The sequence below is a fragment of the Eptesicus fuscus genome, chromosome 24 (assembly GCF_027574615.1).
Source record: "Eptesicus fuscus isolate TK198812 chromosome 24, DD_ASM_mEF_20220401, whole genome shotgun sequence".
In the NCBI taxonomy this organism is placed as follows: Eukaryota; Metazoa; Chordata; class Mammalia; order Chiroptera; family Vespertilionidae; genus Eptesicus; species Eptesicus fuscus.
Window position 1 is genome coordinate 9,415,962 of NC_072496.1, and position 288,358 is coordinate 9,704,319.

Sequence of the window (288,358 nt, forward strand, 5' to 3'; positions counted from 1 at the left end):
GCAAGTGTATCAGCTCCTTAAGGCTGCTATAACAAGCACCCCCAACTGGGTGACTTCAGCAACAGAAATGCCCTGTCTCATAGCTCTGGAGGCTGGAGGTCTGAGATCTGAGGTCAGGTGTCAGCAGGGTTGATTCCTGCCTAGGGTTGTGAGGGGAGTCTGTTCCTTGCCTCCTCCCCCGCAACCCCCACCCTCAGCTTCCAGTGGTTTCCTGGTGGCTGTGGTGTGCCGTGGTTTGCAGAAGAAGTGCCTTGAGCTCTCTGTCTTCCCACAGAATTCTCCCTCTGTGCACGTTCTCCTCGGTGTTCACATTTGTCCTTTTTATAAGGATCCCAGTCAGATTGGATTAGAGCCCAACCTAATGACCTCATTGTAACTTGACTTGGATCTGCGATGACCTATTTCCAAATAAGGTCACGTCCACAGGTAGGGCTTCAATGTCTTTTGGGAGGGGGGCACAATTCAACCCATAAGACAGGTCCTATCTTACTGCTGTTCTGAAATAGGTGCATCACTATATGCGTGCCTCTCCTGCCTAGGTCCTGGGTCGGCAAACTGTGGCTCTCGAGCCACATGTGGCTCTTTGGCCCCTTGAGTGTGGCTCTTCCATAAAATACCACGGCCTGGGCGAGTCTATTTTGAAGAAGTGGCGTTAGAAGAAGTTTAAGTTTAAAAAATTTGGCTCTCGAAAGAAATTTCAATCGTTGTACTGTTGATATTTGGCTCTGTTGACTAATGAGTTTGCCGACCACTGGCCTAGGTCAAGGCCAAGGCAGGTGCACAGAGTCACCCTGGGTGTGACAGCAGTATTTATTGATCTAAATCATTCAATAATGTCCCATGACACTTACTAGGTTGGCTAACAACAAGTTACAAAATATTCATAGAAATGAGAAATGTATAGAATTCTTACCAAAAAGGTAGGCTATATATTGCCATAAATAATTTTACTGATTTGTCACAAAACGAGGCAAAGAAAAACGCGTGCATGAATTTAGTGCCCTGAAAAATCTACCTTTTGGCCAGCCCAAACTATGAGCATGTATGAATTAATCATTATTTCTAAATAACCTAGCTTTAGCTTTGCAAAACATAAGGTTTCCTCAAGCTGATGTCACAAATAACAATACATAATTGTATTTCCAAAGCTATAAAACATGTCATATGCAAATTAGTACATTGCTATTGATAAAAAATTGTCATTATAGATAAAAATAAAATTTCTCTAAATAAAATGGATAATTTTGAATTTCTTTGGAATAACTGACTGCAAATTTGAAGGTTATTAGTGAAAAAAAAAAGTGCCCTTTCAATAAAAAAAACCTCACTGCCAACAAATGGCTGACCTACATTTGCAAAATTACTAAATGACAGTGATTAAACCGAAGGCAATTTAAATATTTTATTGCAACAGGAAATTGCCCTGCTTTCCATGTTTACTTAGTGGCACTAGGGGCTCATTTAAGCTTTTGGCTCTTCACTCCTTAAAATGAGCCGTGTTTTGTTGTCTTAGAATAAGGAACAAGAAGACTATGCACAGCAAAACTAAAACAACACTTTCTTCACTCAAAACAAAGCCTGATTCGGCCAGGGCAGTGGTCGGCAAACTCATTAGTCAACAGAGCCAAATATCAACAGTACAACGATTGAAATTTCTTTGGAGAGCCACATTGTTTAAACTTAAACTTCTTCTAACACCACTTCTTCAAAATAGACTCGCCCAGGCTGTGGTATTTTGTGGAAGAGCCACACTCAAGGGGCCAAAGAGCCGCAGGTGGCTCGCGAGCCGCAGTTTGCCGACCACTGGGCCAGGGTATAGATTCCTAACTGTGAAAGCCGACCGCCCACAGACCCACATTGTCACAAGGCTGACGTGAGTATTTCTGTCTGAGTATTGTATTGGGGCCTGTGGAGTCTCCTGGTTTGTACAACTAAAGTCTGGGTCACTCGGCAACTTCCTTCAAAGGCATGGCCTGGACCCTGGAGCAGGTTTTGATCTCCCCAAATCCTTCTCCCTCGTCCCTGTCCCCCCGCGTTTACACACAGTGAACGTCCAATAAGGCCTGACTGGTACCGCTTTCCCTCTTGACACCCCCAGTCTCCCCACATTAGCTCAGATGGGAGCGGAGTCGGTTCCTTTTCAGTCTGCGGAGCCCCCTGGCAAGGGTGACACGGCCCAGGGGCCCTCAGGTCTTTCAAAGACACAGCAAGCAAACAGGCCGAGCGGTGCCTGTGACAAGGTGGGGTGTCATCGCTGCGGAAAAGCACTCACAGTGTAAGGCGTCCGCCACCGGATGTCTGAGCCCGCGCAGGCCGTGCAAAAAGCACCCGTGGCAAGAACAGTTGCCACTCGGAATCAGGGTTCCCGTGTTTGCAATCCTAGGGGAAGGGCCGATAACAGCTTTTCATTCTTCCCAGCAAACGCTGAGTTGGAACCACGCAGATCGAATCATCTTATTGTCTAGTGGTAGAGACAGGCGAGCTCAGGAAAAGGGAGAAGTCACGTTGGAGGCCAGCTCCCTTTCCAAAAACTGTACCCAGCATGAATTGTCTTTTTTATGCCAAACACAGCCCTTCGTTAGCGGAGGTAAGCAGGCATCCCGTAACTGGTATGATAAAGCAAACAGGCTCTGAAAGAAATCTCTGGACGCTACTGATCTCCAGAAGTATCTCCTCTCTTTTTCTAATGAGTGTGTCTCCGAAACAAATAGCTTTCATGATAAAAATTATGAAAAAGGGTAGCGATGTCTCAAGTTTCCATTGAAGAGCTGTTGTGGTGGCTTAATTATTCCAGGAGCTGTATCAAATCCCGTTTTAAGTGAAACAAACAATAGATGGATTCTGATTCTGCATCAAATAAAATATGGAAATATTTTAGTGGATAACTTACTCTCTTTTCTAAAACCACTTGTCATATAATTGAAAGATTTTCATCTCTATGCCATCTATTGAACTAAAAAAAGTAGGATCACCAGCATATTCGCAAATGATCAAAAATGAGATATTTTAAATAAATAAAAAATAAAAATACAGTTCATGCGGTTCATAAATTTAGAATAAATTTCACAGGGCTGATATCAGCTTTACAAATATTTACTTTTTAATAATCTCATAGAAAAATATTAACAAAAAAGAAATTGGGAAAATATAAATTAGTTCACGCTTTTATTCAATAATCATTCAAAAAATATTTTCTAAAACAAAAAAAAATTTCTCTCTTGAAAAAGTATAGGATCACACCCAGAGAGTTCCTGACTATTGAAAAGAGAAGCATGATAAATTTTATCTTTATTATATAGCTAGTTGAATTTTTTATCATTTTGTCATAAATTATTATTTTATAATAATCATATGATATTATAGGACTGAATTACCAACCTCATAAAACCATTTTCTTTCCCACTGGGTGTAACATAATTTTGATTTTTAAAATTTGAAAAATATTTGACAATTAAATTGTTAACATGTTTTTGTGCTTCCTTTTACAGAGCAGCAGGCATCTCTACAGAGAAGATGGCTCTAGGCATAACTCACGACTATTCTGACGACTTAAAATAGTCAATGCGTTAGCTTTAAGAAATAAAAAGCTTAGATTCTCTAAGATTGCAAACACTAAAAGGATGTGTGCTGTTTTTCCCTTGAATGAACATATTTTACAGTTTAGAATCCTTGTAGAAATGATTGCCCAGATACAAATGCTGGAAACCATCTGTGGGGAGGGAGGGGGAGCAGCGGAGGGAGGGGTGGAGGACTGCGGGAGCTCTGTTTTCCTTTCTCTTTATTACTTGTGAAATGCTGTCCACCTTTAGTAACCATCACTCTGGGTCTCAAATAGTTTGGCCCAACAGCCTTTGAAACCCTATCACCTCGATTTTTTTAAAAGTGTGCGCTTCCTGGGCCTGGCTGGGCCGTGGCCATTACTTCCTCTGCCTTCCCAGGTAAGAAAATTACTTTGAGCAGGTCATCGTGGAGACGGGATTATTCCATAATTGGAAGGAGCATGTTCCATTTCTCAGGAACCAGACGGTATTACCGGGGCGCGCGGGTGCGTGTCCCCTTCTCTCCCACCGTTCAGACGCGCGCCCTGTGTTCCTTTTGGGGAGAGACACACGACTTCTCGGCGCCCATTTCGCCTCCAATTTAATGAAGTTGTTAAAGTAGCAAGACTGACAGGTTAATTATCCTTTATAAAAGGGGGACAAATTGAACTGTGTCTTTCCATCATCTTTTGATAGATCAAGAAGCTCAGGGGTGCACAGATGTGGCTCTGGCGAATAGAGCTGCGAAGTCAGCCTGCAACCCCGCCCTGACCCCGCTCTGCCCACCGGGGCCTCCCTAGATTGCACTTGGTTTTTTTTGTTTCACATTCAACAGATCCCACTTTATTATAAATTCAGAAGGATTTTTTTTCCCCCCTCTCTCCCTCCCTCCATATGTTGGCTGACAGCTCCCGTGAAATAACTGATGGCTAAATTTAAACTCAGATGAAAATTAACCCAAGTGTTAAATGCAAACAGGAGCTGCTTGGAAGGGAAAAAAGAGTTATCATGGGCGATGCCAAACAGTGGAAAATGCGTGTAGATTAATCGAGCCTCGCCGGTGACAGGCCGTCAGGCGGGGTGACGGCTCTCGCTGGCGTTCTGGTCCCACGCAAGTTGGCCAGAGGGCAGCCCGGACAAGTCCTGCTTTTCAAAAAGACCGCGGGAAGCTTGACAGGAACGCTAACTAGATCATCGAAAGTTCATGGTCAAAGAAGAGAATTTTTTTTTTCTTCTTTTTCTGCAGAGCTTTGCACTAAAGAGAGTTTGCAGACAGGAGAGCCACGCATGAGATACCAAATTGCAAGTGCAGCAAGAAAAAAAAAAATCAGAAGAGGAAAGAACTAGTGCCGTGCGATAAAAACAACAACAAAAAATGAGCAAATGTGCCGCTGATTCAAAGCGCATATGGAGAAGGTGGTTTGGGTAAAAAGCATAAGCCTTTGACTTGAAACATTTCCTTCATGGAGAATAATGCTTCTCTTCCTCTAGGCATTTTCACAGAAACTACATTTGTATTTTTTTTTTCAGATTAAAATATGTAATTTTAGTGAAGCTCATTGAAAGAAAATAGAAATCTCATCAAATATACTAGTAATTCTGTTTCCTATTATGGTGTACATGTGACATTCATAAGACTCTAAGGAGAAAGTTCAATGGGCCATTCATTGTTCTCCAGGAATAAGGCAATATTTTGCTTCTCTAACAAGATAACATTAATAATGTACTATTATAGCTGAATGTTAGCAGGATACATATAAGTAGATCACTGAATCGTGAAGCAGAAAAACTGCTTGAGGCCAGGCTCAATGTCCTAACAGACCCATGACGGTGAACAAATGAGTGAGCCTCAGTTTGCTCATTTGTAAAATGGGTGTAATAGTAACGAGATCAAATGAGACTCGGAAGTCGAAAGCTAACCTTTCACCAAATGAACCAAAGGAAACTTGCATCAACCAAAGGCAGACTGTGGACACCAAGGAATGGCCCTGCGTGTGGGACAGTGGGAAGGACCTGAGATTGAGAGTCAGAAACCAGAGTCCAGTCTAGGCCCGTTGCTGAGGGCTGCGTGTCCTCGGTCAATAGCAACCAGGATGTCTCTCTCTCCAAGATGATCATGAGCGATGAGCATGATCACGCATAGAAAATGCCCTGTTTGTAAACTGCAAATTTCTGTACAGCGATCTATTCTTATTCTGTTGCCCCTCCTTCCTTCACCTGGCTAAACCTGCCCATCAAATGAAGGTGGATTTAAATCCCACCTTTCTTACTGCCCAGTGCTCTGACCTGGGGTTAGGCCTTCGACATAGGAGTTTGGGAGGGGGTGAAATTAATCCATGACCGTCTCAGGCAAGACAAGCCCCTGCTTCCAGCTCCGGCCATGGGCACAGCGGCCAGTGGCAGACCAGGTGCAGAGGCTGCCTGAGTGGCCAGGCCAGAGTGGGGTCAGCTTGCACCACACGGTGGCCCAGGCACTCAGATGTGACTACTTCTCAAACTAACTGCGACATCCTCGCTGGCGGGAGAGAAAGTGTAGCAATAACTAAACTTCCAAAACCACCCGGGGAGGCCACAGGGAGAAGGGAAGAAATACACTGAGTGGCCAGATTATTATGATCTCTGAACGCACATCTGAACGCACAATAATCTGGCCACTCAGTACACACACACACACACACACACACACACACACACACACATATGTATATATTAGAGGCCCAGTGCATGAATTCGTGCATGGGTGGGGTCCGGCCAGCCTGGCCAGGGGGAGGGGACATGGGCGGTTGGCCGGCCTGCCTGCTGGTCGAACTCCTGGTCAAGGGGACAATTTGCATATTAGCCTTTTATTATATAGGATATACACTGAGTGGCCCGATTATTATGCGTTCAGAGATCATCATAATCTGGCCTCTCAGTGTAAATGGCGCAGCCGCAGAGTCATTCACTGAATGCATCCTCGCAGGCATCTCGGCTAGAAACGTGAATTAAATGGGGATGAGGGCCGCCAACGTGTCGTTAGCTCGCCGGTACAATGCGCTGTGACATTCACTTTCAAAGCGTGGGGAGGCGGTTAACAAGTTCCGTTACAGCCTTTACAGAGCCTTCCCGCTGCTGCAGAGCCTGGAAACGGGGCGCCCAGGTGACTGGGAGACCGAGGCGCCTGCAGGCTGGTCCCGGGGACCCGACCTTCCCGAGCCCCGCTGTCCCCACTTGGAAGAAGTGAATGGTGGTGATGCAATAACATGTCAACATGCATCACAGCCTACTGGGCAAAAATGAGTAAAAAAGGGAAAAGTCTTTAAACGTGCAAAGGCATATAAACTATAGGATAATTGGATTTGAAAGCTCTGGCTTCTCTCTGTGACTCATGACTTCCACCCAAAACATCTGTGGTGCCTCAGTTTCTCCTCCCCCCGGGATGTCATCAGGATGAAATGCCTTGGATTTTTTAGGGGGGATAATTTTGGAGAAACCACGGTAAGCATATCTCGCCATCAGCAAGCATTTAGACTTTGTGTGAGCTCCAGTAGGATTTTTTAAAAAAAAAAAAAGGATGATTTTTATGTTGTTCCCACAAGAGACAGACCGATGGGGACGCCCAGGCAGCCAGGCCAGCATCTCAAAGACCGGAGTCGCTCAGAGCATAGTCAGGAGACGGGAGGAACTACGGTCACTCTGGGATGTCACACGGGTACAGCCCTGTTCGCTTCTCGTGGACCAGGGACCGGGGAGGAGTTTCTCATGCGGCTGGTTATAGGATGACATGAGGTCCTGCTGACACAATTAGGTTCAAACTCACCATCAGAACGGGAAGAGGAGACGGTTTGCTGGGCCTGCTGGTGGGGGGCGGGAGGGAGGAGGCAAGAAGAGAACCCAGGAGAAATGGGGAGACTGAGGAAACTCTGATTCCTCTCTGAAATCAATAAAAAAATTTTTTTCTTAAAAAAAAGGGCTGAAGGGGCGGACGATGGACTTCTCAGCGGACAGCAGTGTGGACAGACGGCAGGAGGACTTACTGCCCCTCCTTGGAACTCTCTGAGCCTCCCATAGGTCCATGAACTCTACAGGAAGGCAGGGTGCCCAAGGAAAGAAACTTTCCACCCGTCTAGCGGGTGTGAACGGAACACAGAATGAAGTTCAGTTATAGGAACACACTGAGGTGTCTTGCACACCTGGGTTTGCAGATGGAGATTCATTCGGGGGAGAAGAAATGGGCTCTCCATCCTCTTACCTTTCTCTTTATTTTGTTTTTTAAAAATATATTTGTATTGATTTCAGAGAGCAAGGGAGAGGGAGAGAGAGAAACATCAATGATGAGAGAAAATCATTGAGTGGCTGCCTCCTGCACGCCCCCTACTGGGGATCGAGCCCACAACCCCGGCTTGTGCCCTTGACCAGAATCAAACCTGGGACCCTTGTCCACAGAGGGACGCTCTATCCACTGAGCCAAACCAGCTAGGGCATTACCTTTCTCTTTAAATCTGTTTCCACATCTCCTTTTTGGCACAAAGCAGATACTGAGTATATAGAAAGCAGATGAAATGCAGGCCCAGCCACACAGGCCAGCGGTCGCTCCTGGCCACGGGGTCACGCTGTACCCACAGCGCCCCGCCCCGAGCCCCTGAGTGAGTGGCGGTGTTTAAGGATCGCGGGCGCTCCAGCCCTGTCCGCGGGGCTCCATCCGTCGGCCCAGGTAACTGACATGCCACCTTCCCCGGCCTCTCCAGCATCTTGGGCTTCTCCATCGTTCCCCTCTCCCGGCCATCTGTTCCCGCTGCTCCGACAGCCTTGCTGCTCGCCCCCGCCAGGGCCTGAGTGGGAGGGTGTGGAGGCCTCTGACGAGGGGGCCCCGGCCCCTCCACCCACCCTCAGCCCGAGGGGAGCACCAGCTGTCTGGCTTCGTTTGCATGTCTCTCTCCCAAATAATGAAATTAGCCATGAGTTTCCCGAGGTGATGCAAGACGCCCATGTAGGCGCTCGATGTGTCAGGGCGTGATGGAGAGGGAAGGGGAAGGGCAGGGAAGCGTTCGGGTAACACGTTTGCGGCAGCAAAAGGGAGAGGAAAACAAGAACCAATCTTCCTGGAGACGGACCTTCTAGCTCAGAGGACAATGGACTTTTATTATTTTTTTCTTTTTTAGCTCAGAGGAACGTTAGATGAGGCCTTGACAAGGTAATGTTCCCGCCCTGGGGCAAAGGCACACACATTTAGGAACCAACAGGACAAGGTGTTAGCCAAGGCTGAAGAGCGTTCTCCGTACTGACCGTTTCTGGGGCTGGACGTGGAATTGTCTGAACGTGACCACAGCGGGTCATCCTGGCCTCATTTCACGTGGAACAGAACATTTTAAAGCTCCATATGTGTTTTGTTTTGTTTTGTTTTGTTTTTTGATGGGGAGGGGGGAGGTGTCTTCAGAATGTCCTGTAGGTCCCGCCAGCCTCGGCCATCTTCACAGACTGCCAAGTTCACCCGAGAACGCCAGGTCCATTGCCCCCGGCCACTTGCAGCTGCTGCCATTAAATGGTTCGACTACAGGCAAGTTATTCGTTAACCTTGGCCTCTGTCTCCTCACCCATATAATGGGCTGAAAAGGATACCTACCTCAGAATAGTTTTGTAGGAACCATATTAGATACCCTATCTAATAAAGTGGGAATATGCTAATTGACCTGCACGCTGTCACAAAGATGGCAGCGCCCACAGCCAATAAGGAGGGAATATGCTAATTGACTGCCACACCCTCAAAGATGGCAGTGCCCACAGCCACAAGATGGGGATGCCCAGTCCCCTCAGCCCCCCAGCCGCCCAGGGCCAACCGAGGCTCAAGTAACCAGGGCCAGCTGAGGCAGCAGCAGAGGTGTGATGGGGCGTCACCTTCCCCTGATCACCAGGTCACCTCCTGCCCCTGAGGGATCCCGGACTGTGAGAGGGGGCAGGCCGGGCTGAGGGACCCCCAACTCCAGTAACATGAATTTTCATGCACCGGGCCTCTAGTAATAATATATAAAGCATGTTAGTGGGCATTAAATACAAGGTTAGGTGGGATTACACGCTTGGACAGTAGGGAAGTCAGGGCTTTTGTCCATGCCTGCACTATTACAGGTAAGCGCCTGGGCAGTTTCACCTGCAGAACTAACTCAGCATCTTGGGCCTGTCTGATTTCCTGTTGGGAACAGAGGCCATTTCTTGGGACTACAGGAGGGGATGTACGTACTGGCAAGGTCCCAACAGGTGGTCTGCCCAAATGAAGATATTTACAAAGAGGTTAATCGCAAAGCATGATGGGTCATGGGAACCTCCTGATATCTGTTAAGAATCAACGACAAAGTCGGTTAGCACAGGGTCTGGCTGGGGAAGATGGTCTCCGGGGAGCAGCCATCACGAGAAGGGCAGTCTGGGCTGGGGGAGCCTCATGATTTAGCAATTGAATCTGCTGTCTGTCTGGACACAGCATGGCTCAATGGTGAGCGTGGACCCATGAACCAGGTCAGGGCACATGCCCGGGTTTCAGGCTTGATCCCAGTGGGGGACGTGCAGGAGGCAGCTGATCGGTCGATGTTTCTCTCTCATCGATGTTTCTATCTCTCTACTAGGGGCCCGATGCATGAAGATTCGTGCAAGAATGGGCCTTCCTTCCTCCGGCTGCCAGCAGCGCCTTTGCTCTGGCCGGAGCCACCTTCCCGCCTTCCCACGCTGCCCAGAGGCCCGGAGCAGCTGGGGTGATGTGGAATGCCATGGCGATGATGCAAGCATCCCACCCCGCCCCCAGCCGCTCAGCGCCTGTGTATGCAAATTAACCCGCCATCTTTGTTGGATTAATTTGCATACTCACTCGTGATTGGCTGGTGGGCGTTGCAAAGGTATGGTCAATTAGCCTGTTACTCTTTTATTAGGTAGATTCCCTCTCCCTTCCTCTCTCTCTAAAATCAATCGGTAAAATATTTTTTAAAAAGTGAAAAGCTGAGCTATACAATCACAGCTTCTGAACACCTGAATGAACTAACTCTGCCGATATCAGTTGGATTAAAATAAGAATAAATGATCTCGCAAAAGTAGGCTACACAGAACAACGTTCCCCCTTGGAGAGGTCATTCATTTGCCCAAACGCTAAACTAGGCAGAGCACAGATTCGGTGCTTCTGGCCCCGTCTCACGTTCCCACGCACACTTCTGTCCAAGGCTGCGAATGTTCCCACTGCTATACCCGCACGGGGGACATTTTTGCTTTAAAGGTGATGTTTTCCTTTCAGTCCTTTTGACATTGAGATCAAGAATAGTATCAGTGATAATGGTCTATTTTATTGAGATGAACTTTAATTTCTTCCGAGTGTCGCTCATGGAACTCGAGGGTCACCTGGACTCCCCCATCCTTCGTCCAGCGCAAGTGCGGAAGGTAACCGTCAAACATGCGGTTGCCAGGGTGCACTGGGCGGGGGGTGGGGGGGGGGGGCACAGATGTGTCCGCCTGGAGTGAGGTCCTTCTCTGGGCTTCCCTTCCCTCTGTCCCCTCCCTGTCGTCCCTGGAAAAGACCATTTCTTCCTGACAGCTCTTCATGTCAGTCAGAAGTCCAGGTCAGACACTTACCAATTGACCCGGTGTTAAGGGGAGACAGTCATTTCAGCACCTGTCAATAGCCTCTTTTGATCCGTTTAGACCGGAGCCTGCATCCCGGTGGTGATTTATACCGATGCGTGCGTGGACTTTTAAAGGCAGGGACACCTTCGGAGCTCCCGGAGTCCGCTGGCATGGGAATGGCTGCCTCTGCAAAGACCCCCGAGAGAAAACGGTACCTGGGGAATATTTTTTTCTACTATATTTTTATTGATTTCAGAGAGGAAGGGAGAAGGAGATAGAAACATGCATGATGAGAGAATCATTGGTCGGCTGCCTCCTGCATGCCCCACACTGGGGATCGAGCCCGCAACCCCGGGCATGTGCCCTTGACCGGGAATCGAACCGTGACCTCCTGGTTCACAGGTTGACACTCAATCACTGAGCCACGCCGGCCGGGCTTACCTGGGGACTATTCATACCTGAGACCTTAAAGGATCCTGACTACAGTGTGGGACCCCGAAGCTGGGGTATAGAAGGGCTAGAGCAGGGAAGACCAGGGTTCATTCATCAGATCTCGCGTAGCCTGTGGTCTCACATCCTTGCACCGGGAAGGCCAAGTTCGCTCATCTAACTCCGGAGTTACTTGGCTGTGGAGGCATGTTGCCAGGGGTCAGAGGTCACAGTTAACCTAGATTGGCCCTTCGGAAAAGTGCCCCAAACCATCAGCTGTGGGGCCAGCGTGCAATGTCCCTCTGGACTGGTGTGGCCTGCTCTCTCTCCCCTCCGCCTTGGGGACACATCAGGAGAGACGCCCCCCCCTGAGCCCGGGTGTCCCCTCCCTGGCCAGCCCCCAGGATCCTAAGCGGCATCCTGTGCGTTTCTCTTTGGCAGGTGTTTGTCACCACGATGCCAGTCGCTCCCCACCTGTGCCACAGGGAGAGAACCGTGAGCATGGGCGGGAGTCGGGGGGGGGGGGGGACCGGGGACATTTCCCTGACGTGCCCCCGCTGCGACACCGGCCGCTGGAGAAGGCTGTCACTGGGCTGTCAGCCTCTGACCTCCCCCAGACGCGTTTTGAAATGAAGTGAAAAGAATTGCCAGGCGGTCCCGCCGCCTCCTTCCCGGCCTGCGGTCCGTCCTTGATGTCAGTCCAAGGAGCTGATTGGCACCCACGGCGCCTTCACAAAACCCCGCACGGAACGCCCGTAATGACTGGCGTCAGGATGACTCGCTGGATGCAGTAATGACTTCTTGACATAATGCATTGTTTACCTAGGCGCCGCGCTCCTCCTCGCATCTTAATGAGCCTCATTAATAACAAGTGAGGAGTCCGCGGCTCCTTCTTCACAGCTGGACCATATGCACTAATTACGCCGCGCACGCAAACCTAAGACAATTCGCTGGGTCCGGAGCAAGCGTGGAAGGAGAGGGGCGAGCCTGGGTTGGAGGTATTTTTCGCTCCATCCCCTTAAGGATGTCAAGTGTGATATCAAAGCAATTTGCAGATCATGAAGGCGGCTGTCGTGTCTGAAAAGTGGGTTTCGTTTGTGTTGGTGGGCGGGAGTTTTCACTGGGACAAGTTGCAGGATTTGGTGGGAGGAACTGGCTGGTGGACTCGCCTGGCCACCCCTAGGAGCACATCCTATGGCAACCAACCGGGACAGTCCTCCCGTGGAGGAATGAACATCAGTGGTGGAGGAGGGGCGATCGATTAGTGGACATAGCTCAGTTCTGAAGAATCAAGAACCTCGGAAGGCCATGGCAGAGCATCCGAGAGGGTTTTACGAGCTGGAGAAGGCAGGCGTTGAGTGGCTTTCCTTAATGTGAAGTTCCTACTTAGCTTCTGCATCATCCTCATGAGTCTTAGAAACTGAAAATCAGTATTTGGAATCAAGGCAAGACAACAATGCTAACGATGGCAAAATGCCAGGTCACTAGACAGATTTTCCAAGGAGGACCGGAAGGCTCTGCGCCCCCCTCCACCTGAGCTTGCCAACGTGCAGGGCACCCCGGTGGCAACCTTCCTTGGGAAAGTTCGAGAAACCCCTTGTTCTATCAGCAGCCAGACACGGGGCTGGGGACACTGGAGTGTGACTATTGATTCTCTGGGCACAGGTGCTGGGAGGCCACAGGGACACTGTGAGCTGAGGTGCAGCTGCTGCAGGAAAGATCATTGATGGCCTGAACCCAGAGTCAGTTACTAATTTTAAAAAAAAATAAATCGTGCAGTTTCGCTTTTCGGTCGTGGCAAGATCCTGGAGGGAAATGTCATAAAGAAACGAACGTGTTGCTCAGACTCCCTACAAAGTCCTTGAGAAGTCACACTCACCACTCCGGCCCGAAAACCTCTGACTCCGTGCAGTGGGAGAGAGAGAGTTGGACCTCGGGGCTGTGTGGGGGGGCCTGGTTTGCTCAGAGTGACTTCTGGCCTCCGCCCGGTCCCCATCCGCCCATGTTTTAACAAGACGTAGTTCAAGCAGCCACGGAGCATCCCAGCTAACTGGTTGATTCAGCAAGAAACCCGGGAAAAGGTGATGCCGAGGTGGGGGGCATCGGGCGAGCAGGGCGAGCAGCTGTTCTCCGGAAAGGGCCGCGGATGGGGGAGCACCCTGCCAGGCACCATATGCGTGACGGACAGGCCGGCGAGCGCGGGGTGCCTGAGCGGAGGTGACAGGCCGGCTCTCGTTCGCAGGGAAAGAAACTTCCCTTGGAGTCCATGCGAGTGAAACTATGTCCACAAGTGGGGCGCATTGTCAGGCTCCTGGCCACTTGGCGGGATTGTCCTGGCTGCGACCTCCCCTCCCCTCTCTCCTCCCCTCCCCCCGAGGAAGAGAAAAGCCACACCCTTTACCCCCAACAGGACACCTGCCCCATCACCCCCGAGGCTGTCACAGAGCCCAGAGAGGAATTCCAGGATGGAGAGCCCAGCCCGCAGGCACACATATAGAGCACCATGCCAGCAGGTGCACACGTGTTCTCTCCCCGACCCCCGTGGGATCCCGCAGGCGGAGATGCAGTGCGTGGACAGAGGGGTCAGCACCCAAACGCTTGTCTCACTGACCCACGGCCAGCACTGGCTTCGGTCTGCCTTCTGGAGATCAGTGGCCTGGGATCCATCGTCACAAAGGGGACAGGTGTCACTCCCAGGGCTGTGCTGGTCCCCAAATGTATCCCCCACGCCCCTTTTACTGCCTGTGCAGGGAACGCCCTCCCACCACCAACCCCAGTGCCTAATCTTTGCTTTGAAAGCCCACTGCTCGAGATCCCCACTTGCCGAGCTGTTCGAATGTCAACTGCAAACTGGACATCTGGGAGCAGGCGGGCGGGGGTTGGATTTGAACACGGAACTCACCTAGGGACCTCCAGCACCTTGCTGGACGCGGCTGCCAAGCAGAAACCACTTTTGTCTCATTTATTCTCACCACGATCAGGAAATATGTACCAAGTACCTGTGTGGCCGCCGAGGAAGGAGGTGGCGGGAAGGCTCGGAAGCACGGGCTCCGACCTTCGGAGCTCAGTATGATGAGACAGGCTCGCGTGGGAAGTCGGTCACCAGCCACCTCCCCTGGGACACGGCCATTGCCGTCATAGCCGAAGATGCGGCATCAGAAACACCCACCCAGTCTTCATTCCCACCGCGCAGCATTGCCGGGATCAGCTCAGCCGGCCGCTCACGCAGACTTGCAAATTGCCATTCGCTCACAGATCCCAGGCCACGAAGTGACTCCACCCAAGTAGAAAACGCTCATTTTATTCGTGTTTCCCAGTGTGCTTTGCGGGATACAGAGCTGTGAGAAATGGCTGGTGGGCTGAGCATCACTCACTGAGCTCACAGGCGGCCAGGCAGAGACCTGGCATCCACTATCGCTACTCCCGGCTCCCTCCCCCAGCCCCCAGCACCAGCTTGACATCTAGTGTCCTTTGCTGTGGAGTCACCTGAGACAGCCCCAGGGGAAGTGTTAATATGACCCAGTCCTTCCGGGTGAGACCATGTGTCCCTGGATCCGGGTGAGGCCTCGAGCACCTAGGCCCGGGTGAGGCCACGTGCCCCTGGGTCTGGAAAAGACCAAGCGCCCCTGGGTCCAGGTGAGACCATGTGTCCCTGGATCCGGGTGAGGCCTCGTGCACCTAGGCCCGGGTGAGCCCAAGTGGCCCTGGGTCTGGGAGAGGCCAAGCGTCCCTGGGTCCGGGTGAGACCATGCGTCCCTGGATCCGGATGAGGCCTCGTGCACCTAGGCCCGGGTGAGCCCAAGTGGCCCTGGGTCTGGGAGAGGCCAAGAGTCCCTGGGTCCGGGTGAGACCATGCGTCCCTGGATCCGGGTGAGGCCTCGTGCACCTAGGCCCGGGTGAGCCCAAGTGGCCCTGGGTCTAGGAGAGGCCAAGCGTCCCTGTGTCCGGGTGAGACCATGCGTCCCTGGATCCGGGTGAGGCCTCGTGCACCTAGGCCCGGGTGAGCCCAAGTGGCCCTGGGTCTGGGAGAGGCCAAGCGTCCCTGTGTCCGGGTGAGACCATGTGTCCCTGGATCCGGGTGAGGCCTCGTGCACCTAGGCCCGGGTGAGCCCAAGTGGCCCTGGGTCTGGGAGAGGCCAAGCGTCCCTGGGTCCGGGTGAGACCATGTGTCCCTGGATCCAGATGAGGCCTCGTGCACCTAGGCCCGGGTGAGCCCAAGTGGCCCTGGGTCTGGGAGAGGCCAAGCGTCCCTGGGTCCGGGTGCGACCATGTGTCCCTGGATCCGGATGAGGCCTCGTGCACCTAGGTCCGGGTGAGCCCAAGTGGCCCTGGGTCTGGGAGAGGCCAAGCGTCCCTGGGTCCGGGTGCGACCATGTGTCCCTGGATCCAGATGAGGCCTCGTGCACCTAGGTCCGGGTGAGCCCAAGTGGCCCTGGGTCTGGGAGAGGCCAAGCGTCCCTGTGTCCGGGTGAGACCATGTGTCCCTGGATCCGGGTGAGGCCTCGTGCACCTAGGCCCGGGTGAGCCCAAGTGGCCCTGGGTCTGGGAGAGGCCAAGCGTCCCTGGGTCCGGGTGCGACCATGTGTCCCTGGATCCAGATGAGGCCTCGTGCACCTAGGTCCGGGTGAGCCCAAGTGGCCCTGGGTCTGGGAGAGGCCAAGCGTCCCTGGGTCCAGGTGCGACCATGTGTCCCTGGATCCAGATGAGGCCTCGTGCACCTAGGCCCGGGTGAGCCCAAGTGGCCCTGGGTCTGGGAGAGGCCAAGCGTCCCTGGGTCCGGGTGCGACCATGTGTCCCTGGATCCCGATGAGGCCCGTGCACCTAGGCCCGGGTGAGCCCAAGTGGCCCTGGGTCTGGGAGAGGCCAAGCGTCCCTGGGTCCGGGTGAGACCATGTGTCCCTGGATCCGGGTGAGGCCTCGTGCACCTAGGCCCGGGTGAGCCCAAGTGGCCCTGGGTCTGGGAGAGGCCAAGCGTCCCTGGGTCCGGATGCGACCATGTGTCCCTGGATCCAGATGAGGCCTCGTGCACCTAGGTCCGGGTGAGCCCAAGTGGCCCTGGGTCTGGGAGAGGCCAAGCGTCCCTGGGTCCGGGTGCGACCATGTGTCCCTGGATCCAGATGAGGCCTCGTGCACCTAGGCCCGGGTGAGCCCAAGTGGCCCTGGGTCTGGGAGAGGCCAAGTGTCCCTGGGTCCGGGTGAAGCCAGAGCCTGGGTCCGGGTGAGGCCGTGTGCCCCTGGATCCATCCGGGTGAGGCTGGGTCCCAGGCCCGGGTGAGACCACGCGCCCCTTGGGTATGGGTGAGGCCACGTGCCCCTTAGTCCGGGTGACGCCGTGCCCCTGGGTTCGGCCGAGACCAAACCGGAGGGAGTCGGACCTCCGTTACCGCCATTTGTCCACCATCCAGAGCTGGGGGGTCAGTGCTGACATGTACACATAAGGAACTACTGGACATTGAAATTGAGTCTCAAAAGAACTGTTGGTCCAGGGGGAAGCTCGCTACAGACTGATTCATTTGCCTGTCAGCATAACTATTATTGCTCGTCTCACATTCAGTGCTTATTAGTATATATCTAGTGACATATGATCTCGCTCATCTAGGGGAAATGATGAACAACATAGACTGAGGAACAAGAACAGAACCAGAAGCAAGGAGGCATCGATCGGACTATCGGGCCTCAGAGGGAGGATAGGGGAGGGTAGGGGGAGGGTGGGGGGAGGGGGAGAGTTCAACCAAAGGACCTGTATGCATGCATATAAGCCTATCCAACGGTTAAGTTCAACAGGGGATTGGGGCATGCGTGGGGAGAGGGGTGGGATGGGAATGGGGGGATGAGGACAAATATGTGATACCTTAATCAATAAAGAAATTTAAAAAAAAAAAAATATGACCCAGTCCTTACATTGAATCTAAATTCTTCTTGCAGCAAGAGAAACCCATCTCCTTTTTTTTTTTTTTTTTTTGGGGGGGGGGGTGTCTTTCTTATTTTAAACAGCTGCTAAACACTATTGATCTGGCTGCAATTAGCATGGACTAATCTTCAAGTCTCCTGAGAGGTACTCATTTTCCAGAGATTTGGATGGGAATTCTTTGCAGGGTGGAAGGGCCGGAGGGGGTGTGTGGGCTGAGGATGGGAAAGAGCTGCCACTCGTGTTTATAAGCTGAATGCAATGATAGAGAGAACGGTGGCCTCATTGTAAGAAACATACAAAGAGGCGTCCCTGCCTTGCACGCTGGTGTTTCTTAAACCATTTGCTGAGTCAGAATGGTTCTTATTTCTGTGTTGCTTCATTAAACATTTACATCCGTGTCCTAGCGTCTTAGAGCTAGGCGTTATCTTAGTCTACAGATGAAGGCAACTTGGCAAAGACAGAGATCAAATGATGAGCCGTAAAAGACCAATTCAGGGTTGCCCACACTCGGAACATCTCAAAGAAAGTTTGGGGTCTTGCCAGACCCTGAGAGGTAGCCCATAAGCCCTTGGAATGTCCTTTCAGGTTAAGACTGTCCTTGTGCACCTGGGGGCTTTGGGCCACAAAAGAGTCTTTGCTAATAATGGGATCCGGGTGGGGACTTTGGGCCCTGCTGGATCGGGTTGGCCTCTAGGGGCGCTAGAGACCAAGGTCACTTGCATTGGGGCTCGGTCATGTCTGTGTAACTGACTCCCAAGAAAAACTCTGGACACCAAGCTTTCCTGGCTGGCTGGCGCACACGTGTGTTGTCGAACATTGTAGCAGAGTGGCTACAGGGAGGCACCTCCCGGGAAGAACTTTCCCAGCAACGCAGAGAGTAGACTTACAGTCGGTTCCGCTGGTGCAGCGCAACAGTGACTGGTCACCCAGGGAGCCAGAGCCAGGCCCTCCATCAGTCCTAGCACACAGGAGCCCTTCCTTGGATGCTGTGTGCCAGCCCGAGCTAGCAGCTACTCCTTCTGTCTGCTACTCCTACATGCCTTATAGGTCTCTCTATGTCTTACTGGCCAATCCTTTGGCACTCAAATCTTAGGTTAGAGCCCCTAATTTTTAAAAATGTTTTCAAAAATTGGTTTGAGAGAGAGAGAGGAAGGAAGAGGGTGATAGATAGAAACATTGATGAGAGAGAAACACTGATTGGCTGCCTCCTGCACACCCCCTACTGGGGATGGAGCCTGCAAGCTGGGCATGTGCCCTGATTGAGACAATGCTAAATCCACTGAGCCTCACTGACTGGGCTATCGTCCCTAATTCTTTATATTAAACTCTCTCTGTTCAAATTACTGTGTGGTTTTGTCTCCTGATTGGACCCTGAAATATATATCCTGGTTTCTATGAGTCATGGCAAAGTAATTTATGTCAGAGGAATTAGGGTTTGCATAATTGCTTTTATTTTATTTTTCCTGTGAAATAAAGCAGACCTGTCATCATTCCCCCCCCCCCTCCAAGCCTGCTATTAAAAATGTTACTCTCAGTGATAGGTCTGCTTTATTGATATATTACTATAAAGCTGTATTCAGAGAGCTCCTTCAAATCCGGAGCGTTCACTAAATGTAAAGCCAAAGCCAGAATGACTTCACTGTCCAAGTCTCTTTGGAGAGCATTATATCAGGGACACATAACGCTTTGGGAAAGTGACCTCATTCCCTTTTCTCCGCTCGGCCAACCACTCTCATCTAGACAGACTCTAGGAGAACTTTCAGTGCCCTGGTCTGCCTTCTGCCTCCATAGCAAGGTCATCCTGGGCTTCTTTTGAGCCAAGGATAGGGTGAAACACAGGTGTCTCAATTTAACCACTTGCCCAGCCGGTGTGGCTCAGTGGTTGAGCATCAGCCCATGCACCAAGAGGTTACTGGTCGGGGCACATGCCTGGTTTCGGGCTCGGTCCCCAGCTGGGGGTGTGCAGGAGGCAGCCAATCAATGTCTCTCTCATGGATGTTTTTGTCTGTCTGCCCCTCTCCCTTTCTCTCTCTCTAAAAATCAATAAAAACATACTTAAAGAGAAAATACAACACATTCTTGGTTCATTTTTTGTTCCTCAAAGGGCATAAGATATAAAGATGTTGCTTGTTTTCAGAAGAAACCCTGGGCTCCGGTGCTTCCACACTGTTGCCTTTAATTAGATTCTCTCGTCAGTCATCCCTGCGCATTGTTCCATGTCCAGAAGTCCATATTAATAAAACGTCTGTTTACTTATGAGAACTTGGTGAAAAGTTTAATTTCAGGATGTTCATCCATCTGGCCTTGCCAACTGCAGAACTACAGAAGGATACGTTGATGGCAAAGGGAACACCATCTGTTTCTGAGAAGTTAGTTGATCTCTGCATGACAAGCAGAAAGTCAACTGCGAGACTCAAGAAGGTGAACAGAAGAGGGAAGAGTTTGCCCTAGCCAGTTTGACTCAGTGCATAGAGTGTTGGCCTATGGACTGAAGGGTCCCGGGTTCAATTCTGGTCAAGGGCACATGCCCAGGTTGTGGGCTCGATCCCTAATAAGGGGTGTGCAGGAGGCAGCTGATCAATGATGGTCTCTCATCATTGATGTTTCTCTCTCTCTCTCCCTCTCCTTTCCTCTCCAAAATCAATGAAAATATATTTTAAAAAAAAAGAGTGAAGAGTTTGTTGGGCCTTTTATTTCATACGTGAGCATGATTTCCACAAGACGGATCATAACCAATGGACAAGAGGTTCATCTGGTCACTTGAAAGAAACCATGCCTCACATGTTTGCCTTTTCATTCTTCCTCTTTGGTGGCAATCAACTGGTAAAAGAAACTATACTCTTTCCGCCTACACATGTATTTAGGCAAATGAAATAACCTCTTTCTCTACTCAAGTGTTGTCAATCCGACAATATACAATGCGACTTGGACCAAATGTCTAGACGAATTAGCTCCGTTGATGGTGGTATATCAATGACCCAAAAGTCCTGAACTTGACAGCTATCCAGTCAAGTTAGTGTTACATAGGAATAGACTTCATTCCATAACCGGAAGTCCGTCCTATCCCTTAGCTAAGTAGCTGAAAGATGCCACCAGGAGAGAGACAAGATGCAACCCGCCACATTTATTCCACAGAAGTACTTCTAAGTTCACGTCTGACTGATGGAGACCTGGTGGGAGTGACCATGAAGGACTGCACATTACAACACTCAGTGAGAATATTTGTTAGCAACTGAAACCTGGGGCAATTGGAAGAAATAGTGACAAGGACACTCCCTCTGTTTAACTGAACTGTTCTAACCATTTCACATCCCCTCCTAGGCAGCATTCGGAGCTGACGGCCACTGCCTCTTTGAACTCTCTCTTCCTTAGGCTGCTGTGACAGTTAAAAAATATTTCTGTTCTTCCTCCACCTCCTGTTCCTTTGCATTCTCTTTTCCTGTGCGGAATTCCTAGGCTCTCTGTTCACTTTTAACACTTCAGTGAACTAATCTTGTCATTGACTCAGATAGAATCTACATCTGATTCATGCCTAAATTTATTGTTTTGGTCCTGACTTTTTTACCAGAACTGCAGCTTCTTAAGACATGTTTACTTAACTATTATACAGTCCCTTCAAAGTAAATATATCTCAGTCATCGTCCCTCCAATACCAGGCCCTTTTCCAAGGTTTACATGGTACCCAACTTCTCTAGGTCAACAGGACTCTTCATCGGGGGGGTCTTACCCATTTTGCCACCAAGGCCTTCTTTTATCCACCCAACCATCTTCCTAGTATTCATCTTAAAATATATATTTTTTCACCAAAAGATTCATTTAAATAACAGTTTTTCTATTCTTATTAAACAAAGGCATCTGGGTTGTGATTCTAAGCAAACTGTTATTACACTGAATTCCAGCCACAAGCAGAGATATTTGGTATTTAGTCTGTGCAGCCAGTGTATGTAGAATATATAGGTCAAGTGGAGAGAAATTAAGGGCTCTGTTATTGTTTGAAAGCAGCTTAACTACTAAAAAATAATCAGACCCAACAAGTTTACTACTTATTGACCTCAGATGGGCACTGTATTTGCATGCCTAACTTCTTTACAAAAACTTGCATGCAAAGAGCCACAAAATTGTATTGATGGTTATTCATTCATAAGTGTCAGCGGTTTCCTCGTGTTGACAGATGGAGAAGTATGTACTCTGGGAGGCCTCTCTGAAGTTGGGCAGGGCATGCTCATGGTCTCATGTAACCAAGATAGAGCATTTCTGCGGATCTCTCGGCAGAAGATGCCGAGGGTGTAAAAGGAAACTGAGCTTCTAACCATATTTTCTTCTAAAATCTTCTGTAAGTCTTTTAACAAGGAAATAGCATTCCTAAATGAAACCTGCCATGAACTAGAGGGATGTATTAGTATTGCTGTCTTACAAGGCCATTCTAGATTCCAGGTGTCTGACATAAGTCCTGAAATATATGAACTTGAATAAAACACTACTTAATCATTTCGGAAACTAAGCCAGATCACCGTTCTGACATAATATTTACGGATAGCATTCAATCATTCACTTTTATTGCCTATTCTCTTAACAATCTAGCGCTGAGAATCTTGCCAAATAAGAGTATTTTGGTTCCAAAGATCTGCTCAGAAACAGTTCTTTTGAATGAAATATGCATTATCAAGGTCAGAGTTGGCATCCTATAGAATTCCTTGATTTAATTTGAAGTAGACGAAACACTGACATCAACCTTGGACCAATACCCCAACCGAAGCATGTTCAAATTGTTAAAGAGCTTAAATCTATTCCTCATCTTCACCTGCACTGAGCTTGCTCATATGGAAACCAAAATCCCAAGGGTGGTACATGGGTTTCACATGGACTAGTAGCTGCGAGGAGAGCCATGGGGAGAGGGGTTCTGAGCTCAGGTCAGTAGAAGTGGGGACTGTGACAAGCAAGGTCTGCCATGGGGGGAGAGTGGTAGAAACAAGAGGTGATGGAGGTCTGGAACCCAAGGCCATTTACCACAGAGAAAAGAAACCTCAGGTGAGCCATGACATCTTAGGCAAAGGCTTGCAGAACAGTCATATGAAAAAGGGTATCAACTTATACGAAAGCAGCAAATTAGTAGCAGGAAGTGAAATCTAAAGCCCATAGAATGAAGAACTTGTAACTAATTAGAAAAGTCCAAAATGGAACATACTCTCTTGAGAGAGAGACTCACCCCCAAGACTTAGACGTGCCCAAGCAGGGGGTATGGATATCTTAGGACAGATCACAGCAGGTGTGGGAAGTCAGAAAAAATGATTTCTTAGGGATCTTATGACATGCCATCCAACCTCAAGCAAGAAAAACCATTACCTTCTAGAGTAGGGTTATTTGTACTGAGATAAAAATGAAGAAAAACATCCAGATGCTTGAGATAAATATGTTTAGCATTTCCACTGAAATTTCATCCCAGAGGCCATGTCCACACCCTGGGATTGCCCATTGAAAGAGACTCTTAATTTGAAATTAAAAAAACACATTAAAATGGTGATGGACGGAGACTTGAGGTGGTGAACACACAATACAGTGTACGGAGGATGGGTTGTAGAACTGTGCACCTGAAACCTGTGTGATTTTGTTAACCTATGTCACCCCAGTCCATCCAACAAAGATAAAAATTAAAAACATTGAAAATGGACATCCTATATAATAAAAGCCTAATATGCTAAGTGTCCGGTTGAAAGGTCGGCCGTTCAACCAATCAAAGCGTAATATGCTAATGATATGCTAAGGCAATTCAACTGCTCGCTATGATGTGCTCTGACCACCAGGGAGCAGACGCTCTGACTGGTAGGTTAGCTTGCTGCTGGGGTCCAGCCGATTGGGATGGAGCGAGACAGGCTGGACACACCCTGGAGCCCTCCTTCAGTCCCTCCCCAGCTGGCCAACCTCCCACAACCCTCCTCGGCCCTGGTCGTGCACCAGTGGGATCCCTCGGCCTGGTCTGCACCCTCTCATAATCTGGGACCCCTCTGGGGATGTTGGAGAGCCGGTTTCAGCCCGATCCCGCAGGCCAGGCCGAGGGACCCCAGTGGTGCATGAATTCATGCACCGGGCCTCTAGTCATTTTATAAGACCTTAGCATTCACACACAGGGTTTCTCCTGTGTGAATGTGGGTAATTCTTGAACTAACAGGCCTGGCCAAAATGAAACTTATCAAAAGCCGGCCTGCCATCTATTTGAAACCAATTGGTTGCCCCGGAAGGTTAGGCATGTGATCAGTTACTGTCCCATCAGCCATCAGCATCTTGGCCGCAGAGTGAAGGAGATGGGGAGAAAAATCACACGCGACAGAGATGAAAGCCGTGTGGTCGGAAGAAAAAAGCCTCCTTGATTAAGCTGTGGACTTACTCGAGTCTTTAATTCTCCCTCCGGCCCGTCTTCACGCTGGCACATGGGCCGGCCGTGGATGGATGGGGACGCTCATCAGGAGAAGCACGCACATCTATCTTGTGGGCTGATTTTTTTTATTCGCCAGCTCCAGAGGAGTGGGGAGATTTATTTGGAAGGATGGTAATGAAGGCGGGAGGCACTGGCCAGGCGGCAGTTTCCTTTACCAACGTGTTATTCTCGCTTTCTTTCCCTTCTCGATGCTGAGTTGCTCTCTTTATTTCCACTTATTTTTCTTAATATATTTTTATTGATTTCAGAGAGGAAGGGAGAAGGGGGAGAGAGAGAGAGAGAGAAACATCAATGATGAGAGAGAATCATTGATCAGCTAGCTGCCTCCTATATGCCCCACACTGGAGATTGATCCCACAACCCGGGCATGTACCCTGACTGGGAATCGAACCATGATCTTCTGGTTCAGAGGTGGACACTCAACCACTGAGACACACCGGCTGGGCTCCATTTATTTTCCTTTATTTTCTTTTTCTTTTTATTTTATTTTTTTTATTTTTTGATTTTTTTAAATTTTTTTTACAGAGAGGAAGAGAGAGGGATAGAGAGTTAGAAACATCGATGAGAGAGATACATCGATCAGCTGCCTCTTGCACACCCCCTACTGGGGATGTGCCCGCAACCAAGGTACATGCCCTTGACTGGAATCGAACCCGGGACCTTTGAGTCCGCAGGCCGACGCTCTATCCACTGAGCCAAACCGGTTTCGGCCATTTATTTTCCTTTAAAAGGAGGGATGTGTTTGGTCTCATCAGCCAGTGGCTGGAGAGAGGATGATAGTAAGGATATGAGAACACAGCATTTCCAGGTGTAATTTTTGTTGCAGTATTTCAAATGTTTTCATTATACTCTACATTTTTTATTATACACAGGTGCATTTACCTAGACCCAATCACATACTCCTTGAAATACTTGTTTCTTCACCCCAAAATGAGATTTCATGTTTCCTTTCTTGAAGTTTTTTTGTGTGGTTGATTGTTGCTCTGCCTGGCAAGATTGAAATCGTTCCCTTCAATGAAAAAAAAAAACTAACTTTCCACCTTCATAACAATGGTGCAAGGAAATGGGCTACCTCTGCTGGGCCTTATAAAATACAGTGAAAGAGACCATCACCACTCGATCTGAGCCACAGGATGGAATTATTCACTAAAAGGCTGGAGTGGGTATATTCCTGGTTTCCTGCCAAAGGCGTGGCCTCTGGACTGTGACCCACCACCACCAGGGGAGTCATTCAGACGCAACAATTAATCCCGAGCTGACCACTCGCTGGACCTGAGTCCAACACCCCGGTTGGTGTGGCTCAGTGGATAGAGCGTTGGCCTGCAGACTGAAGGGTTTTGGGTTTGATTCCGGTCAAGGGTTGTGGGCTGGATCCCCAGTAGGGGGTGTGCAGGAGGCAGCTGATCAATGATTCTCGACTAAGATGATGGGGTTATAATATGGCCTCGTCGGGGGACCATTCTTATGGCACTTTTGGTCACCAGGGGCTGTGGCTGTGACAGATATTCTCAGAAGCAAAAAAATCCAACTATTCACACACTATATGAAACTAGTCATCTGTAAAATAATATAGTTTATTGAATCATAAGCAGCATGGTTTATGTTGTGGTTTCTGTAGGATCCTCATGTGTATGTTCCTTTTAGAACTGGGGAGTTTTTGAATGACCTAGAGGGTTCCCATTTCTTCTTTGAACAAATGAGAAGGAGGGAGGGAAGAGGGGGAGGAGAGAGAGAGAGAGAGAGAGAGAGAGAGAGAGAGAGAGAGAGACTTCAAAGGCTGACACACTGTGTCCAGGTGCCTCAGCCAGGCAGTGGCGTCTTCGACTCCACAATCACTTCACACCTGAACCTCATGTTTACATTTTGTCTTCTTTTATTGTCTAAAAACAAAACAGTAAAGTGAGAGGAGATATTTTCTAAAAACAAAACACCGAGGTGAGGTGAGAAAAGGGAAAGAAGTCAGTAACACAGTTCTCAGATTCTCTACTCAAACCCTCCTCACTCAGAGTCCGCTCGGCGGGAGGTCTGGGGCCGCACCCTGAGCTGCCCCATTGCTAGCCTTGCTGCATCCACCCTGACCTCTGACCTCTGACCTCTGTCTGCACCTGCAGATCCTGATAAACAAAGGTGAGCGAGCGCAGACGCACAAGGCGCTGGGCCAACCTGCCCCAGCCATGGAGAAACAGGGCGAATGCCCTCCTGCACGCCTGGGGGCGGTTACAACGCCTTTATCCAGAGAACGCCTTTACCAAGAGGAAGATACTAAAGATGTCTTGATTTTTGTTTTGTCTTATTTTTGGAAATTCACTCTGATGAAATTGAAAAGGGTTACACATTCACACAGTGCCAGACTGGATGCCAAGGTTTAACAGGTTTTCTTGTTGAATGAGAGATTGAACCCCCGACGAGCACATACACTGAGTGGCCAGATCATTATGCATTCAGAGATCATAATGCATAATAATCTGGCCACTCAGTGTATATCCTATAGAATAAAAGGCTAATATACAAATTGTTCCCTCGACTAGGAGTTCGACCAGCAGGCTGGCCAGCCAACTGCCCATGTCCCCTCCCCCTGGCTAGGCTGGCCAGACCCCACCCATGCATGAATTCATGCAACGGGCCTCTAATACACACACACACACACACACACACTACACACACTGAGTGGCCAGATTATTATGTGTCCAGAGATCATAATAATCTGGCCACTCAGTGTATATCGCTTATTTCTCTCCTTACACAGCTGCTAAGACCGTATTTCCTCTTAAAAAAAAAAAGACAAATGTCACCCCTGTCCCAACGCAGGTGCTAACCAGACTCATTTTTCACTTTCCTTTTCCCCAGCCATTCCAGTCATTCAGATGCCAAATCCCTATGAGGAAGGAAGACAGGACACGGGTTTCCATGCACAACAGGTAATTTCATCAAAACTCATCTCATCGGGCCTCCAAATGGAAACAAGTCTTTCAGCAGAAAGAGGACCTGGACTGAAGCACATTGCGGAAAAGAACTTGAGACAGTTGAGATGCACACAACTCGAGAAGACTCAATGCACACAATACAATGCCCACTGGCCAATTGTCTCCTCCCCACCCGCCTGCTGACTTTCTACACTCAGCCCCGAAAGATGAATGGAGCTGAGGAAGGCAAAGCAGTCGGATGGACGGAAGGAGGCAGTCCTTTCTGATTCAGACCCGGCGGAGGGCTGGGAAACTACCCACCATTACCAAACTGAGCAGTTTATAAAGAAAAATTTAAAACAATTTAAAAGGAGTAAAATTATCCTAGTCAGAGAGTACATTTTAAAATATACGGTGCCCCCGAAACCGGTTTGGCTCAGTGGATAGAGCGTCGGTCTGTGGACTGAAGGGTCCCAGGTTCGATTCCGGTCAAGGGCATGTACATTGGTTGCAGGCACATCCCCGGTAGCGGGGTGTGCAGGAGGCAGCTGGTCGATGTTTCTCTCTCATCGATGTTTCTAGCTCTCTATTCCTCTCCCTTCCTCTCTGTAAAAAATCAATAAAATATATTTAAAAAAATAAAAATAAAAAAAAAAATAAAATATACGGTGCCCCCCCCAAAATGTATACATACTATGACTGAAGATTCTATTACATTTTGAAAATGAAAAGTATTTTAATAAGCACTGCCTTTTTCATTATTCCAAGTGTGCATACATTTTTGGGGGGAACGCCCTCTATGTGTGTGTTTAAAATCCAATTCATTCTGAGCAGTTTCGGTGGCTGAAATCTTAGTGGATTAACTGAAGTGGGTTGGTGTAGGCTCTGTTTATCCTAAACGCAGACACACTGAAGGGAAGAGAGATTAATCTGATAAAGGCGTCACCGTTTCTAATCGGACTGATGGGCAAGCGCAGGATGGGTGGGAGAGGCAACGTCGGGTGAGTTATCGTCCAGTGATGGACTACCTTGAAGCCAAAGCAATCAAGTAGATAGCTCTAAAAATTCCCCCGGCATCTTCAGTCAACACTTTGGGGCAAGTGTCTCCATCTTGGCCTTCTCTGCACAGAGCAGAAGCACTTTGTCAGATTTGGTGAAATGCAATCTTAAGGGGAGAGTCTAGCTGGGGCAGCTCCCCTCCACTTACCAAAATTAAACACGAGACATTCATTTCCATTCCGAGAGGAGGAGGTGACATTTTGATAATATTTCCAATTCGCAGAATAGTTGAAAATCCAAGAGCAGACTTACCAAGCATTTTTTTAAAAATTGTCACATATTTGTATTTACTCGTTGTAATTAAAAGTAACGCGGAACATTTGTTCATTGTCCTTCTTTCTTATAAATAATGTAGCAAGTAGTTATTTTGTCTTCAGAAAAAAAAAAGATAATTTTCTCTACATTATCATGATTGAATAAAGTCAAGCTGTTTTTGTAATTGGTAGGGAAGAGCAAGGAATTCCTAACTGGAGTATTTTGTCTTAACACGTGGCTTTTGTCTGATTAGATACATTTTCAAAAAATTAGGGTACAAAGACACATCTCCCCAAAAAGGTATCTACAATCTTAGATACCAATCTTACCCAGAGATAAGTACCATTAACATTTTTGCAATGTACAAATGTATACAAATATATGCAACACAGCAGTACTTGCAAATGTATTTTTCATAAAAGCGTAAGAACTTTTTTTTTAAGGAATAGCTAACTAAAATGAAGGGCAATTTTCTACTTATTTTAATGGCTTAGAAAGTGCAAATATTAAGGCTTTTTTTTTCTTCCAAATTATCAGGTAAGGATCTATGTCTCATCATTTAACTTAGCATATATTATCCAGTGTTCAATTTGTTTTCAAACTTTCACCACTACAAACAGAATATACCCTTGAATTAAAAGCTAAGTCACACACAGATAGGATAGATTTTACTTAGACTGCTTTATACTGTGAGTTAGAAATACCAGACAATTGTTTGAACGGGTAGTGATACTTTATAAACCTTTGGAACCGCAATTCCACCGGGCATTATAGATGAATATGTCTTATTTCCCTTCGCATTTTTCCTTTGAAGTCATTAAAAGGTAGGTAGTGGTACTTGTGTTGAACACACTGACTTCCACATTGAAGCATCCCGAGTTCTAAGTGGGGACAGGCGACACTGACGCTGAATGTAAGGAAATAAGTTGCTCGATCTACTCTGCCTTCCCCAGCGGACCAGAGCTCTCCCGTGGCCCTGGGGGTGGGAGGGCACCTGGGGAATTCCAACTCGCATGATTTCTCATTCCTGCCTCTTCCCTCTTCTCCTTCAACTGTGGTGATCTGTGCTGTCCTCATCCAATACCTCCTTTAATTTGGCTGAAAATGCCAGATTACTTCCTATAAGTCTCGCTTTGATTGTACTCACGCCTCTATTTTTAAACACCTTAGCCAGTGAATGCAGGACCCAGTGAGAGCTATTTCTGTGATCTTGAATTTTATGTAGGTCTTTGTTCTTCTCTGTACTGTAAACAGGGATAATCAGAGACCCCAGATACTATTTACTTGGAATTCCATAAAGACACCTAGTGGCTCAAGTAGCACACATATTGAATGAAGTCTATTAAACTACCTGTATCAATACAGTATTGAGAAACTGTTTTAGTTTTGTTACACCATCAATGTGTTATCACTGGATAGTGTAAAACTATTATTTATTGTATTAATTAACATAAAGTAAAATGTACTTCTGATTTTTGTAAGTTCTATTTCTTAACGTGTTTTTAGTCCATTTTGGAGATTTGAAAAACGAAACCAATGATTTTTTTAATGTTAAAACCCCATTACACTAGAATTAAAACGTGTCTGGTTTTGTTATGCATTAATATTATGGTAGCATGGCTTTTTAAATGCTTGATGGTTAAGTTACTTAAAATACTTGGCCAAAAATGCATACCTTTATAAAATCTGTCCAGCTTTTGAATATGACTTTCCGTACTGGGAGAAGAGATGGAACGATGGTAATACAGTTTGGAAATCCTAGAATAAAAAAGAGCAAAGATTACCACAGAGCTCTTACTGACTTTGTATTATTATTATTATTATTATTATTATTATTATTATCATTGGTTTTAAATATATATAACAATGACTAATTTTCAAAAAAGGAAATGAAATGATTAGTTTTATTTAAATGATCTTAGTTTAACCTTTTTATATTTATTAATTATATTTAGTGTTTATTTTAATATGTAAAATAACTCATTTTAAAAATGTACATTTTATGGATACAGACAACAGTATGATAACTGCCAGAGGAAAGGGGTGGGGGAGGTAAGAGAAGGTAAAGGGGGAATAAATGGTGATGGAAGGAGACTGGATGTGGGTGGTGAACACAATACAATATACAGATGATGCATTACAGAATTATATACCTGAAACCTGCATCATTTTATTAACCAATGTCACCCCAATGAATTCAATAAAAACATGATTAAATAAATGTACATTTCAACTTTTATTTTTTACATTTACTTTGGATAGAAATATATTCAAACTGTGTATGCTTTAAAAGCATCGAATGCATCTAGTAGAAAAGAAGGAAGACCTAAAGTCAATGATCTAAGCTTCCACTTTAGAAAACTAGGAAACAGTGAGCAGGAAAAGAAAGCCATAACCCAATCAGAGCAAAAATCACGAAATTGAAACAGAGACGAGCGAAAATCAACAAAACCAAAAGCTGGTTCTTTGAAAAGATCCGTAAAATCGATAAACACCTAGCCAGGCTAAGTGAGAAAAAAGAGAGAAGTCACAAATTAGTCACAGTTACTAAGAGAGATGGGTGGTTGCTACCAGTGCCCTGCACTTGAACTAAAAGGCTAAGTAAAGAAGGAACAGTGGACCGCACATCTGATAACTAAGGTGAACTGGACCAGCCACTTAAAAGACAGCCCCCCAAAACTCACACAAGGAGAAACACATAATCTGAATAGGCCTATATCTTTTTAAATATATTTTACTGATTTTTTACAGAGAGGAAGAGAGAGGGATAGAGAATTAGAAACATCGATCAGCTGCCTCTTGCACACCCCCCACTGGGGATGTGCCCGCAACCAAGGTACATGCCCTTGACCGGAATCGAACCCGGGACCCTTGAGTCCGCAGGCCGACGCTCTATCCACCGAGCCAAACCGGTTTCGGCGAATAGGCCCATATCTTTTTAAAAAATCAAATCAGTAATTAATAACCTTCCCAAACAGGCTTTGATTCTTTCTAGTGAATTCTACTGAACAAGGAAGAAATGATACTGTTCCAGAAAACAGAAGCTTCCTAAGGGAAGTACTTCCTAACTCCCTCTGTTTCGTCATCTAGAAGATGGAAATGTCCACCCCGGCCAGTGCTGCTTAGTGGTTAGAGCATCGGCCTGCTCACTGAAGGGTCGCTGGTTCGATTCCTGGTCAAGGTCACGTACCTGGGTTGCAGAGTCAATCCCTGGCCCAGGTCAGGATGTGTGCGGGAGGCAACCAATTAGCTTGAAAAAAATTCACGTTAGAACGAATGCACTGCCTGGGTAAGTGGCAGCTGGGGGATTTTTCTTTTTAAGACAATGACTAACTTTTGTCAAGGTTGGGGGATCACGTGAGAAAGTGATCCCCCTCCCAGAGAAGCACTGAGAGACTACATCTTCCCTCCACTTTTCCTGACATTGTCTACATCTGAGATTTGGGGGGTGGGATTTTTGATAACTTCTTGATGAGCTGGAGGGGAGGCCCTGGCATACCATGTCTTGTTCACTTTCTAATTACCTCCCGAAGAAGCAAACACCTTGAAACAATACACCGGGTCATTTAAAAGGCATAGGTGGCCCGGCCAGTGTGGCTCAGTTGATTGCGCATTGTTTCATGCACCAGGAGGTCACTGGTTCAATTCCTGCTCAGGGCACATGCCTGGGTTTCGAGTTTGATCCCCAGTAGGGGGAGTGCAGAAGGCAGCCAATCGTTGTTTCTCTCTCATCAATGTTTCTCTCTCTCTCCCTCTTCCTTCATCTCTCTCTAAAGTCAGGAAGAACTTTTTTTTTTTTTTTAAAGGAATAGCTAACTAAAACGAAGGGCAATTTTCTACTTATTTTAATGGCTTTGAAAGTGCAAATCTTACCCTGGGAATCGAGTAGTCATTAAACCTTAAAATAAACAGTCATATTGCCTTGCCTTCATAGAAGTCAGTGTGTCTCCTTCTGTAGCCTATCATTTTCATCAAACATTGTTTTCTACTTGTTGGTTTATTCTTTCACTGTGAAAACATGTATGATGATGTTTGGTATAAAAATCAAGAAATTAGTCTCGCGGCAGGGAATCTGCTAACAACACCGTTTTAATCTTATCCTTCAAGCAGAGGCAGAAAACATATTAATTGCAGCTTAATTTATGCAACAAATATTTCATTTTAATTATGCTTAATTTTTGTCAAGCTATAAAAATGTCAATAGTTCTGACACAGTGTTTGCCTACAAGTTTTTTTTTAAGTGAAAGAATTAAAATCAAACGCTGTTTCTGAAAGAAATTATGAAAGATTTCTAATTACCGCTGACGTTTTTGGAAAAAAAAAAAAATTGCTACTCCAGTGGCCCCAAAATAACATCTGGGAATGTGTGAACTTGAAGCTTTATTACCCGATATTTGTAATTCCTAGTAATATACATGCCTCATTAACAGGATGAAATTCTCACGGGGAGGATTTTCTTTTTTTATTCATAGGATAGATCAGTGACTGTCATTGACTGGTGCCTTGTCGCCACAGAAAGGTTTTTGTTAATTCCTCTCAGGGAAACGGAGACAAGAATAAGTGAGACTGACTACGGCTGATACACTGCATTGAACAAAAGAACATTTGCCATGAACAGAAAGGGAAAGAAAAACTGTCCAACCACCTAGGCTGATCGGCATGAATTACATTCGGCAAAACATTAGCAAGCTCTTGCCCTGGCCAGTGTGGCTCAGCTGGTTGGGCATCATCCCATTCACCTGAGAGGTGCTGATTTGATTCCTTGGGTCAGGGTGGGTGTGGGAGGCAACCGATCAGTCAACATTTCACTCTCACATGGATGTTTCTCTCCATCTCCCTCTCCCTTCCTCTCTTTCTAAAAATCAATTTAAAAAATCTTTTAAAAAAAGTTGTTAAGCTCTTACGAGGTGCAAATCCTCCCCAAACATTGTCACACATAAACAGGCTACCTCCTCCCGGAAAGCCTTCGTCTTCGGATGCAAATGCCAGCTCCCCGCACTGAGCATCGGTGCACAATCACGCTCCTCCCAGCCCTGGTCCAGCGTCTGTTCTGCATCAGTGACTCCCTCCCAGTGTGAGCCCCCTCACTGGATGGTCAGCCTCCTGGGGGCAGGATCCTGGCCTGCTGTGTTACATCCACCCCCTCCCACATTCACATCAACTTGAGAGTGAATAAAATGTCCTGGGTGTTCTGTGTCTAGAAACATCACTCTTATTTCAAAACCGTCTTCTGTGAAAGATGTATAGATCCATATTTTAAAACCATTCGTTGGGAAAGCTTTTAGTTTTAGGCTGGCCGAACAATTAATTTCCTGCCTTATCCTCAGAAATGTCCCCCCCTACCACACCTGCCCCGCCCCGAACTTGGAGGATAATAAACATCTACAAAAAGGCATCTGCAGGAATACCAGGAAACAGCAGTGACCCCAAATCATGATCAATGTCCCGCCAGATGAGACTTAAAAAGGAAGGGAGAACATGCCCTGGCCGGTGTGGCTCAGTGGACAGAGCGTTGGCCTGCAGACCAAAGGGTCCCAGGTTCGATTCCGGTCAAGGGCACATACCTCGGTTGCAGTCTCCTCCCCGGCCAGGGCCCTGGTCAGGGCGTGTGCAAGAGGCAACCAATCGATGTGTTTGTTTCACATCAATGTTTCTCTCTGTCTTTCCCTCTCTCTTCCACTCTCCCTAAAAAAAAAAATGAAAAAGAAAAAAGAAAAAGAAAAGGAAGGGAGAACAGACCAATGGAATTCCATCCTATTCTTCCTCCCTAAGCCCAAGGACGCTCAGCACTGGGATTGAACTGGAAGGTCAGAGTTGAAAGTGACCTCTGGGACGGAGGATCTTCCCTGAAAGTTGGGGGTGGGAGGGGGGAGGGAAGGGTGCGTAGGAGTACGCCACCCAGCATCACAAATCTCTGAACATACTTACTTTAACTAGGCACATGTTTTACTTGGTAAAAATAGAGTAAAAAAGAAATAATTAGTGCACCAAAATGTGTACTATTACCCTTAGATTTAAATTTTCTTTCTACTAGGACACTTTAATTAACTGCATCGCTCTCAGTAATTGATGCCCTATTTTTTATAGTTTTTATAAAATGCCTAAATATATAATTGCTCATTTTTTAAAACATTTTGCTTTCATTTTTTTTACATTTGACATCTTTAACAACGCTTCCCATAAGCAAGTCTACAGAATAAAACATATAAAAATGCAAATGAGATAGTCAACAGAAACTAATGTATTTTATAATGCCAACTCCTTTTATAAGCTTTGAGAAAATTATATACACATTCACTAGTCTATGTACAATATTTAACGTCTATATCTGAACCCAAATTACTAAAGACGATGATCTATTTTTCTGAACTCATGTCCTTTTCCCAAACTAAATCAAATGAAGAAAATGATGGGAATTTCCTCTCAAGCTATTTCATACATGGATGCCCCTGAACTTTACTGAGTCTAAACTCCAAAACATGTGCAGGTAAATCACTTTGGTATTCAAAACACTAAGGGATGTTTATTTGCTGTTGCCATTAAGAGCACAATTTATTGCAGAACATTCAAATCTGAGTCCTAATTTATTTAAACTCTATAAATGAAAGGCTGTTAAATTCGAGGATACTGACATTTGATAGATAAGAATTTCATCTCAATTTTTAATACACTCTTTCATTATTATTTTTGAACAATATAAAATTTTTGCAAGATTAAGAAGACAGAAAAATAGAACAATTTAAATGATTATGACCTTCTGAAATCCTATGTTTGGCATGGTCACACAGTAGAGGAGAAAATAACTCTTGAATAAAGTTCAATTCAACTATGTGTGTATTTTTAATTATACCTCCTTTGTTACACATAAGAATTTATAAGAAACAAAGTAAAAAATAAGTATGTCTCATCATGGTCAATAGATAATAATGGTTACTAATTAGTTGATATCTCTTTTTAAATTGTACTTTAAAACTAAACCATTAATATATGATGTCCATAGTAAATGAACTATATTCAATTAATATTTAAAAACACTTGAGAAACTTTGGCTGGTTAAGTAGGTTAACCACTCCTGTAATATTATTTCATCTCCTATTTTATTGAAGAAACACTTTTTATAAGAAATACTAGAGGCCCAGTGCACGGATTTGTGCACTGGTGGGGTCCCTCGGCCTGGCCTGCACCCTCTAGCAATCTGGGACCCCTCAGGGGATGTTGGACTGCCAGTTTCGGCCCGATACCCATAGGCCAGGCCGGGAGACCTCACTGGTGCATGAATCCGTGCACTGGGCCTCTAGTATGCATATAAGATCTTTGGTTAATCTCTTCCCGCCTTCCCCCCTCCCTGCTTCCCTCTGAGATTCATCAGTCTGTTCCACCTTTCCATGCCTGTGTGTTGAGCATCTGCCCCCTGGTGGTCAGTGCGTGTCATAGCTACCAGTTGAACAGTCGAGTGGTCAAATGGTCGAATGGTCGAACCGTTGCTTAGGCTTTTATATATATAGATAACATAAATTCAATATAAGAAACAATATAAAGTATAAAAGTAGCAAGTTCTAAGTAGTTCAGATTTGGCAGTGATGCAACAGGCTAAAATAATTTACTAGTGTATTCACATGCCTTATAGCCATTAGCAATTTGAAGGTTAATATAAATGATGAATAGAAAACATCTCTGAATTAAACTTGATAAATTAAAAGTGTTTTAAACAAATCAAAATCTTACAGAGGTAATTCAGAGTTTCTTTTTAACAAATAATAACCAGAGTGGTCTTGATTTTATTCAATACTACTGAATAAAATTTTGGCAATCTATCTTCACTTTACTTAAGAAAAGAAAAAGAAGTATTGAAAAGCCACTTTAAAACTTTACTTTATCATGAATATAATATTAATATGCTAGACTGAAATAATTATAACTGTAGATTCTTTAATGCAAACATTATTTAGCAATGTACTTTAGGACATTAATGTGTTATACTTTATGTATCTCTTATGTTGACATATGTTTAGCTAACATAGATGATGACATAGGTGTTGGTCATCAATGATATTTCTAGAAACCCATTAGTTTCCAGGAGCTTGGAAGTTAATGGCCAAGGTATTTCAACTAGTGTCGTCTGCTCTCCAACTCTCCAGTTAGGGCCTATCCAAATTTTCAAAACTGTTAATATGATTTAGGGGATATTAACCTCACACAATGTTCCATTAAGCTCTTATCCATCACGGGGGCTAGTTAATTAGCCTTGGACGAATTTTCTCTTCCAAGAATCTTACATTTAGAGCCCTGGTGAAAACTCCTTTTTGTCTCTGCCATCAATGGCCCATGGGACTGGCTTAGGGTGTGGGAGGCAAATTGCGAACAACAGCTACCACCATCTACGTCCTCATGGGCGAAGCAGAAGTCACCACAAGAGGGCCCAGGGCTCAGTTACCCCAGTGCATCTTCTGAGGTTTTCAAATGGCACAATATTCTTAGTCTAAGTAAATTGCTCTGAAATTCCTCCTTACTTCCTAAAATTCATTTAAAAATTTTCAGTTAAAGATGACATTCAGTATCATATCAGTTTCAGGGGCACAGCAGAGTGGTTAGACATTTATGTAACTTACAAGGTGATCCCCGATAAGTCTAGAACCACCTCACACCCCCTCGCCCCCCACTCCACACCATACACAGTTACTACAACCTCCTTACTTACTTTTCACTTAATCAGAAACATTAGAGTTGGATCTATTTTGGAGTCATTAATTCTTTGAGAGGAATTTCTACCTCCCCAGGAGCCTTCGGGATAATGGGTGGAAAATGCCAAATGGTTGAGCTACAGAAGCCAAGCTGGAGGCAAGGCTTCCTATAGGTTCTGTCGGGGCTCGCTGCATGCGGGGCCTCTGGGCCACGCAAACAAGAGTTGAGGAGGCACCACCGGGTTAGGACTACACGTGTTCAGCTCTTCCGCCCAGGATTCGTGTTGGAGAGCCAGGCAATGAGGGTGAGTGAATTGTGCTGCCCTCTAACTGAAGCCTGGAAGAAGACTTGACCAAGGAGAGAGAAGATGCAGATCCACAGTTCTCTACGTTGGTAAACAGCTAAATTATTAACATTATGTATTACTAGAGGCCCGGTGCATGGAATTCGTACATGGGTAGGGTCCCTAGGCCTGGCCGGCGATCAGGGCCTATGGGGCCTTCCTTCCTTGCCGCCCCCTGGTGGTCAGCGCATGTCACAGCGAGCGGTTGAACTCCCAAGGGGACAATTTGCATATTAGCCTTTTATCATATAGGATTACTTTTGCTGTTGCAAACATCTTTTGTGCTAACTTAGTCTCCAAAGGATCTGATAATGAATCTGGTCCTGTAATATACAAAGATGTAATTGATCGCCCTAAGTCAAGTCCAAACACAGCCTGAAGGATCCAATGGTGAGGAAGTAAAACACGTGCAGTACAGACGATCTATTGCTGTTGCACCTGAACTCAGTTTACTTGTGTCCAAGGGTGAGCTGCCGCTGCAAAACTCCATCTCTATGAATCCATAGCTTACAAAATCCTACAAAGGTTATTCCATCAAATCTTCATAATAGTATCTCTGTTTTGGAGACGAGGAAATTGAAGGCTTTAGATAGCTTTCTTATTAAACTACATACGGAAATTTGGTTAGAATTCTTATTACATGTCATTAATATTATATTTGGGCAGAAACTGTTAGAGTGTTTAAATGGTATTTTTAAAAACTTGTTAACCGACTATGGATTACCAAATGTAGGGATAAAGAGGTAAATCACGAAAAAGGTTTTCAGTAGATGATAACACACATGGTAAACACTTCAACAATTTTAAAGACTACATACTGAAAACTTAGGGTTCCTAGGAGGGCAAACCTCCAAGTACCCAATAATTCCTTGCCCTATTAGAACATACTGATATATCTATGCTTAGATGCTTAAGCATATACAACATTATGCATATATTCTTTTTTTTAAGAGCTAAATTATGTTTTAATACATTTTTATTTGATTTCGGAGAGGAATGGAGAGGGAGAGAGAGATAGAAACACCAATGATGAGAGAGAATCATTGATGGGCCGCCTTCTGCACACCCCCTACTAGGGATTGAGCCTGTAACCTGGGCAAATTCCCTGACTGGGAATTGAACTGTGACCTCCTGGTTCATAGATCGATATTCAACTACTGAGCCATGCCAGCTGGGCCAGAGCTAAATTATTTTTAACGACTTCCAACTCCAATATTCTATAGTGACACGATTCCCAGCAAGTCTACAAAACATCTGGAAAGAATTTATAAAATCTTAGAAACTGGCATACAGGAGGAAAAAGTAGGTTTAAAGAGCTAGTTGAGATAATAAAGCATAATTATTAAGAATCTAGACTTCAGCAATGATTAGCTTTATTTTCTAGTCTGTAAAATGAGAGGAAATGATAGTATCAACATCCCAGGTGAGTTCTGAGGATGATACAGAACTTTGGTCTCAGTGCTTCCAGATGTTTGGCTTAATCCAAGATGTAGACAAAACGATGCTGAACGATAAACAGGCAGCTCTGCTCCCCTAACAGTAAACTACCGCCTACGTATTTATTTCTTAGAAACTCTAGCTGGAATTTCAGTCACTAACCACCAGCTGTGATGGCACGTGGTACACCTACATTTGAGAGACATGCTGTTTGACATGACTATGCTTTACTGCTACCTGGAGCAGGACTGAAACAGTGAATCCACTTTCATTTTGGGGGTCCTTTTATTCGCTTTCTACCACTTGGTCCGCTGATATTCCTAATAAAAAGTGTTTTCTTATAAACTAGCCCGTGCAAGCCCTGTCCTGAGACTGTAATATTTTAAAACACACACACACAACACACAACAACAACAACAACAACAGTCTAAGCTTTAGGGAAAAAACCAATTACAGAAACAACATTAAAAACGCCAAGCACCAGGCAGAAGCAATTCTGGATCAGTTTAAAAAAGTGATTGATGAGACTCTAATCCAAGCTGAAGGACCAGTTTCACGAAGAGCTGTGACCATTCCGCACACTTCATTAGCTGCCATAATTAGCCTGGTGTTGCAATTTGTCAGAACTGGTGGGGACAATTTTCCTCGGAATGCAAACATCAAAAACACAGGGCCTCTCAGACTTCCGAAGGGGCTGGTGAGAGGCTTTTTCTGGCCTCTGTTAACAAAAAGATTAATTATTGCTGATGGGAGGCTGGGCGGTGATTGTCACTCTGTCCATGTGCATTACTTTTAGCATTAGAGGGAGGACGTGGGTGACACCACGCCACTCCATCAAGTGGCCTCACGTTGGAGCACAGAGTCGCTTTTAATATCCGGGGCATTTCTGATGGGTTTTTCTTTCTCTTTGCAGGGTCCAAGACTCACACCTAACCTATATAATAAAAGGCTAATATGCAAATAGACCAAATGGCAGAACAGCCGGAACAACTGGTCGCTATGACATGTGCTGGCCACCAGGGGGCGTGGGCAGAACATGGCGGGCATCGGCTGAGGAGGAATGGTGGAGCAGGTGAGCGGGGGCGCCAGACCAAGGTGGGTGCCAATTGCTGTCATCAGGGCGAGCCTCTGCTGCTTAAGGAAAATTCTTTGCTCCTGTGTGCCGCGGTCCTGCCCGGTGCTAGCCCCTGCTGCCGGCCCTCATCGCCCCTGAGGACTTCTCCACCTCCCCCTGCTCCTGAGGGGCGATCAGGGCAGCAGCCACTGCTTGCACCCTCTGACAGTGTCGGCCCTGCTTGCACCCGCTGCTGGCGCTGGCCCCAATTGCTCTGTGTGGGAGCGGTGGCAGTAAGAGTGGGCTGCTGGCAGACAGAAGACCGGGGCCAGGCAGGGGTGCAGAGGATGGGCTAAGACCCGCCCCTGTGCCTACTGCAGCCTCACTGCCCACAGTTCCTTTCAAGGTGCACGAATTCGTGCACTGGGTCCCTAGTTCATTGATATCAGGATTTTCAAACAGCCTCCAAAACACTGAGAAGTTGGGTCGATGCACTTTGCCTCAAGTTTTAGCTTCCTTCCTTCCTTAACTGTGCAGATCAGCAAAAGAGTGGTTCCGTATATTTCTATGATCGAGACATCTTTCAAATACATTTATGAATCTTCCAAGACCACATGTGTTTAATAATCTATGAAGCTACATTCATGTCACCTGTATTTATGAATAGAGCAATGTCATCTCAAGTGTGGATGAAGGGGATATAGTTTGATTTTCCACAATATAAATTCATGAAATCTAATGAAGAGGGATGGAAGGAAAGGGACTCTTACTTAGTTTTCTTAAAACAAAACTGATTTAGTCCTTTTGCTATAGGTTGAGTTTATCCAAAATCAATAGTGTATAGTTATATGCAGTGTCATTGAAATTTTTTTTCCAAACTCTCTTAATTTTTAATCCCCTTGGCTGTATCATTATTTAATTATTTGCATTAAGATCATTATTGCTAAGCCCAAACTATGTTTTTTAAAAAAAATCTCGTTCCTTGAATTGACCTGCAAACTGGAAGGAATAATTTAGTGATATGTGGAGGGAGGAGCCATAGCTGAAGAAACTAGTATTGTTTTCAAATCCACTTCATAGCAGAGAAAAAGTGTTAAAGTGAAAAAACATAACCACATCAGAGGACAATGCTTCCCTGAGTTTCCAGGGGTGGGGATTTTCCACAGATTCCATCACAATCAAGTCATTTTCACCTCAAACAACTGGACAAATGTGTCACTTAGAGATGGGTTGGCCAATGGAAATACAATGTGGAAGTATCTTATATAATTTACATTTTCGAGTAGTCATGTTAGAAATAGAAACGAGAAACAGGTGAAATTAGTTGGATGGGAATAAAATATTTTAACCCAATAAATCCAATTTACTGTCAAGGTGTGGGCATGTTTAGAGGTTCTTTTGTTGAGCATAACTTCAATTAGAAGGAAACATCTCATAATCTCATGACTAGACAGAGTATCTACAGTTTTTGGAAACATGTCTGGTTTGACTGTTGGATGAAAAGAGTTTCGCATTCCATCTTGGTTGTTTCTTTCTAAATTAGCATGAATGGCTCTCAAAGATGCTGCCCCAAAATCCTGAATGGAGGCGTGCATACTCCTTCACGGTAGTCAGCCTCAGAGCCGGAGCCTTGTCAGAGAATGGTTGGGACGAAATGAGAGCAGAACATGAAATGAAAGGTCCTGAAGGTCAGGAGTCAACTTTAAGTAGAAGTTTCAAAATACTTGGGAGAAATGTGAAACCATGGCTGGGACAACACAAGGAGTTCACTCACAGATTGGATTACCTGGAGAATTTTATTGTTATGATTCAATGCACTCTAGCCATATTACGCACGGTGCCAAGAAGTCACACATCCTTCTGAACAAACTCTTACTCTGGAAAATGAGATTAGAGGGAGATCATTAAACCGACTCTCTAATTCTGGAGGAAGTGCTTCTGCAGGCTGAAGTGGAAAATGACAATCTGTTTATGTCTGCACAGGCGGAAATCTCTCTACACCAGGGACATTCCCAATCTCTGCTCAAGTTCACTTCCGCTTCAGTGTCCCTAACATGACACACGGGTTTGGAACTCTCCGCTGTCACAGACTGTATCAATGATGCAGACTCCAAAATTCAGAATCTCAATGGTTTAAGGACAAAAAATAAAATAAAATGACAGGAGTTCAATCTAGAGATTTGTAGAAAATTTTTATGCACCCTTACTCCAACCTTTGCTATCTGACAAAGCAAATCATTGGGGTTCTAATTCCATTGGACACTACATACCTTAGTAAATTGTTATTTTTGAGATCTTCGCCATTAGAACAAAAGGTTGAAATCAAATTCATATCAAAGGTAGGGGTACTGCCATATATAAAGGCCTATCCCAACATTTCAACTTCTTACTCAAGTGCAACTATGGTAGTGTTTTCATTGAAATTTATTCTTATATAATTTCTATACATGCAAAATTTGGATTCACTCCCACATCTTTATAAAGCAGACACTTGAGAGTAATAACTGTAAACAAAAACTTTAGAAAAATTGTTACATTTTTCTTCACTTTTAAACTAAGAAATTAGTTTCCAATAAAATTGATGGCATGCAAATGCTATTTTGCATTTGTATATTTGCACTTTTTTTCTTCTTGGGAGAAGGTAAATAGTTTCAATTAGATTTTCCCAAGGGTCAGATATCAGAAAAGATATCAGATTATTAATTTGAAGTCTTAACATCATTTCCGAAGAAAAAGAGCAGTCTCTTCATTTAAACTAAAAAACCCACATTGCCACTCTTGCATTTTAAGTCAAACTTCCCACATAACATAAATGCAAGATCTGAGGTTGGCAAAGGGAAGTCAAACCACGTGGCTAAGTTGGAGAAGAGCAGATACCTGACTTACATTGGTGAGCTGGTGAGTCTGTGCGCTAACCAGGTCTTGGGCGCAGACGTCCAAGCCCACAACCATGGAACATGCCCTTGTAACGGATCCTTTGTCCTACGTCACTCTTTCCCACTACGCTTCCACAGAGAAAATAACCACAGGGTAGAGTAACACTTTGACATGCAAATTTCAATATTTATTTCTCCTTCCTACCCCATCCGATGATGCCCTTCCTCCACGTGGGTGTGTTCACAGCTGAGCAGAAAGGACTAATGAGCTCAACGGGCAAAGACAGACAGATCTTGAGTGTATGCAGGAGACAGACGTACGTCAGTTATTGAGATCTGAAGGCAACTAACTTTTTGACTATAATGTTTATAAATAAAAACAAGTTACACTGTCAAAGGTAGGGGTACTGCCATATGAAAGGCCTATCCCAACATTTATATATAATATTGTTATTATATATAATCCTATGAGGTCATTACATATAATAACAATAAAAATTATTATTTATTTACCAAAATTAAAAAGTACATATAGGAAAGAGGGAAAACTTGAAAAGAAATATCTTTCTTTGCTTTGAGTAATACACTTTACTGAGGCAGTATTTTATGCTCTATTGTACCTGTAGCAGAAAGAAGCTTTCTTAAAAGTATGTCATCAAAAATCAATCTTTAAATTTACCAATGATTATTTTAATACTACCAAGCGGTAACTTTGTATTAATACATGGGCTAGCCCAGCTGGCATGGCTCAGGGGCTGAGCATGACCTATGAACCAGGAGGTCAGGATTCGATTCCTAGTCAGGGTACATGCCTGGGTTGCGGGCTTGATCCCCAGTGTGGGCATGTAGGAGGCAGCCAATTAATGATTGTCTCTCATCACTGATGTTTCTATCTCTCTCTCCCTCTCCCTTCCTCTCTGAAATCAACAAAAATATATTTTAAAAAATACATGGGCTACATTCTTGGATAATTTTCTTCATGGAATACCAAATACTGAACATTTAATATTTGAACATCTCCCAATCGACAAAATCATCCAACTTCATATCCTTTTTTTTTTATCAGCATCTATGTCTATTACAGATCAGTAAGATGAGAGTTTGAAAGTCAAAGCATGAAAAAATTTTATCAGTAATGTTTTGGAGTGAAAAGAAATAAGTACATATGTTAGCTAAAAATATACCTAATATATCCCCTCATCTTTTTTTTTTTCTGGAATACTTTTAGAATTTTTACTGTACATTGAAATTTAGGTCATACTAGCTGTATATATGGAAACTTACTTTCAAAACTGAGTATACATTTTATATCTCACATCCTGTACTACCTTAATTTATGCTGTTAGGACCAGAAAGTATATTCATACTTGCAGATTAGATTGCTTCCAACCTTTGGACATTATTTATGCATATTAAATGTCAACATGAAAATGACAGATGATTTCTGCATTCAATTAGAAGAACAATATGCGCTTGTCTCAAAAATCATAGAAGAGATAAAGTCAGCAAAGTTTCGGCTCCAAACAAAAATAGTTTCAAAGTCCACTTAGTTCTTTTAGAAAATGCTGTTCTGAAGAAAATGCTTTCGCCTTTTTTCAGGGTTTGTGGGCTTTAGCAATATAAATGAACTTGGACTGATTAAGTCGACAAATAAAAAGGAAGCAATTTTCTTAAACAGTACACACAACATAAAAGCGAAGGAAAAAGTATATTGCAAATGCTATTTGTTCTTCATCATTGCTATCATAAAGGTCAGCCTGACACAGGGTACTAGGTTGGTGAGCTACAAAGAAATCTGGACAGATAGGCCTCCAGCCCAGTCTTCCAATGATGAATCATTTGATTCATAAAGGAACATACTCAGAAAGACTACAGAGTGAAAGTATTAAAACACTGAATGAACGCACATAAAATACATTTTATGTACCCTAAGAAAAATTAATTTTGGACTTGAATCCAATTTTTAAATTTTTTAAGAACTGATTTTAGAGAGAAGGGAGAGGGAGAGAGAGAAAAACATGAATGATGAGAGAGAATCATTGATTGGCTGCCTCCTGCACGCCCTCTATTGGGGATCGGGCCTGCAACCTGGGCATATGCCCTGACCGGAATCGAACCATTGACCTCCTGGTTCATGGGCTGACACAACCACTGCGCAACACTGGCCAGATTGCAAATGCGATTTTTATATCAGCATTTAACTTTTTTAAATACGAAACTTGCCACTGCATCTAACTTCACTTGGGAGAGGGGCTCTGAAGGAAGCAGAGGGAGGAAACTGGTCTCCTAGCATTTGGCATAAGTGAGTCAGTCACTGTGGATGGGAGGGATTTGGAAGATACTGGATGTCGGGAGGAGAGATGAGTTCTGTGTTGAGCATAATCGGTGTGAGCTGTCGCAGGGATAAGCAAAGAAATCAATTGAAAGAGTAATACAGCCACATTTTTTTCCCTCTCTAATGCTGCTTACAGGCAAGTTGCACGATTAAATGAAGAAGGTAGGCAAAGCAAGGCATTTGTAATACAACAGACAAATGACAATGCCTCGCTAGTGAGACAGCATAATAAGGACCATCTAATTTTCTCCTTAAAATCCATTTATTCTCCAAAGCCCTCGATCATCATCAAGGGAGCACATTTTTCAACCAAGGAATTACAGAGGAGGAGAATTAGATTTTATTAAATATTCCAATTGTGGTGAGCAAACTCTTCACAAATAGCTCTTGGAATAGATTTAATAAGAAAGTAAGGTCAATATTTGTATCCTTACAGCCAACATTGTGAAATATTTCGACTACTTTTGTGCCTTGATAGTATTTCATCAATATCCTTAAAGTCGGTTGCTGCCTTGGACTATCAAGTGATCACCTTTTAGTTAGTTAATTATCTGATATTTCATATTTGTTATACTTTTAACATGCTAGCAGATCTAAATGTTCCCCTATAGTATATAATCTTATAACAGCCACATAAAAAGTAACTTGTAAATTAATGCAGAGTTAATAACATGATTATCAACCTGCCACTTATATAACAGAAGTTACAAGTTGTAGCAATATGGCTTCTGGCATCTTTTTTAGGATAACTATAAATGTCTAGTTAAGTAACTCTGTGAAGAATGTCTTTACGAGAAGATACGTTGCCTTTAGGCATAATTGGGGAAATATTCAGTTAAGTATGTTAAATTAAATTAAATCCACAATATTAATTTTCGTGATGGAACAATTTCTTCAAGTGAATTCTCAAGCAGGAAGCCCAGAAATGAAAAATTTAGCTGTTGTTGTTTTGGATTAGCAATAATGCAGAGAAGACTCGCATATGTTGAATTTTTAGGGACAAACTTCACGAGGAACTCTTCATAATTGGGGTTCAAAACTTTTAGAAGGAAAACTTCATAGGCAAGGTAAAAAACCTCTTGTTGCCAAATGAAGATCCTGTCCCTCGCCACAGTGGCCAGGTGCACATCTGGGGCAGGCATCCTACCCGGGCTGATGCAAATCTTACCAATCTCAGGAGGAAACATTGGCCATCCTCTCCTTAGAGCTGTATGTCCTAAGTAGGAGGCGTGCAGGAGGCAACCAATCAATGATTCCCTCTCATTATTGATGTTTCTATCTCTCTCTCTCCCTCTCTCTGAAATCAATAAAACATATTTAAAAAACAATAATCTGATAGATAGATCTCTCAATCCCAGACTTTATTGCAGCTACAAAATAAATATTTTTAAATGGCTTACCATGCCTTATAAAAATGCATTCCATTACGTTGGCTCATTACTCAAATGTAATATTTTAGATTCAAATGCAAATTGAGCCCTTAGGTTAATACTTAAAGACTAATATGGTCTGATCTAATCTACTGAAAATCTTGGACCCATCATTGCACATATTTTCATTCATAAGTTAAAATTCAAATCAAAACTCTTTCAAAGCCACTTTTAAAACCGTAATTGAAAATTACTACACAATGTAAGAAATCTATCAGAAGCAAGACAGCGATTACAAAGCAAAGGTCGTATAAACATATTCGTCTCAACAGTTCACATTTAACCATTCTATAGGTCACATATTTTTTCTATCAACAATATGCCAATATTTGGCTCTGTGCAATGTTCTAAAGTGCATAGTAAACTAGACAGAGTATATATAAATATTACATGCAAATACAAACGGACCTATTGATTTATAATAAAAATTATATAAACTTATACTTTTCCTGAAACCTACTGACTTCAAGAAGTCTGACGCCAGGGTAATGAAAGGGAGGAAATGAAAGAATTTCAGTCCCCAATGTATTAGTGAGAGAGAAAAAGGAAAGGAAAAAAGAAAAGCCCTCCAACGGAATATTGGATTATTGCAGGCCATCCTCATAAGCAAAATATTTTCCCTCAATTACACCTAATTATTTAACTGTTTACATTCACTAATGAAATGAAACAACACAAAACAAACAACTGCAAGGGGCTGTTTTTCAGCGAGTGCATAATCATCTATCAACACGTACGGGAAGATTCTTAAAATTCCGTGGAGCTGGCCTGTTCAAACAGAGAGGCATATTTTATCGCAATCAGGGCATAGAAGTAAGATCGCCCCTCACCGAGGCATGTGGCTCCGTGTACAGTGCAGCCGTAATGATGCCCACACGCCGCACGGGCGCATCAATTACCATCATCATAATCACGGTCGTTAGGCTGCATGCTCATTACTACCGGGGTCCCGGTGACAGCGGATTCAATCACCGGGTGCAACGGGCAAGCAGCCCCGGTCCCACCCAAGTTTCTGCAGACGGCGATGTGCCACATTAAACCTCTGATACGTTCCACATCCCCCTCCATTCCCGGAGCCCTGGGCGGTAAAGGTCAGCTTTATGTTCTGTGCAATATGCTTAGGCCCTCTAAATTAATTCTCTGGAGGACTGGCTGTTTTTATGCTTTGGAGCTTATCGATTCTTGTTTAGGACCAAAATGCGCGTGAACATAACAAAACAAAGCCAAAAAAGGGCTGCTCTACTGGTGTCATTCACCAATAATAAAGCAGGCCAACATCAGTCTCTTCCCGAGTTTTGTGAACAAAGGAAAAGATAAACAGTCCCATTAAAGTCAGTTGTCTAAAGTGAATATAAAAGCTAATTCCAATTAAGATAGAGGGGCCTAGAAAATCATTTCTGCATTGGTTAACACAAATATAGGTAAATGCTTTGACAATCAAAAGAATGTTATTAGTATACGGAGCTTTTAATTGTCCAACACTTTTAGATCTACCCAAATAGATTAAGTTAATAGTGACTGGTATAGTCCCCTTATTAAGTTTCATTTCTATTTTAAATATTGAAATGAGCACAATGAAGAATTTACAAATACAAAGTAGATACCAGCACTTAAAAAGTTTGGCCATTTAACACGCAATTTAACTCCAGGCATTTTTACAAGTACATCAAAGAAATATGAGTACTGTAAGTTATATCATCTGTACTTTATTTTTTTATAATTGATGTCTATACTTTCAAGAAAAATGATATCTATGTTATTTTTCATTATTGATTTTCATACTTTCAGTAGAAAATAGCATTATTTGCTCTCAACTCCCTGACTTTGTGATGTCTTTGTATAGTGTTATTCATATTATTACATTAAAAATAAAGCAAAAATATTAAAAACATTTGACATATTCATCTATCTTGTGTGATGTGATTCGAGAAAGATTAACATTTGCTTTCTTCTCAACTGACACCCTTCAAAACAATTGTGTGACAGATTATTTGAAAATTTTAATCTCTCTGCTTAAAGAAGGTAGAAGAGAAAGAAAGTTCTCTGTGTAGACAATCTCCAACCATGATGGAAAGGCTGAAGAACAGGAACCAAAAATACTTAATTGAGCTGTTTCTTGGCTGAAAGCAATCTATTGCGCTCAACTAAATCATACCTGCATTTACAAGTTTTTGATAGTCCGTCTTCCCCTAGACAGTGGTCGGCAAACTGCGGCTCTGTTGACTAATGAGTTTGCCGACCACTGGGATAGGGGCTTAATCACAAGGAACAACAACAGCCTGTAATTATTGGAATTGAGAATCTAGAAGCCTAAAACCACTCCAGCCTTTTCCTTCTTTAGCTTTCTGAATGTCACAACTCCAACCTCCCTAAAACTGTCTTGAATCAACTAAAAATGAATAAATTGTGGCCTCCAATTTATAAGCTCAAAAAACAAAGTTTTATAAAAAAAAATTAAAGAAATATAAGCCTGATTTTAGCAGTTTATGGGGTACAATAAGTCTCACCCAAATCACTTAATATCAAATTGAAATAAAAATATTTTTAATAATTCTAAGGTTTACATATCAATAATAGAATGACTACTTCGGTATTGTGCAGGTTATACCGCTACAGAGAGGGATAATTTATTTATTTAATACAGTTATTTGAAGAGATCAGAAGGAAGGTGGGAAGAAGTAGGAAAGGAAGGGAGAAAATAAAGGGAGGGGAGGAGAGAAAAGAGAAATTTAAGTTTGCATTTAATGTTTTTCTACATGGTTTTGTGTAGGGTTAAGTAGACTAATGATTTATAAAAATTTAAAGAATTCCTATATATTTCTTGCTTAATTTTCAGGGCCTACAAGAACAATTACTCATCATTAATTCTTTAACTATATATACATTCTAAAAGTACATAAGGGTACACAATGACTCCTAAAAAACAACAATACCCAAATAAACTATTTTTCTTTTTAATGAGTATCCAACAATCTCTACATTTCCATGAACTGCTTACTTAAGTTAGATCCGGGCAAATTCTTGGAATATGTCAGGATGCATGAGGTGAATCTGTTGTAGAAAGCCAACAAGTACCATATTCTTTTAGGAAGAGACATTTGCATAAGGATCTTTGTTTTTCTGAAGTAGCTTAATGTCCAACGGTGAGTCATTTGTATTTTAGAAGGTATTAATTGTAATTTATATTTGTTGTCTATTTTAGCCTGTTAAAGGGGACACTATTTTTTTTTTAAGGTTGCATCAACTTACCTTGCCACCGATCCACTTATTAGGATTTTCATCTCTGAAACGATGATATCCATAAGCATTGGGACTATACTTGCTTGATAAATGCATTGATGGAACATACTTTCCATTCTTATGGTAGGAAGAGAATGGCAAAAACCTGAAAGAGCAGTAAGGTGATATTCTTCATTGGATTTCTAGAGACGTTTGATTAAAAAAATAAAAATTTAGCCTGGCTGATGTGGCTCAGTGGTTGAGCACCAACCCATGAACCAAAAGGTCACAGGTTCTATTCTCAGTCAGGGGACATGCCTGGGTTATGGGCTCGATCCCCAATAGGGGGCATGCCGTGGTTCATACAAACACGTCATTACGTGCATGCCTGGGCAGTTGGAGAACAACTGGTAGAGATCTCAGAAGGCAAAATTTAAAAACAGCCAATTAGCTTCAGGGAAAATGGGACCATTGCAAATATATAGTCTTTATGCACTGAGAATTAACATACTTCATCTTTTTTTCCCCAATAAGAAAAATTATCAGTTTTTTTTCTGATAACTCTTTCATTTCCCCCCATTTTTATAGGCACTTATAATTCTAGATTCTCCTCCAACCCATTTATTTCACTGCCAGATAATTCAAACTGACAAATTATGAACCCCAATTGCCTGTTGGGTCAAGCCTACATTCTTCAGCCTGGCTGTCAGGCCGCCCAGCATGCACTGGGTCGGTTTGCCCTCCTACCGCTCCTTCTCTGTCCTAGTTTTATGATGTGTTGGTCTGCATACACTAAAAGCTTATGTAATAGTCTCAGGAAGTATTCCAACTTGTCTATAATGTCGATGTTATGCACCTTAAACGTATTTAGTCTTAGAGGTCTGTAATGACGAAATTCCACTATTCTGTGGTCATTTATTTAAGACAAAAAACAAACATTCTATTTTCAAGGAAGCAAGGGACAACAAAAGAGCAATCATCACCACACAGCTAATAAAGGGATCTTTTGTAGACAAATTCTAGAACTTCTTAATGATACACAAGCTGATTATCTGTATCCCCAGTGTTCTGAAGCACCGGAACTTCATTAGACAAAAATTAAGCTGGAAAAATGAAGGCAGCCCTTTGCAAATTTCCGCTGGAAATTGGCTGGGAAAGGCAGAAGTCTGGATCAAAAGAGGGTAATCATGCTAACGGTGCCCCGAGCACCGCGTGGGTGATACGATTTGCACACTAACTACCTCTCCCATTACCGCTTGTTTGGAGTGTTCTGTGTTAATGGGGTTAGCTAATCTAGTATTTTAACTTAAAAAGGCTCTGCTGATTAATAAATGTTGCACACTGTGCCAGTAATTAAAATAAATGGGAGCGTTACAAATAAAAGTTGAAATGTTAAGGAAACACTCCCTGAAAACATATGATAATGCCTATTTACCATAATACAATAACCATTTGGAAAACATGTAGATTGCAGAGGGCTAAAGTGTTTGAAGAATCACGTAAGTCAAAAAAAGTTTTGAGGCGTGTTGAACTTCCTTATCACTATTCTTTGTTAATAAACAGAACCAGGTCTTGTTTCTATACACTACATTAAAAAAAAATTTTTTTTCCTGTTAATCCTCAATCGAGGATAATTTTCCATTGATTTTTAGAGAGAATGGAAGGGAGAGGGAGAAAGAGAGAGAAACTCTGATGTGAGAGAAACGCATTGATTGGTTGCCTCAGACTAGGGTTGGGGATCGAACCTGAAATTCAGGTATGTGCCCTTGACCAGAAGGAATCAAACTTGAGACCAGAAGGGCTATATTTTAAATTGTGTTCTTTAATTGAAATTCTAAATATTTTGCTTAATAACTTTGATTCCGTAGCAACCAGTTAATCACACAAATGCATAGCCACATGCAGAAGCTGCAACTGTGAATTGAAGAGATATTTAAAAGGCAGAAAGGAGAATCTGAGGACCAATATGACCCTGGAGAAGGAGAACAGAGAAACTCACATGTCCCTACCCTGGGTAGAGTGTTGGGCCTGCAATTCACACTTAAAACAAGAAGCCGGCCCTGGCCGGTTTGGCTTAATGGATAGAGTGCCGGCCTGCAAAATGAAAGGTCCTGGGTTCCATTCTGGCTAAGGGCACATGCCTGGGTTGCATGCTCAATCCCCAGTAGGGGGCGTGCAGGAGGCAGCCAATCAACGATTCTCTCTCATCATTGATGTCTCTCTCTCTCCTTCTCTGAAATCAATGAAAATATACAGAAGCAGAAGCAGAAGCAGAAGCAGAAGAAGAAGAAGAGGAGGAAGAGGAGGAGGGAGAAGGAGGAGGAGAAGGAGGAGGAGGAGGAGGAGGAGGAGGAGGAGGAGGAGGAGGAAGAGAAGGAGGAAGAGGAAGAAGAAGAGGAAAAAGAGGAGGCAGAGGAGGAGAAAGAAGAGGAAGAAGAGGAGGAAGAAGAGGAGGAAGAAGAGGAAGAAGAAGAGGAGGAAGAGAAAGAGAAAGAAGAGGAAGAAGAGGAGGAGGAAGAAGAGGAGGAAGAAGGCAGTAAGAACTTAGAGCTCTAGAGAGGGGAAACCATTGGTATAGAGTTGGTAGTTGGTGTCTTTTCAACAGAAGCGATCAGAGAGATTATGGAAGGAAAGAAGGAAAGAGAAAGAACAAGAGTGGAATACTGAATCTTGCCATCAGCTTAGTTCCATCCCACTACCTGTCACCAAAATTATTGCAATATTCTCCTATTGGGTTTCCTTTCTTCCAGCGCATTTCTTCTTAAGTACATCTGTCCCACAACAAATTCATATTCTTTTTACAGCATCCTCTTACTCAAAGCCTTAAGTAATTCTCCATTATCTACCGATAAACCTTCAGGTCCTCGGCCTGAAGCCTGGCCCAAATTTTCTTTCCGCTGCCTCTCATGTAAAAATTAGTTTCTGCCAAACTGGTCTTCTGGTTGTTCTGTGAACTTTTCCTGCCATCATGTGTTTTTAGTTTTCAAACGATCCACCTGCTATTATCTTTTTCTTTTCTCTACCAAAATCCAGATCGTCCAAAACCAGAGAAAACTCTACATAAAAAAAAAAAAAAAAAAAAAAAAGTCATGGCACTGATGGTCTTTGACACACACTTGACCATTTACAGAGCTCTCCTATGAAAATGCTTGCTCAGAATTGCATTAGGTTTCCTGGTTCGGTTCAAGCTAAAAGCACAGATATCCATGAGAATAGAGCCGCTGTTTTCCTTGGTGCTATGTCCCTAGAGCCTAGGGCTATTTCTGACATGCACACAGTTGCTGGATCAATAAATGCCAGAGTTGCCCCGCCACTGTGGCTCAGTGGTTGAGCGTCAACCCATGAACCAGGAGGTCACGGTTCCATTCACATGTTTGTATTGTGGGCTCGATCCCCAGAAGGGGGCATGCAAGAGTCAGCTGATCAAAGACTCTCTCTCATCACTGATGTTTCTATCTCTTTCTCCCTCTCCTTTCCTCTCTCAGAAATAAATAAAAACTTATTTAATAAATGCCAGAGCTTCTCATACAAAATTACTTGCCAGTTATTTACAAATTGCTGACATAATATCCTGGCTTCATAAACACTGACCTAGGGATGAAGAAAACCATTTCTTCAAGAGACAAGAGAAAGTGGGATCAGCTTCTTTAGGATCAAGAACGAACAAATAAAGCTTTGAAGTGACTTCTCCACGAAATCCTCTGCAATCCACACTCTGTCAAACAGTACCATCCCCTCTTCCTCTGCTTATCTTGAAGAACATGTTGAAGACTGTGACCTCATTGGCAATATGGTCACTGCAGAAATAATAAGTTGAGATGAGAGGAGGGTGGGCCCCTGATCCAATTCGACTATTGACTACACATATGCAATCGATATCCTCATCAATACTGTCCTATTGATCTAAAACATTTGCACGTCGTGGAAAATGGTTGCTTTCGGAGAGGTCATGGGGACCTGACCTTTTCCCACAGATAAAAGATTCTCTGCAATCTCAGAAATGGAAAATGGCAGATAACGTAAGGCCCCACACACGGGACAGCTGCTTTTTTTAAGCTAAGGACTCACATGTTCTCATGAACATTTCTTGCCGAGTCGCATCTTCTGAACTCACTTCTGGCCTCTTTTAACGTATTGATGGGTTCCGCCACCCGCAATGTTGGCTCCAAAGGCTTGTAGCGTTGCTTCAATACTTCACTGATGTCACGGAAGGGGCCCTGGCAAGACAGGATGTTTCATTACGAAGGATTCCTTTACCGCGTTATTGATGATCAAGGCTACTGAATGCCTACAAAGCACAGCAAGTTTACTAAACTAATTTTTTTAAAATATATTTTTATTGATTTCAGAGAGGAAGGGAGAGAAAGATAGAAATATCAATGATGACAGAGAATCATTGATTGGCTGCCTCCCGTATGCCCCACACTGGGGGCCGAGCCCACAACCCGGGCATGTGCCCTGACCGGGAATCAAACCGAGATCTCCTGGTTCATCGGTCGACGCTCAACCACTGAGCCACACCGGCCGGGCCTAAATTACAACTCGTTCTTCTCTGAATTAGAAAATACATGACACAATATTGCATCTTCAAGAAATGCCCACACTAGTACAAGTGATGATACTAAAAATGTGTTACATTAATTTTCTGCACATCAAAAGAGTTTTTATGCTAAAACTGGTAAGTCTATAGTTATAGTTGCTCTACTTTCAGATTTTTAAAAACATGTTTCTTTGAACATAATTTGCAAAGAATCCTCTCCCTTTTTGAGTAAAAATAGTAGAAACAATTCTGAGCTTAGCTTTCAAAGAACACGGCTATCAATAGAAAAAGGATACAAGTGTTTTTTCACTAAAATAAGGCTTTTAGGTGAATGTCAAATCTTCTATTTTATTCTTTCTTGTGTTCTTTATTTAAAATTCTTTGATACAATAGCAGCCATGCAATCGCACACATGCACAGCCAAGTCCAGAAGCCACAACTGGGAAAAGTGATTCACCACATGTCCTGCCTTTAAATTAGTAGTTACTTATATACCAGTTATGGGAATCCACTGGTTGTCTGACGAATTAGCATCACATGATGCACAATACAAGTCAGAGGTGGCTTGAGATTTTGCTGTGCCATTAAGTACATATAGTGTTCTCTTTCTGCCACCATTGTGCAGGAGAGAGGTGATGGAAAAGGGACCAAGATTTCTAGTCCTATTCCTTATCCTCCCTTAACTAGGTTATCCCTAACAGGCCACAGCTGGAGTTTCTGCCAGCGCTGAGGGAAGACAGTGGGCTAATAAAAAGAAATGATTCACGCCTCATTTCTGTTCACTTATGTTTTACATTAATAGAAACCAATAATAGGAACCAGTTACCATAAAAGTCATGGACCGTAAATAACACAAATGGCAAATAAGTATCATCTAGTACTTTTCACAGCTGGACAGGAGGATTGCTATATTGGAAAGGAGTTAATGAATTTTTATTGGAACTTTATTTTTTAAAGATACAGTAACATGATTCCAAGTTCACTATTAATATATATACATATATATACACATCCCCATTTGATATATATGTTGACATATATCTTTTATTATGAACTTTAATTTATTATATATAATTACTAATATATTTATGTATCTTTATATATTTCATTTACTATATATTTATGTATATATACTTTTTAATATATTTTTTATTAATTTCAGAGAGGAAGGGTGAGGGAGAGAGAGAGAGAGAGAGAGAGAGAAACATCAATGATGAGACAGAATCATTGATCGGCTGCCTCCTGCACGCCCCCTACTGGGGATGGAGCCCACAACCCAGGCATGTGCCCTGACTGGGAATTGAACCATGACCTCCTGATTCATAGGTCGATGCTCAACCACTGAGCCACACCAGCCGGGCTGGAGTAATTTTTTATACAGAGAGAGGGAAACAGAGGCACGCCTGTGCATAGAACCCATAGGCAGGAGCTCTGGGAGCTTGGCGTGTGAACCAAAATCAATCCAGTTCTGGGTTGATGCTACCTGGTGGCGGTTGTATTCCCAGTTTAAGTGTTGGCGGGGATGACAGAACGACTGCTCTCTGGGACTTTCAGGACTGTCACCCAACACACCTCACTCCACGCTTTATCTCTATCCCAGTCCAGAGTGAAGGTGGTCTGTTTATTTCTACTGGAGTCTTGCACTGTTTCGGGCCCTCTCTCATTCCCCAACTTATATACTAGTACTCTTGAAAGTATATCTAAATTATGTTTACAGTTGTATGTAAAGATATGGGTCATCAGATGACAGGTTACATTAAATATATTTGTATATATATATTTTTTATTGATTTTTTACAGAGAGGAAGAGAGAGGGATAGAGAGTTAGAAACATCAATGAGAGAGAAACATCGATCAGCTGCCTCTTGCACACCCCCTACTGGGGATGTGCCCGCAACCAAGGTACATGCCCTTGACCGGAATCGAACCTGGGACCCTTGAGTCCGCAGGTCAACGCTCTATCCACTGAGCCAAACAGGTTTCGGCTACATTAAATATATTTGATAACACATACAATCTTTCTAGCATAACAGGTTATAATGAGTACTGTTTATAACAATATTTTCAGTCTGGCTGGCGTGCTCAGTGGTTGGGCATCTACCTATAAACCAGGAGGTCACAGTTCGATTCCCAGTCAGGGCACATGCCCGGGTTGCTGGCTCAGTTCCCAGTAGGGGCGTGCAAGAGACAGCCGATCAATGATTCTTATCATTGATGTTTCTCTCTCCTTCTCCCTTCCTCTCTGTAATCAATAAAGAAAAAAATACTTTTTACAAAGCAAAAAACCAGTATTTTCACACAAAAGTCTAGATCTTAACCCAAAATCCTATGTGTTAACTTCTCATTCAAAACATTACATAGTTCAATACCAAAGAAATATTTGATTGCTTCCTTGGTGTATGTTTTAAACATAGTTTAGATTTCTTACTTAACATTAGATCCTATTTAAAAAAATTCCTTTTTATGATCACAAAGACAAAACAGTCACTTTTTAACAAGCCAGCAAAGCACACGATGGTGGGAGGAATTCTCACGTGGGGCCCAAGAGTACCTGGCACTGCTTCCTGTCGATGGGCGGCAGGATGTGGGAGCGAGGGAAGGAGCGGGTGCTGGTGCAGGCCAGCCAGCTGTCCAGGCTGTGGATCCGCTTCCGCTTGGCTTTGGGTCTTGGAGGCGTTAGAGGCTTTGCCTTCTGTAGCCGCAGTTCCCATGGGTCGGGATCCTTTCTGAAGGGCGAGTTGTATACACCCGGGATCTGAAGCAGACAGAAGTTTGACTTGGGTCTTTAATTTTCAAGCAAGTAAAAGGAAGATCAGGTTGCACGGTCACATTTTTCCTATATGTAAGGACTATGTGAAATGCCTTCTGGAGGCGAATTTCAGATTTTACCAGGGAAGATCAGAAAAGCCCCATGCTCCGTCTCCATGCCAGACCAGCCGTTTCAGAATCGTGCGTGGTTGAAGACAAAATATGCTAAAAACAACTGAGCTATGGTTCCTGCCTGCCACACAAGGTACATTTTATATCATTGTATTTATGGGGAAAAAAAATAACAGAAGAACCTTAAGTCATTCTTTTTGTATTCTAACCATTAACTAACTATGAGTGTATATGGAACCAAATCTACTAGTTACACATTCACTCAGACAAACCAAATACACAAGGCTTGAGCCAGTTTCAGGTACAGAGTATGTACTCAAGCCTAACTGGTTTGGCTCAGTGGGTGGAGCGTCGGCCTGCGGACCAAAGGGTCCCAGGTTCAATTCCAGTCAAGGGCATGTACCTTGGTTTCGGGCTCCTCCCCAGCCTGGGCCCTGGTCAGGACTCGTGCAGGAGGCAACCAATCGATGTGTTTCTCTCACATCAGTGTTTCTCTCTGTCTTTCCCTCTCTCTTCCACTCTCCTTAAAAATTAGTGGAAAAAATATCCTTGGGCGAGGATTAACAACAACAAAAATAATAATAACAAAATATGTACTCAATAAACATTTGATTGTTTGAATGATGATTCATTACATAATGGCAGTTATTTTAAGTTTTTTAAAATAATAATCCAAGTGCTCTCTATATATATATATATATATATATATATATATCCACTGTGATTATTATTTTATATATATGAGTGGATACATTATATATATATAATCAAAGTGGGTAAAATAATAATCAAAGTGGATGTACATATGCATATGTATATAATATATTCAAAATAACATCCTGTATTTTGAATTCATGTGGTTCAGAGCTCTACTTCCGTAATGTCACAGTACCCTTGCTATTCATCAATGACCTTGTCACACTGCGTCAAAATAGTCAGGGCTTACTTAGCACAGCACCTGCTATGCAACAGAGGGTCAGCAGATGTATGGATGACAAATGTTCAATTCCAGTTTAGCAGATGTCCATTTTTCTGAAAATTCAATGGTGTTTGAGTACAGAACCGTACTTTGATACCTTTTCATATACACACATGCATATTCATAAGGACAAGTCATACTTTAGAGGACAGTATGATTGGCTTGTTGGCTCTGTGCACACTCTAGACTAATGTAAAAACATGGATCCATTGAACCTCTCTCTCTTTTCCCCGAAAATGTGCTTTTCTATCATATCCATAAATATTTCTGGTTGCTGTATCTCCCTCATGGAATCAGCAGTTCCAAAGTATTAGGATTAGTTAGGCTAGTTGCCTTTGAATACCTATCCTTGAAAATGTTCTACTTCCAGCCCAACACTCAATTCAGTGTTAACCTGCGTCCAATACCACTGGCTCCGGCTGGATTCCGTGTCCGGTCCCACGGTTATCTTTCTGTGTGTCTGTTTCCCCAGGCCAGCAGCTGGAGTGCTGGGACTCTGTGTTGGGTATTTTTGCATCCCCAGAGCCTAGCAGAGTGCTTGTCACATAGTAGACACTAAAAATGAGGCTACTCCAGCTGGCGTGGCTCAGTGATTGAGCATCGACCTATGAACCAGGAGGTCACGGTTTGATTCCGATTCCCCGTCAGAGCACATGCCAGGACTGCGGGCTCCACCCTCAGTAGGGGGTGTGCAGGAGGCAGCTGATCCATGATTCTCTCTCATCATTGATGTTTCTATCTCTCTCTCCCTCTTCCTTCCTCTCTGAAATTGATAAAAATATATTTTAAGATGAGGCTAGATGCTTTTCTGGAATAACAATGCATCATTCAGACATGCCCACGAGGCCTCTGTTTCACTACTGTTTTCCAAAGCCCCATTCTTCGTAAAATATTTGAGGTTTATTTCAAAATCCTATCAACTTCTTTCTAAGAAGTTATAGATCAGGCGTCCTCAAACTACGGCCTGTAGGCCACATGCGGGTGTTTTTGCCGTTTTGTTTTTTTACTTCAAAATAAGATATGTGCAGTGTGCATAGGAATTTGTTCATAGTTTTTTTAAAAACTATAGTCCGGCCCTCCAACGGTCTGAGGGACAGTGAACTGGCCCCCCGTTTTAAAAGTTTGAGGACCCCTGTTATAGATTATACCCTTCTCCTCTTTCTTGAGATGTCAGTTTCAATTAGTCGTCGAGCACATTGCGATTTAGAAATTAGAACTAACCCCAATCACCTCCCACGCAGCTTTTCCTATGTTATAATCCGGGACTGAATCTTATCAGATAAAACCAGCCTAATGTAAATGTATTTAAATATTTTAAAAATGTGTTGAACTAGCTCTTCTTTGCAACCCCCCATATAATTTATTTATATAAGAAAGAACAGTGTTGAAAATGTTACAGGCCATTGTATACACCATTTATAATGTCAGTTAACATTCGCTTCCTATAACACTGATTATAGAACAAGGTGGATACGTAAACAGATAGTGAAATGATCTTAATAAAAGAAATTATGTATACATATATATTACAAATAGCTTTCAGTGGACAGTACCTTTTAAGTGGATGGTAATTTTTAACATCTTTTCAGGGTGATTTTCTACGATGAGAATGTATCAATTGTAATGAGAAAAAACAGTAAGTATTACATTAAGAAGACTATTCTGACATACAATATAATTAAACCTACATAAGTCTAGGACAGAGATATAAGAAAATGCCATTCTGTTCAGTGATAATCTAATTAAAGGAAGTCTGGTAGCATATCATTTCCAGATTAAAATAGTAAAATACATGCAGTTTAACTAGATTATAATTTATGCTTTACAATGTCTGTCTACCTGGGTAACTGCCGCTGGCTATTCACGTCACCCCCATTAGAAATCTCTGATCCCCCCAAATTTGCATGCACATGTACACAGGGGCTCGATGGGAAATGCAAATGGGACCGCAGGCCTGATAGCTTCCTGAAATGGTACTCTGCAACCTCCATGGAGCCCTCCTCCTGTGGGTTCTCCTTGCAATTTAAATCAAATATAGATAGAAAATACAGTTTAATTGAATTGAAAATGTCTCATTTAAAATCTTCCGGCTGTCGATATTTTAGAAATTAAGTTAATGCATTTGCAAAAGCCATCAATGGACACAGTCCGGCCCTCCTACAAATCCCTCCAGCAAATACCCTACTTGGTTAGGCTGAGAAAGGATCCATTCTAGAAATTAAGTTGATATTTTAGAAATTAAGTTAATGCTTTATTTTAGAAACTCAGTTAATGCTAAAAATGTCAATGAACACAGTCTGGCCCTCCCACAATCCCCACAGCAAATACCCTACTTGGTTAGGTTGAGAAAGGACCCATTTAGAAATAGAAATTAAGTTAATGCTTTATTTTAGAAACTCAGTTAATGCTAAAAATGTCAATGAACACAGTCTGGCCCTCCCACAATCCCCACAGCAAATACCCTACTTGGTTAGGTTGAGAAAGGACCCATTTAATTATTCTTCTTGCAGTAAATAAAAAGACGTGAACTTACTCTTGTCCCAGTTGCTCTAGTTAGTTCATCATGTGGAAGCCACCTGTGACTAAACGGCTTGCTGTGGGTTTCTAAAAATATTCCTAGGAGCCACCAAAGACCAAGTTCATCCTCAGGGACTAGGACCTATTTCTCAGCCTCCACATTTTTCACCGCGTGGAAGGGCGGCTGCCAAGCTCGCTTGTGGGACTTCATTCTCGGCAATCATTTTCTGGAGTGACCAGCACTATGGGGAAATCTTTGCTAACTGTGTGGTGTTTTTTTTTAAAAAGCAGCCTACAACTGAGTTATTTGCAGTACTGTCATGCTAACATTCAACTCAATAAGACCCAGGGGTTCTCAGGAGAGGACTCAGCTAACAGCCTCCTACTGACCTCCCTGAATCAGGCCTGGCTGCCGGCTTGGGGGGGGCCCAGCGGTGAGGACGGCAAATGAGCTGTGAAAGCGCTGTTTTTTTTTTTAAAGGCTGTGATTCTGACTCGTCAAAAGGGAGAGGGGGGGAAAAAAGGCAATGAGTTATATAATAGATATATATTTTTCTTGAATTCCTCCCTTCAGACCCTCCATCATGGGGACTTAAGCATGAACCACAATATTAATTATGCCGGGCCCAGCAGCGAGCATACGTGCCATTTGTTACCCAGTCACCCTTAGCGTTACATTCATATTTTGGACCATTCCGTATTTCTAACAATCTATCAGTTGGCTCTTTTCTTTCCGGATTTTATGCTTCTACTTGAGTATTACATGGGAACGTACTTAAAAAACCAAACACAAAACGCAATTGATTTGAAAACGAATGGACATCCTTTTTATATGTGGAGCATCTACTGTTTTTTTTTTTATTTTTTATTTTTTTTATTTCACAGAGAATGTCTTTCCGATCATTTTCCTTCCAAAGGCTGACCTTTATTTTGTAATTGCCTGGGGGAAGCTAGGTCTAATTTCCCGCCTTCTTTTTGTTATTGAGGCTTCCTCTTAACACAAGTTTCTGTAAAATAAAAAAGAACTTGAAATAGGGCTGTGGGAACCTCAAACTCCCAAAGCACATTTATGAGGGCTTCCGTTTCATGTGTCGCCGTCGGAGAAATCCCAATGCCTCCTGATTTCAAAGTCACTGCTTATTCCGGGAGCATCCGACTTTTACTTCTGCAGACGGCAGGAGCACAGCACAGAGGAGTCACCGATGGTCACAAAAATGGAACCCAATTAGAAAGTATTTGCTCGCGCCACAATTCAGAATTTGTGAATACTGCGAGAGAGAGGCAGTTTAACAGGAGGGCTATCTAAACTACATTTGGGTTCTAAGTTTTCATTAAAAAAAAAAAATGCATGGAGCCTGGCCGGTGTGGCTCAGTGGTGGAGCTTTGACTTATGAACCTGGAAGTCACGGTTCGATTCCGGGTCAGGGCACATGCCCGGGGTTGTGGGTTCAATCCCCAGTGAGGGGTGAAGGATGCAGAAGGCAGCCAATCCATGATCCTCTCTCATCATTGATGTTTCTATCTCTCCCCCTCTCCTTTCCTTTCTCTGAAATCAATTTTTAAAAAAATGTGTTGAGGAAATAAGACACTGAGCGAGCACAGAAGAGGAGTACAGATCTCTGCTAACGGGGAGAGGAACAGTGGGCCAGCGAGTGTGAATGAAATATGTGCGGGGCAGGGCCTGCTGAGTGGACGCTGACCAGTGCACTTCATCATAATTACCAGGGCACAGGAGTGCCAGGGGATTTATAAAAACCCCACTCAGCAAATAATTGCCCTGCAGTTAGGAGACAGTCGGAGTGTTAATACACTGCCACAGCCCGGCGTTTAGTAAGATATTCTCCATTCAATTACTCTTGCTGAGCACTAAGAGGGAACATGGTCATTTCTCAGCCGGAGCCCGTCTTGCTTCCACCTGCATTTCAGACAACAGTCCCGCTAACCCTCAGACACAGCTCCCCAGGAGGGATGGGGGTTTCGGGGAAACGTTAGGGAGTCACAGGAGTGTACATGGTATGCACCTTACCTGTGTAAAACAAGAATTAAAATTAAAGAACTAGGACTGGCTACAAATGCTTATTCCCTTTCTTTTGCTTCAATTAAATAATATAATTTTTGCCCTAGCCGGTTTGGCTCAGTGGATAGAGCATCGGCCTGGGGACTGAAGGGTCCTGGGTTTGATTCAGGACCAGGGCACGTACCTTGGTGTGGGAGGCAACCAATCGATGAGTCTCTCTCACATCCATGTTTCTCTCTCTCTGTCTGTCCCCCGCCCTTCCACTCTCTCTTAAAAATCAATGGGAAAACAACTGATTTCTTTTTTAAAAATATATTTTATTGATTTTTTACAGAGAGGAAGGGAGAGGGATAGTTAGAAACATCGATGAGAGAGAATCATCCATCAGCTGCCTCCTGCACACCCCCCACTGGGGATGTGCCCGCAACCAAGGTACATGCCCTTGACCGGAATCGAACCTGGGACCCTTCAGTCCGCAGGCCGACGCTCTATGCACTGAGCCAAACCAGTTTCGGCAACAATTGATTTCTTAATCAATAATAACACAGGTTGTTTTTTTTTTTTTAAAATATATATATATAATTTTTAAGTGGTTAGGGTCAAATTCTAGAGGGGTCACGTTATATGCAGATGCCAGATGTACCTGGCCTCTTTAGGTTAATACGTGATTTTTAGAAATCATGTTGATATCTTTACCATTATTATCAGATATTAACATATTCTTACAAAATGCCAATTAAAATTTAAATAAGATACCATTTTCTATGTAACTAACTCAAGGCAATAATATTGAGCGTCTACTAACTTAGAAAGGCTTTGCCGGGTCTAAGGCGTGTACAGGGATGAATACAGAGCCATCAGCCCGTCATGCCCTTCTCTAGGGTTGGGGGGGGGAGGGAGAGGGTAAGGAGAATGATTCTGTGACCAACAGTAACATAACCCGCTGGCTGTAAGTGTCCTCTCATCATGGTTGTAACCTTGCCCCAGCCTGTTTTGCTCAGTGGATAGAGTGTCGGCCTGTGGACTGAAAGGTCCCAGGTTCAATTCTGGTCAAGGGCACATGCCCGGGTTGTGGGCTCCATCCCCAGTACGGGGGCATGCAGGAGGCAGCTGATCCATGATTCTCTCTCATCCTTGATGTTTCTATTTCTCTCTCCCTTTCCCTTCCTCTCTGAAATCATTAAAAATATATTTAAAATATATAAAAAGAAAGGAAGAAAGAAAATGCAGTGTCCACGAAAGGCAACAAAAGCGAGGCGTGCCTGTGTAGAAATAAGTGGGGGCAGAGGACCCCTGAAGGGCACTCCAAAAGCAAACAGGAGGGAGGAGCCGCAGGCCCCGGAGAAGACGGCTTCACGGGGGAGGTCAGCGGTGTCGGGGGCCGGAGAGCGGTGGGGCAGCGTGGGGACCTCCAAGGCAGCGCAGGATGGTAATTAGGAGGTGACAGGTGACCTCCGCAGCAGCAGGGTCTGTCCTCGTGGCAGACGTGACATGGCAACTCCCTGAGCGTGAGGGGGAAGGGGCGTGGGGCTGGTTTCAGGCTTCCAGGACCCGGCAGTTCCTGAGGACTCTCAAACCTGGGGACGGAAAGAATGGCTCTCTCTCTCTTTTTAATTTTCACGCAGGATTTCCCTTCAGCCATATCTGCATGGGGAAGGGGTTTCTCAGAAACACTGCCCAGGAGACTCTCTGGGGAACCTTCCCCGCGGATCAGTCCCGTGGCCTCTGTATCTGCAGATGCCGGTCACTGCATCCGTGATTCCCTCCAAGAACTGGACAGAAGTCCCTTGTTTTCTTTCTTCTTTTTAAAAATATTTTTTTATTGATTTCAGAGAGGAAGGGATAGGGAGAGAGATATAGAAGCATCAAGGATGAGAGAGAATCATGATCGGCTGCCTCCTTCACGCCCCCTAAAGGGATGGCGCTCAAAACATAGGCATGTGTCCTGACCTGGAATCCAACCATGACCTCTGGGTTCATGGGTGGACACTCAACCACTGAGCCACGCTGGCCAGGAAGGTTGTTGATGTTTACAATCCTTTCCATCCTGCCTGTGTAACCCGTCTCCCATCCGTGCTCAGAAGCTTCCCTATACCGCCAAGATTTGCGATTGTTTTCTTGCTTACATAAGCTTCTCCAGGCCTGTCCCCCGGCCCCAGCGCGGCTGCACTGACCCCAGGCTCTGTCTGCTACCTGACAACCTCCCAGATCTGCCTTGGCTTAGTGCGTGTCCATGTGACGCACAGCCTCACTAGTGCACAGATAGTCCCAACCACGGAAGACACATCCCCGCACTGACACATCCCCGCACTGACAACAGACGGTCCGAGCAGGTCCGCCGCCTGGTGCTCGGCAGCGTCAGAAGGCAGAGAAGGGATCTGTCTGGTGTGTGAGGTGGAGGAAGACCTTCCCAGAAAACATCGAGGAGATGAGCAAAGAAACAGAAAGCTTTAAGTAACTGATGTGATAGACTGTACATTAAGTGGCCAGATTATTATGATCTCTGAACGCATAATAATCTGGCCACTCAGTGTATATCCTATATAATAAAAGGCTAATATGCAAATTGTCCCCTTGACCAGGAGTTCGACCAGGAGGCAGGCCAGCCAACCGCCTATGTCCCCTCCCCCTGGCCAGGCTGGCCGGACCCCACCCATGCACGAATTCATGCACTGGGCCTCTAATATATACTGAGTGGCCAGATTATTATGCATTCAGAGATCATAATAATCTGGCCACTCAGTGTAAGTAGCCCCACGTGGAATCAGAGTGAACAAGATTCACACAAGTTACTGAAGGAGAATGAGAAGAAAGGACCAGAGGAGAAGACAACGCCCAGCAGAGCGTCACCAAGGCCACGGGGGGTCTGACCACAGGAGTGATGAACCAGGTGCCAATCCTCCCCGAGGCCCCGTGGATTCTAACCAGGAGATTCCTGGGCGACCTGGGGAGAGGGTACTTCCAGTAGGGCAGTCAGAGGGAGCTCCAATTCTATCCCCAGTGACCTAAGAACTCCGTGTTGTGACTACTCTCTACACCATTTCCACTCACTCCAAAATAAAGACTTATTGCATACGAATGAAGCCCTTGTGCTCTCAGGAAAAGAGAAGAAAAACAGTGAAGTATGTTTATGACCGACCTCCCCTGAAAAAGCCTTCCACTCGATGCCTTTTCCTCCCCTGGGAACCCGGCTCTTTCTCTTGCCTGGTCCCTTCCACAGGTGTTGGATTGGAAAACGATTTCAGCGTAGGGTTAAAAAGGTGATTTCCAGGACAATTCATGGCGGAAAGAGATGTGCTTAGCATCACAGAAACAGGCCACTGGATGGAAATTTTCTTTAGTGGAAGAAAATGTAGCAACAGAAGGGGGCATTTGTCACAGTCTAGTCCCAGGGTTACACGGGCTCTGCAAGAAGCTGATTTCCCATGTGCCTTTGAAGAAGGATTTTTTTTTTTAAGGGAACAGGAAGAAACCATTAGGTGGTGTCAAAGCGCAGGACTGCCTGCCTCGTGGGCTGGCCAGTCTCAGGTCCGGGAATAAAGACCACGTGACTTTCCAATGGCTGGGCTCTCACCATCTTTGTGCTGTAAACCTGTGGCTTCTTATTGATTGGAAATTATTGATTAGTACCTATTAGGTACAGATTACACCTGCCACTTGGGGACAACTGAGCTGAGTGACTAGGATTTTTGCACTTTGCTCTCATCCCTGTGATGGGGGGGGGGGAGCCTAAGCCGTCAGTCGGACATCCCCCGAGGGCTTCCAAACTGCAAGGGGGCGCAGGCCAGGCTGAGGGAACCCCTGCCCCCGAGTGCATGAATTTCGTGCATTGGGCCTTTAGTATTTTGATAAAAAAGCTGATTTGGTCTAAAATGAATCATAGTTTGATTTCGGGCTTTTGGGGGGGAACTATTGGGTTGTTTCACAAGTTTTTAATTATTTTTTTCATGTTTCAAAATCTGAGGAAATAGTGCTTCCCTTGTACTTTTAAATCCAGAATTCATTTTAGGTCTATTAAATCATCACTACGATCATTGAAATAAGGAATAGGCACAGCTACTTACATTTCTCAGCAATAGGAGCTAGTTGGGTAGAGCAAGTACTTATCTGTTTGCTTCTTGGTCAGACTGCTCATGCCCAATTAACTTGGTAACCAATTAGTCACACTCTCCCTTACATTCTTTGGTTCTCATCCTCATCCCCCACTTACTTCCCCAACACTTCTGATGCCCTTGTCAGCAATCTTTTCAATCTTGCCCGTGTAACCTGTCTCTCATCCATGCCCAACAACTTCCCGATGCCCCCCCCCCCCGAAACTTTTCGATAAACACACTCTCTATTATTTTATTATTATAATTGAAGCTCCCTTCTCTTCTGGAACGCCACTTCCCTTGTAGCCTTACTGAGCAAGGGGTTAGCATGCCCTGGACCACAACGCCCAGGGATGGATTTGCGTTATCTCAGTGCCCCAATGTCACTTCCAAGCCAGTACCCTTCTGCCTTCTTGCCATCTGAACATCTCAGCTGTCGTCCCTCTTCACGGCGATCACACACAGACTTGCTGTTCATTTCTCCATATTCCTGTCAACCTCTGGCACTTGACCTAGTCTTCCTTTCAACTGTATGTTCTGGGATAATTTTAGGTGATTTCATGTACCATTGGGCAACCCATCCCAATAGTGTAGTCACAGTCCTCTGACCCCATCTGCACTGACCTTCACCTTTACACCATGTTGGCCACACCCCCTATACCCCCATCATCTAGAACTGCTCTGTTAATAATTCAATAACCTTAAACACTGACATCTTACCCTCTTACCACAATCTTCTAGTCCACGCATTTTCTCATTCTTAATTCTTGCTAACCATAAGGTTCCTTCCCAAAGATCTCAAGCTGATTGAACCCTCAAGATTTTCCTAATCTATTGTCTCCTTTTTGCCATCACTTTTCCTTTATTATCTGAGTCACTTGGTTGATTATCTTAATTACGCAAGTCCCTAACGTCCACCATCCTGCCACACCCACCTGGCCACACCCCAAACCGGAATCCATTCTACTATGCATATAGCTTTGTGGTTAGTGAATTAAATCTGAATCCCCCACTCCACCTCTTATTACCGCTATGACATTTACCTGCATAGCTTAACCTCACTGCACCATGGTTTTCTCCTCTCAAATAATGAAACGACCTCAACAGGCTGGTAAAGACTTAATATTTTGAATGGTGCCTAACATGAACTTAGTATTCAATAAATGCCACCGTGTTAAAAGGTAGTATCCTGGAGTCCCTGTGAAGGTGGGCTCTGGAACTAGACCATCGATACTAACATTGACCGTGGGCTCCTTACTTCATCTCTTTGTGCCTCTCCCATCCGTTGGGGATAAGAACAGTCCACTCGTAGGGTGGTAGGTGAGGATGAAGGGAGGCAATTCATGTAAAGCAGTTGGATGATACTGGGCTCCCAGGGGGCATCCAATAAGCTGTTAGCTATTGTTACTACTCTTCTTCTGCGCCTCCGAGCCCAGGCTGCTCATTACTGCTGGCATCAGTCACGCAGCCAGGCAGACTGGGGACACTGCATGCTGTGGTCTCCCGACCAGCCCGGCCCCTGTGCCACTGAACACCCTCCTTCGCTGATTCCTGTCAGGATTATTTTAGAAGATCAACCAGAGTGATGAGGTTCTCAAACATTAGTTACTTCAACCTTCCAACCTTCCCTACCAATGTATATCCATACATACTACACTTACTTTATTCCTGACTTAATGGGTAAGGTCTCCTTCTGCCTGGTTAAATTTACAATGTTAGGCCTTCACACGCTCTCCCACCTCTTCTGGGTCCATGCTTATTTAGTTACTAGAGGCCCAGTGCACGAATTCATGCACACTGAAAGGAAATTAATTAGAAGAAGTATCTTAGAGGCCGGTGAGGGACCGCGGAAGGGCTCCAGGGTGTGTCCGGCCCATCTCGCCCAGTCCTGATCGGCCAGACCTCAGCAGCAAGCTAACCTACTGGTTGGAGCGTCTGTCCCCTGGTGGTCAGTGCGCATCATAGTGACTGGTGGAGCGGTTGACCAAACGGTCGACCAGTCCATCGAACACTTGGCATATTAGGCTTCTATATATATAGATTTCTGCCCCAGGGAAATAAACATCCTTTGCTCCCACATGGTGGTGAGACTCGCAAGGGCAGACTTAGTCTTCCTGCTTTGCCTACACCTGAGAGGTAGATTTAATTGGGGAATTAAGTGGAAGCAAGTTCATTATTGCTTCAGATGTACATTTCCAACCCAGACTTCATTACTAATAAAACTAATACTTTTGATCTCCATGTATCTATCTTTTCTTTTCTTTTCCTTTCTTCCTTCCTTCCTTTTCTTTTCTTTTCTTTCTCTCTCTCTCTCTCTCTCTCTCTCTCTCTCTCTCTCTCTCTCTCTCTTTCTTTCTTTCTTTCAAATCAACTTCCTCTGAACTCAGAGAGAGGAATGGTCCAACTTACAAACTGGGAAGGAACCAAATGAATGTTCTGAAGTCAAAGACGTTTTTGGTGATAACGATCAAGAGGTCTAAAGATTGTACTCTAGAGACATTATGTTTTAACATCACTCTGAGTCCCCAGACATGGCTGTGGGATGCCATTGCTTGAGGACAATTTCTCATGAGAAGGCTCTCCAAAGATACTTTCCAAATATAACACACACACACACACACACACACACACACACACACACACACACACAGGCAGGTGCACACCGAAAGGCTGTCTTTCTTCTGTGACATCATCACCTCAAATTAAACATGAGCAATCACACATTGTGTACTTACTAAGGCATGAAATCACTCCACTTACAATACTGGGAAGATTGAGTTGAAAGCAATACATGCTTTGGAAGACATACTATATTTCTTAACTTATACCTATTTCCACCTTACAAGAATCCTATATAATAAAAGGCTAATATGCAAATAGACCTAACAGTGGAATGACCCATTGCTATAAATGCACACTGACCACCAGGGGGCACTCAATGCAGGAGCTGCCCCCTGGTGGTCAGTGTACTCCCACAGGGGGAGCGCCACTCAGCCAGAAGCCGGGCTCATGGCTGGTGAGCACAGCAGCAGTGGCAGGAGCCTCTCCTGCCTCCGCAGCAGCACTAAGGATGTCCGACTGCCATCAGTCAGACATCCCCCAAGGGCTCCCAGACTGCAAGAGGGTGCAGGCCGGGCTGAGGGACCCCCCCCCCCCCCCCCCGCTGAGTGCACAAATTTAATGCACCGGGCCTCTAGTTGTCTTATAAACATGCTGTCCATATCAGTAGACTACCAATTAATTTTGGGTATATCAAGTATACCTTTTATATTTAAGATTTTTCCTTCCATATACAGATGTGATAGGAATTTATAAAAAGCAGCTGAAACCATTTGTTTCTCTCAAAAAAAATTAAGTAATTCAAAATAAAGTTTAATCAATATATTAACCCTTTAAAGAATCAGAAATACTGAAAATTGCTCTCTCAGTGTCCATATGAAAATTTCTACTACTCATGAGGAAGCACTGAAAACCCATTATATTAAGGGGTAACATGAAAATTATGTCCACAAAATATGTGTACAAATTTTAATTAAATGTATAAATTTCCACTTTAGTTTTAACTTAAATATACATAAGCTATTAAATGCCATAACTAAAATAAAATATGCTTGCTTAGAATATATGAAATTAATCTATTTTGTATTAATTTATCCTTTTTTATCAGCAGATTGAAATAAAGACAGGGTGTTATTTTCACAAATCAGGACACTGCAGATGTGTGTAATCCTGTGTGGTGGCCTAAAGACTAACTACGTGTGACTTGACCTCGAGTCTCACTTTTGTATCTGCCGCTTTGCTGATCTCTCCAGGAGGCTCTTTAAAAATTCGGGCAACATTTTAGAGGCAGCATCTTCTCAGGAGCCCAACAATGGGCCTTTGCCTGGGTCCACCAGTAGGTGGCGCAGACAACATAATTTATTACCAAGAACAAGGACAAGGGGATGAAAGTCAGTTTATTTGGAATAAAACAAATCTGCAAATGAGATTTTCTTCAAAGGGAATATGTCCTGTATGTGTTAGATTTAGTTTGACTGGTTACTGAATCAAAATAAATAACTTTATTAAATAATCAATCTTTGCAGGAAGATAAATTAAATTTCCAAATGGAGGCAATGTCTGCATTTTACTTATTCAAATCAACTAAAAGTAGCTTTCTTTTCATAGAACTTTTACAGGGACGAAGACTTTTTGATGTGTTCATTTAATAAGGGCGCTAAACCCAATCCTGTTTTCCAGGTGATGGGGTGCATAGCAAATAGCATTTTGTAGGAAATATAATTGACTAATCCTGTTATGTCTGTAGCAACAAATTAACCTTATTACTACTAGTAAATCGTGATTGATTATTTATGCAAATAAGTTACCACATTCAGCTTTCTGATTGAAATAAACATATACAAAAGGTGCTTTAATATGACTTGAACTTTTTAATTAACAAAAGCCGGAGGGGGTCTATCAATTCACTCACTGTAATAATAGTTATTGTGTAAGTTCTATTTGTGCTAACATGTTTGCTTGCATAAAGATGAGATAATTAATATCAGTAAAAATTAGTAGATTTTAGAACCTTTAAGATATACATTGGATTTGTACTGAAAATGAGCTTAAAACTGACTGTAAAACTGTGCTATCAGTATGAGTATGTCAGTATATCATCATAATTGTCCAAAATGATCGATATATTAAATAACACATGATTTCATTTATTTTCTGTGTCTGAATTTACAAATACAATTTTAGCTTACAAAAATACCCATCTTTTCGGAAGCGTTATTTGTCTGAATTAATGTTTTGTTTCTACTCATCTAAGTTAAACTATATTAGAACTATGAAAGTTTAACATAAAATTAGTTTTCTACCAACTAGATTAAAATCTTTCCTAAATTGCTTCCAATCCAATAGTGTTTCTCTCCTTGCTAAAATGTTATTATAATTATCCTCTTAAGCGGGTTAATAAAACATTTCTCATTCTGATATGCCTCATAAAAATTACTTACACTTAAATATTTATTCAGTAACCTTTCAAATACCTACATGAGTTGACAGTAAAAACTGACAGGAGCCTGGCCAGCATGGCTCAGAAGTTGAGCGTCAAACTACTAGTATGAACCAGGAGGTCAAAGTTGGATTCCCTGTCAGGGCACATGCCCAGGTTTCGGGCTCAATCCCCAGTAGGGGGCGTGCAGGAGGTAGCCTATCAATGGTTCCCTCTCATCATTGATGTTTCTATCTCTCTCTCCCTCTTCTTTCCCCTCTGAAATCAATAAAAGTGTGTGTGTGTGTGTGTGTGTGTGTGTGTGTGTGTGTGTATGAAATGTATAAGTATTCCAAACTCCACACTTATTTTTCTATGTGAAGATGGAACTGCTGAAGGACTTCTGTTAAAAGCTGTCCCTGAAAACTTGCACCAGGATTTGGACAAGGTGCAAGAAACCTGAATGCTTTTCCAGCATAATAACGTGTCAGTTCTTGGTTTTTTGGTCAATTCACAGCACGACAGTGAGCTGCTCCCAACGGGTTTGGAAAGCGGGGCTTGCCCTGGGTGTGGGGGATCATGATGTGAGACCACACTGCTACCCGTGCCTTCCTGCCTGCATCCCAGCAGCCTCTGTCACAGGCGAGCAGGGTGCCTGCGTGCACCTACCCAGCGGCACGGAATTGAACTCGAAGTGGTGTCTTTGTGATATCTTTCACCCAGTCATGTCCCATCCAGGCTGCTAGTTTGTCTCTGTCAGCCAGGGCCCCGGCGGCGCACGAGCTGTCAGGGACAGGTAGACCAACCTGCTTTGTGCTGAGGAGGTAATGCATCTTTCGGGCTTCGTAATCTCTCTTCTTCTCCTCCCTCTCGAGGTCGGCCTTCTTCTCTTCTCTCTCTTTCATCTCTGCAAACTCGTCCAGGGCCTCCCTGCAGCAGAGCAGCGTGCGGTTACCCAGGATGCTGACAGTCTGCTTAGAGTGTCATTTTCTCACTAATGACAATCAAGTCGGTTTTTGTGCCCCGTCTCACCTGCACACTCTGGCTGGGTCCCTGCAATCTTTAAAAGGCATTTAGAGGGATTGTTCAAAAAATAAAAAAATACAAATAAATAAAAATAAAGTGATTGTTCAGTGGTTAAATTTTAAATATTAAATATCTATATCTTACAATTAATCTAATAGTTGAGTAACTATATCAAATGCAAAGTAAGTGAATTACTATATTAATTTCTTTGGTTGAAGATGAACTATTGTGGACATACTTAAATATCCCAAGGAAAGATTAGATCTACTGAGTTCCTTTAAATTTAAATTTTCTATTTAGAAATCTCTAATCATTTATCTTGTATACTAACTGGGCTAATTTTATACATATGCTTAATTCATTACAACTTTATTACTGTTAACAGTTTCCATTTACAGTTCAAATAATATATAATATCATTATATATATTATCCTATATTTCTTCGATAATGTACTTGAAAAGTTGACATTTTGTCCAATTGTATAATCAGAATAAAAGCTAAATTATGTGAACAAGTTCGTGACTAAGTATCATAAATTCCATTCAATTAATAAAACTTTCTAAATCATTTATGTGTATGTTTCTAAGATGTTTAAACAAAAAATAAGGTTTTAAAATATGCTATGTAAAAAAAAAAACAATACTCCTAAATAGAATATGTTATCAAACATGGAGAAATAAATAACTTCTGTGAAGAGCTATCCTTTATTTTAAAAGAGTAAGTTTATTCCTATAAAGGTCATGTTTTGCAACTGGACTTAATTCTTTTTAAAAAACAGACATGTAACTTCCTGTCTAGTTGTATCAGTAAAATATTAAGTGAACCCTGGGTCGTTACCTCAAACACGTCAGGCGGAAAGTAGAGGGGGACATTCCCAAAGAAGAAAACACTCTCATTCCTCCCTCCATGCCTGGAAATGTTCCTGCGGCAAGTTCCTGCTGAGGGCCCCGCACACAATGCTTCATACAAGGTTACTTATGAAACGCCCTGACGTTTAAAAATCACCAGGCTACGCTCCTGCAGCACAGCAATTTTTTTCAACATAAGATTAAATTGCAAAATAAATGAATTACTTGGAGTGGCATGGCCCTCATTTTGCCACACTTCTCTTGAAAATTGCTTATTAATATGAAAGAAGGAGTCGTCGTGCGCCGTATTTGGGGGGCTCCTGCGCCCACAGAGCCGGGCCGGCTGCACACTTAGCTTTGCTGGCCAGCGGGTCCGGTGACCTGCCTGGCCTGCACCTCAGGGCTGTTATTAATCGCTGAGTAACCTGGTGAAGCCAAACAAATCTGTTTCCATTGAAAGGATCTCTCTCTGTGTCTGGGAGTTTGTTCTGTAGCAAACAAACCTCATTAACTGTGTCCATTTTTGACAAAGAACCAGGAGTGAGAGGGACGGGTGACCTTTCTTTGTCCTTAAGGTACACATTTCAAGGCAGTTGCTTATGAATAAATGAGAGTTTTTTACCAGGAAAAAAAAAATAACAAGCATATGTGACATAGAAAACTGAATAGATTATTCATTTTCATCTTTACTCTTGCTATTATGGGAAAAAGAAATATTTCTTCTATCATTCCTCTTATAAGTCTTTAAGGTAATTTAAAATAACCAATGAGCTGCCACTACCAGGATAATTACTCAGATATGCCTCCGAATATAAATATGGTAATTTTCTGAGCAATCACACACACACACACACACACACACACACACACACACACACAAAAGACATACCTACAAAGAAGTTGGTGTGTTACAAATGATTTAATGACTATGGAGAGATCTGACCTAAGAAAGAAAAAAAGGCCCAATACAATGAACACATGCATGAACAGGTAAGACACAGAGAAGTACACAGGACCTGACACAAAATCAAAACTGTAAATTATGAGAAGTAGCGCAAACAGTCCATCTTCAGGCTATGGAAGCTTGGGGAGCTCGGCCAGGAAGGCTGAAACTGAGAAACAGGAAAAAGAATGCCAGTGACCAGGATATAAAGAAAACGCACAAACAACCCACACAATCCACCCAGAAGGAACTGGCTTGCCCTAAAGACAAATCCAAGAGACTTGAGAAAGCACTGGAAAAACGAATCCGGGGTAATTTCAAAACACAAAGTAATTAATTTTAAAAATCCATGCAATTGTTGAAAAGACTCAATCTTGCATTCCTCATTGATTCACTGCTCTACCTGAGAGTGTGCAGAACCAGTGAACTGCACAATTCTATTTCTGTCTGGTCATCTCGGCTAAATGAGTACCGAGTCATCATGGGATCTACGTGCTGAGTCACCCTGGGATCTACGTGAAGGGGTGGCCGGGCTGGGGAGTTCGTCATTTCACATTCATGCCTCCCTGCACCACAAACCACCCAATCCTCCCGCTGCCAGGAGTGCTGGCATCTAGCTGGATCACGGGAGAAAATGAGCTGCCGTACCCACTCCCCCCGGCCTGCATCCCATGACTGGTGAGAAGGCAACACATAGGCCCAGGGCCTTTGTCCCAATTTAGGGCCACCCAGAAGACCCCCCGAACCCCAGAGCTTCCTGAGCCTGGCTGGGACTTTGATGCAATTCAGAGGGGGAAAGGCAGGTTAGAGCAGAGAGAGGCTTTCTGGCCAAGGGTGGGTGGACTCTCTCAAGGCGATGCCAGCGAACTGGGACTCCGCGGACTAGGTATTTTGAGAATGAAAAAAATGAAAGAGGTGATAATGGTCCATGTTATAAAATTACCATACCATGACTTCACTCTGATGGTCCAATTGCTCCATTACTTCATTTGCCTACTTTGCATGATTTTAAAAAGTAATAAGACTCCATTCAAATGATCATTCATGAAAACCCATCTTTTTCTCCTTCTTGCTCTTTTGAATAAACTTCCTTGAAGAGAATTCTTTGTGCAGTATTATTTCTGAACATATGCACATATTTCACTGTAAAATTATTTTCTTTTTACTATTCTGGATAGTTTCTCTAAATGGAAGTAAAAATCCTATATAATAATCCTATATAATAAAAGCCTAATATGCTAAGGCCTCTCAACTGCTCGCTATGACGTGCACTGACCACCAGGGAGCAGACGCTCCAACTGGTAGGTTAGCTTGCTGCTGAGGTCGGGCCATCTCAGGACTGAGTGAGATGGGCCAGACACACCCTGGAGCCCTCCCGCATCCCTCCCTGTCCCCGATCGTGCACTGGTGGGGTCCCTTGACCTGGCCTGCACCCTCTTGCAATCTGGGCTGAGAACCTCCCCCCCATCCCCGCCCCCTGAGTGCACAGATTTCATGTACCGGGCCTCTAGTTTTATATAACATACCTGATGTTGAATAATTGAGAATGACATTGAGCTAAGTACAACAAGAGGCACAATAACAAGATGTATTCACATTATGCATTTTTTCAGGAGCTCTAAGCCCTTCCCCAGACATTAACCCATCCTCACCACACTCTCCTGAGGTTGGTAAGGGGAAGGTATTATTAACCAGACTCCTGTTCTTTGTTCATTTTTTAAAAAATATTTTTATTGACTTCAGAAAGAAAGGGAAAGAGAGAAACATCAATGATGAGAGAGAATCATCTATCAGCTGCCTCCTGCACACCCCCACTGGGAATCAAGCCCACAACCCGGGCATGTGCCCCGACCGGGAATCGAACTGTGACCTCCTGGTTCATGGGTGGGTGCTCAACCACTGAGCCACACTGGCCGGGCTTCACAACAGACTATGGTGCTCTACTTGTGTCCTTGAAATCGGGAACGGGGACACGGTCGCATGAAAAAGTGGCCTCGCTGCTGGAGTTCATAAATTCTGTTCGGCTTTGGATGAGTTCAAAGAGCTGCCATGTAAGAAAAGCCTTACAGAGGGAATTTATCTGATTATGGCAGTAATAATTACCCAGCTGTTTATGGCAGATAGAGAAATAATTCATGCAGGCAAGAGGCCGTGGTGGCAATGACACTCCGCATTTAGTAAATATGCAAACTGTTCACTTCTAATTAACCAAGCTCGAGGATGCCCTTATTAAACGTATAAACTAAAAGTGCCTCCCTGACAAGTGATGAATTGTTACATTGCACAAACTCTTGCCGCAGAATTACGGCAGTGAACTTGGGGCTTAACTTCATTAAGAGATCTTGTGGGATAGTTAAATGAGGATGGACAGCATAACAAGGCTCACCTGACAGCCAATGATATGTTAGCGCTTAATGGAACCGCGCCTCTTCCTCTGTCCCGCCGAACTGCTCAGATTCACGATAGATAAACTGGGAAGTTCATTTGAGTTCCAACAATAAAAGTAAACGGAACATCAGGACAGCCCACTCAGGGAGGCCACCCGACGACACATTACCTCCCCAGGGAGTCTACTACACAGCCGCTTTTTAGGATTCGCACGTCTTTCATGTATCGACACGGAAAATCTACCACTCTTTAACTTAAAATTCCTTGTTGAGTGACAATAAATGGTCTTATTGAGTAGCACTGTAAAATCTTTCAAAAAGTAAATGAATGGCCCTGGCGGGTGCGGCTCAGTGGTTGAGTGTCAACCTGTGAACCAGGAGGTCATGGTTCGATTCCCGGTCAGGGCACATACCTAGGTTGTGGGCTCTATTCCCAATAGGGGGCGTGCAGGAGGCAGCCGATCAATGTTTATCTCTCATCATTGATGTTTCTCTCTCTCTCTCTCTCTCTCTCCCTCCCTCTCCCTTCCTCTCTCTGAAATCAATAAAAATATACTAAAAAAAACCTGACAGTACAGCGGTCCATTTCCTTATGCTCCATAGTATTTTATTTTCTGCTTTGAGAGGCAAGCCTTGTTATTGCACATATTTCTCAAAACACCCCTGAGACTTATCATACTTAAGGCTTCATAGGTAACAGAATCATTGTATAGATAAATTCATTTTAAATGAAACAATCTTATTGAAACTAAGCTATTTTGCATAGAACCAAGGCATAATCTAATCTAATGTACTGTCAGGAGTACAGGATATTTAAATATAGTACAATAAGTTTTAAGTTAAATAGAATCACATTTCTATCTTATCAACACATGTCTGCCTAAGTTATCCCTGAGTTTTAGAAATTATTTCTAATTATGGTTGAGTAACTGGTCTACAATTTTCACTAGTGGACTAGTGATTATGCTACTCACCTAACTGCATCATTGGTCTCCGAAATAGCCCTCAGATATGCCTTGAAATAATAATAATTGAAGCAGTATTTCCGAATCTTATAGCCTCGCCATTGCTTCTGAATCTATTGAAGTGAGTAGAAAAATAAAATATGTCAGTGAACATTTTTAGTGAAAGCATTAACAGTTCATCAGAATAAAGGTAATGATGGATGATAATGCTGATAAATTATATTGTAAGTTTTTCCATTAACATAACAATATGTATAGGTGCCAATGTAGGCTGTAGTCATAGATTGCTTACAAAACATTATAATGACAAAAATGGAATATAATTTATTTTAAAATATTTATAATTGTTTCATAAATACTAAGTATGAGATTAGCTATGAAAGATTAAATATTTGCTTAACCAATTCCTACCAATTCTACTTCCCAACTGAACAAGTTTTTTGTTTTACATAACCAACTGACTTGAAGATTGTATTTGGTCTTACTGAAATGAATTTTTTAAAAATATGTTTTTATTGATTTCAGAGAAAGGCTGGGAGAGGGAGAAGAGAGAGAAACATCAATGATGAGAGCGAATCATTGATCAGCTGCCTCCTGCATGCTCCCTACTGGGGATCAAGCCCACAACCTGGGCATGTGACCTGACGAGGAATCGAACTTTGACCTCCTGATTCATGGGTTGATGCTCAACCACTGAGCCACACTGGCCAGACTGAAATAAATTTTTAAGTGGGCTTTTTAAATTCAGTGGTATCAGTTCTCTAAACAAAATGTCTTGCATCTTCATCAAACCATTTGAATACTTCTTTAACAATAACAAAAGCTAACATTTATTGAGTTTTTATTTCATGTCCTTCAAAGTAATCAGCAACTTTCAGAAGTGATTGGTATGAAACAATTATTGTCATTGATCAGCTCTGAATAGATAATTTTACACAGTCATTGCGAGCTCAGCAGATTACAGCTTGTTAACGGGCAACTTCCAAATGACCTCTTAAGCTAGTCAAATCAATGATGCATATTCCTCATTAAGTAACATCAAAACGTAAGTGGGCTTATAAATAACGTTTATTTTAAGCACTAAAACAAATGGCAAAAGCCTGATATATCAAAAGTCATCTACTCATAGAAAAGATCTACCTCCATTGAGTTTACTTTAATTCCTCAAAATTCTTAGTCACCTTAATGTTATCAAAAGACAGAAAAATCATGTCTTCTCACCTAAAATTAAAACGAAGACATGGCCCAGTGGTTGAGTGTCGACCTATGAACCAGGAGGTCACTGTTTGATTCCCGGTCAGGGCACATGCCCAGGTTGTGGGCTTGATCCCCAGTAGGGGGCGTGCAGGAGACAGCCTATCAATGATTCTCTCTCATCACTGATGTTTCTCTCTCTCTCCCTCATGCTTCCTCTCTGAAATCAATAAGAAAATGTATTTTTTTTAAAAGTAGACATGGACAACGAATTCACTAATAACGTAGCTAATGCTGACACTCCAAATGTATATGAGAGCATACAGAAATAGAACACTTACTCATAATTACACTTTTTTTATGAATTAGAATGCACAACACTCCTGACAACTACACAAAGTAATTTTGCCTTCATCTTAATACCACACATAGTACTGTTAGGAAGCGGACTTCCTAAGCCCAGTGTTTTGGGGGCTTCAGGGGACACCCCATGTTTAACCAGCAGCAGAAACGGAGGATCAACTCTCTACCCGGCCACACAAAGATGCACCATTGCCCCTCTAGATGGGACAGGGAGCGAAATGAGCTGAGCAGCTGCATCACCTCCTCTCATTCGTATAAGATACTAAAAGCTGTGCAAACAGAGAGAGCTGGGGGGGGGGGGGTTGGGGGCCAAACCGAAGAGAGATCCGCAATGAAGCAGCCAAGATGCCGGAGGAGAAGCAGAATTGGAATCTGGAGCAAAGTCAAATCAAAGACCGAAAAGGCAATTGAGTGTCACTCAGAGAAACAGGCCAGGAGCCAAGGTAAAAAGTTACCGAGCAACTGACTCGTGTTACCTGACTGGCCTGGCCTGGCGACAGATCACTAAGGGGTTTCGTGTAGGTGCCCTGTGGGTTCCGAAGGCAGTGTATACCAGATCTCAGCGGACCTGTCCATGTTGGGGGACTTTGGCAGGACCCCAAAGCTCATGAGATCTTCCATCCACACGAGAACTGCACTAGCCAAATATTACCTCCCCACGTCCAGTCTGTCCACACCACACAGCCCAGGCAGGAGATCAAAACAGCCTGAAGATCTGAAGGGCTAACATGACTCCAACGAGGACTGGAGGGGCGGAGACAGAAAGGATTTAAAACAAAGGAGATGTTTTACTCCCTGCATAGAAGAGCAAGCCCGAGTTGGTTGATGTATTAAGGGACATCGACGTAACCACCAACTATAAGCCTAGAACTGCAGATACAAAGAAGAAGATCAGATATGGGGCACCAAGGGACTTACGGGGGGCAGGGGGGAGGGGGGACAGATACAGCATGGGAATGAGGAGTAAGGCTAATAAGATGTCACAGGTTCTAGAACAGAAGCGTGTCCATGGTAAAACAGGGACATCAAAAGAGAGTGATCAATTTCACATGGGTCGGGGGATCGTAAAGTCTTTAGAGAAAAGGTGACCCTTTGAAAATGAAATGCAGCCAACCAGAACATGAATATCTACTGCAACATAAAAAAATCACAACATGGCCCTAGCCCCGTGGTCGGCAAACTGCGGCTCGCGAGCCACATGCGGCTCTTGGCCCCTTGAGTGTGGCTCTTCCACAAAATACCACGGCCTGGGCGAGTCTGTTTTGAAGAAGTGGCGTTAGAAGTTTAAAAAATTTGGCTCTCGAAACAAATTTCAATCGTTGTACTGTTGATATTTGGCTCTGTTGACTAATGAGTTTGCTGACCACTGCGGCCTAGCCAGTTTTGCACAGTGGCTAGAGTGTTGGCCTGCGGACTGAAGAGTCCCAGGTTCAATTCCGGGCCAGGGCACATGCCCAGGTTGTGGGATCGATCCCCAGTAGGGGGCATGCAGGAGGCAGCCGATCAATGATTCTCTCTCATCACTGATGTTTCTCTCTCCCTTTCCCTTCCCCTCTGAAAGCAATAAAAACATATATATTTTTTTTAAAAAATCACAACATGTAATTTATTCATTGTAAAGAATGACATCTACTTAGAAATGAATAGGCTAAAAATAATTTTTTTAAAAATTCCTCTCTTTTTCAGAAATGGTCCCCGAGTCTCCTTGAAAATGGAATGTGATTTATTTGTCAGGCTAGGAGTCCATGGGCAATACAGAGTTTGCAATTGGCTCCGTATGTGAAGCATATTAAAAAAACAAGTTTTTTCTTTCCTATGGCAGGTGAAGGTCCTACTCATGACCTGGGGGCGGGTCTATGACTCTATTACTAAGCAAGGTAAACAGGCCACTGCCACTGGGTGGCTGCCTCTGGATCAGACAAAGAAGCAAGAAGATCTACTGCTTCCTCTTGGTTTTCCCCCTGAAACCACAGAACAGAGGTGGACAGAGAGATGCTGGAGACTCCCTGGGCGAGGCTCCCAGCAAAGGCACCCCTGGAGAGGGCGACACCTTCCCGAAGGAATATAAATAATCAAAATAACGTTAATCTGCCCGCCAGAGTTCAACACAGGACTTCCAGCAGGCATCTTACTGTCTTTTTTCATCCCCAATAAAATCCTTTATTACCAGAAGTAAGAATGAATAGATTAATGAAAGAAAATATGACAATGTAGGTTTTAAGGACATTAATAAAACCCGCTTAAGTAACTTGTCCATTTATAATAGCTTCACAATCAAGCTATGGCCATAATGTCTGAGGCCAAAAAGAAAACAAACAAAAAAACTTTTGCCTTGCCCATTCCCCAAATCTGTGCAAAAGAATCACTAACTTCAGCTTTCTATGAGGAAAATAACACGTAACAATGAACACAGAAGTGACAGAAATAAAACTTCTAAGCTGGAAACTGACTTTATTACTGTTAAATCATTTGAATAATTTCTAATTGATTTGTATTGGGCAGGAATCTTAAATTCCAGAACCACGTTCATCTATTTATCACAATATTCTCTATGACATATGGAAACTAATACATTGCTTCATTAATATTTATGGTCTTTCTCCAGTTATGGCTCAGAGATATTTAACATTCTAAAACATAAGCATTGATAATTACATGTTTTACATTTTACTCTAATTTTTAGTACTGCCAGGATTATTTAGTATAGCTAACTTTTTAACTATGTACTCTTTTTCTCTCTTTGCCATTAGCATATCAATCAAATTTGCATTATTCTGGTTTGCTCATTTTATTAAAAATGAATTCAAGGCACAATTGACTTTTCATTTGTTTAACAAGTGAAGAAATATTTACCCTGACAGCCATTCCATTGTAGATATTCATCTTCATATCATGATATGCTAACTGTGAATCAAGAAGGAAAAAAAAGATGGCATATATTTCAGTTACACAAAGACAGTGCAGCCTTTTCTTACATATAAAAGATAAGAATCTTTATACATAATACATAATAAGAGCTCTAGGCTTAGAAAAATGAAATCAAACTTTTTGTATTGAAGAGATAGGCTTCCTAATACATAATGCAGGCTTAACCAGAAAAATCTATGGTAGTCAAACTAGGCGCTAATGGAGATATATGATCATAAAATGCTCTCCGCTGAGTTTGATAATCAATGGGGCTCTACTGAGAATAGAATAACAAAGCAGAAATATTCACAAGTGCTGGTGACATGTAGCATTGTATGATTTATTCACTGGGGCTCTCTTAGCCAAAACTCACAGAAACATAAAAGGAATTCATATTTCAAGACGTCTGGTTTAATGAAAAATTCAAAGAAAGGCTGTCTTCAGTCGAAAGCGTTCAAGGATGGGGATGCAGCGATGGAGGAAAATTGTGCCTTCCAACCATCTGTACAAAATGCTATGTACTTAGCTGCCTCCCGAGGAATGCTCGGGAATTCTGTTCCGTTTAACATTCATTTTAACACCATAAAACCATAAATACAATGATATCTCGTTACAGCAAATCCCCTGATACAGGGAAGACTTCCTAAAGTCTTGGTTTCTTTCTGGTAGAGACACTCCTGTCTATTAATAGGCATGTCTCTGTTATAGCAAATCCCCATTTGCCACCATGGCTTATTTCAATGAAAATACTGCTTTAAATGAAGCTTCCATATCCATCCCATCTTTTAATTAAAAATATAAAATTAACCGAGTTCATGAGAGGGCAATAAACAGCAAAGGAATAAAATACACATGTTTTTCCAACACGAAATACAACTTGATCTATTTTCATTCAATCAAAATTCGTGCGACTAATAGTTCTCTGGAGACCAGGTTACAGGTGCTGTGTCAGGCAAAATCAGAGACAAGTGCCTTCACTTTTTACATAGGTTTTTTTTTTTTTCCCTCCCGCAACACATAGGGATTTGTAGGAAAGACTTTCGCTGTAATTAGTATTGTTTGCCTTGCCCGGTCTGATCCAAAGCAAATTGTCTGTGCTGAGCAGGGCTGGCTTATTCATCAACAGTCGGGGCAATTAGGAAACAGTTGGCTGCAATATGTTATTCACAAATGAACACAACGGTGGGACTTCATTCTAAATTCACCGTCTTGGTTTTCGCAATCAAGGCATAATTCTTGGTGTTGGAGGTGAATTCCAAACAGTTCCTTTAAAATCCTACTTCTTCAAGGCATATCGAGGCAGGTGTAAACATTAAGTATTTTCATACAAGAGACACCTACTGGAAATCATATCTTTGAAAACAATTGGGGTTCAGAATAAGATGTTCCTTATTTTTGTCACATTGCTGTTCGGTTAGCATCCCTGAGTGTGTGGGGGCTTTGAAGCCACAGACCTGGGTTCAGTTCCTGACGCTGCGTTTAGCTGCCTGTAGCTTTGAACGTGTTACTGGAGGTCGCCCGGCCTGTATCCCATCCCCACACAACGGGACACTCCTTACTTTCTAGAGTTGTTGTGAAGACTGACATGACATAAAGGGGCTTGGGACACAGTGACGGTCATTACGGGAGGGATCACCACTCGTGTTGTGAGAAGCATGTCCTTCAGCTCTCAGTAAGATCCAAACTGTCTAAGAGGTTCAATTTTATGCTGAGCGAAGAGGAAAGAGAGAGGCAACTTTTAAGCCTCAGGATTCTGAATTGTATAGTTAAAAGGTGGAAGAGCACTTTGATTCCAATGTATTGGTCTCGTGTGAACCAGTAATGGATGTCACATTTATTCTCAATTCCCTAAAGCACGCACACACACGCACACACACACACACACACACACTACACACCACACCAAAAAACCACATGGGAGACCTTTTTGAGTAATATATCTATACAAACTTGACCAGATCAACTGGCTTTCCTTGCTAGCAAGGGTGATACAGAGACAATATTTGTGCTGGAATGATGGCTGTGGAATGTTTAAAAACCATGCACATATGGATACCAGAGCGGACGGACCCGGGACTTCATTATTTTCCACATCAGTGTCACCCTCATTTCATAATTTTGAGTGGAATCATTAAAATGATTTATTACCAAATAATCATGAGTATTCGCGGCATATGCTTTGCCTTGTTTGCTGGCAACCGATACCAACCTGGTGATTATCAACAGCTGATTTTTAAAATAACCTGTATTTTTCCATGCACAAAAGAATTAAAAGTCAATTACATTCTTTCTCCCAGTTGCTATTAATAGAATCTTTAAAAGCAGGTGAACCAAACTAAATTCATGTCATAATTAGGTGAAAATATGTTAATAAAGTTTTAAGTTAATATTAGTAAGTCAGAGTTTTAAGTTATTCAGACTTAGGCGTTTATTTAAAAGGCAAGACCCTGAAGGGAAAAATATATTATGTTTCAGTTCTATGCCCTGACATCAAAGGATGCTAAATGTTAACTTTTAACTTATAGCTTATTTGGAAGTTCTCTAAAGAAATTTATTGTAAAAATTGGGCATTTTCTCATCTATAGAAGAAACATTTACTTACCTAATGAAGAGAAAGAAAAATGTCTGTAGAAGCAACCATGTCAATCTCATCAGTTTTAAAAATAGTGATCAAGCCAGGCCGGCATGGCTCAGTGGTTGAGCATCCACTTATGAACCAGGAGGTCACAGTTCAATTCCTGGTCAGGGCACATGCCTGGGTTGTGGGCTCGATCCCCAGTAGAGGGCATGCAGGAGGCAGCAATTCATGATTCTCTCTTGTCACTGATGTTTCTATCTCTCTCTCTCCCTCTCCCTTCCTCTCTGAAATAAAAACATGTTTTTTTTTAAAAAAGAACATTTTAAAAATCAAAAGCAATAGTCATCCAGGAAACAAGAAAGAGGCAAAGCACAGAAGAAGATTAGAACTGCGCTGTTAAACTGTGGGTTAATGAGGGTGTGGGAGTGGAGGATGGAGACACTTCAGGGCTAGGTAAGCTAGCTGGTGGCACCCTGAGGATGCTGTAGGAGCTGGAGAGAAATATCCAGGCGTGGTCGAGTTTGGAGGGAGGCTGTCTGGAAACACAGCGCCTGAGAAGACCCAGGACGTCTGTCGTTGCACGGCCCACTTGCTGTTTGAGCTTGGCCACACTTGAGACTGTTGACCACTCCGCGTTCTAACAGTTTTCGCCTCTGCTTCCTGTGACTTCGGGTCTCTGCTTTTCTCTTTATTATCTACCTCGAATCCTTTCCTCTGCCCGAACCCCACCACAAGCATCCCATAAGCCTCCATGCTTGGCCCTCTGCTCTGCTGTTCGGATACTTGGATACTTTCCCGTCAGGTGGAAGGTCCTGTCATCTTGGAAGGGTGGCTCCCAAACCTGTATGTCCAGCTCTGACTCCGAAGCTAAGCTCCTTTTCGATCCTTCACTTTCACAAGCATTTGCTGAGTGCTGCGGATGGTGTGCCAGACGCTCTGTGGGATACAGCCAGAGCTCCTTGCAAGACACCACCACATGGAGGTGTCCTAACATCAGCACAAATGCAAAGAGCTCACATCTATCTTCTTTCTCCTTCCTTCCTTCCTTCCTTCCTTCCTTCCTTCCTTCCTTCCTTCCTTCCTTCCTTCCTTCCTTCCTTCCTTCCTTTCTTTTCTTTCCTAACATCAGCACAAATGCAAAGAGCTCACATCTATCTTCTTTCTTTCTTTCTTTTTCTTTCTTTTTCTTTCTTTCTTTCTTTCTTTCTTTCTTTCTTTCTTTCTCTTTCTTTCTTTCTTTCTTTCTTTCTTTCTTTCTTTCTTTCTTTCTTCTTTCTTTCTTTTTTCTTTCTTTTCTTTTTTTTTCTTCCTTCCTTCCTTCCTTTTCTCCTTCCTTCCTTCCTCCCTTCCTTCCTTCCTCCTTCCTTCCCTCCCTCCCTCCCTCCCTCCCTCCCTCCCTCCCTTCCTTTCTTCCTTCCTTCCTCCTGTCCTCCCTCCCTCCCTCCCTCCTTCCCTCCCTCCCTCCCTTCCTTCCTCCCTCCCTTTCTCCTTCCTTCCTTCCTTCCTTCCTTCCTTCCTTCCTTCCTTCCTTCCTTCCTTCCTTCCTTCCTTCCAGAAATATATTTTTATTGATTTCAGAGAGGAAGAGAGAGAGAGAGAGAGAGAGAGAGAGAGAGAGAGAGAGAGAGAGAAACATCAATAATGGGAGAGAATCACTGATTGACTCCTGCATGTTCCACACTGGGGATCGAGCCCACAACTAGGGCATGTGCCCTGACCAGGTATCAAACTGTGACCTCCTGGTTCATAGGTCGATGCTCAATCACTGAGCCACACCACCCAGGCTTAATTGATGTTTACTGACTGTGTTATGGGCCAGAGAGTAGTCTACATGTTGGTGATCTAAAAATGAACAAGATACAGTGTTTACTCACCATCTAAAAAGTAGAGAAAAATCATCAACAAATAAGTACGTATAGATAAGTATATACTGTGAAAGGTGCTTTAACAAAAATAAAGCCTCTGGTGTCATTTGGGTGCAAAGAAATGAGTCATCACTTCACCAGAAAATCAGGAATGGCCTCTCAGAAGAGGTCTCGCACTAAAAATGAAATCCAATTTTGTTCGTATGTAAATATTTACCACAAATAACTTTAAACTTACCTATAAATCTGACCGAAGTGAATGAGTTATGGCATATTGTATAATTTTAATGCTACCATATATAAATTGGGTAATATTTACCTTTATCTTGTGTTGATAATATTTCCTTCCTAAGTAACTTCTCCACCATTTCTGAATAACTGTTGCAACTCTGTGTAAATACCTGAGTAAAAAATATGCTTATTAGTATGCTTTCACTGGAACAAAATATCTCTTACAACCTGCTTAGAATATACCTCCATGCACTTCAAAAAATCAAGTTCAAAGCCAAGTGAATGTGTACTTTCAAAAAGTGGAGAGTTGCCATTCTGGGATAGAATTCATAATTTCTAGAAGAGGGAAAAGAAGGGTATAGATAATGATTCAGTATTTCTTTGGGGCTGAAGATGAAATAAATTCTTTAAAATTTCAATTATTCTTCAATAATTACTCTCTAAAATATTCTTTTATTCTAAGACAATAAAACCAGTCATGGTGACACGTTCAGAGATAAGCCAGGCACTGTTGCTGTGAATCACTGCAGAATTTAGAAATACTTCTTGAGGTTAGAAAACGGTTCCCCTCCCTATTCTTTCCTTATATTACTCAGTCTGTCCAGGTGAATGTCGTGTTTGTCTGCTGAATTCAACAGACTCTCTTTGCTGCCATGTTTCTAGTTTACTGTGACCAAAGATGAAAACTTCATACTTTAAAGTATATTTTTACTGATTTCAGAGAGGAAGTGAGAGTGAGAGAGAGAAGCATCAATATGAGCAAGATCTACTGACTTCTTCACGCACCCTACTGGGGATCCAGCCTGCAACCCAGGCATGTGCCCTGACCTGGAATGGAACCGTGACCTCCTGGTTCATGGGGCGATGCTCAACCACTGAGCCACACGGGCCAGGTAAAACGTCACACTTTAATTTGCATGTCTGGTTCCTACTAGCTAATCATTCAAGGACATACACAGTATGATCTCCAGCCTGCATTCTGAATTATTACTGATGAGGCATATTCGTCCTTCACCTTTTCCAGGAAAATATTTTTTTCAGGATGGAAGGGAAACTGAAGGAAAGTTTGAGCACTGAATAAAAAGTGGACCAGTTAAAGGTCAACTTCAATCCCTTTGCAATAGGAATGGTATCGTTCTGGTATCATTGACCAACTTGTTGGAAAAAATTGGAATAGCTTTTTTTTTTGTTTCGTTTTTCTTCTTTCTTACCAGTCAATGAATTAATTGCTATTAATACCAGTCATTTGTCATATCCAGTGGAATTTGAAGAAAAGAATTTTGTCAAATATGTTTACAATATAGAGAATAGTTGCAAGTCGAGAAATGGTCAATATAATTTAGTTTTCTGATATGTAAGAAAAATGACCAAAAGATTTATATTTTTAAAAAGAAGATTATATACCTCATCAGCTACATTTCAGTAATATAAAATATTACTTGAAATGAGCATTACATGCATAAGTTACATTTTGTAAGGAGTATGTTTTTATGGTATATCTAAATTTTCCACGACAAAATCATTATACCTGATATACGTCCGAACTTGACATCCTCGAAACCAGCTCTGGATTTTAACTGCTGCCTCATTCTCTTTTTCTCTAAATACATCCACAACACTTAAAAAAAAGAGAAACTTTTCATTAGTGACTAATATGACTCTAAAGCAAGCCAATCAGTTAAACTTAATCTTTAATTTCTTCCAAAATGGTCATGATCATTCAAACGTCATTTTAAATAAAAAGGGGGCGGAGGCATCTGTAGTATTTTCAACAATAAAGATAAATTTAAAAAATACTAAATAGGAAAAAAGCATTTCAGAAAGCATGAGCTATGTTTAAAAAAATAAACCTTTTTCTGAGGGGCCATGTGTTTTCAACAGGTTTACTTTTTAAAAAAAATTTTATGCTCACTTACTTTGCAACTAACTAATTTGCAAGTGATGTTATAAGAAAATAAAGAAACGATGTGGTTGTTTTTATTTAAAAAAAAACACACATATCACGCAGGATTAAAATGTTTGCATATTTCAGTCAATGCATCAGTTACATGAATCGCCTCTAAGTAAAATAAATCTATCACAGAATGCCAATTCTAGATAGAATTCTCAGAAAGTCCATTTCAGAAAGGAGGCAGGGGAGAGGGCCATGGGGTTATAAAGAGATAAAGAGATACAAAATGCAGTCATCAGATCTATTAACTTACAGCCCAAAGAGGTTCAATGAAGACACACTTCCATCTTCGTTTTAGCAATCATTAGCATCCTCCCTCCCCCGCTATTTGATGAAGTGATTTGCTGAGGGCAACCACTGTGGGCCACAGAGGGACTTCCCTCCCAGAATGAGGCTGGGCACATAATTAGCATTTTATGTTTGCTGAATGAATAAAGAATGGCCAGTCATCTATTTCTTGCTTTTAAAAGCAATTCCCACAGAATTATGTTTTTGGGAGAGAGGTTATTTTTTTGTTGTCATTATAGGTTAGTGGTCGGCAAACTCATTAGTCAACAGAGCCAAATATTAACAGTGCAACGATTGAAATTTCTTTGGAGAGCCAATTTTTTTAAGCTTAAACTTCTTCTAATGCCACTTCTTCAAAATAGACTCGCCCAGGCCGTGGCATTTTGTGGAAGAGCCACACTCAAGGGGCCAAAGAGCCGCATGTGGCTCGCGAGCCGCAGTTTGCCAACCACAGTTATAGGTTATGTTAAATATATAGATTTCATTACGTTTATTCATCATAATTAGAAGAAAAACAGAATGGAAAGTAAAAACACTTGAAACAATAAAAATTCTTAGACAATACTATAACGTCGGCTGAGAGAAAGAAAAACAGGATGAGCTGTTAAGCTGTCAGTGACAAAGAGTTGGAGAAACAAGTAGGTGGATGCTAGTTCTAGGTAAGAAGGAGAGTTACCCAGAAAGTCTGACTGAAAAGGACCCACAAAAGCAAAGGGAGGAACCAAAATTTGCATCAAAGGCAGTGATCCAGATGTGCAAAAGCGTGCAGCCTGCCTGTGTGGCTCAGTGGTCGAGCGATAACCTATTAACCAGGTTCGATTCCCGGTCAGAGAACATGCCTGGGTTGTTAACATGCCAGTGGAGGGCCTGCAAAAGCCAGCCATGTTTCTATCTCATCGATGTTTCTATCTCTCTCCCCCCCGCCCCCGCTTTCTCCCCATCTCCCTCCCTCCCTCTCTCTCTCAAATCAATAAAACCATATTTTAAAAAGACAACAACAAAGAAGCATGAGGAAGAGAAGGAAAGAATAACTTCACTCAGTAAGGCTGATGAGAAGTGAAAGTCATGATAATAGGATTAAATGGTTTCTTATGGTTATTTAACCCACGGTTGCCATCAACATTTAATATCACGGTAGATCTATTTTCCTTTTTCTTAATGTTCTCTATTAAAATGACTGAGCATAGCTGTCTCTTCTTTTCCACCAATAATAAACACTGACTACCTTTGCAAAAGAGGGAGAAAAAGTATTAATAGGTGTATAGATACAGCTAATATGTCCTTTGAACTAATGTGTAGTTTCAACTTACCCTTATAATTGTTGTTAGACATGCAAAAGATAAGCAATCAAATTATCTACTTTGAGTTTATGTCTTCTAATATCTCCTGGTAATAATGTTAACATATAATACACAGTCAAGAGCAAAATTAAATTGTTTTATTTTGGAGTTATAAATAATAATGTATATAAATCCAAGCACATGTATTGTACTATACTTATTAGAATATATATCTTAAAAAGAAACATTTAAAAAATATCTAGTAGTTCACTTACTGCTAAGTTTTAACTTATGTGCTAAAATTTGACTTCTATACACATTTATCTGTTGCTCCTTTTTAAAAAACTGCTTAAAATGAAATTTACAGGTATTTGGATTACCACTGGGCTGCTGAATACTCATACAATATGTCATGAACTTCTAGACATTTTATGGTTAAAATGAAAAATGTGGGTAACACTTTATTTTAATGGTATATTAATTAGTTCCAAATTATGATGAAAATCCTATAGCAGTGAATAAAATATGACATCTACATGAATTTGAAATAAATTTATTATAATCAGTATTATCACAATGAATACTAAATGAATTATTAATGATGAAAGATCAAAAGTATTAATGGGAATGTAATAAAACATCGAGAAAAAGCTGGAAGTTTCTAGTCACTTCATCATCAACTAGAAATAAGCACTATAACCCTGGATAACACTATATCCCTGAGCATCATCAGTGGCCACAAATTAACTGACAATAAATAGAAAATGAAAAAATGTGTGGTTAAATATCTGTTAAGTAATATGCAAAGATATGCATTTTGCACATTAACATACTGTGCTTTCTCTGTATTCTACGTATTGGCTACTAAATAAATACTAGATTAAAAACCCAGTAGCTTTTCCTTCCTTCTCATTATCATATAACTTGTAACTATTTTAGATACCAGGAATAAAATTCCAATATTAGCTGCCCTCTATTATAAGATATATTGATGTGCAAAATTATTAGTTTTTGAATATCATTTCACTCTTAGGTCTCAAGGATGTCAACCTCCTTAAAGGAAGACACTATGCCTAATCTATACTTTGTGCTCAGATGATCGTCCACGTGCCTAGTAAGCCTTCTCCTATTAATTAATATACTGATACCAATTTTCCCGAATAGTTTAGATACTGTCCATTTAGGGAGACAAACGCGTCACAGAACAGAGTTCAATGATGTTTTTGAAATAACGGAGGCACAAATTCCCAGGTATGGGGGACACGCTAGCTCACCCAGATAGGGGAGCCCAGGTTACCCCAATCAGGTTATTAAACCTCTTTTCATCAAACTGCGGAGTGATGATGTAAAAAAAAAAAACCCAATACTTCATTTTACAATTTCATTTACGCCGGGCTTTTACTTAAATCATGTCAAGATGATATCCACGCCCCCCTCCACTCCCTAAGTATAATCCGCTGTATGGTGACTACTTTTCAAATTGTGATGATGTTCGCAGCCAACAAATGAAGGGCAGGTGTAAGCTTCTTGAATGATAAAACTTGTTGTTAGGAAACCTCTGCTGAAAACCAGCTGCCTAAGGGCCACGCCGGCTCTGAGCGGTGCCCTGGAGGATGGCTTACCTGTTTCTAAAGTAGTACTGATGTCCTAACAGCGCGGACCGCGCCTGCAGCCGGGCTAGCGTGGCCATCGCCTCTGGCGTCTGCTTTCCTGCTCATGTTGCTCTCGGTCTCCTAGGCAACCGGGCCAAACCAAAAGGCAGATCCCGGGGGGGGTCCAATTTTGGATTACTCCACTTTTTTCCACCCCGATTGTTTCTAAAATATTAGAAAAAAACACAATATATTTTGAGTAGGAACAGCATTTACTTTCGTTGCCTCTGTGAGTAAAATCAGGAGATCAGAGGTGAGGCAGACAGTGTGGTGCGGGGAGAGGACGGGTGGTTGCTCCCGACTTCCGGTTTCCGCCTCCCTGGGGTTCCCGGAAGCTCCGCTCAAAATGCTGAACTGCTCCGTGCCAGTCGCTGGGGTGGCGCTGATTGGAGTCAGTTCTCGGGCCTGAGCCTCGAGGCTAGGCTCCTGGGTGTCGTTAATGTTCGGGGCCGCCGGGCGCCCACCGATCGGAGCTCCAGCCGCCGGGAACCGCTGGTGAGGCTGGCGGCCCTGGGGATGCGACACCGGACGGGGTTCTGGCCCGAGGCCGCCGGACCTGGCGTGGAAGGGGGAGGGAGGGGTGGCGGGCGGCCCGGAGGCAGGCCTGGCTCCCACGCGTGCCGGGGTGCACGCGATCTGAGGGAGGGGTGCGGGAGATCTGTGAAGGAATGCGGTGAACGCTGGCTGGTTGCTTGTCTGACACGCCGCGGTATTTCAGGGGCAAAGCTTTCTGTACTCCTGGGGCAGTTCACTTCCCAGGGATGGGTGACAGGATTAGGGACCGGAAGCGTGGATCTGAATCCAGGCCTAATGCCCGCATTTACCTTTTAAAATGGACTAGGTCATATCAGATCAAATTCCAGAGATTAGTAGAGGAACCAAGTTTAGTAGATCTCACCCTCCAGGCCCCCCCCCCCCCTATTTTTTTGGAGTGGGAGTAACTGTTTCTGTCCCTTGAACATTCCATTCTAGTTCAAATGAGATAGGTAAGGGAGTTCCCTAAGGACATGTAAATGCCAGGATTAAGTCTGGGGCTTGACTACCTCTACAGTGTCTTGTCAACCCATGTCACTGTAGAAGGATATATTGCCTTGACTCTTCAGAGTGCTTCCACCGTACCCTTAGGACAGCCCTGTGGTAGAAGATTATCACTGGCACAGAAAACTGGAGTGACTTGTCCAACAGCGCCATGCACTTTTCAGTCCTGGAGCTGGGGACTGGGTGATGGATTTCCAGTTGAAAACTCCAATGCCTATCTATTCCTATTTCCTCCCACGTTCTTTTCCTCCAAGCATACCCAAGGCAAGCAGTGAAACAAGCAAGCAGAGTTCCCACTGACAATGAAGCCTCAAACAGCAAGTGTTGAACAACAGGTGGAATGTGGCCACAAAAAAAAAAAAAAAGTATTTCCATTCCTAGATTAGGCAACCAACGAGAACACAGGGAATCCCAGTTATTTCTCATCTGAGAAGTTAAAAGAATATCTTGTTTGGAAAGTGATCAGATCATCCTGTGGTTCATTTTGTAACGAATATAGATTGTTTATGCACCTTTTAAATTCTCACATTTTCCATTCAGAAAAGCAGGGAGCACATTTTTTTTTTTTTTTTTTTCTTTTTTTTTTTACAATGGTGATGTGATTTAGCTTAGAGTAAAACATATATTTCTTAAGTGTTTAGAATTTTTTGTTTTGGCAATGGATATGCTGTGTAACCACCACACCGAACAAGATATAAGACTTCCATCACCTGGAATAACTTCTCCAGGGTATCTTTCTTAGTGTTTCACTATTCAAGCTCTTTTTAAGGGAAGGGAGACAAAATGTGCTGTGTAGACTGGTCTGCTCTTGCTGTGTTGATACTGACTTTGGGACAGGTGACTATTTAATTTAAAAATGTGACTCTTCCATTTCCTTCCTCTCCCACCTTCTACCGAAATCCTGGTTAGGCACCTCTTTATAATACAGTTCTCTTTTAAAGAGCCTACCCTGTTTTCATTTGGCAGCATACGACTCACCCTTATGACACCGGAGTATAAAATAGTGCCTAGCACTTAATCAGTGTTTTTGAATGAAATTCTTAAAATCATGCTTGATTTGGCAGAATGAATGTGTTCCAGACAGCTGGAACCTTTATTTTCTAGTTTATCTGCACAGCCATCCTGTCATTCATCATTTCTTACTGGACTTTTTTTTATTCATTGATGGGACATTTACTATACTATGCTTGTAAGTTTCATGCCAGTGGTGAAATCCCAGTGCCCCTTGCGGATGCTACTACTAAGTTGTTACTCGGTGGCAGGTGTTACATACATATCATCTTATGTAAAATCTTTTGAGATTTTATTTTTATTATTGCATTTTATAGATGGTGAGCGAGGCAAATATAATTTAAGTAACGTTCCCAAGTGTCATTTGCAGTATGATTCCAGTATATTTACAAAAATTCTTAAACAATCCACGTATACTGCCTATGTAAATGTGCAATATCTTAAGGAATATGTGAACTGGAAAGAAAATGCCTGGATTTGTTAACCAACCTGGAATTCCTATGTATTTAACTCTCACCTTGACTACTGCTTTTAGGCACCAATTGGGTAATTTATCTCTTTGTTAACAATTTGCAAAGTAGAACTGATAATATTTTATAGTAAAGAAGCTTAAGGAAGGAAAGTTTTATACAATTAATAAAGATCCTGTGACTTTTTATGTGTCGGGAAAGGAATATATACGTTTTGTTCAAGTAAATCTTGTAAGAGATTCATATTATGTTTTTATAAAAAAATGTTATAATAGCTGAGTGTCTACCACTTCCTGCCTCAGCACTCACATACAATTTTGAAATTAGGATCCAAAATATATCTAAATTGGTTCATCTACTGTTAACTTTTTAAGTTTTTATTCATTTGGTGGACAAATAACATTTAGTACTTAGATACACTTTTCTTTATTTTTAAATTATTAATAATTTATACTTAAAGTCTATTTCTGGGGTTTTGGAGGAAGTATATTTAAAGATTGAACTAGACAAATTTTAAAAATTAACTCCTTGATAATTAGCATATTGAACAATACTATCTATTTAACTATGTGGCTTTGCTTTTAAAAAAAAACATTGAACTGTTGATTTGGGACCTTTGTTTCTATAGTTTCATTCCTATTTGGTATTTTTATTCTATCTATATTTTTAGGTCTGGAAAACTGCATAGTGGAATATGTTCATTTTTAAATAACAACTCTTTTTTATTGTCTTTAATTTCAGGTTGTCAGGTTTGTTTGAGTTAAATTTCTGTTTCAACAATTAGAAATCAAAGCAATGGCCGGTATGATTTTGGGCATATGACTCACTGCTCTTGCTATAGCTCCTTAGCATCCATATTTATGGAAACCTTTAAGCCACCTTCAACAGTATGCCCTTACCTGGCACACTTATTAACTAACCACTTAGAGTATCTTGTTAATGTGGCAGAAGTTTGGAAACCTGAATTGCTAAATTTTTAGTCAGTCCTATTTTTCCTTGGCTGCTAGTTCATTTATTTAGTCATTCATTAGTTTGCTCACCCAACAGTTTTGTTTTGTTTTTCCCATCTATGATTTGTCAAGCATCTGTGATTTGTCAAGCATTGTGCATGCGTTGCCTCATACGTGGTAGGTCCAGTTGGATCACAAGGTGTTTGTTTTTAGGTTCTCATTAAAATGAAAAGACAAAGTTGAAAGTTACTATCGGGAATTTGCAAGTGTCTGAAGTTATAGACTACAGAGAGTCTATAAAGCTGGAGTCAGCAAACCATGGCCTGCCATCACCTGGTTTGTAAATAAATTTAGTTAGAGCACACCCACACCCATTCGCTCATGTATCGCCTGAGGTATTGTTCCCCTTATGATGGTGAAGGTTGATAGTTTTGACAGAGACCCACTAACCTGCAGAGTCTAAGAGGTTTACCATCAGGCCCTTTACAGAAAAGTGTGCCTACCCCTGCCATAGACTGTAGAATTGTATAATCTACAATTAGAATACTTTGATCTCTAAGTACTTCTAGAACACTGTATCTGGAACACTGTAAGACACTTCCATCTGATATCCTCTCCAGGGTACCTTTCTTAAAATGTTTCACTCTGCAATACCTTGTTAAGAAAGGGAGACAGAATGTGCTGTGTAGACTGGTCTGCTCTTGCTGTGTCCATACTGACTTGTGGGACAGGTGACTGATTTAAAAATGTGACTCTTCCAACTCCTTTTTCCCTCTATCTTCCACCTTCTACCGAAATCATGGCTGGGCACTCCTTGATCTTGCTATAGCTTCTTAGCATCCATATTTATGGAAACCTTTAAACCACCTTCAATAGTATGCCCTTACCTGACACATCTACTTAACTACTAGTAAATCCTTTGAGTATCTTGTTAATGTGATTGTTCATGATCTTCATATTTGAATTACCTGTAATGTTTAAGAAATAAAATCGGAGTCCTGGGCCCTCCGTCACCATCAGCTGATCTAGAATCTTCCAGAGTTAGTTCCAGAGGATCAGTGTAATTTATAAACATTCCCAAAGAATACGGGTGTCTGTCCTTGCCAGCTAGCGGATCATTTCCTCACTGAGGATACAATTCAAAGGCTTCTGTTCATTTTTATTAAAATAATAATCTAAGAAGGCCAAGAGACTTTCAGATGAACTCTAAGAAAAATGATGGGCCATTTTCGAACAGCGAGGCTCCCGTTGAATTTGAACATAGTTTCTGTGTCACTGGGTTCCCAGATGAGTGTGGTGTGAATATATGCCTTACGTCTGATTAAACTCTTTGCACATATATTACAAACCTTAAAGGGCCCGTCACTCTCCATCTCCCTGTCCTGTCCTGGCGGGGACTGCAGGGTGTGTGGTGAGCTGAGGCCTGTGTGGGGTGGGGACTAGAGAGTTCTCTGTGTCCCATCCCGGAAAGCTGGCCTTCAAGGCCAGGCATAGACTAAAGCTCAGCTTCCGAAACAGAAGTAACTTCTCCATAATCACCCAGGAAAGATATAAAATTCCTGAGACCTTTCATTGCTGATAGGCGCACTCCCTCTTGACCTAATTCCTGGGTTTAATCAAAGAACTTATACAAGAATATTTACAACTCTCATACCTTGGAGAGGAACATTAAATTGCTTTTAAATGTTACTTTGTCATAACTATTAATTTTGATCAGATGTAGACCAAATCGTCAGCAGTCACATGCTAGGCTAACATGACTAATGCTGACTGTTTTTTTGTTTTGTTTGTTTTGTTTTATATATTTTATTGATTTTTCACAGAAAGGAAGGGAGAGAGATAGTTAGAAACATCGATGAGAGAGAAACATCCATCAGCTGCCTCCTGCACGCCCCCTACCCGGGATGTGCCCTTGACCGGAATCGAACCTGGGACCCCTCAGTCCGCAGGCCGATGCTCTATCCACCGAGCCAAACCGGTTTCGGCCTGACTGTGTTGTTGACCCATTTTTCTTTCTTTAAAACCCAGGCATTTCAGCCGGACCATGGAAGAACTGGTGCACGACCTTGTGTCGGCCTTGGAGGAGAGCTCGGAGCAGGCCCGCGGCGGCTTTGCGGAGACGGGGGACCACGCCCGGAGTCTGTCCTGCCCCCTGAAACGCCAGGCCAGGAAGAGGAGGGGGAGGAAGCGGAGGTCCTACAACACGCATCACCCGTGGGAGGCCGGCCACGGCCTGAGTGAAGGCTCGGACTCCAGCCTGGAAGAGCCGGGCAAGGACTACAGGGAGAACCCCACCAGCCACAAGAAGGATCACAGCGACTCGGACGACCAGATGCTGGTGGCCAAGCGCAGGCCGGCGTCCACCCTGAACAGCGGCGTGCGGGGGAAGCGGCCGCTGTGGCACGAGGCGGACTTGGCCTTGGACGGCCTGGGGAGCCGGAGCCTGCGGCGCCGGAGGAAGGTGAAGCGCATGGCCGTGGACCTGCCGCAGGACACGTGCAAGCGCCCCATGACCCAGCCCCCCGACGGCTGCAGGGACCAGGACATGGACCACGACCGGGCGTACCAGTACCCGGAGTTTACCAAAAGCAAGGTCAAGAAGCGGAAGCTGAGACTCCCCAGACAGGGCCCCAAAACCCAAGACGAAGGCGTGGTTTTAGACAGCGAGGAGCTGAGCCAGACCAACAAGGACAAGATGGAATACGAAGAGCAGAAGGTCTCCGACGAGCTCATGAGCGAAAGGTGGCTTTCCTGTTTCCTACTTAGAAGGGCGCGTGGGTACCGTGTTGTGGTTGGATGTGTTTTGTATTTTAATTATTATTTTTTTTAGAATAATGATAATTTATAATAATGGTAGTGACATTACTGTTGAACCATGGTCATATTTCCTTATAATTTATGATGTTCAGCCCAAAGCAGAATTGCTTATTTGATTTTACACAGCCTTTTGATTGTGTCATAATGACTTATTTTCAGCTACAAAGAGAAAAGGGAATAGATTTTCAAAGGAAAAGGATGTGCATTTGGATAATAGCACATTGGTAATTCCTAGGATTGGGTTTATAATTATTTGTTTAATTACAGAGTTTTAGTATTGGTTCTCTTTAGTTTCACAATTTTTTCAGTTTATTCTTTTTTTAAATTTTTTTTGTTGCTTTTTTTTTTTTTTTTTTTTTTAGAGAGAGAGGAAGGGAGAGGAAGAGAGCGAAACATAGATAGGCTGCCTCCTGCCTGTACACCCCCTACCGGGAATCCAGCCCCAACCAGGGCATGTGCCCTGACTGGGAATCAAACCAGCGACCTGAGCCGCACTGGCCAGGGCTTTCAGTTTATTCTGATTACCGAGAATCAAGAGTTAATAGCACTTCAACCCGTGTGGCTTGGAATTTTAAGTCTAGCTTGCTAGGAATTCTGATCACTTATGAATTGTAAAGCCCACCTCACCATCTGGAACCCCTGGAATTGTCATTAGACAAAGGAGAAAACCAGTGATCCACTGATGGTTAATCTAAACCAGTGGTCAGCAAACTCATTAGTCCACAGAGCCAAATATCAACAGTACAACGATTGAAATTTCTTTGGAGAGCCAAATTTTTTAAACTTAAACTTCTTCTAATGCCACTTCTTCAAAATAGACTCGCCCAGGCCGTGGCATTTTGTGGAAGAGCCACACTCAAGGGGCCAAAGAGCCGCATGTGGCTCGCGAGCCGCAGTTTGCTGACCACGGGTCTAAACCAAGCATGTCAAACTCAAAGGCTAACACAAGCCAAATAAACGAGGCATGTGGCCCATGGGCCATGAGTTTGACATGCTTGGTGTAAACCATCCATGCTGGAAAGACGGTAAAGCACAACGCTAAGTCCTATTTTAACAGCATCCAAAGGTAAGTGGTCATTTTTCTGTTACACAGAACTAATGCTACTTGCAGGAAATGAGAAAGTATTGACATTATTTATCCTTTCAGTTGTGTCCTCAAAACCAAATGCGGAATTGTGATGCCGAAAAAACATTCCTTACAAATGGTCTGGGCAAAAGTATTTGATTTTATAATTTGTAGGACTGGCATTTTTATCATGTGGATTGCGAGCTATGGAATCTATACACACATATATATGTATATATGTAGAATATATATATTTTTTCTGTAAATATGATTATGATTGCAGATATGAGTAGGACCTGGTAAAATTTTATAGAATGGGCCTTTTTTACAGATGGCTTACCATGTATGCAATTTTTCTAAAGAAGTAAAAATTACTTTAAAAAATGTTTCAGGAAGGCTTTGAGAAATTTACAGTTTCTGCTTTTCTTCCAAGAAAGTTGTCACTTTTATACCAGAGCGAGAATTATTTGTATGCTTTGTATGTCAGCACTGGGCCACTGTGACGGGGGGGGGGGGGGGGGGGGGGGGGGGGGGGGGCGACACACACTTAGCTTGACTTGAGAGTAATTATCTTGCTCACTGGCTGGGAGGAAGGGTGTGTGGCAGAGGAGATAAGTACTTGGTTCTGGATTATTCATAGATTGCTCGCTTTCTGGATTGATTGTGCAAGCCCCTCCTTTTATTGATGTCCGCCTTCTATTGACACATCTACCCTGGGAGAGAAATGAGATGAAACTCTCTTTCTCTTCATTGTAAAAAGCATTTGAGTACCTAAGGTGTAATAAGGCCACCCAGCCATCCACAGTCAAGGTATACATTTTCATAGAGGATGTTTCCACTCTTGAATAAATTAAAACAAAATTTTTTTCTTTTAATTTAAACTTTCTTCTATAACTGTTTTCTTGTTACTTAAAAGCTAGGTTTTTTTGAAACTACTTCCAAAGCTTTTCAAGCTATATATGTCCTTGGAACGAATTTATAAATAAGAATTGAGCCTGGCCAGTGTGACTCAGTGGTTGAGCGTCGACCTATAAACCAGGAGGTCACAGTTTGATTCCAGGTCAGGGCACATGCCCGGGTTGTGGGCTCGATCCCCACTAGGGGCGTGCAGGAGGCAGCTGATCAATGATTCTCATCATTGATGTTTCTATCTCTCTCTCCCTTCTTTTCTGAAATCAGTAAGAATATATTTTAGAGAGAGAGAGAAAGAGTATATATGATATTAAATAAGAAAACATGCATTTGATGCTCTTAGAAAGTCTTATTTTCTTTCATTAAAACTTTTGCAGTACAGGGAGCTTCACAGATTCTCTGAATTTGAAGAAAGTTAGAGGGAAAGGTACTAATTCAGAGTTCCTTGGGAAAATGTGTCACGTATATTTTTTTAATGTTTATATTTATTTTTTTAAATCAAAAACTGAAATATTTTATAATCAGAAAATATGTTTGGATTTAAATATCATCTCTAGTTTTATTCCTAAAGTATCAATTTAAATATTTTAAAACTGATTGGGATGTTTGTTTTTTTAAATAAGTTAGGTTACCGAGTTCTACTTGTTACTGGATCAGCTGGGGGGGCGGGGAGGAGTAATTTTCTGATTGGTAAATTAAGAATTATAGTTAGAGGGGAGTACAAGAGAATTTTTAAAGAACATCATTCAATTTACTCTAGAAGCCGAACCTGTCTTATCATGTGACTTGTTTTGTATGTTTTTTAAACTATATTATCACATAAGCATTGCTGCTATTGGGCCAAACAGTGACAGTTTATTCAGGTCATTTGAATGTCTACTGTCTGTTTTAATTTGCATGTTTGTTTTGACTCTGATATTCTCGAACTTCAGTGGAAGTCATGAGAACCTGTTATTTTTGCCTACTCCCTCCTTTGCGGTGGTAATATTCCTTTTTGCTCAGTGTTAGCTCACAGGGACCTTAACTTTGATGTAAGGGATTGTTTCCCTTGTCAACTTTTTCCTTCCTTGCCAAGTAAGAGAGTTGTTGTGAACTCTTCAGTGATGCCTTCTCCAGGATCTTGGCAGATGTGCTTGTGAAAAGTCATTTCATCCCCGGCCCTTGCATATCTGGTGCAGGGGAGAGGCTCGGGCCGAATCGCACGGCCTGAGCAGGCAGTGGTGAGCATTTGATGAAAGCAGATAATAAAACACATCCATTATGTCAGCACCTCGTTGCAGTCACATCTGGCTTACTGACAGGGTCCCATTAGATTCCCAGGGTTTCATGTGCCAAAAATAATATGCTCAGTTGTGAATGGAACCAGGATAGTTGCAGTTTGATATTTTAAAAAATCATCTCGTTTCCTTTCAGATCTTGTCAGGCTCCATCCAGTTCCACCCCTGAGCTGCCAGGTCTCTTTAAAATGTTACCACGGGAGATCAATTGTTCTTTTGATCTTTTTCTCTCTCTTCCCTCCTGCAGCGACTCCAGCAGCCTCAGCAGCACCGATGCTGGCTTGTTTACCAACGATGAGGGAAGGCAAGGTACTGAAATGTCATTTTTCCTCTCTGGGAAACCGCCTTCATTGTCAAGTTTCGCTTATTACTAGTTATTTCGTAAGTTGACGACTGCAATCCTTTTACCTTACACACGCTACTCAGTGGAGTGGGGTTGGTTCTCTGGCGTGGGAGGAGAGTGTCCTGTCTTCATGACCTGAAGTAATTGATTATCCCCAAAAATCGAGGATGTGGAGCTATTAATAGTATTACGGGAGGATTATCTTCCTCGAGAAAGCCCTTCAGTTTTTCCATTGTGGCTCTGGTAGCAAGTTCACAAGACACTGGTCCCCACTCTCCTCCTGATTCAAATGTATTTTGGCCTGTTTAAGCATTTCTCAAGTTGGATGTGCAAGTCGTTTGTCATTTTTATTCAGCTGTGACATTTAGGCGTCCTATCTAGTTTGTGATTAGACAATTTTCATAAGCTCAGTATTGTAAACTGTTAAACAGTAATGTTTCACCACTTAGATCTTTTTTATTTTTGAAATTTCCTGGGGCTATTCCTACGTTAGCAGGGCATTATTGTGAAACTACCTGTTCTAGAAGGAAAAAAACAGCAGGTGTACATGCAAATACTTAATCATGAATGTTAACTTCATTTCCTGCGAGTCTTTAGAGGAAATTAGTAAGTTCCAAGGAAAACAATGAAATTTATTGCTTTAAATTATTATTACATAATCATATTTTGCTTACTTATGAACCATTAGTCCTGGATAAATAGATATATAACTGTTTTAAAGACCATAGCCTTTTTAAACTTAATATTCTGCTGAAATATGGTAGAACTCTGGGGCTAAGATATACCTAAATTATTATTAAAATACATGTCTCCCCAAAGTTATAAATGTTGACTATGGTAATGAAATTAAATTAAAAAAAAACTTTTTAAAGTAACATTTTGATAAGCCTACAAATCTTTGAAAAACATTGACTATGCTAGCATTTATTGTCTTTTTATACATCTCTTTATTGTTCTTAAAAACACACACACACAAAATACTGTTGATTCACATCTTTGGCACATTTCAAATTGAATTTTACATTGATCCATCATTATCCTCATGGATGTTCTCGAATATACTGTGAATAGTGTTGTATTTTGTAAATACATTGCTGTAGTCCATTGTAGTTTTATTGTAAACTCTGTGGCATTGTCACTTTTCATTTAAAATCAACTTTTTCACAACCATTTCATAATGAACTTAATCAGATTAATTCCACTTCGTCACATCTGTTCATGATTGTTTCCCCTTTTACACTCCATAGAAATCATGAAATGAAGCTAATATACACCATTATCTGCTGCAGAGAACAAACTCTACAGTCTTATATCTTTTCCTTCCCAGCAGGCGATTAAGGCTTACTTTTCCTTAATGTGGGACGGGCAGCCACTGCCTTGGATTTCCCTACAGTTTTGCCAGATGATTAACTTTTTACATTGGTTCTAACACATAAGATTTTATTTATATGTAATTGTTGATGGCAATTCTTATTATAGTGTTAAAGACATTTTTTAGGTAAAGCTATGGGATAGAATGAAGAGTTGTGAGGTTTTTTTATAGACTGTTTATATGATTGCCAGATAAAATACAGGATCCCCAGTTAAATTTGAATTTTAGATAAATAACAAATTATTTTTTAAAATAAGTATGTCACATGCAATATTTTGACTAAAAATTCTGTACAAGTACTATATATAGGGTGGGCAAAAGTAGGTTTACAGTTTATGTGGAAAATAATACACTAATTAATAAATAATAATACAAGAACAAACTTTTTGTGTACTCACAACTGTAACCCTACTCTTGCCACACCCTGTATTTATATCAAAAAGTAATCGTTGTCCGGCCGGCATGGCTCAGTGGTTGAGTGTTGACCTATAAACCAGGAGGTTAGGGTTCAGGGTTGAATTCCCAGTCAGGGAACATGTCCAGGTTGCAGGCTCGATCCCCAGTAGGGGGCATACAGGAGGCAGCCGATCAATGATTCTCTCTCATCATTGATGTTTCTCTCTCTCTCCCCCTCTCAGTAACTCTCTGAAATCAACAAAAAAAACAAAACCATTAAAGTAATCATTTATCTGAAATTCAAATTTAATTGCTGTCTTGTGCTTTTTAAGCATTAACCTGACCACTGTGCTTGTTGGGATGATACAACTGAGTTTTGGGGGCATTTCCCATGTTTGCACAGGTGACGATGAGCAGAGTGACTGGTTTTACGAAAAGGACTCGGGCGGAGCGTGTGGCATCACGGGGGTCATTCCCTGGTGGGAGAAGGAAGATCCCGCCGAGCTGGACAGACACTTGCCAGACCCCGTCTTTGAAAGTATCCTAACGGGTTCCTTCCCCCTCATGTCGCATCCCGGGAGAAGAGGTCAGTAGCACATCGGATACGGTGGGCTTTGTCAGTCCAGGGCTAGTCGTTGAGGGAGGACAGGCTGAAATGGGCATGAAAGAACCTAAAGCTACATGTTCATGCTTTCAGACTGTTAGGAAGGCCCATCGTGAACACACTGGGGTGACAGAAAGGGGATCGAGGGGAAAGAAATGCCCGGAGATGTAAAAAGTGGGTAGTTGTGTGCGGACCACACTGGAACCCGACCTGCCATTTGTTCAGATCTTTTAAGTATGAGTTTCGCCTTTCGCCCCCACTACCATTCGAGATGTTTTCCCTGCTCCAACTTTTTTACTTCTGGAATTGACAGGATCTTGTCCTATGCTCCCGTGATCACAGGATCTCCTAAATTGGGTATTTGATTTTCCAGGTTTCCAAGCTAGACTCAGTCGCCTCCGTGGAATGCCTTCCAAGAATATTAAAAAGTCTGGAGGGACCCCACCTTCAATGGTAGGCATGCCTTTCTGTCTGAGTTTTTGTCATGTTTGGAAACGTATCCATTTCTGTGGAATAAAAAGCCACATCCTCATCCCCTATTCGTATTCCAATGTTATACTTAAAAACAATCCATTTTTTTGTAGGCTCCAAACTGGACCAGTGAGATTCCCCTATAAACCAAATCTGCTAATGCTAATAAATTAGTTACGTTTTGAGCATCTGGGGAATGGCACCCGAGGGACCCTGGCTCCTGTCCTCTCCCCTGGAGGAGTACCAGTGAGTGGGAGCCCCCTTGATGGAAAGCTGGGGCTGTTTGCCGGAGGCCTGGGATCTTCCTTTAGTCAGAAGCGAACCTGGCTGGGCGGCTTTCTAGGGACCTAGGTGGGCCCGGGGTGGGTAGAAACTACTGTACATTTTATATATTTTTCTCTTTTATGACTTTTAAAATATTGAAACCATTCATGTGTATCACCTGCTTTGCCAAACTGCTGACAAAAGCTAGAGAATTAAAAATGTCTGGATGTCACATAAGTATTCCTCAATGTTTATGTCATGGACTAATGGCTAAGAGCTCATTTCTACATTATCTGACTGTTGTAAATAAAAATGGCCACACGTTCACGTTTAAAGTTCGTTTTTAGAGAAATCGCCTATAACCAGCATTGTTTCAAGTATTTGCCTTTTACTCAGGGTATTTTAACAAGGGCTAGGATGCGTAGTAGGTGAGGTTGCTTGTTTTTTGCCAGAGTTTGTATTTTGTTTAAGTTTGCTTCCTACGTGGGTAATGTGCTCTGTATGGAAAACTCATTGTATTTTATACTATGGTATTCATTGTACTGCCTGCGTCACCCTAGTTTTAAACCAGCTGCTGTGATAACTAGTGTGTGCTAGCAGAATTATTTACTATTACCTTTTAAATTATGCGCTTTGCCCGATAGCTGAAAGCAATCCCAACGATCCTTTCAGCTTAGAGCGCATTGAAATCATGTGAAAGCTGATATTTCAGCAAACGCTGTACGACTCTGAATCATGTTGTCATGTTCAAAAGTGAGAGCTGCGTGCATGTCCTTAGAATGACAGACCACATGTGTCACTGTGTCAGAAGTACTTGCATGAGCTCGCTCTCACCGCGCAGAGGGGAAATGGAACAGCTCTGCTGATGGCGGAATTTAGACACTATATGAAATGTTCGGGTCATTTCGTTTTTCTGAACGGTTATTAGTAAAATGATGACTATTTTTGTTATGTTCCAATAATTGATGGAAAACTGATTTCATACATGTATTTTTATATTACTGTGTGGATTGTTAATTCAGCATTTAATGGCTAACTTCAATATGATGATGGAAAAGAAACTTAAAGTTGGCATCTCCTTTTACCCAGAGTTGTTACAATCTGAAACGTGTGGCATCTTTTAGATTATTTGTCTAAACTGGGGAGATCGCAAACGACCAAGATAGATTGTGTCTCTCTATCTTCGCATATTTAACGTGATGTCTTATAGGTACAATGTTGTGGTGTTATGTAATTGTAAGTAAGCTTTTCTTGTGCTATGTCCTGTGCCGTGAGAATTTACGACCACCGCCTCCCCCCCCCCCCCCGAATTATTACATAAATGCTTTTATTTAGTATAATGACCGTCTTTTGGATCTGAACACGTCACTTTAAAACCTTGGCCTGTGAACTCTGCCTTACCAGTCATGAATCGGGATGAATGCTCTCCAGTTCTTGGTTCAGTTTTACCTATTTTTATTTTTGCTTCACTGGGATTTGTAGCCCATTTTCTAGGCTTATTGCAGTCTCACTGTGGTATTTTATAGAAGCTATTACAAGTGATAGGCTAGCTTCATGGTATTGATGATACATGGCTTAGCCATGGTAAGAGCCGCCTCTCCTCTCTAAATTGTAAAAAGGTGATTGAGTTTCACCTGATGGAGATGTGCTGTGTGTGTGTGTTTATCATGAAACTAGTGCATTCGGCCATAAACTGTTTCCCGGGTCTCCCTTTTTTGTATTCAGAATTTCCTGAAGACAATGGGCTTTTTCAGGTTTTCTTTCTCTCAACCCTGAATTGTCCTTGTTTGGATTGTTACGTACTGTAATCTCTCTATTTTTTTTTTTCAATAAAATATCTGACTTGGGCAAGAAAGGTAAGCGTTCTGATTTGTGCTGCTATTTTTAAATTCCTATGCCGCGTTTTTATTGTCATTGCTCGTACTGTCCATGTTATTTTAAACAATCTAGTTTTCAAAATCATAATCTCACAAGACTCTTGTTTAAACAGTGCCCCCTTAGACTCTCACATTGGAAAGCCAGACTGCTTTCAAGAGAGGTTCCTTTTCTGTGCAAAGAGAAACACACGTGGCTGTGACCTGTTAGACAGCGTGGAGGCTCAGGATTTCTGTCTCTACTGATGATCTTGGAAGGAAATGACCGAAGGAGAGTTTTTTTACTGAAATATTAATGCAAACATTGAGGGGCTCTTTTTCGATTGGGATTTTTATTCTTCACCAAAGTTGTGTTCTACAAAGTTTCTGCAAACACTGAATGAGCCAATGCTATACTTGCTCCCAAGGGAGAAACAGGCTTAGGTTCCTGTGAGCCTCTGATCCAGACATTTTCATCAGTCCATCAACACCTAATCCTGTTTTAGGTCCGCTTGTGTTTTAAAGCATCTTGTGTCATCTACTAGTATATGGTTCATTCATTAACGTGGAACTCACGGCCGACACCCTGTAACTCAGGCCTCAACAAAGTGCACCAACACACGTTATCTTCTCCATAAGGCACGTCACAGCCCCACATTCTGGGGACACTAGACCGCACGACAGCTCTGTGCTCTGGGACATGTAGCACAGTAAGTCACCAACATCAGAAGTACAAAAGTGCCCTGGCCAGTAGCTCAGTGGTTAGCGTATTGGACTGTGCACATAGGGGTCTGGGGTTTGATTCCTGGTTAAGGGCACGTACCTGGGTTCGCTCCCCGCCCCAGTCAGGGCTCCTGTGGGAGGCAACCAGTGGATGTGTCGCTCTAACATCCATATTTCTCTCACTCCCTTTGTCTCTTCTATTCTCTCTGAAAAGCAATGGAAACAAATATTCTTGGGTGAGGATAAAAAAGAAAATCACAAAAGTGTGAAAAACGTGGCACCAAATAAACCACAAAAAGGCCACTTGTTTATAACATCAGAGCTAAAGCAAGAAGACAGGTGCCAAATATTTATATACTGTTTTGGTTTTCCCCTTTACATTTAATCATAATGTATGTTCTGCAATTAACATTATAATATTGTACCAGTCATTCTGTTTTTGTGGCTACTTAAATATTGTACAGGGTAACCAGTCTTTCTATTACATTTTTTAAAAAATTACTTTTCTTCTTATTTTAATATGGTTTTTTAAAAAAAGAGATTTTAGAGAAAGAGGAAGGAAAAGGAAGAGAGAAAGAGAAACATGGATGTGGGAGAGAAACACCAATTGGCCGCGTCCAGTAAGCACCCCGATCGGGGATCAAACCTGCAACCTGGGCATGTGCCCTGACTGGGAATCGAACCAGTGACCTTTCAGTGCAAGAGACTGAGCCACACCGGTCAGGACTTTATTACATTTTTTAAAATGCATGAGATACCATGTTTTCTTCCTCTTATTTTTTTTTTTTCACTTTAGTATTTGCAGGCAAATTCTTAGGTTATTAGTCAAGAAATGGCTTGTTTTAAGTTTTTTTTTTGGAAATAATCTATGGACTTTTTAATGAATCTCTTTCAAAACATTGAATTTGCAAACATTTGAGTTTTTTTTAGAAAATACTTCTAATAAAGATTACGCTTATCATTTAAAAACAGTTTATATCCTAAGAAACCTCTGATGTATGTTCTAAAATGCTGTTTTTATTAAGACTGCTGATGGTCATCATTTGAGTCCACCGGTGGATACTGAAGACCCCTTTTCCTTTTTGTGTCTTAAAGGGGTGGTGACATTGCTAGAGGCCCCATTCTTTTTCTTTTTTCCCCCCATCAAAATAGAGGAAATGGGAATGCTGCAAACATTTCACTTTTTTCGGAGACTCATCTCAGGTTTTCTGCCTTTTATGTTGCCGATGGAATTCTTCTGATGGTCTATAAACTCAGTCTTCTAATTTGCCTTCAGTTCTGTCAGATAGCTAATATCAGAAAAGTTCAAAATCAATGATGGGTAGAATACTTCCAAATAATATTGAACAAGTGCTTTCTATATGGAAGTCACCTGCAAATCCTCCAGCTGAAGGTCATTTGAGCAACAGAATTCACAATGAAGCCGTAAATGAAAGGGGTTCCCTGCGCTACAGGTAGCGAATGCCAACCAGATGTTTGTTGTCTGTTTGTCCATGACAAACCAGAGACACATGCCAACAGGTATTTATACATATTGTAAGCCAATAAACGTGTAAAGTTTTTGTTAAGTCTCAATTGTCTAAAATATTGACCCCTGTTTAGTGGAGGAGTAAGGTAGAAATTTGATGATTTCTTTATATACCAAAGAAGTGATGACTTGTGCTATATAACAGTATTATATATGGCATCTTTTTCTTAGAACTTCCCATTTAAGTCTGACAATTGGTGATAGGCAATTCACCATTATAGTGTTCCAGGTCAATACAGTTCTGAACTTGTAGGTGTGTTTCTCTTTAAGTTGCAGTATTATTGTAGGAATAGTTAATAGCGTGTACTTAGTCTTTTTGAGGGCTTCCAGATGTGTAGAGATTTTTGGTAATCTAGAAATAATCTTTAAAAACAATACAGTATTACTAAGATTTCATCTCATTCCATGTCATTTACATATATCTCTGATAGACTCTTCTAATGTTTTAGAAGAAATTACTTTAACGGAGTATTTTACATCATCTTGTGGGTGGATGAAGGTCACTCAGAAACTTGATGTCCTGCTTAACTGTGTTTTCAGCCATAGCTTTCTCGGGTCAGTTGTACTATACACAGCTAATGATGATTTCGGGGTGGGAAGAGCGGGGAGCACAAACTGAGTATGATGTGTCTTTGTCCTCCGGTACCTTCCAGTTTGGTTAGTAAAAATTAATTGGGAAAGGGAGCGAGAAAAGAGACTGATATTTGTGAAGGGAAGCCCTGATCCTAGCAGGATGTCCACTCTTTACTTCTCATTTTAGTTGTCTGTGTTCTCTGTCCTCCGGCACTCTGAGTCCTGTTTCCTTCCTGATCTGTCATATGAGCCCCTTCTTTCCAGTTCCATCTATCGCTGCCCTGGAGTAGTTACTTACAAGCTTACCACGCCTCCTGCAGCGGTCCCGTATTCAGCGTAATCCTTATCCTGTATCTTTGCTCACAGTGGTGCACAACCTCTTCCTACTGTGCAATTTATCTCTTTCCAAGAGCAGTTCAAGTTCTGTACCTTTTCTTCAAAACCTTCCCTGACTCTTCACACATCTTCTGAAATTACATCACACCTACCCTCCCTGCCTCTTTTGAACTCATGCATGGGTAACCTTCCTATTTGATACTGTTATTTCTCTGCTCATGTTTATCCAGTAACCCCAAGAACATGTCATACCCGGTGGTTCCTAGCACATGGTATGTGCGGAACATTCATTAATATTACAACGTTTTCCTAATCCTGCTTCCTCATAGAGCTTCTTAAAAACACTGGTGTATGCCCAGCCTTTTGGAATTGACTGTTTTTAGGAAATACAAAGTAATCGAACTCATTCCTTGATTGAATGAAATCTCAGAGTCATCCTGTTTCCTCAAAAAATTATTGTATGTGTTATATATAGGGTGTCTCCAAAATGTGTATACACACTTTAACTGCTGATAGGTCAATTTTGAAAATGCAATGTATTTTTTAAAATATATTTTTATTGATTTGAGAGAGGAAGGGAGAGAGAGCGAGAGATAGATATATCAATGATGAGATTCCTGGGCATGTGCCCTGACCAGGAATCCAACCGAGACCTCCTGGTTCATAGTCAACACTCAACCACTGAGCCACGCCGGCTGGGAGAAAATGCAATATATTTTCATAAACACTGTTTTTATAATTATTCACAGTGTGTGTATACATTTTTTGGGGCCCCCTATATGTCACTAGTACACTATGAACATCTTATTGCGTAGTTGTGGCTGATGCTTATTATTGAAATGCCTTGACTTCCCATTGGAGTGCTTCCTACAGAGGCTGGCTGTCTAGCTGACAGGATGAGCGCTCACTCTTCCTGAGTCTCCCCAGATCGCTCTCAGCTCACAGCACAGCACTGTGAAGGGCAAAGCAGGCACTTGATTGAAAAGGGGCCTGTACACGCGTGCGTGCGCGCGCACGCACACATCTTTTTAGATTGCATGTCTTATTTCTGGTAGGTAATCATTTCATTTAGATGGTATGAGGACCTACACTAATTTTCAAACAGTTGTAATCATAAACTTGGTTAAAAGGGAGAATGAAGATATGAATGTGTGTGAAGACATTAGATGTTCTAACCATTAATGTATGGCATCCATGTGTCTTGAGTGAATTACAGACTTTACTCATTTCTGGGCCATTTGTTTTATCTATAGATTAAATATAGGTAATTATTCATTTGACAGGTTACTTTATTACTTTGATATATCTCAGACTACTGAATGCAGTTATAGTGTGATTATTGTAATAATTGGGATTCATTAATAACTAAAATGAACATTTCATGTACATTAAAATTAAAAAGAATTGGAATTTGATTTTGTTTGAAGTCCGTTTTCTGGTATTTATTTTGATTTACTAACAATATACTTTTTAATTACAGTTTTCCTAAGCTCACATGTAAATAGCAAAATGTTTTACAATTAATCAGAATTATAGTTAGAAATATTAACTTCAGTAGGTTAATCAGTTCATTATGTTTTGTGCCTCCCTTTATGAAAAAATTACGAGTTAAATTTGTTTGTTGGGAGCAAGTGTGCATACATGAGGTACTAAACTTAAACTTTAGTTTTATATTCATGGAGCACTTAGCCAAGTACCGAGTATATTCAGATGTTCAATACTTGTTTTCCTGCATAACTCTAATTTTTTGCCCTGCAATAGTATGTGATTTCGGTGGATATTAAATGGTTAAACTGCTTAGAAATTTATTTGCACACTTAACTAAGATCTGTTACCGGAAGGAATAAAATTAAAAGAGTCTAATCAACTATCATGTTTTAATCCGTTTTTTTGTTTGTTTTTTTTTGTCTGTTTCTCAACAAGGACTCTTATGTTTCCGATTCAAAGTAATTTTTACCTGCCCTTTTAGGTTAATGCCATTCTTTAGAAAAGCCCATCTATTCTGGCTATGTAAGGCATTTTATTTAATTTTATAGTTTTTATGATATCATATATTAGAGGTTGCCAAAAATATAGAAAAATTTTAGAGAACATTTTTGGATTTGATGGATTACCACTCTTGAAAGGGAAACAAAACACTAAATATTTCTAATCCGGCATTATTTACCGCATGGGTGGTTAAACGCTACTTTAAGCCTCATAAAATTAAAAGCAAGAAGTCTGCCAACTGGAGCAGGAATTGGATTTAGGAAGAGTGGTACAGAGCCAAAATATTGCTACAGAATTAAATGTCAAAAATCTTCTTTAATAGTAGATATATAGTTCACAGTGCCTGGTTATGATTACTACATTTAATCTAAATCCCTGAAAGTTGCTCTCTCCTTTTCCATAAAATACAATAGGACACAAATCAGTTTTACTGGAGATGGATAACAATTGGAAAATAATGCATCTTCCCGCCCAATAAATTGTCAGTTATACCTTTTAACTAAAATCAATTCATCTTTCCGAAATTTATTGCAATTCCTAATAATAAATCTCCTCAAATGTTTATTCATTTGGTTTTTGATACATTTGCGCCACTTTCGCTATGGTCGAATGTTTTCTCTCTTGATTCATTGTAAATTAGAAAATCTATTTTGAGTCAGTCTTCTAGTTAAGAAGTTGAAATCTATAACCGAGCACCCTTTTCACTCTCCTCTGTACATTTTAATACCCTTGAACTTAAGTGCAATCCAGTCAATTCTTTTCAGAAGGAGCTTAAAAGACTTTTCGGCGTCCCTTCTTGAGAAAGGGCCGGATTCATAAAACAAGCACTTAGGAGGCTCTTAGGTGATTATTGCCAGAGATACATGGGTAGCGCCATCATTTCACGTGCTTGTTACAAGGAAGGGTAAGTACTCATTTGAATTAGGATCCGCTATCGATCCTGTGGGGAGCCTGCTTTTATTTTCTGTTGATAGTGACATTCAAAGGAAACACAAATATTCCGTTCCATTCTGTCTCCCACACAGGTCTTTCCCTTATTAATCTCCAGCTACACTGTTAATTTTTAAATCCCTCTCTGTACATTTTCAGGTCGTTCTTTTCAAATGTATCCTAAGTGTGAAACCAGATTGGCTTTTCACCACATACCATGATATGGAATGCAGTCATTATTTTTTAGTTAAATACATCACACATGAGCATTTCTCCATCTTGGTTCTTAGTTATGATCATTAGAATTAAAGTACATTTTTCAAGTATTGTATGATGAGCACTGACTCTTGTCATTTTCCTTTTATACCTTTCTTTACTTATTCCACAGTGAAGTCAGATGGGTATTTCTTTTTTTTTTCCCCCATCTCCACCTCTACTGTGCTTTTAAGGAGTGAATGTGAAAATCAGTTTACTTTCCGACAAATTTAATAAAAGTGCGATTGCAGTCAACACGTTCTAAGACTTGGTTTTAAGTCTATACTTTTTATATTATAGCAACTGAAATTCTAAGATTGATTTTCAGAACGGATACTGTTAGAAATGAAGGTGGCATTAATTTGAATCAAATCTGTAACTCATGGACAAATTTGTGTTGCTGCTAATATATAATGCCATATGATTAATTTAGCAGTTAAAAAGGGCAATTTATATAGCTAGAATAGCCAATATGGAATTCATTAATTGGGGTAACTGCTCAGTGAAGAAAACAGATGTTTTCTAAGGCAAAGATCAGACATGAATTACGGGTCTTACTTGTTCATCTAAAAATAGTGTTTCTTTTTATGAAACTGAACTTATTAATTTTTTTGATCTATGGATTCTTGAATATAAAGTATATTACTCATTTGTACTTAGCAAATTAATTTCTATATTAACACATTATAGGCTTTAATAAATTTAGCTAGCTGTAAAAACGTTAAAAACAATCTCTGACTTATGTGTACTTTCTAATTTGGTTTTCCTATCACATTGACTATGAAAGTAAATCAAATCATGCTCTTAAATAAATAAGAAATGATCAACCACATGCTTACGCCTTTCTTTTAAAATACTGATAAAGCGTTTTAAGAGGTATTCCTCTAGTGGTTTTGTAAACATTGGTTAATGATACAGTCAATTTATTGCTTAAGTGTTTATGGTTTTTCTCTATTCCTGTCAGTTAGGAGGATTTTAAAAAAAATATATTTTTATTGATTTCAGAGAGGAAGGGAGAGGGAGAGAGATAGAAACATCAATGATGAGAATCATTGATCAGCTGCCTCCTGCACACCCCACAATGGGGACTGAGCCCACAATCTGGGCATGTGCCCCAACCAGGAATCCAGCTGTGACCTCCTGGTTCATAGGTCAACCCTCAACCACTGAGCCACTCTGGCCAGGCTGTTAGGAGGAATTTTAACAATAACTGTAATGTCACCTTGGTCTGGCAGTGTTCACTTTTGGGAAGGACAACAGGCTTGTCATACCCACCTTTCAAAGGAGGAAATGAAGATTCTGACAAGATGAGTAACAAGATGACATACCTAGAGGCTGAGGCAGGGTCACTCTGCCGATTCCCGGTCCAGTGTGTCTGTCTGTCCCCCCTGCCTCTCTAATCTTTCTAGTTGAATGTTAACTCATTCTAGAGACTGAATCTTTGTTTTTAACTAGTTTTAACTAGTTTTAGGGGTTGCCAGGTCAAGTTTACTATTTTTCAATCCAAATGGGTATTTTTAAGGAGATCAATTAGTAATCTACATACCCCCCACCACCACAGTCCTCTAAGCCACTGACATAACATGACTATTCTTGTTCAGTCTTCCTCTCTCTACTTTCTTTCGCACTGTCATCAGTTCTTCTAATGTGATTCTCGTCACCCTCTTGACCTCTAACTTTGTCTACTGGTGCCCTCGCTTGGTTCACCAGAGAAGGTTCAACCTGTTCTTCCTGCTCCAGGTCTTGCCACTTCCTTCCTCCTGGCCTGGCTCTCGCTGGTCGGTGCATCCTGAGGGTGCCTGGCACTCCCAGCCTCTGCCCCGTTGCCCCCACGATTTTCACCTTTTGAAACACCACCCTTCATGTCAGTCTGTGGAAACCTTGTCCATTCATCAAAATGCATCTCAGTTAAACCCTTATGTGAAAACTTCCAGGCCCGAAGGCCTCGCTCCCATCATTCCACTCCTCCCAGAACCCTGCTTTAGCCTCTCCCAGTGTTGTGCAAGCAAAAGGCTCGGGACCGGAAGTCAGAGCAGCTGGCCACAAAGCCATGACTTCCCAGCTGTGTGACCTTGGAGGAGTCACTCACTGAGCTTCTGTTTCCTCATCCCTAAAGCAGGGACAGTAAAGGATAAGGTGGACCAAGGTATGTACTAGGACTTGTGAACTGTAACGGAACTGTTAGTGCTCATTTGCTTCAGGAACTCAAAGCTCAAATGCCTTCAGGGCCAAGCCGATAATGTGTATGCGTGTGTGTGTGTGTGTGTGTGTGTGTGTGTGTGTGTGTGTGTGTATGTGAGAGAGAGAGAGAGAGAGAGAGAGAGAGAGAGAGAGAGAGGTAGCTTGGTGTTGGGGATGTAGCTGTAAATTAGAGAAGGCATTCCCTAGCTGCAGGCATTCAAATTCAAAACATCAGAAGATACTATGATGGCCAAATTAAACACTTGGTTACTTCTGGTTTTACTAGAGGCCTGGTGCACGAAATTCATACACTGTGTGTGTGTGTGGGTGGGGGGGGGGTCCCTCAGCCCAGCCTGCGCCCTCTTGCAGTCCGGGACCCCTTGCTTACCACCTGCCTGCTCGCTGCTCCTTAGCGCTGCCGTGGAGGTGGGAGAGGCTCCCGCCATCACCGCTGCACTCGCCAGCCATGAGCCCGGCTTCTGGCTGAGCAGCTTTCCCCCTGTGGGAGTGCACTGACCACCTGGGGCAGCTCCTGCATTGAGTGTCTGCCCCCTGGTGGTCGGTGAGCATCATAGCGACTGGTTTTCTGGTCGATCCGCAGTAACGGTCCCTTAGGCTTTTATTATATAGATACCTTGAAAATGTGTAAACTTATTGTAGCAAAAATGATTGAGATATTGTACACTTTTTTTGCACTTAAAGACTTTTGTGGATTTTTATACTTTGCATACATCTTCATTTGATACCACGTATGGCTGGTGGCTACCATGTGGGATAGCGTCGTTGAGGCTTCCCACTGCATGGAAAGGCGCTGAGATTAGGGGGTACCTGCATTTCTTTTTCTCATTGCATTTGGGAAGATCACACTAGCTTGCTAGTTGTATATAAAAATAGGACTTTTTATAAACAGCAGGTAGGTGGTGCCCTGGTTGCAGGCTTTGATGGATTCTCAGTGAAATTCAGCTTACTAGGATGTGGTGCTGAGAAATATCTTTCAGTAAATTTTGTAAAGACTGCCTTATAAGTACCATGAAAAAAATAAAAAAGTTAATGCTGAAAATGTAGTATTTGGCATTCCCCTTTAAATGCTGGCTAGCCCCAATATTATGTCTCAACATTCAAACCCTTGATGATTTTTATGTGCTAGCTGCATAGATTTTACAGCTGCAGTCTGAACATTTTTAAATTAAAATATATCTTTCATTCTGATTGTATTGATTTACACGTCCCTGTGTCAATATTAAGTCAAGTGAATTTTTCAATAAGTTGAAAAGATCTGGCAGGGTGAGTTAAATTTATTAGATTTGCTCGAGCTATTTTCTTGTCTGTGTTTGGGCAGCTCTCTGCTTTTCTATTGCTGATTAGAATTTTACTCTGAAAATAGCACTACAATTTCAATAACACATTTTCATATCTCTTAGTGATTTCTTTCTCTTGAATGAATTGCCATTGGAAACCTTGTCACTACTTATTACATTCTTGGCATCCTTTGCTACTGTTTTTCAAAACAATGTATTTTTTAGTTTTCTTGTATATTATAAAATATATTATTGTTTGAATTTTATTTGAATCACAAAACTAAGTCATGTTCCTTTATAAACCTTTTTTTGGTAAATTTTAAGTAGGAGAATATCTATCTATACCTTTGAAAAAATCAGTCTGTGAAGCTAAGTTAACTCCGTTTATTGGAAATAAAAAATTTTGTGAGGGTTTAAAAGCTTTAGGCATAATTCACCATAATTTCCAAGTGTGCATATAAAAAAAAAAAAGCACTTACTTTTTGCTATTCTAAGTGAAAACTTTGCACATTTTGACTAACGCAGAGTATCAGTTATCATGTACATAGGATGGATGAGAGGATCACTCATTCTACATTCGCACACTCAGAATACAGAAATTAGTAGCCCCAGGTGATGCCAATCCAAGTTCATTGACTTTCTCAATAGATTGCAATTTCATGTAGATATTTTAGACCGGCATATATATACTCATGTCTATTATTTATTATCTAAAGTTGACTTTAAAAGACAAAAGCTCTGATGAATGTACTTAATATCAAAATATGTGAATTGTGTGATAAGAGGAAGGTGACAGTGTTTTTCAGTCAGTGAAACACAGTCATTGTGTAAATGGATGAAACTTGGATCCAAGAAGAAAATGGCAAAAAATGGTACCAGAAACTTTAACCAGGATTTAGTGAACTAATCAAGCTATGGAGGAAATATTTCTATTTTTTGTGTCTTGATGGTATTGTGTCATGATGGTAATTCTTCCACTGTTAAATTAAATCTGCCTGATGCTTTGTAATTGTTTTGGGGGGGGGGGGCAGAGTGGGGCTGTAGTGTAAAGTAAAACCAGCTTTTATGTAGTACTTGGGCATTGATAACTGGTACTTTTATGGGGTCCTTGACTTTGGCCACTTAGTACCTCCAAATCACCATGAAACAAAACAGAGTTTTATCTGTAGACAAAATATCTGGCTCACTTCAATAGAAATATAGCACTAATATTTTATAATAACAAAAACTAATAATTGAATACTATGCTCACTTTCTTCCACAAGCATTCTCGTTTACTCCTCACAATAACCATACGGCGTGGGTATTATATCTCAGTTCCATAGATTGGGAAATTAAGACATAGGTTAAGTAATTTCTTCAAGGTCATGGAACTACATCAAATGGCAGAGCCCAGCCTTGAAAGTAGGTCTCTCTAAAAGTCAGAGGTCATGCTCTCAGCTACATCATCATACTGCCTCCTTGAGCAAGAGAAGTGTTTTAGTGTCGTGATCAGTCGAGTTTTATTATTTTACTTTTTAAGAGAAGATATAGTTTTCAAAACGCAGTTGGGAAATTTTCTGCCTTAAAATATTAACAATTAAAAAAACATTTTATTTAATCTTCCAGGGGAACATTATTTATAGAAAGGTGCAAATTTCTATTAAATCTCTGCTAAGCTGTTGAATATATACTTGTGTAAAGTAGTACGTTATATGAAAATATGTGTGCATTATCCAATTAGCAAATATATTATTTGTATCTTCTCAGGCATGATATTAATAGTAATTAATCTTCTTTGCACATTTCTATTTTAGAATTTTTAAAAACCGTGTGCAGCATAAAACAAAACAGCGCTAAAACAACCAAGCTCTGATCACCACTCTTGCGATATATTCAGTCATCTGCTTAATCCTTATCCCCTTCGCATTGTCAATACCCATCTAATTCCACTTTAACAACAGTAATTGGCTGATGGAGTAGAAGATATAGATTTGTTTTCTTGATGACTCCTTGACTTTTTTTCCTCTGGTAATACTAATAGAATTCCAAATCCGTCCTGGTGTGATCATGTCATGAGTAGGTCAACAATCATGTCAAGGTCCTATTGGAAAGCTCATAGCCAACATCTTAATTTAGACTTAGCTCTCTTTGTCACCTGTCTGTGCAATTGTAAGCAATTTTTTCGAGTCTCATCTCTCCATTATAACAGAATTCATTTAGTTCACAGGGATAGAGTTCTGCATCTGAATTATGTGCCTGGCCTCAACGGAGTAAATGGAATATATAAAAATCCGGGAACCCCATTTGCATGGAGATATATATAAAACTCTTACCCATTTTTGTTTTGCAATCAGTATTTTATATCATCTGTGTCCATGAAACATGAGTGGTTTTGTGGTACTAAGTTCTAGGAAAGAATACTTTCACTTTAAATAGATTATTGAGTTATTACCAGCTGGTTTGTCATCACTGTTCTAATTTTATTTCATTACTGTGACAGGAACAATATGTATTCGTAATAAGAAAATGCTCTTTAAAATTATTACGCTACTTTGATTTTAACTGGATGGGAGATAAAGAATACAGGCAAAAGCATTTCAGATGTTGAAGTATGTTATATGAATGTGTATATATGTGTGTATGTGTTTGTCTATGTGTTATCTATATATTTTTATATATTTCTATTTTCTCTACTTGATTAATAAACATATTCCTACCAGCTGTATTATTTTCTATCTATAAAAGAACGCACCGTCCTCCCTGTGTTTTGGGTAGTAATAGATTATAATAACCAGAAGCTCATTAGGTTTGGATGTTAAAAAATTGGAATACTGAATAAAAACATAAACCAAAATAGTAACAATGGGTTAAAAGATAGGAGCTGTTAGCCTTTAAGATGGATAGAAATGGATTTCTGTAGAGACAGAGAGAAACCAAAGGCAATCTGATTACTCTGAAATTCTTTACAATTTTACATTTTATAATTAATTCAAATGATCTTTTATTGAAATATAGAGCAGATCTTAACAGGGATGTTTGTTTGTTTGTTTATTTGTTGGCTCTCCTCCAATCACAGAGATTGTACACTTCCAGGAGCAAGCTTTATTATCATACTAATAGGTTTCTGGAACTTCCATTTATTTGTTTGGAGGCCGAAGCAATCAAATTGGAGGCACATAAAGAATCAGTAACAGTTTTCTCATGTCATGATGTATTGATCTTTTACATCAGATATATTTTAAATCTGAGCCACCTGGAATTTTTACCAATAAATCCAAATTTTACTTTGCTTAAATAAGCTCACCTAACTTTGTCTTTTCCTTGTAGCCATTTGTTTATTTTTTAAAAACAAAACTGGTATAAACGCATACAATGGCTTTCCTATTTAAGGTGAAATTAAATGTGCTAATATTTGAGAGGATTTTAATGACATTCTCATTGTCGTACAATGTTCTTATGATAACTAATAGTTACAGCCTTTTCCAGAACCGGGGTGGGGGACCCAGCATTTTGTAATGGAAAGAACAGTAGATCCTGGGTCAGATCTTAGGGCAAATGCTGGCTTGGCAGAAATCTCACGCTGGGACTTTGGGCAGAACATTTAGGCCTTTTATGTGTTTGGTTCCTCATTTGTAAGAATCAAGAAGCCTTAAAGCTGTTTCTTTTTTAAAACATATAAATGCTAGGGTTGCAAGTGCCAATGTCACCACAGGCCCAAATCACTCCTCAGGCCTAGAGAAAACGTATATTCACCAGATTCCCAAACCAGTATGTACATTCATCAGGAACTAAAGGGCACTAAAAGTGACCTCTTACATTTCAAGTATGAGTGTGTGAGACTGAATTTCTTATTTTTCCTTACCGTTGAATTTATCTTGAAGTGTGCTTTTCTGTATAGTTTACTAGATAAGCATGCTCTTTGGAGCCAAAAAGACCCGGATTCAGATCCTGATTGGACCTGCCATTTTCTGACCGAAGGATTTTGGACAATTTACCTAGCCTTTCCGCACCTCCATTTCTCCTTTTGCAAATGGCAATAGTGTTTACCCGCAAGGGCTTGTGGGAGAAGAGAGGTTGAATGAATATGATGTATGGTTCATATGGGCGCTCAGAAATGTCTGCTTTTTCCCCTTCCCTCTTTTCAGGTCTACGATGACTCCATTTACCATCGTGCCTCACTTTGATAAATTACAAGCCAGCCCTCTGTAGGCAGATAAACCATCCAGAAACTAGATACAGTCCCTGAATGTCACTCCACATCATGGGCATCAGAAGGGCACTTCCCAGACTTAGACAGTCTTGGAGCTCAGGGCGTTGGCAGTCAGCTCAGCACCAGGCTCTGCCCAGGGCTGGGATGCGGGTTTGGGATGCAGGTTTCTTGGTTTCAGTCTGAATTTCCAAGGCAGCTGCTGGGGCGAGGTCTGGGGTGGGGTTCGGGGAAATGGGGACCCCCGAGAAGATAAGACCATCGTAACTGGTCTTAAATATGTTCAAAAGGCACACTACTTTTCAAAAGACTTTTTCTTGGTCACTGTATTTCTCTTATTTGCCCATTTTCTGAGTATTTGGGAAACCCTGTAAGAAATATTTTAGTGTTACATGTTTTAGTAGATGTCCTGTATTCGTGTCAAGACTGTATTTCTTCTCTTTTAAAAACCACCTCTTCCGGTATCATTTTTACAAATCATCCTTATGTTCTTTGCAAAATAATTAGGTAAACATATTTAGCTAAGTCATTAATTGAGCTCCCCTTATAACTTGCTCTGTGAGCATCAGAATCGGGCCGTTAACGTAATTCGAACGTATTTCTGTAATCTAATTAACAGCCAGGGTAGGCTGATTCTGAAAAGGACATCTAGCAGTTTTGACACTGAGAATTAATTATCAGAGAGAAGACAGATTTGTGCTCGGGCTAGAATTAACTAGCAGTTCAAAACATAAGCAGTCACCTTGGGCTCTTGTAACGCAAGATGACACTCCTTCTCTTAATATCTAGCTTGTAAAGTTTATTTAGACAGCTCGTCTGCTTGTCAGCTCTGTTTGTTTTTTTCTGTTTCATTTAACTTAGAAAATAGTTCTTTTCTTCGACCACTCCAAACTTCCTGTTTGTTGAATTTTTAAAAAGTCACATTTGATGTGAGTCTGTGTTTGAATGGTTCAGATACTTATCAGAGGTCATTCATTCCAGGAAGAAGGAGATGACATTCAACTTCACATTTCCTCCCAATTTCAAAGAATATCTCTTTAATTAAAGAGCTGAAAACTGCATTAGTTGTTTGCGAGGAACAGCCCAACGTAAAACGCTGGCACCGTGATTTTGCGGATTTTCCCCTCCCCCAAGCGACCACAATGATTTTAATGCTTCTGATGCAACTTTTCTCATTTGACAACAACAAAGACCCTCTTCAAATACCTTTCATTGGTTAATGCAAGAAACACTGCGATAGTGGGTTAATTTTGAGTGCACAAAGGGCCACTGGAGGGTAGAGAGGGCATCTGTGGGATAAGCTTTCAATGTGATGAGGACGATAAGGGATCTGCCACTTGTGCAGAAGACAGCATTTGACTTTAAAAAGTGTCATTTGACTTCTCTAAAAAGCATATTTCAGATGAGTGGGTGATGAGCCTGCGTGTCACGCTGCCTTTCTTCTTGCACTTCTAGCGTTTTGGGTCTTGGATGCCTGATTTTGTTCGCATATTTCTCAAGTGGGGACAAAATTGCACTTCAGGCTTATTTTGATCAAGATGCTTGGTTCACGTTCTATTGACTAAAACATCTTCCTTCTCTTCGCTGTCACCCGTCCCCCAGAAAAGTAGCTTTTCTCTCCTGTGTGGCCATGATTGTACCCCGTTTTGGGGGAAGTCCTAGCCAGGTCTTAACAACTGGCCTTATCTCAGGCCAATTATATCAGAACCTCTGGGAGTGGAACCCAGACCAAAGATATTTGGGTGATTTTTCATGTGTATCCGGGTGAGAGAATTATAGCAAAACGGACCGGGCAGACCTGTGATTGAATTCCGCTGCTTAATATCTTTGCTTTGAGACCCTGGGTGAGTTATTTTAGTGAGTGAGTGATTAAGATGCTGTTGTGCAGGTTAAGGGATGATAGAACACCTGGCATAAGGGTTGTCCAGCACATACAAGGTGCCCATGAAGTCTGGAACATCAATAACTTAATTTTTCAAACTGAAGTTGTTCTTAATAACATTACATGTGGCCTGTGTATCCAGACCTTTGGGAATTCTGAAAATCCTATATAATAAAAGGCTAATATGCAAATTGTCCCCTTGGGAGTTCGACCAACTGGGAGTTCGACTGCTCGCTATGACATGTGCTGACCATCAGGGGGTGGCATGGAACAAAGGAAGGCCCCAGCCGGCAGCCGGGGAAGAAAGGCCCCGATAGGCCCTGATTGCTGGCCAGACCTAGGGACTCTACCCATGCACAAATTTCATGCACTGGGCCTCTAGTTGTTATATAAGTTTTTAAGTGGTTCTTTTTTATATATATATTTTTTCTAATGACCAGAAATCTGGCATCACAGTGTAATTGGCTCTAGTTCTACCCTGTGAATTACACAGAATACCTAATTTAAGTTCTAATTCTGCTTGCTATCTGTGTTATCCCTCCTGGTCTCACTTTTTTTTCACCTGTAAAATAGTTATAAAGCTATTAGGGAAAGGAAAGGAAAGGAATTAAGAATTGCTACATGGTAGTCCCACAAATACTTGGACAGTTTTGGATCTTTTTTATACTAGATCACCTCATTTCTTTCCAGTTATTTTTCACATTTTCTAAACACCTTTCTGGTTTGTGTATTAATGTCCTTCACCCAGAAGTAACTTCTTTTTAGTCAAAGGCTGAATGTAAAATTATTCATGTTTTCTTTAGAATTTCGATTCTGCTACCTAAAGTGGTCTTTGTGTCATTAACTTTAAGAAGCATACTTTCTATTTTTTTATTCTAGTACTTTGATATAACATTGATTAAACTGAAGGAGCCAAGAATGCCTGCCATTGGAAATTTCTTTGTAAACTGATTTCAGTTTGTTAATGTTCTTTGCCTAAGGTGGCTTTGCCGTCTATAATTCCACCTACCTGAACTCTAGGCCAGCCTTATTCACTCTCATCATTGCAAATAATTCTATTATATTACAGACTTCATTAGATACCCTTTTAAGGCTCTAATAGAACATGTTTTTACCATCTTCCTTTCAGGGTAGTAACCTTGCCAATAAAAGTAAATGCCATTTCTCCGGCAAAACATTCTTAGGGGCTCTATGCTAACGCCTAGTAACTGTTGGGTTTCCTCTAGTGCCCGATAAACTGTTCAGCAAGTGACACAGGATTTTACCCCCACTTGTCGTCACGGTGTTGCCTATAGGTTTGTCAATCTCCTGGCATTTTATAGGTACAAAGAAATGCAGTTCCAGGATTATATTTAAAATATCTTTGAGTATTTGTATAACTCAAAGAGATTTAAACTAACTTTAAAACAGGGACTGTTCTCTTCTCCGTCTTGGCTGCAGTAGCTGGGGAAGGGCTCGGAGCAGAAGTGGCGTTTGAGCTGGCGAAGGGGACAGGAAGGGACACCCATCCCTTCCAAGTACCCACGCTGAGTGGTATTTTTTATCTGCGTTATTGCTCAAAATACCTTCTTAAGGTCAGTATTGTTACCCATACATTTATGGTAAGAGTGAGTCCTAGAGAGACTAAATAACGTATTAAAATAACATAACTAAATCCCAGACCTAAAATTCTTATCTAAATAATGTTGTCAGCTATTAAAATTCTGGTCCCAGAGATTATGTTCATTCTCTTAGATAGTCCTGGTTTTGTTTTGTTTTGTTTTTCTTTCCAGCTTTCTATCTATTGTCTCCATACTTTAATCGCATTACTTAGGCATTTAAATGTATTTAAAGCCAGACATCTTACACCAATTTGCTAGTAGTATCTAAATAAATCTGTTTCACCAGTTCCTCCTAAACATTACGCTCGGGCATTTTTAGAGTTGAACATGAAATTTAATGATGTGCCTATTCATCACGTACAGGGGCCTGTCCACCACTTCCTGTTTCCTGTGCTGTGCCCTTGACCCTGTAATCAGGCTGCTCTTTCTTTCTAAATCCCCTTCAAGCATCCCCCCAGTTTTAGGGGGACAGAGTGGCTTTTAAATCCATGCTGATAAGAAAAAGTTTTAACGTAAAATGTGGAAAGGCAAATCAACGAGATGACAGACTCACCTGTTTAGGCTAAGTGTGCTGTAGCCAGCTCATTAAAAAAAAAAAATGTTTCTCTCCTAAAATGTCATTTGGAAATATATTAATAACTTAATATGTGATTGCACCCAGGTTAGGACTTGGCTAATATTTGTTTTCTTTCTTGATTTTTCTTTATGAAAGGACACAAGTCCTCTGAAATCGATGGTAGGCATAGGGAACTTCATGTCCTTGACTGTTCAACACAGTCACACCTACTGTATGATTTAGCCCCAAACCCGAGAAAAGTCGTACCGTAGCTGAAATGGACAAACGGGACATCCCATCACACTCTGAATGTGGGAGGTAGGCGGTGACTCTGTGATGTAATATGTGTGGAGTCAAGCTGAGTGTTTGCCATGCTAGAGCAAGCGAATGGAGACATTCACTTGGGGTAAGACAAATGGCATTAAACGAGAAAACACACCATGAATTGCAAATGGAGCTGAGTTAATTTGTTGCTACAGTCGTGTTGCCCTACTGTTAAATGAAGGCTGTGTAATTATCTTGCTGGCAGAGATAATGTCAAAACCTCATTTCTCCTTACATGCCTCGTTTTTACATGGGGGCTAATTGAGCTGCAAGGTGACAACTGATTATATATGGCTATCGCCGCGTCCTCTTGCTCAATTTGCCAATAACGTTACCCTTTTTTTAAGTGATGATGCTTGTCAGATGTTAAGGAATTAAAAAAACTTTCTGAACTGTCTGAGTCATTTGCTACATTCCTTTCTATCTGTACATTATTTGGGAGGAAATTATCTTTTTCATATATACTTTAAAACTTTCTCTTCATTCTTCTGACAGCTTATCCACTGTAGTTAAAGGAGACGGCAATACCAGTTCACTTCGTATTTTGTAGAACATTTTAGTTATGTTCAGGTGAAAGGTATTTGTTTTCTATTTTTTTATTTCTGGGAATTTCGGCTTGTTTAGGTATCAAATAGATTGTCAGAAGTTCAAATAATAGGAGAAAAGTACTTTGTTCATCAAAGTCAATTAATTAAAATCGAGCTTTCTTTCTTTTAGATATTTAGGACTGTACCATTAGCACTATTAGCCTGCACATCTCTTCTATCTCACTACCATGGTAGGTCTTTTTTTAAGGTGAAAAGACAGTGCTTCATTTAAATATGTTTTTAATGATTTCAGAGAGGAAGGGAGAAAGAGAGAGAGAAATATTAATGAGAGAGAATCATGGATCGGCCTCCTTTTACACTGGGGATTGAGCCTGCAACCCTGGGCATGTGCCCTGACTGGGAATTGAACCGTGACCTCCTGGTTCATAGGTTGAGGCTCAACCACTGAGCCACACTGGCTGGGCTGCTTTATTTTTCCAGTGATCAAAGGAAGCAGATGTGACATGGGTTAAGTTTAAAAGTCTCACCCAGAAGTTTGGGGTCTGGTATTAGTTTGGGAGTCTTAGGTATAGATTACCTCAGCAATTCTTAACCTTTGGGCAGGGCCTGAGAATTTTTTATTTTTATTTTTTTTACCTTGGCAAGTCTTCCTGGAAATAAAGATATTTGTTTAGCTTAGATCCAGTGTCATCTATTGTGGCTCAGCCCACAAGGAGGCAGCATCTTGTACAGTGAAATTTTCTACTTATTAAAAATCTGAAGGATTAACCGGGTTTTCTGGTTGTTGATGTCCCCTGAATACACACTTGACACAACTCGTTCTCTCAGGGAAAACACTAATTAATAGTGGCTGGATAATTGTAGTTCACATACTTGGGGCAAGCACTGCCCAGTTGGGGAGTCTCGCAGCTGAGTGTTCAAACCCCAAATCTATGGAGATTTCTAAAAATGCCTGGGATGGAAACAAAAAGATGTCTCTCTCTGAGAGGAGCTCTTCTGTCAGTTCTACCAAAGCACCGAGGTGGTTACTTTGGTTGGATTTATACTTCACCCGCTTCCCAAACAGATGTGCAGTTACACAAGTTTGACTTCTCAAGGTTGGAAGATCGTACTGGATTAAATAAAGGGAATGAGTCTTGTGAATGGGTTTATATATTTCTGAATCAAACACAGTAACTATAGCATTGACAACAATAATAATAATAATAATGCTCAGATGGTGGCAGCTCTAATAGTTCCATGATTTCTCTCCTGTAATTGTCACCTTTCAGTGTTCTCAGAGAGCGGGCTGTACTGTAGATAACGGTGCAATCTGTCGCCAGGCATGTGGCTTTATTAACAGGAGCTCACAGATGCTCAAGTGAAGACAGGGCCTGGCTGTTTTGTACCAGAGGCTGCTGTGACTTTTGGGGCGCAGGGAAGACTGGGCTGCCCCGGCTGGTGACCTCATAATTTCCAGAAGCAGGTGGAGGTGACAATTATAGCTTCGGCCACTCTCTTGAACTTTCTGTAGTCAAGTGATGAATTGCAAATGGCTGGACCCTGTGCACAACAATAAACTCAAATAAATCTTCAATGTGTAATAATGACAAGACGGAGAGAGTGGCAGCTATAACAAGGCTTCTGTTGTCACCCACGTTGCTGCAGCCTTGAGATCCATCATTATCGGCCCGGGCTTGCTCCGGAGCTGGACAAGAAGGTCCGAAGAAGGATGAGTTGTTTGCGCTGAAGCGTCCAGTTGGTCCCATCTGGACGAGAGTAAATGGGATTTTTTTTGCCTGTTCACTAGGCCAGAGCTGTCCATCATTTCAGGCAGGTATCTGATCACTTCCTGCTGGGGGACAATATGGGTTTGCGCTGCTTGGTTCTCTCCCGGTAGTGCAGTGTAGCATTTGTGAAAGCTTTTGAGTACTTTCCAGTGACATCCAAATGCAGTCCTGTCTTACAAAACCCAGCCAGTGATATTTTTCAGTGCGGACGAATGGCTTCTCAAATGAGAACATAATTTTAATACAACCTGTGTCAAGTTGAAATCTGTGCCTTGAATCATGACATTATGTTGAATAATAATGTATATTTTCTTCAGCTTAATAGAACTCACTATTAATTTTGAAACAGTCATGTACACAATACAAAAAATTGTAGGACCTTTAAAATTATTTTTAAAGTATTACCTAAATTCCCTAAATACTTCACTATTGTTGATATATATATATATTCACACACATATATATACACACATATATATTCTTGATAATAATAATGTGCCTGTGACCTTTCTGTCAAAATTAACTGAATACTGTTTGATTTAAAATAAAGCCATATTCACTTGAATGGCAGTGATCAGATAAAATACAATATTATTCTTGGATTGATTGTTCTCCCCTTAGAGGCATATCAAGTTTTTAAAAATAGAGTTGGAACATTCATTCATGAAGACCATATATTTATGTATTTTGTATGTTGTCTCTATTGTGATTATGATGTTTTTAAAATGAATATTTAGTAGCGGATAGGTGACTGACTTACTTTTCTGTTAGCCACAGACATCTTTAATAAAGATAATAAACATTCTCTTAGTGTGCTTTTTATTACTTTTTCTTTCTATTTATTTTCTGTCGTTTAAAGGAGAAGATCTTATAGCGATTGCCTTACATTTTAGATCTGGTGTTGGTCTTTAAGAAAAGCGCACTCATTAGTAATAGACAGTGGGATCCTTTGGTCATAGTTGGTTTTGATTTATGAGACTCTTATGGCTATTATCACCTAAATGTATATTCTTAGCTAAACGATAATTTCATCACTCAGGTTCACTTTAATTCCTGCGATGATGAGAAGGAAAGACCCCTGAGGTTTCCCTTTCTCCAAGTGCAGGCTCGCTCTCGGTTCAGGCGGACAACACGCCATCGTTCCCCGTGTCTTCCCTTCCTGATACACTGGCCTCCGGGCGTGGGACGCACGGACATTCCTGTGCCTTTTAGTGTCTTGATGGAATAACCGCTTCCAGCTTCAAAGCCAAAGCACATTGTGTTTCATCTCTGCAGCCTCGCATCCCCGTAGTGGCCACACGTCAAGAACACGGTTCTCTCACGTTGGGATTTAGGCCATTTGTTTTCGAACCGTGGGCAGCTTCCACCTATTTTTGGAAACCCCTTGGTGGCCTGACCATTGGCGGTGACATAATTGATGGTGGCGCCGGAACATGGGATGCTCCATCACTGTCCGGCAAAACCCTCGCTGTCCACGGACTCCTCCCTCGGCCCCCGGTGGCTCCTACCACTCCCTGCCTGCCTGTGGGACAGGTAAACCATACGAAATTCGTGTAAGGCCACGTACACCTTCAGCGAGATGCGTTCCTAAATTCAATGATATAAGTACACTTTGAATAGTGTCCGTATGTCTGTGGATTTGTCATATGCAGCTGCTTAAGAGTCTAACGAATAGCAGTCTGTTGAGGTGTCTCCTGCATATGTGAAGGCTGAGGGTTCAGTGGGGTTTCCGTAGATAAAAGTAAGGTATATGAGGTTTTACTCATATACATTAGGTTGAGCTATTAGTACGTCAGTATTTTCTGTAGGTATTTCACATCTAGACGTACGACTTGTAGTTACTAAGTCAGAATGAGATATTATTTACGCATTTATCCGAATCTCTCAATAAAGCTCTTGGCATTTAATGCTGAGAAATAATACTAGTGGCATCTAAGACTATGATGTCTGAAAATTTATTTAAGTGAAGATGGATGGTAGAAATGATTGTGGTTATTTTGTAGCCTTCAAGCAAGTTATTTTACATTCAAGTTATTTTACTTACTCGCCTCTGACCCTGTACAAGTTGAGTAACTAACTCCTCCTAACTGAAACCTAGCCTTCCCCTGGTAAAGGGGGTTCATAATAGTACTGTCCTTACAGTATTTTACTGGGTTAATGAGTATAAACTGTTACATGATCTCTGGCACACCGTTTCTAAGAAGTATTAGACATTATTGTTCAAATACAACAGTTGTGTTGCTGTTTCTCACTTTCCAGTTCAGACTGCTAATCTGGTTGGCGGAGGGAATTTTGGGGCACTGTTCTCAAGGTTCCAATGGAAAGGAATAGCAGTCTTGAATCTTTGAATGCACTCACCTAGACCAGCGGGCCTCAAAGTCCTCTGGGCATCAGAACCATCTGAGGGATTCTTACACTAGAGGTTGCTGGGCTCCCCACTCCCCAAATTTCTCATTCAGAGGGGTTGGGGTAGGGTCTGAGAATGTGCAGTTCTAGCAAGTTCCCGAGTGATGCGAATGCTTCCAGGGACATGGACCAGCGAGACTGCCCTTGACTGACATGGGAGGTGAACTAGTCTGTGGGACTCCCTCCCCTCCCAACCTGCTGTTTGGTGACGTTGGTGCCAAGTAGAATGCCCAGGCGCCTGCAGAGAGCGGAGACTGTTTACTGCCCAGAATCCTTTCTCTGTTTCTGACCTGACCAGATTCATACTCCGGACTGGTCCAGGCTTCCCATGTTTTATTCATGATTAATGAAAATGTCATGTTTTGTTTTCTTAAGAAGTTGGAGGTTCTAGAATGATTTTGATTAAAATAAAATGTCATTTTAAATTACGAACTTTTTAGAGATTTGTAACATAATGTATGTGTGTAAAACATTACCTGTCCATGTAAGCAAAAAATTTCCCATAATGTCAATGTTTGTATGCTATGTGATTATACTTTACTAATCATGTAATTGCATATCTTAATTGTCACACATCTTACTTGCTTCCCCACACGTATTTAAATAATTATATTAATATAACATTAAAATGCAGTACAGCCCTAGCCGGTTTGGCTTAGTGGATAGAGTATCGGCCTGCAAACTGAAAGGTCCCAGGTTCGATTCCGGTCCAGGGCACATGCCTGGGTTGTGGGCTCAATCCCCAGTAGGGGGCATGCAGGAGGCAGCCAATCAATGATTCTTTCTCATCATTGATGTTTCTATCTCCCTCTCCCTCTCCCTTCTTCTCTGAAATAAATAAAAATATATTTTTTAAAATGCAGTCCATTATCACAGACATCTGATTGCTCATACTGAAAATATTTGCTCATTAAGATTATATAAAGCAGACAGTCACTTTTGACTGGCTAATAGAAGCGAAAAATAGTTTAAAGTCACATTTAAAAAATTATTTCCAGTTCTACGTCAGCTACTTTATTTTTGGAAATAAATTTAACTCTGTGAGTTTATGTTTCTGAAGCAAGTTATTAAACACTTTTATTTAGCAATAGATTTTTGCTCAGTTTTTTTACACCAAGAAGGTAAGAAGAAAATATGACTTTCAGTTGTGGATGATTATCCATCACTGAAAAACTTACAGTTAATGGCGATAACATCATCAGTGTGTGTTTAACACCGTCTTCGATGGCGTTATTTTTTCAGTTGGTGATACTTGGTGTTTCTTCATGGGAATCACAACTTTGAGGGCATTGACTGTCTACTTTATCACGACTGTGTCCTTGCGGTCAAATCACTGGCCAGCACTGAACTGGTGTCCAGAACTATTTGGTGAATAAAGAAATAATAGCAGTTGTTGTTGCCTTTTATTGAGCAGCTAGTATAGGGTAGGTCTTTGGCTAGGTATTTGTTTATGTTATTAATCCTCATCACAGCCCATAGAAATACATATTCTTAATCACTGAGGAACCTGAGGCTTGGAGAGATGAGCCTCGTCCCAGCTCACAAATGAGGGGCCCTTGTCTTTGCCACAGAACCTAGGTTCTTGCCAATACACCAGGCTGCCTCTAAGTCTCATATTCTGGGGGGTAGGATAGGAGCATTCAAGGGAAGAAGAATGGAGCACTTACGAGATTGGCATTTACGAAGATAGGAAACGGAATTACGCTACTCAGTTTTGAATTGATTGGTCTTTTGTGCAAAATATGGCTCTGCTAGTGTATATTTGACACAGAAATAAACTATACGTCAACTCCAAGAAAGAGATCGGAAAGTGAAAGTGGGAAGTAGACAGTTATTCCTTGAAGAGCTCTTCCATTAGAGAAGCAATCAGAAGGGAATGAGGTGTGATTCTGTTTGCACATCATTTAAAGCAATTGGCATCCAAGTAAAGCGTGAGTTTTGCACGCCACTAACCTGTGAACCTAAGTGCAGTGACAGCTTTCAGTTATTAAACATTTCCTGTTTTCTAGCTCCCATGAATTTGCATAGGACCAGCTAGCTTTTAGATTCACTGGCCGATTCAGAAATCCTCATGATTTGTATGTATCCCTTTCCTTAACGATTTATCTAAACTTTCTCTTTTTTTAATTCTCCTGCCTCGCTCTATCTGCGTAGATGTATCTTCCACAGGAGTGTGAGTGACCAGTAAGTGCTTACTGCATAAAGAATGAATGAACAGATTAATGAATGAATGACTAGAGGCCATGCGCACATCACGATTTCTCTCTGAGCAGCGCTGGGGGCGCTGTAATCCAGATGCAACGGAAGCAGTCATTTGTTTCACTAGGAGAAGGAAGACAGGAAAGGAAGACCTCAAATCAAAATAAACTTCTCGTGGGATGTGGATCTTTCTTTACTCAGTAGCCAGAATATCGTAAATGCTCCAGGAGCTTTTTCATCCCGAAGCAGCATTTACCATCTCCATTTCCCAATGTTCGCCATGACTGACAGTCCTTAAGTACCTAGTCTAATATTGGAGGCAAGAGATATGGGGCGGGAGGCGGGGGGTGGGGGAGTGGGGGGGGGGGCGGGGAGGTAGGTGAGGGCTGGGAAGTCCATACTCTGGAGGGAGATAGAAATATGTATTAAATTGGAACAATATCTTGGAAGTGTGTATCTGAGTTACCAGCTATCATTTGGTCATTAATTGAGATGAATTCGAACAAACCTCACACAGTGCCTGGTCCATAATGGGGGCTCAGGAAATGGTGCTGTAGTGGGACTCAGAGCTGGGTGGCCTCAGCCAAACTTAAGGATTTGAAAAGAAGGTGTGTAGATACTATTAGAGCTCATACAGAGGGAGAAAAGGAACCAGCAATTGTATACTTGCTTAGGACAAATGATGAGGAGAGGGTTCGAAGACGAGTGAAGGAAGGGGGGCAGCCTGAAGCCATGCCTGCTCCCCACCTGCACCCAGCAGCCAGCGCAGGGCTGGCCTGGCCGCGGGCTCTGCGTACTTCCTGTGCATCTGTCTGTTCCCTTCTGCTGTTCTTCCCCTCCCCTCCTCTCTCCTGCCCTCCTCTCTCCTTTCCTTAAATTGCAGTTTAAAGCGCTCTGGAACCCTTCTGTGATTGGACCCTAATCAATTGTGCTTTCCCTATCAGTCATGCAGTTGAAGTATACTAGTTCGTTTTTAAATAGTTTGAACTCCAGAAACTTTTTAATTAAAAAAAAAATACACTCCAAAGGAATGTAATTTTCATTTTGATACTGAACAATTTTAGTTTGTATCTGATATGCTAATATTTATCCTAAACTATTGTTATGTCCAATGTATTAACCAAAACTAGGTGATTATAATAAAAGGAGTGACTATTTAAAAAAATGCAGTTGGCATAGATGTGTCTGCATTTAGTGTTTATATAAATATGTTTCTAGATAAATTGTAGAAACAATCCAAGAAATCAAGCCTTTCGGGTTATCTATTGCCATTGTTTCCTATGCATTGAAGCCCTCACCATGGCCATTACTATAAAACGTTCCCTAAGTACATAAAGGCTCTGATCGTTAAGATTTTTATTGCCAGCCACACATACAGAGCTGCAAATTGCCTTGTTTCAGATTTATTATGTATTACTCCAGAAATTCTATAAAGATCAAAAGAACTGATTACAATGTTGACCTTTGCATTAACTCATCTGAATTTAAATTCAAGTGTTTGATTTGGGAAAATAAGTCCATTTATCATAGGTCTGCTACTGAGGGGATTGTGCCGCCCTGATTGGGAGTGCTGAGACCAAATTTATTTATTGAGCGTGGGCCTGAAAATTGTTTGTAGGACAAGAGGAACAAAAGTCTGACCTGCCATTGGAGAGCGCCCAGGGACCAATGTGGACATTGCCCTTTTCAGACTTCAAGTAGTCAGTCTGTTTCAATCTCGTTAATCTCCGGGTAGTAAATTGAACAAATATAGACTCTTTTTCAAAAATATAAACGCTTCTTTGACTTAAAATTAACAGTCCTCCTTTTATTGAGAAAATAACCATTTTCAACCTAAACTTGACATTTTGGAGGAATATTGAAATGCTTCTCATTCTAAAATTAAATTAAGTTTTTATGTTATGAATTTGATGAGTTTGAACTTATACTTGTCAATGTGTGGGGGTTTTTCTGGATTACCAAGGAAAAACTGTTTATAGTAATATCTTCCTCTCCAGAATTACAAATTTAATTAATGTCCACTTATTTACTGCTTCCATTTTCACCACACAAAAATTGAAATGTAAGCCCTTGTACTATACCCACATCCACCTCCCAAATTGCATATCTTGCCCACGCTGATAAACCTTCTCATCTGCCTGTAGGTAGGCAGAGAGTTCTAGAAAGTGACTTGATAAAGCAGGGTCCGTGGCAGTCAGCACAAGGCATCAGCCAGGATGTATCCCTAAACAGCCATGCTTTTTAAAATTAGGGTCCAACACTGTGACATGAAGAGATGATGGACATACCTTGGCCCACAGTACCCTGCGGAGCCTGTTGGTGAAAAAGCACACATCCTGGGCTAGGACTTATGCCCATCTTAACATGTAAGGTTCAGCGCTTCTCCTTACTGTGATTAACCCTCCAACTCAAGTCCTGGTCTGAGTGGAGAGGCCAGGGAATCACCCATTTGCTGAGTCTCAATGGACAGATTGAACAATTACCTATACCGTTGACAATGGCAACGGGTTTGTCCGGAGACATTCATGTGCTACAAATGGGAAAATGTAACATGTAACCAATTATTTATCTCATAAAATCCAGTAAAATAAAACTAAAAAAAATAAGTAACTCTTCAGGCTATTAGTGAATGATTCTATAAACACAACACTTTATTATTCAAGCTAATAAAGTGAATTCTGCCTCCAAAATAAACTGCAGACCACATAACAACATTATTTTAGTAACCCAGATAATGACTATAGGATGAAATTCCTATATTATGGTCAATTGAAATTCTTAGAATAATCCAAATTATTGAGTAGGAAAGTTGTATTTACCAAATTAATGTAAATATCTCCTTTTCCCTCTAATTTGGTTTGAGTGGGCATTGAAGTTCTAAATGATTTGGTTGTTCTTGGATGAATTTGATTCTCTCATACCTGTACCACAGTCCTTAGTGATATGTAAGTTTGAAGTGGTTTCATTTATTGTAATGATGATTCTTTCACTTCTTATATTTTAATATTTTGAGTAGCATCAAGATATTATAGTAGTGCCCAGCCTGGTTGAGTATCGACCTGTGATCCAGGAGGACACAGTTCGATTCCCGGTTTGGGCACATGCCCTGGTTGTAGACTTGGTCTACAGTGTGGGGCGTGCAGGAGGCAGCTGGTCAATGATTCTCTCTCATCATTGATGTTTCCATCTCTCTCTCTCTCCTTTCCTCTCTGAAATTAATTTTTAAAATAATATGTATTTTTTAAAAGAGATATTATAGTAGTGATAAGGTGGGGTGGGTGGCAGTGCACCGAGTTTTGTATAGAGAATACCCATGTTCACTCGATAGCCTCTGCTTTTGAGGAAACTATGTTCTTAGAGACTAACATGTACATGTAACTATCATAGAACCATGTACATGTAACTACCATAGAACAGTCTGTTACGTGATAGAAGAGAAATACAGGAATTCAAAGTGGAGAGAGAAATTATACCTCTGTTGTGTGTGGTCATAGAAGCCTTCAAGGTTTTTCATTGTAATTTTGTGTAAAATCAAAGAAAGCAGGTGTGTGTGTGTGTGTGTGTGTGTGTGTGTGTGTGTGTACATGGGAAGAGGTGTGTTCATTCTCTGTATGACTTCAATACCAGGCATTCGCATGGTCTGCTAATTCAAGTTTCTTTTAGGCTCTCAGAATTGGCAAATCAGCTGTAAAACATTCAATTTAGAGACCATTATTACAGATAAGATACTTAACTCTATTTTATTTAAACTCATGACCTTTACACTAATTGAAAAGCATCAGGAAAGCAGCAGCCTGTGTAGTCACTAATAATGTCTTTGGAAATTACTGACTTCGGTTTTGTGATTTAGGCTGGCTACCATGTAGTTTAACTTAATCTGTAAAGTAACTCTTCTTTATAATTCAGGGTGTTGTGAATATTAAATATGCATCTGCATTTCTAATGTACTTGGGAGAAGCAACTGCTCTGATTTTTATCAGCCCTAACCAAGACTGTTTTGAGGAATCCACTGGAGGGGTAATAACGGCCCCAGAAATCAACCTCTCCGATTGCTCCATTCCTCAGTTCGCACACCCTCCCTGTTTCCAGATTCCACCAACCCTACAAAAGCCCTTATTCCTGCCATATCTCCTGTAATAGTTATTGTCATGTCATTATTGAGATTAATCTTGCATTAGACTTTAAGACAATACATACACAACATGACAGTTGATACTGACCCATGCACCTTACAGGTTATCTCATTTAATTCTCATAGCACCTATACAATAGGTCTTACTTCTACCCCCATTTTATAGACGAGGCAGTTGAGTCTGCCATAGGACTAACTGAAAGGTGGACGAATCGGGGTTTGGACTCAGGCGATCTGGCCCCAATACCCACACCTTTAACCATTATGCTCTTCTGTGCCTAAGAATAACATTATACGGGAGAAAAGGAGAAAATTGAGGAACGTCCTGAGTTCTAGTTTATGTTGTTAAACCTGGTGAATGGCCTCCCCTCTGTGATCACTGCACTGGACAGCAGAAATCGCTGCTGGGACTTCTTGTTGATTTATTGTCTAACCTTATCATGACAATGACGTCTTTGTCACAATCCATCTTACAACGTGCAGATTGAAAAATGTGATCGACATCATGCGGAATTTTGCTGTGAAACAGTGGAAAAGCTTAAACTAGTAAAGTCTGGAATGCTTTACTTTTTGCTTGTGGATCGAAGGGAAAGGTTCATCTGTTCACAAGGTGAGGCTAAGTCTTCCGTTTGTGAGCGTCTTCAAAGGGCTGATGCCATTTTGTAGATGTAGTGAGGCTCAAGAAAACGTGGCTTCTTTATTTACTACATTTTCTATCTCATAAGTCTCCACAATTGGAAAGGCAAGAAAAAGAAATATATATGCACAGCTGATAATGCTCTGAATAAAGTGTCAAATAATGAATCCAGAAAGTTGTTTTAGCTACTGAAATGTTGATCATGTAATTCTGAATACTTTAAGCAATGTATCACTAAGTACTTAGTTTCCCTAGTCTGCTTACTTTAAGTTCTTAATGTACATTGTAGAATTTTTTGCCCAAAAGCTATGTTAATAAGTTTATGGTATCAGTTGTGATTGCTGAATATCATAATTATCTTCACTGCCATGTAACCCCCTGACCTCTTTGACTATTAAAAAAAAAAAAAATCACATGCACCAAGCTTTTCTGTGTGTTGAAATTCTCATCAGGAATGCGAACTGTTGAGTATCTTTTTGTTTTTAAGTCCCATCCTTAATAGAACAGACTCTAAATAAGCTGAGCTCCAACAAGAAAACATTTTCTAGATTCTGTTCTATATATATGTGTGCCTTTTTTTTTTAAACTTCTACAGAATTGTGAGAAATTGGAGGGGAGGCTTCAAAACACTCATTCGAGTTTTTCTTTATTATCTGAAATTCCTTTAAGTTGTTGAACGTTACCTTTAAAAAACGTTTTGAGTGTCCAGGGAGATGAGAGGGTTTTTATAAACAAGTTCCTGGCAGTGGCTGCGTCCCGTGCGATACGTTTCAGGCCAGTAACCAGGGCCCCCTGTGGGTCAGGGTGGCAGTCCCAGCGGTGTCCCGCGCGCTGGGGGTTATCTCCGATGTCAGCCAGCTCACCCCGGGAACAGTGGTGAGCAGGCGAGATAATGGGACGGAATTCTGAAATGAGGGTTGAAATAGACTGGAAGTGGTCGCACGTGAGAATAACTTCTAAAAATAAATGTAGTCACCTTTTGACATCATTAGGCATATTTGGTAATAACTTTTAATGGGGCATATTTTTTAAGTGGCTAGATTGGGTAGCATATAAAGTGAACCGTATGTAACTTTATGTTGGAATAAATAAAAAATTACAAATTTTATCACACAAGATTTTTATTCATAGAGAGCTACTGAGCAAAAAATGGGAAAACTTTTTCTCTCTTTATTATGATTACTGAATTAACATTACCTAACACTACTAAGGTTTCAACTTCTTAAGATTTGGATATAAAATTACTTCTACCCAAACACAGGTGCAATAATATAGAAATCTTTAAAAATGCTTTGCTATACTATATTTCCAGGATAGTATCTTCATAAACAATTATGCATTCATGCCTTTTTTAAAGTCACGCGTGCTTTAAAAGATTTTTTTAAATTCAGTCTTTCTTTGTACTTCTCTGCAAAGTCAGTTTGCCATACCTAACTGTACTCTTAATTTCGAGAAAAAATTTGTGTGTGTGATGAACCTCCAGAAAGTGTTTATTTTTAAATGTAGTTGTCAATTGCGTGATATGGATTAAGATAATGCAACTATCATGGCATATAAATTAGAAATTTGGAAGAGGTGTGGATTTTGAGTGTAATGAAGTAGGGATGAAATTATAACGTATTTCAGACCATCGTTTACACAGTGTGTTTATTACTTGGCATGGTCTGTGTCCACAGTGGGCTTTATATACGAATGTGGACATGGCCTTATTTTCCTGAAGCCCACAGTCCTGCGAGCATCATCGATGAGTGATTTAGGAAGCCGCGGTCAGCCAGCAGAGGCCACTCACAGCTCGCTGCTAACACGGGGAAAGTGAAACTCTTTCTTCAGTGACTATGGGCCCTCACTCCGAGCTGGTTAATTTTTAATCTCTTACTCCAGAAAAATGATGGCATGGGGCAGTGTGACAAAACGGTGTTGCCATACTTGATTCTGAATTATGTGGATTATTCTTTCCTATCAATGCATTTCGATCATTATTAGTGTATACCGGAAATGAGAATGTATGCACTTATTAGAAGTATTATTATCCTAATAGGCCAATAATTGTAAATTCTTAATTATTCATGCCGACTTATTTTAACTGGGAAAACAGCTGTTTGAAGTGAAGATTTAAAATAAACACATTGTTTACTCTTAGATGAAAAACACGGTTGCTAATGTTGTTATGTTGCATGTATGTGTCTGTGCATATTTCTAAACCGTCACCAGTTTAGTCCCATTTGCATTTGGATGATTCTTTGAGAGAAAGAGGTGAGCTACTGTCACGTGACAATGTCCCAAGACCACGCCAGATCCCCCAGGCTGTCTCCACTGGCTGCTCCGGGAGGCCGGCAGCTGCAAGGTTAGCATCTTCCCGTGGCCACGCAGGGCTCCTGCTGCGAAGGCTAATCCCCAGGTGACAGGAGAGCCCTGTGCTCGCTGGCTCCATTCCCTCTGATTCCTTTCTCTTTGGTTCTTTAGGAAAACCCTTCTGGTTTAAAGGTGTGATCTCACATTTGCACCGATGCCTGCTTTTGAAGGGAAACATGGCCCTCGCTCTCCAACTTTCAAGTTCCTGCACATACTCGCATTATGAACATGTGGACTCCTCTCTGGCTCTGTTTTTCTGTGTTTCACCGCTTCGGCCTCAATGACGAGTAGCGGAGCCATCGGTCATTCTCGTCAGTCTGTCCCTAACACGGGCTGACAGCCCTGTTTGAGCCACCAGCTCGCTATGCTTACCACCGCCCAGGGTTACCCTAGGGTCACAAGGAAGGAGCGCAGTGTCCTAGGCTGGAGATTGCCCGGGAGCATAAAGTCGCCCCCCCTTATCCGCAGGGGACATGTTCTAAGACCCCCGGTGGGTGCCTGACCCTGCAGATAGGACCAAACCCTATACATACTGTACATCCCTACTTATGATAAAGTTTAAATTATAAATTAGGCACAGTGCAAGATTGACAACAATTACTAATAGGGAAATTGAGCAATTATAACACACTGATAAAAGTTATGTGAATATGGCCTTTTTTTCACTATCTTACTGTCCTGAACTCACCCTTCCTGTTGTGATGATGTGAGTGATACAATGTCTGGTGATGAGCATAAAGGCGGGAGTGATGTGGGTGTGGTGACGTAGGCGTGGGGATGTAGCTTAGGCTGCTGTAAGGGGGACTGAACACAAGCACTTAGACCCCCTGACAGTCCATCCAAAGGGCAAAGGGATGGTGGCTCACATCCACCCTGGACGGGTCAGCCCCAGATTTCCTCCCGCTGCTCAGATCGGGGCACGATTTAAAACTTACGAATTGCTTATTTCTGGAATTTTCCTGTAATTATTTTTGGGCCACGAGAGCGAAACTATGATAAGGAAGATTCAGCCTGCATCTCCTGTGGCCCGTCCCCAAACACAGAACACGTGTTTGGAGTAATTGTCTCTGGTGTGTGGTGCCCTGTAGGGGGAGAGTAGGAGGCTACGAGCAGGACAACTCAGGTTCAAGTCCAGCTCTGTGCAGTGCTGTGATCTGGGCACGTGCCCTCACTCCAGGGAGCGGCAGTTTCTGCATCGAGTATTTGAGAGTCATTGTCTGTGCACTGTAGCCACCTCGCCTGTGGATACTCCTTATAGGTAGGCTAGAGCTATAAAGAATAGCAGTGTCGTTATCATTAATGACAATAATACTTCTACTAATCACATGCATTCTTGATGGCCATAGTGGTCATTATCACACTTTTCGTTGTTGGTTCATTTATGCTTACACCCCTCCAAGGAGGATTGAAAATTGCTTAATGAACATATAACTGCACAATTTGGAGTCCTTAACCTTGACCCAGGTTAAAAATCATCAGATTCACCTCCTGTGTTATTTATATCCACTTCAGCATAATTTAGATAACATGCAGGCCATGAATATAAGATGCCACATAGATCCTAAGAAGAGGTTTTTCCCCTCAAAGTCTTACCAGTGTGAGCTCTGCTGATAAGAGCAAGATTGCTGGTCAATATTGGTATATTAAAAAATATGAATGATGATGGAAACTTTGTATACTTTTCTGTAATGTTATTCGATTTTAGAAAATTCCAAACACTGAGGCATTTTCTTGGTTGGAAAACCAACTTACAGTGTATAAATTTAGTCATGTAGTAGGACCGTTATAGGAATCTCAGGAAATTCAGTTGTTCTCAGAAATGATCATCTTCCTTCTGGAATATTCCTTCTAGGAGGACGCTGTCTGATGCTAAGAACTCCTGGTAAGTGAGGACTACAGTGACGCCCTGCATCTCACACACACACCATCAGGCTGCAGGCACCTAGGACAGTCTCTTGAAGTTGGTGAGGGGGATTGTCCCTGGTGCACTGTCTAAACCCACATTTTCCTTTAATAGAGATCTAGACAAAGGAGTCAAAGTATGAATTTCTACATGAATTATTTACTGATATTTTATTCTTAAAAAAATACCTTGGAATTAGAGGGGTTCCTTAATGTAAAACTTTATCATGACATCAAAAAGTTTAAGCCCGGCTGGTGTGGCTCAGTGGTTGAGCATCAACCTATGAACCAGGAGGTCACCATTCGATTCCTGGTCAGGGCACATGCCCAGGTTTTAGGCTCGACCCCCATTGGGGGGCGTGCAGGAGGCAACCGATCAATGATTCTCTCTCATTATGGATGTTTCTATCTCTCTCTCTCTCTCTCCTTTCTTCTCTCTGAAATCAAGGAAAAACAGCTTTTTAAAAAGAAAGATTAGTTCAATGTAACAGTGTAACTAAGATGACCCCTATTACCATATACTACTTGTTATGTAGTAAATTAAAACGTAATTTTATTCACACAGTAGGTAACTAGTAAGTACCTGCTGAATTGTACCAAGTGGAGCCGTTTTGGCTTTTGAACAAGGAGAGTTACTGCCTAAGGAGCTAGAGTAGAGAGAAGAATTGCGTTGGGAAGCAAGGATCGGACTAGAGAGTGCTTTGCGTGCATTTCTCGCTAGTGTTAATTTTACTCCCAGCACAGAGCTCTGGATGGCTCTGGAATGGGAAACCTGTCATGTGGACAGCAGAGAGTTGGGTTTGGCGAGCTGGTTCAGATGGATTGAGCCGGGAGAGAGGGTGCATGCAGCTCCCTGCTCGGAGGGGTTCTGTCTCCTTGTCCCCCCTACATCAGATAACTGCTTCGTTTCCCTGTAATCTCATACGTGAGAGCCCTTTAGGCTACCTGAGTTGTTGATTTTTTTTGCATTTACCTTAACAGTAATTCTAAAGGAAAATTTTTACATTTTTGTATGTTGCTTTAAAGGGAATTCTACTGTTATTTTCTTGAGCGTTTTCCATCCCCACAGAGATTGTGCCTGTTGTCAATTGTGACCATTCTGCAGTGTTATATGTGAGAACAGATGACATGTGAAATATTTTATTCATTCTCCCAGCTACCTCATATCAGAACCTTTTCACCAACTTATAAAACTCAGGGGCCCTCATTTGAAATACTTTAGTGAAATCTTTCTACTTGTGTATGGGGTTTAAAAAGGTAATTACTTCATGCCTTCATTTTAACATTTATTAATTAACATCATTTACTGCAAAATATTTATCCAATTACCTTCTCAGGCCTTAATGGCGATCTATGTGCAGACAGCCGAGCAACTCCCAGTTCCTCCACCTCCTCTCTCCTCCCCTTGCTCCCAGCCCTGGGTTGAAAGTCCTATTTTTAAGCCTGTTTCCTTTGAGTTGTTTCTTTAATATCTGTCACTTGCGTTTGACTGACACGTTTGTCGAAGGCACCAGGGGGCCTTCATTGCAGAGCCTGCTAAACTTTCAAGGCTGGTTTCTCTCTTCAAAGGAATGGAGTCAAATGAATAATGGTCTTCCCAGGAGCCGGGACTGTGGGGCTTGACAACCTGGCAGGGCTCGGGCCTTCTCCCTCCAGGCGGGAGGCCCAGGCCTCTCAAAACTGAAAGCTCCCTCCTGAGGGGCAGCTGCCGCCCAAGTGTTTATCAGCGTGGGCACCGAAGCAGGATGAAATGTAACCGGAAACGAGAGCAGAGTTGAAGAGATGAAAGGATGATGGCTTCTGGCAAATATATGAAGACATAGCACTTCCTTAGTTTACAGAAGGAATCTTAATTGTTGAGAATATGAGTAGAGTATCCCCCATATTGAAGATGAATATGAGTGGAATATCCCCATATTGAAGAATATGAGTAGAGTATTCCCCATATTGAAGAAGAATATGAGTGGAGTATCCCCATATTGAAGAATATGAGTATTCCCCATATTGAATAAGAATATAAGTGGAGTATCCCCATATTGAAGAAGAATATGAGTGGAATATCCCCATATTGAAGAAGAATATGAGTATAGTAGCCCCCATATTAAAAAAGAATCTGAGTGGAATATCCCCCATATTGAAGAAGAATATGAATAGAGAATCACCCATAGTGAAGAATGTGAGTGGAGTATCCCCATATTGAAGAAGAATGAGTGGAGTATACCCATATTGAGGAAGAATATGAGTGGACTATACCCATATTGAAGAAGAATATGAGCGGAGTAACCCCATATTGAAGAAGCTTTTTACTAATTCTAGAAGACTGTTGTGGTTCAGTTGCCCGATTTGGGAAGTCAGATATTCGACTATCTAATTGTAGAAGAATGGGATGGGATGCAGTGGATTCAATAATTATAAAGGGGAAATGAGATAAAGGCAACTGTTCTGTTTATCTTTTGAGGAAAATCCTGAAATTGGTGTTAATAATTTAGTGCTAGAAAGAGTAAGAAATTGCTTTTAATGTCTAATAAAATTGAAAAAAAAGTTTTTATATCATATAGCTAAATTTCCCACATTGGTACTTAGGGACTTTATGAATTTTGATGGTACTGTTATTAAATTTTCATCTATCATTACTACATTCCCACTTTCTAAGGTTGATAACTTGATTGTAAATAACAATAGCAAAAACTAAGACCCAGATGGTCTTTTAGCATTACAGTTTATTTCACCATCTATAAAGGCTGGAAGTTGAACTAAATGTTATCTAGAGACCATCCATTCCTTTCTAGCTTTGAGTATGTTTTTTCCTATTTAATAATTTGTGTAATAAACATAGGTAATGAAAAGAAATATACCTACTTTATTTAGCATTGTAGTCACTATTGATGTAGTAATATTTAACAAATGAATCGTAAGAATTCAGGGCACACTGTGTGATGTCTAAGATTATCATCAGTAAATATTAGCTAATTATATAAATGATCGTCTCCAGTGTTTTAACAAATAACAAGAATTGGATTTTGGAGAGACTCTTTCTCACGGACAGACTACCTGTTCCCTACCTAATCTTGTGGGATGAAAGCTACGTTTTCTAGCAGATAAACTTTAGCATGTGAATATTGGTAATGAAATATTTACATGTGAATATTGTATTGGCTATTTAAAGAGATACGATTTTTATAATTTGTGATTTCTTTCTGAGACATTTCTGGAATAACTGGAGGGCATATTTTTGGGAAAATAAAATAATGACCATACTTGATTGTTTGCTAGAAGTGAACACTTATATCTGATGTTTAAAAATGGCTGCATTGTATTTTTATAAAGATTATTCTCCTACCCTCAATTGTAAATTTTTAGAAAGAATTCTGTACGAATGTTTCTTGACATTTTCTAATACTGTGAAATATCCACTAATAAGCCATCACCGTAAATACATGCTTTCAAGTTTAAAATGTACTGGCACTCCAGCATAGTGCTACTTCCCACAAGCTGAAATCTCTATTAAAGTCATTTGTCAGTTTTTCAGAAAGGGCGTCTCGTGACTGAAGTGGCACAAGGTTCCCATTGTAAGAACTCTGTACTCCTGAGGCCGGCCAGTGACATTGACCCTGAGAAAAGCATCATGCATGGATTTCACTGTTGCTTAATTTCACTTAAAAAAATTGAAACTGTACCTGTTTGCACATCTTTAAAAGTAAAACAAAAATTGGCTTGAAATAATAGTACAGGATATTTACTTCCATTTTTTTTTTTTTAAGACCATGTATTACTAGGCAAAGTCATTTAAATATCCACATTGGCAACTATAAATCTTTTGTGAGTTACTTGCAGCAATTGGATTGAACTTATGCTTTATATATAAGTCTGATTTCTGAGAAATACATACTCTGATTATTTCTGATCAGGTTGAAAGCTTACATTTGTATCGTGGGGGTAAATTAGTTATAGATTCTGTTTTATTGTGTTCAGTTGCATTGTTTCCATCAGGCAGTTTATCACATGGGTGCATGTGAAATTTCTCCATTTATTAAATTTCAGATTATGTATTTCAAGCCCGTGCAGGACTCTAAACATTTTTTTCCATACGTATAGCTTCAGGTAAACAAGCAATTTTAGCCCCGAAAATAGTTTTTGCTTCTGTCAACACGCTGTTTATTCTTTCTCTGAGATAAAAAGTTCAGTTTTCTGATATTTGTACCAAGATAAAGTCAGTAAACAAGATTAATACAGTGTGGAAAAGGTTGTCAGCAGCCCTGGCAAAGGAAATAAGTTGCCTGTACATAGAACACACTGTAAACTGAATAAAAGTGTCAGGTCCACCAGGAGATAATGTGATCATGAACCCTTAACAAAGCATGACATGGGCCCGGCCGGCTTTTCTGGCAGCCACAGTGCGGAGAATGGATTACTGCAGCCCAGGGATACCCTCTGGAGGAGCGTGAAAACCGCATTTGGAGACGAATGCGGGATGGAGCCCTGGAGAGGAGCCACGTGTTGACCGGTGGTGCTCAGACCTCAGGGTTGTTAGTGTCCTGGACCGAGCACGTTTGCAATATTTGCATTTCTTGGGATGGCCAACTGTACGCTGGCATCCTTGTTACCCAAGTGATCCAAGAAGTAGTACATATTTGAAAATGTTAGTTTGGGTTTTTTCCCCCCTCAGCATGCCTTTTTTTAAGTCTATACTCTAAATGGCACTGCTGTAGTTACAGGGGTATTACATTTTTATTACCACGGAGTATAGCAAGGCCTTCTGATGTAAGTTTCTGTCCTGCTGATTGTCATGGTGGGTTCATTCTTGCATGGTGTTGCTGATGTTCTCTTTGAGAGCCTCTGTCAGACAGGAGAGTTGTGCATTTCTTTTTCCATGGGTGTAGGTTTCATTATGAAAATGCTTTTGAACCTTTCATTCTTCATCTGATTTGTAAATAAAACATTGTTCTTTTAGGCGCAATTACATTTTGTTGTGTGTAAATACACAGATAATTTCTAACTTTGTGGGAAAGCTTTAGAAAGTTTTATATTTAGGAATTAATGACAAAGACATTGGTCTGGGAGATTTTGTTTAGATGTTGAGACTTAATATCAGATTGTCCACTCTAGAGCGGATGTCCTCAGGTGCACCTCTATCCGTCTCTGTCTTTCTAGAAACGCACCTGTGACTGTTTCCCGTTTGAATTCTCCTTGCAGGGGACCACTCCGGGGCCAGTCAGTAACAAGAGGATGGTTCACTTCTCCCCGGATTCTCACCACCACGAGTGAGTGCCCGTTGACCTGTGTAATCTCCTTGGGGGTGTTCTGCGTATTTCTTTGTGAAAATTGGTAGCCATTTGCTGGTGAAGGTGGTTTAATTTGGTTCTATCTTAAGAAAGAGTCAATATCATATACCCATGCCAGGGGAGCAACAACCATTTCAATGCGTCCCATGGAGAAATTTAAATAAAGGTTTTTGGTACAGTCCTTCTTTTATTTGTGGTGGAATTGGAAATTCACATGTTATCTGGAAACATTTAAATTCTGTTACATGAAGTAGCATCAAGCTCTTCTCCTTCATCCTGTCTGAATTGCTAACATGAGGACTAAGTGACTTTTTCTCCTGACTTCTCCACTCTCTGCTCCTGTCCAGCATCAGCTGCGAGGGACCGTAATGTATTTCCATTTAGCAACAAAAGGAAGAGACTCATTCACTACATAATTCAAAAAATTAAGTAATTGAGCTTTGACTTGGATGAATTATTGGGTAAATTTCGAGGTGCTAATTCTATTTCTAAATACATCTTTGTTGGAAGAGCTTAAATACATTATATACTTTGGCTCAGTCCCATATGTCTCCTGCGGAGTTGGTTGAACTTGAGAAAGGCCATAAAGTATGGAATGATATGAATTAATTATTGAATTTTTTCTGGCAGCTAATCATATTAGGACCCATTGGATTCTATTTTTTAAATCCATTCTTTAATAAATATAAAATTTATAGTTCAAGTATAGCTTATTTTATATAGATTAATATAAGTATAATTTATGTGATGTAAAATGTTATTTATATAGATATAATTTTATATAGCTATTCATTTTAATAGCTTATTTCCTTCATTTTTATGATTCTACTATAGGCTTGGTGCATGAAATTCGTGCACTCGGGGGGAGGGAGGGGAGTCCCTTGGCCCGGATTGCAAGAGGGCACAGGCCAGGCCGAGGGACCCCACCGGTGCATGTTCGGGGCCAGGGAGGGAAGCAGGAGGTTGGCCAGCTGGGAAGGGACCGCGGGAGGGCTCTAGGGCGTGACGAACCCATCCTGCTCAGTCCCAATCAGCCAGACTCCAGCATCAAGCTAACCAATCAGTTGGAGCATCTGCCCCCTGGTGGTCAGTGCATGTCATAGCAATTGGTTGACTGGTCGATTGTCTGCCCCCTGGTGATCAGTGCATGTCATAGCAAGGGGTTGAGCAGCCTTAGCCTATCATTAGCATATTATGCTTTGATTGGTTGAATGGATGACCAGACAGCATCTTAGGCTTTTATTATATAGGATTATATAGGAGTAGTGGCCCGGTGCACGAAATTTGTGCACGGGGTGGGGGTGGTATTCCTCAGCCCAGCCTGCACCCTCTCCAATCTGGGACCCCTCAGGGGATGTCAGACTGCCAGTTTAGGCCCGATTCCAAGATCACCCCTAACCGCCTCTGCCTCAGCCCTGTCACCATGGCTTTGTCCGGAAGTTCTCCAGATCTAATTAGCATATCACCCCTTTATTAGTATAGAATAGAGTCCTGGTACATGGGTGGGAGCCAGCTGGTCTGCCCTGAAGGGGGTCCTGGATCAGGGTGGGGGGTCCTTTGGGGGGCAGGGCCAGCCTGGGTGAGGGGCTGTAGCCGTTTGCAGGCCAGCCACAGCCCCATCGGGGCTGGGGGTCTCCTCTGGGGGGCATGGCCAGCCTGGGTGAGGGGCTGAGGGCCGTTTTCAGGCTGGCCATGCCCCCATGGGGGTGAGGGTCCCCTCTGGGGTGGGGCATGGCCGGCCTGGGTGAGGGGCTGAGGGCTGTTTGGGGGCGGTTTCCAGGCCGGCCAAGACCCCGGCTTTGTCCGGAAGGACATCCAAAGGTCTCCCGGTCTAATTAGCATATTACTCAAAAGAGTATAGATAAGACCTTTCTATTATCCCTTGAACGGAAGGGGGGAGGGGAAGCAGAGTAAAGCATTTATTATCTCAGAATGACAACCAAAAGACTGGTACATTTTATCCTTAATTTTCTGTTCTGATATAAACCCAAAAACTATCGAGTAGATTTAAAGTTTTTTAAACCATAGATGCCTTTGGTAACGACTGTGAAAACTCTGAGGGCAGACAGGTGCTGTACCTCTCACCTGTTACCCATGGCACAGTGCCGGGCAGACAGGAGTGAATGGAGACACGAAAGTGTGAATGTAAAACAGGACATTGTGTATTTCATTTTAAGACGTTTCACTGTAAGGTTTGGGATATTTACCTGAGGAACTGTATGTACAATGACACTTACTTTAAATGCACATGGATATCTACTTATAATCCTATGATGAATTCCTTTATAAAGCAAATACCCTTTATTTTACCTTTTGTGTAAATATGGAGTTTTCTTAAAGCCAGATTTGCCTGGATCATAGGTTATGTTCATTGGGAATATTGCTACACTTTAAAATTTAGCATCTACTGCTAGGTAGTGAGAGTGGCTTGAACTTTATGTTGCGATACATCGATAAACTGGATCAGTTCCTCCTCTGATTTACTGTGATTCCCTTGGGTGAGTCATTTGGCTTGCATATGTCTTAATTTTTAGTTATGGAATAAGGGTAATAACAGTCCTTTCTCATAGAAGCCATTTTCACAGAATACTTATGTAAAATGCAGAACGGTTATTAAGCGAGGTATAAACATTTCAAGATAATGATGATGATGCTTTATTTGGATAGTGCATTTCACTTTTCGAGTCTTTTCAGAAGCGCCACTCTCCTCAGTGTGTTCACTGCTTCTCTGAGGCAATCGCAGTGACATCACATCCCCACTTCATACATAATGTGACTGTTCTACGTCAAACACTGTCCTCCACCGGAAGTCAGTTAAAGAAACACATGTCTTCAGCATCTATTTCATATTTGTAGGATGCTCCACCTTCCGGTGGGGGTGACTGATAAATATTACCCACTGGCTTTGGAGTCTCCGAAGACATTTAGGGATGAAAATTCCCTGAATGAAAGTTTGCATCTTACTCTGTTCACTGTGCACAGTGGGGAGGGGAAGAAAATTAGTATTTAAACAACTATTGCCCACACTGGCCCTGTACATGCTCACACTGGACATGCCCACACTGGCCCTATACCACGGGGGGACCAAGCTTGAAGACCACGGAAGGTGGTGGGGTTGGAATGAGATAACCCATGTGTGACCATGAGCCTGGTAGCCAGTGCACAGCTAACATTTCCTGGTCGGTGGTGTCATGAGCGTGGAATGAATGGGTTCAGGTACGTTCAGCTGATGCCCCCAAATCCACATCAAGGGCTTTGTGGAGCATAGCCGGGTGATGTCAGATTCTTTATTTTTTAATGTTTTTTAAGACTCCCACCAATCCAGAGGTCATCATTTGTTGTAATGATGCCATAATTAAGTTGTGGTAAATGACAGCATTTGTAGATTTTACAACCAGAATCGATTCATAAAATGAATACAGTCCCAGCAGTTTATGTTAACATAATTAAATGGAAATTTAATTCTAACTGAGTTTGCTTATTAAATTGAAAATTACTGGGTTGTGAGCACTCTTACATTTCTGTCCAAATTGCTGTAAGTCTAGAATTACATGAACTATCCATTAGAATAAAGCCTATTTCAGGCGCCGTGGCTGGCAGCGCATACATTTCTCACAGCCTGCAGCCTGATCGCGGGGGACCATGCGCTTGGGTCAGGTTCCTGCTAACCCCTCTCCTCTCTCCTCCCCAGCCACTGGTTCAGCCCCGGGGCCAGGACCGAGCACGGCCAGGTAAGAACCATTCCAATCCAAAGGAAGCTGCTTAGTCTCCTTCAAATACTTAACTGTTTCCCTTCAGGGCGGTAGATCAGCTTTATGAGAAAAAAAATACAAATCTCATCTTAGGAGGAATTAATTCTGTCCTCGATTAATACACAGGTCGCATGAATGAGCCTCAGTGAGCTCTGAGTTCCCCCACTGCCACCTGCCACAGTCAAACCTGTGTCCTCCGTGAACAGACTCTGGGATTCATCTTTGTGTTTTTTGCAAAGTTAAGGCACCAAATAGTACATATGTTTAAGCAATTTGAGGTTATTTAAATGAGATCAGCCAGCAAGAGGATATTTTTGTCTTCACCCTTTAGAAGGTGGCAATGGTTTCCTACACGTGATATTTCTAGATGTGTTTTATTTAATCTCTTATTCATCCACGTGGCAGTACAGTGATCAGTTGACTTAGCCAGAACTTGACGTTCCCTTTAGTTAACTTTATACATAAAGTTAGTTCTTTGCAGCACGCTAAGTAATTTAGGGCTTACAGTTTTATAAAGCATAGGTATCTTAGACTTGGCATCCTGGCCAAGCGTTTTTTTGTTTGTTTGTTGTCCCGTTATTCTTGATAAATTTATTATTTAAGTGGGTCAAAAATATGATATGTAAGGAGTACATGGGAATGATAAACCCCAAATCCACGGAGATCATTTCTCCTGAGGGGTTGGTAAGTAGTAGGGAGGTGGGTAGAGGGGCTGGGCTTGGCAATGATAATTGGAAACATTACTGTCCTGGCCAGGAAACAGTGACCACAGTATGATGAGAGATGCTTGGGAAAACCACAGAGGGCGCTGTACGCCCTCCACGGGCCACAGAGGGGAACATGCAGCTTACTGAGGCAGAGAGCACAGTTTAGAAGTTGCTTAGTTCTCCTGTTTAAGGCTCAGGACACTGAGATGCTGGCTATGAGGAGGCCTGAAGTTATTTCGCAGACATTTGAGGAGTTCCCTGATGAGTGGCTGCCAATATAACACCCCCCCCCACACACACAAGCTTGAATGCATTCTGAATATCAGGTAGTAAAGAGAGGTTTGCAGTGGAGTAAGAATTCTGCTCTTGGCTTCTTCCTTTCCTGTTAGGGATTTGACTCTTTTAAGAATCTTGTAAAGATATCCTGAGTAACCACAGCAACTCCTCACCCCCTGTCTATAAGTCTATAAGAGTAACAACCATGATCCACAAGGAACATGTCTCTTCCTGGTTTCATGCAACAACTTTTAAAATTGTGTTGATTGCCCAGCCGGTGTGGCTCAGGGGTTGAGAGTTGACCTATGAACCAGGAGGTCACGGTTCGATTCCCAGTCATGGCACATGCCCAGGTTGCAGGCTCAATCCCCAGCCAATGGATGGATGATTCTTTATCACTGATTCTATCTCTCACTCCCTCTTCCCTCCTCTCTGAAATCAATAAATATTTTAAAAATAAATAAAATTGTGTCCCTTTTGTGAACCTCACATTGTACTAGGCTTTGTGCTTATGAATTTTAATGTAATTCTTATGTGAGTCCTTTTTCAATATACACCTGCAGGTCACTAATAAGGAGCTTGTGTCTCCGTTTGGCCTAAGTCCAGCAATCTGAAAGTTGGAAGGTAAGAAGCACTTCGCACCATATTCAGAAATTCTGTTCGTAATCAGAGTTGACACTGTTGAGTCAGAACCTGAAAAGGGACCTCACTTGTGACACGGATAGGTGTTCAAGGAAACAAGACAATTACCAGGAAGAAGAAGGAGAAGTTTCTCATGGCCGAATGCACTGCCTAAGTGTGCTCACCAGAGCAGAGCTCAAGGATTCTTGTCTCTGATCCTGAAGTCATGACCGGAACACCCCCCACCCCGCCCCCTTTTCATTCTGTGGGGCATGGCATACGCCTGCTGGGGCTTTTTCAAATACAAATACATGCTTTCTTTACATTCTGGCAATACTCTGGGTTAATTTTTTCACCTTTGCCCCTTAAAAGATATAAGTTCCATCTTAATTTGTTAAATTCATGACCCAAAGATCCAAGTCTATATTTTTTACCTGAGTTTGATTGTAAATTTGCAGAGTCACACCCAGATTTATAATTTTAGTGATAGAGAGAGTTTAGTGATAAAGTGAGAGAGTTTTGAGAGAGTCTAATACAGGTGCAATGTATTAAATAATTCCAATATTTGTCCCTTTTTATATGTAAAGCCCATGGAAACCATACATGTGAGGAAGGAAAGAAATCCCCATATGAATCTAATAGAAGGAGCCCTAATGTTGGAGTTCATAGAGGTGCTGTTTCATTTAAGCTCCCCAAGGTGGTTCCTCTGAGCACTAGCCAACCCTATAGCCAAAGCACAATATTTATTTTGGTCATTGTAGTCACATTTTTTTAAAAAACTAAACTATAAAATTCTCTTCTTCTCTCAGAATATTGTGTTAGGGATTTTGAGTTCTTTGTTTGAACTGTTTTAACACAAACCTCAAGTATAGAGTTCATATACCTTTTATCTTAAAATTAGGAAAGTTAACTACTACCATTAATTTAAGGTGGAGGGAGAGATTCCATCACGCGACCTCTAGCTATCTGTGTCACAAATGTTGGTTTGTATATATATACATACATTTTTTAAAAGACACTAGACTTAGAAATGCCAAAGTAATTAACTTTTTTTTTTAATCTTCAGAAACAATTTCGTTTCCATGGTACGAAGTGTTTCTAAATGGAAACACTTTCAGATTAATGGACTTAAGATAAATGGTTGCTCTTTTCTCTAAGTAGTAAATGATGAGATTTGGCTTCAGCTTCATATCAGATACAGGATCTCCCTCCCTACTTCTTTATCTCATTTATTTATTCATTCAATGAATATATATTGAGGAATAAAAAGAATCCAGACACATGTCTGGACCTGGCTGTGCAGGCAGATCGAATAACGGAAGCAAAGGGCCAACGGGGAGCAAGAATGTGACCCGCTCCCCAAACTAAAATGTTCAGTGTGGCTGGGATATATATTGCAGAAGTAAGGGGGTGAGGTTGGGGGAGGAGGAAGTGTAATAAATGACGAATCTAGGAATGTAATTGAATCGTGAAGGGTCTCGAATGCCTTGTACAAGAATGTGGGGCTTATCTGGAGAGAAAGGCTGGAATCAGACGTAAGTTTAGAATTCCTGGCTGCAGGGGGAGGATGGATGAGCTGGGGGCAGGGAGGCGCGTGGGAGGCTGTTACCAGGGAGAGGAAACGGTGTCTGGACCAGGCTGGTGGTTGTGGGCTGGAAAGAAGTCGATATTTAAGAGAAATTTAATATGTACTTATTTAGTGAAGACACCCCCGAAAGAAGGAAAGCTCTAACCGTACTCTTGGTGATCTAATTAAGATCCATACCTTCTCCAAGACGACCAAATGCTGCTAATAACGGATTCTGAATGATGCTGTGTGACAGTTCAAAGCAGTTCTTTCAGTTCTTTCATTAAAAGTCATTGACGCTGGTCAGACAATGCCCACTGACAAGCAGGCTCATTAATGATCATCGTAATTGTCGCATTTGAACCATTTTCTCAGCCCGTCTCATGGTCATAGAGCTACGGGTCTCACGTGGTTTATCTTATTGAACAGAGCAGCCCTCCAGGTAGATATTACTGTTATCTCCGTTTTGTAGATGGAGACTGGGACTTAGAGAGGTGAAGTCCTCTGCCTGAGGTCAACACAGCCTGGAAGTGGTAGGCCTGTCACTGCCACCCGGAGACGTGTGTGTGACAGGCACAGCAGGCGTGGGAACCCAGCTCTGCCCTGTGTTATTTCTCTGAAGATTTCTGTTGCTGTTGGTTTCTAACAGGGTTACAGCTTCCCTTTAGCTGTATAATCATTTTCCGCATAAATCAGCTACAGTCTGAGTGAAGCCACAGTAAAGAGAATTGACTTCTTTTGCTTCTTTTCAAATAGTTAAAGTAAGTGTGAGAGGGTAGTGGACGGTGAGGCATTCTGAGATGGCAATCAAGTATATATTCCTTCTAGTTATCTGTTTTAAAGCCAATAATGTCTTTGAAAACACAATGTTTTCACTGTATTTCCTTGTTAGGCCAATACATACAGAGACGATGATATGTCACTGATGTCAGCCTAGGTGGCAAAGCCTCAGAAAGGTCCGAGTTGGTGCAGTGGTGGAGGCCGTGGGCAGAGGTTCCCTGACTCCCACCAGGACCGCCCCAGAATGGGGTTGGAACTGAGTCCTAGACCTCCGGCTCCGGGCCCTCAGGGAAGCCCCAGATCGCCAGCTCTGACAGACATTTTTGCAAGGGTCTCAGTGGCATCTCCAGCCGCAGAGTTGTCTCTGTTTGTGAGAAGTCAGGAGGGAAAAAAGCGATGCAAGTGAAGGAAGGGTTCCCTTTGAATGAGAACACTTCTCTGCTCACAGAATAATATGATGAACACGTTTCTGTGTCTACAACTTTGTCTTAACTCTTTGGACAGCATCAGCTTCTGAGAGACAACCGAGCCGAGAGAGGACACAAGAAAAACTGCTCTGTGAAGACGGCCAGCAGGTAGGCAGTTTGAAACCACTGCTCGCTCTGATCTCTGACGCGCCTGCCCTTGTCCCTGTGCTAGTGACATGCCCGTGGTGAGGGGGGTCGGCTTGTCTTCGGTTCTAAAGAGCCGACTTAAAATATTTTATGGGTTGTTTGTAAGAATATATTTTAGGATTACTAAAATGCCATGAATAGAAAGATGCCATTTTGGGTTTGTTTTTAAAAGGTGATGAAAAACAAAGACTAAGATTTTAAAAGAAAGGAAAAATTTCTTTCTCCCATAATTAATGAATGTTAGTTCGGGGTTTAGAATAATTATTTCCTTTTTAATTTTCAAAAGGAGAGTTAACTTGTTTCCAAAAATGTAAATGGTACTTAGGCCCCATGAGGAAGCAACATACTTATTTATTCTTATAATATGTAACCAGGTACATAGAAAATATATTCTTTTAAAAAAAGTGCTTCTAGGTTCTTGCTCATTTTCTATTACTGAGTCGATGTTCTTTTTTTTTTTTTTCTTTAATGCAAAGAATTTGCCCGTTTATTGCTTTAGGTGCTATAGCTTCAAAGTTTACATGTGGTGATTCTGAAGACTTACTTTTCATTTAGATAAAAATGGCTGTCATAATCCTGAGCAGAACGCGGTAACAGACCTCAGCAGCCACCAGTGCATCCCACGGCTCCCCATGGCTCGTGTGTTAGCCACTATGTTCAGATCCCCACATAGGCACCATTGCTTTCAAGTACCATGTTGTACAAGCTAATCCAACTGAGAACCCATTAGATACCTGCCGAAGCAAAATGTCAATTCTTTCTTACAGACCTAATGCTTCAACAGCAAACAGAAGTTGGACATCCGGGACAGTCAACATAAAACCAATATATTTATCCCAAGGAATATCAGATCCTTTTGCTCTGCCTTCACCTCATTAGAAACTACAATTAAATAATTTCACCTCGTGTCTCAGGTCATAACCTTTGCTTAGACCAGAACGTTCAGTGTGGCCTTCCCCAATTGAAAGTCAGCACCACATGTACCAAGCGATGCCCAATACTAAGTGGTGTATTGTTCGTAACACATTTTAATGTTTAGTTCCTAATCACTAGCCTGTATTGTTCTAAGAATCCATACAAAAAGACTGATAGTTCACAGCAATTGTGCTGAATTACTTAGATTACGTTAGGGCCTTTCCTTTGGTGTTGGGTTTTGTTTTTGGGGTGTATTTCTTTGGGGGGGAAATTTGCCCTTTTTCCTTACTTACATGATTTTTGCCATTTACCATTGTGAAGCATCAGAGGCTAAATCATCTTAGTAGCCTGATACATAATTTGAAATCAAATAAAAACATTTTTACATTTTTATTGCCATTATTATTAACTTCTACTAAACATTTTAAAATGCCTTTTAGAAACCTGTATTAATTCATTTTACTTTGATCTTACGAGTATTACATTTTTCATCAACTTAGTGTGAAAAGAGTTGATAATCCCTGGAATTATGTGTGCTATAATTTCTTATAAATATACTTTTCTTTGCCGTCATCATGTCTGATTAATAGTGAAAAGTCTTCTAAAATTTTTTAAATGACAATAGATTTCATCAGAGAATCAAAACAAATGCCGTCACATTCACACACACTTACACATACATTCACACACCCTCAAACACATTCACTCAACACATTCACACACACTCTCACAGTGACAATCACTCACACACACACACACACACACACACACAAACACACAATCACACACACACACTCAGTTTGGAAAGAACATTTCTGTTCACACTGACACAGCTCGCCTCATTTCCATATGATGACACACATCACTGTATTCTGTTGCAGATGTAACAAATACAATTACAGCTGTTCTTTATTTGATCTTCCAAAGATCCAGAGATGCTGGCGGATTCAGTTTGCTCAGTGCTCCCCATAGAGTCATCTGTTATTTGGGAAGGAGACCTAATTTGCAACAGATACAAAACTATTTGTCATTTTGCAGCTTTGCCAAAAATAAATGAAACTATTAATTACTACATTTTTGAGCAGCTGCTAATAAATTGGGAGAGGATAACTGTTCATTAGAGTGCTGGTTAATGACATGGACGAATGCTTTTCACAGACGTACATCAACAAAAGTAATTGCTGCATTATTTCTATTATTTAAGATGAGAAGTTAACTATCCTGTGTTAATAAATTTAGAATTTTTAACAAATCCTCCTTTGTTGTACTAAAACTGATTCAACACCATATTTTAAAGCAAAAATATAGCATCAACTTTATATGTTTTGTGTATTTTATGTTTATATGTCCAAAATAATTGCTTGAATCTGCTTTTAAATACTAATTTTAAAAATAAAACTTCTAATACTTTATCATCGTTTCTTTCCAGACCTAAAATTAGCATTAAATTTCATTGTTCTAAAAAAGTTTACCCAGTCCTTCAGATAGGAAAGCATATTTTAAATTATTTTAATTTGTCCATATGTATGCATGAATGAACAAATAGAAAGTCACATACTCCCTCTAATTAGAATGTATACATTCCATATTTTTTTAATTGGAACACATTTAATTGCATGTGTTCTAATTTTTTAAAAAATTTGAATAGCCTCTAGGTGTAGAGGTACTTAGACTAGAATAATTGGAAACATACCACATATACAACATAAAATGGCTTCGAAGGCATTTAATTCATCTGTTTTACTCTATATGACCAAATTATCGTCGTAAGAAGGGCATATCTTCCCATTGCCGGCTCTCAGGCCTGCTGTCCGTTTGGCATCCTGAAATTCTAACCTCCCCTGCCGGAACTTTAAACTAATGATTATAGACTTATTTTACATTGTGATTACACTAAATAAAATTAGTTATTAGCCCATTAGAATTCTGCAAGGTTGCCTTCCGTTTGATAGGAATAGCCCATACGGAAAAAGGGGGATTTGCCATTTGAAAACATGTCATGTGTCCGGAGTGTGGTAAATGAAAGAGCAATGGAGCACTCCCTGGGGAGGCGCACTTTCCTGAGATCTGGCAGATGAACTCGGCTTTTTCAAATGACTAACGTCCGCACAGCTGGGCCCCTCCAGAACAGCAGTTGCATTTGGCCATCGACGCTAATATGGGACATAGTCAGCATCTGAAAGGTGTTCCCGTGACCTGTAGCTGCCATAGATTTGTCGTCTGAAGCCCATCTCCTTTAGGACAGGTGTCTGTTCCGCGGTTGGCACGCTCCGAATTGGTGCTGTGATTAAACGGGCGTGGGCACAGAGGTCACCTTTCACGCCCCGAGATGGGTCCCCTGGGATGCCAGGAGGTGCACCTGCAGGGCCGGGCGCAGCAGCTTGCGCCCCCGCCGCTGCCAGGGTATAACCTCATTACGGGACGTCTGGGGCCCTGTTCATCCAGTGGGCGTGCGTGCGTACCAAATACCCCCAAACAACAAGCATCTTAATCTATTAGTAAAGGAATCCCTGTAAAAATTAATATTTTAAATCGGCCACTCAATAAGCAACAGCTGCTACCTGATGGGCTGTACCTGAAGGTCCCCGGACTAAATCTAATAAGTTCATCCGCCACAGTGTAGACACTTCCGACTTAAAAATAGAACACGTCACCTCCTGGACTCAGAGGTGTGTAACTGCTCATAATATAACAAGAGTCATCCTGCAAACTAAAAAGTTTAACGCAAAAGTGTAATTAGGACATTTTAATGTTATAGTTCATAACTGAAAAAATTCAAATATTAAACTTTTAATTTTCACTTGGTTTAGCTCATTTTCATTATCTCTCAATTAGGAGACAATTTAAAACTAAACTTAAAAATCACAAAAGAATGTCCCAGGGAGTTAGAAATATGTTCTGAAAAGAATCAATTTTTTATGATCAGTATTTTTCTTGTCCTTTCTCTTTAGAAACATGTTTTCGTCACTCTGTAGTGATCTGTTTGTATACCAAGGTATTGTTGGGAATTTACTTTTGTTTATTTCATATACTTCTGATCAATTCCACCTCATGCCCAATTATATTACACTAAATTAACATAATTCAACAGATGTTGATATTTAAATGTTTTCTGGCATTCACATCTTGGACAGCTGTCTTTGAGCTTGGGGAAAAGGCAAACATTTAGAGTTAAATGCTGAACATATGCTTAAATTACTAATTAGAAAGATGGAATAAAAACTATGCATTATCCTTTCTAAGGACAATAAAGCTCAGATAGGGATTTCTGTAATCTTTGTACATCAAGTTATAGTCCAGGGTATCTACGGCCCAGAAGAGGAAGACTTCATGGGTAACTTAATTTCAGTTCTCATCATTCAAAAATTACTGAGAGTCTCAGTAAGACTTGAAAAACCTATAATGACTTTATATTGTCAGTCTTATGAGTTGAAAAGATGCATTTTCACTTATGATGTCAGGATGATAAAAGCCATTTTAAACAATATTATTGTTAAAATTTTCATCATGCAGAAATAGAGAAAAATAGAAACTCAATGGGTACATCCCTGGCTTAGATATTTATCAATGTGTGGCCACTCTTGATTCATTTATATCCTTACCCACTCCTTCCTCTAACCCTGAAGCCCATCTATTATTTCAACTGAAATATATTAATATGCTTCCATAAAAAATAGCAACCTCTTTAAAAAAAAATAAAAGAAGCCACAGTATCATTATCACATCTATAAAAGAAAGCAATAATTGCAATTAATTTCTTCATGTATATGAATATACACAGAGTGGCCAGGTTATTATGATCTCTGAACGCATAATAATCTGGCCACTCAGTGTATTTGTATCTCAAATGGGCACCAAAAGTATTCTAGACTTTTGTTGGAGATCAACCACCTATTTGCCCTGAGCTTTCTATCAGTCAGTGCAAAGGGGAAAAACTGATCAGGTGCACGATTTATAGTATCTTTGATATCAAACAAATGAGGTACTCAAGAAGTACACTGAGTGGCCAGATTATTATGTGTTCAGAGATCATAATAATCTGGCCACTCAGTATATATGTACATACAATATTAGAATTTCCTGATTTTAAAATCTCTTATACATTGTTTGAATTGGAATCCAAATGAAATCTTCCTATTATAATTGATATCTATCTCTTAAGCTCCCTTTGATTTATAAAGTCTCCGCCCTATCACCCACTCCCCCCTTTATTTCCTTGGAATTTTATAGTTGAAGAAGTCAGGTTTGTCCCGTAACGTGTCCCTCATCTCAGGAATGTTGCTGATGTGATCCCCATGCCATCAGTTAACATGTGCCTGTCCCTGGGGTTGCCTGTGATTGGTGTTTGGGCCTAGAGAGCTGATTAGGTTCCATTGGTTTTGTTTTGGTTTGTCTTGCCAGGACTCTCTCAATGGCAGGCCTGTACACTTCTCTCGCTTCCTGTCTCTTTATCATATACTAGGCCTATCACAGTCTAGGCCTGATGCACGAAGATTTGTGCAAGAATGGGCCTTCCTTCCCCTGGCTGCTGGCACCGCCTTTGCACTGGCCAGAGCCACCTATCCGCCTTCCCACGCTGCCCAGAGGCCTGGAGCAGCGCCTGCGTATGCAAATTAACACACCATCTTTGTTGGGTTAATTTGCATACTCACTCCTGATTGGCTAGTGGGCGTCGCAAAGGTACAGTCAATTTTCATCTTACTCTTTTATTAGTGTAGATTTGTCATAACCACCATGCGATTGCTGTTCAGTCATTTGGCATTTTGTTTCTGAAATTTAAAAAATGATCTGGGACATGCATGTTTTTTTAAAGAAAAGAATTACATAAATGCAAGGAAAGACTCCGTTTATATTCGAAATTAGTTTTCCTTGGGCATTTCTCCTTGGACATTTAAAAGCAATAGACCTTCTGAATATGGACAGTAACAGGCCTGAATTAACAGAATCATGAAGGCTTGATGGCAGAACTGTTCCGGAATGTAAGCTCGTGCCCCCTAACTATGCCAGCATTTCAGCTGGACGGAGTGAGGTGCGTCTCCAAGCTCTCTTCCTGCTTGTTGATCATTAGCGCTCAGGCCGTTGTCACAGCCCCTGGGAAGCTCACCTGGCTATGACCGTCCATTTCACAGTCTAGGAGACACTTGCTAACAGGTCTGTGAAAGTTTTATAGACATAATGTCCCTTCATCTGCCAAAAAATGATCATGGAGGAGGAGGAACTGAGAGCATTATTTTCATGAAGTTACATTTAGTGAAATGCAGAATTATGTAGGAAGAGGACTAGGGCCTGCATAGGCGTTAGACGCTGGCTCACGTGTACGAGCTTGGTTTTACGGGTATGTATCCCCCGGAGCCCAAGGCATGGACCCAATGTGTTTTGTGGTTTGCTATTTCCGTAAGTAAACATTTACTTACAATAGAAATTGGAACCTCAATGAAAATATTGACTATCATAAAAATAAGTTAATATAAAAGCCCTGCCATGCCTTGTTAAGTTTCATTCAATAACTATTTACTCGTAATATGTGCTTGTGTCAGCCAGGTTTGTAAATACTAAGGGGAATTTACTTAAAAAGGTAAATCAGATGCGAGACCCACAGCCTTCAGGGAATGTACAGTGCAGCGAGAGTGTTAGTTCATGTACACACACAGGGCTGCAGTTGAAGGTAGAAAACACTGGTGTGAGTGAGAGAGTATTCTGGCAGTAGCAATCAAAGAGGGCTGCCTTGAGGAGGTGACATTTCAACCGGGTCCTAGATTCCCAATTGAACTCCACCGACCAACAATAATTTAACCTAAATTCAAGTAGCTGATATGAAATAGGGACGCTAGCTGGCATCTTCCAAGTAGAAATAACTCCTCCCCTCTTTCAGAAGTTTCAGACATGCTGGCCTGTGATGAAATACCCTGTGTTTATTACCTCCTCGACACGGAGGGCAAAGTAGCCATACTCAGCCGATGTACGTTACAGCATCTAGAACTATGACTGTAAAATGAGTCCCCGCTCAACAGGGACACCTTACGGAAAATCACAGCTGACCCAGCCCAGCCTGGAGCCTGTCACTGCCAACTCCGTCACAGAGGCCCTTGTAACTCTGCTGATGAGCCGCCTCTCAGCCTCCAGAGCCGCCTTGGACAAGAACCTGGCCTTGAGTCCATCTCTTCGCTGAGCAGTAACTTGCCCACAGAAGCGGTAACAAAACCAGAAGCAGGTCTACAAAGACCTGGGAATAGGCTTTTCCCACTGGATTCAACTATCTTTTTAGTAAATACACTGATGAACTCAGGCCAGCAGGCAGCTCCATTGTTTGTTTTCTGGAGAATTTAAAATAATCGCGAATGGACAGATTCGTTATTTATTGCAACTGGATGCGATGCGTGCAAGGAGGCGCCATCTCCTCCCCCACCTCCCTTTGTCCCAGGTCCCGTCCGATTGAGGTGCTCACACCCCCAAACATGCCACATCCCGGGCGAGCTCCAGGGTGTCTGTGCCCCTTCAGGCGTGTCCTCTCACCTGGGGGCCTAGGGTCCCTCACCTGCTGGTTGGCATTCTCTTTGAATACTGAGTTGAAATCTTTTTCCCACATGATCAGTAGACTTTAACCCCAGGAAATGAAAACCGTATCTTTTTTATTTCTCAATCCCGTTTTATGGCAGAGGGCACGGCATGCATTTCATTCTCAGTAGACATTTATTAAATGGAGGATAATAAACTCAGCTGAATGATGTAGTGAGGAAGAGGGAAAAAGTGATTCTTTTGAGGCAAGCGTTTCTTGGCTCAAATACAATCCCTTCATTTTTTGTGTATGTGATATTTTTTTTGGACAAGTAACAGTTTTCCTGGACTCCGGGTGCCCCAGAACTGAGGGGTTAGGTTATTGGGAGGATTAAACAAGAAAGATAAAGGATGTGAAAATATTTAGCATCATAGTTGGCGCTCAGTGAGCTTGGATGTTCCCTGTAAGTCAGATGATCAACTCAAAGACTGAAGAAACTGACATGGAATTAAAATAATAATAAAAATAATAAAATATATTCTTTGCTGCCCTTTTCGCTCCATCATTCCCTGAAGCTGGTGAAAGAAAGAAACTCACTTCCCCGCCCCCCGCCCTGCCCCGTTTGTTCTAAGTGAACAGAATTGAACTTGAATCTTGGTTTAGAGTCAAATATCAGGAGACTAGAATAAGAAATCAATTCAACAAACATTTTCAAATATTATGGTACATTGCAATGGATAACGTGGATATGAAAATCAGTAATGCAAGGACTTCAGTCAGAAAAGTTAAGAATATTAGGAATATCTATAATGTAATTATAGATATTATAAATGGCAACCATACCAGGCTAGGTAATTTCTTAGTTCCGTTACCAGAGAGAGAATGTGGGATTGTGTCTGATTATACAGTCTGATTGATTTTTTTTTTAATGTAAGGTTCAAGTACCAACATCCCATTTTTAAAATGTAGACACAAATCTTCTTGCATTTAATGGAGATATCCAAAGGAATTATGTTCATTTTGAGTACTTTTTAAAAATCTGTCCTAAGTCAACACTAGATTCATTTTATCATTTTTAAGGAAATTAGAATAAACTTATTCTTAAACTAAACATCAGTGGTATACATATTCCAAAAGGGTAGTTTAGCTAGGAGTCAAGTAAAATAAGTCAGTATCAGTTTACCAAGTGCCTACTATTTCCTAGGTGCCATGGTGTGAAGAATGAAAGAATACTCCAAAATGCCTCAAGTATCTTAGCTCCTGCTTGGAGAGACAAAATCCAAATCTGAACTCAGGGGAAACGAATTTTCCTCAGTTCCCCCCCCCCCCCCCCCAAAAGGTGGTCTGCTCCTCCAGTCCTTTAGATTTATTACATTGTGTAGTGATTTCTTGTTCGTGTGCGTGTGTTTCCGGCCCGAGGCTCTGAGCCCTGATGGTAGGCGCTGTCTCACTCTCCTGTGAGTCTCATTTAACGCCTAGTATTTTGCCTGATACGCAGTCTGGTCTTGTTAATTATTAAATGAATGTTTTTGAGTCAGTTTAAATAACATTTCAAGGAAGTAGACGTGTTATTTTAAAAAATGCGTGATTGATTACCAAGTGAACAGTTGTTCCGGTTCTAGTTCAGTAAGCATGCATTGTGCTCCTACTAGAAGAGAAGCAGACCTATGTCCTGTGAGTTTGACAGGGTTCTGGGCCTCAAGTGGCCCGCAGTCTATATTTAACGGGCAGGCCCCCTCTGTCTGAAATCAACTTGAAGCCACCTACAGGATGGGTGTCACAGCAGAGAGGTGCACAGATGGGTATGAAGTACAGAGAAAAGGACCTGGACGGGTCGCCAGGTTAGGAAGGTTTAAAGAAGAGGAAACACTGAGGTTGGCGTGAGCTGGGAGAACTTGGGAGGGAGAAGGAGGCGGGGGCAGGAAACAGAAGTCGGTTGAATGCATTGCTCCTGTGTTCGCACATGTCCGGGGCGTTGGTGACTCACAGGTCCTTACAAGACAACCTGAAGGCGTTGGGCAGATGTGGGCACCGTGGGAGCTAAGATGGAACAGCAGCTCTTCCGAATAGCTTTTTAGAAAACTGAGTTATTTGCTCTGTGAAGAGGTGCTTCCCTCCAGATGTGGGACTGTCCTCGTCCACGTCCACACAGCCCGTTCCAACACCTGCCTGAACCGCACCAAGCATCCCCACCACCTTCCAGGTGCCGTTGGTGTCACCAGTGAAGAGGCACAAAAGGCGGAAGCATTCCAATGAGCTGTTTGGGGACACAGACGTCTGCTTACTATCACAGGCGAGGAATGACATTTTAGGCCAGCTGACCCTCGGGGCCTCAGATTAAGCTTGGAAGTCAACTCAGGGGAGAAGCAAGACACCTTTGATGTAGGAAGTACCAAGTGGAGGCAAGAGAAAACTCGCAGCGATGGACTGACAGCCAGTCGATGGGTTTCAGAGTTGCAGCCTCTCTGGGGTTTTTACTGAGTTTTTGAAATGAAAATGGGTGCTTTACTCGTACACGCTATGACACATCTAAAGCAAACCCAACCAAACATTAAAGAGAAATTTAAAATTTCTATTAGCTGCCAAAAAATACCTACTCGTTATTTAGAAATGACCCTCATTATATCCTTCTGATAGCATATTGATAGCGTTGAAATGTAATGGCTGTGTACTGTCCCGCGTTTATCCGGTGGGTGTTCCGTGACACCCTATAAGAGGCGAGCGCCTGCCTGTTACCCCACCAAGTGCCCTTCATCAGTTCCCCTTAACCGAGGGACCCTGGGTAAAGGATTTAACTTCCCTGGGCCCTGGGCTTCTTATCTGTAAAGTGGAGATGGCAACGTTAGTAAGATGCGCAGCTAGCAGTGCCTCTGGTGTGCAAATGTTTTACACAAATAGTTTCTAAGTAAAATCTTCAGAAAGACCTTTAGGATGAGTCCTGGTCCTATCACAGTTCTGGAAGGTAAGGAAATTGAGAGAAAGGAAGTCTCACGTGCCACTGATGGGTAAACGTCCTCCAACATGGACAAAAATGGGGGCAGGTTGGGTTTTTCCGAGATCTGGTTGGGGAAGCAGAAATGGTGGCATCAGGGGGGGCAAGTGCTGACTCCCTGACTCATCCCGCATGCGCATGAGGCCCCAGAACCCACAGCTGAACTCACATCCCAGCCTCCGTGTGTGGACCGTCTGACCGTGCCTTTGACCACCAAATCCCTTCAGCTGCCCTAACCGCTTGCTTTTATTACTTCCACTGTGTGCTATTTTCTAATTTACCTCATTTTAACTTGCATTTTTTGCTATTTTCTAATTCACCTGGCTATGACTTGTATCTCTTGTTGTTGTTGCATGCTCATGGTAAAAATAAAATCCAGTAGCAATGAGAGGCATAGAGAGGAACGCTCCCACAGAATGCCACCACACCGAAGGGTTGTGACAAGAGAGGGTAAGGCAGAATAGAGCGAGGGGCCCAGTGACCGGCCATCAGTCCTGAATTCAGTGCCCTTCTTCAAGTCAGGGTCGTTCGGAAGGGATGGGACATGGGCTGAGGCAGAATGGTTAAGTCCAGTGGCCACAACCAGAGAGAGAAAAGGCGCCAGGACCCAGACCTGGTCAGGGTGTGACCGACAACACCAAACGCAAAGGGTTCTTCATGCACAAGAAGGGGCTTTGAGAGCAAATACCAGGAAAAACAAGGACTTGACGCCATCCTAGGATTTAAGACAGAGGACCTCTGCACAGGACGGATCTCCCAGCCCCCACCCTCCCCTCTGCCCTGATGGCCCTGCAGTGACAGGGACTGGACCTCCCAGCCCCCACCCTTCCCTCTGCCCTGATGGCCCTGCAGTGACAGGGACTGGACCTCCCAGCCCCCACCCTCCTCTCTGCCCCCATAGCCCTGCAGTGACAGGGACTGGACCTCCCAGCCCCCACCCTTCTCTCTGCCCTGATGGCCCTGCAGTGACAGGGACTGGATCTCCCAGCCCCCACCCTTCCCTCTGCCCTGATGCCCCCCGCAGTGACATAGTGGCCCTGCCTCACTTCTGTGCAGCTGGCGCCCTGTCCTGGCTGATATTTTTCTAACTGACAGTGAGTGTTGTTGCCAGATGCCGGGCCCCGTAGTCACATCTGCTTGTCTCTCTGCAGCTTGTCGGGGCTGCTTGGGAACACGTTCTATCCAGGGGGCAGCTTTAACTGGGCCTCATTCCCTGAAAAGCCTCTATTTGTAAACACCTAAGCTGGAGAGACACGCTCCCATGTCTCCTCTTTAATGCTACTGTGTCTGACATGCTGCGCAGTCCTCGGAGCCCAGGTCAGAAGCCAGGGTCCAGGCGAAGTAGTTCTCCCTGGGACTTTCTCCTTCTGCCTCTTGTTTTCTGAGTTATTCTTTTTTCTTTTGGATAACACGCCCCGTTTCCCACCACCACTATCTAAAAGGATGATGGGATACATGAGTGAAGTCTGTTTCAAAAGAAAAAAAGTGACTTCTTTGTGAGCTCTGCTTTTCTCATATTTAGTAGGAAATTTAACAATTCGTGTATGGGAAACCATGTTTCAGGTCATAACTAAATGCCAGGGCTTATGAATAACGAGGCAGCATTCTTCCTTTAGCCTCTCCCCTTAAATACTGTGTCTGTGACCCCCAGGGTTGAAGGCGTCAGTAGATACGGAATCATCAGGCTTGGGTTGGTCTGCCCTCTTCTCCATCATAAGCCGATCCTCTGAACAAGTACACTGATAGGGTTGACTGGTAATTTCCATACGGCGCTTTACAAAAGGGTCTTAAACATTATTCTTTAGTGACTTTGGGTCTGTTCGTTGGGCAAGGCGTTGTCATTTGTCAGAGCACCACAGCCAAACACAAACAAACAGAAATGGCAAACTCTCGCCTCCACTCATAACCCAAGTGCTCAGCTTTGCAAAGGCAAACGACTCATTTAGACCAAAGCAACAAGGCCGCCTCTGAGACATTCATTGATTTTAAATTAAATAATAACTGCTATGTTTTACATGAAAAGTGACAACTAAATGACAGGGTAGACCTTCCTTGGTGGTGTTTGTAGCAACTCAATTGCACCGTCTAAGGGAAAAGGGGGGGAGGGACAAGCCTAAAGGGGGAATCTTCCCAATCAATAGTCCGGATCCCTCCCCGCCGGAGCAGGGAGTCAGTTCCTGACAATTCCTGGATGGCAGCGAGCTGTTCTTCTCATGGCTCAGGTCTTCAGGTTCTAGAAAGAATGGTTTTCCTTTGCTTTCTGTTTTCTATAACTTGGAGTTGAGAAGAAATCGCCCATGACTGGAAGGGTATCTTCTAAAAGTATAGTTTTCCATGGAAGCACAGATTTTTTTTCCCAACCAAAGGGAAAAAAAGGCACATTAAATGCAACCTGTTATATAAAGACTAAAAGTAAAATCTCTGGCAATAGTTAATAATGTTGGTTGTGCCTGCCACTGCCACCACTGTCCCTAATTATTCCCGACCCTATGTCTTCGGCTCCCTGCTCAGACTTAACTCTCCCAATAGGACTTGAACATTTCATTCTCTGGTATCTTCTGTCTCCTCTCTCCTGCTCTCCGCATTTTCACCACCACTATGGGGTCTTATGCTAAGTCAGGAGTAGATACTAATACTTACTGAATCAGTGACCTCATTAATTTTGGATAAAAAGGATGTGTCTTTTCTGGTACTTTAATTTAATTGTTTATTTCTATGCTTCTTCTCTGATACTGTAATTTTATATTTCTATTTTTTTAATTTTAAAAGTAGATGTGATCATAACCATTGATTTTCCTTGTCTTTTGAGCCATAGAGCGCACCACAAAAGCCAACAAAAGTTAGTTATGCATGATAATGAACACTTTGATATACATGTGTGATAAATATATATATTTCTGCAAAGTTAGTCATTAACTGAATGAACTAATTTTTCAATTCTATCCACTAAGCCAAACCAGCTAGGGCTTAAAAATATTTAAATAATTGTAATTAGTTATTCTGTTACAGGGAAACACTATGCACTCAATATAACGGGAAGAGAAACCAGACAAATGCACATTTGCATCCTGTATGGATAGATTTTCAGGGTGTATTTCTTTGGTTGTGTATAGCCCCTTGAATCAGCCTGATCATTAATTGTACTTTACTTTGTGCGTTACAGATAGAACTTGTATTTAATTTTATTCCACAACTCCCAAGGTTTCATAATATTTAAACACCTGAGTGCATCTGTATAAACATATATTTGGGTTCTTAACTCAATTGATATTTTGCTTTTAAGTTTTTCTCTAATAAGCTGGATGTTTTCAAATTGCGTTCTATAAAACTTGAGGCTACTACTACATATCTCTATGAATTACTAAAAGAGTGCGCGCTCTCATAAATGAAACGCTTCGTTTATTTCTGCTTCATGACCGCCAGACACAGTCCCAAACGATGTCAGGGACTGAGATCCAGGAAGTGGACAGGGTCCCACTGTAGCTTGAAGAATCTGAAGACCTTTACATCCTTTCCCTGTTTATATTACTTTGTCTTGGTTTCCAATGGGCGAGTTCTAATTTCCCCAAATCTGTTTAATTCAGGGACCCACGATGAGGCAGAATAATCTAACTCTAACTAGTTCCAAGAATAGCAGAAGGTTCTCATATGCTGTGTCTTTACGAATATGATCCAATACCCCATTAGCCTGTTCAGGAGCAGCAGACCGGCATTAATGCATTCCCAGGATGTTGCTTCACCTAACTGGTAATTAACTGAGGAATTCTAATCATATGAATTATAAGGGAGAGCATCGCTGTTTCCTTCTTCCTATTGAAAATGTTTTAAGAGAATTCGCTGCCGCATAATATCCTCAAAGAAATTGATCATACTTTTCCTGTAATAAATGTTGTTCTGACAGTAAAGCATTAGTAACCAATTGATAACCTAGCAACAATATTGTGATCTCTTTAGATAATTAATCTTAGCTATTTTCCTGTCAGAAGCCACGGCGCTTGATTTTATGTTGAGCCAGAAAGATTGCCAGTTTTGAAAATTAAAAAGCATTCCTTTTATATTATTCATTCCAGTAACAATTTATGGTGGCGCATTTAGCTGCTGAACGCTTGTCAACAAACGTAATTATGTTTCGATATAAACAAGATTGGTGGTTTTACGATGCCGCTCCATCTTGGTTGAGAATCTTTGGATTTAGGTTCAGATTGTACAAGCTGTGTGTTTGTGTATCATGCTTTTTCTCCTTTGTTAATAGTTGGTTTTTTTTTTTTTCTGATAATTGCTCCCAGGCAAACCAGCATGCATTTAGGATCCTTGTGCATGGGAGACGTCAAACGGAGAAGGAAGGCAGCACCCTTGCCTGGACCGCCTACAACAGGTAACAGGAAGGGGCAGAGCACACGGGTGAGGTTCATGAGTCATCAAGAATAAAATACTGATCATTCTTAATCACTGTGCCGAAGAAGAGGCACGGTTGCCAGCAACTGTTACATCGCTTGCATTTGGTGTAGGGATGGATGGATGCACGTTCCTTCTGTAGAGGTTTCAGGCAGCCCATCAATGAAGTTTTCGCTATACACCTGCCCCAATGCAATGCTTTGTGAGAGGTTTAAAGGGCGCAGAATCTTCAAAGGCTGTGTCTATGGCCTTAAGAAATGTAGACTTGTTGGGGGTCGGGGGGGAGGCATAAAAGGCAAATAAGCCCAGAAGAGATTAATAGTAATAAACACAAAAGTTTAGGCTCGCCTAGCTGGCATGGCTTGGTGGTAGAGCGTTGACCTATGAACCAGAAGGTCACGGTTCAATTCCCGGTCAGGCACATGCCAGGGTTGCTGGCTCAATCCCCAGTGCGGGGGCGTGCAGGAGGCAGCTGATCAATGATACTCTCTCATCATTGATGTTTCTGTATCTCTCTCCTTCCCCTTCATCTCTGAAATAATATATATATACATATATACATACACACATACACACACACATACACACACACACACACACACACACACACACACACACACACATAAAAACTTTAGGCTCAGCCTCCAAATGCAAGTAGATGGGAAGCTGGCCGTGACTGGGGCCGTCTGGTGTCTAGTCCCAGCTCGGCAGAGTCGTCATTCCTTATTAGACAACGTTCGCATCAGAATAAAACATCTCTCAGCATTTCCACCTCAAGAGCCATGTCATTGGAAGAGCATGTCATGCTAATGAGAGTGGCACAGGGAAACCACAAGTGCTGACAGAGAAAAGTCACTGGACCAGAGGGGACAGGGAGCCTTTCTAGAGGGGCAACGACTCCAGCGTGGTTGAGGGAGATGAGTAAGATTACCATGTACTGCAGAAATCTCACGCAAGAGCAATGGTAAGGGAGGCAGAGATGGGGGACCAGTGATAGGGGGAGCCCACTGGGCATTAAGAAGTGGACGTCCACATAGGAATAAACAGCAGTTGGCATGCACGTGATGCAGCCAGATGACCATGAGAAAACATTTTCAGGGCAGATACTCTGTCAGTTACGAAGAATAACAGCCTTGGTCTCTTGCATGGGGTCCTTAACCATCCAGATTTATAAACATTCTCTTAACTTCATCTGGGAAACCCTTTGTAGAAAAAGTTATTTTTTTCACAATTAATTATAGGCTATGAAAATAAGATTCATGTGAATAGCAGAGTAAGCAGTGAGAAAGGGAAATAAATATATATAATACACATGCATATATATGTATACATACACACACACACATACACACATATATAATCTTGATATGGGGATTTTGAGGTGCAGAGGAAAGATGTGAAACTTAAATTCTCTATTTAGGGTACCTATCCCATAGTTCAGCACTAAAAGAATGGAAGAGAAATTTAAAATTACAGTACTCATTATCCAGTTTCCTCATCTATATAAAGGGCTACATTATGAAATTATGCCTGTGGTTATAATATCTGATCTTCTAGTTGTATTGAATTTTCAGAAATTGGACATTAGAAACACCTGTGTGTAGAATGTGTTCCTTTTGATGTAGAATAACATTTACCACTTACTGGGTACCTACTGTGTACCAGAAACTTCCTTATTTCATTTTATCTTTGCAACCGCTTTATGAGCTAGTCATTATCATCACTTTATACCACAAAATTAAAATTCACAGAAGTGTGAGGATCTTCTTCTCTATCTATAATATTGATGGCAAAGGGAGGTTTCGAGCCCACACCTGCATGACCCCTAAAACCATGTTCTGTCTAGGACAACTTACTCAAGACCTTTTTGTAAGACTATATATGTGAAATCCATCTCATTGCATATGCTTACTTGAACACACTAGTACATATCGTAAGTTTCACAGAAGATTCATCTAAATATTGCCATGCAGAGATACAGAATATTAATTAGAGCACTTCTAATATATCTCTTTATGTGGGAACATATAGCCAATTTCAGATCAAATACATGTCATAAGTTCTTCAGTTCAAATCTTTCATAGGCAGGTGTAGGCTTCTTAATGCCCTTGTTCCATTGAATGGGCCCCTGAATTCTCTTGTCTTTCAGTGATTAGTGGCAGAGACAGAACAATCGTAGGAATGTGAATGCAGCACCTTCATGCCAGCAATAAGGAGCAGACAACAGCTGGGTCAGGCCCTCACGCTCTCAACACATGTGCAGGGAGAAGGAGAATACAGAATGGTCGAGGAGGGTGGTATAATTATTTCTGCAAGGTGGTTTTGACATTACTATTCAGTAGTGCCAGAGGGAACCACTTATACGGAGTATGTGTTGAAAATTGTCAGAAAATTAGGCACTTTCACTTTATAATTCCAAACATTAAACTTTAGCCTACAAACATTTAGAAGCTCACACCAGCATATTCCAGACGTTATACCTCTAAACTGCTGTGATTTTCTTAAGACTCTGGATTTTTATTATATTACTAGATTTTTTTCCTTCAAATTTCCTTAAAGAATCAAACTCAGAACTTTTTGTGATTATTCAAAAAGCAGTGGCGTAGGAGAACTGTGTCACTCATTTCCAGAACAGTCTAAATCCATGCACACCAGTTCCTCTCAAAGAGGAGGAGAGTGAGGTTATTTAAAAAGACCTCAGTTTCTAAAAGAATTTCTTCCAATATTAATGAATCAACGCCAAGGTGAAGATTATTATTCGAATTCAAGTAAGAAATGCTTTTGCATAAATACACTTTGCTAATGAGGTCATGAATCCTAGATTGTCTTGTCTCTGAAATTGTCATTTTCAAATTCTGGAATATAGTCAGTCACATAATAAAGAGTCAGTTATATCTGTCAGCTTCCAAAGTTGAGTTAGCAGGTAGAATTAAAGAGAATTTTTTCACCTTTTTATAGGCGCTCTGTAGACCTCTCAAAAAGCACATTGACTTGAGACATGTTTTTCACAATTCCTGCCTTTAAGTCAACATTCCATCTAAGCTGGAAAAATGCAGGTGAAGATCACTCTCATTTATAATATGGAAGAAGAGCTAAAAGCCTGACAGCTTGAACATTGTTTAATGATCCCCTCTGATTTACATGTGAACTCTTATGCAGTCAAACAGCAGGTTAAGAAAAGATTTACCAAAAGAATTGTCAGGAAATTAGGCACTTTCACTTTATAATTCCAAACTGGGTTAATACAATAATTTAGAACCCTAAATATAAAGTTGTATGTTGTAAACATAATAAATATTATTTTTTAAAAAGACTTAGTCTTTTATGAAATTAATAACTCAAAATGCGATCATCTTTACCTGCTTACTGTGTTGAAAATTGTACTCACCCCATCTTAGCATCAGCATGAAGCTTAAGTTCATCGCTTCATAAGGCTGTGCACTAGCCAGCAGCATTATCGCTTGAATATTTATTAATTGTGACAGGAACACCAAGTTTATTTCAGTGCTTTAGCTTATTTACTGCTCCTTCACCTCTGTAGTTTGTATTGACAAAGCAAAATGAATATTGATAAGGTTGGGTATTGATTTTTTTAAATGTATGGCTTGTTCCCTGTCTCATTCAAAGTCACATAGGCAGAGACGGTGGGTGTCGCCGCAGCGAGGATGTAGAGTTGCTATTCTAAAATTGAGAACTGTTGAAGCAGGAAGGCTTGCCAGCAGAATGCATTTTATTGTTTGAAAAATGTCATCTGTAAAGGTGAAGAAAAGCAGTGAACAAAATAGGAGGAATATTATTAACGCCTTTTTAAAAGGCAGTCAGCAATGTTGGTTACGGTCTGTGTTTGTGGTAGAAGTCATAGCTTATTGAGGATTTGAAAATTAAAAGATGTAAATATGCTTATTGCTATTATGGCTATTACCTTTTTAAAATGTTTTGTCCACTATACATTACTGAACTCAATGTCATCCAAAATGAGTTTTTGCTGTTACTATTTTGATTTCTAGTGAAATAATATCATAGGGAAAATAGTCACCAGAGGAGTCAGTCATTTTTCTGTACATTTTAAATTATACAAAAAGATACCTATTGAAGTTTAATACTCAGTCTAGATATTGCTCCAATGTAAGTGTTTGTTTTTAATTTATCCTTATTGTTGAAAGTATTACAGATGTCCTCTTTTCTCCCCATTCGCCCCCTTGCACCTCACTCCTGGCCCCTCCCCAGGCCTCCACCACACTATTGTCTGTGTCCATGGGTTATGCATATATGCATACAAGTTCCCTGTTTAATCTCTTCCCACCGCCCGCTTCCCTCTGAGATTTGTCAGACTGTTGCATGCATCCATGTCTCTGAATCTATTTTGTTCGTCAGTTTATTTCGTTCTTTAGGTTCCACAGGTGAGTGAGATCATGTGATACTGGCTTATTTCGCTCAGCATAAACAGTGTTTTTATGAACATGCAAGTTCTTGGCCAGAGGCTGCATTACAGCTTTTGTGACTTTTCAACTATTTCCTTTCATTCTACTGGAAGTTTAATCCTATATAATAAAAGACCAATATGCAAATCGACCAAACAGGGGAACAAATGGTCGCTATGATGCGCAATGACCACCAGGGGGCAGACGCTCAACACAGGAGCTGCCCCCTGGCGGTCAGTGCTCTAGCTAAGGAGCAGCAAGCAGGCAGGCGGTAAGGAGTGAGGGGTCCCAGACTGCAAGAGGGCGCAGGCTGGGCTGAGGTACCTCCACACCTCCCCCAGTGCATGAAATTTCGTGCACCAGGCCTCTAGTAACAAAATAACCTTCCTGAATACTTAAGGCACGAAAGGCAGGTTGTAAATTATAATAATGGCTGAAGAATTTTAAACATTGCACTTTTTATTAAAAGTCGCCCTGAACAGCCCAGCCGGTGTGGGTCAGTGGTTGAACATCGAACTATGAACCAGGTTCATAATTTTTTTAAATGAAATAATAAAAATATTCGACAGAGAGTAGTAACACCTACCACTTTCTGTACTTTATGCTGCTTCTTTTCTTTTCTTAACAGTCATCAAAACCTATGATCCTAAGTGAGCTACTGAGAACTACAGGACAGTATTGTAACTTAGTAGTTTAATAACATCACTAGTAATAACAACAGCCCTGGCCCTGGGCTGGCTAGTCAAGTGCGGGGGAAGGATGGGGAGACAGTGCGTGTGGACCACTGAACGCCTTCCGAGCTCAGGACAGGGACGGAACCGGGCACACGAGGCGATGTGGGAAGCAGCACGTCACCTCCCCTTTCCACTGGCTGCTTATCCAACATCAATACAACACTTTAGGAGCCAAATTACTAAACAAGCTGCCAATTAGGCTTGCAGTCAGCTGGACAGATTAGCAGCTAGGAGAGGCCGGTACAAGATTTTCATCTCTTGAGCCAATTACGCAAGTGAATTACCATCCGCAGTAGTTTTTGGAAGATGTGAGGGGAGAGGACCAAACGGGCTATAATAGATACAAGAGCTCCAACATCAGGCGGGCTGGGAGGGAGCACGCGGAAGGTTATTGCTAAAATTGCCCTAGCGGGAGGAGCGCCTTCCAGGGAAGGACTTAAAGGATTTAGCGCTGCCAGGAGCAAAAGACAAGGAAATTGTGGTGGTGGTGTGCTGAGCGGAGACTGAGCTGTGCCCTCCCATGCCTTAATCTCAAAAAAAAAAAGGAAGGATGGGAAACCAACAGTATATTTCATTCTAGAATCAAAGTATCTATTGTTTGGGTGGGTGTTTTTTTTTAAAGGTTGTATGGAAAAGCCATTGCTTTTTTGTTTTGTTTTTGCTTTTTTTATGAATCTGTGTTTCTACATGGAAAGATTTAGCATTGGAGACATTTAATGTTTCTTTTTTGTTTGTTTGTTTTTCTTCCAAGTACAAGATAATGCTTTGCTTTATTTTATTTTCATTAAGGAGTGCAACTAGCATTTTTTAAAAAGAGAGGGGGTGGATTCCTTTCCACCTACCTGAAAACACAGCACTCCTGGGCCACTATCCTGGAAATATCAACGTTTTAAAATCATGATAGTGACTCAGTTTTCCTTTGCTCTTCACTCGAGAACAGAAATGTGTCACACTTCAGCAGTTTTTGCAGGGACATTTTGAATTGGCCTTATTTGAGATTTTGCAAGCTTTTGTATCCAAAATATGATTAAACAAATCTGCAGCCTAGAGCAGCATTAGACCTCAGATCTGAGTTCAGCTTATACATTGAAATAAATTAATTTGTAGCAATCACTAAAAACATCAGGGCTGTGGGAGAGAACACTCACGTACTGTTTAACTGAAAATACTGGTCAGTAGCTGGTCAGTAAAAAATTATAGAGACCTTGGAGGTCTGTCTTGGTTACCACCATAATCATAAATTCAAAATAAAATTGTAGTGACTTTTTAAATGTTTTTTTCTTTTTTATTGAACATATTGGGGTGACATCTATATGTATAAAAGGCTAATATGCTAAGTGTCCGTCCAACCGGTCGCTATGACACACACTGACCGTCAGGGGGCAGATGCTCAAATGCAGGTGCTGTGATGATGTGCACAGGCCATTTATAGAGAAATGGCACTGCGGACCTGGTGCCCGCAAAGCAACACTTAGCTTCCCCCAAGTGGGACAGCGGCCCCGCCACCCCCCCGATACAACAGCCCACCGAATCGCAGCCCACACTGCCCAGACCCCATGGTGCAAAATGCGGCCTACAGCCTAGCCCAGCCCGGAAATGGTGGCTGTGGGTGCCAGGTAATGACGTCACATAGCAACGCCTGGCTTCCTCTCCCTAGCGACTAGCTTCCTTGGAGTTTCTTCAGCCCAGGAACACAACTTGCTTAATAGCCAGGTGGAAACATTTTACACTTTAACCAAATGTCTGTGAAGCGTTTTCCCATGCCTCAGCTCATTTGATCCTCACAGAAGTCCTGGAGTAGGTAGATAGGAAACTCGGTGGAATCCTATTTTCTTTTCATTAGCCAAAAAACGGAGATTTAGAAAGTTTAGAAACTTGACCCGACTGAAAAGAAGTAAGAAATGGTGGACCTTGAAAATGACTTCAGGTTTTGTCACTGTGCAGAATACAGTCAAACACTGCTACAGTTAAATACTTTACCCTTTGTTCTCCCTGAGTGACCTACAATAATAATCTGCTTCGTGTTGATATTTACTGCTGTGTTTCTGACAATTACCTGAAAGAGAAGTTGGGGTGCTTCACTGGGCTGGAAAAAGTTTAGCTAAATCAGAAAGCAGGTCTAATTAAGCAAGTTATATCTATATATATAAAGCTCTTGCTGGTGCCAATCACACGCATGTGTTTCGATCTGTCATTGTGGATCATGAATCTGGATGACACTTCTATTACAGAGAAAGGGCAAATAGCGATATTAAAATATTTCTTCTAATTAATTTGCTTTCAATGTGCATGAATCCATGCACCAGGCCACTAGTTAGTTAATGAAATTACATAGGTTTCGGGTGTATTAAAGAAGTATTTTGACACAAGGCATTAATTTATTTTTTTGTAAGTAAGAGATTCCCTCCCAGGTGCCTCTATGAAAGAAAAACTGAAGAGAACATAGTTTTCTTGGCCTGAGAGGACCTTCGCCTGTGTCAGAACTAACGTCATTTGTCGTTTTACATTTTCAGGATTTGTTGGAGAAAACGCCCAGCCCATCTCAGAAAACAACATAGGGAACCGCATGCTCCAGAACATGGGCTGGACACCTGGCTCGGGCCTCGGACGTGATGGCAAGGGGCTGGCCGAGCCCATTCAAGCCATGCAGAGGCCAAAGGGATTGGGACTTGGATTTCCGCTACCGAATAGCACTCCCGCAGCCCCCAGCACCCCCATCCCCGCCTCGGGGACATCCGCCTAAGAAGAAACGCTTCACAGTTTTGCTTCGCTTGCTCTATGTCCCATTGTTCTGAAATTACAGCACAGCTTCTGTTTGTGGAGCAGAAATCGACAAGGCCTCAGACTTGTCACACCAGCTTCCTAACCGCATCCAGTCCTACCGCGGCGACAGAGTTGCGCTTTCATCACAGCTCATGGTGCTCAAGTTCAAACCATTCCCTTTAAATGTTGCCAGCAACTTTTGGCGGTTTTTAGGTATAAAGAACAAATCATTCCTCTTATTTATTTTGATCGCAAATGTCAGTAATGTCTGATGCTTTTAAGCTTGATTCATTCACGTGTGTGTGAGAGACCCGGGCAAATGTGAGTGCATCCAAGGGTTTCTAAAATGGGACAGGCCAGGGAGGCTGTGTCTCGTGTCACCCTGATTGAGGGTGACTCAAAAGACCCATCAGTGAGGTCCTAAGTGAATCTTTGATTGAAAGACTTGTCAGTTCCATATTTGTTGAGTTTGGCATTTGTGAGTAAGTGCGTGTGTGTGTGAGGATTCTCTAATGGGGAGAGATACCTATTCGTCTTCTAACCTTGGACAGTGTAGTGTGAAGTTCACAGTTGACCAACCGCAATTAACGTATCCCTCTGACGTTTTGACAAAAATAAACCTCATCCCTATTATCACCAGAGTGCCCTCAACATTACTTGAGTGCGTGTTTATAAATTTTACCTCATTTAGAACATAAAGTAACTATTGAGAGAAAAATGTATTTTTTAAATTCATCATGATTGAACTATAAATCCTATTAATCTAGACTGACTTCTACCTCTCTCTTCCCAAAGGTTGATTTTTTTTTTTTAAAGATCAACTCAACTGTAGTAAACTAATTTTAAAATTTAACCATTGGTGTAAGTTAGAATATTGAACCCATTTATTTGAAGATATAAATGGCTCTCCCAAGAATTCAAATTTCAGGCAATGAGCCAACCCATTTACAAGGTGAACAAAAATGAATGGAACCGACTTGCCCTTTTCACATCTTAGCAGTTTCTTTAAAACCAAGCAAAGCAAGTCATTTTTATTATGTGCCTAGTAGTCTTATGTCTGAATCACCTGCTTCGTAATGTTAGAGATTCTAAATTGCTCCTTAGTTTAGAAGATGCCGATTTGTTATCTCCTTCATTGGTAATGACCAATAATAATATTCTATTTGTAATGGCCTTTATTGGTTAAATAAAGACCAAGATAACACATGTGAATCACCTTGCTAGAGGTTTTTTTGTTTGTTTGTTTGTTTTTAAGGCCTTGGTGTTTTTAGAGCACTTTTAGGTTCACTGCCAAATTAAGGTGAAGGTACAGAGATTTCTCATAGATCCCCTGGCCCCACACATGCACAGTTCCCCCGTTATCAACATCCCGGACCAGAGTGGTACCTTTGTTACAACAGAGGAACCTACCCTGATACATCACCATCGCCCAGTTTACATTACAGCTCCCTCTTGGTGCTGCACATTCTATGGACTTGGACAAACGTATAATGACATTACAGCATCATACAGAGTAGTTTTACTGTCCTAAAAGTTCTCTTGTGCTCCACACTCTAATAGGTTTCTGAAAATTTGTAAATTCCCAAGAGATTTTTAAAGGAGGGAGAGGGTTTTTGTGTGTGTCATAGACCTTTCGGGAGTGGTACCCTAAAGAAAACACCGCCAATTAGGGAGAGGAAGGCCCGCCTGCCCTTGGAAAGCCTGGATGATTTGCCAAATGTACATATTTTTTAAGCATCATCTTCTCTCTTAGGGGTACTGTGGTAAGAGGACAGTTTGACTAGAGGAAATATGGACTACCAGGGGAGTTGATCTTTGGAAGCATTCTCATTGGATGAAGTAACTGCTATTTTGTACAAGCTCGTTACTTAGAAAATTGTCATTTTTAAAAAGCGCTTTTTGTGAAATACTCCTTCTCTTGGATGTAAAGGGGGGAAGCTGGGAAAGATTGTCCAGATAGTGGTCTATAAACTTCTTTAAATCCCAGTATTTTCTGAAGATCTGAAGCTCTTCTAAAATCCTGGCATTTTGAAAATCCAAATTTGGAGCCACTGATACACACACAGTAAGGTTATCACGCGACTTGCCCAGACGCCTGTGAACGTGGCTGCTCCTTTCACTTCACCGGGTTCTAACTCCTAAGGGAAGAGCAGACCATACACCAGAGGCCTGGGGAGCCCCTGAGGTAAAGATTGCAGCCTTCATGCATGCTTCTTACTGTCTTTTCTATTGTCCCAGTCTTCTGATGCTCTAGTCTAGATGCTCCCTTAACCTGGGTGTGATCCTCTAACACCCCCGACCATAAAAATCCATCTTATCCTTCCAGCTGATAGGAGAAAGGGCTTACTCTTGGCTTCTAGCGCCCTCTGTGTGGCTCGCAGAGGACTTAAAATACTAGTTCCTCTTCCATGGAAGTGCTTAACTATATGGAATCCATGAATCCACACCCAGAGTAGAAAAGTGGTGATGTCCAGGCGCCCCTAAACCTCCCCCCCCCACCCCGCTTCTGCTCTCACAGACATTCACCAGAAGCGCACACGTCCCTGCACCATTTGGTCCTTAAGGAAAAGCAATGCAGACACATGACATCCTGCCTGTACCTGATCTTAATGGGAGAAATAAGCACAATTTAAAAATGGGACTTTTAATGTAAATCAAGTATCTTTTAAGATATAAAGTCCACTAATTTATTTATGTTTTATATATAGTTATAGTTCATTTTTTACCAGTTGCTATGCCTATGGAACCCAAAGCGCCCAAAGCAATTTATAATGAAGAATGTGTCATCCATACCTCCTTAAAAAGGTGGTGAGATTTTTCTCTGCTCCTTCTTAAAGCCGCTCCTCTACAGTAGCAAAAGCTTCCTATCACACTAATTGGTTGTGCTAAAAATTTTAGGGAGCGCATCAGTCTCTCCCATTACTGTCCAAATTGTCCATTCCCCAGCAGTAGCCAAGAGAGGCTGGGCATGAATTAACAATTCAACTTTTTGTCTTTATATACTTACTAGTAGCCCTGGGCACGAATCTGTGCGCCAGTAGCTCGCTGCTGCCCTCCTGTAGCTCTCTGCCCTCTGCCCTGCCCTCCTGTAACTCCCTCCGCCCCCCTCCCCTCATAGCTTGCTGCCCTGCCCCCTCCTGTAGCTCTCTGCCGCCACTTGTAGCTTGCTGCCCCACCCTCCTGCTGATCCGTGATCCAGTCGTTACGTAGTTGGTCGTTACTTCAAGGCGTAAGGACCATTTGCATATTACATCTTTATTACATAGGATTATACTTGATACTGGCCAGCCTGTGTGCTGGGGTCATTCCCTCCCTCCCTTCTTTTTTCTCCTTCTCTCCCTCCTTCCCTTTCCTACCTTCCTTCCCTCCCTCCTTCCTTCTTTCTTTCCTCCTTTCCCTCTTTCCCTCTCCTCAAATTTACTTGTTAAGGCTATATTCCTCTTAGATTTGTTGGCTTTCATTATTAAATTATATGGTACCCTTTTAAAAGAAAGTCCATTACTAACTAGAATTTAACCAATTAATTGGTCTCAGCTTTTGAATACACAGATTTTTATAATTCATACTGTGGCTATCAAAGAGAAGACAATAGGGTTAAAGATAAACATAATGTATACATATATGTGTGTTGACAGAGCATGTAAGTATGCAACATACAGACATAATTGCAAAACATTGCATCTTATTAATGTCTATTTTAACATTGTGAATTGGTATTCTTGTAATTAATTAAACTTGACAATTGCTTCTCTTCAATATATTTTCATTTTGAGCAGATGTCTCATAAAAGAGAAAAATAATTGTTGACATGCTTTTAAAAACCATTGCTTCCTGTACTTTTTCTTTAAAAAAAAAAAGATTATCTAAATTGGTATTGTAAAATGAAGTTGTTTAGCAAGGAATATTTTGGATTTTTATTTTATTTTATTTTGGTAGAAAGCTATATTAATAGTACAACAAAGAACCGAAGAATAAACTTAATGTTTAAGAATGTTATTTATAAGAAGTCATTGTCTTTGTGCTTTGTTTCCCTCTAAAAGTAATAAAAAAATAAAGTTGAAAATACTTTAAATTGTTTTTTAAATTGCTACCCATTTACCATTAATGTTCAACGATGCATTTAAATTCATTGTTCATCTTTAAGCCCTGGAAAATGTCTGTTTTCCAAAAAATTTTAGATGAAAAACATGGCTAAACAAATGTTTCACTTCCATTTCTTCTCAGCATTTTGGGACCTGTTCTACCACATATTTTTCCTGTTTTTGTTTGTTTTCTCTGAAGCTGGGCTAGACTGACTAGCTGGCTTAGTTCTCCACCCACTCAGAGATTCTAGGATTTCAAATAGCAAGCAAAGGTTCTCTCTCTGGCCACTTGAAACATCACAAGCCACTCCATTTCCTTCTGGAAAATTATGTTTCTCATCAACATGCTTGGATATTTTAAATATTTCATAACACTCACCACAGTGTTGAGTTCTGTTTGCTGTAAGAAGCATCTCATTTGTGATGATAACATTTTATCTTTTCTCCCTAAAAAAACGAAGTAGATCTTGTTAGAGTAAGTGGGTTTCTTTGTAATCCAATAGGTATTAAATACTCATTTATTTAACAGGCTTGCAGTAATATATACTCAACTGCCAAGCGGACCATGAAGGCTCCTTCTGCTGGGGCCTACTTAGCGAAGACTCATTACTTGGCTCACCTGACACTTTAAGTAGATCCAGATTTGTCTCCAGCGAGTCAGTGCCACTGACTGCCAGCAGCATGATGGACTATTTTCACTTTGGGTTTTATCTGTACATTAGGGCTGTCTTCCATCTCTGAATTGTCAGACAGTTTAAATCTTTCTCACATTCACAGACCCCACTCCTGGAGCATCACCCACATGTCCTGTGCTTCCTCCTTAGTCCTTAGTCTCTCAAGGATGGAGTTAGGGAGCAAGCGAAGGCTCATTTAGTCTTTAGGGTTTTTGTTTTGTTTTGGTTTTAGTTTGGATTTTCAGAATAAGTTGCTGGCATTGTAAATGTGTGTATAAAACTTGATTTTTCAGCTATATGATGATGGAGTCAGGACAGCATCCTAAGTAAAAAGAACACCCAAAACTATTTTCCACCTGTTTTCACCTTCCTACTACCTTTCAAAGAAATGATCATTTCTTTCTGAGGACAGCATTCCATCCTATATAATAAAAGACTAATATGCAAATTGTCCCCTCGACTGGGAGTTCAATCAGGGGTGGGGCCGACCAGATCCCACCTGTGCACAAATTCATGCACTGGGTCTCCAGTTCTTTAATAAAAGCAGAAAGGATGAGAAATAGTATACTGACTCTGTATATACTTAAAAATATGCTTTCCAAACACAAATACGTACGTCCCTTATTGAGGTGAATTTTTTCAAATGCCATAGTTAGATGAGCTGGTAAGTTTAGGGGGAAAATGATATAAGGTTCTGTTAGGAGGCTGCCTGGCTAACCTGTGGTTCTTTGTTGATGGCTATCATTCACTATGGAAACGGTGGATAACCCATGCTGTATGTACGAGGCATGGAATTCACAAAATAATATTCTGAATGATTGTGAAGCCTTGGGGAGCACACAGTCAAGGTGTGAAACCTGAATATTCCTAACACAGTGGCTGTGGTGTCTACAGGTTCCTGGCAGGAAGTACAGTGTTCCGCATCCTGTAAAGCTTGGCTGTTGACCCTCCTGCATCTTTATACACCTCTTCTTTTCCTGGACAACTTCGACTTCCTCCCCACACATCTTCATCTGCATCACATGTTTAAAAAATATAAATATTTATATATATGTGTATATATATATATATGTATATACATATATATACACATATATATGTGTATATATGTATGTATATATATGTGTATGTATATATACATATATATATATATATATATATATATATTGATTTCAGAGAGGAAGCAAAAGGGAGAGAGACTCTGATAGAAACATCAATGATGAGAGAATCATTGATTCACTGCCTCCTGCACGCCCCCTACTGGGGATAGAGCCTGCAACCTGGGCATGTGCCCTGACCAGGAATTGAGCTGTGACCTCCTGGGTCATAAGTCAATGCTCAACCACTGAGCCACACCAGCTGGGCTACATCACATCTATCTACAATAATAGAGGAATATGCAAATTAGCTGGGACGCTGTAACATCATGACCGAACAGCAGGGACCTGAGGCTGCATGGCACCTGGCCGGGGCAAGGGACCTCAGGCTGTTCCCCCCACCCTGCAGGGCTTGATGGGAACCTCAGGCCCTGCCCCCTGCCCTGGCGCTGGGCTGGGAGATCTCAGGTCACGCCCCTCACCAGGCGGGGCTTGACAGGGACCTCAGGCCATGCCCCTCGCCCTGTGGGGCTTGATGGGGGACCTCAGGCTGCGCCCCCCTGCCCGGCACCAGGCTGGGGGACCTGAGGCTGGGGCCCCCTGGCTGGAGGGGCTTGATGGGGGTAGGGCCGGCCGGGTCTGGGTCTCCTGCATTTTCAAATCGCGTGCGGGTAATGGGCGGGGACTTGACTCTAGGTCCCGTGGTGCACCCCAGACTCTGACAGGAGGGAGATTTTCATATACATTTTACTAATTTTCTTTTTTCTCTGACACTTCTATTATAGATAAAGGGCAAATAGCAATATTAAAATATTTTCTCTAATTAATTCCCTTTTAATGTGCACGGATTTCGTGCACCGGGCCACTAGTATTTTTAATATCACGCGACAGTCTTTCCCAATGAGGAGAGCATCGCTGAGCCTGGGGACACCAGCCTTTGCTGACTGCCCTGCCACCGGGCTCTGCATGCGCCCCCCTACCCAGGCAGCTAGCAGCAGATTTCCCCACTTGGGGAGTAATTGTCGCGCCTCAGTGACAGATGTGCAATAGAGCAGCTTCTTCAGGAAGAAATTAACAGTTTGTGCAGTGTGTCAGCTCGCTCTTTTTAGTGCTGGGAGGTCTTGGCCCCATTATGGGTGATTTAGAAATTGAGGCAAGCCAGGCCCCGCTGCCCACGCTGAAAGCCTTGGTTCGGGGCCCTCATCTGCATTCCGGGGCTGGCTCCCCTGGAGAAATTGGTGGAGCCCCTCCGGCCAGGAGATGAGTGTGGGCTGACAATGCCTTGATTTGTTGAGAGAGAGAATAAATGGGTTTTTCAGGAGATGAGGAAATATCACCATTACTGGCCAATTTACAGCATTTTATCTGTGCTTCAAACATGTCACTTTTGTTATTGTTGCCTGGTAATTACATAGTGAAACGGAAAGAAAACAAATTCTGGTTACGTATTCCGGCGGATTGCAAAATCATATCCTGATAAATGCCCATTTATGATACACACGGATGAAAGGTTCATTTTAATTTTGAATGGCCAGCTCAGCCATAAATAGGATAGAGGATTAAATTTCAGAGAATCTGATTACACAAAAGCAAACAGTCTTTCTCTCCACTTTTTTTCAGATCCCGGAAATTCAGGGAGGTTTGTTCCATAAGGCATTTTCACAAACAGGATTTTCCTTGAGACAAGACAAAAAGCGATTTCAGAATCGCATTCTGAAAAGGAGCAGAACTTTGAGGGAAGCCAGAGAGCTGTCTGGTTTTGGAGTCCCGTCCGTCTTACATGTTCCTCAAAAAGCAAGTGGGCTTGCGGTGGGCGAAGGATTTCCCACGTGGTGGAATAGCTCTGTGTTTTGAAGTTTATGTCCCAGGTTACTTCCCCAACCTCGCCAAACCTTTGGATGCTAGAAATCAAATGCTTTTTCTTGCCTTTGCTCTTCTTTAGAAGATGATTCCTCCCCACTCGCCCTTCCCCTAGTTCCCATTATTGTAAATGAATGCTGTCTGAGGAGTTTAGCTGAGCAGGTAGATATCAAATAGCATATTTTTTCATGGATCTCTTGTTGCTTATCCCTTAATCCCTTCTTTCTGCACATACTGGTTTCCCTGTTTCCATTCCTTTGTCTATGGCCTTCCTCTCGCCTGGCTACAAAGATTCCCCAGTAACCGGTGCCCATTTAGAATCAGGTTAAATCTCACCTCCTTCTACCAAGCTTATAACTTGTTCGTACCTTTCTAAGCACTGATTAGCAGACTAATAATAATATTAAACCAGCACAAAAGCAATGTATCCACTTTTAGTTACACCCTGCACAGCGATCACTGACCCGCAATTCAAATTTGACTGACTGAAGATATGAGTGAATAAAATAAATAAAAAAAAAAGAAATTCTACAGGCCCAAAGGCTATAAACCCCCAAATTAGGAATGTTTAAACTTGCCTCAACTGTTTAAGAATGCCCCAATCAGAATAGCTGCCTGACCACTTAATTTAAGGGAAAATACTAAAATGCAGGGGAAAGGTTTCACATAGGGCTGCCTCTGGCCGATTTTCTTAACTAAGAGGGTGAGTTTGCAGAGACCTGTGACCAAATTGTCTGCGGGAGGTGCCAGGAGAGCAGGGGATCACACTCCCTCCGGCGGGCGCAATTTCTTCGCCAGGCCAGCTGGCATTTCACGTGTGTACCTGGTGTCACACCCGCTGGCGGCTGTGTTGTCCCGACTCAGAAATAAAGGATCGACTCGGAGGTGTCGCTCCGGTCACCGGCAGGATGATAAATCCCAACTTTAACACCACAATAAGCAGTGAACCATGAGCTCCGGCTACTGCTTGGTCTCGTGTTTAACTCCATCTCCAGGTTGTCAGAGTGGCCGGGGGAGGTCTCTGCAGGCTCAGGATGGGCTTAAGGAACAAGGCTATACTGCTGGCTGCCCGCCGGGATGCCCCCATCCCAGGCCCTAAGTCCCCAAAGTGGTTTTTGAAATCTGAATAAGCGCTCAGCTAGCGTCTACAAAATTGTGGCTCGTTGTGCAGGAATTAGGACGAGATCCCGTGTTTTGCTTTGTGCTATTGGCGAGCATCCTCAGAGACCCGGACTCTCGGTAATAAGCTCTCATCGGAGGCAATTGTTCTGGAATACGGTCTCGGTGTCTGATTGCAGGGTCTGCAGGCTCCAGACAGTAGGGACGCGACGCTTAAGCCTCCTCACTTATTGCCTGCTGGCGTGCAAATATAGGATTTGGCCATTTAGCCTCCAGCCGTAGTCTCTCTCGCAAGGTACACCCACTCTGGGAGGTGACGGGGCTGTGGCTCTCTGCAGGCCCGGAGACGAGAGGGGGCCTGGAAAGCCGAAATCACAGCCAGGGTGTGGGTCGGCCGCATGCATAATCAACCCGCAAAATACTGGCCGGTGGACCCCTTGCAAGAGTTGAACTCTGGACTCCCCGCCACGGAAATAAAACAAGTAAATGAAAACAAACAGCCAAATCCTCATAAATGCAGCAAGAAAGCAGCTGGTCACCAAACGACCACGTTGATAATAGGAATAAAAATAAAACCAAAGCTGGCACAAAAGGCTTATAGCTGTTAAGAAAAAAAAAAAAAAAGAATTAGTGTACAGAAAGGGATCAAAGCCACGCTAGAATCGTGCCAGCCTGCAGCGGAGGAAGGCAGGAGAGAAGAGATTTCAAAGTCAGAAACCATCCTGACGCTCTCCCGAGAGCAGCCCACTGCATGAACACACTCTCCCAGACCAGGTTTTGAGTTTCAAGTTCCTCCTGCAGTGGAAGAATCTCTATATTTGCAAAAATATTGATGAACAGGGTTCTTCGTACAGGGGCATCCCTGCGGACCCCATGCTTGGCCGCTGAGTCCTCATTGAGTTTTGTCAACCAGCGTGCTTTGCCGTTAACTACATTCCCATGACATTCCCATGAGCCTTTGTGATGTAGCAACCTGTCTATGGAAGTAGGCCCGGGTCCCTTTGACAGAATATTGATGAATCATGACAGGATTTGAATGCATGTGTCATGTAAACAATGATGGCTAAAATTTAGGGTGTTTATAACGCTGTGTGGGCAGCATGTGGGGCTCTATGTCAATGTCAAACCTGCCCGTCTCTGGGAATTTGGAGCGCAGCCTGTTAACTTTGGTTCCTTCCTGCCCTCGTGGGACATTCATCCTCCTACAGAGGGAGGAAAGGAGACCCTCAGAGGCCGCGTGGTCTGCTAGGAAACGCAGCGGTTCAGGGTTGGAGTCCCGGCCTCCGGCACACACTGTGTTGTGGGCAGCCTGAAACTTTTAAAGCCTCCGTTCTCTCTTTCCCAATGGGTTATAATGAAGATCAAATGAAATAACATCACATGAAAACATTTAAAATATATATATTTTTATTGATTTTAGAGAGAAAGGAAGAGGGGGAGAGAGAGAGAGAGAAACATCAATGATGAGAGAGAGTCATTAATCAGCTGCCTCATGCATGCCCCATGCTGTCTAGGGATCAAGCCCGCAACCCAGGCATGTGCCCTGATCGGGAATTGAACCGCGACTTCCTGGTGCATGCGTCAATGCTCAACCACTGAACCAAGACAGCTGGGCCATAAAAACATTTTAAAAATTGAAATGTTAAGGAACTGTACAGAAGAGTTTATGCCAAGGACCCAAATAATTTTTATCTGAAGCTATTGATGTTCAAATATTAAAGATACCTGCTTACAGAGTTGATTAAATCAGGCAAGTGTTTCTTCTGATCTTTAAAGAAAAGCAAGCCTTCCAGACCCACAGGTGGAGGCAGACCTTGTAGTCAGAGGGGACAGAGTGTAAAAAATGTATACATGGTCTGTCCAAAATCTAGAAGGTAGTCTCATTTGTTGAGCGCATGGGGCATCTAGTATTGAGAAAATTGTCGATATTTCAATTGGCAACATTTTTCATTCATTTCAAATGGAAGTTACAGCAATATCAACAACTCATATGCCACATGTCATATCCAAATGGGTAAATATTCACAGCTCAAGCTGTGTTTTATCTTTTTTTTGTTTGTTTGTTTACACAATAGTCCCCGCTGTAGATAGTATTAACATTAACCATAAGAAATTAAAAATAGTTTCCCAATTTCCTTTGCTGTTCTTTGCTATCGTGGCTGATTTTTTATATTAGCATCTCTATTGTTTTAATATTCCTGCTCTCCTCGTGTGCATTCTAAGAGATTGTTGTGAGTGCCAACTCGTTTGATTTATCGAGAGAAAGCGCTTCTTCAAAACGTCGGCACTGGATCTGAGACAATGATCGCCTGCAATGAATCCCTCTCAACATCTGCGAGACAACTCTCCCTTTCCTTCCTCCACTTAATTCTAAGTGAGAGATCTTAAATACACTCAGCGAAGCTTCACTCCGCTTACAGAGCATCCTCATAAAAGCTAGGATGTCAAAAACAGTCAAGTTTCTAATGCTTGTCTTTCCTGGTTGAAGTAACACACACACAAAGGTACCAGCGTAACATTGAAGAACATATCTCTCCCTGAAATCCTAGCTAATCTTGTATCATTAAAATATTTCTCTTTCTTTTCATAGTATTTTGTTATATTTATAGAGAGCTTTATAATTTACCCACTGCTCTTAATTTAAAAAAAAAATTTCTTCTTAATCATTGAATCATGAAAATACAGGCAGGAAAGGGTGAGGTTGCTATTTTAAAATAAACTTTTTAATGCCCCGGTTGGTGTGGCTCAGTTGGTTGAAGTAACACACACACAACCACAAGGAGCCCACGAGGGTTTACACTGCGTCTTTTCAATGCAACCGTGAGCATCAGGGCACATGCCCAGGTTGTGTGTTCGATCCCGCATCAGGGAGGGTGCAGAGGCAACTGATAGATGTTTCTCTCTCAGTTTCTCTCTCCCTCTCTCCCGCAACCCCCAGCCTCTCTGAAACCAATTTAAAAAAAATATTTAAAATAGAGATATTTGAGCTAGTAAGTTTCAGCAGCAAAAAAAGTACACACAGCACTCCTATGCAAATGTTTACCACTGCTTTCTAACAGCGTTGTTACTACTTTTTCACTTTTTCTTTTCTTTTTTAGGTGAACAAATTTTCTCAGTCGATGAAAGACTTTGCTTGGTAAGGTGTCTCAAACGTACAAGGGTGCCGGCATCTCTTGAGTTTTACACCTGGCAGAACAGATGCATATAGATGGTGTGCGGGACCTGGGTCCCCAGGGATGACAGAGGGCCAAGTCCTTGGGACCTTCCCAGACCTACCCCCCCACCCCCCTGCCGCCTTGGGACCTGGACAAGAATGCCAGGAGACCCCATAGACAGTACTCTATTTTGCAGTGGACTTGAATGAAATGATAATTATTGATCCAACAAACGATAATAGCTTTGCCTAAGTCCTTGGGGACTATTGTGCCAATGTGTACTTAGGGACCCTTAAATACTGCTTATTAATGTTTGACAGCCTAACAGCTCCAGAGGAGCGATTAGAGACCACGGTGTAAATCTTTCTGGGTTCTCACTTTCCAGGCCCCACCCGTCAGAGATGGCCACAGGAGACTGAATCAGACAGTGCAAAGCATGCAACGGTGCTCGCACTTCAGAACAACGCGGCCATACCATCCAGGGCCAATGGGCAATGTTTTTCTGAAATTCGTTGCTTCTCCTGCTTTTCTCTCTTTTATTTAAAAATATATGTTTTTATTGATTTTTTAGAGAAAAAGAGAAAGGGAGAGGGAGAGAGAAATAGAAACATCAATGATGAGAGAAAATCATGGATTGGCTGTCTCCTACATGCCCCACACTGGCGATCGAGCCCACAACCGGTGCCATGTGCCCTGACGGGGAATCAAACTGGTGACCTCTTGGTTCCTGGGTCAGTGATCAACCACTCAACCACACCAGCTTGGCTGCTTTTCTCTCTTTAACATCATGCATGTAATTCATTCTCTTAGACATTTCAAGATAATGTGTACAGTTTCTTAGTAGCTTTATCTCTACTTTTTGTAATCTATGTCTATAGATTCTAGAACTATAGTTAAATGAATTGGCTATGTAGTAGTCTTTACAATGACAACAATAAAGTCTGAAAAATATATTCCTACAATTTTTTACATTGTTAAATATTTCATTGTCGATTGCCAGCCATATCCACAGAGCCCAACTAGAAAAAATGGGAACTTTTTTAGTCCTCGTGGCTAACTCTGGAGGCTTTATGAGCTATGGTATATTTCACGGACACATTTTCAGCTGCCTTTGAAATAACATTGCAACGGCAGGAACGCTGAGCAAACTTTCCCGGGTGTCCCACTCACTCCCGTGCTCATGTCAGGCATGTTTTTCCTTTCATAACCGAGGTCCGCTGAGACGCTGAGGGAGGCGAAGCCACCGTGTTTGGCCAGCGCAGATCTCATTCTGAGTCATCTCCTTTGGTTTGCAAACCTAATCTGGAGGACTGAACTTCCGAGGCCCGGGCTTCGTGGCCGCAGGAGCCCACGAGGGTTTACACTGCGTCTTTTCAATGCATCCTGGCATTGCCGCCTGCAGCCAATAACTTGTTTTTAACTGGCAGCCTGCCTCCCCCGGACAGAGGCAGCAGATTGCCTCTTTGCCGAGCACTTAGACGAGGTACTGATCTAACGACAGTGGACAAGCAGCTGGGAGCGGGGCTGTCAGCCTGTCACGCGCTGACAAATCTGTTGTTCATATGCAGGCGGGACGTGTGCGCTCGCGCGCCAGCCGCACCATCCATCTCCGCGGGCCGTGCGCAGGGGCCGCTCCCCCGTGCGCCCGTGGACCCCGCGTTATCATCACATCCTTTGGAAGGGGCTCATTTGCTTTTTTGTGATGGGGCCTGGCAAACGAGACAAGTAAGATGGCCAGCCTCCTGTTTATTTCTCTTTCTTCCTGCAACACACCGCGACGGCCTATGGCATTGTCATGTAGTGTCACCTGCATAAAATCAGAACTCTAAATGGCTCCATAGGGCTCGTTGGAAAATCCACAAGGCATAAGGAAGGGTGAATGTGAGACAGTAAAGTGGTGTTTGAAGGAGAAAAATTTGAATAAAATGTGGAGTGAGGTTTTTGTGTTTTTGTTTTGTGTGTTGTTAGTTTTTTGGTGTTTTTTTTTTGGGGGGGGTGTCTTTTATTTTTCAGGCAAGGCCGACTTTCAGATGATCTCTAGCAGAGTTCCCCCAGAGCCATTGAATTTGGGACAGATTCTCACTCTCTGTAGATCCATTTCGGGCTGAATGTGAAAGCCGTCTTAGACTAAATTTACAATTGCCCACCCCAACCATATCTATATTTAGGTGGGCCTTTGTAAATCAATGAAACATATTTTCTTTCTAAATGTAGGTATTTGGAGGAATCTACAGGTGATTGAGGCTATATGCCAGCATTTCTGATAGGATACCATTTACCGTTTGTTGGTCCTTACCTAGAAAATCTTAAAACAAAATTCTGGCTATAGATTCATGAGTTGCATCAGTTAAACTAATATATATATATATATATATATATATATATATATGTGTGTGTGTGTATATATATATATATATATATGTGTGTGTATGTGTGTGTGTGTGTGTGTATATATATATATATATATATATATATATATATATATAAAATCTTGTCTTTTTCCTTTTCTATCCACAGCTCACTTTATTGCTTTAGGGGGGGGGGGGGGGGGGGAAGAGACTAAACTCATCAGAATGAAGACTACAGTGTAGAGTATTTAGTGGTGTTTTTTTTTTAATGTATTTTTTATTGATTTCAGAGAGTAAGGGAGAGGGAGAGATAGAAACATCTATGATGAGAGAATCATTGATCAGCTGCCTCCTGCATGCCCCCACTGGGCACTGAGCCTGCAACCCCAAGCAATATCATAATAAATCTTTTAGTTAATTAAATTATATATATATGTATGTGTATGTGTGTGTGTAAAAATTATATATATATATATATATATATATATATATATATATATATAATGGTCTGACATTTAGGAAATTCATTTTATGGGTCTTTTTTAAAAGTAGCAAAATGTGAATGTACTCTTAACTGAGGAAACATCTTTGATTCCTTGAAATATTATTATCCCCTCATTTTACATTGCTTTAAGCTATAACACAGCTTTAAGCAAGTATTTTACTTTATTACAATATGTTTCCCACATTTTTATAGCTCTGGATGAGAAGGAAAGTGAAAATGTTCTATGTTTAAATCAGTAGCGCAGAAAAATAGGAAAAAATTGATTCATCCTTTGGAAATGAAGTTGTCCTAATAGAAAATAAACCATAAATATTCAAGAGGGCTAAAGAACTCTTGTCGACTTTATTAATATCCACATTAACTCCTTTCTATACTCTCCCATTTTAAGACTGTGCCTATGTTTATATATAATGGTGTAAATTCTGCCCCCGCTCCATTATAAAATTTCTGGGTGCTCTCCATTCTGCCCGGAGACTGGTGATTTTTGAATCACAGAAAGACTACCTAATAAATCTTCACTGCAAATGAATGACTCTCTGAATACAATACTAAATGGGCAGGCATACTGAAAGCCAACGCAATGGGCGTGGAAGACCATTTTCGCATGACCTTTGTGCAAAGCCAGGCACAGAGGTCATTCCTCTTGCCTTCTTCTGTCACAGGACTGGTTCTTATGTACACATGCCTCACCTGGCCCTCGAATTCCCCCATCCCCATGCCCGCCTGCCACTCCCTAACTAACATTTAGCTTTTGTGAATAAAACCGGACCAAGAGTCCACCATTCTTTGTGGAGCTCTGGGATAAGAACACAACAGTGATGCCTGGCCAGTGTTGCTCAGTGGTTGGACATCAACTTATGAACCAGGTCACAGTTTGATTCCCAGTCAAGGCACGTGCCCGGGTTATGGGCCCGATCCCTAGCAGGAGCCATGCAGGAGGCAGCCAATGAATGATTCTCTCTCATCATTGATGTTTCTCTCTCTCTCTCTCCCTTCCTCTCTGAAATCAATAAAAATATATTTTTTTAAAAAGAACACAACAGAGTTGCCAGTGGCAATTCAGAATGTCAACTTCTCTTGTTTCCTCCTAATCCTCCCACCTGTCTCAGCTTCTCCCACTCTCATTGTCCATATGACTACAACAGCATCATGGCTTGTTATATGTCTGTGGGTTCCTTACAGGGACATCTTTTATTCATGTCTGTGTCCTCCACACGTGGCATAATAGCTGTCACTCAAGACGTGCGTAATAAATGGGTACCGTCTAGAACAAAAGACAGTGGTTTTCAGTCATCTTTTCCACTTGAAATGATGATTTCAAGTCAAAAGGTATACTGTCAATTTTGGCTGGAAAGACAATGTTCCTTCACAGAATCCAGATCCCTTGTCCACTGTTAAAAAAAAAAAAAAAGAAAGAAGAGGAAAAAAAAGAAGAAAAAGTATCTTGATCATCGTCCTGACCATTAAACCAACTTAACGCAACCCACAGGATCCAACAAATTGGCTGTTTGAGACAGTTCATTACACACTAGTCCTGTCCATTTCATCTGTCAATTTGGTGACATAGTCTGCTCTTGGGATTTTCCTTACCTATATATGCATCACCCCCAACGTTCTTTCATCACTTTGAAATCCCACCAATCTCTGGGGTTAAGAGCTCTGTTAAAGGGGAAAAGCTTTTCCATACACAGCAGAGGTTCCTTAAATCCATTCAAGGCATATATTTGGCCAAGTCCCTGGTCCACTTTCCTTTGCCGTTTGCCTCCAAAGGATGGTTCTCAGGATATCTACCTGTTTGCCACCACCCTCCCCTTCCCGCTCACTCGTGTTATGCGTGTCATCTGATCCAAGTCCTGAGGTCATCGGGAACAAGAACGCATTTTCTAGAGCCTCTCTGTGTCCTACCGCAACAAGTAGCCTCTCAAGGTTTATCTGACATTCATCTTCTAACCTCAGCCCTAAAAATAAGCGAAGACAAAAATAAACACGGGGCCGTCTAAAGACACACCGCACCAGCAAGGTAGGACTTCGGCAGGGCTCTAGCCACCCAGCTCTATCTGACTTGGCCTCTCGCTGGCTGCCTCCCGGCATTCCCCACGGTAGCTTTTGTCTGCTGTCCTTGTTCATGGCTGGCTGCCTCTCCCTCCTGGATGACTGGGTCCCGGGATCTGTCTGTTGAGCTCCAAACACAGACATCCTCCCACCAGACAAGCTGTGGCTTCCTGGGATACTAATGAGCCCTGGGCTATTTATTGGGTCTCCCTCTGCCCATCCCCCTGCTCTGCTCCTTGAATCCCCTCCCGCCCCCACCCCCAGCCAGCGGGCTACTTCAGCTCCCTCTCCTCCCTGCCTTTATCCAGAGACTGAGAGGGAGAGGGGAATTATTTATTGTGCGTCTGTTTAAAATGAAAGGCTTTTACATTTTAATGAGCACTAAATAGGTGCGAGGAAATATTGTTCATTAGCCATAATCTGCGGAATTGCTTGAGTGAACTTCCTTTGGAGGCTGCTTTAAACGGTTCACTCAAGTAAAGCCGTTTGTATGGTAATTAAGGGAGCATTTTTCTGTCAACATCTGTGCTGCTATTTATAACAAGGGAGGTAGCTCGCAGCAACTGGGGCGAGCGGGAAGGGGTAGGTCCTGAAGGTGCAGGTGGGGGCGTGGGGTCCCCATTTGGGCCGGTGGTGGCACCGCTTTTTCTTCTTGGCCCCTTTACAATCAGGACAAGCTCCCTTTTCTCCTTTTCTTTCCACTCAACCTCTAATAATCTAAAACCAAACAAACAAAAAAACGTTTGCCACTCTTCCTGGCTGGGAAGAATTATCTCCCTGACATCTCTTCATTAATCACACCCTTCACTTGGCAGCCCAGGCAGGGAGATGCAAGCTGCTCTGGAGAAGCGAGTGGTCTTCAGCGTCGTCAGATGCTTTCTTTCTGACTGTCATCCTTTATCCTCCCGGTCGCCTTTCCACACACACACAGGAGCGGCGAGATCTCTGGATGAGAACTGTGGGATTCGGGGCAGGCAAAGATGGCGGGATTGGATGCCTCAAATTCCTGCTCTTGTAGGGAATCGGCCATCTCTCCCTAATACGTGATGCACAGTCAGCTCAACTGGTGAGCAGCCCTCGATTTGTAGGACCATTTGCATTCTTCTTAATTAAAGAAAGGCCTGGGCCTACGTACCCCGGACCAGAGAGACTCAGGACAGGATGCTGATCTGGAAAATTCCAGAGACAGACAGTCAGGGAAAGGGGGGGTTGGTTCATTAGGCGGCCCGGCTATGCTGAAGCCAGAACCAGTAGACACAAGAGCAGGTAACCAACAGATGCAGACAGCCTGGAGGGGGGCTGGCAAGGGGAGCTGGTGATCCCCATAGTCAGGGCTGGGGCTGGGCGGGGCTCCAACACTAGGAGGGATTGCAGAGCAGCAAGTCAGGCCACAGGTGGAGGAGCTACCCTTGAACACCTGGTGGGTCTTTCCAAATTTTTTCTGACTAAGGGCAGAGCTATCCCAAAATTCTCAAGAAGAGCCACTGATTTCCCTAACTGTGAAGGTTATAGCAATACAGGGACAAGGGGTTAAGCAGATTTTAACTACTGAAGGAAGACTTGATCATTGACCAACTAGACTGGTATTCCTAAAGGCAAGGAAAATGTTCTCTTCATCCCATCCCTGCCCTTTCTTTCCCTCCCTCCCTTCTCTCCCTCCCTCCCTTCCTCCCTTTATCTCTCCCTCTTTCTTTCTCTTCCTCCCTCCCTCCCTTCCTTCTTTCCTTCCTTCCTTGAGTAGGTACTCAAATATCTTTTAAATGAAAAAATACGCAATTGAGGGTCTGTCAATCATGAGAATAACAAAATAATGGAATAACAGAATAGACGGGAGAGTGATAATTGTCAACTTTCCTTCTCCTGGGGAACTTATAGTTAATCAGTGATGAGTAAAGAATCAACATCCTTAACGTCATTGGATACTCTTGTTCATCTCACTCAAAATCTTGAATGGAAAATACACTGAGAAGCTCACATCAAGTGTCTGCTGAGAGAGACGACGTGCACACACAAGCTCTACTTACTTCTGACCAAGGTTATCATACTCTATCAGGACCTCCCCTCTTTATTAAATGTCATCTTCAGTGACAGCACTTGTTATTTCGCACAGTATTTTATTCCTAGGCTAGTTTTTGTCTCGACTATATTTCTATTTGCTTATTAATGAATGTTTGGATTCTGTATCTTGTACCAAGGCAATGTCACGAAATGACTAATTTAAAAAGTGAAACAGACACGAACAAATGCAGAAAACTTCAAATGGGTAAAGATAACTCACACCTGGAGATAATGTGAGTAACTCAAATCTGCACGTGACCCCCAAATTGCTATCCGATTAAAATAACTGCCTGGCCATATTTGATTGGTATAATTGGGCTGGAAAACCCCTCTTATGTAAATGTTGTATTCCCCCCATGATCCAGTTCCAAGTGTGATCTATAAACCAGTATATGCCATATCCTTGTAGGATGTGACACAAGAGCTAAACCACTGAGTGAGTGGAACTGGAGTGCCATCTCTAAGAATTCTGAGATTTACTTTTTCCCAGGACCCACTGCCAGAATGTAGATCCATGTTATGCCTCATCCTGGCCCTCAGTGAGGTTTTAAGTGTAGCCAGGGAGACAGATTTTAAGTCAATAAGTATGATAAAGTCTTCTGGATTCCATCACAGGTGTGTGTACTGGATGGAGTAGTAGCATGAGGAGATAATTGTCAACAGTACCTGGGAGAAAGGGGCACCAGGACAATATACAGGGAGTGAAGACCTTGGGGGTGAAGGTACAATGAGCTGTGAGGGTCAAGGGTAGGAGTCATGTAAACATTCTGAGGAATTTCCCTCTCAGTATAATTTGTAGGCAATAGAGAATCACTGAAAATTTTAAGAAAGAAAAAAACCCCCACCCATCTTATTTGAATCTTAGACCCCTGGGCAACAGCAGAGATGGGACTAGGAGAGTAGAAGGCTCCAGCTAAGAAAAACCAATCGGGAGTCTCATTTTAATAGAATTATTTTAAATTTCTTAATATTACAAACTTGGAGAAAAGCACATAGAGAAGACTAGTATAGTAACCAAGGGACAGAGGACGAGATTCAGAACTAAGGCAACAACACTGACGATGACAGAGATGAGAATATGGATGGCCTACAGGCATGGCGTCTGTAGGACTTGGCAATACCTTCCCAGATCACCTGCAAACCATAGGCCCGCACTACAGGGAGATGTGTAGCAGACACCCAGAGATCTAGCCAAAGAGATACTGACTAAAGGGCGACGAGGGGACTCAGCAAAGAGTCTGGCCAGCAAGTAGAGGGCACTAGGTGCAAAGCAAAGATTTTCTGGCCAAAGACTTTCGGAATCATGGTTATCACTGCTCTCTGCTGGGGAAGGAGGAACATAAGAATTCCTGAGGTGGGGGTGGGGAGGGGGAGAGAGAAACCCAACACCTTTCTATTAGGAAAGACTTAATCTTGCTTAGATCCTGGCAGAAATCTTGCAGGAAAAGCTAAGCATATAATAACCTGCCCTCTAAGATCCACAGACTGTTCCACATGACACAACGATTGAAATATTCAAAAGACAACATATAGAGCAATAAATGAGATATAATTATTATCTCTGACTATTATCTGTCTTATGGCACCCACTTTGGCAAACATCTTGCTCTTTGGAGGGAAGTTATGTGAAAGCTTGTTAAAGTTAACATGTGGACATACTTTATTCACTCAGATATTTGACTAACTTGTTTAAAAATACCTCTCTCCACACTCTGCTAGTAAGACATATTTCATGCTCTCAAAAAAGATTACAACTTGATAAACTCATCTGATTTTGCTTAATATTTAATGATTAACATACAGTTTTACTTAATTGTGAAAGTCAAGACAAATTTAGTATTTTAATTTTGGGGACAACATTCTCTGGGGAAGAATAATCCTTAATATTTACCAAGTCATTTACTATATAGCATTAACTAGATCAGATAAATGCCCACATTTAAACATGTTAAATGGCATGTCCTATAATATTGATATGAATAATTACATTAATATAAAATACATTGATAATCAATATATGATATGTTTATTTTACAGTAATGCTCAATGTTTATGTTCTTTGGGCCATAACAAAGATAGTTCTTCAGGACCAAGTTTTTTTTTTTTATAATGTTAACTACATCATTATAGAATGAATACATCCTCATTAACAAGAGCCGTAAACAAAGTCTTTATTTTGCTTATGTATAGGACCATTTGGATTTAAAATATTCAAAGCACCTTAACTGGGTGATGAAATATCTTTGTTTTACAGAAATGTAATTAATTTCCTACCTCAAACCTCTACATCAGGCATCCTCAAACTACGGCCCATGGGCCACATACGGGTGTTTTTGCCGTTTTGGTTTTTTACTTCAAAATAAGGTATGTGCAGTGTGCATAGGAATTTGTTCATAGTTTTTTTTTAAACTATAGTCCGGCCCTCCAATGGTCTGAGGGACAGTGAACTGGCCCCCTATTTAAAAAGTTTGAGGACCCCTGCTCTACATGCTTATAATCCTATCTTGCAACAGAATTTCATCTCATTAAAGAAGTGCTAGGAAAAAAGTGATTTTAGGCTATGGAATAAAAAAGAAAATATCAGAATGTAATATGGTGTTTACTGAGCAATAAAAATAAACTATGTGCTTTTTCAAATGGCACGCTCCAAGCCGAGGAGATGGTGACACAGAACAGGTATGAGAGGCATAAAACCTGAAGGAAGCAGTCTCCGTGCCCTTTATAAAGCTCTTTTCAAACACGGGTGCATCAAGGATCATAGTGTTCGCATTAACTACTCTGCTAACTGTAATTCAGAGCAGCTTGGCTATGCTGGGACCCATAATGTTCCAGCAGATGTTAACAGTGAGGGAATTGGAAGATTACGGAGGTCCATGGGTGCAATAAAGCTGCAGTGGGAACGGAAATATTGCCGTGGCTGTTATGTTCTGAGTGCATCACATTTACTGACAAGGAATACATGAGTGATAGTGGGGGCCCAGGGAATGGAACTTCATACTTACTGGTCAGCAGCATATAAATTCCATAAATTAAACAAAGTTTTATGTATTCTTCATTTCTTTGCAGACTGATCTTTCTCAGAGGGCCTTTGTTTCATGTTAATTCTACCATCAAAGCTTTGTTCGACCACACTATCCTCTTTAGGAGTATATATCCTCACCCGGGGTTTTCTGCCTCATACGCAGCCCCATTATTTTAAAATCTTGGCGTGCTCTCCATGTGGACCTTCAGGCAACCTCACCATTTATTTATTTTTAATCATGGGCTCTATCCATCTTCCACTCCTTACAGAAACTCCATCCTTGTCTATTTAAAAAAGATCGTGTTCAGCTTATTTCTCTCCTTCATGATTTAACAGGAACAAGGCGATGGGAGAAAATTTGGTTAAGGGCATCATCTTCCCTTATGGGAAGGTCTGCTCCACTTATGGGGAACCAATGCGGAATGGGCATAGTGGTTCATATATGCCTTGGTGTGACCTCCAGCTTTTTAAGTGAGCCTAGACAATAACCTCATTGGACCTCAGGACAAAGTTAGAATGTGAGAGGCAAGAGTGAAGTTATCCTATATAATAAAAGCCTAATATGCTAAGTGTCTGGTCATCCATTTAACCCAGTGGTCGGCAAACTCATTACTCAACAGAGCAGCAAACCACGGCTCATGAGCCACAGTTTGCCGACCACTGGTTTAACCAATCAAAGCGTAATATGCTAATGATATGCTAAGGCCACTCAACCGCTCGCTATGATGTGCACTGACCACCAGGGGGCAGACACTCCGACTGGTAGGTTAGCTTGCTGCTGGGGTCTGGCCGATCGGGACTGAGAAATACAGACCAGACATGCCCTGGAGCCCGATTGCGGTCCCTCCTCAGCTGGCCAACCTCCCACGTCCCTCCCCAGCCCCAATTGTGCACCAGTGAGGTCCCTCGGCCTGGCCTGCACCCTCTCACAATCCGGGACCCCTCGGGGAATGTCGGAGAGCCAGTTTCAGCCCCATCTCGCAGGCCAGGCCGAGGGACCCCACTGGTGCACGAATTCGTGCACTGGGCCTCTAGTACTTTTATAATACAACCAAGTCAGCAACCGTTTTCATGTTGGAAGTTATAAGAGTTTAACAAATAGTTCTGGGCTGCATGCGAGGTAAGATGGCACCAGAGTTCCCTGCATCTAGTCACTCCTGTGTAGACTCTTAGTCCAGATGTTCTTTCAAACAAATTCTTCCTCCATCACAGGATGTGTCAAGGATAGAAGTTATGCACTCTTGAAATATAAGTGGTGAGAGCAGTTTTCATTGTCTCGCTGGCACTATTATCTTTTAAGTCCTAATGATCTCTTGTGTGCACAGGCCTTGTGCCTATAAATCAGTACAAGTTCATTTAGCAACGTGGTAGGAACTCTTTCTCAACAGTGTGAGGCACTGATAAAGCAAACAATGCCACGCTGGCGCGCTGCTTATGGAGAGGGGAGACGCCCACACAGCCCACGCAGCCCACGCGACGAGGAAAGCCTTTCTAGGTTGATAGTCCTATTTCACTGTCTATCATAAACTTAGCCATGCAGGCTTTCCCTCTCCTGCTCCCCTTTTATCGGATGTAAATCACCCCTGACAGGAAGTTTTATGCCTAAGTCCGTTTACTGTCCTTGTTGGTAGTACCTAAATTAATATTTATAAGCTGGAAGAGGCCTGGAAGGATGCAGCAGTAAAACAGCTAAATGCTCCAGCTGGGCTTGAACTGATTCCCGCCTCCTTGACCATTGACATTGTTTAATTACTCCAGGCCTGGCATCCATCGCCAATGTCATCCTTGCGCCTGCAAATCACTGGATATTAACCACAGAATTTTCAAGACATATTGTCATATGTTTTACAGTGTTTTATCAGTTCTCTGCGCTGCCTCTCTCCTCCCCGCTTTCCTTGCTGTTAATCTCTGTCTTTCCTGGTAAACGTTCTTCATGTGCCAGGTGTTCTCTTAGCTAGCTACCTGTTTATACACTGAGTGGCCAGATTATTATGATCTCTGAACGCATAATAATCTGGCCACTCAGTGTGTTAGTGTGTGAGTGTGTGTGTGTGTGTGTGTGTGTGTGTGTGTGTGTATGAGGACCGGTGCATGAATTCGTGCATGGGTGGGGTCTGGCCAGCCTGGCCAGGGGGAGGGGACATGGGCAGTTGGCTGGCCTGCCTGCTGGTCAAACTCCTGGTCGAGGGGACAATTTGCATATTAAGCCTTTTATTATATAGAATATACACTGAGTGGCCAGATTATTATGCATTCAGAGATCATAATAATCTGGCCACTCAGTGTATGTCAGAATGAGTCACTAGGAAGCTCACTGGAAGCCTTGTGGGCTTGTTGACTGACAGCTTTACCATAAGGTGAAGTGGGGACTAGCCCATTTCTCTGGGGATCCCCCATGTCAGAATCTTATTTTATCCTTGTCTTTTCCCTTGGATTACTCACATTCCACAGTCTCCCGCCTGGCAGACCTAAGTCTGCATTTTTGTCATTAAGTGAAAAGGAGCTGGGGGTCTCAGCGGTCAGCATCCTTTCACTTAATGGCCTATTTATTTATTTATTTTTATTAAAAAATATTTTTTTATTGATTTCAGAGAGGAAGGGAGAGGGAGAGAGAGATAAGAACATCAATGATGAGAGAGAATCATTGATTGGCTGCCTCCTGCACGCCCCACACTGGGGATCCAGCCCGCAACCTGGGCATGTGCCTTAACCGGGAATCCAACGGTGACCTCCTGGTTCATAGGTTAACGCTCAACCACTGAGCCATGCTGGCCAGGCCTTAATGAGCCATTTAGTAAGGATTTCCATCCTTGCCTTGCAGACCTGTAGTCTAGAATGCAGAGTCTGTCTGGACGGGGATCTCAGAGAGTGATCCTCACGTCTTCTTCTGGGTTAGGGAAGAGCTGTTGCCTGGCGGGGCAGAGGGGTCTGGGAGGTTTAATTGCTCCTTAAAGACATTTTCAAAAAATCCTCTTTCTCTCACCTCCACCCAACACCCCTGACTCCTCGGTGCTTGTTGCCCCTCCTTCCTGAGACCAGGCTCTCAGGTAAAACTAGCCTCTCTCCTCGCTTCCCTCAAGACAGGCCCAGGTTTCAGCTTTCTCGGGTCTGCCAAGTCCAAGGCCACTTCTCCACCCACTTTCCAGTTTGCAAAGGATTGATTCCTGTTTGGGTCCTGCACCTCCTCTCCCACTTTCTTCTTTTGGCAGATTTATGCCAGTTTCCTGTCTTCATTGTCACTGCAGTGCCGCTTCCGAAGGAGGCTGACATAGACAGGTGTGTTTATGTAATAGATCTTCTTTTATTACGTATTTGACTTGGAAAACATAGGAACTAAATCTGCGAAGTAATATGCATCATCCTTCTGGGTAATGCTGTGTTTTGTCAAATGCAAACTGTGATGTGAAATAATGAGATTGGCTTTCTGATGTGGCTCATAATCCACCTCCAAAGGCAATTTGAAACGATCAGTGTCAGAATGTTGTGGGCAACAGCTGCCTGCTTAAGATAAGTGGCTCACCTCCAAGGGGCGCTTCCTTCATCAGGGACAACACTCCTCTCGATTTTTTAATTCTGGTTTTGTATAAAAGTCCATTTTTCACTTCGCTCAGATAATGACTGAAAATTGCTCTTTGGTGCATGTTGTCAGTGAAATCATCGACTCCACCAAGGAGCTCCGGGTCATTGTCACCTGAGAGGTGGCCATTGAACCACTCCATCCAGAAAGACCTTTGGGACTTGAGTAAAAAAGGCACTTTCTTGAGCCCCAAATCAGGCCAAATGAACCTGAATATCTGGAGGGTTTGGGCGTGGAATTAGATTTTTAACAAGCAGACGGGTGACTTTTATGCGCAGTCTGAGGAGCACCGCTTTGGCTTTCTATGTGATTTGTCTTCACGTGTCTCCCCTGTACACTGGTTGTGCCAGGAGTAGGGATACAAATGGAAGCTCACAATCCCTAAAAACCAATCAATAAAAGCTTACAAATCAATCTAGAAATTGTTTAAAATAATACATTGCATTCTCTTACTTTCACGGGTATCCCTTCGTAACAAAGTGGAAGAACAATATCAAGTGTAGCATTCCCGGGCTTCCTGAAGTTCCAGGTAAAACACAGACACAGGAAGAGAGCCTGCCCCAGCCCGGCCCCCCAGCCTGGGGCCTGCCCCCTTCTCCTCCCACCCCAGCTCCGAGTCTCGCTGGGAGCAGCCCAGGAACACCTGCAGGGACAGCCCTCCACCCGAGGTCTGGGTGCAGCTCGTTCACAAGCAGCATCCCTGGGCCCAGGGGTGAGCACATCATGTTCCAGTCCCCTCAGGAGGCGGGACCCTAGGGAGAAGCCCGGACAGATCCAGGCAGGTCCGGAAAGTCGACTCAGGACCATGTGGGTGGACAATGCTAGATTCTTCCATTTGAAACCGTCTAGAGCAGTGGTCGGCAAACTCATTAGTCAACAGAGCCAAATATCAACAGTACAACGATTGAAATTTCTTTTGAGAGCCGAAAACCGACTTCTGCGCATGGGCCACGAAGTTTCAATCGCACTGTACGTGCGCGCCCGCACGTGGTATTTTGTGGAAGAGCCACACTCAAGGGGCCAAAGAGCCACATGTGGCTCGCGAGCCACAGTTTGCCGACCACTGGTCTAGAGGGAGGAGCATGGTCTCTGGGGACTTCCTAGGCTCCTCACCCAGGTGGGTGTGGCCAAGCAGGAGCCTGTTACCTAAACCCTCCCGCCTGGTGCAGTGGGTCCTAGTACTAAGCGTTTAATTGGATGCAGTAAAAAGAAGATACAATCTGAATTTGTTTATCTTTTGAGAACTCAGAAGCTGTTTCAGACCTCATTCAGGGTATTTACATTTCTGCAGCATATGAATTTCCGTGTTAAGCGAGGCTGGCCTCCTGAGGTGCAAGAGGATTAGAAGCGTCTGCTTAGGCCAGGGAATCCCCCTGAAGGACTACAGGGCCTCTGAGTTAGAACAGACACATTTTTGCCCGGTGGTGGCCTGGAGGCCACTTGGGCAATGGCCACTGGACTGTCCCTGGGGCTCTAGCTCCTTTGTTGTCCATCTGGGTGCTAACAGAGCCCAGGGGGAAAGAAGGGCCTTTGGTTGTTGTCCAACTCAGCTCACAGAGGGGAAAGTCTCCAACCGGCAACCATAAAACACCTACTCGGCGCAACGAGGAGACAGGGCAGCGGGGACATGGCCACCGTTCTGGACCCACTATGTCCTCATGACTGAGTGCCCACTCACTCCAAGGCCAAGCAGCAAGAGGTTGGGGTCTTTGATGGAAGCAACTTGGGTACATGATTCAAGGTGCTTTAGTTCCCTGGTCCAAAATTGTTATTTTTTCTCCCTCGTTTAAGAAATTTGGAAACTGGGGGGACAGGGAGGATGAATTAGTTGCCCAGCGTCCTTTGGTGTCTAAAAGCTGACTTTAATTCAGTTTGCGAGGGCTCCATTGCCTCACACTGGGAACCAACTAAGAAGGTCCCTATTGGGTATAGACTGAAGAGCAGTAAATATAAATAAATGCTGTACCCTTAGATTTCCTGTTTTCTCTTTGAGGCAGAAGCTCTGATTTCTGTACCTGAGCTAAGCAGGACCAGAATCCTGTCACTGGCTAGATTTTCCTGCAAATCTCTGCCATGACTATGAATGAGGTCATTCTGTCTTAACTTCCTCCTCGGCCCCCAACCCCTCCCCCAAATTTCCCAATTTTTTAGTAAACACAACTTGGAATGTTTTCTATAATAAATGCTTTTGAGCAATGTATTCTATTTCTTGTATGGACCCATTTCTATTCCTGTTCTTCCTTTCTTTTAAGGGGCATGCAAACTGGATTGCTCACAATGCTCTCTATTCCGGTACGAGTTTGATATTGATATTTTATTTTCATTTCTGTGTTGTACTTGGCAACGCCAAAAACACACAAAGACGGAGGCCAGACTGTAACACCCATTAGCATTAATACTAACACTGGGCCAATAGAGGAGTCAGTAAATGAATGTCAGGGAGCGATAAAATGCATGATGGAGAAACGCTATTTCAGCCACCTCTCATAGACAGAAGCTGGCCTCCAGAAGATGTATGGGCCTAATAAATCAATGGGAAGGAATTCCAAAATGGATAAATCAATACTCAAGCAGTCCCAGAATCCTACAGGTATGTGACAATGACCCATCGGGGCCTTTAAAACTCAGCCAGGAGGTGTAGCCAGGATCGTCTACAATGACAGATGAGCAGAAATGATGAATATCTCTGTGGGGGATGCTGGCATTGTTTGCATTTTTCTCCCCACCAGCCTTTGCACAATGGCAACGGAAACTGACTTTAAATACTAAAGAACAGTTTCCTATGGAGGTTCCATTGCAAAGCCATACACCAGGGAAGATTCCCCAAGGAATTAGTTCATGGTCATAAGAAATGTTAATATGCATATAGGAAAGATATATTGATAAATGTAAGTAATGATATGCAAAAAAAATATTTGTAATACAGATTTAAAAATAGGCTACAAAACTATATTTATATATACAGTCTGATTAGGATTATGGTTTAAATAAATTTAAGAACTACTAAATCAAAAGATGCAAACTTTCAGTTATAAAATAAGTAATTCATGGGGGGTAATAGAAAGTATGGTGATTACAGTTAATAATACTATATTGAATATTTGAAATAAATATTAGGAAATATACCAATTAAAATATGCCTTGGTGTCTTTTTGCATATTTTTCTATATTTTTCCACATTTTCTAAAAGCACCTGAATTATTTTTATAGTAATCAGAAAAAAACTCTTATTTTAGATGTTTTCCATTGACCTCTTAATTTCACTTCAGAGAATCTATCTTAAAGATATAGTCCAAAATATATTTAAAAATATTCACAATGGCTAATGTGAAAAAATAGAAACTTGCTAAATGTCTGACACTAGATTGAGTAAGGAAATTATAATACATAATAAAATATTTAGGAAGCCATTAAAATTACAATTTTGTGAACTTTTAACAATATGAACAATATATATTAATGTTAAGTAAACAATTACTGTATGATATTGTGCATAAGGTATAAATATTCATAACTATAATAACAAATGCTCTAAAATGCTAACTATGGTTTAACCTTTTTGATGGTAAGTCATTCAATGAACATTTACTCTTACTACTTTTATTTTTCTAATATTCTATCTCAAACACAGTTAACATGTATAACTGGGTACTAACAAGTGAACTTGACCATTTTTAAACCTTTCTTTGGATGTCAGTCCACTATTTAGCAGTGTTTTTTCCTGCATAAATCACATCCAGAATGTCCTCCCAAGACTATGTCTCATTAAAATGCTACAAAAACATAGAGACATGAGTGACACAATCTGAGTGCAGGAAACTTCTCCATGTTTGTCATTTCACCCAGTCTTTTTATGTTATCTTCCCTCCCTTTTATTTTACAACATGTTGAGTCACTCGTCTTCATTAAGTTTTCCAAAGAATAAATAGATTTTTCTTAGAAAGAGCTCTTTGCCTCACAAATATTTAGTTAGTTTTCATAATATTTAAGGAACTTATTTTAAACTATGGTTTGGGAGCAGACACAGCTAACTGTGGATATGCCTTGGACTCAGCTGGGTGGGTCAAGGACCCTCAGGCATAAGTAGCCCACGCCTTTAGGAGATCACGTGTAGTGGGCAACATTCAGCGTGTTTACAGGGAAATGAAGAGCACAAATTACTTTGGCCACTGAAGTGGCGGTGTGCTCATCGAATGTTTAGCCCCCTTGCTAGATGCTAGGGACATAAAGATGGGGAAGACTCATGCGCTGTTTAGTTAGCATTCCCGTGACACACAAGACCCAGCTCAAGTCCCTTCATCTGCTCACTCCTATGACTGAGCAACATCTAATCCAGCTGCCTCTGAGAACATTTTACATTGAATTTTCTGTAAGTTGCCCATGCCTGTTGTTAGACTAAGTTTTATTGAGTTCTTTGTTTATTGCTTCATAAGAATTCTTTACGTATTTTGGATATTATTGCTCTTTACTCTGTAATGTTGTAAATAATGTTTCCCCAGGTTTGGGCTTTTGCTATGATTTCTTTTGACCCAGTGGTTATACATTTTGATTTGGTCAAATTTATCCAGTTCCGTTTTATGTCTTGCTTAAGAAAGTTATCTGTATATTCTGCTCCTTAAATACTTCCAACACTTGTATTTTTAACTGTCAGTGCTTTAATTTATCTGTAATTTATTTTTGTGAATTGTGTGAGTCGGTCATCTAACTTTTTATGTTTACAATGGATAGTTAATCTCCCAACACAATTTGTTGATCCATTCTTTCCACATGATCTAAATTTCCACAGTTATTTTGTAAGTAATTTCCATGCATACACTAGTCTGTTTCTCAATTCTCTCCACTGTTTCACTAATCCATTCTTTCCTGAAACAATCCCATGGTGTTTTAATTACTAAGATTTTAAAAAACATTCTGACATCTGGTAGCAGAAGCTGCTGTCCTTACTCCCAAAGTCTTCTACTTAAAATAAATATATTGGTTTTTCTTTTACATCTTCTTTCTTTCAGATGAATTATAGAGTTAGCTTATTGAATATCATTTTACAAACCCTATTAACATATTAATTAGTGTTGCCTTGAATTTAAGGAAAATTTGGAGAGTACTGTCAGCATTTAAACAGCAAATTATTCCATGTAATCATAATTTTTAAGAGTATAGGTAAACAATTTTCATATTAAAGACTACCAGTACTTATGATCAGGTTTATATTTGTATTCTTCTACTATGTACTCCACCTTTCGGTACATTTTTCAACACAGTTCTACCAGCTTTATCACCCATAAAATCTACACTAATAAAAGAGTAAGATGAAAATTGACCATACCTTCGTGATGCCCACCAGCCAATCAGGAGTGAGCATGCAAATTAACCCAACAAAGATGGTGGGTTAGTTTGCAAACACAGGCACTGAGCGGCTGGGGGCGGGACAGGACACTTGCGTCATCGCCATGGTGATGACGCAGGCGTTCCACACCGCCCCAGCTGCTCTGGGCCTCTGGGCAATGTGGGAAGGTGGAAAGGCAGCTCTGGGCCTGAGCGAAGGCGGTGCTGGCAGCCAGGGGAAGGAAGGCCCATTCTTGCACGAATCTTCATGCATTGGGCCTCTAGTCAATTATAATGAAACTTTACTAATTCAGGGAATGCCAAATCAGCTTCAAAACTCATCTACATTCTGTTGTTGGCCCAATGCTTAACAAACTATCTGTACTCTCAGCTTACTGGGTGCTAACTTCATAGACATATGTTTACCAGCCTGTATGGGCAAAACATATTCACCTAGACTTCACTCTCTTAGGATTTTGTGATGCTGGACTAATGATTCACTTTTGCCTTCCTTCCTTAGAAATAAAGGTTTACTTAGCAAATTTATGATGTAAATAGGCAGTGAGTAACTTTAAGCTCCTTTGAACACCTTTTTAAAGGGGTTTTAGCAAATTAATCTTATGCAAATGGTGATGCTGATGCTTGTGCTGCTAATCCGTTCATTAAAGCGAGAGGGAGCAAACTTTATTTTGGCAATTAGTTGGAGTGACTCTGTGTATTAAAATGCACTAAACTGCATTTCTTGTCAAGTGTGCTACCAGTATAAACCTAGACTTTTCACCAATTCAGGCTTTCCCCCATTCTGTAGTATGAGGTCACGACTTTCCACTTTTGCCCTCGGTAGTTGGGGGCAGGTTGTGTGGCTGGGAACCACTCACAAAAAGTACCACTGGTTCTTTGACCTCAGGGACTATATATACTTGGTCAGCTCATATCTGAACCTGAACATGTACGTGGTCAGCTCAGACCTCACCTGGGAGGAAGAGCACTGTAGCCTTCTGACCCATGGACACAGGGAGACTGCACCGGTCTGTCTTTCAAAGACAGAGAAGAATTGCCATTACTTAACAGGACGATGACGTGTCCTGATCTGTTATGGAATGTCAGGCTGCCATTGCACTCAGCTTCTTTCCCTGCTCTAGAAATGCCACATTTTCTGATAGTGTTTGCAACCAGAGACATAGCAGGTGGCAACTATCGATGTGCCCTTTCAGGTTATCTCCAGGACACGGAGTGCATTTAGAGGGATCAAGTTGACATTTGTGGTTATGATCATTCATATTCTCGTCATCTGCCCATTGATCTAAGACACTGGTCACATCAATATCTAGAAGCCCAGTGACAAATGTGACATCTGAATGATAGGCAAAAGCGCAAGTGAATTTGCCATTTATTATTATAATTATTGTTGAGTCAATTTTCCTTTTCCCAATTATGGGGGCGACGTTAGGATAGTGAGCTGTCAAAAGGAAAGATATGGCTGCCTAATGTCATGGCGAGCTGTAGAAAATATTTTGATGTAGAAAAAGGTTGCCTAAAAGCATCCATATTTGCCTCATTCTCTACTATTTACTCCTTAACCTAATTTTTAAAATGACTAAACTTATATTTTTGGAGGTGTTGGTCACACTGGACCAGATGCTTCATATACTTTATTCCTTTTTATGCCCAGGTGTATTTGTCATCTATTGCTGTGTAACAAATGATACCCAATGAAATGGCTTTAACAAACACACCTTCATTATTAATCAGCATCTGGGGTCAGAAATCTTGATACAACTGACTTCCCAGGATTTCTCAAAAGGTTGCAGTCAAGATGTCAGCCCAGGGTCTCTCCCAAGGCTATACTCAGGGAAACAACTTGGGGCAGATTTGCTCCCAAGAAAACTCACATGGATGTTGGCTGGTCTCAGATCCCTACTGGCTGTTGGCTGGAGACTTCGGTTCCTCTGTCCATGGGCCTCTCCACAGTGCAGCTCACAGCTTGACCCTTGGTTTCCCTTAAAATAGTGAGCTAGCAAGAGAATGAAGAGAGAGCTCTTGAGATGGAAGCAATGGTCTTTGTGCCCTGATCTCAGAGTGACATCTCATAACTTTGCTAAAAGTAAATCACTAGGTCCAGCCCACACTGAAGGGAAGGGGATTACACCCAAATTGAATACCATGAGGCAAAGATCATTCTGGGCCATCTGAAAGGCTGCCGGCTACCCCAGGGCAAATAGAGAGGGTACGTTTCCTATTCCTTATCTGTTTTGGAGACAAGGCAACTGAGATGTACAGAGTTACTTGTATAAGAACACATTGCTACTATGGTAGGGCAGACATCTGAATCATATCATTCTGCTGCTCCCCATGCCGTTAACCAATACATAATACTGCCTCTCCAGATTAGGGGCGTATTACGTAGCCTCAGATGTGCCAGAAGTCAAGTTTTACTGTCTCAGGTATGAACCTGTACCTGAATATGTACTTGGTCAGCTCAGAACTCATCTGAGGTAAAATAAACACATTCTGGCTGCTAAGACTTACTCCCAGGACTAAAGCACTGAAGTTTATAAATAAACCCTTTAGGGTCTGACATAGCTGGTTTTGCTCAACTACTGGCTTTATTGTTAATTATTTCTGTGAATTTATTCATAATTGTTAATATCATTGAACTTTTCTAATTTATCAAACTGGAATAAAATCACCTATTTCATATCACCTATTTCATAGAACTCATTATGATCGAAAGAGAAAATAAGTATAATATACGTAACCTATATCACCTAATATACATACTATGTATATAGTATGTGATATATCACACTGAGTGGGCAAATTATTATGATCTCTGAATGCATAATAATCTGGCCACTCAGTGTATATCCTATATAATAAAATGCTAATATGCAAATTGTCCCCTCGACCAGGAGTTCGACTAGCAGGCAGGCTGGCCAACAGCCCATGTCCCCTCCCCCTGGCCAGACTGGCCAGACCCCACCCATGCACGAATTCATGCACTGGGCCTCTAATACATACACACACACACACACACACACACACACACACACACACACTCTCTGAGTGGCCAGATTATTATGCGTTCAGAGATCATAATAATCTGGCTACTCAGTGTATATATGTATGTGTATATCCTATCTAATAAAGAGGAAATATGCTAATTGACTGTTATGCCCTCACAAAGATGGTGACACCCACAGCCAATAAAGAGGGAATATGCTAATTAACTGTCACGCCCTCAAAAAGATGGCGGTGCCCAGTCCCCTCAGCCCTGCTGGGGCAGCAGGCGCAGCACAGCTGGGCCTGTCCCCAGGCAGGTCTAGCCGCTCCGCACACATGCCTCTGAAGTCCTGAAGTCCCCTCAGCTCCCCAGCCGCCCAGGGCTGGCCCAAGGCTCAGGCAAGCCTCAGATGGCGGCTGCCCAGCCGCCCAGGACCACCTGAGGCTCAGGTAACCAGGGCCAGCCGAGGTTTGCGCTGCCAGCAGTGGCAGCAGCAGAGGTGTGATGGGGGCGTTGCCTTCCCCTGATCGCCAGGTGGCCTCCTGCCCCTGAGGGCTCCCAGACTGTGAGAGAGGGCAGGCCAGGCTGAGGGACACCCCTTCAGTACATGAATTTTCATGCACCGGGCCTCTAGTATATATATATGTATGTGTGTGTGTGTATACACACACACACACACACACACACACACACACACACATACATACATATAGAGTATATATGGGGGTTGGGGTATATATATTTACCCCAAACCTTCACTCATAGAGACATAAGCTAGGGCACCAGCTGAGGAGAGAGTGGAAGACTATGGTAGGATCAGTTGGGCCATATATAAGGGTTGGTACCTGAGGATGATAAAGGTGCTTTGGATGGGAAATTAATTTTAATATCAGATTTTTTCTGTCTGCCTCTCTTCTATTTACACCTCTGAATTGAATAGCATGGCTTGAACACTACTGTAATTAAGACAAAAACACGTCCTATCCCACCATACTTTCCTCATGTCTTCCCCAGACTCCTATTATCTTGAATTCACTTCTGGTCCTTACTGAACCCATAAAACCCAGTTCTTTGAGGTGCAATTTTGCTGTCCCCAATGTCATAACTCACGCCAGAGGCCAGACTCACAAGACACCAAAAGGGGTGGAAGTGAATGGATGCAGAGGACAATTTCTGTGTCCTCTTTGTAGAACGTTTTTGTAAGCACAGACATTTCTTGGAGGTAGTCTGTTACAGAAAAATCTCAGCCAAACTTTTGATAAAATGTGTTTTGTTCCGCAGCTTATCTAAAAATGTGAACGTTGTTGGTATTGGATGGTTTCACACACTCAAGGGTTAAGAGATTAGCTGCTATGTATCCTTGGGCAGATTATGATCATTGATTTTTTTCCCCTTAAGCTGGTTTTTTAAGAGGAACGGTGGCAGGCTCCATTGCTCCCACAGACGTATGGACAAAAGACACCCTGTGCGTGATTGAATAGAACTTGAGTACTAACTCCTGTCTTTAAACTCTCATGAATATAATGCTAATTAGATTAGATTGTCTGAACTTTATAAAGCAACCACTATGTACAAGAATTTAGGTAAATATTTCCATCTCTATTATTTAATACTCACATCACCACTACAAATCATTATTAATCATTATCATTTGCTAAATTCAGTGGATAAACTTAAGAAGGCTAAGTGATTTCCCCAAGGTTATATAGATAGTAATTCAAAGAGCCAAGATTAGCACTCACATCTTCTCACTCCAAGTAAAAAGCTCTTTTGGTTCTATGTCAAACATGGATAGAAAGTGTGGCCACATGTTTTAATGTCTGCCATTAATTACATAGGATAATTATAGTTCTGATGACATTGGTTCTTCATTCATATTCCAAGGAAGTACTTTCAAGGGTTTTACTGTTCTGCAGGAGAGCAACAGGAACTTCTATTTTAACCACTTGTATACCATAAGCTTCTATAAACGCAGGTGGCGGGGCGGGCCTTTTAAAATTACATTCAAAATATCATGGCAGTTAACTGGTTAAATTTAAAATACTCTGCCAATTTCCTTACCCAAATTGCCTGCCATTAGAACCACAAGATTAGCATTTGAGGATGAGGTGCTCTCTAGCATTGAAACTGGTCATGGCTGAGAAAAAGAAAACACAGGCAACTCTTGACTAACTAAGGTAATAGGGGACAGGACATGTGTGCATACCTGAGGTCTGCAGTGAATCCTTGTTCTGAATTCTAGCCTGTATTTTCAAACTTTTTCTAAAAAAAATAAAATAAAATAAATTCAATCTAATATTTCCTGAGTTCCACTAGGAAGAAGCAAAATTAAACTGTATCAGGTAGAATGAGGTTCATCTATGATAAAGGATAATCCCCAAATGGTAAGTCAAGTGGATAAATTCTCTGCCCTGTAAAATCAAAGTAGAGCCCAAAGGCACTACATTCTCTATACTACTCAAGAGTGGGAAGAAATTACTCCATGATTTGACTTACATACAATCAATTCTCGATTAGCTAAACCAGGGAGGTATAAGGGCATGGACAACCACAGATTACATTAATTAAAAACCTCTCATATTTAGTTTTGACACTATTGCACATTTTGTGCAACAATGATTTCTGCATAATTGTATATTTTTCTGTTAAAAAATGACACATCTGTATATTCTGATGATTCATATTCCATCTGGAAAAAAAAAAAAGCTCAATCTAAAGAAACCAACATAGAAATGGTGGTGGGTAACCCACATGCAGATAATTGAGAATGTCATTTTGTCTACCACCTTTTTTATAGATTTTTAAAAATTGATTTGAGAGAGAGAGGATGGGAGAGAGATAGGAACATCAAACGGCTGCCTCCTGCATGCTCCCTGCTGGGGATCGAGCATGCATGTGCCCTGACTGGGAATCCAACCATTGACCTCTTGGTGCATGGGTCCATGCTCAACTACTGAGCCACACGAGCCACGCTGTCTACCATCTTTCATCAAAAAGGACTTGCAGCCATTTACAAAAGTACATATGACACCATGTAATTTAGCATTTATCATATTTGTTCCATCAAAGCCTCATGCCAGGGTAGCTCACACATTTAGTTAGGGGTATTTGTTTTTGGAAAGTTTGTGGCTATCCTATATAATAAAAGCCTAATATGCAAATAAACTGAACGGCTGAGTGACTGATTGCTATGATGCGCACTGATCACCAGGGGGCAGACGCTCAATGTAGGAGCTGTCCCCAGCCCGCAGGCCCCAGGCCAGCCCCGTCAGAGGAAGACAACTGGCGGCAGGGGGCGGGGCTGGCAATCAGGCATCATCAGGCTGGCCAAGGCAGGTGCCAGCAGGCCCCCCCACACACACACACAATTGCTCTGCCAGTTGCCCCACGGATCGGCCCTGATCGCTGGCCAGGCCTAAGGACCCTACCTGTGCATAATTTTGTGCACCGGGCCTCTAGTTCAAGATAAGTTCCTAGTATGTGTAAAACTTTTACAAATAAAGACAATAACAGCTCCCCCATGTTATTCATAAAACACCACAGTTCTTGCGTAAGAGACTGACAGCAGCTGTCAGAACACAGTTTCTTTGAAATGCTTTATAAATACCATCAAAAGAGCTAGATTGTTCTTTAACAGCCTTGTTATCCTAATGAAATCACTCAGCTTCCTACTCTTTGCTCCAGACACCACCAAGGCTGGGCAAAGGAAGCCCCATCTCCCCAAATGACTCTAAACACCAAGTTTGGATGACAGATTAATGATTGGATCTGCTTCCCCATTAATTTATTTGCAGGAGACACCTGTGCCAATAACCTCGTTCGGGTTTGGAGCTTGTCCCTAGAAAGGCATGCTTTCCTCTCTCTGAATCTGCTTCCCATAATTCTTAATTACTTTCTCTTGCCTGGTGGGGAAAAGGCACATGACATGGAAAATTTTATAGGGTCTAATCATTAACCAACTCTGTTCTTGAGTGGAGTTACGAGTATCAGAGAAAACGGCCTGTCTCAATCCTCCTAGCTACTTTCTAAACCCATTGGCCAAAGGAATTTTCCATGGGCATTTTCTGCTTGAGAGTCGTTCCCTCGAAGATAGCAGCAAACACTTTCAGAACATTTAGCTTGAGTCAGGCACTTCTCTGGGCCCTTTATGCAGAATTCATTTATTCCCTCAGCAACTCCATGAGGAAAATTATTGTCATTCTTGTAATTTTACAGATGAGAATACTGAGTTACGGAGAGATGTCACTTGGCCCGATGGTAGAGCCAGGATTCAAAGCGAAGGTGCCCGGCTCTTACAACCATGCCCTCCCTCCTCTAGAAAAGGTACATTGTGGAAGAGAAACACAACTTTTGAACTTAACCTTCTTTGCTTTTGAACATTTATCCAAACTGTATTGGAGTTAGAGGGAGTCTGAGCTATCTCTTCAGCATCACAAAACCAAATTGATCATCGGTAGAGTAAATATTCCAATATCATTCCAGCAGCTGACAGTCTGTGTATTTAGCTCTCACCTTCTAGTCCTGTGAGTCTCAATCTTGGCTGCACACTGCAATTACCTCGAGAATGATATAGAATCCTGATGCCATATTTCTCTCTCTCTCTCTCTCTCCCTCCCATTATCTCTATCTATTCTAAATCTCTATCTATCTATTCATCCATCCACTCACCCATTCATCCCTCTACACACCTTATCATATACTATCTCTATCCCTATTATCTATCTCTATGTATCCTATCTATCTTACTGTGAGTCTATCTATCTATCTATCTATCTATCTATCTATCTATCATCTATCTATCTATCATTATGATATAATGCCAGATAATGCTAATGCTATGAAGAATGCTAAAAGCAGGAACAAGAGTCGGGGTTGTTGGAGAGAATGTTATTTTAAAGAGGATGTCACTTCTCTGGAGATGACATTTGAGCAGAACCTTGACTGAAGTGAGGGAGCAAGTCTTGCTGATATCTGAAACTGTTTCAGGCAGAAGAAACTTCAAGTGCAAAGGCCTGGAGATGGGGCAAGGCCCGCTCACTTTGAAGAACCAGGAGCTCAGGGCTGGAGTGCCTTTGTGAGGTGGAGCAGGTGAGGTTGTAGAGGTGGTCAGGCACCAGATGGTGTGAGGCCTTGCAGATCATGGGGAGGAGTTTGGAATTTGTTCTGAGTGTATAGAAAGGCCCTTGGACTATACTGAGCATTAGAGTGATGTGAACATACTTATATTTTTAAAAGGTCACCCTGTCCATATGTGGAAAGTGATGTGGAAGGAACAAGTATAGAAGATTGGGGACTAGTCAAGAGCCATATGTAGTCTTCTGTAAGAAAGAGGCCATTGGCTTAGGCTGCGGAGTGAGCTGGGGAGGAAGGACAAAAGATATGGGACTTGTTGATAGATTGGACTTGGAGCAAGAGGGAAAATGAGGGGTCATGAATGATTCCCAGATTTCATGCCAGAAAAATTGGATAATACCATTCATAGAGGTTAAAAAATAAAGAAGACTTGAGAGAAACCAAGATGGCGGCATAGGTGAAACACCTAACCTGCAGCCGGGCACAACAATTTCAAAGGCACAACTAGAGGTCAGAACGGACATCGTCCAGAACCACAGGAGAGCTGGCAGACTGAAATGCCCACAGCTGGGGGGAAGGAGAAGGACACGGGGACAATCGGGGGAGCCGTAAAAGCCTGAGGTATGGAGAAACTGGCGGAGACACGAGCACGCGCGCCTGCGGGGAGGATGGAGCCGGAGAGGAAGGGGCGGCTGACGGCCTGGCCGGCGTTCACTGGCAGGAAGGAGATAAAGGCTCCGGAGTGCGCTGAGCACCGGCTCCGATTGCACTGAGCGCCAGTTCCGGGCGAAACCCTGGGAAGCCAGGCGCAGGCTGGGGGAATGAATCTGGGCTGTGGGGCGCAGGCACAGAGGAGCGGGGGAAGGCAGAGCTCCAGAGGCGCGCACGGGAAGGGGCGCAAAGGACGGACTGTTGCCTGCGCCACTGAACTGCCCTAGCGGGAAGGAGACATAAGCTCAGGACCGTGCTGAACCCCAGTTCCGACTGCACTGAACCCCAGTTCTGGACGAAACCCTGGGAAGCCAGGCGCACGCTGGGGGAATGAGTTTGGGCTGTGGTGGCGGAGGCACAGAGAAGCAGCGGCTCCAGACGCGCGCACTGGAAGGTGCGCAGAGGACGGACTTTTGCCTGCGCCACTGAGTGGCCCTGCTGGGAAGGAGACAGGGACGCCAGACTGCGCTGAGACCCAGTTCCAACTACACTGAAACCCAGTTCCAGGCGAGAATCTGGGAGTCCAGATTCATTAGGGGAGGGACTGGACTGTTTGGCAGTGGGCGAAACTCCAGGGCACGTTTCTTTCAGAGGTGTTTGCAAGGAATACAGAGGGACACAGACACAGGAGCCTCATAGGGCGGGGCTGACAGGAAGCCAAGGTTGTAGGCTCCACCCTGTAGCTCCGCCCCAGCCAAGCTGAGCAGAAGCTTTTTCCTGCTGAGTGCCTCAGGTAGTGGCTGACCCACACTGCATTGGAGACCCAGAAACGAGGGCATCTAGTGGTTGGTGGGAGATGACACCAGATTTCAATCACTTGCATAAGGGAGGCATTCTAGAGGCAGACTCAGTGAGCGCCAAGGCATTGCTGCATCAAGACCCGGCCCACAAACATGTCTCCTGCACAGCAACTCTTCCTATATAGACAAAGAGGGTCCTCACGGCCAATTGGCCTGGAGGACAATTCCTCCCAGTGACACCAACAACAATCAAGACTTAACTGTACAAAGGAGGACCAAGATGGAGACATAGGGCGGCAGCCTGATCGTTGCCTACCACAACAATATTGAGACTACGACGGGAGAGCAGAGCAGACACCAGCCAGAAAGACCGGGGGGCTGGCTGAGCAGATGCTCTACAACTAGAATAAAAGAGAGGGGTACGCAGGATGATGCGGATGCCGGTGACCCAAAGTCCACACTTTAAGAACTATGGCTCAGGCGACACAATGGTGGCCTGGAACGTGCTCGGCGCAGTTCCCCCGGCGGTCTCCGGCTGAGGGGACGGCTCCACTCGCTGCCGAGCACGGACAGACGAGCCCCTGGGAGACATGGGGTGGGAGACTCCGTGCTTGCTGACCTCCGAGTCCTTCAAGAATCTCAATGCCCCGAAGTGGCCAGGTGCGCACGCTCAGCGACTGGCCACCGTTGCAGACCCAAGGGCCGACGCAGCGACACCGGACCAGCCCACCGCCGGGCACCGGGCACACCGGAGCCTTGCAGAGCCCGCCGCCCAACGAGTTCTGCGGCAGCCGCCCTGGAGCTCTGAGAAAATGACCGAAGGAATTGCTGAGAGGGAATTGACCAACAGGAATTGGGATCAAGAAGACGAAACCCCGCTGAGACCCGAATCCAGGCGAGCCTGCGAGCCTCTGGGCTCAGATGTGGTCACACGCCTCTGGGTCTAGGTGAGGCCTCACGCCCCTGGGTTTGGGTGAGGCCACGCGCCCCTGGGTCCAGGTGAAGCTGGATTCCGGGTTCGGGTGAGGCCATGTGCCCCTGGGTCCGGGCGAATCTGAACCCTGGGTCCGGGTGAGGCCGTGGGCCCCTGGATCCGGGTGAGACCACGCGACCAGGGGTCTGAGAGAGGTAACGCGCCCCTGGGTCCGGGTGGCTTCGTGCACCTAGGTCCAGGTGAGGCCACGTGCCCCTGGGTCTGAGAGAGGCCACGCACCCCTAGGTTCGGGCGAGACCATGTGTCCCTGGATCCGGGTGGGGCCTCGTGCACCTAGGCCCGGGTGGGGCCGCGTGCCCCTGGGTCTGGGGGAGGCCAGGCGTCCCTGGGTCCGGGTGAGACCGTGTGTCCCTGGATCTGGGTGAGGCCTCGTGCGCCTAGGCCCGGGTGAGGCCACGTGCCCCTGGGTCTGGGGGAGGCCAGGTGTCCCTGGGTCCGGGTGAGACCGTGTGTCCCTGGATCTGGGTGAGACCTCGTGCACCTAGGCATGGGTGAGGTCACGTGCCCCAGGGTCTGAGAGGCCAAGCGTCCCTCGGTCCGGGTGAGACCATGTGTCCCTGGATCCGGGTGAGGCCGCGTGCACCTAGACCCGGGTGAGCCCAAGTGGCCCTGGGTCTGGGAGAGGCCAAGCGTCCCTGGGTCCGGGTGCGACCATGTGTCCCTGGAGCCGGATGAGGCCTCGTGCACCTAGGCCCGGGCGAGGCCACGTGCCCCTGGGTCTGGGAGAGGCCAAGCGTCCCTGGGTCCGGGTGAGACCATGCGTCCCTGGATCCGGGTGAGGCCTTGTGCACCTAGGCCCGGGTGAGCCCAAGTGGCCCTGGGTCTGGGAGAGGCCAAGCGTCCCTCGGTCCGGGTGAGACCATGTGTCCCTGGATCCGGGTGAGGCCTCGTGCACCTAGGCCCGGGTGAGCCCAAGTGGCCCTGGGTCTGGGAGAGGCCAAGCGTCCCTCGGTCCGGGTGAGACCCTGTGTCCCTGGATCCGGGTGAGGCCTCGTGCGCCTAGGCCCGGGTGGGGCCGCGTGCCCCTGGGTCTGGGGGAGGCCAGGCGTCCCTGGGTCCGGGTGAGACCGTGTGTCCCTGGATCTGGGTGAGGCCTCGTGCGCCTAGGCCCGGGTGAGGCCACGTGCCCCTGGGTCTGGGGGAGGCCAGGTGTCCCTGGGTCCGGGTGAGACCGTGTGTCCCTGGATCTGGGTGAGACCTCGTGCACCTAGGCATGGGTGAGGTCACGTGCCCCAGGGTCTGAGAGGCCAAGCGTCCCTCGGTCCGGGTGAGACCATGTGTCCCTGGATCCGGGTGAGGCCGCGTGCACCTAGACCCGGGTGAGCCCAAGTGGCCCTGGGTCTGGGAGAGGCCAAGCGTCCCTGGGTCCGGGTGCGACCATGTGTCCCTGGAGCCGGATGAGGCCTCGTGCACCTAGGCCCGGGCGAGGCCACGTGCCCCTGGGTCTGGGAGAGGCCAAGCGTCCCTGGGTCCGGGTGAGACCATGCGTCCCTGGATCCGGGTGAGGCCTTGTGCACCTAGGCCCGGGTGAGCCCAAGTGGCCCTGGGTCTGGGAGAGGCCAAGCGTCCCTCGGTCCGGGTGAGACCATGTGTCCCTGGATCCGGGTGAGGCCTCGTGCACCTAGGCCCGGGTGAGCCCAAGTGGCCCTGGGTCTGGGAGAGGCCAAGCGTCCCTCGGTCCGGGTGAGACCATGTGTCCCTGGATCCGGGTGAGGCCTCGTGCACCTAGGCCCGGGTGAGCCCAAGTGGCCCTGGGTCTGGGAGAGGCCAAGCGTCCCAGGGTCCGGGTGAGACCATGCGTCCCTGGATCCGGATGAGGCCTCGTGCACCTAGGCCCGGGTGAGCCCAAGTGGCCCTGGGTCTGGGAGAGGCCAAGCGTCCCTGGGTCCGGGTGAGACCATGTGTCCCTGGATCCGGGTGAGGCCACGTGCACCTAGGCCCGGGTGAGGCCACGTGCCCCTGGGTCTGGGAGAGGCCAAGCGTCCCTGGGCCCGGGTGAGACCATGCGTCCCTGGATCCGGTTGAGGCCTCGTGCACCTAGGCCCGGGTGAGCCCAAGTGGCCCTGGGTCTGGGAGAGGCCAAGCGTCCCTGGGTCCGGGTGTGACCATGTGTCCCTGGAGCCGGATGAGGCCTCGTGCACCTAGGCCCGGGCGAGGCCACGTGCCCCTGGGTCTGGGAGAGGCTAAGCGTCCCTGGGTCCGGGGGAGACCATGCGTCTCTGGATCCGGATGAGGCCTCGTGCACCTAGGCCCGGGTGAGCCCAAGTGGCCCTGGGTCTGGGAGAGGCCAAGCGTCCCTGGGTCCGGGCGAGACCATGCGTCCCTGGATCCGGATGAGGCCTCGTGCACCTAGGCCCGGGTGAGCCCAAGTGGCCCTGGGTCTGGGAGAGGGCAAGCATCCCTGGGTCCGGGAGAGACCATGTGTCCCTGGAACCAGGTGAGGCCTTGTGCAACTAAGCCCGGGTGAGGCCACGTGCCCCTGGGTCTGGGAGAGGCCAAGCGTCCCTGGGTACGGGTGAAGCCAGATCCTGGGTCCGGGTGAGGCCGTGTGCCCCTGGATCCATCCGGGTGAGGCTGGGTCCCAGGCCCGGGTGAGACCACGCGCCCCTTGGGTAGGGGTGAGGCCACGTGCCCCTTAGTCCGGGTGACGCCGTGCCCCTGGGTTCGGCCGAGACCAAACCAGAGGGAGTCGGACCTCCATTACCACCATTTGTCCACCATCCAGAGCTGAGGGGTCAGTGCTGACATGTACACATAAGGAACTACTGGACATTGAAATTGAGTCTCAAAAGAACTGTTGGTCCAGGGGGAAGCTCGCTACAGATTGATTCATTTGCCTGTCAGCATAACTATTATTGCTCGTCTCACATTCAGTTCTTATTAGTATATATCTAGTGACATATGATCTCGCTCATCTAGGGGAAATGATGAACAACATAGACTGAGGAACAAGAACAGAACCAGAAGCAAGGAGGCATCGATCGGACTATCGGGCCTCAGAGGGAAGATAGGGGAGGGGAGGGGGAGGGTGGGGGGAGGGGGAGAGTTCAACCAAAGGACCTGTATGCATGCATATAAGCCTATCCAACGGTTAAGCTCAACAGGGGATTGGGGCATGCGTGGGGAGAGGGGTGGGATGGGAATGGGGGGATGAGGACAAATATGTGACACCTTAATCAATAAAGAAATTAAAAAAAAAAAAAAAAACAAAAAAAAAAAACAAAAGAGTACAGAATGAGAAGGAGGAAAAGGAATGACTACTATGGAGAAATTTGACAAACAATACTTCAGCCAGGTGATCAAGATTAACATCAACATGGTAAGTCATGTTGATGGTATGTACTCTTGATAAAATGGGAGGAGAATGGCCCTTTATCTCTGTAGTCTTGCCCCCAGGACCCATAACTCCATTCTAATCATCAGAAAACATCAGACAAATCCAAATTAAGGAGCATTACTCAAAATACCTGACCAGTACTCCTCAAAACAAAGTCACCAAAAACAAAAACAATGCCTGAGAAACTGTGACAACCAAGAAGAGCCAAAAGAGGCATGATGACTACATGTACTGTAGTATTTTGGATGGGATCTGGGAACAGAAAAAGCACATTAGGTAAAACTAAGGAAATGTGAATAAAGTATGGATTTCAGTTCGTAATAATGTATCAACAATGACTAGTTGTTACAAATGTACCATACTAATGTAAGTTTTTAGTAATATGCTAAAAGGTGTGTGGGATATGTGGGAGCTTTTTGTACTGTCGTTGCAATTTTTATGTAAATCTACTCTATAATTAAAACGTTTATTTAAAAAAAAAAAATAAAAAATAAAAAAAAATAAAGAAGACTTGAGAGCAGGATGATTCTGGAGTTGGAACAGAAATCAAGAGCTCTGTTTAAGACAGTAAGTTTGATTTTCCTTTTCCACATCCATATGGGACTGTCAAGTGGAGAGTTTAAAAATCAATGGGGGGTTATTTTTCTTTCTTTCTTTTTTGTGTGTGTACATTTGAAAGTGTCAATAAAAGCGTCTCCTTAAAAAAATTAAGCCTGGAGCTCATGAAAGATATCAAGCATAGAGATATAAATCTGGAATTCACCAGCATACAAATAAGTGATTTCTGAATTCTTTACAAACCACTCATAATATTTTCAAAAATACATTAACTGCTTACCTATTTTGCTTATGTGCCTTAATCAAACTTAAATGTGACCAAAAACATTGTGAACCATTTGTAGGCACCTAGATTCTCCTTGGCCCACACCAACATGGAAGTAAATCGATTTATTTCCCATTCAAATCCCCACCCATTTTTTTCCCATTTCAAATTCAAATTATTTTCTCCTCTCCTCTTAGCTTTACTAGACGATTCCCACTCCCCACAAGCCAAATAATTTCAGGAGGGGATTTTCTTTTACAAAGACACTAAAATCCTTCAGTGTGAGTTGAGCTATGAATGCCTAGGGATCGGGGTGGTTCAGTGAGCTAATGACTGCCTCCTCACCTCTGGGATCCATGTTCTAATATAGCCTTTGATTAAAGTGGCTCTAAATCTTCCTGATGATCCTTGCCCTTATTATAAAGTGTGCGCCATGCTAATTTGTGTGCAGATACTTGAAGAAGTTTTTTTTATCTTTCCTGCAACTGCCTGCCCATGGAACTCTCATTAGACTCGCTTTCTTACAGCTTCTACATGTGAGTGCATATGTGAGAATGGCTTGATGAGAAACAGAGATCTGGCACTCATGTGTTTAATGTAAGGCTTGTGGGTGGAAATGTATGTTGTTCTCAAAAATTTCAAGGACCATCTTGGCTTCACTCCACCTTCTCCTCCTCCTCCATCTTCAGAAAATGGTTGTATAAATTTTTTAAAAATATATTTTTATTGATTTCAGAGAGGAAGGGAGAGGGAGAGAGATAGAAACATCAATGATGAGAGAGAATCACTGATTGGCTGCCTCCTGCATGCTCCCTACTGGGGATGGAATCTGCAACCCAGGCATGTGCCCTGACCAGGAATTGACCCATGACCTCCTGGTTCATAGGTCGATGTTCAACCACTGAGCCACACTGGCCGGGCTTTAATTTTTTTTTTAACCTTTAGACTCTGATCCTAACCAAAAGAAATGATCAGATTCTTTAGTCATTTTTCTGTCAGCTCAGAACCAAAAAGATTTCCTCACCATGTTTATTTTCCCTTCTCTGATTTGTTAAAAATTCTCCCTTTTTCCCCACAAATACAAATCCCACCCAATTTTTAAGATTCAACTCAATGAATCTTTCCTCATGGAATTTTTCTGGAAAACTCCAGAATTTGCTAATTTTTTCTCTGAACTCCTGCAATATTTATATTCTAATCCCACTAAATGTCGTCAAACAGTGCTAGCCTCTGAGAATATGGTGTATGTTACATTGCTTGGTATTCTCTGGTGTTTTGACCTGGATTGCACACAGAAAACACATACTTGTGGATTTCATGTAAGACTAAGTGCTTCAATCTGGTTATACTGAAAAAGCACCTGACATTAGAATTTCTTTGATAATTTCTACACAAAGAGAACCAAAATCCAACTTTCTGAGTTATATACAGCTTCAAAGAGTTGTGTGTGTGTGTGTGTGTGTGTGTGTGTGTGTGCGCGCGCGCGTGCATCTATGCTGTAGTTATGCCCAGATGACCCTGCCTTCCAGAAAATTCCATGTCCAATTGTGACTCATCTCCATCCCACCAAAGGCCCCACTCTCACCCAAGGCGTAGAGGACGATGAAGTCCAACTTGTCAGGAGTTGTTACTTGCTAGCAATAGATTTACACCTTTGACAGAGCTGTCAGATTTTTGTCCCCAAACCAAATGAGCACACAGACTGATTTTCCTCCTTCCAGACTGGAGGGCAGTGCTTGCATCAACTCTCAGAAACAGTTCACGTTAGTGGCTCTGCACCAGCATAAGCTAAAAGAGAGGGTGCCTCTTAATCCGAGGTTCATCACACTCCTAGCAAAGGTGTTGTCACACTCATGCATGCACACACACACACACACACACACACACACACACACAGCGTGATTCCCTAGAGGGGGCCATGGAGGTGGTAAAAAGAGGTTGGAAGCCAGACCATGTACATGTGTAAACCCTTAATAAACAACATTTAAGCATCTGAGTCTGTGTTTCTACAATGAATGAAGCAGCTAGATTAGTAAATTTGCTAAAGAAACACCCTCTGAGACTTGCAGGGACCAGCTTTGTAAAAGACCAAGTAAGAAGAGATTAGTCATTTTATTAGGTTAGTGATTAATCACTTATAATGTCAATAGATGCCCTAAATGAGACAAGATGAGTTGAAAATAATAAATAGTAAAAGGTGCACAAAGGTAAGGGGTCAAGAGGTGGAGGAAAGTGATTCCCAAGTGGAGCCAGGCTCAGCTCAGGGCTTCCCACTTTTAAAATGTCGCAGAAAACATCACTTGTCCTGGTTTTTATTACTAATAGCTACAGGGTAAATAATACCAGGGAAATCTAATTTGAATTAAGAAAAATTTTAAGGGAGTAATTCTTGGAATAGAGAGTATCCTTCATACATCCACCCTTCCCAGTCATCTTCAAACCAAACATTCTTTCCCTCCCCAAAAGTAACACCCCCCCAGTTTTGAGTAACAATGGACATACATCACTGTATAAGTTAAAGGGGTACAGCATGATGGTTTGACTTATATATATTGTAAAATGATTACCATAATGTTAACATCCATCATCTCATATGGATACAATTTTTAAAAAAAGGAAAAAATGCTCTGTGTGATGAAAATTCTTAGGATTTACTCTCTTAACAACTTTCCCATATAGCACATAGCAGTCCGGTTATTTCTTATGATCCTGTGTATTTGCGTGGTATCAACTGTAATGTTCCCTCCTTCATTTTTATTTTTTTAACCTTTTTCTTCCTTCTTCAGACTAAAGGTTTGTCAATTTTATCTTTTTTAAAAAAAATAGCTCTTATATTGATTTTTTTGGTCTTTATTCCATTTATTTCTGCTCTGATCTTCATTTCCTCTTTTTTCTGCTAACTTTGGGCTTAGTTTGTTCTTCTTTTTCTACTTCATTGATGTGTGAAGTTATATTGTCCATTTGAGATCTTCCTTTTTTTTTAATGTAGGCATTTATCACTATAAATTTCCCTCTTGCCACATCCCATAAGTTTTGGTATGTTGCATTTTCATTTTCATTTGTTTCAAGTTGAGTTTTTTAAATTTCCCTTTTGAGGGCTTCCCTCCCCACTCCCTCCCCCGTAGGTTGTTCAGGAGCATCTTGTTTAACCTCCAAATACCTGTGGATTTTCCAGTCTTCTTGTCAATGATTTCTAGTTTCATAGCGCTGTGGTAAAAAAGATACTTGGGATGACTTCAATCGTCTTGAATTTGCTACATCTTGTTTTGTGACATATTATTTGCACTGGAGACTGTTCTGTGTGCCCTTGAGCAGAATGAGTCTCCTGCTGCTGTGGGATGCCATGTCCTGTTCCTGTCTTCTAGGTTCATTTGGTTGAACATGGTAGTTCAAGTCCAGGAGTCCAGTGTTTCCTCACTGATTTTCTGTCTGGATGATCTATCCATTTTCTTTCTTATAAATCTTTATTGTTGCAAGTATTAGATATACTCCCTTTTTCCCCCCATTGACCCTATATAGCCCGCCCCCACCCCTGCCCCAGGCCTTCACCACTCTGTTGTCTGTGGGTTATACATAGATGCATACAAGTCCTTTGGTTGATTTCTTCCCACCCTCCCCCACTGTCCCTCTGAGTGATCTATCCATTGTTGAAAGTGGAGTATGGGAGTCCCTTACTATCAATGTCTTGTTGTGTATTTCTCTCTTTAGATCTGTTCATATTTGTTGAATAATGTCCTTTATGCTTCAAGTCTAGTTTCAGTTTCCCTACTCAGCCTCAAGCATGTGCTCAAACACAATCTACCAAACAGGACACTTGCCTGCTGCCAGCTTCCAGACCTTAGGACACAGATGTCCTACCCGTGTGCCTGGTGTGTCCTACTTTTGTTTGCCTCCCAAGGAAAAACAAATATGCCGCACACTCGGGGAAAGGAAGTCAGGGATTCACGCTGGTTATGTTTCTACTTAAGACCTCTGTCCGGCTGTGGGTGATTCGAGCACAAGCTGCTGTGTGTCCATGAGGCTTGCTTTAGCCCACCCCACCCCCACTCTGGCTCTGACCCCCTCCCCGGGACCATGTTCATCACCTGGAGTGAAAGCCGACAGGAATGAGCAGCGGACACGCACGCATTGTCATGCATGACCGGCCAGCAGCCATCAACGGCAATTAAACATGGAGAGCGGGGGATCTCTTTGGACAGGTTCAAGTTCCCTGGCACTGCTGTGATTAGATGTTTTGCGCTGTTTCCCTGTAGTCAGGCTGTGACATACTCCCTTCCTCTTGCTCTTTTCTCCTCCCTTGGGTGCCATCCTGGCGCTGCCTGACCACCCAGCGCAGACGTGTAGATAACTTCGTTTCAACGAGAGAGGGGTCCAAGCAGATGCAAGAGGAACCAAGCCAGAAGAGGTCCTACCTGAAGGGAAATCGGGTTTCAAAAATATGACATTATTTCCCAGATGCACGTATTTACCTTAGTAGGTAGAATAACCTTCCTTCCAAGAGAGAATTCCTGCCACTACTTCCTTTTTCTGTGTGGTAATTTACATCCTGAAGTGGGTTTACAATTTGACTTCTTTAGAATGCTGCTGTTTTCAGGGGGACGCAGAGAACGCTCAGTTGGGCTTTTTAAGTGTCTTTGGTAACTTAATTCTCACAATGTTTGAGGTAGTTAGGTTGATGTAATTCTTTTTTAAAATATATTTTTGTTGATTTCAGAGAGGAAGGGAGAGGGGGAGAAAGATAGAAACATCAATGATGAGAGAGAATCATTGATCGGCTGCCTCCTGCATGCCCCACACGGGGGATTGAGCCTGCAACCTGGGCATGTGTCCTGACCGGGAATCGAACCATGACCTCCTGGTTCATAGGTCAATGCTCAAACACTGAGCCATGCCAGCAGTCACTGTAATTCTTAAAATAGCTGGTACATAAGTTAGCAGAATTATATTTAAGAAATTGGCATTGCAGGGAAAAGAAACGGCTCATTCTAACAGGGTTACCTATCTAATTGGGAGTATTGGTGGAAAGGAATTGATAAAGGACAGGAACCCTGTGTCTACAAATATAAGCAGAGGGGGAAATTGTCATTGATATCCTGCCCCTAAGATCTGTCTACAATCACGACTAACTTCCCTTTGTCTGATCATGCCCATGGTTCCTGTATTAACTGAGTAATTCACAAATATGTAGAGAACTAGAGGCCCAGTGCAAGAAATTCGTGCACGGAGGGGGCGGGTGTGTCCCTCAGTCCAGCCTTCACCCTCTCCAATCTGGGACCCTTCGAGGGATGTCCGACTGCCCGTTTAGGCGGGCAGTCAGACATCCCTCTCACAATCCAGGACTGCTGGCTTCCAACCACTCACCTGCCTGCCTGCCTGATTGCCCCTGATTGCCCCTAACTGCTTCTGCCAGCCTGATCACCCCCTAACCACACCCCTGCCAGCCTGATTGACACCTAACTGCTCCCTTGCTGGCCCAATTGCCCCTAACTGCCCTCTCCTGCCAGCCTGGTCACTCCCAACTGCCCTCCCCTGCCAGCCTGGTTGCCCCTAACTGTCCTCCCCTGCAGGCCTGGTCGCCCCCAACTGCCCTCCCCTGCCAGCTTGGTCACTCCCAACTGTCCTCCCCTGCAGGCCTGGTTCTCCCCAACAGCCCACCCCTGCCAGCCCGGTCACCCCTAACTGCCTTCCCCTGCTGGCCTGGTTGCCCCTAACTGCTCTCCCCTGATGGCCTGGTTTCCCCCCAACTACCCTCCCCTGCCGACCTGGTCCCTCCCCAACTGCCCTCCCCTGCAGGCCTGGTTCCCCCCCCCCAACTGCCCTCCCCTGCAGGCCTGGTCCCCCCAACTGCCCTCCCCTGCAGGCCTGGTCCCCCCCAACTGCTCTCCCCTGCAGGCCTGGTCCCCCCCAACTGCCCTCCCCTGCAGGCCTGGTCCTCCCCAACTGCCCTCCCCTGCAGGCCTGGTCCCCTCCAACTGCCCTCCCCTGCAGGCCTGGTCCCCTCCAACTGCCCTCCCCTGCAGACCTGGTCCCTCCCAACTGCCCTCCCCTGCTGGCCTGATCGCCCACAACTGCCCTCCCCTGCTGGCCATCTTGTGGTGGCCATCTTGTGTCCACATGGGGGTGGCCATCTTTGACCACATGGGGGCGGCCATCTTGTGTGTTGGAATGATGGTCAATTTGCATATTACTCTTTTATTAGATAGGATTCCTTCTATGTGAAAGGAAGGGGTGTTTGTAGAGTAGGGATAGAGAAAGTGTAGTTCAATGTGACAAACACTAAGCACTGTGTGTATCAGGAACTGTCCTAGGCACTGGACTACAAAGAGGATGAAGGTCAGGTGCCCCATGTCATGGAGAACATGCAAACATATCTAAACATAAGAGTAAATGTGAGGACCTGAGAGGTAGGGTCCACAGGGTGAGACTCTGAAGTCACAAAATTATAAGGGCATCTGGATATGCAGCAGACATAAAAGAATACCTATTTGCTTTGACAAAGTTGTACACTTTTATAAACCTGTAATGAAGGGAAAGGGAGACTCTATAATGTTACTCACAGGTAAGAGATTATCAATTAAATTACATTAATTAAAAGCAAAGTGCCTGTGCTTGCCATGTTCAGATGTATGGAATGTCACAAATGGAGCTCAGTGGGCTGTGTGTGGCTTTTTATTGGGCACACACACAACAGATCTATCCAGTCTGCTCGCTGCTTCCAAGGTGGACCGCTTTTACCTTTTAAAATATTGAGGAGGTTTTAGGAACTTAACTCAGGAGCTTGGGAAGGCATAGCTACTTGATTTGGCTCTGAGTTAGGAAGAAATGCGTCTAGCTCATGACTTAATGGATTCCCCTTCACCTCCTTAGATCCTGGGATGAAAAGTTAGTGCCGTAGACAAACAGGAGGCTGTTCCAGGGGATGCCGAGGATAAGAGACTTGAGCTGTTTGAACGTGAAGTCCTCACGCTTTGATACACGATGGGGACTGCTTTCTCGCTGAGGATCGGTCCCTGCAGGAACCCTTGGCTGTGATCTCATGACCTGCATCAGACTGGCAAAAATATGTTTTCTGATGTGGCACAAAATTTTAGTCATTAGTTTATGTGTAATTAGCCATGAGTTTTCTTTTAAAAAAAAAGTGGGGAATTGCTGATACTATATCCTGTTCCCTTGAAAAGGTATTTCTCAGGTCTGGTTTTGCCTCAAGGTTGATGGGCTTAGTGGGGACAACACGCTGAGTTATGAGGGTCCTGTGATCCTGAAGTTGGTGACAGTGTATGACTGCGAGGGTTGGCTCAGCCCGTCCCCAGGAGCACCTGCTCACAGGGCTGGAGCTATCAGGACCCCCTGAAGATAAACATCTTAATAGAATAGGCATGTCAGATCTCCACTATCTCGCCACAGGAAAACACTCCTGGGTAATCCGAAATGTTTGGCTCATCTCCCCAAATCCCTCTCTAAAACATAACACTATCCCCAGACAGTGAGATAAGTCTGTAAGGGGAAAAACGTTCCATTGCAGATGGGAAATGGAGAAGAGGAGGGCATTTCTTATTATTTTGATAGTTATTTCTTAAACAAACAACTCACAGGCGTAGAAAATGAGTTATTTATTTTTGCCTCTGGTGCCCCCATCTCAGAACAAAAGCAAATGTACTATTAATTCTCATTTGCAACACTAGTTTCATTTCCATCTCAATTTACTTGGTGGTGGTGTGGATATGTGTTTAGGATCTATGGATGTTACAATGGAAAGATTGGATTTTCTTAAAACAAAATGTTTATGGGATTTTTTGTTTTGTTTTATTTTTAGAGTTCACCTGCCTTGTGGTAAGCTTTCCCCCTTAACCTGCAAGATCACAAATTTAGTGATACCTATTCTTTTGAAAAGTGACTCCCTCTTTTTTTTTTCTTTTTTAAAGAACATCTGAGTATTCCATTAACTGCTAGATTGGTTCCACAATGTCTTTGTAATGGCTTTTTGCCTCCTGGGGGATTTCTCTCTATCTTATATCCTTAATTAATAAGTTCTTTACCAATTGCCACACAATAATAGAGTGTTCTTTTAAGCCTGGGAAATGTGTTGGTGCTTGTTAACTCATTCCAGGTCCCTGTCCCAGAAAACCTGTGTTGAGGCCTTGGATGGAATTTCTGCGATCATCACTGTAGGTGGTCTAATCCTAAGACGAAAGGATGGCACCGCTGATTCTCCAGCTTTCAAATGAGTGTGGGCAGGTGACTACTTGTGATGGGAAAGGCTGAGCAGCAAATACCAGCCCTAGCTGTAGGAGAACGAAGGTTCAGAACACCATTCAGATTCTTAAGAATTCTCAGGAAAGAAAAACCAAAATATGTGCTGCCAGTAGCCATAATGCATCAGACTACTTCCTGGCGGGCGGTTAGATGTAAGCCAAGGGATGGATGTCTCCTCATCTCCTCATTTACTCATTCATTCATTCCTCATATTTTCATATGCCAGGCTTATACTGACAAAGAGGAATAAGACACGATTCTTACTCAAAAGAAACAAGTCTATGTCAGGTGTCTCCCTAGAAGACCAAATGATTAAGGGAAATATGCAGAGAGGAAATGACTGGTTAACTATTATGCAGTAAGACGAGACTCCTCTACCCAGTGCCCTAAGGCATAAGTTATATTTTAATGAAATGTTCACCTGAATTTTTTCAAAGGACTAAGGGAGTCCAAAGTAAGAAGCTGAAATGCCCCCACCAACTGAGGTGGAAGAGGGGGTGGTGAGGTGGAGGAGGGGAGACCTTGCTAATTTATTAGGAGTTTGATACGATTAGAGAATTCTAGAATACTAGAGATGAATGGCACTGAAGGGATAGCTTAAGTTTCTCATTCCATAGATGACAAAGTAGGCAGAGAGAGGTTAAGTGCACTGTCTAAGGTAAAATAGCCAATTAGTGATAATATGACTCTTGCTTTGCCGTTTACTACTCAATCCAGTGATGTCCTACAGATATTTCTGAACTCGTGTCAAAATTCATCTCCTTCTTTCACGTTCCCTTTGCCTACTTCAGGCATTGTCCGGCACTCAGACAATATAAACAGCCACCCTCCAGATTTTCTTCTCCTGATATTTTTTCACTCCATCCATTGCACAGCCCCATACAGAATTCTTTTCCTTATTCAGAGCTCCCTATTCCAAAATCTGTGCTGAAGCCAATGCTCTAACGAAGAAAGGCCGGTTGGGTTCAGCATTCAAAAGTCTCCTGGATCTACCACAAACCTCTCTCTCTAGACTCTTCCTACGTTTTCTTATGACTCCCATGTGCCAATGGCCCCAATCATGCCTTTTACAGGCCAGCTCTGTGTTTGCCCGTGTTTCTCCCTCTGATCCCATTCAACCAAAATGTGCTAAGTACTGCATTAGGTGTTGAAAATACAAAGTGGATCAAGATGGACATGGCCTCTGTCCTCTAGGGGGTGATGTTCTAGTATAGAAGCTGTGGCTAGAGTCTTTTCTAAACGTTAGCATTTCCTTTGTGTGCTGCGGTCCAGAAAAGATTGGGAAGCCCTGTTCCAGCAATTGACTTAAACGCCTTCCACTTCCTCCCCTGTCTATCCAAGTCATATTCATCCTTCAAGATTCAGATCAAACACGAGCTTCTTTGTGGAGCTGTCCTAAATTCCTCCCCATCGGTAATTTCCCTTCTGCATATTCATGTCCCTTTACACATTCATTGGGTCAGGAGATATTTATTAGCCTCCCACTACCAATGCCAGGTGTGGAGGTAGGTGTTATAGTTACAGCAATAAAGAATATGTGACTCCTTCATCAGACCACAGTATATGGAGGGCAGGGACCTTGCTAAGTTATCTTGATAGCCTCATCTGGTTTAAAAGATTTTTTTAGTATTTCACTATCTTTTAGTTTAATTCCATAATACGTTAGCTTAATGTAATGTTTTATAATAATGGCTTTTCATGCACTCTTATTTAATCATCACAGCAATCAACAATCTTATGAAGTAGTTATTCTTGCCACCCTCCATTTACAAATGAGAAAACCGAAGCACCGAACTATGAATGAACTTCCTCAAGGTCACCTGGGTGGAAGGTGGCACAGGTATTCAATAAATGCTTCATGAGCTGAAGGGTGTCCTATGATGGATCACATCTTGAGGGGTAGGTGATATTTAAAATTTAATTCCTGAGAAATCGCTGGCATGTTTTATAAAAAAAAAAAATCCCAGTAACCAAAAATGTCTAGAACCTCCTTTATTCCAAAGGAAAATCTAGATATTAACTTGGGGAACTGAGCGAGCAACCATTTGTCCATCGAGCACGAGAAACACAGGGTGCATGAGCAACACCCAAGCAGGAGGGGTTTCACTGGGGGATAACTTAGAATCCCTTGCCAAGGAGTGATGGACTTGGCTCTGGCTGCCGGTGGTTAAATTATCCACCCACCTGAGGGAGGGGGCTGGATCAGGGGGCCTCCTGAGGCCTCTCATTCCCTAGGGCTCTGCTCTGACACCTCTGCTTGGACCTCCCATTCTTCTGTAGACAATCCACAGTGCCCATCGGCCTGCCTGGCTCTGCCCTCTCACTGAGAGGCAAAATCTCTCCGGAAAAATGATGCGCCAAGAGCAAATATGCCACAAAAACGAAAAAATAAAAAATCGCAAGAAGATACAAAAGGACTAAACCTGCCGGGGGCATTTGGGGCGAGGAAGAATGTAATGACCTGAGCTGGACGGTGGCCAGCAAACAAGGATTAATGCGCAAACAGGAAGGCTTGCATCCGGGAGGAGTTCAGAGCAAGCCTTCAGGACCCAGGTGGCCAGGGTCTGCCTGTTATGTTTCACTCGATTCCTGCCATCCCTGGGAACAGAGTGGCCCCTTGCCGAAACGTCAGTTCCAAACTGAGTTGAAGAACAGCATTGCTTATGAAAGCATCGGCATTATCAATTACTCTGGACAGCCTAGGAAGCAAAAGGGATTTAAGTGTTGGCAGGATTATGAAACGCAGTCCGGTGTGTGTGAGGGAGAGAGGGAGGGAGGGAGGAGAGGAGGGAGTGCTATTTTAGGAACCCAGACAGGTTGTACTTAGAAACTCCCTAGTGGCTCTCAAATCTTGTCCCTTCCTTCTCTCCCCACATCTACCAACTGTTCAAGTTTTGGGCCTGCTCTTTTTGTCTGGACTGTTGCAATGGGGACACTGACCCCTAGGGGGAGCTCAAGCTACCCTGGTGGGTTCTATGCTCTAGGTTGGTAGGAGAAACTCTTGATGTTGCTTCAAAATGCACAGTTAATGAGCCTCGTGGCAAGAACCAAAATGTCCATGGCTGTTTCTCTGTCAGGAGCTGCCTGTTCTCTTGGTTAGTTCTATTTATCTCGTGCTGTGGCAAGGCAGCCTAGGACTTCTTATGAAAGGCAAAAGAGTTCAATGATTAAAAACACAGGCCAGTGTGGCTCAGTGGTTGAAGGTCGACCTATGAACTAGGACAGTGGTCGGCAAACTCATTAGTCAACAGAGCCAAATACCAACAGCACAACGATTGGAATTTCTTTTGAGAGCCACATTTTTTAAAGTTAAACTTCTTCTAACGCCACTTCTTCAAAATAGACTCGCCCAGGTCGTGGTATTTTGTGGAAGAGCCACACTCAAGGGGCCAAAGAGCTGCATGTGGCTTGCGAGCCGCAGTTTGCCGACCACTGAACTAGGAGGTCACAGTTTGATTCCCGGTCAGTGTGCATGCCTTGGTTTTGCGCTCAGTCCCCAGTGGGGGGCGTGCAGGAAACTGCTAATCAATGATTCTCTCTTATCATTGATGTTTCTCTCACTTCCTCTCCCTCTCTGAAATCGATAAAAATATATTTAAAAAATAAAATAAAAACAAAGAGCAGGTTACCAAGGTCGGGGAGGGATTGGGGAAGTGATTGCTCAGTGGGTTCAGAGTGTCACTAGTGGATAGTGGTGATGGTTGCACAGCAATGTGGTTTAATTAATGCCACTCATTGTACACTTAACAATGGTTTACATGCTAAATTTTGTTATGCATGTTACTACAATTTAAAAAAAAACACCTTTCATCCTGGTGAGGAAAAAAACACAAAAAAACACACGTGACAATCTTTCTAGAGAACGCTGGGAAAATGCAGAGTGTAAAACCTGGCTGGCACTATTCACCGTTCCGAAGCTGATCAGTAACCTACAACTCTGGGAACTCTGGGAATTCACAACCATAAATATGCAGGGAGCTGAAATCTCAAACGCACTTTCCCTCTCCTCTCTTTTACCCCGGAGCAGTCATCAAAGTGCCATCTGATGGAGGACGAAGCACTTAGCTGCTTTAAGCCTGGATTTAAACAATTGCTCACAGAGCAACCTGGCTCTCCCTCGTGAGCCATTCAATTGCCAGAGCCCATTGGCCAGGATGAAGCGCTCTGGGGACCACTATCTATGCTCCGAGGAGCCCTGGTCCCCTCACTGCTGGCTGCTTGCAGCCTGAGCAGCAAACACTGCCGGTTCACAGTTATCTCCAGGTGTCATGGTCCAAATCAGATCTGGCTGCCACGGAGCTGTGATTCCTGTTCAGTCCTGGCTTTGTTTCCCTTCACTGCTCCTTCCTAATGAGTCACTTGTTTAGCTCTCAGAAGGCCCTGAGGGGCATCTAAGGAGCATGGTGACAAAGCGCTCAGGGGCTCAGCCAGGCCTCCTTTGTCTGCTGTGCCTGTCCCTGCCTGTGGTTGTTGCTGACACCCAGACAGATGTCACCCAGACTGTGCTCAACCGGCAAGACGGTCGTGTTAGCCACACACTTACACGATCAAAAGAGCCAGAGACCAGTTCAAGCTACTTAAGGACATGTGTCTTGAAAAACGTTTCCATCGAAGCACTTAGCACGGGTAATACGTAGTTACGCGTTTTGTTTGTTTGTTTAAAATGATTTCCCACATGTGGGTGAATTCCACGAGAGCAGCAGCCATGAATGTTTTGTCCTCACTGAACCCCAGGGCCCAGGCTCCTGGCTGTACTTACTCACCAGGATCATGGCATTTGCTGAAAACCACCAACCTCTTCGGAAATCTTTATTTCCTAGATGTCTAAGTTGTTAAAGCTGACTGAAGAACTCCACTGACTCCTTTCTTCAATTTCCCTTTCTTACAGGTCAAGGAATTGAGTCCGAGAGTGACATGACTGACCTAAGGTTACATATATTAGAAGCAGCATGAACTTCCAGAAGTTCATTCATATCAATTCTATTGCTTTCTCTCTGTGTCCCCAGAGTTCAAGAGGTTCCTGGTACATGGTAGGTGCCAAGATATAGTTCCAGGGAGCACAACTGGAGATGCACTGGTTCACAGCACCATCCCGCTGGCACTTAGCTGCGACATCAGATACTTAAACCAAAACATCTGTGGCTTGCTTTGCTGACACCCTCCATGCCTCAATGCTCCTCAGTGTACCCACATCTGCTACAGTACTTACCATATTAAATACCTTTTTTTAAAAAAAATATATATATGTATTGATTTCAGAGAGGAAGGGAGAGGGAGTGAAATAGAAACATCAATGAGGAATGAGAGGGGATAAACCTGCACGCAACCTGGGCATGTGCCCTGACCAGGGAATCGAACTGTGACCTCCTGGTTCATAGGTTGACGCTCAACCACTGAGCCATGCCTGCCGGGCAGTATTTACTATCCTATATATCCTATATAATAAGAGAGGAATATGCTAATTATCCGTTACGCTCTGAGGCATAATGACCAACCGCATAAAGACCTGATCACGGATCTGCAGGAGGGTGGGGCAGCGAACTATAAGCAGGCAGTGGAGAGCTACAGGATGGGTCAGGGCAGCAAGCTATGAGGGGAGGAGGAGCTACAGGAGGGCAGGGGTGGTGGTAGAGCTACAGGAGGGCAGCAACGACCTACTGGCGCACGGATTCATGGGAAGGGCTACTAGTATTAGAATAAAACTTGTTCTGCAGCCACCATACAACTGCCTACTCCTAAGGAAAAGTGTCCTACTCCTCCTAAGTTCACTGTCAGCCTATCACAGTGCCTGGCACGTGACAAGAGCTTCATACACGTGTATGGGCGAGAGAACCGAAGGCAATTGTGAACAGGCACTGCCCACACTCCTGCCAACAGGTGTGCCAAAGGTGGTTTTCTTTCCACACCCCGGTCTCCCCAACTCAGCAGACACCAGAGAACAGTTAAGGATAATTAAGATGGTGGGGAATGTTTGCGAGAGCACACGTACCATTCATTAGGCCCTACCCACAATCACGTGTGTTCAATGAGGGACGGGACCGTGGGTGAAAATACCCAAGACCAGGAGACCTGTGTGCGGAGGAGGATTGAGATAAATGAGACTCTTTGTTGGCGGGGAGCACCCGCTCTCCAAATGGTGTTCACAGTGAGCGCCGAACGCATCGTGCACCGTTATTCAACTTGCAAAACGAATAATTTAGTTTTGCCCAGGCTTAGGGATGCAGCAGCAGAATCCTGGAAATGAGGCTGAGGAACCCCGCCCAGCCCTGTGAAACGGGTTTGGGGAGGGCACTGCCACTGTGAAACCTGGGGGCAAGTCGCCTGGTGCAGGTCCTGGCTGTGAATATGTTAGGTGTCCCGACTCCCGGCAGGGGCACAGCCTTTGAAGTCAGGGCCTACTGGACATCGCGGCTCTGTAGCTTTCGGACTAGGAGACGTCACTTACTTGGCCTCATCAGTAAAGTGCAGCTAAAATCCTGGTCACTCTGAGGATTAGGTGAGGTCGTGGGTGCAAAGCACCCAGCACAGGACAACGCGTGCGATAGATAAAGAATAAGTAGCTATTATTATGCCACAAGCAACTCCATGATATTCTGTAAAATCGCAGAGATTTTTAAAACATATATATGAAAGGGATTATCTTACTATTTTTATTATTTAATTTATTTATTTACTTATTTTTTTAATCCTCACCTGAGGATATTATTTTCCCATTGATTTTTAGAGGGAGTGGAAGAGACAGGGAAAGACAGAGAGAAACACATCCATTGCTTCCTGCAGGAGCCCCAACCAGGGCCTCCCCGCCACCCCCCCACCCCCGACAGGGGAGGAGCCTGCAACCAAGGTACCTGCCCTTGAGCGGAATGGAACCCAGGACCCTTTGGTCCACAGGCCGACGCTCTATCTCCCGGGCTAAACCAGCTAGGGCATATCTTACTATTTTTAATAAAAAATTTAGAAAGACCTCGAGCAAATGATCCAAACACTTCGACCTTCCCCATGGCAGGAACATGACACTCGCTGATGAGGAACATTCTAGATTCTAGAACCTAGAATCTAGAACACTTATTAGGATGCTGTTATTTTATTTTCATTAGGGGAGTGAAAACTGTCATTCGGAATAAACCCACAGTTGACGTGGCAACTGGAAACAGCAGTTATTGTTATTTATGATCACGAGCTCTCATGACGGAGCAGCTACTATGGACCCGAGGCCGAGCTAAGAGCTGCAGGAAGTGCACTTCCTCCTCCCAGGGACCAGGGGGGACTTACCCTCCTGCTGCCACAGCTTCTTTGAAGCAGGTGCTGATCCCGTCCACCCCATATCCGCAGTTTTGCTTTCCCGCTTTCTGATACCCACGTTCAAGGGTAGTCCGAAAAGACGGACAGAAAACTTCCAGAAACAACCAAATTCATAGAGGAAAACTCCAGGCATAAACAACTCGTAAGTTTTACATTGCCGGGGCCGTTCTGAGGAGGGTGATGAAATCTCGCGATCTCCGTCCCACCCGGGGCTGAAGAGCCTGATGAACTCTCGCGATGTCTTGCTCGGTCCCACCCGAAACGTGACTCCTCGCTGTGTCCTGCGTCTCCACGCTGGACACGCTGTCCACGCTCCCCCACGCAGGTCACGTCAGTTACGTCGCAGCCGCCCACGCCGTGATCAGCTGGGCGTGTGCGGGGCCGCGGTGCTTGTGTTCCAAGTCGCCCCTGTTTGACTTACTCAGGGCCCCGAAGCGCAAGGATGGCGGTGCTGGCCCTTCGGCTGTGCCGGAGAGGAGCCGTAAAGCGCTTCTTTTAAGTGAGAAGGTGAAAGTTCTCAACTTAATAAGGCGTTTTGTCACCTCACGTCATCCCAACGAGAAGGGTGAGTACCGGACACTACGAGATGGAGAGAGAGGCCGCATTCGCATAGCTTTTATTACAGCCTAGTGTCATAAATTGTTCTCTCTCGTTATTAGTGATTGTTGTTACTCTCTTACTGTGCCTAATTTATCAATTAAACTTTATCAAGATACATCTGCATAGGAAAAGCAGTATGGCGTTTGGTACAGTCTGCAGTTTCAGGCATCCACTGGGGGTCACGGGGGGGGGGGGGTTACTGTATTCTCTGTGGTCGGTACTATTATCACCCCCATTTTAGAGATGGGAAAACTGAGGCTTGCAGACAAAGCAGCTCAGGGACGAGCCTGGAGGTGCACACACGAAGCAAAAGCATCTCAGCCAGGTCACACCACACAGTGCCTGGCTGGGCCAGGGCTCAAACCCCTGCACACCTTTGTGGCTCCCCATACATATAGTAGAGAATAATTCCATCACCCCTGCCGTCCTGAGTCCCCGAGTCTCAAATCCCTAAACACTGCTGTGTTTACTGACCAGTTTAAGGACCCTTCCATGGGAATGGTGCTACGTTCAAAGCTCTGTGCCAGCCATAGCAGGGGATTTAGTTATAGGCGGGGGATTTAGTAATAGGCAAGCCCTGGGTTCTGTCTTCCGAGCCATTTACAGACAACAAACGGTAGCGAAAGAAATCACATTTGGGTTCGAAGTTAGACATGGGCAAGGAGCAGACATGCTGAGTAAGAACGCGGGCAGCCTCCCGCTTCCAAATTGGAACCTGTTGGCTCCGGCCTGGGCCTCTTTTAGCTCCCGTCTGAGTGGCTCTTACTGGGGTCTGGGGCAGACTAGCTGGGCGGACTGCTTTTACATCCACAAACTCCCCGCGTCTAGACCATCAATCCAGGGTGTTGTTTTCCTCCCCAGACATCTCGGACGCAGCTGTCTTGGCAAGTTGCATATCTCAGTTGAAATCATAGGTTCATCTCCGCCGCTGTCCTCAGGGTAGGCGGGCCCCCCGTATCTGTGGTTTAAAAATGTCAGCTTCTCATTTTAGCGATTAACAGAATATCTTAGGAAAAATCTCTTCTCACACTTCTCCACTCCCTCCCTCAGGGTTTCTGATTTCAGGGTGTCCCTGGGGCTCAGGCCAGCTGGTATAGAAGTGAGGGTGGGTCGGATGCATTTGCAGTTTCTTGCAATGCGGTTTAAACCTGACCGCTATGTACGTGGGGAGTGACCCCAAGAACTCTATGTTGTTGCTTTTAGACATTAGTATATGATTGACGTTTTGTGTGCTTTATTTTTACTCAAAACACTTCATCTCAGACCCGGCTGGTGTGGCTCAGTGGTTGAGCATTGACCAATGAACCAGGAGGTCAAGGTTGGATTCCCAGTCAGGGCACATACCCGGGTTGCAGGCTCCATCCCCAGTAGGGGGCGTGCAGGAGGCAGCCGATAGATGATTATTTCTCATCGATGTTTCTATCTCTCTACCTCTCCCTCTCTCTAAAATCAATAAAAAATATTTTTAAAAAACAAATTAGCATAATACCAGGACTAACTGCACTCATTGAGCTATAACTGTTGTGATGCCTTACAGTGGGATATCTGCTAGTCATTTCTGATGGATGGGAGTTTAAAAGTCTTGAGTGAAGTGCAGGGCAGGCCAGGCTGTTGACATACATATGGTACACTCCCTCCTCATTGGTCTGCAGATGGACTCAGAGACTGGGAAGGCCTCAGCTTTAAAGAGGAGCCAGGAGATAGAGCTCTGTCCTGGCCTCGCCCACCCTCCCTCTCTGAGTGATGGGTTGATACTATTGTCCTCTGTCAGTGTTATTGTTTCTGTCACCCCTGGAAACCAAAGCAGCACAAACACTAAAAACAAAGCAAACAACAACAAAAAACACGCCACCATGAACTCAAAAACAAACGAGTTCCCTCTCAAGGTTCTGTAAGTGGATTCTCCCCCCAAATGTGGCTCATTTCCCTTTGGGGCAGCCCTGCCTGTTTGTCTCTGAAGAATATTATCTAGTTTTGAACATGTTATGTACTCCAAAACCTATCTTTTCACTGTGGTAGAAACATTTCGCCTCTCTTTACTTTACTTTTCTTCCAAATATAAAATACACACCACACTGCTTCTGATTTTCTGTCTTTTCCCCCTTTTCTGGTGCTACTTTATGAGCATATCCATGAGGATTTCCACAATCTTATTAATATTTTATATTTATTGTCAGTCTCTTGAGCCACCCCAGAAACATATATTACCTCTTTGCAAGATTTAATCTCACCCTTTAGTGATTCATATTCTCAATGGTATGCTTCCTACTTGGGGGGAAAAAGAAACACACACAGCAAAAAAAAAAAAAAAAAATCCTTCTTCTTCTCCAAATTAAAGCATTCTGCACCCAGCTGAAGTTCCAGGACTTGGCCAGCCGTGGATCGTGGACAATGAGGTTATTTATACTTTGTCCTCCAGGGATCTAGAGTTTTTCAAAGAAACTTTTGGAATTATTTAGCTCACCTGTATTTATACTCCTTTTCAAGTGCCTTAAAATATAGACTTTAATTAAATTAAAAACGTAAGCCAGACTGATTTAACTTTGCAGGGCCTCATAGGCAAAGTTTGCTGGGCTAGCAGATATGATAAACTCAATATCATGGGATCGATCGGCCTGTCAATGAGAACAAATTATGTTTTAATATTTCAGCAGTGTCTAGCCACATACCAACTGTTCATGTGCTAATCGAAAGTGATTGTTATCTGTTCAAAAATGCAATCAACAGAGCTCATTTGGAAATAATGTTGGCTAACTCTGAGTAACATAAACTCCAAAAACATGAGCTTGATTGATTGATTGATTGATTTAATTATCACCTGAAGATATGTTATTTTTATTGATTTGAGAGAGAGAGAGAGAGAGAGAGAGAGAAACACATCAATGTGAGAGAAAAACATCTATCAGTTGCCTCCTATACATGCCCTGACCGGGGATGGAACCCAAAACTTTTTGGTGTACTGAACGACACTCCAACCAACTGAGTCACCAGGCCAGGGTAAGCCTGATTTATTTTTTAAAAGCATTTTCCTGTGCTGATTCTATAATATTTTAAATTAGTCCTTCACCTAGCTAGAGCTTTTGGCTTCAACCCCACAATAGTGATCTCAGGTTGCTCTATAGCATATGCAGTTCAAAGCATCTAGGTCTGGATGGCAAACAGGCCCCATTCGGATATTAGCTCTGTCTTTCCTTGCTGTGTAACCTATGGAACAAACATTCAATCTCTTTAATACTATTACTTAGCGTAATACCAGGAAATAACAACTGTACTTACTGAGCTATAGCTATGTTTTAGTAACTTTCAATGGGATATCTGCCAGTCATTTCTGATGGGGGGCAAGTTCATGCATAAAACGTGTCAGGGGGTCCTGGCCCTGGGCCTTAGCTCTGTGCAAAGCCTCATAATGTCACAGCCGCCTGTTGCAGCAGGTTCTCCCACCTCCTGGAGACCAGGTGCAAAGCGTGGTGAGTTTAATAGAAGATCAGGTGTCCCTGGTGGTCCAAGGCCAGTGCTTTGTTGCTTTAAATAGGGATGTCGTCGTCATTGCTTTTCAAGAAGCATCTTATCTTCCTGCAGTTGAATCTTATCAGCGTTTCACCTGGAAATATGCAGCCTGTGATTTAGGAGCCCTTCCTATATAATAAAAGGGTAATATGTAAATCAACCGAACAGTGGAATGAACAGTCGCTATGATGCGCACTGATCATCAGGGGGCAGACGCTCAATGCGGGAGCTGCCTGGTGGTCAGTGTGCTCCCACAGGGGGAGCGCTGCTCAGCCAGAAGCCGGGCTCATTGCTGGCGAGCGCAGTGGCGGTGGCGGCAGCACTAAGGATGACTGCAGGCTTAGGCCCCCTCCCTGTCAGTCAGACATCCCCCGAGGGCTCCCTCACTGCAAGAGGGCACAGGCCAGGCTGAGGGGACCACCCCCACCACCCCAGTGCATGAATTTCGTGCACCAGGCCTCTAGTATCTCTATAATGTCTTTCTTTTTATGTCCTTAGTACTCCACTTTCATATGGTGGAGGTGGTGGTTGCATTTGCTCCGCCTTTGAAGATCTTTAAGATAAACTGCCATGACCCCAGGAATTAGACAGACATGCCTTAGTCTGGAGTTTAAACTTTAAAAAAGTAGGGAGCGTAAAAGAACAATCTGCTTTCCTGGATCTTCTCTTTGTTTTAATAAGTAATGCTTATCCAGTGCTTGCTGATATTATGATTCCCATTTTACAGATGAAGAAACTGAGGCCCCCCGGGTTGAATGTCTTGTGCAGCTCACACAGCTTGTGAGGGACAGAGCCAAGACTCACACAGGGCACGTTGCCTCTTGAGCTGGACTTTGTGAGCTTTGGCCTGTCTTGCTTCCTTCTGTAACAAAATCAAACACTCCAACCCCCTTGTTTTATTTCCTCATTTGGGATTCCTTCCGTCTCTTCAGTGAACCCGAATTAATAGGTTCCTGCCAATCTGACCCACCTCTCTCCAATCAGCAGCTCAGTTAGGTGAACTCACTGTAGGTTGCCCAGGAATTCCTGAGAGCTTCCCCTTCTGCAAACACCTTCCTAAAATTATTCCATCAGGGTTCTTTGTCAGGGAGGATTGTATAAACAACACACATTTCTTACTTTTCCAAGTTAATAACCGATTGTCATATGGATACAGGATATAAATATAGGTTGTAATTAGATGGTTTGTTTTTTCATTGTTGAGTTTTAAGGGAACTTTATAATTCTGGATCCAAGTCAGTTAGCAGATATGTGTTTATAAATATTTTCTCCCCGTCTGTGGCTTCTCACTTTCTCAGCAGTGTCAGGGCAGAAGTTTTTCATTTTCATGAAGTCTGATTTATCAATTTTTTTATGGATTATGCTTTTGATGTGTCTAAAAAGGCATTGCTCAGACCAAGGTCACCTAGATTTTCTCCTATTTTAGCTTCTCGGAGTGTTATAGTTTGGTATTTTACATTTAGGTATATGATCCATTTTAAGTTAATTTTTGTGAGACTATATTCTTTTTTTTTTTTTTTTTTTTTTGCCTGTGGATTTTCAGTTGTTCCAGCACCATTGGTTGGAAAGACTGTCTTTGCTCCATTGTTTTGCCTTTGGTCCTTTGTCAAAGATCAGTTGACTATGTTTATGTGGGTCTATTTCTGGGCTCTCTATTCTGTTCCATTGATCAAATTGTCTATTCTTTCTCCAATACCCCATTGTCTTGATTACTGTAGCTTTATTCTAAGTCTTCAAGTCAGGTAGCGTCAGTTATCTGACTTTGTTCTTCTCCTTCAATACTGTGTTGGCTATTCTGGGCCTTTTGCCTTTCCATATAGATGTTAAAATCAGTTTGTCAATATCCACAAAATAACTTGCTGAGGTTTTGATGAGGATTGTGGCGAATCTATAGATCAAGTTGGGAAGAAGTGACATCTGGACAATGTTGCATCTTCTTCACATACATGGCACATCTGCCCACTTATTTAGATGGTCTTGTGGTTTCTTATCAGAATTTTATAGTTTTCTTCATACAGATCTTCACATAATTTTTTAAAGATTTACACCTAAGTATTTCTTTTTGTTTTTTTGGTACTAATGCAAATAGTATTGTGCTTTTAATTTCAAATTCTAATTCATTGCGGTATCTCATAAGGAAGTTACTTCTGTACATCAGATATAGATGTTGAAGATCATATGTATTACGGAGTACAGCTGGATTTGAGGCTATGGCTATGACTGTGGGTTTCTCATGCTTTATAGTGGATTTGACCCATGGTTGGCAAACTGCGGCTCGCGAGCCACATGCGGCTCTTTGGCCCCTTGAGTGTGGCTCTTCCACAAAATACCACGGCCTGGGGGAGTCTATTTTGAAGAAGTGGCGTTAGAAGAAGTTTAAGAAATTTGGCTCTCAAAAGAAATTTCAGTCGTTGTACTGTTGATATTTGGCTCTGTTGACTAATGAGTTTGCCGACCACTGCATTAGACCGTCTTGCCTACCCACGTTGGCATGGCTATGCAGCCGCAGTTAACTACCAAACTTCCCCCAGAAACATCACCACAGAGAGAAGCTGAGCATATGTTCTGAGGACAGGCCCTGCTACAAAGAGAGAGAGAGAGAGAAGGCAAGAGAAGCAGAGCCAGCCTCCCCATCAGATTAAGTTGCCTCTTTTCTAGGGCCTGAGAGACGCAAAGGTCAGGAGCAGGGAGAGTCAAGGAAACAATCCAAGCAGAAGCCGCCTGTCAGAGAAGCAGGAGACTGCAGAATAGAAATTTTCTCCAAAATTCCACACTAGCCCCTCCAGTTTGAAAACATATATTAAAAAAACCAAGACAGAAAACAAAAGCTAAAGGTGGCCTCAAAATGTAATTTGCTGTGTGTGTGTGTGTTTATAGATCCCTTATATCATGTATATCAACCTTTCATGAAATCAATTCTGTTTAAGATATTATATTGTCTCCTAAGGTCTGGGACTCTTAGATACATAGTGTTTCACCAGGAATTCTGCTTTTTCTTAAAGTGCCATTTACTAATAAATTATTAATCACTTAATATGGACCAAAAAAATCACAAATAAGAATTTGAAAGGTACTTATTATGTCATCACCAGAGTTCACACACACACTAGTACATACTATATATATAATGTGTACATATATATTTGAAAAGAGGATTGATTATAACATACATATTTTTTATAATCTGCTTTTGAACTCCATATATCTGGAAACTTTCTATATCATTAAATCATCTTACAAGATACTGTTAATGCCTGAGTAGTGTTCCATTTTATATGTATGTGTGTATATATACACACCATAATTTATTAAGCCCACCTCCTATTGCTTGACTCTTGGGCTGTTTGTATGTTTTGCTTCAAGTTAGACAACCCTGTAATAAACATCTGTCTTCATAAATCTTTTCACAATTGTCTACTTATTTCCTCAAGTTACAACCCTAAAATAAACTCTCTGCATCCGTAGGTAGGCCCATTGTGTAATCTTTTGAAAGAACATTTTGTCAATCTATGTTCTCACTTACAACTATTAATGAATTAATTCTCCTAGTTTCTCAGTTACTCACTGCAACTAGATTTGCCACTTTTCAAATTTTTTACAGCCATTTGGTCGTGCTTAGACCACGCACACAGGATTTATTGAAATCATCCTGGGAAAACAATGGAGTCAAAGTAGAGTCAGTGTTAGGCAGCCGCTGAGATACAGAGCTGACCTGCCAGACAGCATGGTGCTGGCGGTATTTTTCTCCAACTTCCTAAACTCCCTGGAGGAGCTGGGACTGCTTCTTTGGCTAAATGCCGTATGGAGAGAAACTCCTTAAGCTCTGAAATACCTTTTGCCCAGATCCTGATAGACAGCAAAGTCGGTGGTGTGACAAATGGCATCTGACATCCAGGAAGGAACACATCCTGAAAAATAAATCCATATCTCTGATCCATCTCTAATTTCAGGGGACAGGCTCTTGTGCAAGATCCATATCTGCCTGTGCCTCCCACAAACACCAAGCCTTAGTTCTCTGGCCCTGTAATCAGCTCGGCTGAAGCCCAGCTACAGCCCAGCCTGAGTGAAACTTTGTTCCCTTAAAGAGCCTGACATACCGCTCGTTTAAAACTGATTTCTAAGGAGAAAAATGTCAGTACTTAAGCCATCATTTTAAAAACACATATTTTCGCTGGTTTTTAAAAGTGGATTTAAAAAAATCTATTTTGCAATTATATATATATTATAGTTATCATCTAACAAAATATATATGTATTATATGTATATATAAAATCTCCATCAATGTGTTTGGGCTATTTGAGAAGAATATTATAATAGACATTTAGGTTCTTAGGACCTTTCTTATGAGTAATTCAAAAAAGTAAAGTACTATTAAAAATTACATATGTGTTCATTTCTTTTATAGACATTACTAGAGGCCCGATGCATGAAATTCATGCAAGAGTAGGCCTTCCTTCCCCCGGCTACCAGCACCGGCTTCCCTCACAGCCCTGGCTTCGTCTGAAAGGATGTCTGAAAGGACGTCTGGTCTAATTAGCATATTACGCTTTTATTATAGACTAGAGGCAGTGCACGAATTTGTGCATCAGTGGGGTCCCTTTGCCTGGCTTGCGGTATTGGGCCGAAACCAGCTCTCCGACATCCCCCAAGGGTCCCGGATTGCGAGAGGGTGCAGGCCAGGCTGAGGGACCCTACCAGCAATCTAACATACCCCAGTAGCAAGCTAACCTACTGGTCAGAGCATCTGCCCCTGGTGTTCAGTGCACATCATAGTGAGCGGTTGAGCAGCCTTAGCATATAATTAGCATATGATGCTTTGATTGGTTGAACAACCGACCAGTCAGCGAGACACTTAGCATATTAGGCTTTTATGATATAGGATTGATTTCCTATTATGTGCCAGCTTGTATTTGGTACGAGAAGTAGTAAAGTAAATACTATTTGAATCTCAAAGTTAAGAATCTTCCAGTATGTGTGAAAAAAATGCTTAATGTCATTACTCATGTGGATGGCCTCTTCCTTAGGCAGAGAAATCAAATAGAAACCACAATGAGATAACCTTTAAACTCATTAGGATGACTACAATAAAAAAGATGGACAATAATAAGTGCTGCCAAGGCTGTATAGGAATGAGAAACTTCATGGTCAATTGTGAGGTGGTACAACCACTTTGGACCACAGTTTGTTAAATATAGAGTGACCATGTGACCTAAAGATTTCACTTGTAGGTATATACCCAGGAGAACTAAAAATATACGTCCACACAAAATCAGTACATGAATGCACATGGCGGCATTATACATAGGAGTCCCAAAGGAGAAACAATCCAAATTATCATTAACTGATGAATTAGTAAACAAAATGTTATACCCCATACATAGAATATTAATTGGCAACCAAAAGCAATGACATGCTATAACATGATGCCCTTTAAAAAATATGCTAAGTGAAAGAAGCCATGCACAAAAGTCCACCTATTGTGATTCTATTATATGAAACTAGAGGCCTGGTGCATGAAATTCGTGCATGGGAGGGGGTGTCCCTCAGCCCAGCCTGCACCTTCTCACAATCCGGGACCCCTTGGGGGATGTCCCACTGCCAGTTTAGACCCGGTCTGGGCCTAAACCGGCAGTTGGACATCCCTCTCACAATCTTGGATCGCTGGCTCCTAACCGCTTGCCTGCCTGCCTGCCTGCCTCATCACCCCTAACTGCTCACCTGCCTGCCTAATTACCCCTAACTGCTCGCTTGCCTGCCTGATTGCCCCTAGCTACCTCTGCCTGCTTGCCTGATCGCCCCTAACCACTCTGCCTGCCTGATTGCCCCTAACTGCCTCTGCCTTGGCACCCGCTGCCGTGGCTTTGCCCGGAAGGATGTCCAGAATGACGTCCAGAAGGTCGTTAGGCTGTCTGGTCTAATTAGCATATTCTTTTATTATTATAGATGTACAGAATGAGCAAATCCACAGAGAGAAAGTAAATTATTGGGATTGGGGGGATAGGAAGTGATAATGGTGTGGGGTTAGTTTTGCAGGTGATAAAAATAGCCTGCAATTACTAGCAGATGGTGGTTATCAGTGTACAACCTCATGATTACATGAAACACCATTGAATTGTGCTCTTTAAAAGGATGAAATTTATGATAGGGGAATTATATCTCAATAAAAATCTTCATAAAAAAGAAACTCCCAGGAAAATATAATTCACCAGTAGAGTAGGTTTAAAACAAGGTCAATTGTGATTTAAAACAAGATGGGGAAGGGTTTCATGAAGATACTAATATCTGCTTTAAATATTCAAGAATGAGGAGGAGTCAAGTTCATTGAAGGGAGCAGGAAAGAACATCTAGGTAAAGGGAGTGATACAAGCATTAACAGTAGGCATGAAATAAATATTTTTGAATGAATATATTTGGAGAATTATATTCTTTGAATATGTCATGAGCACTCCCTCTCCAGGTCCTAAGATAATTGGGGACATGACTAAGAAATGTGACCAAATAGGGTTGGGAACCACTGTCCCACAATGACAAAATTATTGTCTTGTTAGTTTCCTCGGACATAAAACTCGTGTACATTTCTCTGTCCATCTGACTGGACCAATTTCTGATGAGTTCTTAGAATGGAGCCCTGCTATTCTTTTTACCTTAGTCCATGTCTACACTGTAGACTTATGTCTATAAACTCTATACATTTTCTAAATTATGTGTAATGTTTACAGAATCCACAGAAGAGGCTACTATTCCTAGATTTCAACAACTTTTAAACAAGCTAAATGTGCAAAATATGTTAAAATAAACGCAAAACGCAACAACAAAAACAACCACCGCCAAACCGTCGCATTTTGAATACTAGTAAGTTTTCATCTACGGAAAAATTTAGTTGAACCCAAGAATGTAGTAGATGGCAATTAAATGCTGTTAGGTACTACACAATTTAACTTCAAAAAATAATTAACTTGCATACCATTCCATACAACTGATTATTTTTAAGAAGATTTGAGTCTGGCATGATAACAAGAACCAGCCTGATTAAAAGACATTGTACCTAGGAGAAACTGTCAGTGGTTTGCAAACATGAAGGGAAGAGAATAGGTGTCTGAGAGGTGGGTTAGAAGGTAATAGGATTTTGCCCTACTATGGAAAACTTAAGCTACAGATCAGAAAGCTTTTATGTGATATGGCCTTTTGAGTGACAGATGTCGATAGGAGTTGAACGGTGGTGAGGTCAGTATGGATTTTTTCCCCAGGTCTCTCTGCTGCCTTTCCCTGTCATGAGAGTTGTCAATTTCAAATCACTTACATACATTTAGCTATTTTACTGCATCTGTATGTTTAAGAAGAGCAATGCGGTTATAATAATTATTTGTGTTAAAATTTCTTCATCTCTATGCATGCCAGGTTGTGAAATGCTTTCAGCACCATTGAAAGATTCTTGCTGTAAAAATTGGTTAATAACCTGCAAGAAATGTTTTTCAGACATTTGGATAATTCCATCTTATCATGTGTTTTATGCTTCCTTTAATGAGCAGCAAATTATTTTTGTTTAAAAGATTTTCATTTACTCCATTGTATATTTTTTCACCTGACGTATAGAAAAATCAATTATTTTAAGAGGTACGTTATTCCTAGTAGTTCATTTAAGTAAATCCTACTAAGTTAAATGGCTATGAGTATTTTCTCCTTATTTATCAACTCTAAGGAAAGAGCTATAATGTCCAGAAGTGGAATATAATTTGCTGTTGAGGAAATGGCATTGATTTTTCTGTCGGTTAAAGACTGCTACTTGGAATGCAAGAATAATATGTTAACTTCTACTTGATAAAATTTACTTGATATGAATTATTCTAGAATAGGAGAAGGAGGTGGTTATTCCCATATTCGATATAACCAGCTTATACCTGATATAACAAATACTCAAGTGGGTATAGAGAAAAGGTGCTAAGTTTGGAATAATAATAACCAAAATAATAGCCTACAATTCACCTGCATATAATGCTTTGAAATATATAAAACACTTTTACATACATGTCTTAATTTAATTACTAATGCATCAATTTCACAAAGTGAGTCACTGGATGGCTGAAAGAGAAAGACTGCTTCCATAATGTAAATTAAATTATAGTATACATTTTAGTGCTTGTCTGTATTTGATCCAAATTCCTAATTCACCTATATCTATTTCATTTCATGAGGCACTAACATTTGATTAGGGGGGTCCACAAAACTGTCAAAATAAGTACACTACCAAAGTATAAAAACTAGCAAAATATATGAACTTCTCAAGGGTAAGGAGCATATCTTATTATTTGTTGATTTTTCGATGCATGTCTAAATGTTAACATGACACGATCAGTAACTATTTGCTGTTCTCTTGTTATCCAAGGAATTAAGTATGGAAGGCATATCTGTTGGAAATGTAGGGGGTTCCCCAATAGCTCCTCTCACCTCCAGCTGATTTAGGACTAATTGAGAGAGACAAGGAGTGAGGCAGGAGCTCTGGGTGGATGTGGTCAGTTGTGCAGTAATGATGGCTAATGATGGCTTCCCTCTCCTCTCTTTGTATATCTATATCTATATCTATATCATCTATATCTATATCTATATCTATATCTATATCTATATCTATATCTATATCTATATCTATATCTATATCTATATCTATATCTATATCTATCTATATATATACACATAACTTCAGAGAGGAAGGGAGAGTTAGAAACATCAATGATGAGAATCATTGATTGTCTGCCTCCTGCACGCCCCACACTGGGGATCAAGCCCACAACCTGGGCATGTGCCCTGACCAAGAATTGAACTGTGACCTCCTGGTTCATAGGTCGACACTCAACCACTGAGTCACACCAGCGGGGGCTAAGATTCTGTCTTAATGAGGAGGTGTCCAGTTCCACCCCTTACTCTTCACCATTGACCCAAAGCATTACGTCTTGTTTGTAGGTTGTAGGATTGTCTGTCTTGCTGTCAGAATAGCACTCAGGTCCCCAGCAGTGAGTCTCTGTGGTATGTTCCCCCTCTTCAGAAGTGGGGGTGGGGAGAAGCTTGGAGATTTTTCCATCTTGCTCTAAGTCACGGGTGGAGAACCTTTGTTCTGCCCAGGGCCATTTGGATATTTATATCATTCACAGGACATACAAAATTATCAGCTGAACAATTAGCCTGCTGTATTTGGTCAAACATTTAATTAATTCACCCCTATTGCCTTGGCAGGGCCAGACCAAATGATTTCTCCACCTTATATGGCCCGCCCGTGGACCGCCTTCCCCACCCCTGCTCTAAGCCCAGCAGCACAAGCATGTTTTGCAGCAGGTCGGTCCCCAGAGGATTTGTTGTGACAGACTTCCAAAAGTGAAAAATCTTTGTTTCCATTTTAGCAGGGAAATTATACGCATTGAACCTAAAAAGGAGAATAAAAATTCCAGTTGTTATATGTGAAATGCAAATAAGATCCAGTTCAACCTGATGCGACTCATTTTGAAATGCAGGAGCAAGTAATTTGACTCTGCCTAAATTATACCGTGAAACTTACTTGATGTGATAAAGAGGCCCTTTGACTTACACATAGTTTATATTTTGAAAGGCTTTTCCTGATCCCATTTGTTAGCAAATCTGATGTGACACGTTCAATGAATTAGGGCATAGCATCTTGGTAACTTATTGTTTCCCTTCTATTTCTATCATAATTGTTTACTTCTTCCAACCCTCTCAACACTCTCACACTTCTTACACTTGTATTAGGGTAAATAACTCCCAAATAAGCAGCAAGGCCGTGGATATACTGTAGACTAACACATAACTCAATGGCTAAAATGAATATGATGGCCATTGTTCTAACCCTTTGTGCTGATAGTAAAGGTCATGTTTCTTGCTCTGTCATAGCTTCCCTTTAGCCACAAACCTCTTTACTGTCCATGGCCTCCAACTAGATTTTTAAATATTTAATGTACACATGGATGGAGAAACTATAGCTACTGGGGAAGGAAAATGCGTACACGGGAACTGAGTTTGGTCAGAGCCCATGTACAACATCTCACTGCATGTAGTACTCTGCAGAATACTGTTCCTCATAATTACACCGACATGCTCTTGGAAACTAGAAGTAGGCAGTATAAATCAGACTATATGAAGTATGTGAAAGAATTACAGGGGGCAGAATAAAAATATTAATCCATTCCAGAATAAGGTATTTATGTCACCTCTAGGTTACTTAATAGTGTATGTATGTGGGGGAGTAGACAGGAATAATATTCATCTTGGGAATCAAAAGCAAAATTTAGGCATTGCAAATCTTAAATGAGCCGGATTGACAAGAAATTACCAGTAATTTCATACCGATTTATACTGTTAAGAAGGAAACGCTTCTTTCCACCCCTATTGTATTCACAATCATGTAACTCCTGCCTCTTCTCCATACCTTTACCCTTCACTTACTCTAGGGAGGTGGAGTAACTGGCAAAATTGGAAAGTTAAAGGCGGGGGAGGGGGTGAGCAACTTAGTTCCATCTTGGGAACAAGCTGCTCACAGGTCATTGCAGTTTCTTTCCTCATCATCCCCCAGTCCTGCCTGGGAGGGGGCAGGCAAGTCTGCCTGATTCTCTCGTTCAGTCAGCAGGTCGATGTGACCGACAATACTGTCTATGATATATTGCCCAACTTACCCTCTATCAGTCATAAAAGGGACATTTTGCTTTTATCTGCTGACTCTTGTCTTCTCTCTCAGTTGGTTCAGAATTCATGGGGGCAAGAGGAAAGCTATTTATTATTTTCTTTTTCATCACTAGCAGCGTCACTCAGCCATTCTTTTTTTGTGTTTTGCTTGTTGTCCTTCTCTTGTGGGATCACAAACCCAACTACCACTTGTAAAACACACAGAGACATGTATTATATTAAAAAACGTGCTCCTGCCTCACATCTGCAGTTCCCACAGGTGCCACTGTGTGCAGGATAATATATCCTTCCTTCTTAATTCAGCTCGTCTGCTATGCATTTCTCCAGCTGTTTCCACGCAGTTGCTTTACTGTGTCCTGTCTGGTGCATTTCCACCTCTCCGGGACATATTTTAAGTTTGTCTTCCAAATTCACTTTGCAGCAGGAGCTCTTCTTATTGCATTTCTAGCTGCCGAGATTGCCAGAATGTTTAGAGAGAAGCTTCATCTATCATTTCTGTTATCATAATTTCAGGTAGTTTGCTACATTTATTTATCTCTCCAGACAGGGTATAGAGAAGAGCAGAGCCAAAAAAAATAAAAATGCAACAAATGGAGGAGAACATATAGATGACCACATCGTGAGAACATTGAGTTCTCTACTCAGGATAGCTTATCCTGTTTTGTGACAGCAAAGATCTCCTTGGCAATGATAGACTTATTTTATTGTATCCTGTGGCTAAACATTTTGAATTTATTCTGAATGCCATTGTGGATGCTCCTCAAATCGATATTGTGAATCTATTTCCATGTATAGAAGTTGATATCACTTTTCGGTCTGTTTTGCTCTCCACTTCCTTCCTTGAATTGCCCCAACACAATCCAGCATTTCTGTTGACTGTGGCAGAAAAACCTCCTTTGGTTTGTTAATTATCATAGATGGGTTCTAATGGATGCTTTACTTAGGATTTTGATTCAACTAGTTGATTTTTAAATATCAAGTTCTGAATGGGATTACTGTAAAATTTACTCTGTTTTGTAGGATCAAATGACTCAATGGCCATCCTGTTGCCGATGCTCATGCTGAGTCACCTTGACCGTATCTATGTGTTCAACAGTTCAGTGCAACAAACATTCCTTGAGTGCTTATTATGTGCGGTAGATGGTGCTAGACCAGAAACAAATGCATGTTCCCTTTGGTGTCAATCAGGTAACTAGTTACTTTTAAGTCAGTTTGACTTACTGGCCCTCTGAAAATACATTTATCTGTGTAGGGACTATCTTTTCTGTTCTATCCAACCTATAGCTACTGTCGTGCTCCTTATTGTTTATTTAAAGAATTTCTGGGTAGAGACCCTTTCCTGAGACTGCCAAGAGGGCTGGTGAAAAGGAACGTCCATAGATTGGCAATTTGGGGGTTAAAGTAGTAAATGAAAAAAAATTAATTCCCACTTTATTTCCCATAGAAACTAACATGACTTAGTATATGGATGTCTCTGATTGTGCTTTATGTTTCATTGGGTTTCCATTCCGTGAGGTAGAGCCACATGCGTGTGTGGAAACATCCAAATCAAAGGAATGAAGGGCACAGGTTCTGTTGGTAATTTAGTGAGTTGGAAGCTATTTAAATCACAAAGAACGCTAAAAAAATACAAGTAAGGGTCTCCACTCATCTGCATCTTTGTAGTAACCGATGGTTGTTTTATTGAAATACACATTAGTCTCCAGCCCAGTAAAGCAGGAGTTGGACCAGTGGTTCCACTCTCCTTATGAGCAATGTCTTTCTCCCCTGGGTTTGGGCAGGGCAGGGAGGGCGAGAGCTTCAAAAAATGCTGGTTCTGTGTGAGAAGTCTGCCGGGAAACTTCAGTTCTTTGAAACAGATTGCTTCTTATAATACCCAAGACGGGCCAGGATGCACTCAGAGTTCTGCTTTCAGACCTGAAAATGAGTCTGGCTGGTGGGCCTATTTATAAAGTAAAGCTTTTGATAAAAAAATGTATCTTGGTCTGATTTAGCAGAGTCCACAGAAACAGTGTATTTGCCTTCGAAGCCTCGTCTCCAGGGGTCTGGGCGTACTGAATTATCCATGGACATTTTCTAGACATGAATAGTATAATGCCCTTGCCTTTATTAGCTCCCCAAATCACTAGACATGAGCTTTTATTTTTGATGTGTCATGTTACTTTTCTGATGAGTCATGTTTCATTATATCGTCTTTGGCAGGGAAGAGGCATGTCATTTTGCTGAAATGAGTTACAGCCGGACACTAAAGCAAGGCACATGATAAAGTACCTGGTTAGAAAAATCACCTGATCAATAGGCCTAAAATATCAAGCAGCTGCCATGGAAGGTACAGAATGTTCACAGTGCAATGGAGCAAAGAAGTCCCATGCAGGATGAAGTCCCATTCACTCTGCAGTCCCTTTAAGGACTGTAAAGCCGGTTGTTCCTTTCTAACACTCTGCCAATGTATCACTCTGTTTCAAAACAATAAATCACTTTCTTCTTCCCAAACGTCAAACACATGTCATACTGAAAAGAACCCAGCTTGGAGTCTGAAACATTTGGGTTCGAAATCCAGACAGGCAATTTACCAGTTCTGACTTCAGCCAAGCTAGCTGTTCTCCTGGCTTCTGTCTCCTTATATGTAGAACTTAGTAGAGTTACTGTGTTTTGAAAGAAATAACAGATGGTTACCCTGGCCAGTTTTCCCAGTGGTTAGAGTGTTGGCTCATGGACCAAAGGGTCTCAGATTTGATTCCCCGTCAAGGACATGTACCTCAGTTGCAGGTTCCCTAGCCCTGGTAGGGATGCATGTAGGAGGCATCCAATCCATGTGTGTCTCTCAACATTGATGTTTCTCACTCTCTCGTCCCCTTCCTCCCTTCCACACTCTGTAGAAATCAATGAGAAAAACATCCTCAGGTGAGGATTTTAAAAAAAAAAAGGAGAGAGAGAGAGATAGCAGATGGAAGATGCCTAATACAATGTCTGTGGAGTCAGAGAATAAGTGGGAGGGACTTTGATGCTTGCTTCTTGTTACCCTGCCTCTCATAGATCTAGAAGCAGGATGCCTCTCTCCATGTGTTGTATTTATTCAACCCAGTCAACATTTCATGTCTCTTTGTAGAGTACCAATCATGAATTTGTGTGAAAATATGGCATAGCACCAAAACTAGGAGTCAGAACCACTCACCCGGCATGCCTGTTTGATCTGTCTAGAACTTCCTTTTCTCGGTAATGTGTAGGAATTGGGGATCATCCCGAAGGTCCTTCCAGCTCTGACTTGCTGTAATTTTATGATTTGAACTTTTGAGAGAGGTAATGCCAGATCGAGGAAAGGCTGGGTCCCTGGTTACTCCTTTAATACGGATAGAAGCCAGTTAATGTCCAGTGTGTGGAACAAACCTAATTGACCAAAGATTCCCATAGAGAAGACTGACCAGATAGCACACTGGCTGGGGAACACAGTAAGGATGTACGTGAATGGTCAAAGACAGAAAATAGTGCCAGATTTGATGGTGACTTCCTATCAGCATGGGAAACCTTATAGGCATGTTGGAAAGAAAGCTAAGTTCTTTTGTACAGAAATTAAAGTTATCTGAGATGATGGCTAATTGACATCTATACCAAAAGCTGGCCATAAATGACATGAAATGCTAAAAATTAAGACTAACCATTGTTAGTCTTAGGGCAGTGGTCGGCAAACTGCGGCTTGCGAGCCACATGCGGCTCTTTGGCCCCTTGAGTGTGGCTCTTCCACAAAATACCACGACCTGGGCGAGTCTATTTTGAAGAAGTGGCATTAGAAGACGTTTAAGTTTAAAAAATTTGGCTCTCCAAAGAAATGTCAATCGTTGTACTGTTGATATTTGGCTCTGTTGACTAATGAGTTTGCCGACCACTGTCTTAGGGTAACGCTAGTTAGCCTTAACCCTTTGCACTCGCTTGCTTTTTTCTCGATTCCTTTATTCTAATGCTAACCGTGTCGAGTCACACTTGACATCCGAGTGCAAAAGGTTAAGGTCTCTTCTTTTATCATGAAAGTCAGCAATCAGGGTTGTTTGAGAAGCATCAGCAGTGTTCATTTTGAGCATATTTTATGACTGACCTGTTAACCAAACACAATGGTTATTCTTCAAGGGAAAGCATTTTATAGGGGAGTGAGTATGGGCATCCCCCAGATGAAGACAGTATCTTTCAGAGGGATCGTGTTTTCTGAAACATGAGATCTATGCAGGGTTGGGAACTGTGAGGGGAACTGCTGTACTATTAAAAAGGCGTGTGGGTGGTAGAAGAACCCTGAAACTCTAAAGGGAGGACTTATTACAGAGTCAGCATTCTGGACACCTTGCTAATGGGTAGCTACAGCCTTGGTAATAATGTACTTAGCAGCACCCTGGAAGCCTACTTTTATCTGTAAAATGAGGGATAGTAAGGGTATCTACTTGATGGGATTGCTGTAAGGATTAAATAAGGTATAGCTTTGCACATAGTATTTCAGAAGTGTAAGCTATTATTAGTAGTAATGATAATCAACTACCAGGAGTTCTTGGAAACTTTGAGGAAATCCACATTCCCCAAAGATCTCATATTCCCAAGTCTAAGTAAGGTATTGGTAAATCTTCAACCATATTAGGGTTTGTTGGTTAGATATTCAACCAAGGAGATAGAGCACCTAATAATCCATTAGGGAATTTTCAAGCTGAAGAATAAAACGCTGGTTTACATCCATCTTGAGAGTTGTAAAAACCTGTTGTAGAATGCTTGCTTCTTTAACAGCTACTTAAGACATTTCTTGTCATTTGGTAATCAGAGGGAGAAAATTGTTATTCACAGTTTGAAACTGGGATTAAGCAGCAGAAAAGCATTACCAAAATCTCAGTTGAGTATACAGACAAGGTCATGAGTGAAGACATAACTGAATTTGAATGAAATCAAACTGGACTTGAAGAGAAGAGAGTTTGTTTCTCGAAGTGACTTTTTAAAAATAAATGCCATGGCTCCCTTAGGTCCTACTTTTGTTGTAAATTTCTGTGGTCTCTCACTTTTGAAATGAGGCATCTACTAGAGATTAGTAAAGGCATCCACAGACACTTCACTGCTTTGACTTCTTTGTCTTTAACTACTTCAAGACCATCATCTGATTCTCCCTTTCTGGCTCTTCTTAGACGTAATATTAAGTTTCCCGAGTCAGAAGCAAAGCCATCCTCACCACTGCCCTTGCAGAGAGAAGTGACCCTTTCTCCTCTGAACACTCCATTCTCATGCTTCCCTTCAGGGACCACCCATGCTCTAGGCTCCCCCAGGTGTCCGTGGAGAGACACATTCTTCATCCTTAAGGTGTCAACAGACAAGTGGATGTGGGCTATTAATCCTGAGTTAGGCGGGAACAGTATCTTTTACAATTCTCAATCCATCATAAATATTATGTCTTCCTGGAATCCACATTGGTGTTTACTGGAGGAGTTTCTTCCCAGTCACTGGGATTTTTAGAGATTGTTTTGAAAGGATTTCATGGTTTCCTGGGGAGTCAGATCCCCTCCACCAGAGCCTATTGTTTTCCTGATAAAATCCTCTAGTAGAAAAACATAATCCTAATGTACTACCTGACTTCTCTTTAATTTCCAGTACTTCTAGAGTTACCTCGTTGGCCCCTATGTAGCTGTCCATGGATAGAATTAATATCATTCGTAGCTTCAGAGAAAAGGCAGAGCCAGGCTCACAAAGAAACTCGGCTCTGGGTTTCTAAATGATATTTTTCAGAGCTTGTAAGAGAGATACTGGTCTGAAACTCGAAGGCCTTTTGGTTTGCAAGGCTTCACCTTATGAGAGAGAATTGTTTGGGGGCCAATCTAAACCCATGGTTGGCCTGGGTGTATCTTAGAACCAAGGCTGGGACTCTTTGGTGTTAGGGTTCTTTGTTTTTTTCTGTGCTCATTGTTGAAGCCCAGTGCACTGAATGGGCCAAGGGGAGCAGGTGAAGAGAGGCAGAGGTTTCCTTTAGCTAAAAGCAGTGGACCATTAATATGGTTGGATGCAGGGTTTTAGAAGAAGATGAGGCTGAATGGTCAGAGGTCAGAGGATGATGTACCCTTCATGCCATCCTAAGGATTTGGATTTGATTTGAAAGGGTAACAAAGATCCATTGAAGGATTTACTGCTGGAGAGTAATATAGCAAGCTTTCTCTTAGCAAGATTTCTCTGCCAGCAGTAAGGATCATTTGTTAAGAGAGGTGGGTGCTATTTGAGTTCTAGTGTTAGGAAGTACAATAATCCAGGGATTGCATAAAAGGGGGCCTAAATGTAGGAGAAAGAAAAATAAAGGAGGTTCATGGATGACCCCCATGTTTTCATCTGAAGTACTGGTTGTCTCATTCATGGAGCAATGGAACCAAGGGCAAAAAAAGAAGTTGGCATAGTAGGGAGGGGATGACGATGGTATGAATTTTGGACATTTTAAGTCTGAGGAGGCAGTTGGAAGGACCTGAGGATTTAGGTTTGAGAATCTAAATTTGGTGCCAGATGAAGTCAAATGCCTGGGTGAGATTGTTACCTGCATACCCTTCCCTATTCTGAGTTGGTATTGTTTCTGTCTCTTTTTCTAGATGAGAAATTACCTTAATAATTTCACCCACTAAGCAATGGCACACATTTGGAAAAGTGCTTTCAATTTCTTTAAGCTACCAGAGGGAGATAACTATGCCCATTATTTTCCAAAACTATTTCATGATATGTCTGTGATTCTCTGTAAGCCTTCCAATGTAATGAAAGAACGGGTATGTCTACCTTCTGAGCATCCAAACTACCTTTGCATGTCCAGCCTTCATTTTTTGTGATTGAATTCTTAGGGATGAGTTTCGAATTGGATTCAAAGTCTAATTCACGTCACCACTTCCCAGGTGAAGAAATTGGGACCATACCTCAGTGCCCCTCCAGAAGGTCATCCTCCAGCTAGGAACTCATATTTTTCTTTCTCCATTCACCAGAGCTTAGCTAGTCCCAACTCTACTTCTTACTAAATTGTCCATCTTCTCTTTCCTGTTCTTTACCTCTGCCTCAGTACTCCCTGAGACATTCTATAGAACAAACTCTCAGTGAAAAATTAGAGCATTACACAATGTGTCGATAATATTTGACATCTTTACATTGAAAAGACATGTCATCGTAGGGCTATAATAAGTAAAAGCCTTACTTGATATCCTTTAAAAACCTCAAAAGGAGCATTTTTAACCTTTTCTTTATCCTCGCATGGCTCCACATTGGAATTCTGGCACATCAAAGGAGTCTGCTGGGTGTTTTTATAGCTACAACACGGTGTTGAAGTTGGGTCCGGATGATCTATAGCGGTACTGATATATTTTTTATGCTTCATGTACTAAATTTTTAAAAAGTTACACCTGCAGATTTTTATCTGTGTTCCATCAGCATAAACGCTCCGGGATCAGCACTTTTCCGTTCTCCCATGAAAAGTGATGAGGTCTTGCAAGGGCTGGGGTCATATGATCCGTCTCAGTGCTGTCTTAAGCGGAGCCAGGAGCAGGGGCATAAAGTGCGTGCTATTTTGGCCACACTTTATTGAATTCCCTCTCCAGATGCTCTACATATTTCACAGCAGAATTAGTAACAGCAATCGACGTGGAAGATTGTAAATGTCCCGTCTCCGCTCCCAACTCCCAGACCAGTTCCCAGCTCCTCCTCGCTGAAGATGATGACAAACTTATTCCGTCCACCTGACAGTGCAGAAAAGCATGTGTTTGGGGGCTGAGGAGCTCCAAGCGGGGGAGCAGGGAGGTTTCAGGGAGCATCATGAGAGTGCAGAAAGTTTGGCTTTGAGGTCTGAGACTTTTCTTCATTTGCTTTTTGGTATGTGTCAAAGAGCATAGAGGCAGCCAGTAACCCTCAACCATGCCTCCTCTCCTACCCTGAGCCCCAAGCTGGATTTGGCCTTTTTCTTATAAGCTCAGATAGCCCTTCCTTAAGTCTTTGCATCCAAACCCTGTTAGCAGGTAATTTGCATAGCCATTTCTTGAAAACGCTCCCTGGGGTGAGCTTACCTGGGCATCTCTATGGTGTCCCCTGAAATCAAGTGACCAGGGTTTTAGTTTTCATTGAAAGCTGCAACCTAGCTTAGCAGTTTCACCCGAGGGAAGTTAATGCTCAATAATATTCATGAGAGCCCCTGCCTTGTGGGGAGGTATATTTAGAAGTTTTTCTTTCTGTGCAGCTCTTTAAGGCACATGGGTCAGTCTCGTTAGCATGGCATTCCCTCCAATACAGTAGGTGACAATCAGCAAATAAGTCCAAAGTCAAACTAAATTTCCGTTTTTATGCTACAAGATGGCAACGAAGCCCAGTGCTGAACTTCAAGACTCTGTGGTAGTTTTTATTAATTATTGGTTAGCTACGTGGCCACCATAACGTGGTGACAACTTTCAGATATTTCTCACCTATTTATTTTCCTGATAAAACTCTCTGAAAACACCCGGTAGAACCACGTTCTATCCTCATAAGCCATCAATAATTTTATACCTTCTGTACATGACATGTCTTTCTAGTATCTGCCCTCTGAAGAAGTAGAGGTGCTAGATTCGTTTATGTGAATAATATATTAATTTTATAACATGCATGTAAAAAATTCTATGTCTCTTCATTTTATGAGTATTTTTGGTGTTTAGACTTTTGGCCAAAAAAATTCAGATTATCCAGTTATTATAAGTAGAATCCACTAATTCAACCCCCCACCTCCGCCTGCCCCAATTTTTTAGGCTATTGACTATAGAGATCATCAAGCCTTGGACTATAACCCTGATGAAAATTGTACCCTGAAACAACAGTTTTGAGGAGTTTAACAACAAATTCAGCTCGATGCATGCTTGATCCAGTTGATGAAATTATTTAAGGTGCTGACAGAAATGAATTGACAGCTTTAGTGGCGTCAAGTTGATTTGAGTCACATCACTTCTTATCTTATTTTGGCTATTTATTTACACGTTTGATTCATGGGCTTTGTTTAATTTCAGGGGAACATGTTCTGCCATCCTTAAATCTCTAAAAAACCTAAAGAGTATTTTATTTTATTTTTTTTATTGATTTCAGAGAGGAAGGGAGAAGGGGGAGAGAGAGAGAAACGTCAGTGATGAGAGAGAATCATTGATCAACTGTCTCCTTGCACACCCCCTACTGGGGATCAAGCCTGCAACCTGGGCATGTGCCCTTGACTGGAATCAAACCTGGGACCCTTCAGTTTGCAGGCCGACACTCTATCCACTGAGCCAAACCAGCTAGGGCGAAAACCATAGAGTTTTTATCCTGAAAGTTGTCTTGAGAAACTGCCTAGAGCTTCCTTCAAGCTGGGACATATCTCCATCAATCTACATGCTTTTATTTTAAGCCTCAAGAAAGGACAGTTTTCTCAGCTGCCCCCAGTGTGAATTCTGTTTCCTTTCCTACATCCAGAATGATGTGAATTCTCTGAGGATTCTGCTTCCCATCAGTACTTACACACATACTTACTTCACTCCACAGTCCACAGTTGTAGCCCATTTCCTGCACTTTCATCCTGTACAGAAACCCTTGTGTATAACTCTGACTTCTCGCCAGTTGAAAACACATCCAGGGTTTCTTATCCAGCTTTCTCCTTTGACCTGGAGCTCTGAGGATGCTAATGCCGAAAGGTGGGGGTGGCGGGAGGTCCCTGTTATCATGCAAGCCATTGCTAACTCTGGACCTCTGACTTTGTAATTTGTTCTTTATGGACTCGCCTGCAGCCAATCAGCAAAATCAATAGTCTTTGCTGAAAAAGTAAGCCTGTGCCAGTGTGTTGCCTGACAGGTGAAGATACATGTGTTCACCAGGGGTCAGGGGGCCACATCAAATTTCTCTCTGACTCCTTTTCAAAAGGCTCAACCCATTTAGGGAGCATTTGTCATTGGAAAATGTTGCAGCAGGGAATACGGGGGTAGGGGGGGTGGGTGCGGGGGTGGGGAGCGGCTGCTCCTCTCTTCTCATTTAATGATGTTTGTTTTCAACAGCCTGTTCAATAATGTCACTGGGAAGAAGTTATGTGAGAAGAATAAAGTGCTTAGAGTCTACTTATTTATTCATTCATTCATTTCTGTAGAATAACACTAGCTGCTGCCTTCTCATGTGTATTAATTCAGTGGCGGTTGTCCAAACATTTGTTTGTGCTATTCCTTTCCAAGACATAGGTAGGTCTGTCTCTCTATTGCGGTGGAATTGATTACCTGTAGTTTAAGTCAGAGGGAAGGTTATATGAGCTTGATGGGAGACACACAATCTCTCAGCCAACATTATGGTAGGACGTAAATCTACTCCATAATTTGGCTTCTGCTAAGATGCCAAGAATCTTTTTTGTTTCTGCCTCAGAATCATCAAACATCAGGCAATTTGGGAGAAGGATATAAAATAAAAGACTAATGAGCGAAAGTGGATTCCAAAGAACTAAAATGAAATGGGCTTTTAATCTGTGATGATTTTTTTTTTCCTATCACTGCATTTTCCCACTCGGCTTCCATGCTCTAAGGTGTTTGAGCGTTCAGCTCAGAAAACAAGGTTTCCCTCACAAGCAGAATGTCTTCACCTGATGTTACGTTGAAGCAAGTAAGTCAACAGGGGTTTTCTTTTTCTTATTCAGGGGCTTTCATAGAACCTGCAACAGACTATGAACCTAGCAGGAACCAAGGAGGATAGTCCATCTCGAGACCATCAGAGGGGAAGCATCGTCAGTGAGGAGTTGACAAGAGCTTTGTGAAGACACAAGATTGTTCCGTGATCACATTGGAGGGCACAGCACCCTCTGGTGAGAAGTGAGTCCTGCAGGCCCAGGCGTACGGCAGTGATATAATTTGGAGGCCAAATCACAAGCTGAACAGGAGGTAATGAGTTCTCATTTTTTGGTTATAAGGACCAAATAAGACTTTAATGGTTTTAAGGACCAAAGTCTCCCCTTAATTCCATACCAACAGAGGATAGCAATTTCAGTCACTTTAAAAATGTTGACCCAAAGGTATGCAGAAAGGGGGGAAAGCTTGATTGTACCAAGGATCTCGTGTTATCCAGGTCACTGTGAGCCTTAGGCCAGGAGAGTGTAACTATCCCACTGCTTAAGTCATCGTCTACCTATAACCCACCAATCTGCTGAGGCCTTTGAGGGGCCCTTCAGAGGAAGAGGAGAGTTCACATTCACAGAGGTGGAGCTGGAATTCAAAGCAGCTGTCTTAGACATCCTATTGCCTTTTGCTATCCAAGCTCTACAGAGCCTCATTCACCTGCCTTTTACACGTTTTCCTCTTTCCTTTGGCCACCGAGAGCTATTATAAGAGACAAAGAAAAGGAAACCATTGTTTAGATCTTTAAAATTATTATTACAGAGCAATATTAGCACACTGGTATTTTTTTCCCTTTTAATGATTTCAGAGAAGAAATGAAATCAGCAAACAACAAAGGCAATTTTTTAACACATAAAGTGGAGAGTTCTAAAGAAATTTGCATTTCCAGTGTTGGGAAGTGTCAGGTTATTTTTTTGGACTCAAATCCCCTATGTCACACCAGGGCAAGAAGGGTAATGTTTATAACATCTGAATCTCTGAACCAGCACATAAAAGATATCAGTGTTACTTAGCTGAGACGTGAATAAATATTCATAACAATGGCACATGCATAGCTAATTGAATGACTTTTGTTAATATTAAACTAGATATTCATGGACATGTGCCTTTTTCTATAATGAAAATACTGCCTTGGGCTAGTTTTGTTTTTCTTGTCTAGAACAATTTATGTGCTTTCACTGAAATGAATACAAACGCCTATTCTCATGACAAAAGAATTCACCATTAATTTGAGGAAAGAATTTCTTTATTCCCCTTGTAGTATACTTTATTGAAAAAGCAAACCCAAAAAAACCTTTCTTAAAATTTTTGTTCATGCATTATGTTTGATTTCAGTAACACATTCAATGGATCGAAATAGAAATTTCCAGGATTATTATCACCAGAGGTATTGTGATCAAGTTCTTAGGAGATTTTCTTTCTATTAATTTGTAAAGTGATGAAAACAAAGCAAAACAGAATAAAATATCTACGTAGCTGTTTATGTGAAGCTTGAATCTACTATTTTCCTTACTTCCTCAATTTTTGTGTCTATGTCTTTTTTCCTCTTCCCTTCATCTTTCCTGTATGCAAAGCAATGGATACTTGTTTTTTTTTATTGGCTGCTTAGCATTTATTCTCTCTGACTTCTTTTTGGAAAGTGAGGTCTTCTCTACTGTGACTAGTCCTAATTGGGACATATTAATAACTTGCGAGAGCCCTAGTAATACAGACCATGAATTTCCTCAACACTGATATGTACTTGTTGATTTCTCTTGGTTGGATGTTTTCAAAATCATATCCTGGCTCTCTAACTATGTCCAAATGCTTGACATCGGTACCTTGCAAAAAATTTGATTTTAAATAGATTAAGTTGAGAATTTGTCTACACAGAAGCAAAGTTAGAATACTCCTATTTTTGTTTCTCTGCTAACAAGTATTCAAGATGGCTGAAAGTCATGGCTAAGAGCTTTTGTCTTTTCCTTTTTCTGAGTGTGTAGCTTTGGCTAGACCAGTGGTCTAGACTGTAATATCTGCAGACATAGGAATGATACTTTTCTAGTTCCTTACTGGCACATACTAGGTGCTTACCAATATTGATGAGTAACTGAATCCTGATTTTTCTTCTTTTTCTAGACCCGTGGTCGGCAAACTGCGGCTCACGAGCCACATGCGGCTCTTTGGCGCCTTGAGTGTGGCTCTTTCACAAAATACTACGGCTTGGGCGAGTCTATTTTGAAGAAGTGACATTAGAAGAAGTTTAAGTTTAAAAAATTTGGCTCTCAAAGGAAATTTCAATCGTTGTACTGTTGATATTTGGCTCTGTTGACTAATGAGTTTGCCGACCACTGGATAAGCCCTTAGATGAATCAGGTTCTGTCTTATGCTCTTTGATACCGATCTTCTTTACCTCGCTCAATGCGTAGCATGCTGGTAACCATTCAGAAAACCCTTTCTAAAGGAGCAGTATATGTGACCACCTATCTAGTGGAAATCTGAGTTCAATTGACAAGATTAGTTTTTGATTTATGGAGCCATTTTTAAAAGTATGTATATTTCAAAGTCTTAATTGTATATTTTGGCCAGTTGTCACCTTCTTCCTGGGGTACCTGTGGCCTCGCATTAGTCAAATCCCCCTATTATGCCCTCTCATTGTCTTATGCATCTCTTCTTTTTAAAACTTAGCACAATTGTAATTTCACATATTTGTGTATGACAATTTAATACCTGTAGCTCCACTAAACTGTGAGCTTCATCAGGATAGAAATAGTATCTGATGAGGATGGTGATGATGATGATGGTTACTATGGTCTACTATTTATCACCTCCCCCACCCCCGTCCTCAAATTTGTATGTCAAAGCTCTAATCCCCAGTGTGATAGTATTTGGAGGTAGAGCCTTTGAGAGGTAACTAGGTTTAGGTGAGACTCTAAAGGTGGAGCCCAATGATGGGACTAGTGTCCTTATACAAAGAGGAAGAGACCAGAACTCTCTCTTCCCCTGTCCTGTGAGGACACAGCAGGAAGGTAGCTGCCTTCAAACCAGGAACAGAGCCCTCACCAAGAAGTGCATCTCTCTGCACTCTAATTATGGACTTCTCAGTTTTCATAATGGAGAAAAATAAATGTCTGTTATCTGTGGTATTTTGTGATAGCAGCCCATGTTGACTAAAACTATTATTATTAATAGTTTCTATTTCCCAGCCTTTAGCACTTAATTGGAGAAAAACATGACATTATGGGCAAGGAACTGTGAAAAGTTTTGACATAGGCCCAGTCCCTGAACACATATATCACCTGAAAGCCATTATTTCAAATAATTAGGCTATTTCATGCCTTGACATTTCCTGACACTTTTTGAGGTTGGCACCCAGCGTGACTGTGGCTTTCTCTTATTAGGAACCTACGGCTCTGTGCGTTGCCATGTGCCTGAGCTGCTGTGAGTGCCTCTCTGCCCGCTGAGCTTTGCCTCAGACAGTCTATTTCTCAGGCTGCCCAGCTGATTGTAGTCACTGTACATGGACTTGAGCCTTACCGGCTCTCCACCACATGGGCTGCTTCCGCTGACAATGCTGCTTCCATTTCCAGACAAGAAAATGTTATCAGTCTACTTAAGGCTGAACACGGGAATAACTTCTATGGCCAATCTCTTTTCTAGGGCCTGCTTAGCTGAACCCAGGATGTATTTCTGGGTCTCTTACCAGCAAGCTGCCAACCAGGCCAAATAGTCTGCTGGGGAACTTGAGAAAAATGTTCAGGGGCTGAGTAGGAGCTTGCCAAGTTCACAGCTCACCCTGACATTTAGTGGAAACATTCTGTGCACTTAGCCCCGCTCCCTCCCACTTGAGTTAACACGCTGATTAATTCCTTCCTTGCAGGATAGAGGTCACTGAACCAGAGTGCATGCTCATGGCGTACGTGTGCCCAGGAGACAGATTTTCCCTGGAAACATTTCTAGAGCCCAGATGGTTGGTCTCTGGAACCAGGGGCCTTCTTGAGGTTCAGATCTCTGAAGAGTTTGCCACAACATTTTTGGATGTTATCAATCCTCCTTTCAGAAAAAGGCTGGTGCCTTTTGGAGTGTGCCATTAGGAGCCACTCAGCTCTGGCCTGCACTGTGGCTCAGTGCATCTATAACCTCTGGTGAGAACAATTGAAATGCACCATTAATCCCTTGATGGTCACGAGTGAGTCGCTGTACCCTCTGGGGTTTCAGTGGTGGCGCAATTGGCATCCACTTTCTCATGATTTAGCAATGAGGCCAACAAGCTTTGACTCTGCATCTTTCTTCTTCTCACAGTTTTGCCAGTGATTCAGTTTGTTAAATATTGTTGTTTTTTTCATGAGAACTTTCTTCAGCTTCATCTACTCGAGTGCCAATACTTGGGCACAAGCATAATATTTTGGCCTCCATTAGAAGGTGTAAGAGAAAGGACAGGGTCTTAGATGCATCTATAGTGCTAACGACACCCAGTGCAGCACCTAAAAAATTGGGGGTGATCAGTACATAAGCAGAATTGAGTAAAATTCTTTTAAATCTGCTAAAGTTAGAGCTCTGTATTCTCCTTCTGCATTACTTCAATTCCTTTCTTTGGAAGTTAGCAATTGTCATCATTATCATGATATTATTTCCTGAGATGTGCTGGTCATCATAGAAAGAAAATTTTATAAATGTAGTTTTGCTGCTATAGAAATACAGTTCAAGATGGGGAACATTGCCCTGGGTCTATGTTGCCAGAAGCAACCAACTGAGCCACACTGGCCAAGGCAGATCATTTGTTATTTTAAGTAAATGTCAGTTAGAACTACCAGGACATACCCCCTGCACCCCCCCCCCCCCCCCAGCACCAGGGACTCCCTGGGATTCAGGGAGACTACTGTGGCTCATTGGATTTCAGGAACTTTTATTGATCTCATGATGCCTACTGGAATCTTGGGAACAGGCAATAAAATATCACAAGTCCACTTTTCAGGAAGAAATTTTCATAGCAATTTATACCATTTCTGTCCTGTTCACATTAAATAATTTTCCCCAATTCATCCCACTCCCCAGTTACCATAACAATCCTCATCCCAAAATATGCTGCAGATGATAGAAGAAATAAGTCTGCCATTGTGATCCTAGCTTCCAATTCAGAGAAGATTATGAATCCAGATCCCAGTCTTAGCTGCTGCTTAGGAAGACTTGGTATCATGTGACTATGTACCTACCAGCTCCCAAACACTGAAAAAGTCACATATGTGTCCTTCCCAGGAGGCCTAGCCTCCGCAATAGATAAGACAAATACAGAAATCCTAAGTGCCAAGTAAGGGGGGAAGAAAAACTACTCTTTTATAGAAGCTCTAAGTCAAAAGGGACTATCTATTAAGTATTTCTGATAGCTCAAAGATACAGGTAACAGACAGACAGCTGTCAGAGGGGAGGGTTATTGGGGGGCTGTATGAAAAAGGTGAAGGGATTAAGCAAAAAATAAAACAAAGCTCAAAGACACAGACAACAGTATGGTGATTTACAAGAGAAGTGGGGAAAGTAGAAGAGGGTAAAAGTGGAATAAATGGTGATGGAAGGAGACTTTGGGGTGGTGAAGACAATACAATATATAGACAATGTGTTATTGAATTGCGCACCTGGAACCTATATAATTTTATTTACCAATGCCATCCCAATAAATTCAATAAAAATAAGAAATGAATAGATGAATGACTATATTTATTAATAAATGAATCTAATAGTGTTTCTTTTTGGATTGCAAACGTTTAATAGCAATAACCCCATTGACTTTTTCCCCCTAAGTAACTCGAGTGACCGTGATTCTCCTTCCTAGTCTTAGGAGGCTCTTTATTTCTCTTGGAACTATTCTTAACTGCTTGTTGAATTCCTTTAAAGCATAGGAGTTTTGTTCCTTGTAGTGACTATATCTTGAGATGACCTGAAGATACAAAGATATGCTTGTCTGGGAGCCAGGCAGTATCTCATATGTAGATGGCTATTTCCCCTAACCTCCACATTGAAGGGATAGTCTTGGATAATAGATTCAATTCTGGAAGAACTCTTGAATCTTTCGGTCAAGCAGTCCAGGCACTTACATTTCACCCTGAGTAAGAAGCTGCTTAGTCAATTGGCACAGCTCATTTGCAGCCTTCCCCAGAAGACGCCTTCCATTCCCAGGCTCAACAAACTGGGCATGTTCATTAGGTTAGGATTACTATTTGGCCCTGACAGACAAATGTGTTTCCGGAGTAATGTTGCTTGTACATTAGAGTGTTATATTGCTTTGTTTTAAAAGACGTCAAGTGTTTCTTGGTGTATTACCAAGAAAGCAACATTAATCCTTATGGCCTCAAGTAGAAATACTTTTTCAGCAAATATAGCTGTGGGATTACATCATTCGGGGATATAGATTTACACATCTCACTGCCATAAATCTAGGTTTTTATAAATTTTTGTGCTTTATCCGATGAGTAACAATACTTTTTCAGTGAATATAGCTGTGGGATTACATCATTTCAGGATAAGATTTACACATTTCGCTGCCATGCATCTAGGTTTTCATAATTTTCTATCCTTATAGAATGGATAACAAAATTCTCTAAGATTTGGTAATTCATTCATTCATTCAGATTTTTTTAAAAGTCAACACTCAATACACATCTATTCTGAGTGTTTATTCTCCTTTCCTTAGTTCTGAGTGCAAGTTCCTTGAAATCTTTAACAGCAATAACCCAACTGGCTTTTTTTCCACAAGTAACTTGAGTTGACCATGATTTGCCTTCCTAGTCTTATGAGGCTCTCTATTTCTCTTGAAACTATTCTTAACTGGTTGTTCCAAACCAAAAAGGGACATTGGCATTTTTCTCCCAGAATGCCTCACCACTAAGTAATTTCCAGAGTGACCTCAGTAAATGTTAGTAGGAGCTGAATCCTCTTCGTTTTCTGTAAGAGAGGTAAACAGACACAAGTCCTTTAATGTCTGAGTGGATGTGCTCTAGTCTCCTGTTCAGGGTTAGTAATTCGGCGGGTGTTTACAGGCTCAGAAAAATAGTTTTACAAAGAAAGGACCTGCCTAGCTTCTTCTCTCCTAATGTCATTAAGAATAGCAATGTTCCTTCAGGAGCTTCTGATGAGGCCTGACTCTGCAAGGTGGAAAAATTCCTGGCCTTAAACAAATCAGTGAATCAGCTCAAGGGACAGAAAGGATTGTATGTAGGATGCATTTTATGTCCCGCATCCTTCTTAAACCCTCAGGAGCAGAGGGCCAAAGTTTTGGGGGTAGGAGGATTTGATTTGTTGTTTTTTACCTATTAGTGTTTAAAAGAAAGATATATACATAATCTTAGAATGCATACATTTCTTAGATTCAAAGTAAGTAGTTAAAGCAAGGAAAAATTATACCAGTGTTGGTAAGAAAAAACAGCACAAATAGCCGAAAACAGGATAAAAGAGGACAATTGATTAGAGCCACTTAAATGGGTTTTTGACCAATAGTCACAGTGAAAAAGTACTCAAATCAATTGGCTTCATTTTTATCGGATGTGGGGCTGGACAGGGGTCAGTCCCCGACAAACAGAATCCAGCCTGTTTTCCCTGCCGAAAGCAGTAGACATAGTTCAGCACTTGTGTTGAGTGTTCCTTATTTCACCTAAACCAATCAACATTTAGTCATCTCATTGCAACAGAGTTCTCAATATCAGAGATCTACTTGTGTGTGAACTTGAACTCATCCTCGCTCCTAGATGGTGTATTCGTGTGTGCATGTATCATAAGTGGGCAAATAGCTATTTGGGGGTTTTCATGCTTTTCTTGCTTGAACACCAACAAATTCAGTCCTGATAAGGTTATGAGAGGGGCACCAAAGCAATGTTCTTTCTGTCCTTTACCCCCTATAGCAATCTAATACTCAGGGCTGCCATTAAACTCTGCTTCTTCCAAAGACGTCTGACAGCTCCAGTGTACTGTGTCTCTCTCCTCTGGACTCATACAACACTTGTCAGAGGTAATACTCGTCATTGCTGTGACATATATCACATATTAAAGCATGGTGTGTTTGTTCAGATGTTGTGTGTGCACGTGCCTTACCACTCAAAGTGGAAAGTGCTAGATATGGGCAAAATGGAGTACTCTCTGCCTACAAATGCAACACAGCACTTGGTCCAAGACAAACAGGGCCGTTTATTTAATTTCTGGAAATCAAGCAATTGGAAGGAACTAATTTTCCACTTCAATTAATTGAGACGACTTGAGTCCAGAAATGCATTCAGAAATATTTTAAAATATGAAGACCTCTGACTTTTGGGAACTTGGCCAAAGATAACATACATAAGTCAGTTAAATAAAAAATTTAAGTGCTAAACCGGGCGTCCTCAAACTACGGCCTGCGGGCCACATGTGGGTGTTTTTGCCGTTTTGTTTTTTTTTTTTACTTCAAAATAAGATATGTGCAGTGTGCATAGGAATTTGTTCATAGTTTTTTTAAAACTATAGTCCGGCCCTCCAACTGTCTGAGGGACAGTGAACTGGCCCCCTGTTTGAAATGTTTGAGGACCCCTGTGCTAAACTATATGCTACTGACTAGAAAATGAACAGAAGGCAAGCTGAAATCAAGAAGGCACTGATGTTAAATATGAGATTATGCTGGGCATGGAAGAAGTGAGTAGTAAACACATACTCAATTGGTTGACTGCTTGACTGACTAATTTATCAATTGGTACATGTCAGGAGTTTGCACATTGAAGGGCAATGGGAACTAAGGTTGGGTGCTGAATTACGTATCTATTGCTGCATAACCAGATACTCCCAAACTTAGTGACTTAAAACAACAAATGTTTATCTCACACATTTTTCGGAAAGTAATGAAACTGGGAAGGTTTTAGCCAAGTGATTCTGGTTCAGGGTCTCTCCTGGGATCCAGGGCAAGACACAGGCTGAGGTCACAGTTAAATGAAAGCTTGCCTGGGGCTAGAGGACCCATTTCCAGGATGGCTCACCCACATGCCCATCGGCTGCAAGTCTCAGTCTCTTGCTGGCTGTAGGCAGGGACCTTCATTCCTCAACACATGGACCTCTTTGCAGGGCTTCAAGGTGTCCTCACCATGTGGCCACTGCTTCCTGCACAGTGAGTGGTCCAAAGGAGAAAGAGAGCTCAGAAAGGAAGCGCACAATTATGAGATCACTTTTGCATATTCTGTTTGTTAGAAGTGAGTCAGCAAGGCCAACCCCGATGCAGAGGATGAGAATTAGGCTCCAACATTTAGAGGAAGGAGTGTTGAAGAATTTGTGGACATATTATAAAACCACCACAGATACTAACAAAACAAGAATTTGGGTCTAAATGCACATTCTTCTCATCAGACTCAGGAAGACATGTGGTTTTTATGCAGCTCTAAACCCCATAAATATCAACCATCATTAATCAGTTGAATTATCTCACTGGTGGATTTTTCAACTGGCCTTGTCATAAGCCAGCAGAATGATGTGTTCTCTTGATTTACACAAGATAAAGGGAGGTCAGTCCTAGTCAGTCCTACAGGCTCCTCTCTCTACATTCCCATTTTCTTTTACCAGAGAAAACGATTGGGTGAGGGTATGAAACATAACATTTATCCCCTTTCATGACTCTAGTGTGCCTATTGTTAAGCCCTGCAGAAAAATCAGAAGCTAATGATAAAATGCTATAAAGCAAAAGGAAACGAAGTCCCTAGAGTCATTTAATAAGAAGTATTAAATTTAATTTTCACAGGTATTTAATAAGAGACTTTATTGGAAAGTAAAGTACCTACTTGAGATTTATGGTATTGGCTTGGTAGTTTTAGTTTTACAGTTGTATCTTTATTCATACATCTTTAAAAAATGCCATCATCCATCAACAAACGAGCTTAATATATTGGTGATGAATTGTGGGTACAGTTCAACTTATTACCACATTTTCAAACATGATTCTAATAGTACCATTAATTAATTAATTAATTCAACTGCTGCTCAAATCTGTTTTACCTGCTTTTATCTGTGGTTTGGGTCAGATTGTCCTCTCTTGCCATTCTTTTGGTAAAATATGACCTCAGATTTCTTCTGAGAAACAACCTTTAACAAACACGTCAAGACCTCCCTGGGATTGATGCTATTCTTAATGTCAAGGGTGAGCTCTGATGGCCTAACTCAATCAGTACATCCTAGCCCTGGGGCACAGAGGTAGGAAAGAGCACGTGACCCTAGACAGGTCAGGGAGAGACTGCTCAGGGCTCTTGATCCACTATTGTGTGAAAAGGCAGCTGAACTTCTTTCCTTGGGAGCCATTTTGCCATCACGTGGGAGGCCTTGCTTCCAAGTGTGGAACATATGGAAGTCAGCATCACAGAAGGAATGAACAGAAGGAGGCACAGGAGCCAGTAACACTTCCTGGGCTCCTACATCCAAAGAACCAAAACCAGAGTTGAGTTTTCTGTCACTTGAAATGTAAAATATCCTAACTGATCAAATATTTTGTGTTTGATTTAATTGACCTTCCCCCCTCTCCCCCCCCATATATTTGTTGGCTTTCAAAACTCTGTGTCTAAGCCCTAGCTGGTTTGGTTCAGTGGATAGAGCGTCAGCCCATGGACTGAAGGGTCTCCAGTTCAATTCTGGTCAAGGGCACATACCTCAGTTGCAGGCTCGATCCTGGTCCTGGTCTGGCCTGTGCAAGAGGCAACCAATTGATGTGTCTCTCTCTGTCTCTCTAAAAATCAATGGAAAAGTATCCTTGGCTGAGAATGAACAAAAACAAAACAAAACTCTGTCTGTAGACAGCACAAATTACATCATCAGGTGCTCACTGGGCCATTTCTCAAGACTCGCGTTCAAGTAAATATTCACGTGGAGTTGTCTCATCTTTATGTGGGCTTGGAATGAAAGAGTATGGTGATTTCTTTTTTTTTAAATTAAGTCTCCCTGTGGGGCTTGTCCTGTGAGGCTTGTGTTTGTCATGCTTATGGTGCATTCGAAAACACTCCCTAAATTCAGCCTTTGAATTAAGCTGTAACCAAGCTTGTATATTCATTAGAGAAGAAAAATTCTCTTCGAAGAGGTTCAAATTGTTTATTGATTTTCATTTCTGTGTTCAAAGGAAGCCTGGGTAAGTCCGTCTCAGCACAGTCCCCGTGGGATAAACAGCCGAGAAGTACATCACATTTAAACCCACCCCAGCAGCCGCCAACCAAAATGGGAGGATTCTTCTAAAATTCTATTAATAAATAGTAAGAGGACTAGGACGACCAAGCATCTATTAGGTGTTAAAATATTTACGGAATTTGGTATTGAATCTAAATTTAAGATTTCCCAGTATTAGATGGGCTCACAAATACTGAGGTTTTTTTTCTTGTACTTGATCAGGTCTCCCTTCCTTCCTTCCTTCCTTCCTTCCTTCCTTCCTTCCTTCCTTCCTTCCTTCCTTCCTCCCTCCCTCCCTCCCTCCCTCCCTCCCTCCCTCCCTCCTTCCCTCCGTGTTCCCTCCCTTCCTTCCTTCCTTCCTTCCTTCCTTCCTTCCTTCCTTCCTTCCTTCCTTCCTTCCTTCCTTCCTTCCTTCCTTCCTTTCTTCCTTCCTTCCTTCTCTTCCTCTCTCCTCCCTCCCTCCTTCCTTCCCTCCGTGTTCCCTCCCTCCCTCCCTCCCTCCCTCCCTCCCTCCCTCCCTCCCTCCCTCCCTTCCTTCCTTCCTCCCTTCCTTCCTTCCTTCCTTCCTTCCTTCCTTCCTTCCTTCCTTCCTTCCTTCCAGAGATTATTTCAAAGCTCTCTGTCTCCTCAAGCTTTTAAACCCATCTCCAGCTGACACCCTGATGTCCCCTTCCCCAATACAATGGGACCGTGGAGTGTGTATCTTCCTCACCCTCCTTCACAGTGATGTGCTGCCTGTACATCTACATAAATGGTGAGTTCACCTCAGACTCATGAGAAAAATGCACTCTGCTAAATACCAGTATTTTCATCCACTTGCTTACTAACATGAGGACTTTAACTCTGTGCTTTCAAACAATCGCAGGTAATAAAACTAGGTCTATGGAAAACATTCTTTGGCATTATTGTTAATAATTATTGGTCTTATTAAATCATCTTATAATAACTAATAAGCTTTATTTCAATACACTTACCAATAAATCATCCATTTGCACATATGTATGTCTGATCACATGACCCACTATGGGAAAATTTGGGTGATTTCAAGATGCGGAGATTAGTATCTGTTAACAGGTGAGTCTTAACCTATAAGAGAAGACATGCAGAGATTTTTAATCATTCAACACTCTTCCCATAGAACTAGGGCATTTTTTATTAGGGTCAGGTCCTAGGAACACTGTTTAGTAGTTAAAGACGACTATAGGTCTTAGAAGCAGTAAGCCATCTAAACGCTCTAGCATGCCTATGTATTGGCAAAACAAAATCCAATTTAAAATGAAAAGAGTAAGCATGTGTTTGATGTTTTATCTATACTTAATCTATGTAAATCACAAGAGCAGTTATTTTATAGTTTCCAGATATTTGGCTTTAACCCTTTGCACTCGCTTGCTTTTTTTCTCGATTCCTTTATTCGATGCTAACCGTGTCGAGTCACACTCGACATCCGAGTGCAAAAGGTTAATTTACTCCTTTTCATATACGTGCCTTTAGCTCAAGAGCCATTTTCATCATAGCTTTCAGGAAAACTATATATAAATGCAGGTAAGCCACTTTTTCAAAGTTCTCTATGGATCATTCGAACTTTCCTTGTGTTAGGATTTTGTTGAATCAAATGTTATTTGAAATAGAGAAAAATAAGAAAATAAGAGTTGGCAACCTCTGGCTCTTCAAAATATATTTATATCTAAAAATGCAGGCCTACGCAACACCTCAGGCCATGCATTCTTTTTGTAAAGCCATCTCCTTTGATAGAAAACAAAAAATTTCTGGCTCTAAAAGGAGATTTCAATGCAATACAATTTGTTGCAATGTAACATAACCTGGGAATGAGCAAAGTCACAACATGGCTCATTTGCAAATTAAGAGACATGACCTATAACTCTTAAGTACAGAAGTTTTATTTATTGCTTAAAAACACAGCAGATTTATTTATGACTTAAAAATTATGAAGTTAATTATGTTTAAGTATTGAGTTTAGAAATAATGGGTTTAAAACCAATTAAATTAATATCATTGATTTGAAACAAAAAAAAACCCTTTTTTATTATTGTCATTATTTTGAACTCAATATGTCAACTCAATCAGTGTTTGTTAATTAAGTTAATTGTTTTGGCTGTGGAAAAATAGACTTTTACATTAATGTCATCATTTGTTTCAATCCCTGGATCAGATTTTCTTCCATACCTGAAAAGTTTTCTGCTGGTTTGCAAATTACTTGTCCAATTTCCCAACAAGCTGATTTTATTACAAGGACCGTTATATATACTCAAGGTCTAGAAGACTCTCAGAATAAATGGAAAGATCAAATGTGATTTATGCTGACAAATATGTACTTCTTACACTAGAATACTCTTACTATCAGAATGGAATATTGAGTAGAATTTTGGAGAGAAAGAATATGAACTAGTATGTATTTCTGGAGGAGAAATAATGTATGTAAAAAAACAGGAATAGGAACAAAAAAGGGGGGAAGAACCAAAAATATGTTTGCCTGGAGGTAACACAACCTACTACTATAATCTTTCATTAGAGCAAAAGCACATTTTTATCATAAGTGTCTGTTGTAAAAGTCCCTATATTTTACATTAGAAACCTTTTAAAGATATCATTTTCTATCAGGAAAATAAGCTCAGAAAGCTAAGTGGCTGAGAATCTGTATGTCAACATGTATTCATAATGTGATTGAGGCTGGCCTGGTTTAATAGGGACACCATATTGATCCAAGTCATTGAGAATTTGTTATGTCATTTGTTTACAATACAATAGATGAGACTCGGTTTTCCTGTTTTGAGACCAAAGAACTAAGTTAAGGTATATTCAAACATGGCTTAGACTGCTACCAAATTTTTCACAGATATCTCTTCCAAGAACTGAAAATTCTGAAGGAATTCATAATCTATTAGGGAAACAGACACAAAAACACAATTATAAGAAAACAAAAAGGTGCAATGGCGGAGATGTGCTTTGATAACCCATAGTGCCCTGGGCCTTCTGTTGCTATTCAGTGTGGAAAGAATTTAAATTGTGATTTTTAAAAGCAGTTTATAAACCAAACAGGTTCAGTAATTTTATGAGTTTGGCTCAATTATCTTGGCCAAGGTTTTGATGGCAACTTTAGTGTGTAGTTTTGTGTATCTATGGAGCGTGTTGGATTGCGGACAACCCAAGAAGAATTGATGCTTTAGAACTGACCTGATTTTTAGATGGCAAGAAAATGGTTTTGTTTCAGTTCACTATCATGTGCTACTGAAAAACTGTCCCCCACTGTCCTTGGTATACACACTGATAGCAGAATCACTTGCTACAAATTAATTTTGAATTTAGATTCCATTCTGGTGCCATCTTAGAGTGTATGAGGAAAAGGTTCTTGCCAAAGGCCCTGTTGCAATAGTTCTTGCAAAATAAGCACCCACTGGTCCTTTCTTCAGTGTACTGTTGAGGCCAGCACTTGACTCTTGCCTTTTGAATGGTGTTTGATGTGCCAGGGTGAGCCTTGGGCGTCCACATGCCAGCAAATCTGCAGCTTCCATTCCCAACCCCATTCCTGTGGGTCTAGCCCACTTCATGGAGTTTCTAGACCAGAGTTTGGGTTGTGTTCCAGTTTCTTAATACTCCTCAGCACATCTGTCTGGAGACCTGGTCCCCTGCCTTGTTCCTGCTTCATTCTTCTTACTCAGAAAGTGGAACTTACTACTTCTTTGAGATCTACTCCAATCTAATAAAGCATTCTAGAACCATAATATGGGGCTGCATTCTTCAGACTCCTGATGCTAACGCTTCCACCAGATTGGACTGTTGGATGAGACCCATTGAACGACCTGTCTTGTCTATACTGCTTTGTGGGTGACAGTGGCAGTGCTGGCCACCTCCCCATGTCAGAGTCCCCAAGCTCATGATTCCCGTAAGAATGGGCTCTTTCTGTTGACTTGCTTTAAGTTCCTGGATACCCTTGGAATGAAGACTGAAAGTTTTGATAAACATCTCTGCTGACATTGAAGGAAATGTTTATAACTACTGCTCCCTTTACTTCTAAGAAAATAAGAATGAACAGAAATGTGGTCATAGATGTCGGTCATGGCAGAGGTGGTTCAAATATTTCTAAGGTCCTATGTGGCGAAGGTGGTACTAAGCAAAAGGCATCTTGTGGTAAAACAGACAGAAGAAATAGCCACAAAAAATATTTATGGTCTGATTGGAGAGTTGGGCAAGTACAAAGGTAGTAATGGTATAAGGTGTACATGCCACCTGGTGCAAGAAGAGGGTGTTATGGGACAACTGAGGGATTCCTAACCCAGTCTTAGAAATTCAAGGAAGAACCTTCATTAGAAATGACCATTACACTTTGACATAAGGAGAAAGGCAATTGCTGAGTAACGTAGAAGAAATAGACAAGCTGCAGTGTTAGGGGAAAGGAAGCTATAGAAAGTAAACTATGCAAATTAACAAAGATGAGAGAAAATAGGATACATTTAGAGCACCAAAAGTTTTTTCATTCTTATAGGATTACTAGAGGCCCAGTGCACGAATTCGTGCACCAGGGGGGTCCCTCAGCCTAGCCTGCAGGATCGGGCCGGAACCAGCTCTCCAACATCCCCCGAGGGGTCCCAGATTGTGAGAGGGTACAGACCAGGCTGAGGGACCCCAGTGGTGCACGATCGGGACCGGGGAGGGACACGGGATGTTGGCCAGCCAGGGAGGGACTGTGGGAGGGCTCCAGGGCGTGTTCAGCCCATCTCGCTCAGTCCCCATCTGCTGGACCCCAGCAGCAAGCTAACCTACTAGTTGGAGCATCTGCCCCCTGGTGGTCAGTGCATATCATAGTGACTGGTTGACCAGTCGACTGTCTGCCCCCTGGTGGTCAGTGCGGCCTTAGCATATCATTAGCATATTACACTTTGATTGGTTAACGGACGACCTAATGATCAGACACTTAGCATATTAGGCTTTTATTATATAGGATAGTCATTTGTCCCCTGGTGGTCAGTGCATATCATAGTGACTGGTTGACCTGTCGACTGTCTGCCCCCTGGTGGTCAGTGCGGCCTTAGCATATCATTAGCATATTATACTTTGATTGGTTAACGGACGACCTGATGATCAGACACTTAGCATATTAGGCTTTTATTATATAGGATAGTCATTAGAAATAGGTAGTTATATAAAATCACAGCACCCACCTGGCTAGTGTGGCTCAGTGATTGAGCATCAACCCATGAATCAGGAGGTCCCCAGTTCAATTCCTGGTTGGGGCACATGCCTAGGTTTCGGTCTCCATCCCTAGGAGAGGCTGTGCAGGAGGTAGTTGATCAATGTCTCTCTGTCATTGATGTTTCTATCTCTCTACCTCTCTCTTTAAAATCATATTTAAAAAAATACCCAGCACCCATAAAATTCATTTCTAAATTCTCCATGTGAGGCTGTTCAAAATATTTGTTATCTGCAAGTGTACCTAAACTCTTTTACTTCCCCTCTTGTAATTGGTTTTGATGTTCAGTCTACCATCTTAAAATTCATCTTTCTTAATCTCTTTGCCTTCCAGGTTTTCAAGAGCCCTAATGAAAGCAACGATGAAAATCCGTAATGAAATGCTGTGGCTTAGCTTGGTTTGCTGTAACACAACAGTTGCTGACGGTTCTGATGGGTATGTAATGACAACTGTGTGGGTGCAGTGGGGTAGGGTGGGGTGAGGGATGACATTCAGGAACAAGCTCCATTCCCCAAGTCAGTGATGAAAATCTTACAAAAGATATAATGAGTCTAAGACGCCCTCCTAAAGGAGACCTCTTCTTCCTCACTCGAGAGGCAGCTCACATTTGTATATTTCCATTAGTGAGAAATATCCTCACGGCCATGCAGAGCCTCATCCGAAGGCTGTTTTTATAGGATGTCATTGGCAAGTTGACTAGCTGAAGAGCATTCTAATCAGCAGTGTTGAAAGCCTTCCATAAACGAGCTAACTGTCACCAATGTTCCTTTTTTTTTTTTTCCTGTCCCGAGTGGCAATAAAAGAGAACAAATAAAAAGAGAAAACTATAATTGGTCTGGTAATTGAGCCATGAAAATGTACTATAAAAAAATGGAAACTGAAAGGAAAGCCACAGAAATGGTGACATTCCAAACTATTCAACTAGCATTCCCAATAAGTCACCTGTTCATCCTGGCTGGCATATTTGGAAACAGTTTGTGTGTGTGTGTTTTCTCTCGAACATTAAAGACATGTCAGCTACCTTTTGAAAAAGCAACAGAATTCACTTTGGATTTCCTTGCTTCACCAGTGGAATGTGAAGCCATACCTGAAAGGGCTGTCATGTTATTCACAGCGCATTAATTTGAACCTTTGTCCTCATATCAGGGGAATAAAGAAAACCTTTTTCATTATAGCTGGATGAAAAGAAGATCATCTGAAATGTTCCCTACCTCCTCTGCCCCCAATTCTTTGTTTTCTACCTAATCCCTTATCAAAGGAAAATTATTAACAATTTGTGTTGTGGTTATCATTCTGCGATGATAACCTATCCTTACATAAAGAGAGCATGCCTCTGCCATACACTGTAAAACAAAACAAAACAAACAAACAAACAAACAGACAGACAAAACACCCCACCAAGCTAGTTCCTGATAGGACCACTCAGCAGAAAGAGGAGGAAAATAGCTAGCAAAAGGAAAGGAAATATTTCATTCCAAGACCTAATTTGTCTTGGAGAAGGGTATCTTCTGGGCACAGTATGTCACTCTGACTAGTAAAATTTCTTAAACCAGCAGGTCAAGCACTGTGGATCATGAAAATGTCAAAAAACTAACCAATAGCTGAGCATTTATTTATCCAGATTCCATCATTTAAGCCAGTTCTAGATAGCTGTTTGGCCAGAAGATAATCAGTTAAAGTGCTCGATCCCTGATACAGTTTAGTGACACCCAGGTGTCAGGTCAATGAAGAAATCATCTGCAAATACCAGCACAGGGAATGCCTCATTGTTTATTTACATCACTGAGTCCTGTTTATCACCTGTTGTGCTCCTTAGTCCATTCCTCTCTTCAAAGCACACCAAAAGTGTCTGACTCTTTAAAGAAGGTGTTATGGAGATAGTTCAGTGAAAGAGGAAAAGGGAGATTCCCTTCCAAGTCATACACACACATACCCACATACGCACAACCACCCACCAAGACCCGCCATCATTTCTTCACGATCCTATAAAAGGGACAAAGGGGAAGACAAATATTTATGGAGAGGGAGATTTTTCCCATAATGGCCCCAATAAATATGTTTGTTGTAGCGACATAAATGTGGAGGGGAGACATGCAGGCCCGATGTTGAAGAAAGGCTGGTTCATGTTGAATACATTGGAGAAATTTTCAAGAGCTCTTCAACCATGGTAAAAATTATTACCCCTGTAAGGCTGCAAGGACAGGGAGACCTATGGTGGCCCGCTGAATGAGTGCTGGCCGTTCAAGTTAAAGTGCCCGGAGGCAGAAATAATTTACGTACCCAATTTTTCCAGCATGTCAACAACTGAAATTTCAAGGAGGAGCACATGTATCATGGGCATATGGACTGCTTGTTTATATACACACATGTGTACTCAAGTATAGTCATACACTAGAGAGTTCCTGAAATTTGCTTCTTTTCTAGAAAGAAAGAAATAGAGCAGAGGAAAATGTCCACTTCCCCTGACAAGATCCCTACCACTTCTCTCATATCCCAGACTTATCGGGCTATGAAAATAATTCAGAAAACACATAACTAGTACAGATATTCTGTATCTAAGGATGGGGAATAATCCAGAATATGGGGTTCAAGATAGTGGTATGCTACAAAGCTACTTTAAACTTTATCCTCCAAGCAAATTACTACAATTATTAAAGCCAGAAGAATGTTTGTTTTTTTTCTTCCAAATGATACTGCTCACCAGGAATAAGATAGTTAAAAATTCCAATTTCACCACGGAATTGGGTTGGTATAAAATCCCTCTCTGCCTGTGGCAAAATTTATTGCAACTCTGAAAGCTCTCTGCCAATCACCATTATAATCACGAACCTGAACTATTGCAGGTCATATAACCAAGTCTTCAAGGAGAGGATGACAAGATGGATAGGAATTTAATGGATTTATGGTATTAGACAATGAAGAAAAATACCTGTCTGGACTAATCATAAACTTTTCTTTAGCTGCAATTAACCTCATGTTGAAATACTACGTGTAGGCTATGTAACCGATAGCACTTAAGGAAAGCGATGAATGTGGAATTGTCTGGAGCTTTTTGGAATAAAGAACTCTTGAAAATGAACGTTTTCACCAAATAATATAACATTGTGCTTACATTTAGAATGAGCTTCCAAGACTATTTTAGAACATTAGTTCACAAGAGAGAGACTCCAACATTGGCTTCAGCACCAAAGACAGTGACCAAAACATATCTTTTGCTCAAAAAATTGTTAGCTACATAATTGAGTGGACATGTAAATCATAACGGTTTAATTAAGATAATTAACTATTTACTTACCTATCATTAATTATCAATGATACTTATAATTAACATAGTAATATTTGAAATGAATAAAAAATGAAAGAAATTAAAGGATGAGGCAATAAGCTCCTTAGAGCATCAATCTTACCTTTTGTTGCCACTATTGTCGTTTTTTTTCTTTTTGTCCCAATTTTACATCCAACATTTAATTCACTGTCTGGAACATAATGGGCCCTCAAACATTTGTTAAAAGTATATTAAATACATAGAATTATTCACAGACACACCCTCTCTGGTAGAAAACGATGTCTGATCCCTGACCCTACACTTCAAACCATGCTTCCGTCTTCACTCATCTTCCCCAGCACGGATTTGGTCCCCTGACAGTCAACAGTCAGGAGCAGTCTTCCACCTGAGTGGGAAGGGAATGATCAGTTACACTTGGACAAAAGAATGCTTTAGCAGATTTCCATATCTCTACATTCTTGGTCCCTGAATCTTTACCTGATTTTTTATGTCAGTAGCTTGAGTAACATTTTCATGCATATAAGTTTTTCAAATATGACCTCTAACTTACCTGTGTCTCAGCCTTGGACCCCACAGTTTACCTTGACCTACATATGCATATGTCCTTTGACCTTTGATGGCATAAATATCCCCACCACCACCACTACCGATTGAAAAATTTAAAGAACTATTTCAACTCAATAATAGGAAGGGAAGTCACTTGGTTTAAGAAGGGATGAAAGATTTGAACATACAATTCACCAAGAAAGATATATAGCCAATATGCTGCTAAAATGTCTTTAGTCATGAGGACTAATTTACTTAGGACTAACGAAGGAAATTAAAATGAAAACCACAATGAAATGTCAACATATACCCACTAGGATGACTGAAATTAAAAAGTCGGAAAAGACCACATGTTGGCAAAGATGTAGAGCAAGCAGAACTCTAGGGTGTCACTGGTGGGTGCAGAGTTTTCCTGTTACACTTAATTAAAAGATCATTTTTATGACAACATCGTATTAGGGGTGATAAAAGGATCGTAAATTGCTTCATGAGGTCACCAAGGAAGTTCCAATGCCCCATTAGTTTTCATTGTCCAGTCCCTAGATATCAACACTCATTTTTATCACAAAGTTCATAAAACATATGACCTTTCTGGTGGCAGTACACAAATGTTCCCCCAAATCATATCCAGCTTGCTTCCCATCTTATGCTTATTACTGCTAAGGGCAGATGTAAAATAGGGCTGATACTCTATTTCTATAAAATGAGGAAGTTCTGGAAAATTACAGATGTGCCTCGATCTCTGAAACTTAATGTGTTATTCTGTGACTGTCACAGCCCCCTATGTTTGATCATAGACCCACAACCAAAGACATACATTGGGAAACTGTATCTAAGAAAAAATGCTGGTGAGCAGGGATGATAATATTTAGATAAAGCATGTGAGTTTATTGTTTAGAATGGAAGGAAATATTTTAATTTTGTTGCTTTACTTAAAGATGTTATTCTACAAAGATACACTTTATTATAGTCATTAAAAAATGGCTTTACACCTTTCAAAAAATGGCTTTACACCTAGCCAGCATGGCTCAGTGGTTGAGTGTCAACCTATGAACCAGGAGGTCACAGTTCGATTCCTGGTTAGGGCACAGGCCTGGGTTGCAGGCTCGATCCCCAGTAGAGGGTGTGCAGGAGGCAGCCGATCCATGATTCTCATAATTGATGTTTCTATAAAATGACTTTATACAAGTGTCAAAAAGGGCTAAACTAGCAGCCATGATTTTATGAAAAACCCATCAATTTCCACAGAAGTGACTGAATTGCCTGTGTCTTTGTTATGTGGGGTTGGACGCGCCTGCTTAATATGCAAAAAATCCTAGTGCGGAGGAATTTCCCAAAGTCGGGCTCTCCAGAGTGGCTTTACAAAGCACTGATTTCTAACGCCTTTATGAAAATGATTTTATTAAGACCTTCACTGAAAACCTTGATTTTATTTTATCGCCTGGTCTGCTTCTCTTTCCCAAAGAAGTGATCAGCCCAAACTGTCTGTATGCAACAAAAAGATAAAAATTTCAATTAGGCCCAGTGCTGTTGTGGGCAGAGCACATGAGAGGGCTCGAGATAACCCACGTTACACACTGATGCCTATCAGTGCCGAGACCACTGCTGAGCCTCGTTCCAGGCCCCTTTTTGTCGGCTTGGCAGCCACCGCACCCAATAAAGGCCTAATCATATTAATGTATGCCCCCATCAATTATACATTCAGATTCCCCCGATAGCTTGTCAGGTTTTATTCACCATTTTCCCCAAAATACGCCTATTACAGTTACTGTGCAAATAGTAGCGCTGTCAGAAAAGGAGATTTAAAAGAATATTACTTAAAAGAGGAGGGCCTCCTTCATTTATAAATGTTGTATTATATGTCAGACATCTGCTGGCTTTAAAATCAGGTACAGCCTTAAGGTGGATGTCACATGAAGGACTTTCAGGAAAGGGGGGAACCTTCTCAATCCCTTTGTCATGTTTAATAGTTCTTTAAACCAAACTTTGGTCTGTCTCTCTATAACGTCTCGGATATTTTTATTTGAAGCAGTCGTTTGTTTTTGTCTCTCAAATAAGAAGCATGGATTAGAGGAGACTTTAAAGGTACTATCCTCTCGCTGGCTTTTGCTGTGTGGTTGAAGGTCTTATTTTTAAAAAAATATATTTTTATTGATTTCAGAGAGGAAGGGAGAGGGAGAGAGAGATAGAAATATCATTGATGAGAGAGAATCATTGATCGGTTGCCTCCTGCACACCTGCTACTGGGGATCGAGCCCACAGTCTGGGTATGTGTCCTGACTGGGAATCAAACTGTGACCTCCTGGTTCATAGGTCAACATTCAACCACTGAGCCACACCAGCCGGGCTTGGTTGAAGGTCTTAGGGAGGGGTTCTTGGTGCATCTGTGTGCTGTCTTTCAGATGATATCTAAAGTACGTGGGGAGGCAGGTATAGCATGGTGGGAGAATCCTTTCTATAGGCAAGGGATGAGCGAGTCTTAGCATCCCAGGAACCAGGAGCACTGGGCACAGTTATGCATTAAATAGTAATTCAGAACATTAGATTCTGGGGTCAGGCAGCAACTTAGCTGGCAGGGAAGCAAATCAAGTCTAGCCCTGTGGCCTTCTCCCTCTCTCTCTCTTTTCTTTCTCTCTCTCTCCCCCACTTTCCTTCTCTCATTTGTTTCCATGCCCCAACCAGCCACCTACTCATGTCTGTGCTTATAGGACTTTGCAGACAACTAGTCCTTCATGACCTAATTCTGCATCAGCTCACAGCTGAGACTTTCCAAGAAGAGAAACAAAAATGGGTCCCTCTGTGGTAACCTGAGTGGTGACCTAGCCACTCTATGGAGGGCTGGGGATGTTGGGACTGTTTAGAACATATTGGCCAGGGGACAGTCCTTCATTCATTAAACAAAAACAAAGCTCTACAAAAAATATTACTGGGAGAGAGAAAAATAATTTATAATACTGGGGCCATTTAATTCATGTACTTACTCAACTAAACCTGAATACCCATAATGTTCTTACTGTGCAATCTGCTAGACAAAGGGCGATGCATGTGTAAATCCATGGTGCACAGCCCTGGCCTCGGGGAGACTCCATTCTAGTGTGGGACAGGTGACTAAGCTAACAGCCACAATGCCATCTTATTACGGGTGATTCAAAGTCTTTCATTGTGATGATCTTACTACGGGAGACCTGGAGAGGAAAGCAAGTACCAGTTGAAAACCCTATAAATACTTTTTTTTTTTTTTAAAGGCAGAGACATTAATCTTATATGAGTCTTCAAGGTCTGAGGACAAGATTATTTTGGTTTCCAAGTTTGCCAGACTTCAGCTCTTAAAACTATTAAATCGTTTTCTAAGCAAGAAAAACAACTTGGGTCAATAATCATTAGGCTACCTGTCTGTTGCTCAGACCTTAGAAGTAAATAAGCCAGTACAAACCCTGCCCAGTTTTGATGTCCACAAGCAGGAAGGCATCCCTGCTTCTGATGACAGAATGAGATGGGAAAATTATAAAAGGACTGATCCCTGATCCCAAGGAGGTGCTATTGGGGTTGGTCTATTTATTTATTTTTATTGAGACTCAAATAAATCCCTTCTTTAATTTTCTCCTAACAGAAGCCTGAGCAAGGATGCTGCAGACATGAGCTACAATTCAAAACAGAGAGCCCCGCCCGGACTGTGAGAATGACTTGCCTCGGCACCAGAGGAGGACAGGAGGTTAGTGCTCCTTCCTTTTTGCCCACTATACCCAGTGAATTGTTCTCTTTTTTAAAAAATGGTTGGAGTTTGATGAGAAACAGGTTATTTACATAATCTCAGAATATCTTCCATAGATTATTTATACATTTAAAACAGTAACTTTTCATAATAGGGGCACCTAGCAGACATACGTGAACCAGGGTTAGCATCACCGATATTAGGAAAGACTGCCATCACTCAGTGAGGCACTGGGAAGGACACGGCATCCCTTCTGCAGTACTCCTGCCAAAAAGAAAGACGCCAAATCTAATCATATGGAAATATCCGATAAAGCCATATTACAGGGCGTTCTACACAATTAGTGTCCGTACTCTTCAGAAATGTCAAGGTTAAGGTGCAGAGAGGCAGGGGATGTGTTTTAGATTACAGGAGACTAAAGCTATATGACAACTAGTTGCAATCCACAGCCCTGTATTGGATTCTGGACTGGGGGAGGGGAGAGGGGATAGCTATGAAGGATATTATTGGCACAACTGACAAAATTTGAAAATGGACTGTGAACTAGA

General features: G+C 42.4%; 2 protein-coding genes and 1 long non-coding RNA gene across 4 annotated transcripts; 1 reads left to right on the forward strand and 2 right to left on the reverse strand.

Annotated features, from left to right (window-relative positions):
* Positions 1-29,779: 29,779 nt before the first annotated feature.
* On the reverse strand, positions 29,780-92,060 carry SPATA17 (spermatogenesis associated 17). The gene is made up of 10 exons (XM_054712907.1): positions 91,933-92,060; positions 88,320-88,409; positions 86,880-86,961; positions 82,064-82,114; positions 77,663-77,766; positions 72,289-72,412; positions 56,572-56,775; positions 53,549-53,697; positions 49,511-49,646; positions 29,780-29,862 (listed from the first exon to the last, which is right to left on the reverse strand). Exons 1-10 carry the CDS (start codon positions 91,998-92,000, stop codon positions 29,782-29,784), a joined length of 1,089 nt encoding a protein of 362 aa, XP_054568882.1. The 5' UTR covers positions 92,001-92,060; the 3' UTR covers positions 29,780-29,781.
* Positions 92,061-92,296: 236 nt separating this feature from the next.
* On the forward strand, positions 92,297-178,594 carry GPATCH2 (G-patch domain containing 2). Of its 2 annotated transcripts, XM_008149826.3 has the most exons (10): positions 92,297-92,457; positions 97,460-98,173; positions 101,751-101,812; positions 104,018-104,200; positions 104,592-104,671; positions 146,310-146,377; positions 150,090-150,129; positions 154,606-154,676; positions 169,405-169,493; positions 177,182-178,594. In XM_008149826.3, the coding sequence occupies exons 1-10, from the start codon at positions 92,402-92,404 to the stop codon at positions 177,409-177,411; spliced, it is 1,593 nt and encodes a 530-aa protein (XP_008148048.2). In that variant the 5' UTR covers positions 92,297-92,401; the 3' UTR covers positions 177,412-178,594. The 2 variants fall into 2 exon arrangements, with proteins under 2 accessions (XP_008148048.2, XP_028013863.2); XM_028158062.2 differs by lacking the exons at positions 146,310-146,377; positions 150,090-150,129; positions 154,606-154,676; positions 169,405-169,493; positions 177,182-178,594 and adding an exon at positions 104,803-106,800.
* On the reverse strand, positions 156,542-238,686 carry LOC129148270 (uncharacterized). The gene is made up of 4 exons (XR_008555331.1): positions 238,510-238,686; positions 213,513-213,568; positions 210,195-210,316; positions 156,542-156,628 (listed from the first exon to the last, which is right to left on the reverse strand). It is a non-coding gene; the product is annotated as an uncharacterized LOC129148270 (long non-coding RNA).
* Positions 238,687-288,358: the final 49,672 nt, after the last annotated feature.

Excerpts from the sequence above, each read along its gene's own strand:
- SPATA17 (XM_054712907.1), bottom strand. The coding sequence starts at position 92,000 with ATGGCCACGCTAGCCCGGCTGCAGGCGCGGTCCGCGCTGTTAGGACAT. Across the intron at positions 82,115-86,879 it reads ATTATCAACACAAGATAAAG|TTAGCATATCATGATATGAA; the intron begins GTAAATATTACC and ends CTTGATTCACAG. Across the intron at positions 77,767-82,063 it reads ACAATGGAATGGCTGTCAGG|ATTCAGAAGCAATGGCGAGG; the intron begins GTAAATATTTCT and ends TCACTTCAATAG.
- GPATCH2 (XM_008149826.3), top strand. The coding sequence starts at position 92,402 with ATGTTCGGGGCCGCCGGGCGCCCACCGATCGGAGCTCCAGCCGCCGGG. Across the intron at positions 146,378-150,089 it reads CCGGATTCTCACCACCACGA|CCACTGGTTCAGCCCCGGGG; the intron begins GTGAGTGCCCGT and ends TCTCCTCCCCAG. Across the intron at positions 150,130-154,605 it reads CCAGGACCGAGCACGGCCAG|CATCAGCTTCTGAGAGACAA; the intron begins GTAAGAACCATT and ends CTCTTTGGACAG.